Raw genomic sequence first — 220,692 nt, forward strand, 5'->3', positions numbered from 1 at the left:
TGTAACATATTCTCTGTCATAACATCCCGCCTGGAGAGATCTGCTGTGATTCGACTCCGCTCTCCTCGGGAAATGATGCTTTTGACATTTATAGCTGTGGCACATCCGTCCCTGACGCACTTGTTGTTTGCTCTTTGTTTTATTGAGCGTGATGAGTCAGTCTTTCCCATGTGCTGTCCGGCATGGCAGACTCTGTTACCACGGCGATTTATCCTCCAGACAGCACCCGCAGCACGATTGATCAAGCAGTCGATGTGACCTGACGGGGGCACAGACAACGGCACAGATTTTACAATTATTTTTTTATTTCACAGATCTGGATGAGGCGCTGCAGCAGAGTGAACGAGATGTGCAGAGACAAACGTTAGCGCTGCTTTTGACAGCGGCGCATCACCTGTGTCACGTTTTGTAAAGTGATGTCTCGACAAAGATCAGCATGGCTAAAAAGCGCATGACCTTTTCATACTTTAGACCGCAACAAATACAGGAAGTTAAAAGGCTTCCTCTTGACCTGACCTTTTAAATTCAGTAGAAACATTTACACTTAACCTCGATTGACCTCCACTTCTTTCCTTTCTGCGCCCAGTCAAACTTCTTGCTGTAATTTTCTTGAACAAACACGTCTGCATCACTAAGGAAATTTTCAGCCACTTGATTTCTGATTAGAAATCCAGCAAGTGCCTTCGTTGACGTGAAATCGTGACTAAGCCAAGCATGTAGGAGCTGCGACACTGATGTTACGACCGTAAGGTCATTTGTGATCCGCGCTCTGCTTCTTTCGAAGGTGCAAATCACTTCATAAATCTATCAGTTTGGTTTTTACATCAAAGCTGTTGTGAAATGTTATTTAACGCAGTTGCAAAGAAACTCAGTTCAGAGGGACAACCACGCTGTGTGGTGTCTTTCACACTACATGCCTGACTCTCCTCACATCACAGAGATTTGTACTCTCTGCTAATGCTGCCTCTGCCAGCCCTTGAGCAGCTTCCACCTGCACGCTGCAGTCCGATACCCCTTCATCACTCAGTTTCTTCATGTTTGTTTCTTCATGGAACATATTTGTGGGGCGTGACGAGCTCAGAGCCTAGCTGCCAAAGTCTAACTGTAGTCTGCTAATGAAGGAAATCATTTCAAATCTCAGGTGTCCTGCCGAGCTCACACGGTGATCGGAGTCCTGCTAAAAGTCACAAGGGGGAATCTCAGGAGTCCGGAGATGATTGATAAGAACAGAAAAGGGAAAACCGGTGCTTGTGCACATGTGTGTCTTATGACATTGCAGATATTTTAATGCATCAAGCCTCTAAAACTTAAGTAGTGAAACAATGAATCATGGCTACTAAGAACATCCGTTATGCTCAGCATGTGTTTGTTTTCCAGAATATGATTCATTAGCTGAACTGAGGTTTACTACGCAAACCTTAACCTTTACATGTCAGTTTGTAACTGTTTTGAAAGGCATTGCTTTTGCAAAATATTACAAAAAACCTCCAAAAAAGACAAACTTGCTGTTGTGCTGCCAGTAGAGGTGCATGAAGAAGTGGTAAATTTTCATTTTGCAGCGCAGTGCCAGAGTTTGGCAGGCATGTTTGTGGCAGCAGACAGCACTTCATTTTAAACCTGAGTTTTTGGCCACTTTGGAGGCGAATCTGCTGCGAACGTTACACTTGACTTTGCCGTTACTTTATAAAGTTGACGTCTGGTAGATATGGAGCAGCCCTGGTTTCCATTTGGATTCGTTTATCCTTTTATCCCTGCCCTCGGTTTGGACCACATGCAGAGGGAAATATCTGGCTTTTTGGCTGCTAAATGCACCATTTGGTTCACCATTTACTGTGTCTGTCTGGTAATTGCTGCTGAGCCTGCAGTGTACAGCTGTTTTTTAGAGCTTTTCGGCTGGAAACAGCTGTCTGGTGCAGGCATTACTTTGAAAGAAACAGTAAAGTAACAGGATGTGAAATCAAAACAACCACAGTGTGTATAAGATCGACATGGCCACCATGATTCATCTCTTACTCAGTTACGGACTACGGTTTTGAAGCCTGAAATTGGAATTTTGGTTTTTGAACTAAAACTGGGATATTTGCACAAGAGGGTCGAGCTGGGAGATCCATCATTCACTGTAATAATGAATGGCTCCCAAACTATCGGTCACAAAAAAAGGTTTAAAATAAAATGTCATGAACACTATAGTCAAAAGAAGATTGTTATTTCCATCTGTGGTTATTTTTATATGGTGGTGTGGCTCTATTCTGGGACCTCCCTACCCTTTCATACACATAACTGTAAAGCATGAGGCAGGGAAAGCATCAGCAAGGCCTGCTGAGGGTATCAGTCACAACCTGTGTTGGGTAAGTTACTTTAAATTAGTACTTAGTTACATTACTAGTTACTAGTAACTCAGTTACTTCAAGTTACTCGTTACTTTCAAAGTAACTAGTTACTAGGGAAATTTACTTTGGTTTTACTCAGAATTAACTGGACACCCAGCAAGATTGCCAGTCTTCTAGCTTGCTTACTTGCCACAAGTGCACTGTGCCACCTACCAGTAGAAAGGAAAAAATAATCTGCATATTTCCACGAGAGAAATCCAACGCCTAGACCGTCATTGACCGCCGCCATGATTCTAGCCTACGTCACAGCGTCGTGTGCGCTTTTTACATCCAACACAAAAACTGCGGTCATGGTGCTTTTGATTGTACTCAGAACTCGGAAATTCTGCCTTCTGAATAGGAAGATGTAGGTAACAGACGACTGCAGATGAGCTGCATACAGGGCTGGACTGGGACAAAAAATCGGCCCAGGCATTTTGACTGACCGGCCCACCATTATAGGAAAAATCATAAAGCCTTTGAATGAAAACATGTGATGTACACAGTCTTGATGGTATATATGTATCAATCTATCAATTATTTGTTGTAAGATTCAGATAATTATTTTTTAAAAGCTAGATATTTTAAATGAGAATAAGAAAGAAAAGTAAAAGTAAGTTACTTTGTGCCCCCCTCTCCCTGTTAATGCCCTACCTGGCCCCCTGGCAACACTTTGCTAGATCCGCCCCTGCACAGTTACCAGCTGTCAGCTACCTAAAAAAGGATCCTGGTGTTATTTGTCTCTCAGAAACAGTTCATAACTTCCCTTCAACTCATTCATGTCACCTAAAAGGTAAACCTGTTTCTCCATCACCTGTTCAGCTCTGATGATTCAGTAAGGACATCTCCTGGTTTCATCTTCATGTTTCCCTCTCACCAGATAACCAAATCATATCATGACCAGCAGCTTTTACAGCTGTGGCTCCAGCAAACATCAGCTGATATTAGAAATTAATATTAAATAAATTCTAACAACAGTTTATCATTCTTAAACGTGCTGCTGTTGTTTAACGCGACATCCGGCGGTTTCTTCTTTCTGGCGCAAAGTGGGCGATAAACAAACATGAGGGAAAAGCCGATCAGCTGATCATTGATCAGTTTTATGATTGAAATAGCAACAGGAGAGGGAGGGGAGAGAATGAGAGGAGAAGAGGCAGCTGTGCAGCTCCAGCTTGGTGTCTTTTTCATTGTACCTGAAATACGGGACAACCTGAGAAAATATTACGAAACCATAATATTTTCTCTGAATACGAGACGATTCTGTTTTTTATGGGATGGTTGGCAACTCTAATAATTAACCTTATGAACAAAATAAAGTTCAACATCAGTAACATCATAGCACCCACCCAGCTGTATAGAAACTCTGTAATGCTAGCTAGTACGCAGTACGGAAAAAGTCAGCATAACGAAAATAAACTCCACCTAAACTTGGTTTATATCTGACCCAGAGAGACTGCAGGTTATAACTTCTTACCTGAAGTTCAATTCACACTTGGACCGGCGGCCGCCTCAGCTCTCTCTTCCTCTTGCGTCCCTTTTCCCTCATCCACCTGCTGTGGAAGCTCCGCGATAGCCACCACACGAAGTAACGAATAACGAGCCTATCTAAACCCCAGTAACGACTAACGCGTTCCTGATTTTGGCATAATAACTAGTTACTGTGCTCGTGCTTATCACAATAATAATGTAGTTACTGTAACGCGTTACTTAATAGCGCGTTAGTCCCAACACTGGTCACAACAGACATGACACTGAGTAAGTCCCTGCATGAGAAAAGGAGCTGCGGTGGAGCTGGGTTGCAAAGCAGCTTGCAAATGTAAAAGAAATGCTGCTTAGTTATATCAGATTTGCCAACTGGTCGTGTAGAAGGGTACCAACACAGGCATCAGCTGATGTGGGCTGGCACTAAGATCAGGCGATCTGCCAGGATTGTGGCATTGTCCATTTGCACCTGCTGTTGTCGCCCTCATAAAAATGTCATGCATGCTGGCGCGAGCCAACGGATCATGCACCTTTCAATTTTTGTGCACATGAGGTAGCCGACACAGCCAGGTAGAAGACACCGGAGTTTAGAGAGCACTGATGTGAAGGTTTTATCTGAGTGGTGACACCTCAGGAGAGTTCAGTAAAGTCTGTAAAGTCTGGCCTTTTAAAATCAGACTGTGGGCATAGATTTGCTTTTGGATCCAGCTCAATGCACCGGTCACCACTCACATTAACCGTGATGTCAACATTGCCCAGTAAGCATTTATACTGGCACTTGAGACGTGTGCGACTTACTTGTCTCCTCCTAAATGATTGATAGTTTCTTTTTGTTGAGTTTTTGCTTTTTTTAAGTTTTTTGCAGAACATTTTATCGTTTTTAGCTGTTACTTCACGACCCTCCATATAATTTGGGGATTTCTTTGCTCCAGCATTGATGTATCATTGAATGTATCCACCTACACAGGCTGAGCTGCTTATGGCTGTCCACAAAAAAATCGCAAGGAGCTCAAACACCAAAGCGTATTCACAGGAGCGGCAATAATGGGGATAAACTGCCTGTCAAGCGTCCAGCTGAGGAGCTGTTTTTGGTATTTCTGTGATGATCTCATGTGTAACCTGTTGAGGATGCTGCTTGACTCTGATGCTGCCTGTTTGCCTAGCTATCAAATACACACTGAAAAGCATTGATTTTTGATCCTGATTTAAGTAATTAAGTAATTAAAGCTTATTATTATTTCAAAAAACAAAAGTCACAAAGTGCTGTACAATAGAACATGAGACACAGGCTCCTACTGTACGCTATCCTCCAATAAACCAGCTGTGGCTTTTGCTTGGCAATGATTCTGTGTGTAGGTCAAATGCTGATTGGTTGAAGAGAAAGAAGTGAGAACAAAGAAGGGAGCAAAAAATAAAACAGTATGCCACGATGGAGGACCAACAACAGCACAAACACAATCAACAGTAGCAGATGATAGATGAGAATGCAGCAGGTGTTTTTTCCTGAATTTTCTGGATTCATCAGTAGTCTGTATGTAAAAACAATAACTAGTGGAACTTCAAAGTATTTATTTTGATGATCCAGCTGTAATTTCCCAAGCTCTAATTATAGTTTCTTTTTATACCACCCAAAACAAGAGGGTCCTTTTCTTCCTGTCGTTCTTTGCTGTCTGTCTCCCTTTTTCTTTTTCTTTTTTGGCTGAAACATAGCGGTCTGAACTGACAAAAAGGAATCTGGCCTTTGTTTGGTTATCATCTGTAGCTTTAATGAGGATACCACACACGGGCAGCATTTTAACAGGCTGTTTTAAGGCCTAATGAAGGGAATGGTGGGTCAGACTGAACTTTAATGAGGCAGGCTGCTTAGGGACACTGCCTTCGATCGCCCATTAATCAGCACATTCCTCTCAGCTTTCTATTTTGTCCCTATCTCGAGCTGTCTCTCTCATTTTCTCTCCTCTGTAATTACACAGCAAATTCTCCCCACAGGCAGCTGAGCCGTGGATGTTCGCCGGTTGCACACTCCCACACACATGCACGCTAACCGCACGTTTATGCACTTTCCCTCATCCTGTCAAGGTACATCAGGAAGAGGCCATTTCCTCATCAGTCTTTAAGTAGCGGTGCTGAGTGAGACGAGAAGGCAGCAGAGGCGGAGACGTTCAGAGAGACAGAAAAGGGAGCAGAGGTTGCCATTAGTGAAACATCTCAGGAGTAAGAGTGTCTCCACAAAGCAGAGGGGTGGTGGTGGTGTTTGAGTTTCCGTTTCACTCTAATCTCGCTTGTGGTTTGAGCGAGTGCCGGATGATAAGTGGCATCCATCCCTCCTGCACGGATGAAATTGTTATTTGTGCTTTGGTCATTTCACAGTTTATCCTGCACAAACAGAGCAACCGCTGAAACGACTGAAACAAAAGCGGGTGCATTTTGTGGTTGCAGAGCGATGAAAACTTGTGGCTCTGTTGTTAATAAGAAGTGAGGACATAACGTATAAGGAAAGAAGGAGAGATGTTTGCAGCTTGTAATGGAGTTATCTTATTATAGTGAAATTATTGCATATTTTAATCTGTTACAATTACAATTAGACATCAGTCTAACTACGTCTGTCTTTATGAAGGTCAAAGAAGATTCATAATGCATTCATTATTTTACATTTAAAAAAATCTCCTTCGCCCACATGAAGGGGTGGTTTCTGTGTGTTCCTCAAGTTCAGGTCCTCTATCTGTCTATCTATCCTTCCATCCATCCATCCTTCATGTGCCTGGGTGGGGTCTCTCTTGGTGCTCTGGCCCCTCCCACAGGTAAAGGCACACCTATTTGTGGCAGATGCATGTGCGTTATATTCAGCTAGTTTCCCTAGACAAAAAAAGTTAAACAGCTTCTCTAAGATGGCAATATTTGCCGTCTTCCTCTGGGAGACACTGATGTCCCAGATGAAGCTGAAACCATAAGACCAGGAGCCATCGCAGTTCTGTCAGATGATGAGAAATAAGTGATTAATTCCCTCTTTTATTAACCACTTTGCTCATAAGGAGTCTTAAAACTCTTCCCTTTCAACAACTTCACAAACTGAGGCAATAGACAGATTTCTCTGAAGGGTTTTAAATATTTTTATGTAATGTTTTTATTCAATGCGCTAAATTAGTTGGGTGCTTTGTAATGTTTTAGTGTTGTTCTACGTTTGCTTGTACCAGCCGACAGCAGTTCTTCAGTCTGATGGAAACAAACACAGATGTCTGATGCTAAACGAACATGTTCTCTTCCATAATAAAGATCTTCTAATTCAAAGAAAGAAAACTGCGTGAATCTTCTGCGTGCTACATGTGATGCAGAAACATGCTGGGCGAGTCTATAACAAGACACAGCACCCCAGCGAGATTCATCCAAACCACAGCAATTTGATATTCACGGCTAGAAAATTTAGCAGGTAACACAGCAACATTACATGCATATGTGACAACCAGCCAGCCAATCAGAAGCGTGCATTTTTCAGTTAAGACTTCATAGGGTGCAATTTTTAAACCAAAGCCATCTGTAACAATAGTAAATAACACATCAATAAAGGCTGACAGCACACATGCCGCAGAGAGACGCCTGCAGCACAAATCAATCGAACACACCGAGCTGTTAACAGCAAGCAGGTAGCACTCTTCTTACACCCCGATCTGACAGATGCACTACATAAAATTCAAACTTTAGACCCCCCTCCACCATCCTCGGCCCTTAAACCTGTCACAGCGGCCAGTTACGCAGCCATTCAGCTCCAGCACATAATTAGCCTGGACATCAAATCAATACCCCTCTGCTCAATTACCCCGTAACTAATGCTCAGACATGTATGGAGAAAATAATAAAGTCATGTTGGTAGCGACATCTGACCCCGCAGTTGATACTGTCTCGTTTTCTTCTTTCTTTGAGCCCGGCTGCTGCTTCTTCCGCGCGTGATAAAATGAAGATGAGCGGTGACAGCTTCCGAAGATCCGACTCTAATTTGACATTGTTCTCCCCATGGTGAGCCTTAGCAGTTTAATTGATTCTTGTGTGTCTTTTGCAGATAATAGGCGACTTTCTTGCCTGTTTAACCCACCGAGACTAAAGGGTTTTCTTTCAATGCCTTTATTACACTGAAAAAAAAGAGGACGGAAGATAATTTCACTTCATTTCATAGTTTAGGCTTTGAATTTTTCTATTTTGTGCTCCATTTATCTTTCTTTATGTCAAAGAAAAGTAATCTGCCAAGGTTATGCTACATGTTATCGCAACACTTTTTTTCCCCCACATTGTTTTAGCTACGTGGTGTCGACAAAGCACACTTGAAGAATTTCACACATTATTCAACATAAAGCTGAAAAAGGAAACTGAAATGCAAAACGTGCTGGAAGCAATATGTTATTTTCACCATGACATCATGTTATTAAAGCCTTAATTTAAAAGGATAAATTACAATAAACAGGGGGACCACAACACATGGCCACTGAGGCCACTACACTTTACTCTTTAAGTTTAAAATTGTGCTGTATGAAGTCCACAGACACACATGGTGACCATTTACACCAGTAAAACAAGACGACTTTTTATGTTTTCTGAATTTCTTTAATTCAGAAATAAAAACCAAACCAGCTGAAAAGGGTTGAAAATATTAAGTTGTATAGGAGTATTATATAGAATTTATATCAATTTCATACACTCCCCTGCTGCTTCTACATCTGTAAATGCCTTCCTGCCCTGCGTGTTTGTTCTTGTTCCTGTGCCCCACCCTCCATCACTCTTTCTTGGTTCTCGCCTCCCCTTGGATGTTTCAGTGGATCTTCCAGGCCTGGGAGTCTTCGCTCTTCCTCAGTTTTCCTCACTGACTGCAGTTTGAGTTCTTCCACAGGCCGCAGTCTCCGCCTAGATCTGTGCTCTCTCCATACAGTAAACATCATCTAATCATATTTGAGGTGTGGTCTCTGTGTTCACATATCTCCTGCCTCCATAAAACCTCCATTAGTTAATGCGGCTGCCATGTAACAATATGGGGCAACACTGATGGTCGTTAAACTGGGAGGTAAAAGAGCTAATAAAATGCATCGTGATCACAACCACAGACAGTATAAAAGATAAACGTAGTTTCCAGATCCTAAAAGTAAAGCTAGCAAACATGTACATTAAACATGCAATCTTTTTGTGCAGTATCCCTGAATTTAGAAATCCCGTCTCAGAATGATGCTGAAAAACTAGTTTATGTATTTCTTACTTCTAGGCCGAACTATTGTAATTCATTATTATCAGGACATCCAAAAAACTCGCTGTAAAGTTGTTAATCCAAAATGCTGCAGCAAAAGTACTGAAAGGGACTAGAAAGAGAGACTATATTTTCCCATACTGCTTTCTCTTCATTGGTTTCCTGTTAAACCCAGGATCAAATTTAAAACCCTTCTCCTCATATACAAAGTTGTGAATAATCAGATCCCATCTTAAAGATCTTAAAGGCCTCACAATACCGTATCACTTATAATAGAGCAGCTCTCAGGCTGCCAGCTTATTTGTGGTTCCTAAAGTATTTAAAGGTAAAATGGGAGGTAGAGCCTTTCAGCCTTCAGGCCCCTCTTCTGTGGAACCAGCTCCCAGTTTGGATTTGGGAGACAGACACCATCTCTATTTTTAAGATTAGGCTCAAAACTTTCCTTTCTGACAAAGCGTATAGTTAGGGCTGGATCAGGTGAGCCTGAAACCCCAATAGGTTTAGGCTGCTGGGGGCTTCCCATGGTGCAATGCGTGTTTCTTTTTCACTCACCTCTTTTTACTGTTTATACACCACTCTGAATTTATTTATTTATTATTATTATGGAGACAGGGCTGCATCAGAAAGGGCATCCAGCATAGATGATCTGCCAAATCAAACATGTGAAGCTATCTGCTACAGTGACCCCTTGTGAATAAGGGAGCAACTGAAAACAGTTTCTGTCTTCTGCTATTGGATGAAGTCAAGAACAATTTCTCACTGATCCATTTTTATAAGCTTAGATGGTGAGACAATGATGTGTGATGTGTGGAGTTATAGCAAAAAGATTTAATAGAAAATAAGCTTTAATAAATAGCTGGCAACTCCAAAAACTCACTTAAGTCCAAAAATCAGAAGGAGAACTGAAGATCACTGAGAAACAATGAAGGAATATAAGGGACGAGGTTATATAGGCAAAAGACTGGACTAGTTATACACTTAGGGCTAAAAGGGGATTTGGAATAGGAGGGGTGGAGGATATGACAGGAAACATGGTGCAAAACAAAATAAGAAATAAATAAAAGTACTAATGTAACTGTAACTAATGTAGATATAAATACTAACTCATAACTAAACATCAAATCTGGGAACATGGGAAAACCACCAGCTGTTAATATTGAAATAAGAGAGAGGGAGGAACAGACAGGGACAAACACAGGACTAAAACCAGTAGATTAACACTTAAGGAAACAAACTCAAGTTAAAAAAAAACACAAAACAAACAAAAAACAAACAAAAAAAACCCCAAATCAGAAGGTGAACTAAAGCTCACAGTAGGTTACACACAAGGAACAGCAAAGAAACATTGGATACAAAGCTATCAAGACAGGTGCAGGACTATCTATACACAATAAATGTAGATAAATGGGGATAGGAGAGATGGGGGATGAAAAGAAAGTTGTTACAAAACCAAAACAGGAAGAAACTACAACTGGAAACTAATACAGACATAAATATTAACATATAACAAGATGCACAGGAAATGTAACCGTTAATATGAATTGGATATAAGGAATGGAAGGTAGTAAGGAACAGGCGAGGAAAAACGTGACAAAAAACAGGAATCAAAGATTCAGTGATAACATCGGCAAAAATAAAAGTCACAATAGAAACTGAAAGCAAAACAAGAATTGAAAAGTTCAACAAACACAAAAAACAAACACCCTCCAAAAAAACAGTAAGTCCAGATATATTCAAATATATTCACTATCACAATATTTCAAAATAAAAGGGACAGTTGAATTTGAGAGGTTAGCTAGTTTGCCAGCACAGAAAAAAGTTCTGAATCACTCCCAAAACATCCAAATCTGTGTTCGGATTTTTGTTCCCTGCATGCTGAACGTACTATTTTTGACCCAGGTGCCTTTTCAGATAAAACATGAAATGCAAACTTATTTTCCTCATGCTTAAAGCTGTCTGACTCCTCATCAGTTATTCCCAATGAGAAGTTTGTCGCCAGCCATCATTCTACCGGTGACTGATGCTCAGTAACTGAGCTGAAGACAGTGGAGCAATTATTGGAGAATCCCTTGTTAGTGCCTCTCAATTATTAAGCCAATTTCCTCCAGTTATGAATTTTTCCTGCTTCAAATTAACCACGATAAAAGCTCTTAGTGAGGCTGTAAATCATTCCTAACAAGCCTGCTGTCCTTCCTCCATGCAATACAACTTAATCGAGCTTTAGAGGGATATCATGCCAATGTAAAAGGGTAACCAATCATGAGACAATTGGCCGTGCTAAAGAAACATAATTATGTCTTCATTAGTCATTTTTACTAATAGTTTATTGCTGTGTCTGTGGTCAGAGTTTAGCAGGAGCTGCGACAGGTGTGACCGTTGGTATTGATTCATCCATAGAGCTGAATGAATAGCCAATAGCTGATGCTGGAGCTCAGAAACACCCTCCGGACTGACTGCTGGGAAGCAGGTGGGCGTCAGCTGCCCTCATACATCACAGCACTAACAGCCTCTTCTGCAGACAGCGGGGGGAGAAAGAGCTCGAGGCGAGAGCTGGAAAAAAATGTCAATAGAAATGAGACAAAAAGAAAGAAAGAGAAAAAACAGAAAGAGAGGGAAGAGCGAGGCCTGAAAAACAGATCAAACTTAGAGGAGGGGGGAGAAAGAAAGGTGATGTAAGAAGAAAAAGCCGGCTGTAAGTAAAACAAAGGAGTCAGCTGCTGGAGTCGTGCATGAACAGCTGGTGCCAAAAACAGAGCTGAGGACAAAGTGGGTTCTGTTTAGACTGGAGTCGTGCCAGAGCTGAGCCAGGCTAGCAGGCAGGGAGCGCCGCCAACACCAGAAGAGGCCTACGGGAAGATCATTATATAACAGAGAGGGGAAACCTCACAGGCGCAACAGAGATGCTCTTGACTCCCTAATGATATGGCTTGGTTTAAACCCATGTCAGAGGGGAAGGCAGGGAGACGTGAAAAAGAAAGAAAGGCGTCTATAAAAAGACAAGGAAGAAGGAAAAGAGAGGGGAGAATGCAGCCTATTGTTTATCCATCAACTGCTGGTGGCTGCACTACTTCACTCTTCCCTGACATGTAGGGTTTCACACGAGCTACATGGAAAATCTGGCTCCAACAACATAGGTAGCTGGGATAAAGCTTTGAATCCCATCTTCAGCAGCATGTGTGCAAAGAATCACTTCACAGAAATGTGGCTTTGATTTCCTCCTCTCAAACAACAATTTTGTTTTGAACAAAGAGTGATAATACCCATTTTTTCCACCCAAGTGTCAGTAGGGGCTCAACATGTGCTGTTAACTGATGAAATGTGACTTTCAGATAAAATGAAAACAGCACCCCCCCCCCCCCCCCCCCCCCCCCCATCTCACCACCACCACTACGGGTTGTTTTTATGATTTAAGGACGGCCCTGAACTGCCCCTCCCTTCCTTCCCTCCCCATCTCCAGCTGCCTCCCTCTTCCCGCTCCTCCACAACCACCCACACATGTAGGGCCTTGGAGTGGGGGTATGTCACCAGGGTGCAGAGGAGGCTACCCCCCCCCCCCCCCCCCCCCCCCTGTCCCCTTCTGGCTGCCTCTGCCTCAATTTTATCCCACAACTTAGACATTCACATTATTCACACTCTCATTACACATACATATAGGATCTTGGGGGTGGGCACAATCACGGAGTCCAAATTACCATCAGGGTGTATACCTCACCCCTGACGTCGTTGCCCACCTCTCAATTTTAAATACACTTAGTCATTGAGGGCTAGCAGGAGGGACTATGCGCTTACCTGCTGCTCCTTGGCAGGTAGCTCCATGCCCTCCTGGGTTTTAATTGCACCTTAGAACACATATGCATCAACACTACAATGAGCGGGTGGAGGGAGGTTTGGAGTCTTCTCCCACCCCCATTCTCTGCGGCCTGCTGGAGCGGGAGGGCTATTAGGAGGAGTTGGCCGTCCGACTGCGGTCTGGGGTGTGGGGCCTCCCTGCTGCTGCGGAGTCGGGGTGGTCTACCTCTCCCCACCGCAGGGAAAAGGGTAACACCACCTGGGTCTGGGTGCAATTCCCCCCTCCAGGGGCAAGGGTACCTAGACCCGGTTTGTAGAGTACGCTTGGGGAGTGTGATTGTGTGTACAGTGTCTCTTTATGTCTGTCTCCACGTTGGTTGAGTGTGGAGTGAGTGCATATGAGAGCATGAGGGTGGGAATGGATGTTTGTATCTGTGTGTGCCTGTATGTCTGTGTCTATATGTCAGGTTGGGTATCAGACGCCACCTCTCTGGGGACACCTCAGGCCCTCCAAGGTTTGGAGGCCTATCTCCACCCACCACCACTTCCCCTGCCGGTGGCGGACTCCCTCAGGTGTCGGTGTGTTGGTGGTTCTTTGTGTCTGGAGGTGGGCGTCCGGGTACACACCGGCTCACTCCTTGGCGGCCGCTTGTCGGGGCCTGGGGCCTGGGGCTCGCTCGGGCCCCCTTTGGAGGTGGGGTGCCCCCGGCCTCTCGGCCTGGGGCTCGGTCACTCAGGCGCAGCTGGGGGCCGGCGGAGCTCACGGGCGCGTCACTGCAACTCCCCCTGACTTCTGCTCCGCGGCTGCTGGGCGAGCCCTCATCTGGGACTCTCCTCAGCTCTTACTGGAACAGTGGCGCGGCTGCCCCTCTGTTGGTCTTCCATGGTCTCTTGTGTTCTGGGGGCCTCTGGATGTCTGGAGTTTTGATCTCCTCCATACCCGCTTCACACCCTGGAGGACGGGGCTGTGGCCCCCCCACACTCCCTAGCAGATCATTACATGGAGAAACCTTTGGAATGCAAGCATGCTGATCCACACAGGTATGCACACATGGGTATTCACAGACGCGGACTAAAGCTTTCTTGGCTGCTGCCTCAAAGCACACTGTGCGCTGTCTATCTTGCGTGCTGCACAATATCGTTTATTATTTAGTAAATATTGATATCTATGACTAGCTAGTTTATTGTGATGGTGCTTTGTTTTCTCTATTATTATGTTGCTCTTTGTTGTTTGCTGTCTCCTCTGTTTTTTTTTTTTTCTCCATACAGGTGACCCAGGAGTTCTTTTTTTTTTTTTTCTCTCTCTTCCCCCCCCTTCTCACCGTCTCTTCTCCCCTTTGGTTTTCTTTCTTTCTCTCCCCCTCTTTCTCTCATTCATTCCCCCTGTCCTATTTATTAAAAAAAAAAAAAAAAAAAAAAAAAAAAAAAAAAAAAGGACGGCCCTGAACTCCCGGTAAACTCTAGGAGAAGCTGTGTGCAGCTACGGCGTTTCCTTTTTTAGCAGATATTTGACCGAGTGCAAGTCTTCTTCATATCTTATCTCTCTTTATCGTCTTATCCATCACTGATATTCTCTCTTTGCATTTAAAATCAAAGCCATTGTTCCTGCTCCTCTGAGCTCCTCTGAAAGTTCAGAGGCCCTAATGTGCAGAACTGGCATATTTTTACATCAGGACCAAACTTGGCTGTAAGCTCTTTCGTTAGGTTTCAGGGTACCCGGATAATTTACAAGCTACAGAATTACGCAGGAGAGGCTTTTTTAAGAGACACTGGCTCCGTCTGCCAGAGTGTTTCCATGCCGTAAAAGTTTGATTTTACAGTTGTGTTTGATACATGAGCAGTGCTGTGCAGCGGAGTGTTGAAGCTTATGACATGAATGTCTTCATTGTCCACCCTGTCACGGGTGAATTACGAGATAATAGACACAGACCCCTGTGTCATGTTTGCGCCCCAGGGAAACTCCGACACAGGAGACGGACAGCCAAGAGATTCGAGGAGATGCAAAATGTCGTCTTGGGGTCTTTCTTAATGTCACACAACAAACTGAGATCTGATATGGGAAGAAGAAGAAGATCTTTTACTTAGGAAGGTTCCTAACTGACTCACATGATCCACATGATCTGCACAGCAGTGAGAGCAAACTCTATAAGTGCAAGGAAAGGTGCTTCCATCTCTGCTATCTATTACAGACCTGACCATCCTTTATGGAAGGAAAGATGATACTACATAATGACAGACTGTCAGATCCTTCAACAAAACAAACATGATTGACAAGTGGTGCAGATCTTGTTATTTAATTAGTGTGTTTTTCCTTTCATGCCATAATCTGCTTGAACCTCAAAAGACAGGCTGTCTAAACCTCCGAACTCTGAATGTTCTGCTTCTGTATTTAAATCTTATGGAGTTGTTTCCTTGCTTGAAGAACACAAGTGTATAGATTAAAAAGCTCTTAAAATCAAGATTATGAGCTATTGAAATGATCAAAGTGAGATTAGTCTTTAGGATTATCATTAATTAATTTCACTACAGGTCAACCAGGACCGGGTCCAAGAAAAGGCGACTAGGAAAAGGGAGGTGTTTGATTTGTACACACACACACACACACACACACACACACACACACACACACACACACACACACACACACACATGCATACGTAACGCACCCAGACATTAGAAGTCCACATGGTAACTTTTCAAAATAACACAGGAAATAACTGAACTGTCAGAACAGTCATCTGTCTGGGTTCTACTTCTGTCTGTGGAGCGTGCATGCTCTCCCAGTGTCTGCGTGGGTTCTCCCATACTCCAAAGACATGTGTGGGGTTAGGGGGCCGTAGGCATGAATGTTAGTCCTGTGACTGACTGACGATCTTCCAAAGCAGGAATGGGTTTCTCGAATGAGCAGCAGCAATAAATACAGATTCTTAGACACAACTTTACATGTTTATTTATATTTTGGATGCAAACAATTTTACAACAGGTTTGTTGTTCTGTACACATTGATGTAAAATCTGGGACACTCATTTGTACTCACATGTAGGTTAAACTTTAAATTCTATTTTTGTATTTATTCTGTACTTGCTCTCAGACCATGAAACACCATCTGGGCTGCAGCTAAAATAATAATAATAAGCTAAACTGTCTAACGCAAATATTGAACAGCAATTTAGTGGAATACTCCGTTATAGCCTATCAGATCATCCCATGTCTAAATAAAGCTGTGATATTGATGAGCGAGGCAGTTAGCATCTTTGCCAGCCTTCCTTCCTGCCTTCAAATCAGACTTCTAGTCTGACTAAGCAGAATGTTTAAAGCGCACACACAGTCATACAGTGCTTTAACACTAAAATATTGATCAGCGCATCTCACACGGCTGATTTATCTGCAGCAGCTGTGTTACTTTCACTCAGCGTTATGTGTAACCTCATCATATTTTTCTAACATTATAGTTTTATCTAAATTAGCTTCGTTACTGCTGATACACTCACATGTGCTGCCAAGCCACCCCTTTCAGCAGAAACCCCAGAATAACACTGCTTAAGTGGATTGAAATAGCAGATCAATATCAAGGCTGGTATTGGTATCGGATTGATACTAACGCGATATGATCAACACCTCAAACATTTTGACTGTCATTTCTATTTTATTTATAGCCTCCAGCACATTTACACAACAGAAGCTGAGTCAGACAAATTTACATTCCAGATCTCATATATCAGTATCGGTGTTGATATCGCCAACACTGGCCCTATATTTTGCTTGTATCGATTTGATACCAAGATTTGCAGTATCCCTTGCTCAGCTCCAGGATAGGCTCCAGCCCCCAGCGACCCTGAACTGGATAAGTGAAAGAAAATGGATGGATGAACAAAGAACACAAGGAAAGCACAGAAGATACAGGAAGGAAGCACTAAAAACAAACGGCTACCAAAGGGACTGCGCCAGCGTGACTGTTTCTCGAACTCATTTTTTTAAAAAGAGTTACCATTATGTCATTAAAAGGCATGTCTGTGGCATGTAGCGCAGTATGTTTCCAGCCACTAGGTTTTTAATGAATAAAGAATAAGCGCCACAGGTCTCTTTTTTTTCACCTGTTCTGATTTCGTGGTGAGTTTTGACCAGTTCTGCTGCATCTTTCACAAGCTGCATCCCTGGACAGCTGTGCAGGGCAGCTGCTGCTCTGCAGAAAGACTGCAATCTCCCAACAATCTGCGGATTCATGTCGCACTTGATGCTCAGCCACTGATGTGATGGCAGAGGGGCGCTCACCAGGACATGCCTCGGCTTGTCCCTGATTGTTCATTTGGAAGCTGAAATCCTGCATAATGTATTATTCTTCCTCTGTGTGTGTGTGTGTGTGTGTGTGTGTGTGTGTGTGATTATCTTTGATAAGCTGACACAAGGTCACGTTGCCATGTTGACACCAAGATATTGGGAGTAATAAAAAGTCCAGAATTTAAATACAGACTTAAATTGCACCCTAATCACTGGTTTAGTTGTTTGGTTATGCTCCCCTTTATCTGTTCAGTGAAGTGTTAACTTGATGAGCTCTGCAAAAAAGGGGGAGGCTTGTTAGCGAGGACTGATATTCCTGAGTCAGACTGGATTGGGAATAGTGCAGCAAGTCAAACTGAACTGAAAAAAGTGCAATCACCAATGGCACCCTGGGTCGTGATGGATGCTTTATGTTGCAGGGTTTTAAAATGAATACCAATCAAATTCAGTGTAATTTTGTCATAAAATAGGCTCTAATCATTCTTATGTGTGTTTGTTTTCATAAAATAAAGGGGAGAGAACAGCAACACTCAAAATGATGTCTCTGCTGCTCATACGCTATCATTTTTTTGTCAGGGTGCAATAAAAGTCAGTAAATTGAAACAACAACAACAACAGGCATAAAACACTCTAATGGACACCGACTCTTGTGAAACAGACTGACGTTAAATTTAAATCACTTGATGCCAGATTGAGGAATGTGATTGGGCATTTTCTTAAAAGTCATAAAAGCACGTGCATATGCAAAAAGGATATGAAACCAGAAGGGTGTGGACAGCTTACTGCTGCATTATAACATGTTAAAGCGTTGGCATTAATTAACTCAGCATATAAAACAGGTTTCGTTGCTTGAGGATGCAGCTGCAGTGGTTGAACTCATCACAAAGGTGACGAAGCAGTGCGTGAAGTATCTGTCTGTCGCATTATGTTCACATTTGACCTGAAAATATGCTGAACGCTGAAATAGACTCAATCACAGAGACTCTTCGATTTCCACTTGTTCCCTTTTTTAAAACGTGGACAGAAATGTGATGTACGAACCAGCTTATTTTAATGCTATGTCTCTTCAGCTGTTTTGTTAATGCAAACATCTAATCAGCCAGTCATGATTGGCATCAATTATGCATCTTTGCATGTAGAAATGGTGAAGACGACCTGCTAAAAACTGAACATCAGAGAGAGGAAGAAAGGTGATACAAGTGACTTTGTTAAGGTTGCTGGTGTTAGACAGGCTGATCTGAGTATTTCAGAAACTGCTGATCTGCTGGGACTTTCCCCAAACAGCCATCTCTAGAGTTTACAGAAAATTGTCAGAAAAAGAGAAATTTTCCAGTGAACAACAGAAAATGCCTTCTTGATGCCAGAGATCAGAGGAGAATGACCAGAGCGCTTAAAGGTGATAAGAAGGCAAGAGTGAGTCAAATAACAATTTGCTACAACCAAGGTATGGCGAAGAGAGCATCTCTAAACACTCGACACAGTGAACCTGAAGCAGATGAGCTGTCAGATACAGACAGGAAACTGGGGTTAGAGATCAACATGGGCAAACCAAAAATTGGACATTAGAAGATTGAAGAAATATTGTCTGTATTGTTCTGATAATTTCTGCTTTGAGCTTTAGATGGTAGGGTCAAAAATGTGGAGTAAAAAACATGAAAGCATGGATCCATCATGTTTTGTATTTACAATTCAGGCTGCTGGTTGTGTAATGGTGTGGGGGATATTTTCTTGGCACACTTTGGACTCCGTTGTACCAACTGAGCATCATTTAAACACCACAGCCTAAAAGAGTGGTGTTGCTGACCATTTCCATCCCTTTATCACAGTGTACACATCTTCTGATGCTGCTTCCAGCAGGACAACCCATCATATCACAAAACTCAAATCATCTTAAACTGGTTTCTTGAACATGATGGTGAGTTCACTGTACTCAAATGCCTCCACCGTCAGATTGGCAGTGGTGGAATGGGAGAACAGGGGATTCACATCATGGATGTGCAGCCAACAATTTGCAGCAACTGTGTGATGCTATCATGTCACAAAGGGCCAAAATCTCTGACGAATGTTTCCAGCATCTGTTTGAACTTGTGCCATGAAGAATGAAGACATTTCTGAAGGCAAAAAGGTTTCCAACAAAGTAGCAAAGTGTACCTAATAGAGTGTCCAGTCGGCGTGTATTTCATAATGTGCAGACCTGCAGATACTGTGATCATGGCTTGATACTTATAACTGAAGCTGAGGCTCACAGAAGCGTTGATTTAGCAGCTGTTTAACGAGGCTCTGATATGTGTATCCTTAACCTCTGTATCAGAGAGAGGAACACAGGAGCTCCACCCACCAGCTGTTCAAACCTTCTGTTTACGAGGGCCAGCCAATAAGCAGAAAGTTAGCTGAAATGGAGAGGAGCAAAAACTGCTTCTTTCAGAGTGTGAATGAACAGAGCTGCATGTATGAGACAAATAAGGATTATTTTGAACAGTAAATTATTCAAAGCTGCTCTACTAGAGCTCAAGAATAAGAATATAGAGGTGGAAATCAACACAACAGGATCTGAGGAACTTTCAGTAACTTTGTCCGTTTCCCATAGAATTCAGAACACTTTTATCTGAGGATTTCCGGTTCATGCAGGTTCCGATGCAGGTGGATGCTTCTCTGGTGTCCTGGATTGTTGATTACCTGACAGGAAGACCACAATATGTACGTCTCCCACAGTGTGTGTCTGACAAGGTGATTAGCAACACAGGGGCACCACAGGGGACTGTCCTCTCCCCCTTCCTCTTCACCCTCTACACCACAGACTTCAGCCACTGCACAGAGACATGCCATCTTCAGAAGTTTTCTGATGACTCTGCGGTGGTTGGATGCATCAGCAGGGATGATGAGACAGAGTACCGGGCTGTGGTCGACTCCTTTGTCACGTGGTGTGAGCAGAATCATCTGCAGCTCAACGTGGCAAAGACCAAGGAACTGATCGTGGACTTCAGGAAGACCAGGAAACACTTGACCCCTGTTTCAATCCAGGGGGTCAGTGTTGACATTGTGGAGGACTATAAATACCTTGGAGTACACATTGACAATAAACTGGACTGGGCTAAAAACACCACAGCACTTTACAGGAAGGGCCAGAGTCGTCTCTATTTTTTGAGGCGACTGAGGTCCTTCAACATCTGCCAGAAAATGCTGAGGATTTTCTATGAGTCTGTGGTGGCCAGTGCGATCCTCTATGCTGTTGCATGCTGGGGGAGCAGGCTGAGGGCCGCAGATGCCAACAGACTTAATAAACTGATCCGTAAGGCCAGCAATGTTGTGGGGATGGAGCTGGACTCCCTCAAGGTGGTGTCGGAGAGGCGGATGCTGTCCAAGATAAAGACAATGTTGGATAACACCTCCCACCCACTCCATGACATGTTGGTCAGTCACAGGAGCTCGTTCAGTGAGAGACTGAGATTACCGAAAAGCACCACTGAACGACACAGGAAATCATTCCTGCCTGTGGCCATCTCCCTGTACAACGCATCCACTTAACACACTGTTTGCTGCTACAACTACACATGTTTCTTTTCCAACTATTTATTTATAAGTGACTTATGTATGTATGTATATATATGTATATATTGTACTATTCTTAGTTAGCGTATTGTCTGTCTTGTCTTAATGTTGGTTTAAAATGGAGCACTGTAACAAAAAATAATTTCCCCCAGGGATCAATAAAGTATTCTGATTCTGATTCTGATTCTGATGTCGGCTCGGATTTAGCTTTTGTTTATGACCATGAAACAGCAAGTAAGAAATGGTTGATATGGAAACCTTTCTGCAGCTTTTTCCATCCATCGCCTTGATCCTTCAAATAAACACAACAAATGTACAGATAACCGCGCTGGAGATGTGTAGAAGATTCAGAAAATGGTTAATTAACACCCCATGAGCTCCTCAGGCAGTAATTATGTGAAAAAAATGGAAGATCTCTTTTTCTGCTTTTAAACTACTAAAATGTGTTTTTAACAGCTTTGCATTGTTTTCTTTGTTCTTCTGTGTGCAGAAGGCAAATGCTATTAAATATACCACCAAATTGGCGCAAATTAAAACCCCAGAAAATCAAATAAACATGCCTGAGAGACTCTAGTAAATTAGAAATAAATCAACAGAGAGTAATAAATTGGTCTGAAATTCATTCCTCTCTGTATCAGATCTCACTTACTGAGTCTCAGCAGGGGGCATGCACACAGCCATGTATAATTTTCTCAGAAAGCCGGGGCTTCTTTTTGATCATTCGCTCCGAGCCACAAGCTCTTCACTTGCACTCAGCACCTCCAGTGTGCTGGCAGATCAGCTAGGAAAAGGTTTCTCCTCCTCTCAGTCAGTGGACTCACTCAGTCGCACTACAATCCCTCCTTTGTTTTGCTTCACTCTAATGGCTTCTTTATAATTTCTTCCTCTGTTCAAAGGGCATCCAGTACTTGACTGGCTGTAAATCTGTTCAGAGACTAATCTGCCACTACCTACCAGCTGCTCTCTTGGCACCCGCCAGGGCCAACATTCCCGTTGCCATGGAGATAACCAGCCATGCCAGTTACCCATAAGGCCTGGCGTTGCGCCGATCAGGCCGAGTGTAGTGAGCACGTGTGTGTGTGTTCGTGTGCGTGCACGAAGAGCGTGCCTGGATAATGCACATTTGTATTATTAGAAGTCAAACCGTGCCGTGTGTCGACCGCCAAGGAAAGAAAAAGGTTCTTGATTAACTGCCATCGCCAGCTGTTTGTCAGTCTGAGCCAGTTAAGTGGTTTAGCACAGTACTGTATTTCATTTTGTACACAATGTGGACGAGAGACTTGGCCAAAGGCAGCTGAACGTTGGCTTTTGTCTGACTGCAGAGGGTCCGTGCAGCACTGATTTGAGACAGGACATGGCTAAATACTCTGCAATGAGAAAGTCACCTGTAGCATTATGTCCTGGGAAACTTGGAAACAATAAGAAGAGTTTGACATTTGGAAAACCGGCAGATTCAAAGTCTAAAAAGTATATGAGAAGACTGATATCCTCAAATGTGCTGTTTGAAACCTGGTAAGATGCTGGTTGTGTAACATACAGCATGACTGCATGGCGGTTCATTTTACCTTTTTTTTATTTCACAAAACTGTGCACGCCTGCATGACTTTTTCTCACCATAAGCTATTGTTCAGAGGCACAAGCCAATAAAACAATCAGTGAGGCTGTTCTCCCAGGTGTCTCCAGGCATCCATGATAAACAGGATTTAAACGGTTTAGTGGAATTAGAAGTTAGCAGAGAGTAAGCAAGCAAGTGAACATCCAAAGATGACATGTTCTGAGCGATGTGTTACTAAAATATTTTAAAGTTTACAGCGTAATTAAAACTATAAAGACAGTTGAAAAACTAAAAATCTGAGACTTTAGAAAGGTTAGGGAAGTTGGGCAAGTATTGAGGTTTCTCACGTGATGTGCACGTTGCTCATGAGTTGCCCACCATACTGGATGCGATACCACCACCAGTCGCTTAGGAAATGTCTATTCCCTGACTGGTTGGCAGGGCTTTGGAGCGTGATGTCACGGGAGGGGGCGTGACCAGGATTTTTGGTTGAGGCGCCATATTTCTGGGCCAAACAAAGCGCTAGCAAAAGAGGAGCGAAAGCACACAGATAACACCAGCTAAGGTTCGTACTTCCTGTGTGGTTTGTTATAATGTTAGATCGCACAACCGGCAAGGGAATAAGCTTGAAAATGGTTTATCTTTTCATTCTTTCCTGCTGGCTTTCACTCTGAAGAAGGTGGTGCACCAAAGGCTTCCAAATGATTGCTTTGGTTCCAAGCAGATTACTGTGGTTTTCTTTAGTTTTGCAAACACTAGCTACTAGCCAAAGAGTAGTGCAACTCTATCAAATGTGAAACAAACCAGAAATGGAGAAGATTCGCTTGTGTGCAACCTTTTCTTTATTGGGAAATAGCATTCATCTGATTTGTATATTTTTGTATATTTTTTCAGTTCAGTTCAGAGAGTAGCTGGACAGTGTTTGTAGTCCAAGCTATCACTTCTATTAAAACTATGACTGCTATTCACCAGATCAATTACAAAGGGGTTTTTGTAAGTTTTTCAGAAATACACATTATTCCCTAGTGACAGTCGGTTGCTAGGGGGGCTCACTGACCAGCCTGTCGGCCTGTGTAACTGCCATCAACCTTCAGAAACCGCTCCGAGTCTGGGGTATAGAAATTTTTCTTTCACGACCAGTGATTGCCAGATGGTTATGAACCGGTGTCTAAGCCTGTGTGACCGAGGCCTTATTCACACAATCCTACAATGTTATACGTCCAAAATGGTGTAGACGTTAACGGTCACAGTTCTGCAAAACCTCAATAATGATGTGCTACCTAGTGACCAGCTAAAGAGCTATTGTTAGGCTGATATGAGTACATTATTAGCACAGGGAAGATGTAGGATGAGGGTTAAACTGTAGGTTAAATTAATATGAAACTGACAAGAAGAAGAAGACAATGAAAACTACAGCCAGGAGAATTTTTGACATGATCCCTTCCAGTTAGTCATCAATATCCTGATACGGGGTCTGACATTACCTGTTGAGACTAATGTAGACTTTTCCCTTCAAACAGCTCCTAAAATGAACTTGTTATAGTCAATCCATTGTTCCATTTTCTTCTACTTATCCAGTTTCAGGGTTGTGGAGTGACTTGAGCCTATACCAGCTGCCATAAGAGGAGATTCAGGGTACACTGTGGACAGGTCAGCAGTCTGTTGCAGGGTTTAAAAAGGTATCTTGTGTCTGCCACACATTAGGGACTTGTTGGATAAGCCTTTAGTGATTTGCAACACTTTTTTATGAAAAAGTCCTGATTCAAACTTTGTTTCCACTGAAAAAATTCTGTATCTGTTTGCATGTGTGTTAGCCCACACAAAGGAGTTTGCGACCCATGCAAACATGCTGTCATCTGTTCCACTTGGATGACGCTGCATGTAGGTCAGAAGTGCAGCGATACAGATTTTCAGGAGTTGAGATATAAACATAAATTTTTATTGTACAAAATCAAAAGAGCACAACTGTAAAACGCAAACTGCACCCAGGACAGAAGCAACCACATTATACTGCAAACAGAACTTCGACTCCTTGCAAACATCTGCACAGACAGCATGCTAACTCAAAGCAAGCCAAGAACCAAGAGTGATTTCAAAGCTGAGTGTATGCAGACCCAAGCACAGCAGCCAGAGCTTGAACTTCAACAGGTAACAAAGGGAGTGATGAGCAATCAGGCTGTAGCCTCCATTTCTACTTGTTCGTGTTTCTACAGCGATTGGTATGAGGTCGCATTATGTTAAAAGTAAAAGAAAGATCACGTGTGTGTTGGGATTTGTGGTGGTGTGTGGGACCCTAACCTATAGCTTGATATTGTTGTGGCTGGTCGTTATGTGACTTTATTTACATTATGGTGCCTTTATGTGAATGTATTTCATGTTATTTTACAAAGTAACAAGTAGTGTAACAAATGACTTTCTTCAGTGAGTAATTAAATAATTTACTGCATAGTGTACTACATTACTTATAAACATCTGGTAATGACAGCTGCTCTGACCAAATGGGGAATAAAGAAATAAACTTACCTCTCACGCAACAAAGCTCAAATATATTCAGAGTTTTGTTCACTGCCTGAATGCGTTTTTAGGTTTGTCTAAATATAAATCAGTGGTCACTGTCATTAACCTGAGTGGCACAATTTTGGATATATTTTGATCACGCTGGAAACTTCAGCTGTTTCTTTGCTGCTGGTATGCTCTGAGGGGGTTGAAAGTGAAAGATAAAGCTCATCAGGATGTAAAATTGACTGCCAAGTCCTGGTTTTTGAGTTTGCAGCCGCAGCCAAAAAAGTGTGACACAAACTGAGCCTTTGATGTGCTGAGAAGCTGTTGGTGAAAGGTGCTGAATCTTAAGCCTCAGAACATTTAACTTTAGCTGCTGTGAGTCACACAGGCAGAAACAGGACTCGTTGGTTTGAGACAAAAAAAAGATAAAACCGAAGAAGAAGCTATTGTTGTCCATCGCAGCCCGGATGACACATGCAAACCTCCGCAGCGCTTTTTGATTCTCCTGTGTTTTCTAGGTATGCTGGGGGCCTTTCAGTGAACACATCTTGCGACATGAGTGGGAGGAAACTGCTGTGGTTTGGTTGCTGTGGAAACCAGGTGAGAGCATGTGCTGTGTGTGCGCTCAGGGGATGACATCATACATTCCATGACGTTGACAGCAGCGAATAGCAGCGAGATGAGGGAGGAGGAAATGAGACGCCTCAGGGCTCAGAAGCCCCTGTTAGGGAAAGAAAGCTTTTGTTTTCAGATGGTTCTCCACCGTCTGAAAGGATCACGTGATATCTATCAGAGGTTTTTAATCACCAATGCATAATTTTCACAGCTGCTCCTTTATATGAATGCAGGTTCTCCTTATTTTATAGCATTACAAATATAGTCACACTGTTGGTAGTATCTTGCAAGTAGACCTAATGCAATCATTCCAACTTAAAACTGCACTTGAAAAACCTTTTAATAAGAAAGATGTTATAGGAAACTGTACTTTAAATGAAAGTGTGCTATAATTAAATAGATAAATAACATTTATAAATATGTTGCTGCTTGCTGTATGATGTACATATTTAATGGAGTATATATAAACGGATCCATAAAGTTTTTTGGGTGAGTGTTTTGTTGGGTTAGCAACATTGCTATGGCCATGAAACACCAAGCGTACTGCAAAAAAGCGACCCGAAATTCAGAATTTTTCTGATCCAAACTTGTTGTATAACATATATACACACCAAACATGTTTTTTCTTTTTGTGGATAATTTATCCTCCACATATTCTGAACAAGAAAAGGAAGAAATGGAGAGTCTGCGATCATCCAATTCTGATGAGAAGACAGAAGCAGGAAGAATTTCATGGTTTGATCCGGGAGTTGAAGCTGGATCACGGCCGCTTTCGTACATATTTCAGGATGTCCGTGGGGCAGTTTGAGCTCTTGTTGTGCAGAGTTCGAACCACATCTAAGGAGGCAGAGAAATAATTTCAGAGAGCCGATTGACCCCGTGCAGCATCAAACTGTGTGTCTGAGGTAAAAAAGTATTATTTTATGATTTCCATATCGTTCTATATTCAGTAGCAATGCGTGTTTTGAGCAACAAGCGTACATGTTGACAAAAAGCAGTGGTCAGATCTGTTTATTCGGATCAAAAAAATTGGAAACAATTGAGCTTGATTCACATGGATTTTACACGTCTGGTGTGTAAAAACGTTTAATATGTCAGTTCAGGAGTTTTCAGTCCCATTGCCACATGTATATGATATCAAGCATCTAACCATGCATTTGAGTATGGTACTATAACAGGATACCATCGCTGCAACAAGTCAGTTTTGAAGTTTCCTTCTCAACACTCCACAATCAACTGTCAGCAGTATTATTGCAAACTGGAAACATTTAGGAACCACCGTGTCTCAACCATGTAAAGCCACAGAGCAGAATCGCCAAGTGCTGAGGTGCATGGGGCGTAGAAGTCACCAGCATTCTGTAGGTGTAACATTCAGGTGGCCCAGTACTTATGTCCATATAATGTATGCACAAGATATCCGTTGGTGCTTGATTAAGCAGGCGTGCCAATCAATACAATACAAGACACTCAGAACAAAAGGCTCTCTTTGAAATAGCAGAGATGAGAAGGTGCCATGAATCCTCAGTCATAATGTCTCCGTCAGCAGACCTTATTTTTGTGTCTTGTTTGAGAGCTCTGTGCATTTAGTTTTTCAGGTTAAAAGACCCACTAGAACAACAGAAAACACTTAATAATAAGCATGAATGCAAAAGCCCTCAAAACCCTGATACCAAAACCAACGACCACGAGCTTCGCTTTACTTTGCTTATTAGTTTCATTTTCACTCTGTTTGGTAAGGTTTCAGCACCAAATCTCCAAGGATAAGTGCAGTAAAAATCATACTTTGGATGCCCACTGGATCCAATTCTTCGGACTTGTCCAGAGTTGATTTGTGAAAATGGCTCTAAAGCACGAGCGTGCCTTATTTCAACTTGTATGTGTTCCCATTACTGTTGCTGCTGTGTGACTGTGGCTCATGCTAACTTTGCAGATGTGGAAAAACGAGATTCTGCACAAAAGAAAAATAACATCACGTCAAAGAGAAAAATAATAATTTGTACAGTTATTCATGTCTAACAGACATTTTTCTATCTGCATTAGGCATTTTTATCCAGGGATACCTCTTGGCTTACCCAATCAGCAGCACATTTATCCACACATGCTGCTTTGGCTCTGGATTGTGTGCATTTGTGCTGCAGAGGTAGCAACAAACAAGCATTCCAGCACATTAAATCACCGAGCGTTCGCTCCAGGCTGGCTCAGTCTTTTCTTCCTGTTGATTCTGGGAAGTGTAACACCATCTCCAGGACAGCAGCTGAGCAGCGAGAGCAGAAACACCAGCACAGGACATCCTGTTGTTTCCCTGCCTTCCATTGAATTAAGCTCTCCTCTTCGGTGCACTAGATATAGCCAACTATTCAACAGAAGTGCCCAGAGAGTAATCCAATGCTGGGTTTCCAAGAAGTTGGACTCATACGTGAAAGCAGACCAACATGCATGGATAAATATATCTTTGATTAGCTGAGCTGCCAAGCATCTCAAAGAAAAGAGTAGCCACCTAATGTCTGTGTTTAATTTTTGTCAGACTCAAATCTAAAAGTTAAAAATAATTCCTGTTAAATTTGGGTTTTAAAGTTGATGGAAGCTCTCTGGAGTTGTGTTGCAACAGTATTGGATTATTTTCCAAAAACCATAACATGTTGGAACATTATGGCCATTTTTACACCTGCACTGCAGCACTGAGCTGTCACAAACATGAAAACATTGAGCTGCATGCGAGAACACAAAGTTCAGATGCAGTTCAGAATGTGCGATTTTATGTAGGCAGCTAATCCACACCAATATTTCCAATAGTTTGAATATATCCAAGGCAATTTAAGTCTGCTTATGTATAAAACTACCTCAGACTTAACAAATGATGCATGCTGATTGATATAGATTTATTCGTAATTTTGAAGTTGCAGTGCCAGTTGCACAGATGCACATCAAGCTGCCTGAAAAAGAGCCAATCATCACTTACCTGGCGCTCAGATGTGGACTGTCAGCTTCCTGGTCTGTGGATGTGATTAGTCTTAGATTGGAAAGACTGAAAAGACTATTAGAGACCGTCCCATTCAGGTTCACACTCCCAGCAGGTTTTTGCTGAGGATGAACCCCTTAAGATGCTTTTCACAGGCCTAACAAAACAGCAATATGTCCTGTGATGAGGTGTTGAATGGGTGGTCAGTGGATCTACGGGAGGCTTTGGTGCTCTAATCTCACTACATTATCACTGGAGAAAAGATGAGAAAATGAGTTATAAGAAGCTGTGTCAGACAGGCGAATACGCTCCTGCGATGGGCTGTGAAAAGAGCCGACTGAGTCAAATTAGTGTGCACATATTCGGAACATGCAGCATATTTTAAAGTGTGCAAAGCCTACCAAATGAATCTGTAATTTAATGAGCAAATGTGAGTTCAGTCACAGTCCTCTAAATGAATCCTTTCACCCTGATTTGCATGCATTCGAATGCACACTTTCATCAGAAAGGTGATTATATAAAATGTATGGAAATCATAGACTGTCTGTGACTTAAGTCCCCTCTTTAGTCTGCATTAATCCCCATTTCCTGGCCTCGGGCCATGGCGGGAATATGTATTGGAGGACGGCCACGTGCCCTCTCTCAGCTGCCCCCTAATCACACCCCCAGCCCCAGGCTTGCTCCGACCCCACGGCCCTGCCTGTGCGGTCCAGCCAGTCTTTTCTTCTGGTTCTCTCCTGCCCCCTAAAGCACAGAAAGCAGAATAAGCACAGTGTGGCAGGTCCTGGTGGATCAAAAACTAATTTCCTGAGGCATTTGTTTGAGCGAAGCAGGTGAGAACATTGCAGGGTATAGCTTCATATGGACATCTTCCTAATGCATTAAGGTCCTCTGCATATAAAAGTTTACATTACAATAAACTGTGTGAGTGTAATCTTCCTCATTGTTGCATAAAAGCCATCAGATGATAAAAGAGGCAGGAACAGCGCTTGGCAATCAAATATTCCCATGTCTTTGGTTCGCTGGCGTGCTTCTTTGAACCTTCTTGATTCACAGGCATTCCTCACGCAATAGGAGCTGTCACTTTGTGTGGACATTGTCCTGTCAGTGTGTGTGGCTATAGGGAGCGTCTGATGTACACTCCGGGCCACTTGATGTGAATGGGAAGACAATGAGACCCCCAGTGGCTCCCTCTCTCCGTGACCCGTTTGGGGTCTGATTTGCCTTGGCAAGGGGGACAGAGGCCCAAAACAAAGCTGAAGGAGTCTCCAGTGGAGGGGTTCAGAGGTCAGCCCCAACGCCCAGCTAACAGGCTCGTCTTCAAGTTTGCGCTTCTAAATGGGGAAGGGACACAGAGGTGCAGAGACAATGGGATAAAAGGAACCTCCAAAACCATTAAATTCTGAGGAAGTGATGGCCGTGAATGATGACAGAGACTGAATAGGGACTCTTGAGTTGGGAGGTACGCTCCATTAATGACCATGGATGCTCCATTATGGCAGCCCGAGGAGGTGGTGATGGGGTGGTACATTTTTTCCCATTAGGCCTCTCTTCTCCGAAAGAAGAGACAATTCCAGATTGATGCAGAAATCCTGGTCGGGGTTGTATAGATCCCCACTGGGAATCTAAACCCAGGGGGGGACAGCGTGACACACCCGTTAGAGGCAGGACGAGTCAAATTACTGTTTGCGTAACGTCAACCACCCCAAAGGACACTTTGATTGATGGACTTTCCCTTTTATACCAAGCGTACGAGAGGATGTGGTTGTGCAGTTCATGACTTCAAAGCATGAACGGTAACGGATCGGCTTCTGATCGGTAGCGGCTCAATACTGTCGAACTTTTCTGGAAACTAAAAAGGGATCTGTGATGTAAATGACGATTGATTAGTTGCGCTCTGTCATCACTAATTCAAAAGGACCTAAAAGTGCATGTAAATGACAAGACAGCTGAACATGCTGCTGACAATATTTTAAAAACAACTCCATAAACCAATCCCTGATGAATCAGATTTATTTAGGTGTCTACATTAAGAATATATCACCACCATATGTCGGTCGTTTATCCTGCGCATTAAGTGTACTTACTCTTCCCTCAGGGGTCTGCGTTCAATCCTTCTTATAGGGACAGATTTATCATTACCCCATTCATGCACCATTAAATGTACCCTTATGTCTTTGATAGATGCAATATATGCGCCATAAGCCTTAAATTGACATGTAAGCTCTTATGAAGTGTTTTACATGACTCTGAAATAACAGGATCTTTTATTTGTCTAGGAAATGTGTGTGAACGCGGTTCTGTTTTCGTAAGTATGTGGAAGAAATCTCGTAACACTTCTTTCCTTATCTGTGAAATACAATAATCTTCTCCCTGAAACACTTCCCCGTACACCTCCTACATCCATCACTTGGACCTGATCTTGGATCTGTGAGGCCAAAAATGCAACTTTTTTTTACCCTGATGTTTTTCTCCTACATCAAGACTGTTTTAAAGATTTTGTAACACTTAATCTTAGTTTTATATGTATATAAATGTATAGTTATTTGGTGGATTGAATAGTTATGACTGGCAAGGTATTTTTAACTAATTACTGTGTACAGTAAAAATGACAACACTGTTGTTTGGTGTTCATTAAATGTGTTATATCTATATAGCACATATAGAATTTAGCAGCTCACAGACCCTGACACACTGCCCTCCACTACATAAGCTCCCTTTATAGGTTAAAAGTATCTGTATTGGTATCAGCAATACTTCCCCTAATTTGCTTGGTATTGGATCGATACACAGCCATAGTTTTTCAGTTTTCAAGGTTTTATTATTATTTTAAAGTTGCTGACTTTTTTCCCTGCTCCGTCCTGATTAGTATCCCGTTCATACAATTATCTAATGAGTCCATTCAGTGTCTATACACTCACCGGCCACTTCATTAGTTATAAATGGCTGCTTTTCGGTTGCATTCCCTTTTGACTTCAGGAGTGTGTTCAAGAAAAGCCAAAATCTAAATACCACAGCAGATATCAGACTGGGTAATGTTTTTCCAGTCTTCTATGGTCTGATTTTGGTGAGGCCAGGTGAACCACGGCCTCGGTTACCCTGTTTTTAGCTGACAGGAGTCAGCGTAGCTCATCTGCTACAAAAGTTGACATAAAGATGTTCTTCTGCAAACCTTGGTTGAAATAAGCTTGATTTTTCTGGGATCCGAAAAAACAGATCTGACCAATCAGACCACTGCATCTGGCAACAAGTGCACCTGTAGCACAAAAAGGTGCACTGATACTGAATATACATAAAGTTAAATAGTACCGTTTTACCTCTGACAAACAGCTAGACGCTGCTCCGGATCGATCGGCTCTCTGAAATTATTTCTCTCCCTCATCAGATGTGTTACCAACTGCCCCACTGACATCCTGAAATATGCAGGAAAGTGACTACTATACAGCTTCAAACCATTAAATTATTGGATGAACACAGAATCTCCCTTTTTCTCTTTTCTTGTCAGAAACTACAATAAAAGTGAAGAGCTCAAATAAATGTTACAATAAAAGGGTTAAATGTAGAAATGAACATGCAGTTTATATGTTCTCCTCCAAGATTTCAATGAAAACTTAAAAAAACAAGAAACCTTCAAAAGTGAATTACTTCAGTGAGCTTTCTGCTCTGTTACACGACCTGAGTCAGTCATAACAAACAGCTGCTGATGTCGTACTGAGCACTTTACATTTGTTTCGTTTTCCCCTAATCTGACTGACAAGGCAGCAGACTCCATGTTTTTATTCCACCACGTCTGTGTATGAAATCTGTAGATTCGCATGTAAAGTAACTCCAGGTTCATGTTAAGGAAAAGACAGCGTGTCTAGACTGTAATTATATAGCTGCAAATAGCTTGATTTAAGGAAGCCAGACAGATGTTTTACACTAAGAGTCTTTAAAAGCAACACTTCACAGCTGGCTGTGACTGCTCAGCAGTGCTGTCAAGAGTGTTTGACTCTTTTTTTTTTCTCTCATGCACAAAAATGCACCAGTCTGGCCAAAAATAGGCATTCCACAATGTGAGGAACTGCTTTCAGGATGATATTCTATAGCAGGTCTCCAGACCCACACGTGGCTCAAATCTTGGGAGGCAAACTCAGAGCAGAGATAAGGAATGTGGCCTAGTGGTCGCTAACGCAACACATTTAGCGCTAACTTGGGCATATCCAAAGATCGGGGTAAAAAGGAGCAACCAGGCACAAACTCCATGCATGTCAAAGCCACTTCTGCACACTCCTCCTTCTGATGGCACTTTCAACAGAAAGTGCACTCCAGTCTGTAGTGCACTTACGACATCTTTGAGGTTAAGTGCTTTGCATGTTGTTGCCTCTTCTGCACAGAAATTAGATGCTCTGATGCCGGAGCATTTCTAGATTTAAAGCCCAGGTTACCAAGAGTACATACGAATGGCTTTGTCTTCCAGCATTTGTTCAATAAGGAGCAGAAACAAAAGAAGGTGCAGCGCATCCATTGGCATGAGGATTTATCTGATCAAAGCAGGAGCGCTAAACCTTTCACCAAGGGAGCATTTGCTGTCTGCAGATGGAGATCCCGGCTGCTGACAAAGCTGAACAGGCTGCAGTGGGACTGACAGGAGGAATCAGCTAGACTGCTAACTAGCTGTAAGCATGCTAATACGGTGGTGTTGATATGCTAATCACAATCCACACTGGCGCAGGGATTCAAGTAATGAGCAATTGAACAAGGGTCAGGTTCCACCTTTGGGAAAGGCTTGAATGATAAATGTAACATTCATAGATTTAAAAACTACCAGGCATATTCACATGAAAACGTTACAATATATTTTGTAGAGTTACATTTACAGTACAGCAATTGTACCGCAAAACTCACAGGAATAAAAAGAGGCAAAAAAAAAATCTGGGGATAACTAAGAAGGATACCAGATGGACATCAACCATTTGTTTTTGGACTTTTTGAAGCCACGAGATCAGCGTTTTGGGCACCATCACCAGAAGTTATGGACGAATACATGCTTGGTTAGCAAGCTGCATTCATAAACTGTACAGGTGCAATGAACATGTATTGGTTAGTTAGTGCTAATAACGGACTAAAGAAAAATTTGAATTTCACTTCCCAAAGCTTACACATAAACATCCTGGACGACACATAATCTTTGTCAGATAATCCAATAAAAATGCTCAAAGATGCACAAACAGCAGCAGATGAAGCCTAGCAGACGCCAGTCAGCCTGTTGGGACACGAGCCACGCCCATAACTCAAATATCCAGGTGAATTCAAAACAAAAGAAATACTATATGTATTACTATATTATTTGTATCATAATTTATTCATGTTTGTACATCCTAGAGTTAAATGAAAAAGCTGCATAGCATAAGATTTGAAATACAGTGAAACAGGAAGGTCAAAGTCCATCTACCAGAAGGCAGACTCATTCACATGCTTTAGTTCCCGTTTGCATCCCTCGGGTATATTGATTTTTCTCTCTCTGTCTTGGGGAAAAGAGCAAACCTATTTCTCATAATTTAAAATTATACGCTTCCTGTAAATACACTTTGGAGTTAGAGTGATCCATTTTTATTGTTCATTGGTAAGATTTTTCTACTTTATTTTATTTTTTTTAAGAAAAATCTGTTTCAAAACATTGCAGCCCACTATAGCGGATGCTTCATGTTTGAGGGCCTTTGTTTGTTAATTAAATTGGGAATTTGCTTTTGTGTCCAGCATGCATAATCTAATTTTCCTTCCATACTAACCCCCATCCATGACTGGTGTCACAGGCCTGGAACGGGTTAACTAGACTCTCCTTTGATTCGGCTGTAATTAAAATGGACTTATGGACAATTACTTTGGTGTAATTTCCACGACAGAGCTGGTCTTACATTCACCTTTGAACCTCAAGGCTTGACACCAGTCTGACCTGCTCGGCTCAATCCATAGACGGACGTGTCGGGGTCAGCAGGGTGGAGAGGTCGTCCATACTTTCATAGGTCTTTGATTCCTGGAAGATTTGTTTGCAATGATTTGACAGACGGGCATTCACTGATTTTTTGCTGTCACATTAAATGTGTAACGTCGCATCAGTGACACATCACAACCTTTAACCCTCCAGTGAATCATAAAGCTGACCTTCTGTAAGTTAACATTGAATTGTGTGTCACTGTCTTTAATCGCCCCTGCCTGCTAAAAAAAAAAAAAAATACATAAATTAAAGGAACGTTTAAGCAGAAATTATCCTTAAATTGCTCAATATTCATTTTCTTTTTAATTATGCAAAGACCCCGATTAGATCCTTTGCCTGTCTGCGGTATTAACCTCCAGCCTACAGATGTTAAACTCCTGAGTAGAGACTCCAGAGCGGGAAGCTTTTCTCAGTGTGAGCAGTGAATTATTTAAGACACTTCCTTTATTTTAAAAGCACCAAGTTTACATGTGAGACCAGCGTTTATTTCAACTCTGCAGTCAGTAATCCTCAGCTACAATCCTTGAGACTGCTTTGAAAGGCATACTACTGTATATAAGTGAAATGTAAACAGGTTAAGCCAAATATCCACTGATGCACTGAAACTGCTCTGGCTCATAAAGGCGGTGCTTTGTCTTCTTTAACCTGACCTATTTGTGTTACCATTGTTTAAGATCGTCATGTCGGTAAGAGTCAGGCTTAAAGCTTTTCCTTTTTTAAATAATTTAATCTGGGATGGAGTAGGTACATACGGCATGTTTGCAACATAAAGCTATACATTACTGAAATATGTAGACTAATGTGCTCGTTAGAGGGGCTTTCCTTTCGTTTCCTTCTTCGTGCATAAAGGAGATCACCTCATGTTATGCAAAAGGTTCTCAAGTCTGTACGATAATGTATGCACTTGTCATCAGATGCTCAGCATTTAAGGTCAGAGCACACAAACACAAAGCGAGTCGCCTGGATACAAATGAGCATTGAACAGCAATTGAGCCAATCAGCCTCCACCTTCACGCTGATTGCTAGAGGCGCTCGTTTAAAACTCTTTTGAGGTAGAAAATTTCAATTAAAAACAGCCCTGGGGAGGTTCGGGAACATGAGGCTTCTGCGCTTTATCTTGTATGTTTAAAAACAGGGGAGGAAAGAAAATGCTAATATCTTTTTGACAAGAATATCTGATAACAGTGTATTTTGAATCCTTTTACACCACTGTGCTCTTTTTCAGTTTTCGGCCAGACTTCAAGGCTTTCACACGGTGCTGTTTCTGTATTTCATCTGCTCTTGAATGTTGCACCACCCTCTTGCTCCGTGACTCTGTGAAGTCGAAGCTGGCAAACTTGAAATGTCACTCGATGGAGACAACATGAGCTTTAACGTGACGACCCGTCCTCGCAGCAGTTAGCTGAGAAAATGACTTCGCCAGAGCAAAGCTAAAAGCAACTGCACAAACGCAAAACCTGACATAAGCTGTGAGTTACTGACATGTGCTGTTATATATAGAACGCAAAACTATTTACATTGATGTGCCTTTGTTGTTTTTTTGAGTTATGTCGTGTTCTGAGAAAATGCTGAGATACTATAGTACCACATCTGGACAACAGCAGCAAGAACAGATAGTCATCTGTTTCTGCAGATTAGCACAAGGTTTAAGTGTACGAGTACAGGGAAGAAATGTCTTTGAAATTAAAGACAATGAAGGATCCCACTTCATGGCCTTGATTTACGTGTACTCAGCAGCTCTCTAGGGTGCGGTGATGTAACAGGATGGATATTCACCTAAAGCAGCCCATGAGAACATAAAGCCAGTACAAACATGGCAGATACTTCAAACCACAACTGAAGAACATCAGAGAGGACAATAGACAAGTTTCTTTTTCTTTCTTTAATTTATTATGTAATAAATGCTGATTTCACGACGTAGCCGTGATAAAATCCTGACACTGTGTTTGGACCGATTGCCTGTTAGTCCTGGAGTTTTTGTTATCACAGGTAGAACATCTGAGAAAACCTGCTTCTTTAATGATAACATGCCCAACTTTACAACAGAAATAAACCGGATAAATCAGCTGCTTTTTATAGCTAATAAACCACTGATGTCATGCTTTGGGATATGAAAGGTTAGGATCGGGATAATGAGGCAGAGTTCAAAGCAGAAGGTGAGACAACAGCAGTCACTTTAAGGTGCTTTATACTGTAAGGTAATCAGCCTTTAGGGGCAATCAGATGACCCCGAAGGGCAAGCACTTGGCAACAGTGGGAAGAAAAAACGTTGTTTTAACAGGAAGAAACATCTGGCAGGAAGAGGTTTAGGGAGGGGCAGCCATCTGCTGCAACTGGTTGGGGGTGAGAAGGGATGGCAGGTTAAAAAACACATTGTGGAAGAGAGCAAGAGATTAATAATAACTAATGATTAAATGCAGAGTGGTGAAAAAAAACACATGGTGAGTGAAAAGAGGTAAGGAGGGGTGAGAAATGCTTGGTGCATCATGGGAATCCCCCAGCAGCCTGGACATTTTGCAGCTTGACTGATGGAGGATTCAGGGTCACCTGATCCAACCCTAATTAAATGCTTTATCAAAAATGAAAGTTTTAAGTCTAATTTTAAAAGTAGAGAGGGTGACTGTCTCCCAAATCAAACTGGGAGCTGGTTCCACAGAAGAGTGGACTGAAAGCTGAAGGCTCCCATTCTATTTTTAAATACCATAAGAACCACAGGTAAGCCTGTGATATGGTAGTATGAAGTCTTAAGAAAAGATGGGGCCTGGTCATTTAAGACCTTGTATGTGAGGAGCAGGATTTTAAATTTGATTCTGGGAGAGAGAGATGAGAAGCCAATATGGAAAAACATGCTGCTGCAATATGTTTCTAATTTTAGAGATATTGCACAAATGCAAGAAAGTATTCCTATATATTTGTTTAACATGCAGTTTGAGGACATATCCTGGTCATAAACAACTCCAAGATTCCTCCTTTTACTGGACGCCAAGCTAATTCATCCAGATCCAATCCATCCACAGTAAACATTTGGTTAGATTTTGAGGCCTTGGTAGAATAACCTTAGGCTTATCTGAATTTAGAAGCAGGAAATTAGAGGTCATCCAGATCTTTAAATGTTATTCTTGTAGTTTATGGATAGATGGAACTGGGTATCATCTCCATATCAACTGAAATGTATGTTTTGCCTTTGAATGATTCACCCTGATGCAGGATACACAGAGACAGACAAAAGGTGAGCTGTTGTTGGGCTGGTTAGCCCAAAACCCAGTGCCAGAAATCCAGGAAGCCCAGAGAAACATTTAGGTGTGACGTTCACAGCATTTACACACACTGAGGGGGAGTGAACACAGCTGGATGATGAGGGACTAGTGAACACAATCAGACAGTCAAGAGAGGAGGAAGTAAGACTAAAGCTCACTGTCAGAGTCAAAAGTAAACAACCGAGGTAAAACTCTGAGAGTTTAAATACTAAACTAATACTAGAAAGAAAAAAAATAACTAAATAGTTACTTTAGACACAAAAGGAAACAATTCCAGCAACTTCCAGGAATCACTGCTAACTGGTCGGGAATACACACGTTTCCCTAGCAACCAGCGGTTGTATCACATCCAGTATGACGGATGACTCTCGAGCAATGTGCACATGAGCTCCACGTTTAACTCTTTGACTTTTATAAGCACACCATCTGGATACTCGTCATGCATTTCATGTAGCTGTACTTGTCAGTGTAAACTTAACTTAAGCACTCAAAATAGCAGGAGTAAGTATGGAAGTACTCCACTGGAGACGCAGATTAAAACCAAGCTAACCTGTTGTTATATCCGACTAGATTAGCAGACTATAAATTCATGTTTGACTTCATGTTAATATGTTTTCTTTAATTAAATAGATTTAGTTGATTGGATTTGAAATGGATATTTAGACAGCTGCAAAAGACTCGGTTCTCAAAATAGTTTAATGATAGTTTGAATGGAAATGTGAGAAAAAAACATGTCTGTAGGCTCTCGGTCTAAAGTGGCAGAGCATGAATGCCAGTCTGAAAGCATTTTTTCCCCAGTTACACTTCTTCTGTGAACTCTCTGGCTTTGTATAGCTGCATATCCTTCCACTCGTCCCACTTTAGATGTGGTTTTTGCATGTAGAGTTTGAACAGCAGGGCTTAGATGCTGTGTGAGTTCTGAGAAGCAGCTAGTGTGTGCGGACTGACAGCTGATTGCGCTATGGTTTAATCTTGTTAGGGATTTTCAAAAGTGCTGCGTCCACTCAGATGAGCAGATAGGAGCGCCACGCAGCCTTTGTGTGCAAAATTTCAACGCTCCCAAAAGGGGGGACAAAGGGCCCCCCTGGTGATGTCATTCCGCTGTCAGCAAGCAGGCCCTCGCCGGAGGAGAGGGGCCAGGACAGGATACGCTGTGACCACCATGGCCCTGACCCCCTCTGAACTAACGTAGCAACCCCTGCTGTGAAGTTCAAAACTGAAATGTGAGTTGGCTTTACGTAAATGCAAAACATCTTTGACCTTAAAAGGCCTGGATCTGCCCACAGATTGCCCACAATCCCCACAAATGATGCATATATGTCATGTTTCTTATGAAGTGTGTCACTCCACCAAACTTCCAGTCATATTCGATTACCATCAGTGTCACGAAAGCACAGCTGCCCGTTTGGATGCAATCCCGGAACTCCTATATTTATCAGAGCAGTGTCGTATCTGCACATGACTGACTGCCTATACACGTGTGACACATGCTGCAGGACGCTTGTTTAGCAGCGCCTACATCAGCATGTCAGTTGCACATCATACACAGCTTGTTGATGCATGAGTCATCGGTGCAGTATAGCTTTTAATTTCCATTCATATCAAACTTGTTATAGGCGCAATACTGAACTAAATGTTTATAGAAGCACTCACATGACCAGTAATTCATGTGACTGGTACCACTTACCCTTTTTATGACCTTTGACTCGACTTCTGACACAATCTGAGTTTGGGCGCTTTTTAGTCTTTTTTAACTTAACGTAATATGGGTTCTTTGAGGAATTGTTGAAGCAGCTTTACCTTCCACAAAAACAGCTTCATAAATCTCTTTATGTGCACATGTGAAAACAGACAGATGTGCCCTTACTTAGAAAGCAACGCTGCATGGCAGCTCTGTGTTTCCAAGAAACCGGGGCGCAGATCTCCCCATTTTTAGCGACGATCTGGAGATACACTGATAGCTTATGTTACAACCTACATGCAGACATCTTACACCGGGTTTCAGATTTACAGCAACATCCACATACACGTGATTTGGGTTATTTATGTGCATGAGTCATGTATGTGTGTATAAGAAGAGCCATTGATTCCCCACCGATCTGGCGTGCATACAAATGTCCCCTGAAACGTATCGTGCCCCGTGGCGTCCCGTTTAAGTGCAACTCTTCTCTTGCTGCTGTAAATCATATTCTGCTACAACATCAGCTGCTCCCACTGAGCAAAGACACTTACAGAGCAAAGGAAAAGCAGACAGTACTGTGAAAATACACCGTTTGACGGATGAAAGACAAACATCCTCTGGGGCCGAAGGGCTCGAGTTGTGAATGGAACTGGTGTGCTCAACAGGCAGCTTCTTCTGATGCAGGGGAAGTTTTCACTCACATGTTGACCTCCAGGCTGCCAGATATATTGGTTTTTAATAATTTAGCATATTCGTTTTCTTAAGTAGCTGATCTCTCATATTATATTGACCCATTAGTTTTATTTGGCCTAGTTTTCATTACTAGAACATTCAGTTCTTTATATTTTGCTTCCAAGGAGCCAGAATCTGTTTTTAAAGTGTTGTTGAGCAATAGTTGCCAGCTTTCTGAAGATACCTACAAATTATTCAAGCATGAAAACACCAAACTCAAGATGTGAAAAGTACTACAAAATTATATTGCAGCATCAACAAACATTTTTCGGAAAAGTAAGCAGTGTGTCCTTAAAAGTAATTGTGGAAATTGGAGGGTAAAAGCAGAAGAGTCAGGCCTAAAAACGATCTACAGCAGATGAACAGCATCTTAAAGTCACGTCTTTAAGAAACAGGGCCTGAGAAATGTATCTGACCCTTTAGTCAATCCATCTACTGTTCACTGAAGCCTCATCAGAAATGGTCTCAGTGGAACGGTGGCTATTAAGAAGTCATTTTTAAGGAAGGGAAACAGGGAGAAAAGGCTGAGGTCTGCCAAATTACACAAGAACCGGAGTGGAAATCAGTGGCTACAGGTCTGATGGAGTGATAAATCCAAATGCCTGTCAGTATGTACAGAAGAGGTCTGGACAGAGATGCAACAGGGATCATCTACGGTCATTGTGAAACAATATTTCAACCAGTGGTGTTGAAAGTTTATGGAAAAATGTATGAAATTATGAACATACAATCAGATTTTGCTTTTTAATTTTGAGTCTTCGATTCTAAAAGCATCTGATTGCATTTACTTTTAACCATGACAGTGATCCCAGTCACACTGCCAATGCAGTAAAAGCATACCTGAATTGAAAAACACACAATGGAGCACACTGAGGACTCTCCTCCCCAGAGCCCAGACCTCAACATTACTGAAGCAGTGTGAGATCATCTTGACAGAAAAGGAACAAAAGCAAGGAGGAGCTCTAAATGTCCTTCAAGAAGTCCGGAGAACTATTCCTGAAGACTATTTGACTAAATGACAAGAACACTCAGGCTGTGCTGAAGAATAAAGGTTCTCGTACCAAATATCGACTTTCAAGCTTGTTAGAATTGTGCAAATTCTGTTTTGGCCTTATACACTGTATTCCTTGCAAAATACAAAGAAATGAAGAGCGGCTCCAAACCTTTGCACAGTGCTGTAGATCTCTGCAGATCTTCCACCTGTCATGAAAGTGTGACACTCATCTTCACACCTCTTAACAACATTAACCAATATTTGCAGTGACATTAAAGCGCCCTTAACCCAAACTACGTCAAAAAAATGAAACAAAGGCAGCCTGGTTATCTGTTAATCTGCTGCTACGTGAAGCTAATACATCAGCCCACATTACATAATGTTTCTGCGCTCAGCTTAAATACGGTTAACCAGTAAGGATGAGACTTCACAGCTGAGACATCCTCCACGTGGAAACTTCCCCCTGCTTGAGCTAAAAAGCTGTATGAAGACGGGGGCGGACAAACAGACACTTTGACCACCTGAAGCCACGTGTTGGCGGATGACTTCATGGCAGCTCTTCAAGTAAAGTCCATCGAGGGCTGGAAAACACTCCTTCAAACTTAGGCATAACATAGGAGTGTGGGAGAGAGCGTGGTGTTGAAACGCGTCATTCTGATCATTGGCGAAGAAGCAGGGAGGAAGCATCGTCTCAGGTTCAGCATAACAGGGAAGTGGTGGGTCTGTGGTGGGTGTTTGCATGCACTACCAGTCTGCAAGGTATGCTTTACTCCTTTCAAAATGAGAGTGATTTTTCATTAAGAAGCAGCTCTCTTGGACGTCTGGGCTAAATGGCTAAAGGACGCTGTAGTTGTGACTGATGTATTGAGACGAACATAACGCAGAAGCTTCTGTTTGCAATAAATGCCCTTCATTTATTTGAGAAATGAGCGGCTTTTGAAGTGGAGAAAAACATTTCCAGCCTTCATTAAAAAAAAAAAGTTATTAAACTTGTTCCCTGAAGTTCATCATCGGGGCACTGAGTCACTTCAGTTTTAAGCCAGACCCCTGCGCTGCCCGCTTACCCTCTACAAAGAGCTCCGATATTTTTCCATAAATACCTGAATTTGGCCATTTAATGATCCCTGCACAAATGGTCTCCAAACCAAACTATACGGCCTCGATTGCTGGTTAATTTACTGGAGACGAGTACCATACCGAGATCAAACGAGTCGGTCTCACTTGTAGCACCTTCACTGCAATGAATTTGCTGACCCCTCAACCTCGTGCGTTTTCCTATAAGGGGCATGAGAGGCTGAAAAAAGCTCACATGAGGTTTGGGTTTGCGCAACGCTCTTGTAGCCCACTAAATCAGCTTGTTAGGAAGTTTTCTCTACGCACACACAGTAGCTGAGAAAACATCAGCGTGAAAGCCAGATATCCTGAATGCAAAGTAGCTGCAGGGAGCAGAAACACACGTGAGCGACAGATGTGTGTGGACGACTGCTGCTGCATTAGAACGACGCCATCCTGAAATATTTCTACCTGAGGTGAAAATGCTGCACGCGTGCACGAGCGTCCGTTCTGACACTTCCTTAGCGTGTCCGGCTTGGCTTTGTTTTTTCAAGGTGAAGTTTGAGTTTCATTAAGAGGCAGCTTTAATGACCACACTAAGGGCTTGAAATTCCCACAACCTGAACATATGAGGAGGATTTAGTTTGGCTTTTTTGTTCCTGACATGAAACAGCACATTGTTAACCATGGCCTGGAGGCACAGTGGGCCAGAGTGCACTACAGAAAGTTAGGCTCAGCAGCAGCAGCAGCAGAGGCAGCTCCTATTTGTGTAGTATTTCTTTTATTAGTATCCCTATTTTAACAATTTATTCTTTTTCTAGTTGGACATAACACAAAATGTTGAGGACACGTGCTGTGGTGTGAGGATCACAGAGAAGAGGATACAAATGCAAGATACGCAAGAGGGATACGAAGAAGAAAATCCCAAATCAAAATCTAACTGGAAACAGGCAGCAGTCATACACGTGAAGGCCGGCAGCGAACCAGAAGGCAGAAGACAAAATCCCCAAAAAACACTCCAAAAGGTCACACAGGAGGAAAAGTACAAAGAAAACACAAGGAAGCTACTTTTTTATATGCCATACATTTACATCTCCTCCTCATTTTTATGGATTCTTGTTTTAAACATGCCCATATATGTTGCTGAGTTTATAAGAATCATAAGGAGCATGACAAAGAAGCCGGGGATGTTTTCTTTGTATTTGATCTTGTATTTAAGTGTGTATGGCTTCGCCACGAGATCTGATCTCAGTGGGACTTCCTGGTTAAATAAAGGTAACAACAACAATCTGGGAAGTGTTAGGCAAACAGCTTGAGGTACATATACTTAGGACAATGACAGGAAAACTGAATCCATGTGTGAAGGACAACATAGGTGAGAAAAATCAGGGCGGGGCTTAAAAACTCAAGAAATGAAGCTTCACCTGTTTCAACACCACAGTGAAAAATTACCTCTATGGTAAGTTTTAAATCTCATTAAATACCACACAACGTGTATTTTAAATTATGATTCAATTTAGAGTAAAACAGACGTTAAAACACTTTGGCAAACTTAAATTCATCCATTTATTTGATTGGTTATAGATTTTAAGATTACGTCTTTTCTAGATTGCTATAAAATGTTAAAGTTTTTTTTCTCTAAGGGACAAGAGTCCGAACATCAGACAAAATGCCGTGACAGAATATTTGTCACCTGATTTATGGCCCCTCATAATTTACCAGTGTGGTATTTTGAGCTAACAGATCTGTGTCAGGCGTTGCCAAGTAAACACCGCAGAACGAAGCAGCATCCTTTGTTTGACCTCTGCCTGGTTTTAAAAAGAAGAAGACTCCATGGCCTGCGGTCTTTTCTCAGTGTCAATAAAGACAAACACTCTAAAACACACACACACACACACACACACACACGCACAAAAAGCGTCACGCGCATAACAACGGCAGTGTGTTTGTCTGCAGTTTGATTTGATGTGGGTGAATGTGTCAGGGTCACAGTCAGGAGGTCTCCACCCCGCTGGCGATGGAGCCCATTTTCTTGGAGGACCCCCTTCTGTGTTATTGAGACATGCTAGTCATCTCCATTATGAAGTGTAATTAGGTTGTTGTGCTTATTAACTCCCATTATCAGAGGAGCCCTGAGATGTCTACATGTGGCTGGTGCTAGCGACGGGTTTGCAGATGGCTGTAAATTCGTGTTAGCATCTTCTTCCAGGATTCCTAGAGAGATGCAGATCAATGCGCAATCATCTCTTCTTGTGAAGCACCAGATCAGTGATTTTACTTGTTCTTTACTTATTGTGTTAAGAAACCAAACCACATTTTTTTAAAAACACTGGGTTAACTTTATCTGTGCATAGAATTTATTTTTCCCCGAGGCAATTTGAATTATTTCTTCAAGGATTTTAATGGGCTGAGTGGGTTTGTATTAGAAGATGCAAACCAGAAAACAGCAGATAAACTAAAGTCTGTGAGACATCCATTGCCAGATTGAGGAATTTAAGAGGGTGCTTAACTAATTCAGTGGTCCACCTCACAAAAAACAATAGATAAAAATCTATTTATAAGAATAAGAGGCGAAGTTTGGGTTAAGGATCAGGATTAGATTTAAATCAGAGTTTAAATGTTTGCAGTGTTGGGTGAAAATTTATCCACTGATGCCTCTGAGCCATTAAATGCTCATGTAGCAGTTAGATGGAAACACTTGATTTAATTAAAAGAAGCAAACATTAACAACTTGACTTTGGATGATTTACTAAATGAGACTTTTTAATTAGCTAACTAACAGCTAATGAATCCAACTGCTCAATTAATGTACCGATTCAAGCGCGCGTTTTCTGAGGTACGCTCACACGCTGCCTCACTTGCATTATCACTGCACTGTCACTGGGCCGCCAAGATTGACATCAGATACGGTATAAAATCGAAACACATGTTCAATGGAAATTTTCTTCTTGCTTGGTCAAAGGTCACGGTCAGCTATAGCAGTGTAGGTGGGGAACAGGTGGAAATTTGAATGGCTGCCTCCCTCCTTGATGTGGGTACGCAGTGACACTGGGCAAAGGTCATGAGCCACATTCAGACCTGAAAGATACGATGTGCTCCAGATTACTCTCAGATGCAGGTTGTTCTTTTTGACTTTGTGTGGGGAGACCTCCACCGGATCCGCACACTGACCTCAGTGGAAGCTGAGGAATGAGGAGCTGGTTGGCAGGCGATGCGGGGAACATACTACATGGTGGCTCAGCCCGTCCTCTCTGGCTCCGAGCCCAAACCTCCGAGGAGGGTAGTAACCTGAACCGTCCGCCTTATAGAAAACCATTGATTTATTTTTCCTGGAAACACTTTTTCAGATCTGATTCAGGACATTATATTTATTTTGTTTTGTTTCTTTATTTAACCTGAAAATGTGTTACAGGATTATATTGCACACAATATTTCACAACCTGGCTGCTGATGGACAAAATGTGAAACAAATATGAAAAATAATGATTTAGATATTAATGACAACTGCAAGCGCTCTAGTTTCTCACATCGAAGGTTGTCTGAGTGAAACGACTGTCTAGGACCTTTGTGGGATTGTATAATGGATTGCATTTATACAGCGCTTTTCAGGACGCCCAAAGCGCTTTACAATACCACTATTCATTCACTCTCACATTCATACACTGGTGTATGTACTAGGGGTGCAACGATATTCGTATCGATATTGAACCGTTCGATACAGTGCTTTCGGTTCAGTACGCGTATCGAACAATACAACATTTGTAATTTATTTTATCAACTTTCCTTCTGACGATGCTGTCTGTGTTGAGCGCTCAGTGAATCTGCGTTCGACTACTCCGCCTAGGCTGCACTGTCGAGCGCAGATCCACTGAGCGCTCAACACAGACAGCATAGTCAGAAGGAAGAGCGCAGGGCAAGCTAGCGAGACAGAAGTTGCAACATGGACCTCCCCCACCCTCATTCAGATCTGGCGTTTGGAATTATTTTGGTTTTCATGTGACGTATGACCCTGAAGGTAAGCGAGTCATGGACTAAAGTAAAACAGTATTTTGGATGTGCCATGCAATGCTCAATTACATGGGTGGGAACTAGTGTGTTAGCGCAGTTAGCTCGTTAACGTGTTGGCCGTCTAGCCCCATGCACGGGGCGATCGGCGGTAGCTCGTTAACGGAGATTTGCCGTGTTGTGGCGTTAAGGTCATTTCAACGAGATTAACCTGAAAGCACTAGTGGGAACACAACGAATATGACTGCACATTTACGCCGACATCATCCTAGTGCAAAGACAAAAACAACAAGCATGCTACTAACTTTAGCCGAGTCATTTAGACAGCTGTTAGCACATGATTCTCCTTATGCTGCTGAGAATATAGCCCAGAAGAAGCGGATAGTATAGCTTTTATTTTGGAAAGAGACATTTCTCTGTAATAAACTCTCTTTTCCAAAGATGAGTGATTCCTCAATCAGATACAGGGCTCGCAATATCGCTAGCCCGACGTCCTGGGGCTAGCGATTTTTTTCAGACGGGCTACTCTGCCCGTCGGGCTATCGTAGGAAGGAAAAATATATGTCAATGCTTTTGCATTCTTTCAGAAATGTAGCTGGGTAATTATGTCATTGGCATCGGTGAGCCACTGTCAATATGTGACATATTGAAGTCGCGTTTGAATTTGCGCTTGTTTTTTTGCGCTTGTTTTTTTGCTTTCACTTTGCAATCGTGTGAACTGTGTATAGAGAGCGACAGTACTGATTGGTGAGTGATGATAATTTGTGCACCAATTCCTCTGACATCGTCTTATTAATTGTTAGCTTACTATGCAAACATGACAAGTGAAATCTCCTGCAGCTTAAACATGTGAGAGGTTGATCGCGCAGAGAATCGCTGAGCTTATGTGAGTCCGTGTGTAAAAGCAGCAGAATATATATTTCAGTTCTGCTGAGCCAAATAAGACAGGTCAGGGTGAAGAAGTGACAGCCAAAGAAAAGCTTACCACAAAACGGAAAAGTTATGACAAATGAGACTATAAGGCAAAAAGAAAGTGCAGCTTTATGGTTTCATGGACAAAATAATTTCTGTGGCTGCAATATGACGAGCTAAATAACCAGGGCTGCACATAAGTGGTCCGCAGGTGCGCATTTGCTGTCAAAATAAAAAACGCGCACAAGGGTTAGGGTTAAATTTAAAAACTGTACTTTTGAGTTAAAATATATATTTATAATTTTAATAAATGACAAATTAAAAAGGCATGAACATTTTTTTTGTATCGAAAAAATATCGAACCGTGACACCAAAGTATCGAACCGAACCGAACCGTGAATTTTGTGTATCGTTGCACCCCTAGTATGTACATGTATGTTTTCTTACACTGAGGATTTGTATAATAACAACAAGCTGACTTAAACATAGAGAAGCCAGCAATATCAGATACTAGTAGTATAGTTAGAAGTTACAAATAATAAGCTAATGGTTCAAGGCTGGTCAGGGTGTTTTCTCTCTGTAGCCTCTCCTCCTTGTCCTCAGTTAGTTTGTGCTATGTGGAGCGATTAAATCAAAGTGGTATAAACAAAACAACCTGTATTTATGCGATTGACAGCGTGGGAAAGTAGCAGCCGAACACCCAGGAAAGCAGGCAGATGAGCGATTATAGATCTTCCTTTTTCAACTTATGCATAAGCTTTATTTTACGCCGCTTATCTGGCTAAGGTGAGACCTCCCGTCAGTTGAAACAGACTTTTAGGTCACTACAGATTTGCAAACCACCGTCAGCTAATTTCCAACTTGTTTTTATCTAAGAGGAATTTAAATCAGACAATATGAGCCGATTATAAACACCAGATTAAGACTGTCTGGGAACGGATCCAAGCTAGATCAGGAGAAGATGGTAGCCAAAAGAAAAATGAAGGTAGACCTTCACATCCACACAGAAGACCATCTCTAGAAATGACATACATACTCAGTGATTACAGGGTTTGGTATTCACATAAAATTCCAACATTAAAGCAAACACCAAGTAGCCGTATGTGTGCTGTAACTAGGAGCATGAAGGTTGGTGGGTCTGATTTTCATTTCCAATTAACCTTTTCCTTTTTTTCTGCATAATCGCAGTCATTGCTGCCGTTCTGAAGTTATAAACATATACATAGCCAGCTTTGGACATCATATAATTAATCCATAATTAAGGTAAGGTCATGAGGTCAAATAAGAAAAGCTGATTGCTTAATGAGGTGTGAATTTGAAATGTTTAAGCAGGTGTAAAATGGGCAATAAAGGATGTCTGTGTCAAGGCTTCTTTTTTTGTAGTTTTTCTTCTCCTTTTTTTCTCCCTCAAACCTCAAGTTCACCATTTGTAAAGCACTGAGAAAAACGTATTGTGCATCTCTGATTTAAGTTGAACCAACGTTCTTCGGGAGGGATTTATTAGGTTTTTCTGCAGGAAAACAAAACAAACATCCAGGATTGGTGAATACCAAGTGGGATGTTCAAACTGATTCAGGCTCTCAACACTTTGGGATCTTAGGTAGCTTTCTGATCTCCATGTGCCAACCGGCGAAAGCTCCCACTTGACTGGCAGAAGGCGATTGATTGCAACATCAATGCAAACCACTGAGGTATTTTGATGGAAATACTGTTTAGTGTGGAAGGAGTGGAGGTTAAAAGAGCCGCGCCACAGTGGGAGCAGAGGATGTGGGAGCGGTGCTTGTCGACGAGCCGTCTCCGTGTCTCTCAGACAGCAGATGACATCGCTTATCAGCGATTACCCCAGAGGTTCAAACCATGAATAGAAATATTAGGTACAAAGTTGGTGTGGACATGTTGGTGCTTTTGCTGGAGCTTTTATTCTCCTGATATTACTTCACAGCAAACACAACAGAATTTTAATGTGCCTGCAGGTTGACAGCGCCGTGATCCCGGTTGTATTCTTTCGTTTTCCCTGCTGTTATTTTCTTCCCAGTCCACCAGGAAGATCACCCTAATCCACCCCAATCCCTGTCATCACATTTAGACTAAAGGCCTTTACACAGCGGACAGGTAAAATCCGTACAAATATTTTGTGTTTTAAAAATATTGACTGTCACTGACTGTCTAATGTTTGCTGGACGAATCTGCTACATTTATTTTTTTCCAAACCAAGCTCAATTTTTTCCAAGTAAAAAGATCTGACCAATCAGATCAGTGCATTTGGCAGCAAGTGCACTCGTAGCTCAAAACAGGCACCAGCTCTGAATATACAAAAAGTCGAATCATACTATTCTGTCTGAGACGCTGCTCAACCGGTCAACCGGTTCTCAGTTTCCTCAGATGTGGTCACAACTCTGCTAACAAGAGCTCAAACTGCCCGACTGACATCCTGAAATATCGAGATCCAGCATCAACTCCTGGATCAATCCATGAAATTCTCTCTGCTGCTGCCTTCTCGTGATAATTGCATGAACCCAAAATCGCAGTTTACTCCATTTTTTTCAGGACCAGCTCATCACTTGATGCTGCATTTTGTGACAATGAATTTCCTGCAAAAACACATTCGGTGTGTAAATCGGTGTGTGTACGTTACACAACAAGTTCAGAGCCAGAAAATTCAGAATTTTCATGTCACTTTTTTGCAACACGCTTGGTGTGTAATGGCCTTTAGTCTTCCTGTTTCACTAATGTCTTTTGATTACTTCCTGTTTTACTTCAATTTCTTGCTTCCCACCTTTGTCTTCTCCTCCATTGCGACTGTCTTAAGTGATGAAAGCCCAGCAACGCAGGTAGACGAGCAAATACAGATGTTTCTCTTTGCACTTACGGATGATCTTTGTTGTTATTTAAAGAAGAAATATTATGCTCATATCCAGCTCTAGGTTTTTGTCCTATACCTGAAACATGCCCTGCTTCTCTTCTGATTGGCTGAAGGTTTAAGCAGCAGGTGGGTGGGGCTAGAGGTGACCATTCACACTGACATCATACAGAGCCAAGAGTAGAAAAACTGTCTGAAGCGTATCGTTTAGAGCAGCTTTTGGGTCACAGGGATTATTTGTATAACTTCAGTGTGAACATCCAATAATGTGTCAGTATATATATGAAAGATATACACTGAAAAAAGTCTAATAGGGCCTGTTTAAGGTTCCTTAAAGTTATGGCCAGATAATAGGACCCATTTCTGACTAAAAACAATGATCTTCAGTGGTTTCGCAGCATGTTCTGCCAAGTATTTTTGAGAAGTGAACTCGTAAATTCTGCTTTTGATCATAGATTCAGGATCTTTTTCAACCTCTTGCTTCCGTCGCCCTTTGCACTATGGCAGAATGATTTTAGCAAAAACATCCTAGACTCTGAGCCAAAGATTTTCCTTTGTTAGAACACTGTGAAGAAGAACCAACTCCAGCAGGTAAAGTTGAACTATCACACTGTATTGGAAACTCAGTGCATCAGAAACAAAATGCATGTAGAAGATGTGAGAAATCGGTTTTACGGAAGCATCAGACCTGCATGGAGCTATGAGGAGGGTGTAATGTTCTTGAAATACTTCAATCAAACAGGAATACCATAAATCTGTCTGCTTTTCTGTATTGTTTCTATTCACTAAAGCTTGGCTGGCGCTCGCTGAAACCTCTCCTTCTCTTGTGGTTTAAAGGCACCAGACTGGAGAGTTAGCAGTACCAGCTGGTTATCTTTTGAAGATCCAACTCTGAATGTTGGCACATAAATAGTGGGGGGGTTTGGAAAATTTGGTTAAAATTGGCAGTCCCCGGAATGAGAACCTGGCTTCAGTCATTCTGCAAGTGTATATTTTTTCTCTTTCTGCTCTTTCTGATTAAAAATTGTACATACATTTTTGAAAAGATGATTAAAAACAAAGTTATAAGCACAATGCATTTTACCACCTTGCACAATCACCACCAGCAGAGCATTAGAGAAGCCCTAGATTGTGGTTGATAGAGTAAAATAGATCTAAAGCTTCAGGCTTTTCTCCATCTTTTACTTTAATACTCGTCCACTCCTGTAGCCCCACTGAGCAAATAGGCATTAACCAAAAACACACAAAAACAACAGAGCACCTAAAAACAGGAAAAATAAACCACCAGCGGGCTCTACCACCCATCAACCACACCATATCATCTACGTCGGCCCAGTCAGCCACATCAAATGAGTGGAGTGGATGATTCCTGCCCTCTCCAGAGTCGTAGTCTTTCCCGGTCTGCCTCACTGAGCATCGTAAATGGAGCTGCCCATTGACCTGAGTAAGCCTGTAAATAACTGTGATGGCTTCCAGAGGTGGGTCCTCCAAAAGATAAAAGGGTCATAAAGCTCACCTCTTCCTCTATTTGGGGGAAAAAAGTTTTGGGACATTTAAAAACACAAATGAAAAGGTCTGGTGTTGCTGAGGCCTCGGTCACACAGGCCTAGAAAACAGTTGGTGTCGTCCTGTCAGGCTTTGGCTGCTAAGAAAAAACATGCATTTCCCGACTGGATGGCGACCGGTTGCTGGAGGTTGCTGCAAAGAGGTTGTTGCAACAAAAACCTCCTTATGATTGCTTTGGTCATTAGCAGATTGCCGTGGTCGCCTGTGGTTTTCGTGAAAGCTGCCGACTTGCCTGCAAACACCCCTGACTTCCTCTCTTTGTGACGCAGACCAGAGTCTGAGAATATTTGCTTTCAAAGTAAAAATTTGTGCCTTTCTGCTGCAACCAACACATTTCAAAAGGCGCAACTTTTACTTTGAAAGCGAGTGGTCTGCGGTTCCAGTTTGTGCTGCACTTTTCACAGTTTCACTATTACTTGGTGAAACTGGTGGTTGGCAAGTGTTGTAGACGAGTTGGCGTCTTCCCTGCAAGTTAAGGCTTGATTTAGATTACTGCCGGGAATTTTTGCAGAGCCTACGACGCAACCTACGTAAGTGGACCAAGCCGTCACCGGCATTTATGCTTGCGCTGGTGCGTTATGTGTTGATTGTATTGTGTGCAGTGCTAGCCGACAGAAAAAAAATGTAATGTAGTTACATTTCTCAGGAGATTGTACATCAGATTACGACGTTGTCACGGCGGGGTGCGCCGGTGTGTGTGGAAACAGGACCCAAAAGCAGATGACGATGAGGAGTAGTAAGGTTTAACAGAAAGGTGAGGCTTTATTTAAATGACGGCAGGGTTAAACCAGGAAACCAAAACAAACTGGCAAAACACTAAGAAACAAAACACTAAACTGGCAAAACACTAAGAAACAAAACACTAAAGGTACTAAGACCAAAAACTATAACTATAACTGAGGTGGAAAATAACAGGCAAAGACTAAGACTATAACTGTAACTCTGGTGAGATAAACAGACTAAGACTAACGTGGAATTAACAGACGAAAACTAGAACTATGGCTGAGGTAAACAGACGAACCGACAATGGCATGAAGAAAACAAAAGGCTTAAATACAGACATGAGGTGATCAGGGGAAGTGGGGACACATGGGGGAACAGCTGACAGACATAAACCTAATGACAGGACCAGGAGAGGAAAGCTAAATACAATGAACAAAGAACACATGACATTGTCAAAATAAAACAGGAAATACTAAAACTAAACATGACAACACAACTTAACAGACCTAATACGTGATGAATTCAATTCAATTCAATTCAATTTTATTTATATAGCGCCAAATCACAACAAAAGTCGCCTCAAGGCGCTTCATAGATACAGAGAAAAACCCAACAATCATATGACCCCCTATGAGCAAGCACTTTGGCGACAGTGGGAAGGAAAAACTCCCTTTTAACAGGAAGAAACCTCCGGCAGAACCAGGCTCAGGGAGGGGCGGCCATCTGCTGCGACCGGTTGGGGTGAGAGAAGGAAGACAAGATAAAGACATGCTGTGGAAGAGAGACAGAGGTTAATAACAGATATGATTCAATGCAGAGAGGTCTATTAATACATAGTGAGTGAGAAAGGTGACTGGAAAGGAAAAACTCAATGCATCATGGGAATCCCCCGGCAGCCTACATCTATTGCAGCATAACAAAGGGAGGATTCAGGGTCACCTGGTCCAGCCCTAACTATATGCTTTAGAAAAAAGGAAAGTTTTAAGCCTAATCTTAAAAGTAGAGATAGTGTCTGTCTCCCGAATCCAAACTGGAAGCTGGTTCCACAGAAGAGGGGCCTGAAAACTGAAGGCTCTCCCTCCCATTCTACTTTTAAATACTCTAGGAACAACAAGTAGGCCTGCAGAGCGAGAGCGGAGCGCTCTAATAGGGTGATATGGTACTACAAGGTCATTAAGATAAGATGGGGCCTGATTATTTAAGACCTTGTATGTGAGGAGCAGGATTTTGAATTCAATTCTGGATTTAACAGGAAGCCAATGAAGGGAAGCCAAAACAGGAGAAATATGCTCTCTCTTTCTAGTCCCTGTCAGGACTCTTGCTGCAGCATTTTGGATTAGCTGAAGGCTTTTCAGTGAGTTTTTTGGACATCCTGATAATAATGAATTACAGTAGTCCAGCCTGGAAGTAATAAATGCATGAACTAGTTTTTCAGCGTCACTCTGAGACAGGATATTTCTAATTTTAGAGATGTTGCGCAAATGGAAGAAAGCAGTCTTACATATTTGTTTAATATGTGCGTTGAAGGACATGTCCTGGTCAAAAATGACTCCAAGGTTCCTCACCGCGTTACTGGAGGCCAAGGTAATGCCATCCAGAGTAAGAATCTGATTAGATACCATATTTCTAAGATTTTCAGGGCCGAGTACAATAACCTCAGTTTTATCTGAATTAAGAAGCAGAAAGTTAGCGGCCATCCAGGTCTTTATGTCTTTAAGACATTCCTGCAGTTTAACTAATTGGTGTGTGTTATCTGGCTTCATGGACAGATAGAGCTGGGTGTCATCTGCATAGCAGTGAAAATGTATGCTATGTCTTCTAATGATACTGCCTAAGGGAAGCATGTATAATGTAAACAGAATTGGTCCTAGCACTGAACCCTGTGGAACTCCATAATTAACCTCAGTGTGTGAAGAGGACTCTCCATTTACATGCACGAATTGGAGTCTATTAGATAGATATGATACAAACCACTGCAGCGCAGTACTTGTAATACCTACAGCATGTTCTAATCGCTCTAATAGGATATTATGATCAACAGTATCGAACGCTGCACTGAGGTCTAGCAGGACAAGCACAGAGATGAGTCCACTGTCAGAGGCCATAAGAAGATCATTTGTAACCTTCACTAAAGCTGTTTCTGTGCTGTGCTGAGCTCTGAAACCTGACTGAAACTCTTCAAATAAACCATTCCTCTGCAGATGATCTGTTAGCTGTTTGACAACTACTCTTTCAAGGATTTTTGATATGAAAGGAAGGTTGGAGATTGGCCTATAATTAGCTAAGACTGCTGGGTCTAGAGATGGCTTTTTGAGTAAAGGTTTAACTACAGCCAGCTTGAAGGCCTGTGGTACATAGCCGATTATTAGAGATAGGTTGATCATATTTAAGATCGAAGAATTAATTAATGGCAGGACTTCTTTGATCAGTTTTGTAGGAATGGGGTCAAAAAGACACGTTGATGGTTTGGAGGAAGTAATTATTGAAGTTAACTCAGAAAGATCAATTGGAGAAAAAGAGTCTAACTTAATATCAATGGTACTAAGAGTAGCTGTAGATAATATTACATCTGTGGGATGATTATTGGTAATTTTTTCTCTAATGATAAAAATTTTATTTGTGAAGAAGTTCATGAAGTCATTACTAGTTAACGTTAAAGGGATGGTTGGCTCAAAAGAGCTCTGACTTTTTGTCAGCCTGGCTACAGTGCTGAAGAGAAACCTAGGGTTGTTCTTATTTTCTTCAATCAGTGATGAATAGTAAGATGTTCTGGCTTTGCGGAGGGCTTTCTTATAAAGCAGCAAACTATTTCTCCAGGCTAAATGATGATCCTCTAGATTTGTGACACGCCATTTCCTCTCCAGATTACGAGTCATCTGCTTTAGGGTACGTGTTTCAGAATTATACCACGGAGTCAGGTACTTCTGATTTGAGGCCTTAGTTTTCACAGGAGCTACAGTATCCAGAGTCGTACGTAGTGAGGAGGTGAAATTATTAACAAGATAATCGACCTCTGTTGGGGTAGCGTTCAGATAGCTGCTTTGCTCTGTGTTGGTACAGGGCATTGGAGATGATAACAGTGGGTGGATTATATTCTTAAACTTAGTTACAGTGCTTTCAGAAAGACATCTACTTTGATAAAGTCTACTCTTCACCGCTGTGTAATCAATTATTGTAAAAGTAAATGTTATCAGGAAATGATCAGACAGGAGAGGGTTTTCAGGAAACACTGTTAAATGTTCAGGTTCGATGCCATATGTTAAAACAAGATCTAGGGTGTGATTAAAGTGGTGGGTGGGTTCTTTTACATTTTGAGAGAAACCAATTGAGTCTAATAACAGATTAAATGCCATGTTGAGGCTGTCATTTTTAGCATCTACATGGATGTTAAAATCACCCACAATAATTATTTTATCTGAGCTCAGAACTAAATTAGATATAAAGTCTGAGAAATCAGACAGAAACTCTGTGTAAGGCCCAGGTGGACGATAGATGATAACAAGTAAGACTGGTTTCTGAGTTTCACAGCTGGGGTGGACAATGTTAAGCATCAGGCTTTCAAATGAATTAAAAGTCTGTCTTGGTCTTTCATTAATTAATAGGCTGGTGTGAAAAATTGCTGCCACACCGCCCCCTCGGCCTGTGCTTCGAGATTTCTGGTAGTTAGAATGGCTCGGGGGTGTTGATTCATTTAAACTAACATAATCATCCTGCTGCAACCAGGTTTCTGTAAGGCAGAGTAAATCAATTTGTTGATCAATTATTAAGTCATGTACTAACAGAGACTTGGAGGAGAGAGACCTAATATTTAATAATCCACATTTCACTGTTTTACTCTTTGGTTCAGATGTGGATACTGTATTGTTCTTTCTTTGTGATTGTTTATGTTTAAGTTGTTTGTTGCTGGTTTTTAGTTTGTTTTTTGTCTTTTTGGAAGCTGACACAGTCTCTATGGAGATGGGTTTTTGGGGGGGTAGCAGGAGGAGAGAAGCTGCAGAGAAGCGTGTAAGACTGCAACTCTGCTTCCTGGTCCCAACTCTGGATAGTCATATTTTGGGGGGTTTAATAAATTTGTCCATATTTCTAGAAATGAGAGCTGCTCCATCCAAAGTGGGATGGATGCCGTCTCTCCTAACAAGACCAGGTTTCCTCCAGAAGGTTTGCCAATTATCTATGAAGCCCACATCGTTTCTGGGACACCACTCAGACAGCCAGCAATTTAAGGAGAACATGCGGCTAAACATGTCACTCCTGGTCTGATTGGGGAGGGGACCAGAGAAAACTACAGAGTCCGACATTGTTTTGGCAAAGTTGCACACCGATTCAATATTGATTTTAGTGACCTCCGATTGGCGTAACCGGGTGTCATTACTGCCGACGTGAATTATGATTTTACTGAATTTACGTTTACCCTTAGCCAGCAGTTTTAAATTTCCTTCAATGTCGCCTGCTCTGGCCCCTGGAAGACAATTGACTATGGTTGCCGGTGTCTCTAACTTCACATGTCTGAGAACAGAATCGCCAATTACCAGAGTTTGACCCCCGGCGGGTGTGTCGCCGAGTGGGGAAAAACGGTTAGACACATGAACGGGTTGGTGGTGTACCTGGGGCTTCTGTTTAGGACTATGCTTCCTCCTCACCGTGACCCAGCCGCCCTGATTCCCCAGCTGCTTGGGACCTGCCGGGGAACAGCTAGCGGGGCCTACGCTATTTTCGGCTGAATAAATACAAAAACCCAAAACATAGAAAACCCAGGAACAATAACTGCCTAAACTAAAGGCAGATAGGAAATAACACAAACTAAATCACATAACAAAATGAGACAAATACAAACATGAACTCAGAGCGCTGGGTCAGAGACCCAGCCTGTGACAGACGTAGATTATAACGTCAGGTTTAGAGGGGTTTGCAGTCAAGTCGTAGGTTGCGACATAGATTTCCCGTTGGGCATGCGAGTGACCGCAGCAATCTAGCAGCTAAAAGAATCACAAGGAAGTCATTTATGTAGCATGTTATAGCTCTTTGAGACCTTTTTTTTTTTTGTTAGCAACTGCCAGCAACCTCCAGCAACCACTCCCCAACTGGCTGTTAAAATACTCTGGTTTCCATAGCAACTGCTGGTTGCCAAGGGATCACTGACCGGTCTTTAGCCATGACTGAGACCCTAACAGTTATCATTAAAGCTAAATTACTAAAATCTATATGGTAAATGGTAAATGGCCTGTATTTATATAGTGCTTTACTAGTCCCTAAGGACCCCAAAGCGCTTTACATATCCAGTCATCCACCCATTCACGCACACATTCACACACTGGTGATGGCAAGCTACATTGTAGCCACAGCCACCCTGGGGCGCACTGACTTTGATCATTTTGATGTTGTCGTAGATGGTGAGGTGCATGTGTCGCACTCTCCACTCAAAACAAAGACAAAACCCAAAAAACAAATAACTTATGAGCAAAAACAAAATGATTTTGCACCAGCTCATTAGAGAGTGAGAGCAGTGAATAGCATCTGTCTCCTCGATTATGTCTAACAAAGGTCACGGAGGAGCAAAGCGATGAGATTGCATCTCAGCGTCTGTCACCCTCCAAGCCGCATGCAGACACTACATCGAGAAACATCGAGTTAAGAATACAGATGAACTGCAGATTCTGGTTTACAGATGGGCGAGTTGATGTGCTTGTCAGAAAGGTGCTGAAATGTTCCTGCAAATGTGTTTTGCTGCTCTTCGGGTGAATTATAGTCGGCAAAAGTACGCCTGCCAACTGCAGATGGAACAAACTGTTCACATGACTGAGCTTCTCTTCTGTTTGTCAGTCGCTTAGCTTCATTACCGAGTGCCTAAGGTGAACTGCGACAGGTGCTTCTAAATCGCTCTCGTCTGGATTGGTTCATTATAATTTGGGTAAGAGGAAGGAATCGTTTTCATTTTATTCTGATAAAAGCTGAGATTCAAACCCACTTCAGTTGTGTTACTTTTAATTGATTGCTTTAAAGTGTTTTTCTACCTGAATTTAGCTGTCGTGTTTGAAAAGTACTCTCCAGTATTCTTGTTTTTTGGGGTTTTTTTGGACTACATTAAACTAGTGATCCGAGAACAACTACAGCAGATTAAGGCTAACAGGGCTCACGTCCTGAGAAATAATAACTATTCCCATTGTTATAGTGATTTTTATGCTTTGAAGAGAGCCTCTCTTCCAGCTTCATCTGAGCGTAGCCTCAAGCCTCAATTGTCCTTTTGTCATATTTGCAAGATTCAAGGGACTTAAACACTAAATCCAGGTGATCAATGCTAATTTTAACTCAAGCAAAAATGAACTTAGGACTCAGGTGTGTTTCACTTGGGCGAGCAGGGATGAACTGCCAGTGAGAGAGGGAGAGAGAGGGTTAATGCTGTGGAATCAAGGCTATTCTTTCAGATTTGATTTGATTCGTTACTTACAAGTGAGCGAGGCAGGCCAGGTTTCCAGGTAACAGTGACAGAGGAGGGTGGACAGTGGACGGACTGGGAATTGACATGTACTTCATATAGCACTTTTCACTCACATACATTCATCCAAGACCTTTATAATATACATTTAAATGCTTTCTATCTAAAATTCATACTCAGATGAACAGATCAGGAGCAATTCAGGATTTAGTATCTTGCCCAAGGATACTTTAGCATGCATTTTTTAATTGATGAGTGATTTTTCTATGTGATACAGCCGTCCATGAGATTAGTGCTTCGGTTATGGTGAGTAAACTTTTAGTATTTTAATAATCTGTTGGTTTTTTTTGGCTCAAATTAGACTGCTTGCCTGTCTGTGCATTTCACTCATAGTCTTTAGGCAGGCAGCTTACTAACCAAGCTACCACCTCATTCAAATTTTGTGTATTCTGGCTCCTTCACCATTTATCACCAAGTATCATACAGGCTGCTTGGGCTTATTATGTAATATTAGCTGTAAAATTCTAAATAAAATTATTCTCATAAATCAGGAACTATTTGAATTTTCTCTGTAGCCTGAAATTGTTGAGTTATGGTAATGTGAAGGACCCATGGTAAAATGTTTTTTTGTGTCCATGTTCATACAACAGTACCTCGTCAATGCTTTTTGCTGCCACGATGCACCGAATGTCCTTGTAAAGCTCATCTTCTCTTCTTTCCGAAACTGTTTGAATGTTATCTCTCGCATAAATGATAATGGAGTTACGGTCATTTAAAGAGTGCTTGAAAAAAATAGGTCTGCTGCTGGCCAGTGGTTACAAAAACAAGGTTATTACTAACGGGGCGGTGGCCAGAAAGGTAAAGCTGAAGCTTCAAGGTGAGTCTCAAACCTGTAGGTAACTTTATAATGTCTATGTCTATGTTTTATGCAGTCTTTGGCTACAATAAACAAAGTTCAACATCTGTCTGCCTTACCAAATTTATGGATAAGTTTTATTTTAATTGTGCTTTTTTTCCAGCTCCATATTCTTACATCCTTTGGATTGTGCTAGGGTAGTTTTTCACAGTTCAGAGTTTAAGATCAACCTTATTTATACAAACCCATCCTCTGTCTTTCTGATTGGCTGCAAACAGAAGGCTTAAAAAGCAGGTGGGTGGGACCAACAAGCCAAAAATAGAGGAAACACCTGAAACTGAGTAATCAGAGCAGACCTGAAGCTGGAGGCTCTGGGTTGTAGGGATTCCTTAGAACCATGTTTTTGGAAATATTGTTTGATATGAGTATCACAGAAAATAATAAAAAACGAGCAGGACAAAAATAAAATCATACAGAGCAATTTAGACGTCCAACACTATTATAACAATTACTCTAGAAACTATCGCAGCAATATAGTCGGCATGCACTCAGTCTTTCATCAGACAGACACCCCCACCCAACACACAGACATCCCCGTGTTGGTCTCCTGTCTCCATTTATTTTACTAAGAAGGGTTGCAGAGCAGGTGTGCCTCAAGGAGCTGTGGATAGGAAGTCTCACAAAAACCAATTTTCAAAATAAAAGCTTTCAAACAACAAAGTTTACTAATAAAAGTACAAAAAGTACTAAAATTACTACACGACATTTGCAAATTTTGTCACTTCATGAGGTTTTTGTTCTTCTTTTTTCCAAAATAAAGGCTCATCTTTTTTAGGAATATATAATGTGTTTATATACGTGTTTATATTTATATCTGGTCTTACTGACCACTTAAACCACTTTAGACTAGTGGTTTGATCACATTTCTAACCATATGTTAATGCAGCACTTTGTTCTATGCACTTCAAGCACTTTAACTTCCTCATATCCATGGCTGATTTAGGACCTAAACAGCTAATCTAACATCGATGGACTATCTGAAGAAGTCTAAGTACCTGAAGAAAAACCACAGAGAGCTGAGGAAAACATTCAGACTTCCCCCAGAAAAGCCCCAGCTAGGCTTACACCCAGGAACTTTCTTGGTGTGAGGCATAGGTGCTAACGACCTCGCTACTCTTATTGTATACCAGTTATTATCATTATTATTTTACAGATCACTAGTTGGATCACTAACAATAGCAAACAGATGCTGATGTTCTTGCAGCCTCTAGAAACAGAGAGAAAATCAAACTTATTACAGAAGTTTATGGAGCATATGTCTGATAACACGGCCACTAGGTCAGTTACCCTCATCATTATTAATGACGAAAGTGATAATTTTAGCTTGGGCTCACACCAGGCAGTTTGATGCTGGCGCCCACATACTGTACTACCCAGAGAGCCCAGCAGAAGGTCAAAGCCTGCTAAGAGGCCAGGTCTGAAATATGCCTGTGTTCAGCCTAATGACCCGCAGCACAATTAACACTCTGCAGCTCAGCAGGTCAGCGTGAGGATACGGAGGTGTTTATTGGCTGCTGGCCTTGGTTTCCTGGCAAACCCCGCCGCGCCCAGCTGATCATCTTCCAGACTGGGAGCTGGAGGCGCTCCAGTCTGACACATGCACAGTACAGTGGAGTCCAGCAGCCACATGGAAGGAAGGAGGCTGACACACATAGCAGCACAGGGGGACCAATGAGACTCCAGGAAAGGGATGTCGCCGAGCTATTTTCATCCTCAAGGTGAATAGATTTTTCTTCTTCGCTTCTCCTGGCTTTGTGTTTGTAAAGAAAGTGAATGAAACCTGAATAAATTAAAGGGTGTGAGGACGTTAGAGTCACAGCTCTCCCATGTGATGGTGTGTACAGTAGATCCTCATCGTCACCAAATCTGAACCTCTAGTTTTATACTTTTATGACCCACACAAGAAGTCAGTCCCTTCTAATATGACTGACCTATTTTCATACTAAAAAGTTCTGTCTTTTGCCTCCTTATACACCAAACAGATGAGCTGGTAACCGGGTGTGACAGCTTTAGCAGCGGATGCTCCACTCTGCTTCAAAGTCACAGAAGCTGTGTGATTTTTAAATCCTTTTGTCCTTTATTGACTGAAGCTCATGGCGTGTTTACTGAGTCGCAAAAGGCATAGGAAGGACATTCTGCAGTTTTGGAAAAGCTGTTTAGGAACTATGTACAGTAGAGAGAGGGCACATGATGAGAAAACACCTGCGCCGCACGCACATCTGTCCCTGAAGATTTTACCCAGCTCATCTCGGTTATCTAATCACGAGATGCCGGACAGAGGGGGAAGCTCTCCTCAGATTAGCATGGCTCAGTTCAGTTTTTTTTCTCCCATGTGTTGATTGTGCAGACTCTGAATGTGGCAGACCCCGAGAAGCAGGTGCACCTCATCGAAGCCAGATTTCAGACCCACCGTCTCCTAGCAACAACACCAGAAGACGAGAGCACCACCAGCTCCACCAGGGCTACTGCTATTTACCAAAATGTCGTCTGGCTTTGTTTGGCTGTTTTGTCATTTTTTTTAAAAAATGACAAAGAAAGGGGGGGGAAAGTAGGCCACCAGTTCTTGTTAAACTGTTAAAAGCTAAACTGAACTGGTTTAAACACAGAAGACAAACTGGATTAAGCATATATATAAAATATGTTTTGCAGTGTCTGTGAAGTGCGATTGAGGGATGTTCCTCAGGTCACCCCTCAGAACTGTTAATGCAACAGGCCGCTGTAGGATTCATCACTACAGCACAGTATATTTATATTAATACCAAGGCTTCCACCTATGTCAGAGTCTTTTATTTGATTAAAGACGACCAACAGTGCAACAGCATGTCATTAATTATGAAGACAGATCTCCACAGATCTTTTATAGTTGATATTTGGCCTCAGGGAGGTATTTCTTTTCAAACAAACTGCTCTATGATTGGTTAATTGAACACTGTATTTCTATGTAGTAAAATGCAAAAACATTTCGTGGTGTTGATCTGTTTCTTCCTGATTAATTTTCTCAAAGTCAACAATACAACTTGGAAATACTTAAAGGGAATAAACAGGCCGTGTCTAATTAGTACAGCTTAAATCTATTAATCACAATAGCAGGATTTGCCGGCATAACCAGCAGCTGAATGTGCAAAATGCAAATGAAATTTGTTCACAGGAAGTAAATGAAGAATGGGTGTATACTTTAGTGTAAAGGAAGCAGTTCCTTCAGTGTAAACCCAATTTTTCTTGTAATTAATACCAAAATACACTATACCTCAAAACTTGGTGGGAAGTTGTGAAATTACTGACCTTTATGGCTTGTGAAAACTCACGTATTCTTCAACCAACAGAACTCTTATGAAATCCCTCTTAATGCGAGAATGCACATTTTCTCAAGGCTTAAAACAGAAGTTTTTCTTACCTCATGAGGCCTTGGAGAATCAGTGGTCACAGGTTGGTCAACTTATGCTGTCCCTTTAAATGTTAAGTAGTCAGATGCCAAAAGTCCTGGAGACACTGCACGCGAAAGGGAGAATTTCACAGAGGTGTTTGTTAAAGAAGCGGTGCAGTGTGGTTGAAAAATGAAGCAAAAGTGATGTGCTGTGAATTGCATCTCCTCAAAGAGCCTCTTGCTGAATCAGTCCTTCTAGATCCCCCCATGTTAACAGCAGAAATAAACATGTTGACACACTGTTACAAAACAGTAACTTTATGCTCTCTCGCATAGTTTTCTGTTTCATCCCATTTGTTCTCGGTGGTCTCGTTATGTTCCTCTTTTGTATCTTCTCTTTCCCCACACCCACAACCTGGTTCTGCCAAAAATCTCTTCCTGTTAAAAGGGAGTTCTTCATCCCCACTGTCAATTAATTTTTTATATAGTCAAAAAATAACACCAGTCGGCTCAAGTTGTTTTATATGGTGAGGTAAAGAGTGTAAAATAATAGAGGCAAAACAATGAGAGACAAAACCCCAACAAATCAGATGACCTCCTATGAGCAAACACATGGCGATAGTGGGAAGAAAAATGTCCTTCTAACAGGAAGCAGCATCACTCCTCTCAGGAAGGGGCAAGAGGTGCTTGCCCATAGAGGATCACAAGATCACTGGGGCATGTTGTGCAATCAGAGATACTATTCTGTACACCTTGTTTATGTAAGCAGATTTTTATGACTTTCTGTTCCTTTTCTATTGCCCGAAGCAGTCTGGCCATTCTACTTTGACCTCTGACGTGACATCTGGATGTTTTGCCTTCTTTGGACCAACCTCTGTAAACCCTCAGATGGCTATGTGGGGAATCCCAGTAGATCAGAAGTTTCTGAAATACTCAGACCAGCTTACCTGGCACCAACAATCATGCCACATCCAAAATGACTTAAATCTCCTTTCTTCCTCATTTGTGTAGTTTCACACCAACCTGTCTGTGAACACTCACCAACTGCTAGTTTCACATAACTGGAGATTAAGTATCTGAATTTCAGGAGCGGGACCACGCCTCCAAACCCGCTCCTTCCGGTTCTCATCTATATAGGTTCCCCCAGTTCTACAAGTTGTTCATTCTCGTTTACGTTTATGTAACTACATCCATTGTTTCTGCATGGTGTGTTATGGATACACTGTTTGTTGTAGCTTTGCAGTAATCCATCCATCCATCCATTTTCTGCTGCTTGTCTGGGTCTGGGTCACTGGGGCATCAGTCTAAGCGAGATACAAGACACCAAGGTGTTCCCAATCCAGCCAGCGTGTCGTCGGTCTGCCTCATGGCCTCCTCCTCCTCGAAACATCTCCCCTTGGAATCATCCTAACCAGATTTTTGAACTGCCTAAATTGGCTCCTTTTGATGTGGAGGAATAGCAGTCCCAAATACCCATAGACAGGGAGACAGCTCAACTGTGCCACTTCTATCAGGATTTCATTCTGTCGCTCTCCACTCAGAGCTCATGACCATATGTGGTCTTGGCTTTAAATATTGACCTAGCTGCGTTAATGAAGATCATATTGAGCGTAAAGGTGAAAAACAATATGCTAGCTGACTCATTGTTGATGTTTTGGAGGTGACGATCATGTGTGTTTTGTCCATGACCACACACACTTGAGCAGTAATATTATGGAAATAGCATCATATACGGGCAAAGCAAGCCCTTCTGTATATTGTGTTTATTAAGCGGTAACACAGATGGTTATCATAAACTAGACTGCCAAAAATGACACACAAGGTCATTAACATGATGTGGTTTGAAAACATCCTGGCTATTTGAAGCGTGTTAAGTTTCCAACAGCACACCCAGACGAAGCAGTCCACGTTAGGGCATGAAGTGTTATCCATTGTCATCATCGCAGATTCCAGTGCTTGATGTGAGTGCCAGCCTTTCTTTCTCATTGTGGGCCGTCCTAGCAGAGATTAGGGGCCCGGGCAGCTGAATGGAGGGGAGAGGCAGCTCTTCTGGGGGGGAGTTTTCCCCCTATGGATGACTCATTATGAATGAGTGTAATTCTGGGAAATGTGCCCCGTGAACAGATGAGGAAACCCCTAAACCCAGCAGAGCTCCTGAGGGGATCTGTCTTTGACAAACGACTTCCCCCATGGAGCGCGAGTCTGCGAGTGCTTCTAATAAAACGGGTGAAGGCGCGATCTTGTCTGCAGACATCATGAAGTTCTGTTTTTGGTTTCCAGTGTTCACTGGGAAGTAGTTTATCTGCTCCTGCGCTCTCATATGTGATATATAGTTCCTCATTAAGTCTTCTATTGTACACAAAAGGCTACTTAAAGCCACGTTAAGCTGTTAAAGCACCTGAACAGCGGAGAATAATGACGATAAAACGCCGTGTTTATAGTTCTAGCACGTTCCCAACCTAAAAGGTCAAACATCAAAAAGCTGCTGAATGAATGACACTGACAGATGCTGTCAATCCTGAAGGGGTTACACAGCCTGTGGTGAGCAGAGCAGTGGGAGGGGGTTAGGACGGGAACAGGCAGCTGAGTGGGCTCGATGCTCTCCAGAGCCCGAACAGCTGAGACCACGAGGGCCGAGGCAGGCAGCACACGGCCGCTTCTGGGACTCAGCTTTTTGATGAGCAAAGCCTGTTGAGGAAAGGAGATGAAGTCTGTCTGCACACTGAGAGCTGTTCCTTATGCCATTACCCAAAACCTCCAAAGAATCGACAAAATGCAGAGAGCAAAAAAAAAAACTGGCTTGCAGGCACTCAGCTAAGAGACAGCTGTGCTCAAAATAGAAAAGACATGATGGCAGACTCACTACTGCATCTGGAGAAAACAATGCACAACTGTTATCACAAGCGAGCGGCTCCTGCGTCCATTTTACCAGTTATGTTCAAGAACGGTTGCCCGACAGGCATCCAGCAGTTAGCCTATCTGCAGCAACAAGCATGCAGAGATTAAGCAGACTTCACATTTCAGTTCAACAGTCGAACGACATGCTTTCAATTCAGGGAAACCGTTCACCGTGAGGACCTCCTGCTCCCCGAGCCTTAAAAAAAAGGGGGAAAAAAGAAAAAACACATCTCTCCGAGTCAGGAATGCTAAAAGCCCTAAGACATACTTCATGGTTGGGCATCAAAGGATCTTGGGAGTACTCGAATGATCAGGCTTTCATCTCCACTCTGCTGGTTAAGTAAGCCTTGAGTGAATGATGGGAACACTTTGAACAGGGAGAAAGCGAAGAGCTCGGTGTACGGCGGTGCCGGTTTTCATGAATTCGGCAGGAGGAAAGCTATCTGACCTCGGCTCGGCAGAGGCGAAAAGCTTTCTCTGCCTCCATAACGTTATTAACACTTAAAGATGTTTCACCTACAAACAATAACGACCCTCTCAGGACAGTTTCTAGCACCACAGCGTGGGATGAAAGTGATCCAAGTGGGGCCTCCCTGCAGAGCAGACCACCTCTACACAATAACTCACCGAGGGTCAAGCTGAGCACTCAATGATGTGCTCAGTTACTCTCCCACCTCTGAACATGACCTCTGTCGGGCAGAATCGCTCCACTGGGCCTACTGTCCTTCCTCCTCTTAGCAGCGACATCTGTTTTCAGGCTGTATTTACTAAACTTGGACAGCAGCAGATTCAGACAATCCCAGGAGGCTCCTTGTTGAGTCTAAAGGGCATTTCAGCATCCACAAGCCATAAAATGAGGCATGTGAGCCATAAATGAGGGATTTAAATAGCCTCCTTTAAACCCCTGTCCCATTACTTCATATACAATGAGGAAGTATGCAATCTGTTTAAAAAGTCATATTTGTGTGACGCATTTAATAAAGATGCTCAAATGTCTGTGTGCCATAACGATGAGGATTTTTCTGCTTGTTTTGACATTTTTCTCTCTCGTCCATAGTTCTCGTCTGGTATTTAGTTTTAGTTTTCATTGTCTTTGATTTTTGGTTTTGGTTTGGTTTTTTGGTTTTCTTCTCGACTTTGAGCATTACTTTACTCGTGTATCTTGTTTTGGGGTTTTTGTTGACTGTCCGACCCGCCCTCATTGTTTTTCACCTCTGGCTGGCTGCCCCCTCCTTTGGCTCACTCTCACCTTTGTCATGTTTCATGAAAAACTCCTTCATGTATATCAACCTGGTCTCATGTAAAAACATTAAGTACTTACAACAGGTCTGTTTGCTTCTGCTTTTTCAGGTTTCTCTGGGTTAGTCAGCACAATTTTGAAACTGAAGTGGTTCAAAAACCTGTCTGGGCTCCAAACAAAAAAGTTGTAAGACTTGGCACCAAATTGATTTATTTCCTAACATAACCCAGCAGTTTTCAATGATACGAATGTATTAAAATGATTTTTTTTTAAAATTAAAATTGCACAAATGACGTCTAAAAATAGTCTAATTGCGGTTTCTAATGTGGTGCACAGATTCCTTGTGGGAAGCAACTTGTCTCCAAACAGTCATTGTCCATTTCAGATTGGCTGCCAAAGTTTTGCAAATAATTGTCTAATTTATGAACACGTTGCAATCGATCTGAGTCCTTCTGCAGTGATGAACGTAACTAGTCTGAATGCTTCTCTTTGCAATAGATGACTCGACTGAACTGGTTTCTATTTATATTCCTGTACAGAAGCAAGGTTGGCAGGCGCCTTTGTCATTTTCAGTTAAATTGCAACACTTTATGTGCTGGGATTTCTGAATTCTTTTTTCAGATCTATGAAGTTCTGAACTCTGAATGCAAGAAGTTCATGTAGATTTTTGTGTATGTAGAAAACAGACCTCCTGTTTATCTGGTATTATCATAAACAGGATGGCGTGTAATTGCCAACCTGACTGGTCGCAGACTGATAGCAGACTGACTCCGTCTTGTTGCCGTTTTATCGCCGTCTGGATGCACCAGAGTTGCTTTGAACACAGCAGCTGATAGCAAGAGGCTGCAGATGTGGTCCTCGTTTCTAAAGCAACCATTAGAAAGGCGCGCACATCCTCAATAACTTTAATTGTGTCGTCTCCGATCACTCTTTTCACTAGTGTGACTGTAGCTGCTTCAAGTCTCTAAATCTGAACTTTTTCACCTTGTAACAAAAGAAAAACACATCTGAGAACGGAGAGACGAAAAATGAAGATAAGTGGGGGAAATTTGTGTTGATGGTGGATTAGAGGTTGTGACTATTTCTATTTCTACTACTGTGAATTGTCTGTTTTCCCTCCTGTGACCTGTCTTGTTTCCTGGTTTGTGTGTTTCACATTTTCTTCTTTAGTTTTGGACTCAGTAAATCTGCCTTTTTGTGGTTTTTGTTGCATTTGTTCCACCTGGTACAAAACCTTAGTAACGACAGCATGCGTCTGCTCAGGGTGTTTCATCCTCCAACAGCAGAGTTATTTTTTTAAACCAAGCTTAACACACTGACAGCATATTTACACCCATGATTTTGGGCAGTGTTTTTAAAAAAAAAAAGGATAAAAGGTACCAAAATAAAATGTTTAACTTTAAATATTGACATTGTTGACCTGTTGGAGAAGCTAATAATGCAGATAACCCAAATAAATAACTAATCAAAAGACCTAAATAGATTTCACACACCAGTTTAATAGTGAGTATAACTGTGACATTAGTACTTGTTATAAATGTCCAATTGTGTGGCAGTCTTAAAAGCCAGGAGCAAAAATAACAAATGTGTCACAGCACTACTTTAGGAAATCATGACCAGAGGTACTGCTTGCCACCAGGCAAGCCAGGATACGGCTTCCCCGAGGACTGAATCCTTAAACTGCAAAGTGCAACGCTTGCTATGACATAAAAGTGAGCAGAGCCTCTACTGTATCCAATCACTCCTGCTGCAAGCAGAGAGTATGATTCTGTTTAAACAAAACTAAAAGCCACTCAGTGAAAATTAAGAGGAGTGAAAGAGGAGGGGAAAAAACAAGACAGTGGTGAGTGGAGCAGATAGGAGCGATTAATCTGAAAACTTTAAACCTCGCCTTAACGTCCACCATCAATCACATTGTATCTTTTTACTCTGACATTTAAGGTTAGTTAACTTGAGCAGCTTTAAGTGTCCATTCAGACTTCTTAGAGCTTATTTCTCAGGCTTTGTAAACTAACATCGTTTCACATAACCATTGTTGGTTTCAGTTATACGAAATGGTGCAGCTACAGAATCATGGCAGTATTCTCAGTAACAAAAGAGAGCTGAGTGGCATCAATCCTGAATAAGATGGAAGCCAGAGTTCAGAGTCCAAATTTAAATCTGGAATGCCCCCTCAAATCGGATTTACTCGGCAAGCCGAAGCTGCCCCACCAACCCGGGTATAACAACCCAAGATGGTGGCAGTAAATGAAACAGTAATCCAATCTTGCATAATTGTGACTCAGTAAATAAGCGATTCACAGCAACATGTTGACAACAGACCAAAGAAAGTCGGTCACATCCAGCATTTTAGATCAACTCTAAACTTTTCTCACCTTCAACGCGAGCGACTGAAGAAACTACCAATGAGATCAAAGAAGGTTACAAGGTGGTGAATACATTAGAGCAGGGGTAGGGAACGTTAGTCCTCGAGAGCTGGTGTCCTGCAGGTTTTAGATCTCGCCCTGGGTCACCACACCTGACTCAAATGATTAGGTCATTACCAGGAGAACTTCAAGACACATTGAGGAGCTAATTTAGCCATTTGAATCAGCTGTGTTGGATCAAGGACACATCTAAAACCTGCAGGACACCAGCTCTCGAGGCCTGGAGTTCCCTACCCCTGCATTAGAGGCTTACCATCAGTAACAAAGCGACGCATGAATCACTTTCTGTGTCGATGCCCCTTTAGGGTTGTGAGGAAGCATCACCACAGTATAGAACTTGGCAGTGTCATTTTCTTTTATTCACGAAGGGGGCAAAAGACATAAATTACTAAATTAAAACGCAGACTTTTGAAAACAATGATGCATAACTTCCTGCTGTGACAAAACAAATTTCCCACGTGTGGGACTAATAAAGGTTATCTTATCTTATCTTATCTTATCTTATTTTAGTCATGTGATGCAGTCATGTGACCAATTAAAAAAGATAGCGGAGGGCATTATACAGCAGTTGTTTTGTTTGCTCTCAATTTTGACAGCCCTATTAAAGATTAATATCAGTTTGCACATGCTCCAGATAGCTTTTCTTCAAATTGTTTAATTCTCACTCACTTTGGCAACTTTGTACTTTTGTGTTACTCGCAGCAACAACTCCACCTCATTGTTAGTCCATTTAAAAAACTTGGTGCTTTTCTTCGCCATTTTGCCAGAAAGTAAATAAAGGGCAGACAGAATGAGGCAGGCCGAATCATCTTGCGCTTCATGCATGCACAGTACTGGAATGTAAGCATTTTCGGGCGTTTCAATGTGGACGCACAACTCTGTGAAAACGACTGAAAACGCTAGTGTGGACGCGGAGCGTTCTCAGACGAAAACGCCATTTTCAAATCTATCCGGGCTAGTGTGGACGTAGTCTTAGAGTGGGACATTTCCAGTAACAGAGGCTTCCTCCTCTGTTACATGAAGGTGTTGTTTAGCCTTTGACCTGTTTCTGAGTTTGGAGTCATCCTGTTATCAGGTGCGACTCATATCGTACTTGCACAGTGGACCTTTGTTGCACAACAAAACAAAGTGTAATCTGCATGCGGGTCGGGTAGTTGTCTTCATAACATGGGTTCAAATGAGGAGACTTTAGGGAAAAGGAAGCTATTCCGTAAACACATCAGAAATAATGCCAAGGTTTCCTTTTTTGTGAAAAAGCATGTGTGCTATTTGCAGTATGTTATTTGTTAACGACACCTCCGAGGATGAAGAGGCTGTCGTGGCGGGCCATCTGGACTCTGGACGCTTCACCACTCGGAGGTGAGGGATCATATTTCAGGGGAAGCATAGTAAGGAGACAAGATGATGCAAGAGATTGTTTTTGGTGAAAACAAAAACAGGCCGAGAGCTGGGTTTCGGCTTTAACACCCCCCAGCTGCTTGTCGTTTACCTTCACCTGTGGAGGGGCTAAAATAGCTGTATATGCTGAAACCACCTCCAAGTCCATGAAGATTAATGTTTGCAGACAGCAGGAGGAACCTGCGCTCAAGGCCTTGAACCTGGTACCTTCTTCCTAATGTGCTCAGCCCTCACGAGAGCACAAATGAATAATCAATCAAGCATTTCAGACGGGGCAAAGGAATGAGTCTCGAAGGGTAACAAATGACTCGTCAGAGCGCTGTCATCCCCACCGGCGTGGCCATGGAGAGTCAGTGAGGCGTGGTGATCGGGCCATCAGATAAGGGTGAAAAACTCTGATTTCGCAACAGCTTCTGTTAAAGCAAGGCAGGCGTGTTGTTTTCAAAACACGAGCGGAGGTGGTTACTCTCGGCTGCGTGAGTGTTCAAGTGATACACAGGACAGGTGCAACGTCTCACCTTCAGGACAACGGTCCAGGTAAACATTTCCTACAGATGGACCCCAAACACTGTCTGGAGCTCCTCAGCTCCAAAGACAAAACAACACAGCACTCAGACTGACACCAGCTATGACGTCACATCTTTTGGTCGTCATAAGAAGATTTTAGCTTTAAATTTGACAGTTATATATAACACCTAACCTGTTCTACTAGTTTAGGTGTTTTAAGTGCCAGCAAGATTAAACAAAAAAAATAAAATAAAATAAAAAGGCAGATTTTAAGTTTAATTTAGAGGTGGAGCAAGGACAAAGGATTATATTTATCTTTAAAATAAATAAAAAAGATAAGATAAAATCTTTTATTTGCCATTTGCACACATACATATGGGTGTGGTCACACAGGAAGCTTTGTGCTTAGCTCAGAGCCAAAGCCAAATAAATACAAATATATATACAAATATAAAACAGCGTGCACACCGAGGTAAAGTATGACAAGTTATTAAATGTAAAACATGGGGTACTGTCTTTTAGGTGTTCATTGGTCAATTATAAGCCAATTATATGAGGTTATGTGTTTTTTCTAATGCCGTTAATCCGTTAATTAACATGTGAAAATTTAATTTCAGTTTTGAGGTCAGAGGTCATGTAGTTCAATTAGTCAAAGGAATCCGGCTGCTCGTCACCCACTCATGTGACGTGCAAAAATGGAGACGTTTATAATGGAAAAATCGCAACTCCTCGTTTGAAGGATACCTTCTTGTGTTTGGGTTGTGTCTAGAAGGCAATCAAACCACAAGCATCGCTCTGACGTAACCAGGTGGGTGTAAAGATTGTAAAAGAGACCCATAAACCATAAGCGAGTGATTTAAGGTTATAGTTAAGAAACAGGGCACTGGTGTATCAGAGCATCCCAAGTGATAGCAGCAGACTCGCTGATAAAAGAGGATCATCTCTGAAAAAGCCACCTTCATCAACAAAAGGAAAAGAAAAGAAAGGGAGTTATAATGGGATAGAAAAGGACTGGACCGAATCAGGAGCATTTATGTTCAGCAGGGTGTGACAGGGCTTCAGGAATTAAATGCAAATATTTACTTCCAAGAAAAACCGGGGTCGCTCTCCTGCAGGGACGCAGGGGTCAAGGAGACCTTGCGAGCAGACACAGCGAGCTGTCGCTGATGTCTTTGAGGCCGGTGGCTGCTCACAGATCTGGTCAGCGATGAGGGGGTGGTGGCGGTGATAGTGGGGTGGGGGATCTGCCTGAGTTTAGCGTGAATAAAACATGCCGTGGCATGTTGGTAGCAACGATCGAGGAGGGCCCCTGCATTATTCATGTGGAGTAGCAGGCGAGGGGGCTGAGGAGGGGTGTAGTAAAAGAGGAAGGAGAGGAAAAGGAGGAGGTTAAGGGGGGGTAGATATGGTCTGCAGGGGTATGTGAAGCTGTAAGGGTGTTGCCAGGCTCTAACCAGAGAAGGTCGTCCACCCAGCCGCTGGGCTCCGTCTGTTATCGTCACCCTGAGGCCGCTCTCTCTCACACACACTCGCAGCACTTTATGTTTTTTGACACATTAGTTGAGCAAGAGCATGAAGACAGTTAGAAGGAAGTTAAAAGAAAAGGAGCACAAAATATATCTCATCCCAGCTCATCACCAGAAGCCAACTCTCGTTTGAACAGTAAATCAATAGCTGCAGATTAAAAACCTTCACAGGCGCTCCCGGCGTGTCAGAGAGTGATGAGGACGGGATGTCTTTAGCGTCGGTGGTGTTATCCCAACCTCAATAACCCCAGAGACGGGGGCTCTCCCATAAGAGCTGAATCAGTGTTTTCCCTGTGCGGCGGGCAAATGTGTTCCAGTCAGCAGCTCTTCTCTCCCAGTCGGGGAGAGGCCGGCGCACAGAGCTGCGAGCCAAAGCTGATGCTACTGCACCACCTGCAGGCTCACCATCAGATCAAGCGTGCACAGTTACGCAGTGGGTGTGAGCAGGTCAAAAGCTGCCTTGATATTAGGAAGTTCTCTGCCAAGTTCATCTCACCATTCAAGAGGATTTTGGGACGATCTGCATTTAAAATTTAAAAGAAGATGTCTTCTAGCTTATGATAAACATAAAGCAGCCAATTATTTGAGTCTTTGAATGTTTTCAAAATGCTGGATTCATGTGCGGCGTTATTTCTCAAAAGCAGCTCTCAAAGCTCCCCCTGACAAGAGTCTTTTTTAAGCTTACAGTGTTTCACCGTTCCCTTTCTAGTAACGTAAGATAACGCTGTAGCACAGAGGAGGCGGCGAAGAACAGCTAACCAGTGCCAGCAGGGCTTGATTACAGTAATGTGAATGCTCAGTAGCAGCTGGAACATCTCGGCTAAAGTCAGCAGCGCAGCGCACCGGCTGACACTCCCTTCCCTTTATGCCCTTCGCAGAGTACAGCATGCACACACGCTGCCTGGTTTCTAATTCAATATAAAAACACTCTATCAGCCTTTAAAGACACTGTGTATGTGCTATTTTTTTCTTTTTTACACTAGTCTAAATGGATTAAAGAGATTATGAGTGGCATAATCGGACATAATCAGAGATATTCTCCAATCAATACTTCTTTTTTTTCTTTACTCTGCAGCTCCACAGGCCTGTCATAGTGATATGCATCGATTTTCTTTTTTCCAAAGCACAGCAAAGCAATTTAATATCATAAATTTCATCAGAATTGATGCAAATATATAATTTATATTGATTTGGTAGGCTTTCTGCACCACAACCTCTTCCGCCGAAGCCGTGGCGAGGACACAGCGATGATGGCTCGATTTCATCTGATAAAACTATGACAATGAGATCAAAATGTAACAGAACATGTGAGAGGAGTAAAACCTGTGACAAATAAACTCGTTTGTTTAAATGCAGACTATCACACACACTGCGAGGGTTTGTAAGGGAATAGTTTACAGTTTAGGGAAAATGTTGATCCGTTTGCTTGGTTAGAGTGCGATAAGAGGACTGATAGGATGTCCCAGCAAAAGTGGTTGGAGCAACACCGTTATCAGCCAAAACTGACGGTCAAAGCTTCACCGCAGATACCAGTGGTCCAACCGAAGGTCCAGATGTATCACTCTCAGGTCCTGTGTCATTTCTTTAATGAATTTTTTCTTTCGTATTGCTTAAGAAGATGAGTTTCAATGTACGAGGGTCTCCATCATTTCCACACCGTCATGTGAAATACTTGCGAGAATTAAAAAAAAACAGAACTATTTCACCATACACCATCACAATAACTTAGTGAGACCACACGGCCGGGCTTCTCACATGAACGTGTGCTGTTCTGTCGGATATTACTCAGTGACAGGATGGCTGGAAGCACAACCTGATGGTGGAAACCGTGACCACAGTTGCATCGTCATCAGGACTCAGGGTCATGATTTATGGACCGATGGAAAGACAGAAAACGGTCGACTCCCTTCAGGACCTCCATCGGAGGAAATTGCATTAGGCAGAGTGAATGAAAACTGCAAGTGGAAGTGAATGTGACAGTTTTGTATATACAGACAAAAAAATAAAGAAGTCCAAGGCAGGCAGCTTTGAGGTCAATCTTGGTTTTAAGTTGGAATTTATGTGTTGTGACTGGCATGTCACAAACACCTGAAAAACTTCTCTCAAAAGTGTCAAACTTAAACATACTTAAGGGAAGTTGATCAGTTGGAAATAATGCGCTTTAGCCTGGATGAAACAAGAGAAAAAAACCTACTGACCATTATTATTCATGTTAGTCTTTGGGTTGCCAGATTGGAAAACTCTATTTAGTTAGTTGTTTTCTAACATAACATGCCATTTCTTTCTGACTCTGAAAAATGTGAATAATAAATACTTTACAGTTAAAGTACGTTGAATCAGATGTTTTAGTCCTTTATACTGAAGATTAAGCTGTGTTTTAGTGATTAAACAAAACAGGTAAAGCTGGGGGAGAAAAAAAGAAAAAAAGCATGGCCTTTTGTGCTCCAGTAACGACACTGTTAGTAAGTAACTCTGAGTCTCATAACACACATACAAATTCATGCAAGCCCTTTTTCTCTAAGCCTATGCACCTTTACCCCAACACACTCCAATAGATGAATCAGGGTAAACTCAGGGTTCATTATCTTCAACATGTAGGAACCAGGGATTGAACCACCAACTTCCAATTAGTAGATGATTCTCTCCAGCAGTGGTTCATCACAGATTGCAGTTAAAATAAGATTTTATTGATTACTTTAATCTCACAAACAAGCCCCTGTTAGCTTAGCTTGGCAGTATTATATACACTGCTCAAACAAAAATGAAAGGAACACTTTGAAAAGACATCACATCTAAACATTCACACCAGTGGCCTGCTGGAGGTCACTTTGTAGTGCTCTGGCTGTGCTCATCCTGGTTGTCCTTGCACAAAGGAGCAGATACTGGTCGTGCTGATGGGTTAAGGGCGTTTTGCAGCCCCGTCCAGCTCTCCCAGAGTAAATGCCTGTTTCCTCAATCTTCTCCATGCTCTTAAAACTGTGATTTCTTTCCTTGGGTAACAATGGCACCACCCTGGAGGAGCTGGACTACCTGTGCAACCTCTGTAGGGTCCAGATATTGCCTCATGCTACCAGCAGGGACACTGACACTACAAAACTAGTGAAATAAAAGCATATTTGTGAGCGGCCTCCAGCTGTAAAATCAGACCTGTTTGGGGTAGTCTCATTGTTGTTAATTTCATCAGTAATATCGAAGCAGATAAAATGTATTAACTATCCCCTTTAAATGTGCTATATGTTGTCATATTACTTAAATATGTCAAAAATTCAATGAAATTAACATTTAAGTGCTTCTTCCCCCACGTCACTACTTCAATAACTTTTTTTAGACTTGTACATAAAAGTGAAGATAAGTAGAAGTCTTTGCACATAACAGCTTATAAAGTAAAATTCTGTGGAAAGTGAAACTTAAGTGAAATTTCGGTGGCACGCTGCAGCAACCTGACATGCTGCTGTTTGCAGCTTGCGTGAATGGTTGGAGCCTGCTGCTGGAGGTCAGCGAGGTTTGGCGTGCTCTGCATAATTTCTATACATTTCTGTTTCTTAGTAAGGAAGTGACAGCCGCTGAGGGAGACTCTCACACTCCTCTGGTGTCTTTTCACACCAATGTGTGAAGTAAAAAAAGTGTGAGCACGTGTAAAAAAATTTAACTGGACGACAGGATTACCACACAGGAGGGAGGGTATAAAAACAAAGTTCCCTCACTGAAATCCTTAGCTAGATCTAATTATTAATGCAGTTAGCCATACATGTGTGAGCTCTTTGAAGCCAGACAGTAATTGTTGAGAGGTCTCAGTTCAGTGGATAGCCTAACAGACCGTCACTGCCCCCTCTGAAGTCTCATCAGTGGCACGCATGAAAAAAAGAGAATCAGGTTATCAGCTGCTACGTGGACATTTAGGTTTCATCACGTTATGTTTCCGAGCTCTTTAAGCCAACACGGACGAGGTCTATGAAGAAAACTGCTGTAACCATCAATTAAGTGGCATCTGTGCTGACAGGATAATAGATGATTCACATGTAAAAGGTCTGACACCAAACGGCACAAGAGCGTTAGAAAGACTACCAAAAAAAAAGCGTCAGTATTCTGGAGACCTCTTTAAGTTTGTTTGTTTTTTTAATTAGGCAAATTAAAGATTGATTTTGGATGTTCAACAACTCCACAATCCAAATCATGACAGTTTCTCTACACTCCTGATAAGAAGAGACCGTTAGGTTAATTAGGTGTGTTTCCTCTTTACAACCCCAATAATTCCTCACACCGTCCGGATACCGAAGCTTTTCTTGCTAAAATAGACGAGTGCTCTGCTCTTACGTCACAGCTTTTTAGATTCTCAGTAGGGAGTTTTGGTAAGGAGACAAACAAACACATATCACATACATAATATCCTTATGGATCTTAAAGTATTCTGATTCTGATATCCTATGTGCTATTGTAGGGAACTCTCCAGCTTAAAATATAACAAGTAAATGTGTTTCTGCACGTTAGACTGAAGGCTTGTTTGGATTAGTTTGTGTCATGTCCCAAGAACATGGAAATTTTATTTTCTGTTGATTAAATGTTGAAAAAAGTTCAACTAAAGTTAATGTTTTTTGCCACATTTTTGGACATGTAATTGTCACTAATATAAATTTTACATTCACGATTCTGCTTTGAAATATTGTTAATATTAATCGAAGATTTACGCCTTCTTCAGTTATTGAACTAAGAAGCTAAATGAAAGTTTTTATCTTCTTAAAGTTGGACTTAGGGCATTTTCTTTTATTATTATTACTCCAGATGTGGACTATGCTTCCCTCTCTAAAAAACAGGCTTCTTGGTATAAAACGTCCACTTTCTTTGAGAGTGTTTAAGAGGAACTTGGCCTGTGCCTTCTTACTGAAGTGTAGCAATACTTTCACTGACTCTTAGTTCCTGATAAAGCGTTGAAGCTTTGCCCAAGCAAATAGTCCTATCTGCTCAACGGACCGAGATTACGGCACCCTTGGTTCAGTCTGGCTGGCATGAAACGTGATCCTCAATGAGCCGTTAATGTTTTGACACGACTGATTAACTAAGACTCCCCCGATTAAAGCAACGTACAGGAGGAAGTGGGATTTTTGAGCAGGGGCGGGGGGGTCTCTGCATCTGTGAGTGTGTTTGTGTGTGAAAGGGGTGGTTGTGAGGGTGGCAGGGTGGTCTCAGAGGATAGCCGTTGTCTTTCTGAGAAAAGTGAACTTGTCTCACCCAAGAGACAGATGAGCAATGTGTTAGGGCCTTGTGGTTTATGGACAGAGCACGGCTCTCAGGCTGCTGGGGTTTTCACTGGAATAAAAGAAGAAACTCTTTACTCGGAAACAAACTGACAGTTGTGCCCGTTCTCTGTGACACACGGGAGTGGAAATGTCAAACTGTAGAGCATCACTTACACGTGTCTTCAGAAAAAAATAATTATAACTTGAGCAGAAAGGAGGAAAGGAGGCGGCTTTGCCCTCCACGAAGCCAAAAAGTCGAGTGTTTTGTAATAAAGCGAATCTCCTTTTCACTTTTCTCTAAAACACTAAACCGCATGGTGAGATGTTCTCTGTGAGGTGTGACCAACAACATAATTCACTTCCTCTGGACGCCGCTGTATAGCTCCATGTTCCCCTGCGAGGGGCCAAATGTTAGCTCATCTTCCAAGGCCTACTGTGTAAATAACACAAAGTTCCCTGACACAGGAAGATTTCACCCTCGGGCGTTTATGGGAAGCCTCACAGGATCACTGAGGATGAAAGGCCGCCCGTGTTTGGCTGGTTTTTCTGGTGTGTTTTAGACAGAAGACATAACGGATAAAATCCAGCAAGTATCATCCCAAACAAACACAAATGAGGGGATACAGTGGGGGAAATGATGATTTGATCCCCTGCTGAATTTGTGAGTTTGTTTATTTTGTAGTTTTGGATCAAATCATTACTTCTTCTACTGTATCTGTTTTACTTTTAATTCATTCTTCAGCTGCTCGCGTTAAAGGAAAACTAACTGCCCCGTATCAGTAAACTAACATCTTCTAACAAAAGCTAAACAAATCTGCATGGAAACAGCGCGTGAGGCTTTTCAAATTCCAGGGAAAATTCTTTCTGTTTTTAACCTAGCATGCGTGCACGATTTTTGCAGAAATGCAGGTGCAAAGAGGGGAAAGGTGCATAACACAACAGATCAGAAATGCACCTACAGTGATCAGAAGTGCAACATATTTCATTTCTGGCAGTCTGCCTCTTGTTGTCTGCAACTGAACACACAAAAAAAATTCACTTCTTGGCACTGAATTTTTCCTTTCTTGTTTTCCAGGGAAAAAAACACAGAAAATATAATAAATTTTATTTTAAGAAGAATAAGCTGTCAGGCTACATCTTAATTACTGCCACAGAAACAATCCCAACGTGGTCGTGAACGAGCGTGGAGATTTTTATCATGAGGAATTCCTGTTGAACGAGCAGGACTCAAACGAATTCAGTCGGTCACATCAAGAAAACATTTTGAAGGCTATAAACTTCAAGGACAAAGGAGCAGCAATCCAAACATTCGAGGCCAAGATCCCCGTCAGGAAATATGTGTGATGTGATATAATATTTGCTTGACAAATACTTTAAAATTTAATGTGGCAACACTTGACCTTCAAACAGCTTCGGGATTATCTCTTTTTTTTCCCTTTGTGTGCCTTCTCTCCCTCAAATCATCCACAGCATCAGTGCACACAGACATAACTCATCAAGTATGAATAGTGTGCAAATTGAATAAATTTAGCACTGTTCAAAACAAAAGTTCAAAGTGCTTTACAAAGTTTAATCCTATAATAAAACATTTGTAGACTGCAGCCAAGCGAATAAAAATCACCCATGAACATAATAATGAAATACAGGCTACAACAATGACATAAAACAACAACTATAAACCAGTAATAAATAGATGGATGAGATTTGCTGGTGAGTGCTAACATAAAATAAACAGCTACAAAGCTACTGTGCAAAAGTCTTGAACAAGCCGCCTTTTTTTCTTGTCCTTTTTTTAAGGTGAATCCAAGAATATTTCTGTGCAGGTTCTCAGTCGTCCAGGTCATGGTAATCTGTGTTTGGAGAGAAAAGCAACTAGGCTTCTTTAAGTTTCTTGAAGATGTTTCACCGCTCATCTGAGAAGCTTCTTCAGTTCAAAGAGGAAAGCAAACAGGGAGAAAAGGCACTGAAATTCTGTGAAAACAGGTCTTATGGAGTGATTAACCCAAATTTGACATTCTTGTCTTACATCATTGACAGTACATTCAAATGAGGTCAGGAGAGAGGTACAACAGTGAGAATCTACAGCCATCTGTAAAACAGGGTGGAGGTGCCGTCATGGTTTAAGCTGCATTTTAGCCAGCGTTGTTAAAGTACAGTAAAACCTGCAATAACATGTGAAAAGCATCGGATTTGCAGTGGTTTCATTTTTAGCATGATCCCAAACACACTGACAATGCAGCAAAAGCACACCTGGATAGAAAAACACACAATGTAAAACTATCAGTTATGCACTGGCCTCCCCAGAGTCCAGACTTCAACGTAATGAAGCAGTGTGTCATCATCTCGACAGAGAACAGAACAAAATGCAGCAAACATCCAAAGAAGAGTTTTGAATGTTTCTTTCAAGAAACATGGAGAACTCTTCCTGTAGCCCCGACAGTCTCGGTCGTTGTGTCCTCGGGCGAGACACTTCACCCGTTGCCTACTGGTGGTGGTCAGAGGGCCCGGTGGCGCCAGTGTCCGGCAGCCTCGCCTCTGTCAGTGCGTGTGTGTGAACGGGTGGATGACTGAATGTAGTGTAAAGTGCTTTGGGGTCCATAGAGACTAAGTAAAGCGCTATACAAATACAGACCATTTTACATTTTATGCCTTTTAATATATTTTAAACTTAACCTGAATTATCAAGCTTCTCCAGGTCAACTGATGGGGAATTTTTGTGACTAAAAATCGTACGTTTCATTTTGCATTATTATGAAATACAGTTATAAATGATTTAGAAGTTGTCTCCAGCTGCTCTTTGCCATGTTACAGTTTTTTCAGGCTGTTAATTAAAACACTGAGAAAATAACTTCAGCAGAAAGAAAAAAGAAATATGGAGTTAATAAGTGGAAATTTTGAGATAATGACAAAATTATTTAAAAGATCTGGCAGTGGTGTAGCTCAATAGGTAGAACAGGTCATCTACTAATTGGTGGGTCAGTGGTTTGATCCTTGGCTGTTCTAGCTTTCATCCCAAGATACCAAACTCCAAGTTGCTCTACGATGCATCCATCGGAGTGTGAATATTAGAAAGGCTTGGGTGAACGAGCCAAGTTGTATAAAGTGCTATAGAAGAACCATTTAGGACTTTATGGATGTCCTATAACACACCAGCACATTCACTGCATATACATATCATGGAGGAGCGTGTTGAATCAAACCCCTCACCGAGTAAGACTGCCACACCTGATGCGTGGCCTTTTGTTACCTAAGCACCTCCCACTATTCTCAGCACTGCTGATTCTCCTTGGGACCCCGGGGTTTCCAATCAGCTGCATGTAGAAGAGAAGCTCAGATTTCAAAGCAATCATTTTAATGGTCAAACAAAAACATTTTCAGGCAGATCAAAGGTAGGTGAGAAGAAAGTTCTCATAATTTGATGATATAGATTGAATCTGGGAACTCCAGTTATAGCGGGTGAGATTCTGTGTGTTGCACTAATTAGCTGATATCTGTGTTTGCAGGATTTAATCTGCGTGAAGGTCATTTTCCCAAGCTTGCTGCTCTTATCTGATACCATAGACATGGTCCTTCCCTTTTTTCCTTCTTTTATTAAGTCTGTGGCTCTAGTGACAGAGCAGGGATGCTGTGGGTGTAATCAGCATTTGCCGATATTCACACATGATCTGATCCTGTAGCTTCAAGCATCAATCTGTAATAACATTTGGAGGTTTAATACACTTTAAAAACTTCATTAATTCAGTCTTTTTCTTCTTTTTTTGGCTTCCACGCCTCCACGCTGCTCCGTTATGATCATTCTCAGGTGAGAGGAAAGGTTGACTTTGATATTAGATTGAATACAGCTCAGAAAGGCTTCATTCGTCTGGACAGCAGGGCCGCCGTCTCCGCCTGCAGCCCCGATGATGCAGTGAAAGCTTCTGCATGGAGGGTCACGGTGGGTGGGAAACAAGGTCAACGCTCCCCAATGAGAAGGAGTCACGGTGACAAAAAGGCAGCTATTCTGTGCGCGTCGCATGCCCTGCAACCACGTTTGAGCTGCATTTTAAAAAATGCAACAGAAGCTATACACCCCCACCCCCACCGTGCTTTTCTATAACTCTCCCTCAAGGATTTTAAACCCACCCAAGATTAAACCGCTCCGCTTGCCTCCCATCTCCTCCTTCACTCCCTCTCGTTTCCTTCCCTTTTTTCCCCCCAGTCTGTTAGTGCAGCGATGCTGCAGAGGACACACCCATGCACGCTCTGCTGTCTGTCTGCCTTTGACCCTGAGAAGTTTTGCTGCAGTGGCCACACGAGAGTGGCCCCCTTCTTTTTGCTCCCTCTCTCTGTGTGTCACGACTGAAAAGAGGAGGAAAAATAAAAAGGTTAGGAGAGTGAGAATGATTAGAAAGGATCTTTCTTTTTTACCGGAGCATGGATGGAACAGGAGAAAACCTTTAATGTGGAGGAAAGGAATAATGGATCCTGAAAAGCTTTTTTTTGGTTTTAGATAAAGAGAGATGACCACTTGTCACTGACATCGTGTAATTATGTTTCTTAGTGAGCCATTAAGTATAGCAGACTTTGAGTGGTCGTAAAAGGCGAAAAGAGGACAAATGAAAAGCTCATTTAACAAAGGTGTCACTGGGGGAAATGGATGCTTTTCATTAGCAGACAAACAAAACAGTACTTTTTGTCTTGTTACTATTATTTTCATATTGCATAGGAGAGAGGAGAGGATTATTCTACTGCTTGTTTATGTGTACACTAAATATGACTCTACAGACTACAGCCGTTTAGTTTAGCTCGGCATGAAGGTGGAAACTGTGCACAACAGCAGGCCTGTTTGTATCTCTAGTGCTCGGTAATTAACCCTCTGTGCAGATGTGAAGTTTACGTGCACTCATATTGGGCACGAATGTCATGGTAATTTGGGGATTTTAATGATTTATTTATCGGTTGTACAGCATACATGTTTAATAACTTTAAAAACAAGAATTGGGTCTGTAGGTTTTCATTTCACAGGCTCAAATATATATACATACGTCTTCACTGATATTTCGTTAAATGTCCTTTAGGAAGTTGTACCTTTTTGGTAGCGATCAACAGGCTGGTGGCATAATTCTGGCTGGATTTGTGACTGCTCTTCTGGACAGAATTGGTCAAATTTTTACAAATAGTCCACAAATTTTCCAAAGTGTTGAGTTTGGGGCTTTGTGAAGGTTTTTCCAGGAGCTTAATGTCATAATAATGCCTGCTTTATCCATCCCAAACCACTTTTTATATGTCTGGGATCATTGTCCTGCAGGAACATCCAACTGTGTCCAAGTTTCAAGTTAATGAATTTGGAGGTAGTCCTCCTTTTTATATTATTCCATCCACTATGTGTAATGTAGCATTACCATTCGCACCAAAACAGCCCCGGAGCATGATGCTACCACCACCATGCCTGATAGTTGGTACAGTCTTGGATTTGAAAGCTGAATAATTTGTACTTATGTTCAGTTGTTTGAAGTAATGAGTATTGGTCAGTTCAATGAGAGCTGTCAAACAAATCCTCTTTATGCTGCCAAAGAGAAACTACCAGCTGTAGTAAGTCATGAGCACTAACCAGAGGTTAATGGGCCTTGGCCTTCTCAAATTAAAAGACCTTGTAGAACCTTCAGCACAGCTTACTAAAAGTTTTACTTGATTGTATGTATATATTTGAGCCTGTGTGTACACTTTGGACACTGTGTGGATTATAATATCTAAAATAGATTAAAACTTGTGCACCCAGTCCTTGTTTTTAAAGTCATTAAAGATCATTCCACCCTGGAAAAGGAACAGTTGAAAGAAAACATTAAAAGACAAAAATCACCACAAACATTAATGCCCATGATGAGTGATGAGACCACAACTGTAAAGTGTAAATGTAGACAAATCAGGAAAAGAAAGCAGGGCAAAGGACACACACAGGAAGTGGATAGAAAGTACTGCCTGCTCAACCTCGTACTAGCTCTTAATGCTTTTGTACCTCTATCAGACTTCCGGCGGTCTGAAGAGGACAGACAATAATCACGGGCAGAAAGAGGAAACTGAATGAATGTCAAGGAACTGAACTGTGGACATGTGGTTACATTGGGGTACTATTATTAAACCCCCAAATGTATAGCTCACAGAGCCCATTTGAAATGGGATGCTCCAACCTGCTGCAGTTTAATAATGCAAAAACAATTACCTGCAAAACCCAACACAAGATTCTAGGCCAAACTGAATCAGCTGAAACAAACAAACAGGCACCTAAAAGAAAACAGGTGTAGGTTTGGTGCTGTTGGAGGAGAGTGCCACACCTCCCTCTATATGTGCAGGTTAGCCTAACACATTAAATGAACCTTAAAGAGGGGGCCCTTCTCAGTTTGTGCCTGTACTGTAAATCAGAGACTGACTAGTGAACACAGTGCAACATTTAGCAGCTAAAGAGAAAAATACATCCCTCAACAGGTGGTGGAGACCAACAACATAACTATAAGAGACTCACGTTCATCGGGTGGCCCAAAAATGGTTGCTCTGTTGCACCTGCTGACAGATTAAACTGCCAACAGGTTCCTTTAATCAGCTGTTACATCCACAGTTCACTCATTATTTTTTCTGTCATCCTTATTAACCTGCTCTGTCGTCATTCATCCTTAGTGTTGACTGGCTGTGGAAGCCCGGGTTGTGATTCATCTACTTAGCCTCCAACAACATCAGCGTTGATCATCAGGTGCTTTTGCAGTTTGTTTTGAGCCATCACTTTAGGGACTGTTAAAAGCCGATTTCCATGGGAACTCACAGTGTCACAAATATAAAGTATCACAATGAAGGATGCTCATATTAAATGGTGCTTAGGCACCAGACTCTTTTTTTCTACTGTTGACCAGATTACAGTAACGCGTTACAAGTAACGCGTTACTGTAATCTGATTACTTTTTTCAAGTAACGAGTAAAGTAAGGGATTACTATTGCAAAAACGGTAATTAGATTACCGTTACTTTCCCGTAGGAACGCTGCGTTACTGCGTTACTAAAACCGTGATTTTTTGCTAGAATGTCTCATGACAGTGACGTAGGCGAGTGCGCCGTTAGTGACACCAGCTGTGTGCAGATCAACAATGGATCACATATCGATTGTGGGAGAGAGTATGAGCGTGCAGCGTTTAAAGCGTGGAAGTACTGACCTTACTTTGAGTTTGATTCCATAAAAAGTGACAAAAACATTAGTGTCCATCGTGCGTGGGAAGAAAACTTTTTACAGCGAAAAAACCCCCTAAACTTCCGAGCAAGCACCGAGTGCGCAACAACATAATGGGAAACTCACAGAGAAACTCGCGGATTCTTCCACTGACCGCGGCACACCTGCACCAGGGTAAACCTCCGCCTACTCCACTCCTGCTTTACAGGTGAAAATAGAGCAACAGGACCGCTGAGTCTTTGACTTTATTTATTTTCTGCTGCGTTTTACTTGCATCTATTTGAAAGACTGAGTGTAAACACAAAAAATATTTTATTTTATGTTCTGGAATGTGCAGAAAATAGGTTTAAATGTTAAACTAATTTATTCAAGTCAGAGAATGTTGCATATAATTTAATTTTTGCTTGATGCATAAAGTTAAAAGATTAAAACTGATAAAACAAGTTAAAAAAGAGACTTTTCCATTTGATTACATTTTGTATGATGGATTATGCAGAAAAAGTAGAATTGGGCTGAAAGATCTATCGCTTTATCACCTCTTCAGGTTGTAAATCGTGTTTCTAAAAAGTAACTAAGTAATTAATTACTTTTGAAAATAAGTAATCAGTAAAGTAACGGGATTACTTTTTTGGGGAAGTAATCAGTAATTAGTTACCGATTACTTTTTTCAAGTAACTTGACCAACACTGCTGTTGACTCTGAGTGATGTCAGCAAGAGTGGATATACCTAATATGGTCATCTAGGGCTGCGAGCACAGAAGCTCCACCCTCCTTCCTAAAAGCAGGCATAGGGGTGCAAAAATGTCCTGTTTCAGTCAGACTGAACTGAGGGGCTTTGTCAAGACCCACCATCAGTAAATAAATCAAATCATGCTTAAATTACATTCAAAATACAGGAAAAAAGGGTTTTCTGCGCTGTAATTATCAATGCATTAATGTTAAGTCAGTCCTGCAGGTAGTGAAGGTGGATTTCACTTAATCCATTTTATTAATATTCTGCTGCGCTCGGCTGGTTTCAGTTATTTGTAACTACCATTACTTAACATCAACCCTGAGAGCGTTATTGACCTTCACATGAAGGTGAACAGACATAATTTGGCAATTAGATTAAGAGGACTGCTTTGAAGTGTTAAAGTTGCTTATTTTGGTTTTAAGTTTAAAAAACTGTGTGTCACTGAGTTCTCAATCTTCCCCTCCGGCCGCCCGGAGACGGCGAGAAGAGATCAAACCTGACGAGTCGGGGTCGTAGAAAACAAGAGTTCTCCTTTTAATTTCTCCAGCCACAACATACTGTGCATGTACAGTACACACTCCCAGTTTTAATTTGATTTTGAACGTATCACAGTTTAAAGTTTTCAACTAAAAAATACAACACAACTAAAAAAAAACAAAAAAAAGACATATGCACAAATTAAAACCTATAAAAAATATAAAAACAGTACTCTTAATCTCAATTCAACAAGTACCATTTCAATAACAAAACATTTAATTATGAAAGCACAAAAGAGCAGACAAATTAAGAGGAACCATTGCTTTTGTTTTGTTTTACTTTAAATACAAGGAAAAGACTATTTTGTTTCGTAATCATGCAGAAGATGGAATTAAATAACAAATCAACCAAAAATAATATATACGTCTCTATATATCTCTCTGTATTAAATTTTCAAGTCAGAACTCCCGTCCCCTTACACAGGGAAAAAAAAGAAGACATGTTTAAAATAAAAACCGGAGCATCCACAATGCTTTCATTAGCTGCCATAGCGGCATGGGCTTTTATCGAAAACATTACATATCAGCGACATCTTTTTGGCACCAAAAAAGACGTTTACAATGGCAGTAGCATTTTGCAGTATAAAAGAGGGCGGAGCAGTAGCTCTTTTCCATTTAAAAAAGCAAACAAAGGAAGAAAAAAAAAAAAAAAAGACAACATTCTGTGCAGCGACATTCGAGAGAGCGGCGTCTCCCTTCAGCAGTCCTAGCAGCTCAGTCCTACTGCAGCATGCTCTTGATAGTCTTGTTGGTTGATTCATCGTTTAAATGCTTGGTTGTGTACCTGCAGGCGAGAGAGAGAGAAAAAGCAAATGTGCACTTCAGTAGAAGAACAAAGAGTGAAAATACTGAAGTATTATGAACAAAATATGCTCGAGCTCTCAAAGTGAAAGTCCTCGTTTAGCTGAAAACTTCCTCTTCAACGGGGTAAATGTTAATACTGAAGCATTTCCTTTCGTCCACACTGGTTCCTGATCTGGTGTCAATCTCCTCCAAACAGTAGAAGGCAGCTTTCTTCTCCTTTAACCTTTTGATCCGACTTAAGCCTCTTTGGATTATATGTAAAGATTTAAACTGTTACTAAAAACAAAACGTCCGATGGGAAATCACACTTGTGAATGCTCTGGTTTCTGCTTCTCGAGTTGTAACATGTTCAAGGTTTGTTCTGCTAAAAATGAAGTTTGAAGCAGTTTTTTAATATAGACTTTATAGACTACACAGAAACAAGAACTATTGCTCTGCCAGGAACTCTTATTACAAAGTAAGGAGTTATTGTTTCTGCAGTATTTGTACCTTTAAAAGATTCACACTCTTTAAATCTGAAGGCTGTGTGTTTTCACGTGAAGCTTAATTTGAGTGAGAATGAGTCGACACTGTTAACAAAAGGAAGCATTTCCACGTCTTATCGATCAAAAGAAGCGCTCCGAGGCTGCGTACCAACGCCAAAGCCACCACATGATGCATTCATTGAATTCTTGCCTCAGTTTGTGATATTTTCTTTAACTCCAGTTCCTACTAATTTTTCTCATCATGATCAGCAGCAGCAGCAGCAGCAGCAGCTTCCTTTAAAGACTCCAAAAGTGTTGTGTCTGCAGCTCACGTGGGAGAGCAGGCGCCCCATATACTGAAACCTGCTCTGAGCCATATTTTTAAAAACGCTACAATTAAATAAAAAAGAAGAATCATCCAGATCTGGATCAATTCCAAGTTGGGCCATGCTGGTGGTAAAATTTTCATGTAAATCTGCCCGCAAGATTTTGAGAACTCCTGCAACAACCTGACACACCGGCCCGATCTGCAGTTTAAATATTGATGAAAATAACAGGAAGCTGCAGTCCTGCTTTGATGCGGCTGCTAATGAAGCTGAAACATGGCAAAGAGCCCCAGTGTTTGTATTACTGTATTTATTTATTATACATTGATAGCAAAAAATGAAAGTACACCCTCTGTCAATTCTAAGGTTTGCACTATCGGGGCATAAAAGTTATCTGGTCATTAGCAGGTTTTAAAACGAGGTCAATACAGCCTGAGATCTGAGTTCTGGTTTTTTTTGCAGTTTCTCTGAGCGCTGCTTGATCTGATCCTGGAGTGAATTAGCTGGGATGTCCACTCCTGTTAAGACTGACATTGCACTTATCTGAATGCTTCAGACCAGCAAACTGTCAAAACCTCTGTTCTTATAGAGCTGCTCACACTTGCTGATGATCGTTAGTCTATTGCATTTGATTAGCAGCAGCTGGCTGCTACTTGCCCTCTTAATTCCTGAGGAAGCAGTAAGGATGTACTGACTGCAAATAACGACACAGTGTAATGTGCCATGATGTTGTTCGTCTAAGCCCATCTTAGAAATGAAAGAGTTTGTACTTTCCTTTTACCTTGGCTGTGTTGTTTGTTTTGATACAAACAAAACGGTAAATTAGAAAATCTTCCAGTAAATGTCAGATAAATAGTGCAGTAAAGTGAGCTTGAACTTTGACTTCATTACTGTCCAGCACTGCATGTGTCTAACATACACTATCATCCTCCGTCACATCAGTGTGGCAATCACTGAGAGAAAATCTGCCAGCTTTCGCATGAAAATAACCTCGTGTGGCCCGGTAGAGCCGGCCCGCCTCGGGCTCCCCATACACACAAACACACAGATGTAAGGTCGACTCAAAGCTGTCAGCAGCTGCGAGAGCGAGGTGAGGTGGGTGAAATTTGTGAGGGCGCGAGGGGACCTGGTGTCACATGTAATCGGCCTTTGTGGAGAGGCTTTGACACCCAACCCGGATCAGGCTCACAGCTGACCGAATCCCCCGCTGGACGGCGTGGAGGATGAGTCACTGCGCTGAAGGGGATGAGGTCTGTCTGCTGCTTGTGAACAGGAACCAACTCATCCAACTCACAGCGTGAGCAGCCTGCTCCTGTTCAGTTTAAAAGCCTGCTCACGGGCTGCAATCACATTTCACGCTGGGCAGCAGGGATTTTTATTTTTTTTAATAATCGGAACAAGAACTGACCTGAGAGCGTTGAGAAGGCCTTCTACGCTGTTTGGCGGCTGATCTTTGAGGACTTTGATGCAGCCTTTCATCTGTGGCACAGAAAGAGACCGTTAGCTGTAGAAGAAGCTGCGAGTGAGAAGTTTGGCGTGAACGTGTCTACACTCACGTCGATTTTGGACGACTTGGCGAACGCTCCTACGGGATGGACGTAGTCGTACAAGATGATCACCCCGACCATCACCCTGAGGCAGAAGGACACCGTGTCCTCGCTTGTGAAACGGCTGCGATACTCCCTGACAGCAGGAGGAGGAAGAGGAGGGATAAGACGCAAAGCCGTGAATGGCGTATTTAACACGCGGAGGAGGTCACTTACGGTGTTTCCAGCATGACTTTGCACACGCTCGCCATCGTGCTTAAGCAGTCCGTCGTGTTCTCGATGGGCAGGTTCTTGTTCTGTAAGGAGGGAGGAATGACTTGAGTGGATACACACACACACACACACACACACTAAAAGAAAATAAAGTATCCAATATTTTTGTTTCTGAGTCTCACCTCAGAAACAAACTTCGTTGTGCCGTCACTTAACGTCTTCAGCATGGGCGTGGCATCGGCGTAGAAGAGAGATATCCGATTGGCCAATTCATTGTTGACTTCATTCTCACCTTCTGCCTGCAAACAAAAAAAACAAAGCTTGAATCCACTGACTGCATGTTTAGTGTTCTGGACCTCTGATCTTAAAATAATCAAACTCAAACGTGGTTATCTCTGTTATTAGAAGAGCTGCCAGTTAAAGCTACTTTACAAGGAGACTGAGAAAAGAAAGCGACCACGAAGGTGGCCGTGTAGCTGACACGCTTGGAGGGACATTAAAGCCACTTTGCGCTCTACACTGTGGCGATGCTGTGAAATTTTATTTAAAAAACTCTGAATGAAAAGGTGCGAGAGAACATCAGGATGTATTATTAGTTTATTTGATGCGAAGCAGCTTTAACAGACTGTTTGTGCAGATGAAAAGCTGCTTCGTTAAATAAAACACCGACAGGAAAACACTGATATAAACCCTGTGACACAGCCCTCCTGCTCCTCCCTCCCCCGGTTTCCCAGCTGACTGCCGCTTTGCCGTTTCAGATGAGACGCTGAAAACACCTGGCGGACAACAAAAGAATAAGGCGTCTCTTGAACAGCCTGTTCTAAATTTGTCTGCGTATTTAAATAACAACACTTCCTGCCTTCATGAGAGCACTGACGGAATATGAATAATCGCCCCAAACTTTCAAACCACTTTGGGTTTTTTAACAAACGATGATGACACATGAGCTCAAAGAATGTTTGAGCCGGGACAGTTGCGTTTCATCTCGGATGTCTGAATGATTCAGTCGTCTGAGCGCTGACTAAACCGAGTGCGACGGAGCTGCGAGGAGGGACGGCGGCCCGAGCGTCTTTCAGCGTTGACAGGTCCTAACGACAACTTGTCTGGGCCCATTTGTCTAATGACATGTTCTGCTTTAAGAAATAAAAGCTCCTGTCAGGCGGGTCTGAACTGAGTGCAGTTTTGGTTTATTTTTCCTCATATGCAGCTAAAAATGACCAATTTTACTACCCCACGTTTCCCTCAACCTCTGGCAGACCCAGGCTCAGGGAGGCGCAGCCATCTGCCATGACCGGTTGGGGCTGAAGGGAGGACGACAAGACAAAAAACACATCTATGGTATCAATTTGAAAACCGTACATCACCTCATTCTCGAGTTATGTTCACAAAGTTGGGTGTCCACACAGCAAGGTGCATATGTGCAAAAGTGCACAGAGTAAACTAAAGCCTAAAGGTGCATCCACATAGGACATCTCTTTGTAGCTGATGGTCACTCTATTGGAGATTTCAGGCTCCAGTTGCCTGGGTAACTCTGTAATGCATTTACCACCCCTTTATGTGTCGGTCAAGGTTATCTTAATTCACTTCAAAGTGCTGAATGACATTGACTTTCTCTGGTCTCCTTACACATGGACAGCATGGGAAGTCCTTGCATGTAAGTAAGAGGCACACATAGACCTACATGAAGAGATCTCATTTCTTCATAAACTGAATTTGCACCTGGACCTCACTCATCACAGTGATGAACAGGTAGAAAGAAAACATGACATTTTGACCGTTTTACCGGGAAACGCACAAGCGAAACAAAGTCCATTAAAGCGGCTCTGCTGCTTTAATGGACAGTCAGTCATTACAGCGAGGTAGCAAGCACAATGCGCAGCACTGACACTGGCATTGGCCTTCATTATCAAAGTGAAGAAAAGGTAAATTACAGGAGAAATGATTATACACGTGTTTAATACCAGGTATAAATACTACTCCACTTTCCAAGAAGAAAGTATTTAACCAATAAATGCTGAGCTAAAATTCATGCCACAGTCGTTTCCAATGCTTCGATATTTCCTGTGTTCTATTGTAAATAAAATCTGGTTCATAAAAATCTGTAAATCATTGCATTCTGTTTTTTAAATTTACATTTTAAACAACATCAGCTTTTTTTGGTACGCCGTTTGTATTATGCCAGTTTAAAAATAAATAAATTACTGTCAGTTTAACTTTAATCTGTATTTAAAGTAATTTGGGGGCTTATCCGGGATTTATGCTTCTGCGTTAACAACAAACCCTCCACCACAACTTATGCCAGAAGCTGCCGTGCACTTCCCTAGAAAAATAACTGTGCTGAAGGTATCACTGTGACTGGTCCATTCAATACTGTTGTTTCCTTCAACTTTTTACTCTGCCACCATTTATGAAAGATACTGGAAGATAATGGCTTAACTTGAAGAGGGAAACCACAATAACAACAACCAGTATTTCAGCAGCAAAACTGCAGAGCTACACATGCAAACCATAAAGGCGACTTATGTCATACATTGATTCAATGCAAGAATAGCAAATAAGCTATAAGCTGCCACAGATGTCTCCCTCTGATGAGGAACGGAAGTCATCAAAGCCACCAGTTTGTGCTGACAAAAACAGAAATCTTACAGTTGGTTAACCACTGCATCAGCCGGTTAGTCTGTTTGGGTGCTTTTGGTATTTCAAAATATAATTCTGAATCATAATAAAAGTGTTAACACCAAAATCAGGAACATTAAGACCCAAACCACTCCTTTCGAAACCACCACTGACACAAACAGTGAGTTTTACCTGACAGAACATGGGAGTTGTTAGTTTAATTAGCATGACTTTTTTCAATTCACACCCAAACTAACTGCTTTAATAACCATAAATGCACAACAGCACAGACAAACCATCTGGTCAAGCCAGCAATAGATGAACCATTCCCATGTTTTGCAAAGAAAAAATACTCGTTTTGCCAATGGAGTCTGGTGGAGTGAAACAGCTTCCCTTCTTCATCAGAGAGAGCCATCTGTCGGCAGCAAAAGCAGTGATAATGTTCTAAATATAACACACATTCAAACCGACACCGATTCTCAAGTAAGGCCAACGCTGATGGTCAGTTGATGCTGACCATGTCCACAGCACCACGTGTGTTGAGTTTCTGCAGCAGTTAAAAGCTGAAGTGAAAACCGTTTAGTCAGTAAAGTCAGTGTGGTCCGTGTAAAATAAAAGAAAATATAATTTGTGGGTCATATTTTGATTTAAATAAAAAGTTCTTGCAACATCACACACCAGTCATTTTAGTCATAGTTTTCATCGTTCTTTTTTTCTCATGGAAAAGAAGACGATGAAATGCACTGACACTTTAGTCAGTGAATAAAAATATTAAAAAAAACCTAAATATTCTGGAGAAGCGAGACACAATCAGAACCAACCGAGTGGTGCAGAGAGGTGGGACAAGTTTAAAAGTGATCCAATCGGAAGTAATGTCCTTGCACAGTAAGGTTAAATATGAACAATTTTATGTGCCCACGGGAAAGGGTACAATCTGCCATGCTCCCCGTTTCTCATAAAAGTGCGACAAAATGTCAACGCCTAAGAGGAAGAGAAGAGGAGACATATGGATGCATTTCACAAAGAAAATAAGGCACTCACCAGTAAAACCATGAGAAACTTTCACACTTTATATTTAAGTCAACTGAATCAAGTTTAGTCTGCTATAATCTTTCGATTTTTAGTCGACTAAAACTAAAAGAATTATAAGATTATTACAGACTAAATTATGACAAAAATTAAATAAAATTTTACTCAAAAATAACACCATCTGCTACGCTCTAATAGCAGATAAATGGGCTGTTAAACCAAAACAAAGAGCTAACAGATGCTAAAAAAGATAAAGGAGAAGTTGTATGTCAGAGATGGGCGCAACATGCTCACCGGTACATTGTTGATCCGCATTCGACTCAGTGTTCTCCTATAGTAACTGAAGTCATTCTGAATGGCTGGATTTGTCATCTGCAAAACAGAAATATAAATATTATATATACAGATATATGTAAGCTTGGAGGCAATCTAATACAGAGAGAGGGGAGAGAGACAGCCTGCAGCCGGACATTCAGCTCTGGATCAAACACACCATCGTCATGACAGAAAGCTTTAGCCAACAAGGCAGAAATGTAGCTTTGGGGGGGAAATGACATAAAAAGAGCACTGATACAATTACTATTTTATGTGCTGAACTGGATTTGAATGTCTGACACTCATTCTGCCCCCTTTTACGTCCACATCCCTGCTCGCCCTGTCAGCAAATATTTGGTTTTTTTCCTGCTGCCGTGAGCTTTGGCTGTGGGTCTCATTAAGGAGAGGCGAGGTTAGAGTGAGCACAGGATATACGCAGGCTTATTCTCTGACGTTATGCACCCTCAAAGCCTCAGATAAAAGCCACAAGGCTCCATTAGCTCCTTTGACATGACTCCCTACAATATATGAATCATCTGGTTTTCAGTGTGGAGCCAAACTGACCACTTTTTTTTTTTTAAAGGTAAGCTGGCCAACCAGAGAGCTTCTTTTCAAAAGTCACCACAAGCGAGTGCTCGTCATGTGGCTAATTATCCTCATTCCTGCACGAGCTTGTCACAGTCAAAGCTGTGCTGACAGCATGCTAATCCTGCTACAATAGACTGGTACTCAGTCTGCGTCCACCGCGTCCACCAGGAGAGACAGGCTTCTTTGCCAGGGAGGGGCTGCACAGCACTCAGACACTTTAACTAGGTCAGAAGCCCGTGCATGGGTGTGAAAGATTGATGAATGGGCCTGGCATGCCACCTTGCACCCCCTACCTTCATGTTTTTCATCCTGCCAGCCTGGGTAGTGGGCACTAATTGGGACGTCGCTGCAAACCGCCTCAGGGAGTCGGGGAGCCTTTTTTTTTTTTTTTACGTTTTTGTGTCAAAGGAGCAGGGATGTGGGCCCAGTGTCTTACAAGATGAGTGCTCACACAATTATGTTTCTGACAATGGGCATTTGAGCGACAAACATGCTTCAATCGCGGCTTCGTTTCAGCAGTTTGTGTCCGAATTCAAACCAGATCAGACTTTTAAAGTTCCCTCTGCCTGTCGTTTATATAAAACCTGCCACGCTGTGAAAAACTTGGCTCGGGCAACAACAATTTGCAGACCTTTTTCCCCTTGCAATAACCCTTATTGGCCATTTCACTGACATCCACAGTATCATAAACAGCAGAGCAGTATCAGGGCTCTAATTAAATGCTAATCATGCGCTCACTGGCGGCAGCTTAAACTGCACAGAGCTAAGAAAAAAGAAAAGAAAAAAATCAATCCAGGGGCATCAGTAGCTTGTTGGACGATTGAGAGCAAAGCCTACAGAAGCAGCTAAAATTTGACACTTAAAGAAATAAAGAGCCATACTTTAAGCTCGTCGAAGCGCAGCGTGAAGTGGAGGATCTCTGCGAACTGCTTGGCCAGCGCCTGCTCCCGCTCCAGGTGTTGAGTCGGGTCGCTGTAAGTCTCGCTGGTCAGAGCACCCAGGAGGCTGTGCAACGCTGCCTCTGTTAAAAAAAAGACAGACATCTGTGGTGAACCTGCATCGCTGTCAGAGGACCTCGATTGGGCTTTTACTCGTTTAATGAAGAGCCTGACAAAAGCCTTGAACAGAGACAGTTTAGCTGATGTGTGTAGTCTTCCAGGTCACCACTGAGTAGTTTTACATTCAGGTTTTTGCCATTCAAGCGCCAGGTTAACAGCTCAGGCAGCACTATATGCAAAAATGCAAAGGTCAGGGGAAAGAAGAAGTGCTGCATGTAGCATGGCAGAGTGATCAATATTCAGGTTTGAAAAGGAGAGCAGGGCAAGAACAATGGAGGAAAACATGCAGCTGCAGCTAATAGTTATATTCACTGTATAGTAATGGTTAATAGCTCAGTTACACTAAAGTAAAAAGAGGATGCCACAGTAATTTTATTGGCAAGATACATTTAATTGCATGTAAACTCAATGTGCTTAACATTTAAAAAAAATAATAATAACTGTGGTTGCCCAGAGATTTTTCACATCTGTCAACCTCTGGGGAACCACATACAGTCACACAGGTTGATAACAATTGGTGAAGATTTGCAAATATCTGCAGACAGGGTCAACATAGAGAGACAGACAACCATTCACACCTATGGGCAATTTACCAGTTAACCTGACACCACTAATTACATGTCTTTGGACTGTGAGAGAAAGTCGGAGTACCCAAGTATAGAATGGTTTATAAAGCAAACCATTCTATATTGTGAGAGGTTTCTGCTCTGCTGATTCCGTTATATGTGTTATATCACTGTAAACTGAATAGCCTCACATTTTTAGAGAACTTGAAAAAAAACAAACATTGAATTTCCTGCAGTTCTGGGAAAATGACAAGCTTCTGTGACTCTTTAATTTTAAAAAAAGCTAATACGTGGAAAAACATTTTTCCAATTAAATGATAGAAAAAATACTTAAAGAGTCCTAAAGTAATACAATTACATAATTACATGAGTTAAGTCATGTATAAGTGGAAAAAAGAAAGAAAACTCGAGTCTTTCTTCGTCTCTTTATTGTTGGGCCTTGTAGGAGGTCAAGGAGCAGCCTGATACGTGACCAGTGCAGGGTGTCGGCAGGCTGTAGCATCCTGATTAAGACATAGACAAATAATGAGGCAGCGGTGGTGCCCAAACTGCCCAGGGCCCAGTGCCAGTCTCAAAGGGGGGGGAAGGGTGGGGAGGCCTTTGAGAAAGGAGAAAGGGGGGGGGGGGGGGGCTTTCCTGCTCACATGCAAATGAGACATGGGACTAATTATCTCATTGGCATGAAATGGGTGGGGGCAAGATTTCATTCAAGCAGGATTACACTCATTGTTTTGACACTAAGTAAATACAAAGCCTGTGCCATGCCGTGACATAGCATACCCACGGACCAATGATTAAGCATGCAAGAAGAGCATCGGCAGGGAACCAGGGAGAGGGAAATGTGGCGAACAACTTCCAAGCAAGTCAAGTTATCAGACAAACAACAATTCAGACACATAGTTCTGAAGAAGAAAAACTAAAAGAGCTTTGAAGCCCAGAGGGAATTTTATTTATAGATGCAGACAGTGCTTAGAATTCAGTCTAGAAGCCGAAGGGAGCCTTTAGTAATGATATAACCCAAACAAGCTGAACATCTGATGCAATAAGCTACCAAATGGGCACTTTAAATAGACTTGTGTATTTTACAGTTACTGTTGATTACAAATGACGATGCGCATGTCAGCGTAACCCAGGATCAGTGTGATTCAGACAGCGGTCTACTTAAAATAATCTGAAGATGACTTTTCGAAGGACACAGAGCTGGCAGTGCAGTGCGGTAAATTGAGCACGTCTGCCATTCAGTAATGACTCCCATCTGCTTGGGCTAGCGTTCGCAGCGAAGCAGCTGATTAAAAATGGCCTCAGCACTGCAGCCCCCCCCCACACACACACCCCCAATCCTAGTCAAAACAGAAGTTAAGATGGAGCTGCTTAAAGGCCCCCAGAAATGAGCCACTCTAGTATGTTGGGAAGTCGTGCGAGGGCGGGGCGCTGGGAGATGTCTGATCTCGTCAGGTCACGGCGGAGCAGGCGAGCAGAATGCAGGCATGTAGACTGTACTCGCTGAGAGGGGCGGGGCCAGATGACAGCGGGACTCAAGGACTTTTCTAGATCCTACTTTTTCCTAGGGGACAGACTCGAGAAGTTTTCACCGTTGTTAAAAGGAGCAGATCTAAATTTAGGTATCGACAAAAGTTCTATGAAGATCAGTATCTCAAAGCTGTGGCTGTTATGAAAGAACAAGCTGGAAGGGGATAAATGTTCATCTATGCCATATGCAGAGCCTGCTACCCGAACAAGGTCTTCAGCTCTACAAAAGAAAACATCAGCTATTGACATAACTGAACAATTAAGCGATTAATCAAATTAAAGTGTATTAAACAGCCGGGTGCAGCTTCTGGGGACTACCTGAGGGTCTGGGGAAGTCCCCAGGTTCCTCCCAGTCCTGTTCTTGTGTTTGCATTTGCAAACAGGAACTCCTGAGTGAAGTAACAGCCAGCAGTTGGTAAAGCAACAACACCTCTTTTTGTGGTCTTTCATTTTCTTGTAATCCTCCTGTAATTCTCTCTATACTGCTTTTTCTGTGGTGGATGCTATCAGCAGGTTTTCTCCTTCAGTCCTTCAAGATCAACTTTTTTTTTTGTTTCTGTTTTCTTCCATTTTTAAAGGCTAAAATTTACGTGTTTTGTCTGATGTTTTATCCATGTTTACACGTTCCCCCTTTTTTTTTTTTTTTTTTTTTAAAAAAAAAAAATCGCATTTGCAGGTGCCATATTCATGTCTTCAAACTATCCAGGCCCCCTAAGTGTGGACCAAACATTCCATCATCGTTACTCTCATGCTGGAAAAGGCTTAAAAACACACTCAAAATAAATGGAGTGCTACTTTTCACAATTACTGGATCCATAAAAAAAGCATGTCCATAAACATAGGAAGTTTTTTTCAGTCTTTAATAATGCATAATCTGTGGTCTATGACATGGTTTTCTTTCTATGGTAATATTAAGATGTCACCTTGGAGCTTAGGTAAGCTAATTACCTGTTAAGTTTCAGCATTATAATAAAAATTAATCCAACTATGCACAGTCCAACTTTTGCCACTCCTAAATTTTTGACTTCTGGTCAAAATCTGTATAAAGATATGAGCTTTGAGTCTAAAGGTTTGTTCTAAGAAATGTACATTTTTATACTGAAGCCAACTTTAGTGTTGGTGTAGCAGGATATTACTGTCCCCGATATACAAAATTTGTGATTTTTTTTTAATGTTATTATCTATTCTTGTGACAAATTTTAGGATTTCCCATGTATACGTCTGGATTTCAGTGCAGTAAAACGTGTCCGCTCATTCCAAATGCATAGGTTCTCCTCTTTCAGGGAGTCCTGTTTGGATATCACCATCCTGGCGCCTGAAGCCTAAAATCCAGGCAGGGAAATAGAGCAGCGCTCGAGACTGAGATTTGACCTACTTTGTTACATAACAGCCATCACCAGGCTGCCGCCGCCACTGTCGCCCACTGACTGCCTTCTCCACCGCCACTGGGATTATGGGGTCAAAGGGGTTGAGGGCACTGACGCATGCCGGGTCCCCTCCCCTCAAGCCTCAGGGTCATAAGAAGATCAGGGAGCAGTGAGCTTACACCCCCACCTTGAATCCATGCTAATAAGACCCTACAGAGGTCGATGCACAGTGCAACGCAAGCAGCATGTTGAGACGGTAGCATGTAGGCGGGGTTCAAAGCACGCGTGTATAAGTATGTGTCGCACGTCTTGTGCAGCTCAGCAGCAAATCCTGCCGATGCAGAAGCGGACAATTAATGTCGCGCTTACATCGGTATGAGGTTGCTATAAAATGCCTTGCACATGAAGGACACCGGCTCTCCCCGTTAGTCATTAAGACAAAACTGCACAAACGTTTCAGCAGCTCACACTAATCTACAATTCCAAGCGCGGTGTCGCACACAAGATCGTTTTAGCTCTGAAAGAAATCTCAGAGGACACCTGAGTTCGCTCCACTTGAAACGGTGCGTGTCTGAGGCTCAGTGATGAAGATCTCAGAAGCAGTGATGTAATTTTTCCTGGCCTACATAACACGGTTACTGTAGAGACGGCGCAGACAGACGCATACCTAATCTCTGCGAGAACTCGTAGAACTTCTTCAGCTTTCCCACCAAGGGGACCACGGCCGCCCACGCCTTCTCCTGCAACGCCTCATCGTTTGGATTCTGGATCGCCTGGAAAGAAATACATCACGGGTGTCAAACTCATTTATGCTCATGGGGCACATACAGCCCAGTTTTATCTCTGGGCTGGAGCAGAAAAACCACTGGATTATAATGTAAAAAAGAAAAGAAGGGGGGGGGGGACCCTCTTTCTTTTACCGTAACGAAATGTTAAAAGAAAATGAGTCACATATTTACAAATTACTTGATGCCTCTTAAGAAAAATAAGAGCAATCTCAACGAGTCTGTGTTTTTCATATTTTCCATTTTCTGTCATTACATAGAAACAAAGCAGGTCCTTGACAGACCACTTTGGTGTGGTACAGCAGGCCAGAGGTAAAGTCTTCATCAGTAAGGAGACAATTAAACTGATCAGGGCTCTGGCTTGGATGAAATCAGCAGTTACAGATGCTGAACACCAAAATGAGATACGAGAAGCTGAAATTAAATAAATTTTAACGGTTCATTTGTAGGTCGAGTCTTTAAAAACAGACTGAGGCTAAAAGACAGAACTGATTTAATGGCCCATGAAGGTCATTCCTTTGATCTTTGAATCCAAAATTGATCATCTGCTTTATTCTGCTCATTTGTGTTAGAAAAAATGATACAAATTCCTAAAGCAACACCTGATAAAGGACAAGCGACACCTCCACCACCTCATAAATGCACGTCTCCTTGTAATTCTGCATGAGTGTGTCCTGCGATGAAGGGGTGGATGAACGTACCTCTCGGATGTCCGGCCCCGCTCCCTTGTAGGCCTGCAACTCGTCCAGGATCGCCTTCGCGTCCTTCAGCACCACATCCACCTCTTCCCAAATCTCTCGCTCTGCTTCTGTGGGCTGGGCATCTGCAGAGGACACGCACCAAAAAAAAAAAAAAAAAGAAAAAAAAAAAAGGACCAACAACAAAGTCAGCTGGGCAAATCTGATTGGGATCTCATCCATATTCACACTGACTCAACATAAAGTAAAATACAGCTCTAGGACATCTACCACACCCTCAATATCACAGAAAGTTTAATGAGCAACTTTCAATTATGCAAATGAAAGTTCAGTCAGATAATCGTCTCTTCCCACTGCTTCCCATTAAGTTTTAACACCACCCACTTTTCCCGGCCGAGAGCAGGGAAACAGAGGAAGATAAGAGAAGACGAACAGAATGAGTTATCTCAAAATTTGTAAAAGCTCCAGCCATACAGTTTCAGGGTTTTTATTTTGGCTAACATTATTACCAAATGTAACAGCATGGCATGGAGTGTGTGTCTGTATTAGTGTGGGAAAATGCAGTCCTGGAGACACAGCCTGCAGTGGGAACTACCACAAAAAGCAGTTTTAAGCAGGTGCTGGCAGGTGTTTGTCTGCCGGCAGACAGTTTTGTTTTATTTTTCCCCCACCAACACAAAAGTGCTGCAACCACACAAGATCCAGCCACAAGACTTCACAGGTGTGTAGCTGACATCAAAGTCATGGTAGAGTTCGTAGGTGGGTGCAGTCCGACTGAGTTAAAGGTGTAAGAAGTAGGCAGACTTACAGGCCAGTGCCATGTTCTTTTATCATTTAGAGAAGGAGCTACACCCGTTTTATCTTCAAACCTGCTTTAATTCTTCACGGCACCGATTCAACAAGATGCTGGAAACATTCCTACGAGCATTTGCTCCATATTGATGTGACAACATCACGTCAATGGTTCCGGCAGATTTGTAAGCTGCACATTTGAGGACATAACTCTGTCATGTTCAAGAAACCAGTTTGAGATGATTTGATCTTTGGGAGATGGTTCGTTTTCCTGATAGAAGCAGACATTGCACAAAAGATAATGAGAGACAATGGGGTCATAATGGACATGGTCAGCAACAACACTCAGGGAGGCTGTCGTGTTTAAATGATGGTACTAAGGGGTCCAAAGTGTGCCGACAACATATCCCCTCACCATTACACCACCGGCCCAGACTGAACTGTTGATACAAGGCAGGCTGGATCCATGATTTCATGTTGTTCATGTCAAATTCTGACCCTACCATCAACATCTAATGACAATTTTTTTTTTAAAACTTATCAGTCCAGGAAACATTTTTCCAGCCTGTGTGATCTCTAACTTCATTTTAAACCCAGATGTTGTAGCTTGCTGCTTCAGGGTGCGTTCAGAGATGCTGTTCTGATCCTCGGTTTGAACTTTAGGTTGTCTTGACTACTTGTCCAAGAGCCCTGAGCTGCTGTCATGTGATTGGCTCATTAGACATTTGTGTTAATATGCAGCTAAAGAGGTGTAAATAGTGAAGAGGCCAGTGAATATGAACCAAGCCATGGATCTGGAGAACTGTTCATAAGGATACATTTTATTTTTAAACATGAAACTAGTTAAAAAATAGTTTTTATTCATTTTATTTTAAAGTAGTTATTTCTATTTGCTCTTCAGAAATAAAATTTCAGCCTCTAACAGCATTATTAAAGAAAAACTTCATACAGCATTGCTCAGTATTGTAAAGCATTAGTTGTATATAAAACGGTGGTATTCTTTCAGTATAAAAACCACCTCCAAACACTCTGAGCTCTATGAGAAGCCGTTTCCTCTGAAGGTATGACTGACTCTCTGGGTTTGCCAAGTGTGAGAATAGCACTGCACAGGTTCAAGCCACGCTGAGGGCCCTTAGGCTACACCACAGCCCGACTTCAGTGCTTTATATTTGGGGAGGGGGCACTGCTGCACCTCTGCCCTGATTGATATTCTGCACACATTCCAGCATGGAAAAGGCAGGTTGATGGAAAAGAGCAGCAGCCCTAGTGGTAGATTTGATTCCTTTTGCCGCTGGGAGGAACAGTGTAAAAGATAAGTGGTGGTGAAAAGATTTAAGTTTTGGAGTTTTGGAGCTGGTAATGTTATGGTAAAATATCCATGTGATCCATATTGGGAGAGATGTGGAGAAATTACTTAAAAAGAAAACTCACTTTCAAAATCGAGGAAAAAATTGGGCTCCTGTTCCAGATCTGTGCATGTCAAAACTTTCAGTAGGTTCCCCATGTTATGATACCTGTTGAGAGAGAAAAAAAGAAGAAGAGAGAAATCAATAAAAAGAGAAGAAGAAGAAGAGTGCAGCAGTGAAGTGAGCAGGTGGTGATGCATTGTTGTATCCATGCACCTCACTCCCGCTCTGCTTCACTGCTCTGGTGCCTGTATGAACTCAGTGATACCCCAGATGTGCCCACCGTTCACATACACCAGCACTCCCCTCGGACACTCCCCAGTGTGTGTTTCCTGCACCCAGGCTCTCACCAACCAGATGTCAAACCAAAAAAAGGCCCCAAAAATAAAAAACAGTTTGACTTCTGCTTTGCTAAACTTCTTCCCAGCATTGGCAAACCTTTACGGGCAGCCGCATGCAAACTAATCCATTTTACCATCGTCCGCAGGGATATCGCTCATAATTTATGTTATGCATGAAGTATGTAACTGTTTGCTGCACAGTGCATCCAATCAAACATTCATAAAGGCCTTCTCTGTTTACTGTAAGTGAATCAGACTTAGAGCAGTACTAAGAAATTCACTTAATAGTCTCTGCACAATCAGATAATGCAGCTGCCCAAACATCACATTAATATTAAATATGCCTTGGCAATGCAAACATGTACGATGAATGTGGTACAGTAAACAAAACACTTGCACTGTGCTACAGCAGTAAATATAAGGCCAGAATTACAGTTTTGCAATCCATAAATTTGCAAGTTGAGTGAATTTCCTCATCAGACGATGACTGCGAGGCTCCGTGTCTACCAGGTTTGGACCACCTGGATTTGTCCACAAGATGCTATGCTACAAGGCACCAACCACAGCCTCGAGAAAACTACAATAGGATCGAGTACTTGTCTGTGGTGTCTGTAGAGAGTGTAGCTATAATCCCAGCCTAAGACAGCAGCATGATACAGAAACCTAAAGCATATATTTTTTTAATATTTATTAACCAGTGACCATTGCACCTTTTTAGAGCATAAGGCAGGGGTGTCCAGCTCCAGGCCTCAAGGGCCAGTGTACTGCAGGTCAGGTTAGATGTGTCCTTGATCCGACACAGCTGATTTAAATGGCTAAATTACCTCCTCAACATGTCTTGAAGTTCTCCAGAGGCCTGGTAATGAACTACTTATTTGATTCAGGTATGTTGACCCAGGGTGAGATCTAAAACCTGCAGGACACCCCTGGCATAGGGTATCAAAGTGGACCTCTTAAGCTCATTTCTAGCTTCACGTTTGGACTCCACTGGAGTAGCTTTGCATGATTCGTGGTTCAAAATAATCCTTGGGTCAGTCTGAAACGAGCTGGTTTAGCTTTCCTCCCTTTAAGTTTCTTCTGATTCGCTGCTCCCCATTAAGGTTTGAACAGCAGCTGTTTAATATGATCCATATAATCCATCCTTCCATCAAACAAAGCACAACAGGTCATTTGTACATCTTCTTCATGGTTTCTAAGACTAATAAACTGTACAGGACAGGCACCAGTTTAGCTCACAAGGTGAGCAGGCGACCATACGCCCCAAGGCTGAAATGCAGCAGACCAACCAGAAGCTCGTGCATTTTCACCTCAGTTGCTCTCTCTGCTTTCCTGACCCACTCTCTACTAAACTGTCTACTAAAGCAAAAAGCTTCAAAAACCTCTACAGAACAGAAAGTGAACCAGACAGGATCACAATCGTGGTCCAGCTAAGAACGGGAACCAAATCCAAACAGCATCCCTCCAAGTTTGTCTCTTCCTGTGATCAATGCTGCTTAGCAGTGTTTCTGACAGTCACATTACACAACAATGAGCTCAAATTCATTTCAGTGGAGCTTCTGCACACCTGAGCCACGTGCAAGCTTCTTTTTTTTTTTTTTAAATGTACTCTGATAATAAAACAAACGAGTTCCTGCTTAACTCATTCACTGCCAGCCATTGGCAGTGAATGAGTTAAACCCATTGACTCATTCACTGCAATTGACGGCTATAGACGTCAATGGCAGTGAATGAGTTAAAACCTAGGTGTGCCAATTTCTTGCTGTACAGAAAGCTGATCAGTGAGAGTCAAAGAATTTGGCCTGTAAGCAGAAATAATAACATCATTGATATCATTAAAACTGATCAATGGTCAGCGTGGTCAGTGTTGAGCTTTTTGTTTTAAGTGCCTTAAACTATTAAGATTAACTGGGTAAACAGATGTTAAATGGAGTACAGATAGAGCAGCACCAAAACCAAAGCAAAGCCTGAGCACAGAATCTGTATTTGCAGGGACATAAAGACACCGCAGTCCAATTATCCAGAATTGAGATCAGCTGGAGATTTCTGCACCAGCAAGGATGGTGGTTAACTTCCAGGAGATAAATCTCATTTAGAGACAAACTTTTTAAGCTAGCTAACCAGATTTTACTGGTTATTCTATTAACTTAAAGTTTCAAAGGAAAATGTTAATTCTGCTCAAAAAATGAATATGCCCAAAATAGGTGACCAGACGCATTTGAAGACAGGAGCTGAGATTTGTTTAGAGACTTGCTACCAGAAGTGAGTCATACTTTTATACAACTACAGCACCAGGGTTTCTGATCCTTGGAGGAAGATGTTTTTGCCACACCCGTAGGAAAACCAGAGCACTGCAATACAATTATATGTTTAAGTTTTGTTTGCCTACAATGGGCAAAAAAAAAAAAAAAAAAAAAAGGAGAGCAGGACAATGAAAAGATTTCTGTCAAGTGTGTTTCTGGAAACAAACTCCTAACTTTACTGCAGGTAGGCCAATCAAAGTCACACAAATTTACCAGTGTGCCCTCACTCACTGTTAACTGGAATTTGTTACCACCCAGTATGATTTATGGTTATTTATGTAGGGCCTGTGAAAACGACCCAGTTTTTGTGGCTATGATGATCTTCAAGTGCTTTGCAGGTATGAGGAGGCGACGAAGACCCACACATACAGTATATATACTGTATATGTACACACACACACATTCTCACAAGTCAGCTGCGAGTTGTGCAATGAAAAGCGACACCCTTGCGCCGCTCTCTGCTGTCAATCCTCCGACTCCTCGAAAGCGCAGAGCTACAGAGGCTGACAGACATTTGATAAGTCAGAGATCTGCTACAGTTTGTAGAGAGAGAAACGGTGGCAGCCTTAGCCCTCGGTGACGGGGTGGAGATGGACGGGCTTTGCGAGAGAGGGGTCGGGGCAGAACAGTGACGCAATTCAATTTTGGCAGGCAGATGTCACCTGAGATGAGTGGCAGGTGAAGAGCCAAAACGTTCGAGCGAGGGTCTGCAGAGACGGGGGCAAATCACGCCAGCGCAGGTGATTCTGGAAGACAGGGAGGTGCTGCGACAGAGCAAAGTACGCACTCAGCAGTCAGGAGCAGAGGTTGAGACGGGGCGCTTTTAAAATGCATGAGATGCATCGTGTAGGGAGGATTCTTGAATGTTGAAAACCGAGCACTGGGTCATGTCCCTTTTTTTTTTTTTTTTTTTTGTTTTCGAAGTGCGATGAGCAGACAGTTTTTAAATGACTGAATGACGAGTTGAAGCTGAATTTGTCCAAGTCGTCATTTGCCCTGTTTTGTTTTTATTTAGTTGTTTTGTTACAAGTAATAGATTATATCAAAAAATAAATATTTGGTAGTAGGAATCCTAAATTTAACTTGAATATATTCTAATAAATATTTGGTGTGCATTTAAAATGAGCTTCTCTCTGATTTCCTGTGCATCAGCATGAAATCAGTGGATGAACAGTGATATTTTTTTAACTTTTATTTACTTCAAAAGCGCCTCTACAAACTGTGTCACCAGCCAAATCCACAGACCACCTGCAAAGCCCCACCTGCCTTGTCCGGTCTCATCAAACTACCCTCCTCTAATGTGACCTGAATGTCTGACCGTGCCAACGCCAGCACCTCACTGGCTGTCGGAAAGCGGCACCTGATGCAGCCTCGGAAAGCGATGAGAGCTGTCACCGACTTCACCCTGCTGGATGATGTGGGCACTACCCCAACACCATCTCCATCATCATTATCTTCTACTGCCACCTTTCAGCTGCTCGCTGACTGGGCAGAGCAGCCTGGGCTCGCAGCGCTTCAACGAGGGCACTGGCAGCCTTGCAGGCCCGGCGCTGCTCCCCTGTGCCGTTTAAAATGAGGTCATTTAAAGGACGGGGATTTGCGTGGCTGCGTTTCAAAGTCCACTAGAGAATCTTAAAGTCCAGAGAAAAGAAAAAAAGAGCAAATTAAATCTGTCCATTATGCAAATTTCTTCCACCAAAATTCATCAAAAGAACCACTTACAGATAACTGACTTTGCTGTTTATTTGGACTTTTTCTTTAAAGATGTATTTCCAACAATTTGTGTAACTAAGTGTAACTGGTTGCTTAGTGATAGCGTAGTGAAGAAAGTGCAGACACTATATTAAAGAGAGTTTGAGCAGTACCCAGCAGTCCTGGCATGTCCTGGGCACCACAGAGAAGCCGACGACAATCTTGGTGTTGTTTTGAACCCCCCTGCTGAGACATCGCGTGCTCTCAATGAGGGTGGGAAGGGAGGGGAGGGCTGCCTCCAAGGCCAGGGGGCAGAATCTGACAAGCTGGAGCCCGCGCAGCTCTCCCATTGGCTGAGCCGGCCTAACCAACAGCTCGCTGTATCCATGGAGTCGAAAAAAATTTGGTGCCATTGAAAAGAATGCAGCAGCCAATCAGGTTCGAGCTCCCGGTGAAGAGCAAGTACAGTAGTAGTAAGACTTGAAAGCGCACGAATATATTAATACAGATGAGGTAATGCGCCAAAAACAGCGGATTAGCAGGATAGTAAAATCAACTACAGATGATGGAGAAGTGTCTGAACCCATCTGTTAGTGACTGGATTGGATGTGATTTCATTTTTCTGTGTAGCTCAGCAAATTCTCTAATTTTTATTAAAGATGAAAATCTAGTTTTACTGCTGAACACGTGCAGATCGTTGCAATAAAAACACGATAAAGGCGGACTTTCACACTGACACCCTGCCATTATTCCAGGAAAATGTCATCCGACTGAAGCTACAATCCAAAACAAATATGTGCAGATTACAGACGGTGGAGGGAGGTTCAAGCCCATTCGGTGAAGAGACCAAAACAGTGCCACGCCCATGCAGCAGCCTGACCTCAGAATGGCACTGCCTTTTTTTAAAAACATCTCCCAGCTCTGTGCCTCTCCATTTAATAAAAAGCGGGACAGGGCTGAAACCGAGCACTGCCGCGGCCATCCTTGCAGAAACGGCTCGGGGCAACTGGAAAGCTGGCTGATGCGAGGGAGGGATAGTGCTGACATTCCACTACTCGGCTGCAGCATGAGAATCCACGTGTCCCGCTGCTTTACTATGGAGGGAAAAACAACGCCCTCCCTTCCCCAGCCTCCGTGCGGAGCGTCACGTGGGCTCTGCCGTGGACGGGCTGAGAGCTTGCCTGGGGTGTCTGTCTGTGTTTGTGTGTGTGGATAGGGGTAGGAGTGGGGGTGGGATGGGGCAAGGCATGTGTGTGAGAGATGAGTGTGTTTATGTTTGCAATAAACACAGCCTGTAACAGGAAATGCAGAGCTCATTTTGATCAGGGTGAAATGATTAAAATATAAAACAAATGCAAAATAAAAGTGCAGGTATGGACGCGTGCTGAATATTATTGCGTGCGTGGAAGGGGAGGGATTTGAAGCGTCACACTGCGGCAGAGGCGGGCAGAACTAGGCAGCTTTAAACTTGACCTAGATTCCCCGGGTGACACGCCACATCGCATTAGCCCACTCGGCCAGACCTGGACCCGCCGGAGCTCGCTGACACTGGCCTGACTCGACAGGCAGAAAATGGGGGAGCACTTCCCAAATGGGACTGGCATGCGTCCCCATTTCCCCCTAACCCCCCCCCCTCATCTCCTCCTCACCCCCCACCCACCCCAACTATCTCCTACCGATCTCACCCAGCTGACTAAAAATTGCTTGGGGGGGTGCAAGGTGACGAGAAAAAGGGAGGAGCAGCGGGGGCAGGCTACGATTTGTTTGTTTATGTGGGTGAACTCTCTGAACTCGTAGCCACGCCTCTGTATTGTTGCACCCGCGTAAACATCGGCTAATACCCCACTCACCCAGATTCGGGGCAAATCAAAACAAACCTACAGGAAGACAGACGGCGTCACTTGAGGTGACATCCGGTATCGGCCGTCTCGTCTTTCTCCAGCTAAAAACATCCCCTGTCGCCAACAGCTGTAACGAACTCAGTTATGAAAACTGCCGTTCTGTCCAGAGAAGCAGATCAGAGAGGAAGGATGAAAGCGGGAGCGCCTCATCCTCTGCTAAGCGCTGCTTTCTGGACGGCACCTGATGAAAGATGGAAACCATGGCAACAGGCAGATGCACCAGAGTCAGCTAAAACGCGGGCTTCATTGAGCTCTGTGGAGAGGCTCTTAGTGCCGCTCTTCAGTCACACCAACAGACAGGGAAGAGAGAGAGAGAGCAGGGCTCACAGGCTGGATGATGTTAATTTCAGATCAATCCTCCTTATTTTAAAAATATTCAAATCAGGAGGCTCAGTGACATTTGCATCATCTTTCATATAAATTTACTTTTTCATTTTCTGCTCCATCCACCTCAGAGCCAGGCCCTTCACACCCTCCCACTCTGCCCTTGAGAGTCCTCTGACTTCTTCCTGGTATGTGTGAGGAGATCATTAACAGGGAGTGGGGTTAGCATTGACTCGCTGTCCTGTTCTAAGTGCCACCTCCCTCGGGGCATCTGCCTCCTAAATCCATTCACATACATTCTCCCTCGTTCCTCTGCAGAAACAACGCCCCCACCCCACCCTAAACCATCATTACTTGCCTGACCTTTGACTGACTCACCAACATCAGCAGCATCTTTTAATCTTACTTACAAAAGCATTCGGGAAGAGATGAATTTCCAATTTAAGCCTAATTTCAATTTTAGAATCAAACATAATCCTTGCATGTTTTTTCCTCCTGCAGAATATTACCCCAACAGGATTTTGGGTGGGGCACAGAGGAGGTTTGGGAGTGATGATGAGTGTCAGATTGTAGAGAACTGACATTTATATTGAGTAGGAGGCGAGTGCCATCTGGAGGAGGAAAGCAGCTGTGCAGAGAAGGCAGGAAGGATGAGAGCCACTCCCAAAGCTTGTACCGGCACATTTATGCATCTTTTTGTTTACTTTTACAAATGCAAACAGGAAGTGGGAATATTTACAATAAACTGATTTTACTGTAAACTGTCTCTTGATGGAAACCCTGCAGAATACTTCTGCAAGGCTTGCAAATTTCATTTTACTAAGTTGGAGAGAAGGTCTGATGCCAGATCCAACAGCGCCATCCGGTGTTAACAACTATTTAAGGCTAAACGCTCCCATATCTCTTGGGGAAAAATGACACTATTTCCATTGACAAGAAATAGAAATAATATATGTCAGTTCCAAGTTTAAAACTAGCTTTCCACATGTTCGGTTTTTCTGGCGCATATGGCCGCAGTCTGCGAGCTTCCTGACGGAAAACCTGGGCAGGAAGTTACACGGCGTCAAGCCTCCAGCGGCATAAATAATAGATAACCTAGGAGAAGCTGGGGGCTTTTAACTGACATAACGAGCCACTCTACATATTACACCCTTTCAGACGCATCATCTCAAATGACCTAGTCAGAGGGTGGGGTTGGCTGAGAGCAGGAGGCCAGAACAGCTTCCATATGCTGAGTCAGGAGTGGAGAAACTGATATTCATTCAGTATGTAATAAATAAATAAATAAATAAATAAATAAATAAATAAATAAATAAATAAAAATAATAATAATAATAACAGCTTATTATGTGATCTACCAGCTGAATCACTTAAACTAGTCTAAAAACAGCTTCTATCTGTAATTTAGTGCAAGTTTAGAGCTATATATAGAAGACAATTACACATATTTTGCATTCATGTCCATAACAATAACACTTCAAGGCTTCACCAGCTGGGGGCAGTATTGATCCAATTATAAGAGCCAAGAACAGCTTCATCTATGGCTGCCACCTTCCCCCTGGTTTAAGCAGGGTTAATCCGCCCTTCCACACAGACCTCAGGCTGCTGCATTAACTCATTCCCTTTCTTCACGTATAGTCCATCACATGTTTGTTCCCCTGCACCGCTGCAGGGTCGTATACTGCACAGCAACCAAAACAGCAACTGTTCAGGCCGATTTAAGTGAATAGATTTGAGTCTCAATAAGGCACTGCAGAAGCATTAGCCTATACACACACGCATACACACTACAAGCCTCACATGGGGACACACACTGACTTAGCAATCCTATATATGAACCACCTGAGGCTTAGCTGTCAAAGCAGCCTAGCATTCCAGCTCCACAGCTGAGCCAATCAAATGATAGCTGTGTGGCATGGTAACAATCTCCAAGGAGACACAGAGGAAAATACAACAGGGATGGGCACGCATACGAGCAGGGAGAGATGAACGACACAGCACTAAAATATTCGTCTAAAATCACCAGGAGTGAGTTTGAGTCCACAATTGACCAACTACTAAACACCGTCCACCACCAGAGCTGCCAGCTCATCACGAGAGCCGTGACCCCGTGCCCTGTGGTTATATAAACACTCTGGCCTTGATGGGGGGGACAGGAAGCCGGGAGCACCTACATTACTCAACTCCTTTTTATGGCCCACAATGCATTTCATTTCCTGTGCCAGCATTACACATACACCCACAGCACTGCACATTAGGACTATAACAGGCATAGGTGCACCACAGGCGGTCTTACATAATGACATGTCTGTATTTGTGCACAGAGAGCTACTAATGCTTAAACGTCAATGAGATGAGGTGATGGTTGTCAGAAAAGTAGGCTGAAATTTTATGAACGCGGGCCATTACAGCAGTAGCTCTTCCACCAGCAACAAGAAGATAAATGGTGAAGATTTTCTAATTATTTTTACGAGTGAATGCACTTTTATGCTCAGAGATTTGTTAAATTGGGATAGTCTGAGGTGAAAAGACACAGAAACTCAAGCACCTAGTGACCTGGCCTCAATTTTCCCTTAAAAATGTGCTTTATAACCAATTTTCCCTGAGATCTGGCCTGAGAATGCAAAGTATGCCACTTCTGTTTGTGATTGAAGCCAAACTTTGTAATAGAAACAGCAGCTAACTGAATTTTCTCCCACCTATACTGATCCCACATTAGCATGGAAAAAAAAACAAAACACTAGCAGTGGAAAGAAAGCAAAATGAACTGACTCAGCCTCTATTTAGGGAAATGCTTCCATTCAATTCAACGCGCTTCAGTATGTGCCAATGACCTAAACAACTGGAAAAATATAGTTACACAAATGAATGACGGCAGTATTTATGATGATCTCAAAAGCCTTTAAGCACCTGCAGTGAATGCAAATAAGGAAACATATCAGTTGTGAATATGTGCAGGTATAAATAGACATGCAAACAAAATAACAGCAGATAAGCAGATGGTAATCAGGGGTGGGAAAAGAAAGATGCTGAGGATAAAAATAGCTTCAATTTTTGCATTGATGAAAATGATGCACGTGTGCAACTTGCGGACTTTGAGTGGGAATTTTATACTGTTCCAATGGAAATAACCACAGACTAGCGTGCAGTATGAGGTTCAAAGCTAATATAATCATTGAGCAGTCTGACTTAGTGAGCACTGTCCGGACATGCATTTGCTTTGCAGAGTGAATTTCCTGCTTTGTGTTTACATGTTGCCACAACACGGCACAAAGATTTGTCATTGAAAGTTTAAATTATTATGAACCGTTCCAGTTTTTTCCCTATTTGATTAGCACATCAACAGAAAAGCATCTTTTAGGACTTACCAGCAGTGGAGCTGTGTGTCTGGCAGGAGCAGGGAGGCCCGGCCTGGCAGGTGGCCCCGGGGTCACAGTCCTCCAGCAGAGGTCAGCCTCTGAAACAAAGATCAACAGCAACAAAACATAAAACTTTACAATCTAGAGCTTGAAAAAAATCCTAAAAAACATCCGCAACTAGAGATAAGACGTGGCATCACTGCTCCTCCTGCAGACAAAGTTCAACTAAATTATTTGAAATGCACCAAAAAAACAAAACAAAAACAACAAAAAAAAACTCCACAGCTAAGCAACTATTTTGTGCATTTTGACTTTACCAAAATTGGACAACACTACTGTTGCACACTTCACACATACTGGTTACACCCTTTAGAAATGACTGCCTGTCTTTGGGTTCCCTTTTAAAATGAGCTGTAGCACACAAAAAAGGAAACACAGCACTATGAGAGAAAATGCAAACACAAACAATAGGCAATAACTGGCCTGTTCTATCCTAATGCGACTACCTTGAGAAATATGGGCCAGAGTAAGTGAATTTTTAGAAAGGAGAAAAAAAGAAGCATGGAACAAACAGAATTGCATGAAAAAAGCACACCACTTCCTATTGTGTAACACTTCCTCTGATTCACTTCAGGTTTTCTACAAGACTCCACGCTTCCTCCTGTAAGAGGACTACAGCACAACTCACTCACCCCACTCACGTTTGAGTCCTTTTATTGAGATGTGGAAACGCCTAAACCCGCCACATTAATAAGAAATCGAAGCGACTGAAACGTTTAGCACACGTTTTGTGCATCTGGTTGGTTCTTAGGTCTAAATAAGAAGAGAATAACCTCACGACTCTCAGTTTCAAGATTCAACAGTCTCTGCAAGCCACAAGCTCGTTTCACAAGTCATGCAGCCCTGATTGAGAGTGCACGCTCAGTAGACTGTGAGACCATTAGGACCGAGGCAGCTCTCTTCTCGCCAGCCTGCATACAAATGCACAGCGGTGGCATCAGTGCTGGTCATGCATGAATGTGATCAGACTTCAAACCCCAGAACCACAAGAACAGTGAAGCCTGAGAGAGACTTGTTGAGCAGAGGGCAAACGTGATGAAATAAGACACTGTCAAAGGGCTAAGCTACACACGAGAAACCAGAGAAGAAGAAAATAAGACTAAACAAGGAAGATACATTCTTGTGAACCTGAAAAAAGGGGGTGTAACAGCCTCTCCTATTTTACTTTTCTCCCCGTTAATGTAATGTGACTTGCTCTTAATCCAACAGAGCTGACATGCCATAGGAAACATTTGTAGCAGGGCATCATGGGAGTCCGCTATGCATCTCAAACACAGCTGGGGTCACAACATACAGCCAAATCATCGCTTGAATATCGCTTGAGGTTACATTTAAGCCTACATCATGCAGAGCAGTATGTCAGCTGTGGTGCTACAGTTAAGGTTTGGTTCTGTAATATCAAACAGTGCAAGTCAGCTGCTGAAGACACAGCATGGCAGGATATTTACATTACAGCAGAGAGGCGTGGCAGTAAAAAAAAAGACAGCATTTTGATATACTGTTAATAATAATCAAAGTGTTTTTATTGAGTTTTCAGAAAGCATACCATTCATACTTGATATACTGTTAGACTTGTGATTCTGCACAAGTCCCACAGACTATTCAAATTAAAGTTCCATTAGTCTTGCCATTGTAGATAGACTTTCATGCAAAATGTAATTAAAAATATTAAAACAATACTTGAGGAATAAGAAAATCCAACTACTCAGAAGTCTACTGTGCATAAACTGCTTCCTTTAAAGTCTGTGTATGCCAACTGTTCTGACTTAATACTAAATCAAGCCACGTCCTCCAGGCTTGAAACTGCAGTTCCTCTAACAGCCACATGTGGCCGGCCCCATAAGTGAGTTTAGTGATCCCCATAGACCAGGGGTGGGCAACTCCAGGCCTTGAAGGCTGGTGTCCTGCAGGTTTTAGATCTCACCCTGGGTCAACACACCTGAATCACATGATTAGTAAGGGTGCAACAATACACAAAATTCAGGGTTGGTTCATACTTTGGTGTCAGGGTTCAATATTTTTTCGATACAAAAAAAATGTTCATGCCATTTTAATTTATTGAAATTATAAATATATATTTTAACTCAAAAGTACAGTTTTTAAATTGAATGTTGCTGAAATAAAGTAATAAAAAAAACAAATTTGATCGAGAAATCACTCATCTTTGGAAAAGAGTTTATTACAGAGAAATGGCTCGTTCCAATGATGATGTCAGTGTAAATGTGCAGTCATATTCCCACTAGTGCTGTCAGCGTTAATCTCGTTAAAATGACATTAACGTGGCCATAACGCAGCAAATCTCCGTTAACGAGTTACCGCGGATCGCCCTGTGCGTGGGGCTGGACGGCGTCAGCACGTTAACGAGCTAACTGCGCTAACGCACTAGTTGCCACCCATGTAATTGAGCATTGCGTGGCACATCAGACATACTGTTTTAAATTTGTCCATGACGCGTTTACCATCAGGGTCATACTTCACATGAAAACCAAAATAGTTCCAAAGGCCAGATCTGAATGAGGGTGGGGGAGGTTGTTGAGGCAGTTGCCATGTTGCAACTGCGCTGCGCTCAGTGGATCTGCGCTCGACAGTGCAGCCTAGGCGGAGTAGTCGAACGCAGATCCACTTAGCTCTCAACACAGACAGCATCGTCAGAAGAAAAGTTGATAAAATAAATTAAAAAAAAATTTTATTGTTCGATACCAGTATTGTTGCACCCCATAATGATTAGTTCATTAGCAGGCCTCTGGAGAACTTCAGGACATTTTGAGGAGGTCATTTAGCCATTTAAATCAGCTGTGTTGGCTCAAGGATGCCCTCGAGGCCTGGAGTTTCCCTCCCCTGCCATAGACTCATGTTATAATCGCCACTCTCTTCATAACAATTCTAGTGAAGTGATTTTTTTTTTTTTAATCACTTCACAACCTTGATACTGGAGTTGCCACATGTTGATGATAAATCAGTGGGTCACGTAGTTGTTAAGTCCATGTACTAAACACAAAGTGCAGAGGGGCTTAACCCAACACAGATTGTATTGTCTGATCGTGCTAGTGGATGGAAATTCATTTCCATTTTAAGGTAGACATTGTACAATAATACAGAGAAAATCCCAGCAATCACATGATGCTCTTTGAGCAAGCGCTTGGTGACAATGAGAAGGAAAAACTCCCTTTTAATAGGAAGAAACCTCCAGTAGAACCAGGCATCATCCAACATATCACTGTGGTTGTGTTAGAGCCAGAGTTGTGACTGTACAAAACTTCATCAGAATCCATTCAACTGATGAGACATTTACATGTGAAGAAAGCACTGGAGTGCAGGCGAGCTGCTAGCTTGGCTAAAAAGTCAAGCACATAGGTTAGATGCTACTTCATAGTGCTTTGTTACAGCTAATACAATAAATACGAGGCTGCCCAAGCTCTCTCTCTCTCTCTCTCTCTCTCGCCTGTAAATTAAATCAGATTATCCTGGGGCAAATGACTAAGATCAGTTCTTCTAACCACCACCATGCTTTTGAGGTGCATGGCTCAACCTGTGAGTGCAGAAGTACACAGTCATTCACTTGAGTGCTGCTGCAGGAAAAGACCCACACGATGAGCTCATTCAGCGCACTCAGGCTGTGTGTGAGCATGTGTGCGAGCGGTGATTCAACTTTGCTCACTCCTCCAAGCAGCGTTTAAAAAAAAAAAAAAAAAAAAATAAAATCAAAGCAATCAGAGACAAAACAGTTAACCGATGTGGGCGTTTCACAGTTTGGGGTTTTAGTCACCTCAGAGGCAGCTACGCTTTTCCCAACAGGTACTTCGTCCGAACATGGTCAATCTAAATAAAACCAAGACAGAAGGAGCGGCTAAATGCAATTTTCATTACACTCCAGTTACAAACATAAACAAAAACTCCAGCGAACTACATGCTGGAGTGGCATGGCAACGAGCTTTCTCCTAACCATGTGCTCACTTCCTGCTCCTTCATTTATTTCCTTGTTTTGATTATGAAAAAACAAAAAAGGGGGGCAGGGTCGCTGCATACCAGAGCTGGATTGGTCTGTTCTGCACAGTGTATAAAATATTACAGTTTTGCTGTTGGATCACAAAAGCTCCAACAATAAGTGCTTGTGTAGCAAACTCATATTGGACTGTGCTCTCTCGGATTGCAGGAGCAATAAGCTAACACACCGTGTACACTTGTTTGGCTTTAATTCTACTCAGCCACATGAAGGACTCAATAAATGTGGGACAGCGTGTGTGGCCCTGATGCTGTGTGCACTACAAACACTAAAACATGTGCTGCATAAGGTAATCAGTGAGATTTGGAGCACATCGGGTTGTCATCCACATGGATAAAACCAATTTTGAGCTTCAGATGTTTCAGTTGTAAAAGAATATTTGAACTGCCTAAGCCATCGGAGGCCTTTGTGTGGAGCTTGCATGTATGGCTCTGCCATATCATACCATTCACGGTAATACCGGTATAATGTTGGGCAACGATAAGAAAATGAAATATCGCGATAGAATATGGGTAAAACGCACATGCGCAGTATCTTTGTTTTCATACGCACATGGCAGAAAAAGCATGGCGGAGAATGAGAAGGGCGAAAGCGGATCGTTGAATGAAACGGATGAACCAGAATTGGTTTGTAAAAATGCTCCAACTTCAGTGATGTGGAACTGGTTTGGCTTTCGTCCATCAGATACACAACAAAGCACTATTTTTGGTAGAGCATGCTAGCGGGCCGTCGTTATTACCATGTTTTTTGGAAAATACGGCACACTTAAAATCAATCCTTTGATTTTTCTGAAAATCGACAGTGCCCCTTATAACCCCGTGTGCCTTATGTATGAATTCTGGTTGTGTTTACTGACCTCGAAACGATTTTATGTACACGGCGCTCGAAAATCTGTCAAATGTTTTAGTACGACTTTGCTAAGCTACGAAGCCGCACCGCTTGATGGATTGTCGGAGCATTACGGCTGTCGTAGGCAGGAGCTTCGGAGTGATACGTACTGTGCTTCAATATAGTATTACAGTATTGTGTGTGTATAACCTCTTTTTAAGTTTTGTGGATATTATACATGGTTATGCTGAGGATATGTCGGCCAATTTCCACTGAAAATGCCTTTTGGTTGAACTGTCAGCGAGGAATTTGCATTTTCACTCTTAAATTTTTATATAACTTTAATGCACATAAAAAAAACAGCTGCTTGTTGAAGTGAAAATACATTGATGGGGGTTTTTTGGGGGGGGGGGGGGGGGGTGCACTAATAAAGTTGTGGAGTTGCAAAGTATTTTTTCTAGTGTCAATTATATCGTCAGTTATATCGTTATCACAAATTTTCAAATGTCTATCGTGATAAATATTTTTGGTCATATCGCCCTGCTCTACTTGCATGTTCTCCTCATGCCTTCATGGGCTCCATGAGGGTACTCCAGCTTCCTCCCACAGACCAAAGAAATGCATGTTAGGTTAAATGGTTAAGTCGGTTGTAGGTGCAAATGTGAGTGTGTTGGCCCTGTGATTGCCTGTTGACCTGTACTGGGTAACCCCACCTCACACCCAACAACATACGGGGATAAGCCCCAGTACTCCTGCAACCCTTAACTGAATAAGTGCTTAAGAAGTTGGATGGAAAGTTAACAAGGTGTAGATGGATTTTTAAATACTTACAGCTGTTTGAAGGACTTAAATGGGGATTTTTTTTTTTTAATACAGAGTGATTAAAAAAAAAACACAAAAAAAAAAACAAAACACACAACTTGTGATGTGCTTAGAAACCTAGAGATTTTAAACATTTACACTCAACATGACATTTGGGTCACCGACATTATGTGATCATAAGCTCCAACTTTCTTTCCAAAACTGACAACACCTCCAATCTCACCTGTGTAGTGTGTTTTACAATACTGCAGCTGTATGAATGAAACTTCAAAGGCGGATGTTTTCTTGTGATGATGGAGCCTAGATGGAAAATGCTGGCTGTGCAGTCGAGGAGAGAGAGAGAGAGCGGCAAAAGACTTGTGAGCATCTCCAGAACCAAAATGAAGAAAGTGACACTGGGACTTAAAACTGTCCCTCACGCTGTTAGCTTCGACACCTCTGAATAAATCTTCCATAAAAACTTGGGTTGTCATGACAACTTGTATTCCCCTTTCCCCTCTGGCGAGCGAGAGCTGAGGACTGACGAGGGATATCGGCTGTGTGACTGAAATTACTGAAGCCCGCAGAGCACAGCGGAGCCTCTGTGGAAAATCATTTCATTAAGCAATCTCCCACAGATCGCTTACACGGGCCGGAGATGCTTGAACTGAAATGACACAACAAATGCTTGTTTAGGGCTCGTTCCTCTCTGCTGGACAGGAATATTTACACCGTGCCAGGGATCTACAGTCAATCACGCAACCAGACGCTGGCACACAGATCCATTATAAATGTCTTTGATACTAAGAAGATACTTAGATTGTGATTTTTTTTTTTAAATAACATAGATTTGATTTGAAAGAGTTAACAAGGGAACTGTTAAACATAATACTTGAAAGCCAGAATTTTAATTTTAAAAAAGCTGGTGGTACAAGATGGTATAAAAATAAAAAAATAAAAATTCTTTAAAAAAAGTTGCTGTCATCATCTGCACATCCTGGAGGAGAATCTTCTGTCTCATCACATCACAGAGATGTTCTATTGGACTGCGTACATCCCAACCAGCACCAGCCTGAACTTTTGATCAAAGGCAGCATGCTTTCATGTCCTTTGCACCATTTCTGGTGAGCCTGTGAAAACTGTAGCCACAGTTTCCTGTTAGTTGACATGAGGGTCACCCAGTGTGGTCTTCTGCTGCTATAAGTTCGATGTGCTGTGTGTTCAGAGGTGCTCATCTGCATACCTTGGTTTAAACATTATGTTACAACTGAGTTCAAACCAGTCTGGCCTTTCTCCTCTGCCCTCTGGCATCAGCAAGCCACTTTCACCCAGAGAACTGCTGCTCACTGGATATTTCTCAGTAAATCCGAGAGATTGTCGAGTGGGAAAATCCCAGGCGATTACCAGTTTCTGAAAAGACTCAGACCAGCCCATCTGTCACCAACAACCATGCCAATTGATGCTCAGTTTAAATCTGCTGCCATGTGACCGGCCGATTAGATATCTGCATTAATAAGCAGTTAAACAGGTATACCTAACAAAATGTACTTCTAAGCGTACTTCTAAGTACCAGGGTTTAATGCCAAATCCCATTAAACCCTGGTTATTATCAATAAAGTGTCATAAAATTTCTAAAATGTCCATTACAGTTTACCCAGAATCCAAGGGGACATCTTCCAATTACTCCTTTTAAGCCCCACACCACAAATATTCAATTTAAAATGCCATAAAACTGAGAAAATCATTTTTGTTGACTAATGGACTAAATAGAGTATTTTGGCTGAACAAAATATTAAGCACCATTACATTATTTCACATAAGGATGTATATTCAGATGTACTACATCAGGTTGAAGCAAGCAGGAAATTCTAGACCTGACTACACAATGTACAGGCAATTGGGGTGAAAGTGGGAGCGACTCGTTTTTATATAACAGCTTTAATACTATGTGAAATGGGAGGTTTGGTGCGGGGGCAGCACAGCAACACTTTCATGCAAAAACTGGATTTGTACCATGCTGATTTGCCATCTGTGGTAGCACGTCTGCTCTGAGCGTCTGCTGAAAATGTAGGCAGCCGCATGAGAATCTCATGCCTGTTGAATCTGACATGTTATCACAAAAAAATAAAATAAAATAAAAATCCCCACTGTGGCTTTTGTCATGAGTGAATATTTCTCTCAATGCAGCAGGATGAAGTGAAAGTAGATTTTCTCTAGTGTGAGCCTGAAGGGGTTTTCAGTGCATGAGTGTGGGGGTAGGAGCACAGTGTTTTTTCCTTCTCATTGAGTGAGCAGTGATATTTATTGTCTTAATGTGGTATACTACAGCCCAGTCTCATGGCAAGATGTCAATTAGGAAACTAATGTATTGTAAGGGGAAGTCTATCGCTTCTGCACCATGTAAGACACCAGACTCCTCAGAGAGGTCCTGTCACCATGGCAACCGATGAAACTAGCTTTGAAAAAGTGAGAACCACGGTAGTCTCACCCAAACCACGAGCTCTTTACAAACTTAATCAGCTAGTTTCATTTTTATTGCTAAAACCTAACAGTAGTTTTTCATACCTAATCCTAACCGAATAATTTAATACCTGAACCTAACTGACTTTTAGTTTTTGCTAAACCCAACAGAGTGCCTATACTTAAAGTCGTTTTCAATACCTTAACTTAAACAAGTCTATTTTAATGCCTAAACCAACATGAATAATTTAATGCCTTAATCTAACTTAATAGTTTTCCTTTCCTAAATGCCTTACCCTAGCTGAGTAGTATAAAACCTAAACCTAACTGAGCAATTTAAGTCTAAGTCTAGAACAACCATTTAATGCCTAAGCCTAGCCGAGCTGTTTTGTGCCTAAACCTAACGAGTAGTTTTTCCTTCCTAAACCTGAGTCGATTTTAGTCCCTAAACTTAACCGACTCCTTTCCGGTGACAATAACACTTAAAATAACACAAATCTAAGAGTAAAAATCGTTTCCTTGTATGACTCAAACTGTGGTTTCTGGTTTGAGCACTGAAAGCTATCACACACCACCGTCCCCCTCAGGCCTCAAATGTGACCTTTTTGCCCTTTAACAGTGGAAAATTTTACTTGGAAACAAATCATACATCTGAAAGTCTGTGTCCAAAAACACAACTAAGAATACTGAGAAGACTTGACCACTTAAACAGCAGTTTCTCATGGCAAAGTCCACCTCGCTTCATATTTCCATTGGAGATGCTGCTGCTGGTGCATACACCAAGCAGGAAATAGTGAGCATCCCATTAAAGGCCGTCAGATGCCTGCTTACAAGAGCAAAAAGAAAAAAAAGAAACAAGATTGCTTTCTTTTCTCATTATGTGCACGCTTTGGGCTTCAGATGAAGCAGGATCACAGACGGAAGTGAGAAAGTTGAGAGGAATGCTCAAGTCTACCAGCACAGCCAGCCCTGCAGATTAGAAACTGGCACACACACACTGACTCATAAACATCAGAGCCACATATCAAAAGCATATTACTCGTCCCCGCCAAAAGCTACAAACACAAACCAGAGTGAGGACCACCGCAGCCTCAGACCACCTTTCTGTGCTCATTTAATGCGAAATACAGTCAGTGTGTGTTAATCAGTAAACTATTAAATATATCCGTTTGCAGACTGAACAGCAGGGAGCATGCAGTGCCCTTTAACATCATTTGTAATAGTTTATTTAGGCAGGAGAAGTCCCTCGCCGAGGTCGTCTTGGCCAACACAGCAGCAGGAAGTGCATAAGAAACAAAGAGGTTTCAAAAGAACAAACCACAAAACAGTAGAGATAAAGTTCCAAACAACTGCAAGAAAAATAGATTTAGATCTTGCTCTGAATGAGGGGGCATTACAGTTAGGATTTACTACTAAATGACTCAAAATAAGTCGACAGTTCAAATCTAAGGACATGAGCCGGCATGCAAAGGGAGGAATACAATCACGTGTGATCAGAGGGTATATTAGACAACCGCTATCACAAAAGTCCTTTCTTTGTTAATTCCCAAATTGAAAAAAAATCCTTTAAACCTATGTTATTGTAAAAAAACAAACAAACAAAATACATATATACACACATATATATATATATATATATATATATATATATCTAAAAAGAATAATCAGAACGGTGTGAGATTTGGAAAAACCTTTACACTTTTTAGAGAATGAATACCAGTCAGCTAAGTCAGAATTCTCTACCAAATTTGATGCAGAAGCATGAAGGACCACAAGGTTTCACCCATTTTAGTCATAACAGTCTGGGTTTTTCCTGGCTCCATGTGGCCTGCGTGAGGAGGTGCCTGTGCACACAACCACAATTGGCCCCACATGTAATTAATGCAAAAGGTGCTAGTTACTGCAGTTAAAAGACGTTGATGTCTTTTTCTGATATTCCTTTGAACATTTGATAAACAAAGATGTATTGTAAGCTTGAGTAAATGTAAGTAAATGCATATTCAAAAATATATTGTTAATGGCAGTCCTGACTATTTTCCCTCAGTGAAAGAGCAAAAACTCTTTAGAGGGTGTCAGGTTTTTCTAGCTGCATGGAGGAAAACACTGAGTGTAATGGGGCCAATACAGTGCGTGGCGATATTGTATTGATAAAGGGACACAAAATATTGATATTTTATTAAATAAATGAAAATACCCTGGGAATAAGATGAAGAAAAAGGGCCCATCTCATGCACCGCCATCCTGAGATCATGTTAGCCAAGCAAACGTACATTAAGTCAGCGCAACCGGAAAACCATCCAACACTGGACACACTCAACTCAACAAAGCTACCTCCTAATTCAGAGCAAGCTAACAGCTCAGTCACACAAATAAAAATAGGACAGCAACCTTGCCTCTGATTGGTGTTTCTACTGAATCTTTTCACATTCTGAAAGACTGTGGTAACTAAATGCTCGCCCAGAGCTTGAGGGTGCTGCGCACTGACAACCACTTTTATCGCAAGGTGGCTGCACAGGTCACCTGGGCGGCAACCTTTCTGCAAACAGTCACAGTCTGACTTGGACCGACTGCAGTCACTCTGAGCGATTATAGAAGGTTTGCGAATACATGCGTTCTAATTTATAAATGCAGACGGATTGCCAACATGTTATGAGTCTTTGCGAACAAGCACAACTCGACTAAACCAGTTGCCAGCTGGTTGCGTTCTGGTTAGGTTCCTGAAGAACAGGAAGTTTACTGAGTGCAAATTTAATATTTACATGTGAACTTCTGTCCATGAAGACAGCAACAGATACGTGATATTTGATGATTTATGATTTATTATTAGAAACACATTGCATGTAATTGCTAACTAAGCCTATCCAATTGCAAACTGACTCGTATTAAGGCAACAGTAACACTGTGTTGGTGTGCTTGACAGTCTTATTTTGTAGCAAAAAATAACTCAAGCAAATAACTTTAGCTTATTGGACTAAAAATACTGACAAAGTTTAAATTTGAGGAGAATTTGCATTTGCAAAAATTTGATAAATTACAACATATTACTGCAATACTCAGCTTTTTTTAAGATGTCAAAAACTGCGATAATATTGTATGTTAGGCAGGTTACCAACCTACGCAGTGATCCGAGCAACTTTTAAACAAAGTGCATGGTGTAAGAATGTTGGATTTATAATTTAAGTGTCTTTAAACACATAAAACACATATGTGGGGGGGGGAAACAATCTTAAAATTGAAATGCTGAAGTCTGTGGCTCCTCTGGATTAAGGCCATGTCATGATAATGGTGTTAGAGCTGAATGCTGAACATGCCAGATGAGTTCGAGGAAGTTAATCCCAAAAACTGCACAAACAGCTTAATGCCAGAGAAATGGATCAATACAACGCTTTTCTGCCAACCGTGCTCGCTGCGCTATTTTAAAAACGAGTGCTGGACACAATAAGACGAACAGCACGGCAAACAGGCAAATACTCGTGAATCTTTTCTGTGGGGACTGTTTTTGGCGGTTATTTGAGGGGACTGCGTTGGGTTGTGTGGTGTTGCACAAGTGCTTGGGTTATTGCCTCCTTTAAGCTTAAATTACGTTACCAAACCAGAAAATAATCTTGCGCCGCTTGGCTACGTGGCCACAGCAAACATGAAAAATGCTCGGACCAAGTTGTCACTGTGTAGTAAATAAACATGTGTTGGGCTGCCTGTAATGTCACAACACTGCTGCAAAAACCACACAATGGTACATGAGCTGGACGTGTTACAACAATGACTCAAAGATGAGGAGATGTTCAGTGTGTTCAGCGTGAGACGATCCACTCACCATCAGAGACACTCTATATAATACAGACCGAGTGTCAGCATACTGAGAATAACTGCAGTAACCCAAGCTGAAGCCAACAGGTGTGTTTGAGGGAGTGGGTCCTGTGAGCTCTACAATGTGGGGAAATGTAAAGCTATCAGAACAGTAAATATAAAATATATAATATTGCCCTGGCTTTGAGTGCAGGTCGGTCTGTGTGATGACTGAAAAGCTCGGGAAGACTCCTGGAAACATTATAAATAATTAAAACTGACCACCATTACATTCTCTCTACCAGCTGTACCGTGTACAACTATCCGAACAACATTTGCCGGAGAAAACGTGGAAAATCTCTCCTCACGGGAGAAACGTGCACTTCTTTTATGCAGGCTTTGTTTATCTTTGTCTTATTATATTCTAAGGCTATCTGCTGCTGTTGACTACAAAACTACATTATTTTCCAAATGCCTATTGTTCCATTAACACAAGATTAAACCCGCGAAAGTCACCCCCAGGGCTCCTAACATTTGTTCGATTTGCTGCTGACACGTCACAGTATCCAGCCCACATTTGATTTCTAAGAAAAGGTCATGCCTAAGCACACCTGCACGCCCGTACCTGCAGGATTTATGAGGGAAAACACGCGGCCAAGTCAACCATATTTTCTCATTCAAGACTGTGAGCATTTAAAAAAAAATTTAAAAGCTCACATAAACAACTTCCTCCACACAACATTTCACTTTGTTATCACAAGCAGTCTTTTCTCCCCGCTTTTACACTTTTTGTGACAGCAGAAAGATCAAGACAATAAATAAAAAAATAAAAATAAGGAGGAACTGGCGATGATCCCAGCTGTTCACACAAGAGCAGCAAGGGAAGGAGACAGGGCGCAACAAGTTTCACCTCGTCTAACATCTCACAACTGACTGTGGCAACACTTGGGTACTGTTGCGTCCTCCAGTCAATCTTTAGAGGTCTAAAACATAAAAAGAGGCGATACTTGATTCAGTTTCCATCCCTTCTCGACCTCATATACTTGTTTTTAAGCCACATCTGAGGTGCTTTTGACACAAGGGGAAAAGTCACAGTAAACATCTGTGAATTGAAGTACGAGTCTGCAATATCCGGTTGGTATGCATGACTGGTGCCATCTGAAAAGATAGTGGAGCAACGTTTTACATGTCTAACTAAACTTGGAGGTTTCTAATGTGCAGCAGGAGTGAGACCTTTGAGATAAATTTAAAATGCACTAATCAACAAATCCATCCGTCTGCACACGTTTCACTTCCACTTTCGGTAGACTTTGAGCGGAAAGGAAATTGTACATTTATCAGTGCCTTTTCTATATGCGGCGGCATTGAAAAATGGATGCAAATATTTTACTTCTCAGCTAAATGGGCTGAAGGGCTTTTTCTGTCTCAAAATGTGCCTGTAGGAAAACGTTACTATACAGAAGTCTGTGCAGGTTACTCCTTCCTTTGTCATTTAAAATAAATAAATAAATAAATCACATTGAAGGCCTAAATTTTTAATACACACTGGAAAAAGCCTTATTGAGAAAGCCCTAACACTCCCATCTCCACTCCCTTTTAGAGCCACACATGGAGGGGAAAGTGATACTAAGCAATTGTGAAATAAAGTATGAGTCTGCAATATCCGGGTGACGCACTGAAGTGACTTGAGCCATCTTTAAAGATGGTGGAGTAACTTTGTGCATGTCTGACTACACTCAGGGGTTCCTAAATTGCAGCAGGAGCGAGCCTGAGACCTTTGAGACGAATCTGAAGTAGGACATTGCACTTTCCAAACACTGTCAACAAATCGTCTGGATGTTTCATTTCCACTTCTGGGCAGACAGGAAATTATATACTGTGGTTATACTGAAACACTGATGCAAAGATTAAGCATGCAGTCTACAGAAATCCCAGTGCTGGACTGCAAAAAAAGGGTCCTCATTTTCAGGTACTTGATATTACTTGGCAACTGTAGTAACTATTCATGTAAGAAACCTCTATAAAGAGCATATAAAGCATGCGGTGACTTCAATTAACCAACAGCAGGTCTAATTTCGGACTTTTGCAGGTATGTGTATACTCTGCGGCTGCTACTGCTGACACTTTATATGAACTCCCAGCGCTTTGAAATCAAGCCACAGCTTTTAAAATAAAAATATGACCGAAGACAAACCCAGCCCTGAACCTGCTGCCCCATCTGTCACTGTGTGTGCATTTCCTTTAATGAAGCTTCATTTGCTGCCTGCAAGCGCGCAGTCCTAATCCACAGCCATACGGTCCGTTTAAAACTGTGCACACACGCCAAACACAGCTGATAGCCTGGTCATCGGTGAAGTGCTGTGGGTCAGGCATGTATCGCTCAGCGTCTGTGGATGAATTAAGGGAAATCCTGCTAAGCATCGGAGCCTAATGCCTCCTGTCTGAGAACCAGTCCGTTGTTCTGAAAGGGGAAGTTAACGGTACACCGAGGATGTAACACCGTCATGCTCGCATTTACCCCTCCTTTTACTTTAACGCCAACTTAACCCTACCTAGGTTTGAGTTTACCTGATTTTTTTTTTTAATTCAACAGTTTTGCCTTCGAGGAGCAAAGTCTAACACTCAGAGCAAGCTTCAATGAATGGCATACGGCGGACAGCGAAGGTGACTAACAGAAAGGAAAGAAAGAGTGCGAATAAAGTAGTATTTTCTTTGTGTTTTACCTTGATGCTCGCGGAGAAACACGGCAACCGTCGGCTGGACACCACGCTACAAGCAGCGGTACGGGCTCAAAGAAAGGGAACAGCGATTTGCTGCCGCTGTTTCCGGGTTAGCTATCCAGCGTCAAACGATAGGGGAGTTCGGTTTGTCCCACCTCTGAGCGCGGATGGGGGTGAGTTGCACACCTTCCTCCCCCTCCAGAACTGAAAATAGATGCGCCCGGTCAGCGGACACGCGCGATGCTGTGTCAACGGTCACCTCCACTTATCACTACTAAAATAGATTTAATGGAACCCACCGCCGCGTAAGTTAGGCCTTATTAGACAGTAGACAGTGTTTGCACTTAGTTCTTCAATCGGACATCAAAGCTGAAGCCTTTCTACCGACGTGCCCTTGGGCAATAAACTAGCATAGCGCCTCTAGGTGACGCTGTTCTGTTATTTCGCCCCAGAATCTATCAGCGAGTTTTAATCCTCGATTTCCATGCATGTCATTGAAATTATTCGTGCTAATAATGACGCTGACTACTTTAATTCACAAAATATGGTGAATATTGTCTGTGGTCTTTTCCTTCTGTCTGGCAGTTTCGTCTTCAACATCCTTTTCCCGGTATATCCACCGTCCCTCCTCTGCACGTCTCTCTAACTTTGTCTCCAAGCTCAGCCTGAGCTGTCCCTCTGACAGGGGCGCGTCCAGATTTTGTTTTATAGGGGTGGCCATATGCTGGCCACTAAGAATATTGGGGTGGCACACCAAAAACAGATTTTCCAGTTGTATTATGCTGTTGCCAAATATAGGTTACTTAAAAAAAGTTTATATCACTGAAAATGGGTACATATGAAAACCAAATAAGATTTTCAAATCTATAATAATCTGTTTTAAGTAGGAATAAACAAGTTAATGTTTTAACTCATTGTAGGGTGTCTTCTTCTCTCTTATGGTCCCGTTTATTAGTATTATTACCAACACAGGACAGTCCTGAAGATGCTAAGTGAAAATCATCTTCAGTTCTTCCTTCTGCCACCCTCTCCAAACCATACAGCACAGGAGGTCTGCTATCCTTCTCTCCTAAACCACTCTGATAACTCATCTCCACCCACTGAAGATGCAAATCTTTTAAAAGGCTATACATACACAGATCAGGCGTAACAGTACGACCACAAAAAAACAGCCCTGACCCATCAAGGCGTGAACTCCACTAGACCCTTTAAGGTGTGCTGTGGTATCTGGTGCCAAGATCTTAGCAACAGATCCTTCACGTCTTGTAAATTGTCTTGTAAGCATCCCACAAATGCTTGATTGGATTGAGATATGGGGAAAGTCAAAATCTCAAACCATTCCTGAACCATTTCTTTGCTTTGTGCGTTATCCTGGTGAAAGACCCGACTGGTCTGCAGTAGGTCATCTGTTGGATTGAACCACTTCACTCCCCACATGGATCAGAGAAGGCTCTCTGATCCATGTGGGGAGTGAAGTGGTTGCCCATAAACCTGTTGTTGGTTCACCACTGTTCCTTCCTTGGACCGCTTTTGATCGATACTAACCACTGCAGACCAGTAACACCCCACAAGAGCTGCAGTACAGCTGCAGTAATTTGGTATATACTATTGGTATAGTTTTTTCCATAATCACAGTAATATATATTATTTTGATTTTTATTCTCTGTCATCATTCACCTGCTGAATTCTCACTGGGTTGTGTTGACATTTAAATGGTCCGTTGACCCACTTTCAGGCATTTTTTTTTCTCATTGTGGAAGGAAAATGGCCTGAAAGTGGGTTGACACGCCTTTATGCAAAAATAGATATCTGAAAGGTATTTAGTATGTGAAGTTAAAATGAACTGAAATCGTTCAATTCTGTACCCTCAAACTTTGGACCATAAAATGTTTTTTATGGAAACTGAATCTGGTTGATTGATGATGAACTCGGGTCTTGAAAATTAAAACAAAATGCACATATTAACAAAAATATTTTCTGATTTATAATTAGAGTACCATCTGTAAATTGACTTTCTGCTGATATTTTTGTTTCTGTGGTACAAATTGTCATATTTGCTCAACCCAGAATGAAAGTTGAATTTTTCTGACTAAGAAATTCTTATTAAAAAGGCTTCCACGTGCTTTATTTTGTAGTGTTGTGAAATTCATCTATATATCATTTAGAAATTGTCACTAATTATCTTTTGTAATTTGAAGGTTTTATTAGTGTGTGTTCAATAATGGGACTTTGCTGGAGTGCTGGAACTTCTTTTTCATATTTTAACTAACCAATACTCAGATAAATCTTAATGTATTTGTCCCAAATTACAGATGCTGATTCATTTGGATGATAATAAAGTCCAGTGAAAAGTTCATGTTTTTATTTCTAGTAGTTTTTAAGATATTCACGTTCAAACACTGGAGCAGATTTCACTGAGCAACAAAACATTAGTTTGATTTGAAATTAAGTGAGCTAAAATGTTTAATGATTTATAGTTATTAAAACAGCTACAAACATGGCCTATGAATGGTTGGATCAGCATTATCCCTCATTGTGATTAAGCTCAATACATTCAAAACATCAGCTGTGCTTTTCCCACTACACTTCAAACCAGCAGACTCTCAGTATGATGGATTTGATCTGTTTTGTCATTATATTTTTGACACAGATACTAAACGTGCCCGTTATCTGTTCAGTTCACTCTTCAGCAATCAGTAAGTGAGACAAGTGTTGAGCACGCTCCAGCTCCAGAGAAAGACTCACCTGGCTGTAATTTGAGCTCATCAGAGGAGCCATGATGAGGCCCTAAGAGAGAAGCGAGTGTAACGGTCTGTTTCTGCACACTGATCAAAAGATTGCGCTGAAACATTGGGACTTTAAACAAAAATACAGATTACAGTCACAAAGCAGATCAATATATTCTTTAAACTTCAAGCTTTAAAGCCACTTTGCCTTTAAGCAGCATTTATTTGTCATCAAAGTGTGACTGATCCCAATTAAGCTTGATTAAGCAGCACACCTGTCTTCAGTTATGCATCCTCTGGGGGCTATAAAGGCTCTCCAAAGAGGATGGCCAGATCCATTTGCTAGAAAACAACAGTTTCTGAAGCTCTGCAGCGCTCTTGATTACGTTTTGCAACGCCATCTCCAACCATGGGAAAAGAGAAGACTCATGTTAACGTGGTGATTATCGGCCACGTTGACAGTGGGAAATCCACCACCACCGGACACCTGGTCTACAAGTGTGGAGGAATTGATCAAAGGAGGCTGGAGAAATTTGAGAAGGCTGCGAATGAAGTGAGTAAAAACAAAAACAATTTCTGCAAAACTTCCAACTTTTCAAGTGTTAAACTCATTCTGCTTGACTTCCAGATGGGGAAGAGCTCCTTTAAATTTGCCTGGGTGCTGGACAAGCTGAAAGCTGAGCGGGAGCGAGGAATCACCATCGACATCACGCTGCTGAAGTTCAACACCCAGAAATACATCATGACTGTAATTGATGCTCCGGGCCACCGTGACTTCATCAAAAACATGATAACTGGGACGTCACAGGTAGGAAGTACACGCGTGCTTGAATATCTGTTGCTATGAATGCTGCCTTTTCCTAAAGCTCATATCATTTCAGGCTGACGTTGCCCTCCTGGTGGTCTCTGCAGCCAAAGGAGAGTATGAGGCCGGCGTGTCTCGGAGTGGTCAGACCAGAGAACATGCCTTGCTGGCTTATACTCTAGGTGTGAAGCAAATCATAGTCTGTGTGAACAAGATGGACCTGACCGAGCCACCTTACAGCCAGAGCCGCTTCGAGGAAGTGATGCGAGGGGTGAGCGGCTTCCTCAGGAAGATTGGCTACGACACCACGGCTGTGCCCTTCGTTCCAGTTTCAGGCTGGACTGGGGAGAACATGATCACCGCATCTCAAAGGGTAATGATGTTTTCAGGCTTTTTTTCCCCCTTTAAACCCCAGAAGTTGGCTTGCAATGCTGTAAAAGTGACGTCTGCACAGATGCCGTGGTTTCAAGGCTGGAAGGTGAGACGAAGGGAAGGGAATAAAAGTGGGAAGACGCTGCTTGAAGTCCTGGACTCTATTCAGCCACCTGTGCGCACAGTCAACAAGCCACTACGATTACCTCTGCAGGATGTCTACAAAATTGGAGGTGATGTCAATCGCTGCTTTTGATCCCATTTTCTCGATTTCTTGGTCTGAGCTCAATTACAGCTTCATTTATGAAAAATGCAGTAGAGGAAGTACAGTATTGTTTTTGGAGTAGAAAATGTCTGTAAACATGCTGAAATTGAAGTGTTTCTTACTCCTCCAGGAGTTGGGACGGTGCCAGTGGGTAAAATTGAAACTGGTGTCCTGAAGCCTGGCATGATGCTGACGTTCTCCCCTGCCAAGCTCACTGCAGAGGTCAAGTCTATTGAGATGCACCACCAGGGGCTGGAGACGGCTCTGCCCGGCCACAATGTTGGCTTTAACATCAAGAACGTGTCCGTGAAGAACCTGCGGCGTGGGGACGTGGCTGGGAACGCTCAGCAGGATCCTCCTTCAGATGTTAAAAGCTTTGACGCTCAGGTTGGTTCACTGCAGGAAGAAATTGCCTCACTTTTTTGGTTTGTTTCCACTAAACCTTGCTTTTGTCTTAGGTGATAATCCTGAACCATCCAGGGAAGATCAAAGCAGGCTACTCCCCAGTTCTGGACTGCCACACAGCCCACGTCACCTGCCGTTTCGCTGAGCTGAAGGAGAAGCTCGACCGCCGCACTGGCAAGAAGCTGGAGGACCACCCGCAGATCCTCATGTCTGGAGATGCAGCCACAGTCAAACTGGTCCCCATCAAGCCCATGTGTGTGGAGAGCTTCTTCACATACCCTCCTTTAGGTAAGCACAGATCTCTTCATGCACACAACTCTGCGTGTATGAATCCTCCTGGTTGTGCCCTCGTTTGACTGGCTCTTCTTCACAGGTCGCTTCGCGGCGAGAGACCTGAAGCAGACGGTCGCTGTAGGAGTCATCAAGTCAGTGGAAAAGAACCACGGCTCAAAACTTCACAAAGCTCAAGTTTGTAAATAAGTTTTTGGTTTACCAGAGGTCTGGTAATGCTGCTTCATGGGAAGAGTTTTATTTGATGAAATGTATTTGTGTTGTGACACAAAAAGCTTATGTTGTCTTTAAAGTGTATAGTATTCCTGTGTTGATAAACCCAGAAGTAGAGTTTGGTTGGTTTTTTGGTTTAAAATTGAATGTCTCAAAATAAAATGGTGTGGAGAAGAACTGGTTTAAGTGTCTTTACTGTTGAACCGTCAACTGCATCTTAATGTACATCTGAAAGAACTTAAACTAAACTCTCCTCAGGGATAGTCTTAAATATTAAAGCTGAATAAGACTCCTCAGCATCTCATGGTGCACAACATCTCCAGTTTGTAATAAAGTCATGCTTTAAATTGTAAAGCACCAAATGCAGAGTTTATTGGTTCTAATGAGTATGGTCTGGATTTTCAAGTTAGTTTACAACAGCCGGCATCTGAAATCTAAACTTTTAATGTTTTGAGTGGCACATGGAGTCACTTTAGCGTCCTGTACTGGTAGTTTGTGCCTTGCTTTGGCAAAAGAATGCTAGTGTGAAACGTCAATGTGCTAAATGGGGGTGTAAAGTTTTCAGTTTCTCTCCCTACAACTTGAGCCTCTACTCTAGATTTAAGGCTACTTGTAATGTTTTTGGTTTGGTGTGCATTTTGAACAGAAAACCTCGTAAGTAGTTTAAGCCTGAATCGAATATACACCACTGTATTGCAATTGTGCTTTATACTGCATGCTGAAATACACTTTGAGAACTCAAATCAGTTCAATGCTAAGCTAGTAAAACACCAGCTTCTAAGCAACAGCATATTTATGTACATTTAACATTAGCAGTGAAAGTTTAATATAGAAACAATAGATGGCGTTTACACAAGTTGCCAATTTTTATCTGAGTAACCCCAAAACTAAAATTCCAGAGAAATCCCAAATTTCTCCAGCTTAACATCAACAGCAACTTTAAAAATAAATGCTTGGCTTAAAGCCGTAAAGACCTCAAAACTACATGGCGACCAAATAAAAGACCAGGCTTAAGGTTTAAATACAGCACTTTTAATGATACAATGGGTTGATGGGTTTGTTCCTTAACATGGGAAGAACTGCAGGTTGGTGTGGACCAGGTGAAAATACATCGGCTCTCTAAAGTCCACCTCGTCTAAAAAGACATCTCTGGTTCACAGGTAAACCTGGAAATGTACTAAATCCAAGGGGCAACTGCTGGAGCTGAAACTAAGCCAGCAGGGAAACTGCAGTTCCTCTGGTGGCCACTTGAGGCTGGCTCCAGAAGGGAGTAGACTCCCATGTTAAAATAACTTGACAGCATTAAGAAGCATGTTTACAGCCTGGTAGAAAAACAAAAACATTTTTGGTCTCGGGGGTAGTTTCTTTCAAAAACTCATCCATCTAGGTATATAAGTAAGGGGTGTGACCACATAGATTGAAAGGCATCCCAATTGTTGTCTGCTAGGCCTCGTCCACTTTGTGCCGTTGGTGCCTTTCAGAGCATTTTTAATAGATCTCAATATCAGTTTGCTGTGTGGTAGAGACCATCCAAGAAGCTTCTCCTTCCATTTTGCCGAGTTAAATTCTAGTATTATTATCGTTAGTGTGTTACTCAGCACACCCATACTGTTTATGAACGCAGTGTGCCATATAAGGTAACTTCTGGCTTTGAGAAGCCAACATGGCACTGACTAAAACAGCGCCGAAGCTTGAAAAATACAGTCCAAAACCGGCGGCCATCTTCGTCCGTCTTTTATACTGCCTACGACTGAATCCAGTAACAGAATGATATCACATGACTCAAACTAAAAAGAAAAAAATTCAAGCTCATGAGGTTTTACAAGACACTGAACTGTGAACACAGGTTGTTGTGAGACTTCTAGCCTGTCAGAAAAATCAAGTTATTGCTAAGATGTCCTCTGGAGTTTCCCGTACTTGTCATTAATAGTGGCTTTTAACAACAGGATACATTTTGCGCAGTCCTGCTTTATATTAATAGTGGCTCTTCAAACCCTGAGGTGAGCGTCGTCGAACGCAGCACTCCACTCATTTCCAGTCATTGTTACACCATGCACAGAAAAAAGGTCAAAGGACTGTGGAGATGGCGTTGAGTTCACACACAGAGCATACATACAGTGAACAGTGTAACAAGGAGTAAATTAGTGACCTACAGTGAACCACAGGCGTTGATATTCCACCACACAGTAGCAGCAGGTAAACTGTAAAACAACCATAATACGAGTACACACAAAGCAAGCAAGGACAAAGAGTACATTAAATGACTTTTTTTTTTCTCTTTCTTCCATCTCGGGAAGAGTCAGTGGGAGACTTCCTGCCTCTTCAGTCAATTGTGGTGGTAAACAGGGATGCAAGACAAACAATGACATGACCTATTTCACATTCCATTTCATATTTGTCCTTTTCCCAGAAATATGAGCAGATAGTTATTTGAGGGCCGGTAAAATCAATACAGATAAAATTCAAACTCTACCACCCTGATGCTTAATCTGACAGGCAGAGAGCAATGGTACATGTTTTGTACAATAAAACATGTATGTACACTCACACACAAATATATATATTTACATACATATATACACAGTAACAGCATAAACATAGACTTTAAGGTAAGTGCTAGGGTTTTGAGAGTGGCTTCGTCACAGCCGTGCTATAGGGTTAAGATAATACTGGTAGAGGAAGAATACACACATTCTTTGTACAGCATGGATGAGGCATCCATGGCTAGATGAGCCTTCGTGGGGTTTCTTCTTGGTGTGTTGTTGTTTTTTTTCTTCTTTAGGACACTTGTCTTGTGACAAGAGGTGTTATGAGAGCTATTTACAGGACCTCCCAATTTAGGGACAGAGGTGTAGTGCAAGTCTTTCTGGCTGTCAGTCACTCAGGATGTGCACAAAAGACATGGGGAATACTCCTTTTCTTTCCGGATCTCCTTCAATGTGCCCGATCTGGAGGCAAAGCAAAGGAATATTGTGTGATTTTGTTTTTTTCTATTAGTTTAAACTGCGAGATGTTCAAAAGGTACAAGATACGCTTAGGCCACACTCACCCACCACTCCTGGTCCTCTTCCCCTGTTACTATAATCACCTCTCCTTCAACAAATGTCAGTTCGTCATCATTGTCAGCCTGGCAGTCGTAGATCGTCTTCACCCGCCGGGCTTTGTTCTTCCCCTGGACAGAAACAAACAGCAAAACCAGTTCAGTCCGACCACTCTGGCTTTGTGCGATTCATAACAGCACCATTACGCATTTAGAGTTTGCCATCTAGGCTTCGACATCATCACTCCCCACAAATACGTTACACCGAAAAAATGGGGAGTGATGATGAAATAAAAAGTCTGTCTGCGAAGTTCGTATCTGGGATGCTATATTTAAATTTACTTTAACTTTAATGGTGTCGGGGACAGCGCTGACCCAAGGTGACCGCTCTCCACATATTGGGATGGCGTCTCTGGAATATGACGAGTAGTAGTGAGGCGTGTTAATTAACTAGCCTGCAGGGTTTACTCCATTTATTAATAATAACGGAGATGTATTTAAATTTAGTATAACACAATGTGTCCAGACACATTTAACACAATAAAACAGATATTTTTTAAGAGTAACCATGTTTTTGTTGTAAGACTGAAATGTCCCCCGAGCATCTGGTGAGATCTGAACAAACCTTTGAAGACAGGAACAGTTTACAAAGACATGTTGCATAGGTGTCAAGTGGTGCTTCTTTTATATCCGATAGTCATGTACTGGCATAGAGCAATCCAGCTGATTTAGTGGAAAACACACCACAGCTGTACATTTTATCTCATGTTCATGCAAACTCTAATAGTTATCTTTGCATATGTAAATGCAGGCGTTGTAAATTAAGTCCATGCCATATCTGGCACATTGTATCAAACGCCTACACGCCTAACCTCAAATATGCTGTTTATCAACAAGTTTCGCACCAAACAAGAGGAAGTGACAGAGCAAATGTATATTCTGGGGTTTTACCAACAGATAAAAAGATCTGTAGGAGTGTTTTCACTGAGTTTATTAAATAAAAGCAGCTTCACTCAGAGGCAGAGTCAATGAGAGTCTCCACTGGGAACGAATTCAACCCATTTATACTCTAAAACTACAAATTATCTCAGACACAGAGGACAAAACATCCAGGATCTTAAGGTAGGTTTGTAACTTTTGTACTTTTCAATCTGAAAAAAAGACACAAGGTCCAGTCTGGATTATACGGTGACAAAAACAATGGCAAGTTTACCTGATATACTGTGAAGTGGCAGGCATTTAGGAATGCAGGAGTTTGTAGTGTGTTGATGTTAACAAATTTTGCATTGCGTTAACATTATTTGCATTAAGAAAGTCTATGCTGGAGGGACTTTTGCAATGATTAACATCTATATACGTGATAGCTGAAATATTATATATGAGTAAATATACAAAGACGTAAAAATGTGTATGTTTACACTGTTATTTCTTTTTTAAAAAGGAACCCTTAGAAATAATATGCGAGTCCATACCGTTGTGATCTTCCTTGGGAGGGGCACAGGTGTCTCTTGGGTGCCTGCAGGGGTCCCGTTGGTGTCTTCAGCAGACTGTTGAAATGGGGTCCCTATATTTGCCTGCTGATTAGGTGACGGCGAGTCTTGAGGCTGTGGGTGCGGTTGAGGTTGTGGTTGAGGATGAGTTTGAGGCGGAGGTGGAGGCTGTATTTGGGGCCTTGGCGTTGGCTCTCCGTGGAGCGGCCTGGGAGCAGACTCGACTGACCCAGGTTTTGGGGGGATGTCTGCAAGATGAGGCTTGGGAGGGAGGTCTTTGAGCTGGGGTTTAGGTGGTAGGTCACCCAGCTGAGGTTTGGGAGGGAGGTCGGAGAGCTGCGGCTTCGGAGGAAGGTCTCCAGGTTTAGGGGGGAGTTCCGACACCTGCGGTTTTGGGGGAAGGTCTCCCGGCTGAGGCCTCTCCACCAGAGGAACCTTCTGCGGGGTTTCAGCTGGCGGCGGAGACTTCTGGAAGACCTCTGGAGGAAGGCTAGGCTTATCCACAGACGGATGGTGTATGGTGTCAATCTTACGCAATGCCACTGGAGAGGTAACCGCATAGTGGCTCATTAATACCTTTTTAATTCAACTCCTTGCACTAAAAACACAAAATATCCAAACGTCTGTACCTTTCTGAGGTAGTTTGGGAAGAACCCTTGGACCAAGTGTAGACTTTGTGTTGCTTGAAGTAGAGCTAGAAAAAAAAAAGTGAAATAACTATATTTGAAAAAAACAAAAACAAAACTATTTCACAAAGAAGAGGCTTCAACATCCACACAGTTTCTGTCTGATACCTTTGCTGTTGAGGAATGCCTTCAAACTTGTTGGAAACAGGAGACATCTTAGTCACCGGAGGAGGGGTGGAGTCGCTTCCTAAAAATTAACATCGATGATGGCAATACGAGATTATTTAACACCATATTGGAGCGCTGGCCAAGAGATTAATTTAATATAAATATGGAAATAAATCAACATGCTGTGATGGTTAAAAACAACAAAAAAAACAATGAGGGAGGCGTCATCTGGCTGAGCTTTCCATGAGCCCCTCGTTATTTGGAAACAGGGGTTGTTGTGCAACTAAATACCATCTTTTTATTAGTGGTTGGGTTTAGAGTGTGCGTGTGTGAGAGACATGGGAACGTAGCCCCAATAACAGTAAAAATTTCCCTAAAGATATGACCACATGTAAAATATGATTGTTTTTTAAATCAAATCCACAGTTGTATAAGCATATTTGTCTCAATATGCACTTTAAAGCTATTCTGAATGGTGATTTGAGGATGTTCACAAAGTTGTGAATTAGATGGTTTATAATGCAACCATATGGAAGTTCTCTGTATATATTTAAACATACAGACTGTAGATAAAGGAACAGATTTTTGGTACCATTTGTAGTCAATTTGTAGTCCAAATGCTGTTGGCCAATCAGGATCTAGCGATCTTTGGTTGAACATATTTGCTGGAATACAATTTCAGAATCATCGATTAAACTCCACCAAAATCTGTCTTTTGTTAGCTTTTTAAAATTTAGCTGCTACTGTAAACAACAGCTCGGCCCGGGTAACATCTGGCTAAACCAGAAAACTGAAAAACTTCCCGCCAGAGGCTAACGACACGATTATTCTTTGATGTGGACTCGAACAGCTGGAGACATCGAGTCTAAATAGTCTAAGTGGTTGAAGCATCGTTGCTACACTGTAATGCTAAGTTTTTGTGGATTAATGCTTTCAGCGACAAAACATTTGGTTCTCCCATCTCCCCCAGTCTGTTGGGGCAGATGGCCTCTCTGAGGCTGTTTCTGCTGGAGGTTTCTTCCTGTTAAAAGGGAGTTTTTCCTCCCCACTATCGCCAAGTGTTTGCTTAAAGGGGGTCATCGGATTATGGAGTTGTTGGGGTCTTTGCTATAATATTTATACTATAAAGAGCCTTGACGTCACTGCTGTTGTGATTTAGAGCTATAAAATAAAACTTACTTGAATTATTTTATTTCTGTTATTTTCATGTTTTACTGGTTTTTACTTTCCTTTAAAAAACAAAAACAACAAACAAACAAGTGTTTTATATTCTATTGGTGTCTTTTAAATTGAAAGCACTATGTTGTTTTTTTAAAAGTGCTTACTAAATAAAGTTGGATTGGACTGGACATCCAGTAGATATTAACTACAAATTACTCGACAAATGCAGCTCTACAGAAATGTATAGGATGTGTAGAGGGACTGTTTATGGCTCTTCAGACTGCATAAGAGACAAAAATGGAAGAAACAGTTTGTGGAACTTAATAAACAAAAGTCAAAATACTAAAAAAAATCAGCTAAAATAAAAAAAATCTAAACTATGTCCACTTATTAGCTTTAAAAACACATTTTAAGGTGGTAATTATTCAATGGAGTCTACCTCCGGTGGGATACATGACCTATGAATCTCTGGGTAAGAGCGTATGAACTCAAAACGCTCTGGAAAAACCTAGAAGTGGACGCAGAGTTAACATTCGGTTTTTCCTCTCCTAAGTGAAATTAACTTAAAAAATGAACAAAACTTCTCTGGAGAATCGTGATCTTCTATCTTCAGACTGGAACCACACGCCTGAGTGAAACCAGCCCTACTGTTACAGAACGTGTGCTTGCATCTCACCCCCGGTTACGCCCCCTTTACTGTGTGGACTGTGAGAGAGTGGGCTGGGTGGGTCGGACAGGGTGCGTTTGTGTCCAGGAGGGGGGGGCGGCGGTCTCTTCTTGGACAGGGTGGAGCTGCCTCCTGGTGTGAGTGAAGAGGGAGGGCCGGATGGGGGAGGAGCTGGAGGAGCGATACATAAGACACATGAGGTGATGAAGCCCACCAAAAAGATAAACAAATAAAAAAAATGACAGGTAAAGGAGATAAAGGAGAGGATAATGAGGAGGAGACAAGTTAATGCAAGTAAAACAATATTGTTTGAACATATAAATACACACAGGAGTGTCTGGACGGGGACTTTTATTTTTTAAATACGCCTGCCTTTATCTACTGGGACTCCAAAGCAGTCACTGGTCACCAGTACAGAGAAGAGTAGGGTGAAAGCAGCTAATAGAGAGCTCAGCCAGAGAGGAATCAGCTGTGGTTAGGAGTTTACAGCCCATGGATGGTGGGAAAATAGAATTTAAAAAAATCACATAGGCAATAAATAATTAAAAGCTTGCCTATGTGGTGCCGTTATTCACTTAAATAAATGCCACCACCCCGTAAAAGTGAGCTGTAAAAGGAAGAAACAACTGAGGGACAACTGTATGTGGGGCACACAGCCGAGTAAGGAGGGAGAACATAAAACCAGGATATTCACTGATGTATGGTCGAGTGCCAGCCAGTGTGGCGTAGTGCGAATGAGAGCCAAGGAATGCCAAGTGTGGAGCTGAAAGAATAGAGAAACAAAAAAGAGAAAGAAAACAGAGCGAGATGAGGAGTGTGGGAGAGAATCTACAGTATGTCAGTCTTATAAAAGAGCTGCTCCCACACGCTGTAAAATAACAAGATGAAATCTTATCAGTGGCAAGCAAAGCAAAAAAAAGAAGAAAAAAAAGAAGAGGAGAAACGGTGTGAAGCCGCCCCCCGGGGAGCCAGCTCTTCAGCACCCACTGAGAGAGAGGGAGAAAGAGAGAGCGCCGCCAATGAAGGGTTAGCGTGATATTCTCAATGCATCTATGATGTTTTCCCTCTTAATCTTATTTTTGCATAAAATGACTTGTTTCCAGTGCCGTTCTGGTTATTTACGGGTAGCTGAACCTGTGAGAAATATTAATGCTCATTCTTCAGGGACATTTAGGAGGACAGGAACTAAAAAGATCAAAGCACAGTTCACATGAGAAGACGTCTCTGACACAGCCGCAGGCGTTGTCCCTTAAGCATCATAAACACTGGACCGACTGACCAATCATATTGTGACGATCAAGGATAAAAACACTACAACGTGGCTGAAGCGATAAAGGCTAATTATAGATAAGGTTATGGTGGACTTTCACCCGTGACACTGGGATTTGTGACCAACAGGAAACCAAAAGTAAATGTGGAATTATTAATCTTCTGTTTGTTAGACATAATGGGCAAAGTTCAGCCGGGTTTAAGCAAAGATTATGGTTTCAAAAACAACATTTCCCCGTGCGCAGGAATTTTTTCTCAGGCGTAAAGCTCTGACATTACAAAAGCACGACCGGTCAGTTCTGATTATGATGTTTTGGGGACAACACTGACAGAAATATCAGATCGCAGAGGGGAAGAGGAAGAGAGGAAGATACTTGGTACCTACGAGCATTTGTCATCGCTTTTCCAAAGATAAAAATGTGAGAAAAAAAATGCTAAAATTAATATGAATGGAAAAATTGTGTTTGTATAGCTTAGTACGCTCATCTGTACTCTTAAGCAAAGGGAGCAAACATACCTAATATAAAGCTGCATTAGCTATTAGCTACTATCCCCAGCTACTAAACCAATAACAAGCACTGCTTGAACTTCTGTGATATGCTCATAGTTATGTATAACAGCCAAAGACTGTGGCTGCTGTACGGGAGAGAGGCGTTACATCACATCCTCTAACTGAGCTGTGTGGGTGAATGACTTTTGAGGACTTCAAAAAGTCATATTGTGAAAATGAGAGAGAACTCTAGTTTCCATCTCTGCTGTCAGAGATCAGACGTCCAAACATTTTAGGGAATTCATCCATCACTCTGTGTTAACGTGAGCTTTTTTTTTTGAGCCACCGTAGAGATATCTAAAAAAAAAAAATAAAAAAAATAAAATTAAGGTCTTAGTTCAAGTAGTTTTCCAGATGACGGGGTTTTTAAATTGCCCTTTAAAACTGATGCTAGAAGATAAAACTCCCTTTTCCTTTAATTCATTTCATTTTTAAGGAAACTAATGAGTTCAGGGGCCTGAAAATTTGCATAATTCCTGTTAAGATGTGTTGGCTGGAGAAGCAAACACATCTTTGCTGGAGAAGCAAACACAGAAGTAGATTAATACTGTAATCTACTTCTGTGTGAAATTTAGTATCCATAGTATTAAAAAAAATTCATATTTTGATTCAACGTCTCACATTTTTATGTAATAATTTCTCTCCTTTTTACACACTGGGTGCTTGTTGTGCTACTGTGGAAAGCAGGCTTAGCCAAGGGTCACCAGAAAGAGGTTAATTTGAACTGGAAACAAGTGAAATTTCACACCCCTTTGCTTTAGGAAAAATAAGATTTGAATGCTATGCGATGGATTAAATGACTGTTAAGATGGATGCTGGCAGAGTTAAGCTTATGCAGTGTTTTCAGAGAAAGCTAGTACAGGTCCACAGGGGGAGGAGTGTTATTTTTAATTCCAATATTGCAGAGACAGCACGCCCACAGTACACTCTGTGGATACTTTGCCCAGGCTAACGATTAAGTAAGTGTGTATCCTCCTTTGCCACCTTGCCCTCTGCTACAGCCGTGTTTTCCTGAACGTTTACAGTGTAAGCAATCTTAATGACACCCGCTTCCCGCCCTCTGATCTGTGTGCTGACAAATTGCATACCACTGCAGGGTGTGGAAACTGACTGACAGCACAAAGAAGGAACTTTCCATTAAAGTCATTTACAAAGCATTCCCACAAACCTTATCCTGACTGCAAATAATCAAACATTAACAGACATAATAAAGTCATTTCCACAGGCCATCTTTCCTCCACAGTTATCAGCCACAGCAGAGCATGCATACAACCTTTAGACCATTTGCATCACAGGCTGACATTTGCAAAAGGAGATATTAGCAGAATGTGACCTCCTGAATTTATTCGAGCTAGAGCCTGATAAAACTGAATGCGGTCGGAAAACCGATGCAGGCTCAAAGCCGCTCGGAGCAGCTAGGTCTGACCTTTGCCCTGGTTCCTGGGTGGCAGCGGCGGCCCGTCGGCCACCGGGGAGGAGCTGAGGTCGGTGGAGGCGCTGTACATCTGGTTAGTAAAGGCGCTGTAGGAGAGACGCTGCTGCTTGTCCCTCTGGCTGATGAAGCCCGGCAGGGAGAGCTTGTCGTGGGGTGAGAGGCTGGAGGAGTGGCAGAAGCTCTGAGGCCTCGGGGAGCGGTCCTTCTTGATGGGACTGGGCTGCAGAAGGACACATGACAGATGAGACCAAGCTGACATCAGTCACTGTAACCTGAGCATAGACGCGATAAAAGATCGATGCAGCTTTCACCCAATGCAGAAATGCCCCAAACCTGCATTCTTTACAGTGGCCAGCAGGTGGAGACTCCTCTGTTTACAAGCAGACGTCTAGATTTTTGGTAAAAAGCCCCTCAGCTCGTTTCCAAACATTTCCATGATGATTTTATGAGCTCACCTGCTAGTTTCAGGTCATAATTATTAAAATATGTTTTTTGTCAACTGTAAATAATTCTAAGAGTCATAAAGGAGGATTATACAGAATATACTCACTGGCTAACCACTTACCAATCACAAAATTCCTCTGTAATACTACAGAACTGATGCTGCGACAAAAAAATTACACATTTGTGCTTTAAGATGACTAAAATATACATGCCATCAGTAATGCTGAACCTCTAGTATTATTTTTGGTGATGTTCAAGGGAGCTTTTACACTTTATTTTGAAATGCTTTTAAGACAGAGATGACAAATAACTGTTGGCCCGGGGACCAGAACCGGGTCATTAAAGAGTCTGATCTGAACCGGTGAATGCTTTTTTAAACTACACAAAGATAAATACTAGAAACCATCAAAAACACACAAATTTAGGTGGGTTTTCAACATAAATTACAATTTCATATTTTATTCAACAGGAAAAATGGAACATTTTCTTCGAATTAACAGAAAATTGCAGTTTTTTTATATTAGGAAAGTTTACAGATTAATTTCTTAGGCTGAACGGTACCCAGCCATGCTGATTTACTAGAATGACATATCTGTGTAATGACCTTAGGTTGGCCAAATACTGAAATCCAGAAATGTGGACATTTTCAGAACGTACTTAGACTTCTTAACCCCAAAAAAATGTTTTCTTTATAGATTATCATCAGTCTGGCTCATTTAAGGTCAAATTTATCTGCATGTGACCCACGTATGTACTAAAATGAGCTTCACAGCCGTGCTCTACATATATGAATCTATGGGGAAGTTCTTTTTTTGGTGATGTGGAGGCGACAACAACAACAATAAAGCACAAAGCCAGACAGCCAGTGGGCTGCAGAGGAAATCTGAACAGTCATATCTGACCTTCAGCCTCACTCATAACCAGATTCCTTGTTAAATTCGGCATCGTGCTCAGACCTTATCGTCGAGGTCGTCGTCGCTCTCGTCCATCTCCTCCAGTCGGAGGCTCCACTCGTACTCCACGTGGATGTGCGGGTTGAACTTCCCCTCTGCGGCCTGCACGAGCTGACACACACACAAACAAATCCGTTAACTCAAACTGCAGCTCTACACAAACAGATCATTACGGCTACGAGACAGAGAAGGTGGATCAAAACTGGCTGCTAATTAAAGCCCCCAAAAAACTATGAATGGGAAGAAGAAGCAGCGCAATAAGAAATAATGAGGCAGCGTAAAGAGACTAATGTCACAGGTTAGACTGAGTCAGAGCCACAGTGAGTGCTGAGCATCAGTCATCATTCTTTTCTAGACGGCAGTAATTATCCAGTTTGTGAACACAAAAAACAACAGCAGTTTTTAAAAAATGTATTATTATTATTTATTTTTCTTCTCAAACAGTAAGATTTTAAAGATGTTATTTACTTTTCCCCACACGTGTACCTTCAATAATAATAATCCACAGCTTTGCCCACCCAGTCAATAACACCCATTATCCTAACAGTCACTGATTTGGCTTTATTATTTACTTCTTTTCTCTTGTCTGGCACATCGTTAAACTAAAAAAACCCTGAGACTTGGAGATTTAACTGCTCTCTGCAGCCACTGATGATGCACAGGACACAAACATGAACATCTGGAGGTTGTATAGAGATGGAGATTTTACAGATATATGGTATTAACTCAGGGGGAGAAGGTATGTTAAAAAAAGGAGGGGGCAGGAAAAATATTGAATTAAATTTATTTGTAAAAGGGGCAAATGTGAGGAATAGATATGAGGGATTTTGAAAATTGTTTAAATATAAAATAAGGCACAGAAATATGAAACTGCAACACAACTGCTAAACAAATTTATCAGAGGAAAAAAACGTAGCTAAAGTAACAGTTCAACATGATTTTTTTTAGATAATAGTTTCTATTTATTTAATTTTTATTTATGTTTCAGTCTTTCATTTATTTTTACAAATAACTGGAATTAAAATTATCTTCTTTATTGAGGCACCAGACCTGAAATTCTACCATAACACAGAAAATTTGTTTGCTTGTAAATTCCTGCTACATGATTGCAACTAAAACTGGCACACAGATATATTTTAGGCCCCTGCAGGTTCTCATGATGTCATCATTTTGCCTAGCAACCACCTAGCAACAGGCAAAAATGACCCATTTGTAATGTTTAAGCACCTGCAACACCTCATAAAAGCATCGCATCAGATTAATTTCACAACAAAACATTTTATTTAGAGAAAAATATTATTTTTCATTACTGCAAACTGTGACATTTACACTATCAATACTCAGCCTATGAAGTGAAGTTCACTGTATTTACAAGTTTAATGTCAAATCAACAGCTGACTATAAATGCGCTGTGAAGGTGTGGAGATGAGATTTCAAATCAGCTTTTTTCCAGGATGTTACAGACTTTTAAAAATGTGCAAGCACATTTGTAAAGAAAGCTAACGTACGAAATCCCTTTCTACTGCATGGGTGCATATTCAGACAAAGTGTTGCATGCCAGTTTGTCATTATATACTTCATATGGCGGTGGGCAGTGTCTGGATGATAAGTGGTCGTGGTCCCTTAATCATACGAAGAGGTAAATACACTTTGTTGTGTATGATCACACAGCGAGTCCAATATTTATCTTTATTCATATAAACAAGATAACTCCATACTTTTTTTTTACTTTTCTCAGTGTGATTAAAAATATCAGCTTACCAAATCCACAAATAGACCAAATAACACTGCAGCATGGGCACGCACTAGTAAAATACACACATGCTGCACACTATCTGGCTCTAAATTAATGATTTGATGTCAGTACAGAGGATGATTTCACCTTTTATACTGTCTACCTGTCGGGAAAGGTGCGGGTGAAATAGACTGAAGTCCCCTCGGCTTACCACTAATTACATCTGAGGACATAAGGACTTATGTGTGACACAAAGATCAATAACTTAGATCGTCTATATGTGCTCGAGCTAATAGCCAATAATCTTAATCACAGATATAATTCAAGTACAAATCTAGTTAATATGTAAATAAAATGTTGTTATAGGCACATTTTCCTGTAACAATAAAAGATTTGTCCAACTGTGTTTATTTTTCAGAGATTCCAAACAGCATTTAAAGTGTTTTTCTGTCTTCTTTGCTCATATGACTGTTAATAACAAACATATATCAACCATTACTTCCACTCTGCTGCTGCTACCGCCCGCAGCTGGAGAGACCTCTGACTGCCATCTAGTGTTCTCACTAAACTGCCCGGTAACTGATGAACACCCTTTATGTGGCTGTGTGTATGTTTGGGGGAGGACGGGGGGTTTGTGTAATGTTTCTGGGCCTTTAATGATCTACTAAGATGTCCAGCTGGTCGGTCCTATACTTACTGCCTCCTCACACTGAGTGTTCCTCAGTCGCCTGGCAACGTCCAGCGCCGTCTCTCCATTCTGATTGGCTGAAAGGGCGAGGACGGACAATCAACAGTTAGGAGTCTGATAGGTGATGGCATTAACTGGAGGACGAAGCTCGGCGTGTGACTCACTGATGTCGGTGGCAGGCTTGCCCCTCAGGAGTAACTTGAGGCACTCTGGCTTTTCGTACATGCAGCAGTAATGCAGGGCGGTGTTCCCCCACTCCGTCTGCTTATCCAGGTTACCGCTGAGTTAGGAAAAAAACAAAAACAAGACTCGCGCAGTGAGGTCACATGCCTGAGGGTGTTTTCCACAGTCGTGCAGCTTTAGGTTAATATGTTATTGCTCAGGATTTTGAGGTTTAGCATGAAAGAAGAGGATTGGAAACAGCACATTAGACGTCTTGAGTAGAGGTGAGACATTAAATCATTCAAGAAAAACTACAAACTACAGCTAATGGCACAGTAGCAATCTTTAGATCTTCTGCAATTCCCATGAAGGCAACAAAAAAAAATATTAAAAGACAAGTCCTAGACATGGGTTTAATTAATGAGGGGGTCTCAGTTCAGCAGTGGAGACTGTGTGCAGTTGGAGCAGTGGTGGGTAAACAATTGAAAGGAGAGGAATAAATTAAGGCAGAGAACAAGTGCTTGACCCATTTCTGTTTGCCTTGTGGGAATCTGAGCTGAGCTGAGCCGCGTGAAGCTTTTCCTCTGCACTGCTTTATTAGACTAGAGCACAGAAAGTGACTCGCAGCAGACAGACGGATCAAATTTAATACAGGGTGTTTACACCAAGCTGTGCTGTTTTATACACAATTTTACTCCAAAGTACTCGCGCGTGTTTTTATGAAAGTTGAACAGCTCTTTGCACTCCTCCTGAGCCAAGCTGAATGCACGCAGCTGCATTTTCTAAAAGGTTTAGCAGCTCTTTAAAAAACAAAATGTACCTGTTCTGCACGAGGAAGTCCACCAAGTGCAGGGAGGTCTGGTCAGCAGTCCGTACAGAGTAATGCAGTGCAGTCTCTCCAGCTTCCTGCAGGGGGCCATCAAACACAGCAAAGACTCAGTGGGGCGATCTTGGGGAGCATCCATTCTGTATTCTCTCTCTGTCTGCGACTCTTTCAGCATTTAAACAAGCTGCAGTAAACAAAATGGCTCCTAAAAATAATACTTCTGCAGGCCTGATGCCGGCTTTTGTCCATTCCTGGGAGTCTCTTGCTTTTATTTCATCTGCCTTGCAGCACCAAAGCTGGATCTAGGTGGTGGTGTTTTAGATTCAGCATTAAAGATGGAGGTAAAGGCGAAACATATGGAGCTAACGCTTAAATTTAGTGGATCTGTTGGCATCTGAGAGGGGGTCGGATTTAATCACGCACTGCTGTCACGCTGTCTGTGTTTTGAGTTGGGGGTGGGAAGTCACGGTGCAGCCCTTTGGATGCACTGACAGCAGCAGATCAGATATCGGTGAGTCAGACTTCACAGCGCGTTCAGCAGCACCACCCCCCCACTCTCCGTCACCAGACGATATCCTCTTTTATTCCTCTGCAGCATTGTGCACTTAATTTTTCATTAGGGAACGACCGTGTTCGGGTTATAAAACCTTGACCCATTTACGTCAGATTAAGTCTTATCACGCATGTTGTTCACGGTACTGTATCCTCACCAGACACTGCTTGTTATTCAACTTTCATTTTTGCCTAAAAACAGCAAAAAGGCAAGAGAACAAAAGCGAGAGGGGGAAAAAAACCCAAAACAAGCTGAACCACAAAATAAAAAACAGACGCATGAACTGAGCCGCTACAGATGTCGCCATCTAAATATATGTGGACCCAAAACACATGATGCCCTGCAATGTGGTGGAGGTTTGCTGGCTATCACCACCTGCTGGAGAAGTTAACCCGGATGACTCAGAATTTTCCAACTGTTACACCCATTTCTAACTGCCAAATAATTCACCAGCTGGCAAGAACGTGTCAGCAGCGGTGGTGTTGCTGGGAAGAAACCACACATGAGGATGAAACCACTGCAGGAACACGCACAGAGCACTGACCAGGCGGCTTCTGAGCGTCGCAGTCTGCACGTGTTATGATTCCAGGCATGTTTTTGCATAGTCCTGTCAGGAGAAGCGGACAGCTCTGGCTTCAAGTGTTCATGTTTGAATTCATTTGAGCTCCTCAAGCCATTTAATGGTTTAATTACTGCCCATTTCCATACAGGGTTCATTCATGTGCTTTTTTTCTTGATTATTTGTGATTTCTGCTCGCTGTATGACCCTCTACTGGCCTTTTAAACTTTTAACCCTGTGGCTGATTTTGGCTTAGAGTTACCTGACAGTGTGATCTGTAGCTGGCTACAGAGAAGCGAGGTGTCGTCAGAGTTGGATATAATGTTTTGCTTTACTGGCATAAATGGTCCCCATCTGTAAAGATGCACTTTTTAAGGCACAATTTTATGATCTTCAGCAAATTGTTTTAGGCGTGCAATTTTATGTGTAGTGCTATTACAAAGCAGATGTGGTGTTTTACTCTCTTATAATCACAAGATTACGCTTCTCCATTTTCTTTCCGCATTGCATCACTTTGGGGAGATGTTCTAGGCAGCAAGTTGAAGGGAAATATGACTGAAAATTATTCTATTTCTTTTTTTTTCTTCCATAACATATAGTTAATAAAGCCTGGACTTCATTGTTGATCCATTTTCTGGGCTATGTTCCACTTTTAGAGCCTTTTCTTTAACAGTACGTTGTGTACACCAGAGCTTTTGTTGCCAATAAAAAGTTTCTCTTCTGCCCTGTAGGACCTATAAAAAGTCCTATAATTTAGGTTTCTGCAAACTTTGATAGTCTACAGTTCCTAAACTGTGGACACACAATAAAAGAGAGATTTCCTTCAAGTTAAACAAATAACTAAAAAGTTTCAAAAAACATGACTTATTATAGAATTTCCCAGAGGTACCTACCCAAGGGATTAATAAAGTTCTATCTATCTATAAGACTAAGAAAACTGTTGGACAAATCTAACACCGTCAGTCTTTAAAAGCACTAATGTTTATTTTTCGATTCACCTCTACTGACATTGATTTCGACACCATAAAAAATAAATGTTTGAAACAAAATTATCTTATCGTGTTTTTAACTTTGGATAAATCAGACCTTTAGATGTCTCTTTGACTCACCGGTCCTGCCTCTGGAAGCGGCTCCATAAGCTCCACCCCCTCCGCATAGACCTGAATAAGTGCCAGCAGGTCCCTGGACTGAACCGCCTCAAACAACTCGATCATTTTAGCTGCCGCAGACGTGCACGTCTTCCTCGCGTACTTGTGGTCCACATACTTGGCGTTGATGAACTCCTTCCTCACTGTCCTGTGGACAAAATGTCAAAAAAAAAAAAAGTTAGAGAGTTGAGTTGAGAGATAAAGATTTGTTTATATATAAAACTTACATGTCACTGGAGGGAGTGGGCTTTGGTGATGGGGAGGGGAGGTTTCCCTCCATGATCTCATTGAAGCTACTGTTCCCTACATTCTTGGCCAGCTGTGGGAGAAAGAAGGGAAACATCAGCAACCAAAGAAAGACATATGATGTATCCCTGCAGCTTTACAGATTAAAATTGGCTCCATCCTGTCTTCACAATACTCTTTCATGATTCCTCATATTTCAGGTGAAAACAGTGAAGGGTGTGCCTCGAAAATAAGATCAGTTCCCTCGACAGGCCGTTTGTCTGACTCACCAAGAGTTCTGAGGTTCCTAACTTGTCGAGCTCCATGGACTGGATGCGGGAAATGTGGACTCCCATCTCTCGGTGGATGCCAGAGCACTCGATGCAGGTGAGGATCCCCAGGTTGGTGGACAGCCACTTTGGGTCTATAGACAACAGTGTAATACAAGTTATTACGGCTACAGGAGGCTGATATATAAACAGGTGGTGATTTGACCTCCTACAGTGGGGATGTCAAACTCATTTTACATTGTGGGCCACATATACAGCCCGCTTTGATCTTAAGTTGACCAAATCAAAGAAACTCTCCTTTCTTCCAGTCTAAATTTTAAGTATGTATTTATTTCCTGAGACATTTTAATACAAAAAGTGCAATTTTAACAATAAATATCAGTTTTTCTAAATGATAAAGAAATGCTGCTTTAAAAACAATGTTTTCACTGTGCACATACTGTGTAAAAAAAAAAACAACAACAACCCCCAAACAAACAGAAACCTTTAGATGACTTTTATTTATTACTTAATTACTTCTGTATAGTATGAATAGCAATGAGGTAGGTCTTCAGCCATCAGTAAAAATTTTGTAAAATGTATGAAAATACAGTTTGAAGTCCAAACTTTATGCGCTCATTCACATTTTCCAGTACCATCTAGTGGTTTGGATTAGAGTCTTTGCCGGGACAATTCTGGGCGCCGGGCCTTATGTTTGACAACCCTATCCGACAGCATCGAGGGCTCAGCTGATAAACCTCCCCACATGTAGCAAATCTTACATGCAGCATGCAGTTTTATTTCCTTTTTAAATTGCTGCTGCCCTGCAATCTGCTTTGCAACCCACCTCCGCTACAGATGCCTCTTTTCAAGCTCTTCCTGACTTCTTATATAACTGATGCCTGTTCTGTATTGCGTTATGCTTGCCGCACTAGTCACTGGCCGCAAGCACTGTGACTTTAAAACCGCCACAAAAGCATTTATAGTGATGCTTGAGGCGTGCTTGACTCTGATGACACAAAAGAAGAAGTTGAAACAGGAAACAAAGCGATTGCTTAGGTTTTTTTCTTCCTCCACAGAATGTCTCATCTTTTCTAACTGATGCAACACTCTCTCCCTCAGTTTTCTGGAAATATCTGTGGTCCTGCATTAACACTGAAATGCATGTAAAGCCAGACCATTCGTAAGGGTAACAGCACTAAGCATAAACTGCCAGTTAGGCTTTGCATGTCCACATGTACCATATCCTCAAATCACTGCAACAGAAAACAACCATCTTGTGAATAAACTAGCCCTGATTGAGCTGCTAAACCACAGCTTATTTTTCCACTATATTCATTGACTTTATTTATTAATGCATCACCACTGCAAAGCACAAAGGCGCACGCGCACGCGCACAGAGATCCTCGAAACCTCCAGAGACTGAGCGACTTTGCTGACTGATGTTCTGATGCAATCCGGGGGAATTAAGGAAGCTTTAAACTGTGACCTCAGTGATGCTGATGCTGTGAGGCGAGGGGTGCTGCTCTGTCTGAAGCTGACAAGTTAACACCAGAGGAGGCTGGTGGAAATGATAGAGACAGCCCAATAACCCGGTGAGTCATGCACACAAACACAGACTGCAGGAAGGCACGTGCACACATTTACACAACACAATTAACAGATGCATTGTGAATTTATGGGTCCTCTATAGCTGATTAATGCTATCTTACAGATGAATTTCCAGTCAGAGCATCGAATGAGCAGCAGAGGGAACAACGAGGTGACCTTTGAAAGTCATAAAAAGGTCCTTCAACCACCAAATTAATTTTATGTGTTGAGGAAAGGGAAGCATGGGCGTCACCTTCTCGGTCAGATAAAGGAAAACAACAGGAATCAGATGCTTAAATCCACATCTGGAACATGTGTTATGCCAAAGCCATGTATATGAACGGATGCAGCAACAAGAGAGCAGACATGACAAATTACCTCCGCTCTCTGAGGACCGCAGGGGTCGACGAAGCGTGTGTGACTTATGTAACATCGTGATGTAATGATGTTGTTTCTCAAAGCCCAGAAATGTTTTTTTTTTCTCCCCCAAGAGATAAAGTCCACCGCCCCAGTACTCTGCAAGCTGCTGTGTGTGTTTATATAGACAGAGTGGAGTGTGTGGATGCAAGCCTGTGTGTGCTGAGAGTCAGAGGGTCTGAGTGTCCACGGCACTCCTGAGTGCTGACTCTTTGCTTTCTAATGTGAGGGGGAGTATCGGGATAGAGCTGCGCCCTGAATGCTAACAACACCAGCATGCGCGCACACACACTGCAGTGTAGCTCGCTCAGCAACCATCTAACTGAAGGACACGGAGTTCAAGGCAGCGGTGACATTGTAAAGCTACCGAGACAGGAGAGCGGCTTTAAATAAAACATGGTCCACATTTAAATGGACTCACGCAGCTCCACAAACACACCTGCAGCTCCACAGTCGCAGCAGACTTCATTGCCCGGCATGCGCAGCACGTCTTCTATGATGGCTTTGGTGAGGTCCTCTAATCCGTCCTCCCCTCCGCTGCTCTGCTCGCCACGAAACGCCATGTTTAATGCCTCCTCCTTGCTGTTGGTCAGCACCGAGATCCAACTGCAAGAGGGAACATTGTTAGAGACATTACAAACAATAAAATAAAGTTTTACTTTATTGAGATAAAAACAGCTAGGGGTAAAGTTAAGGAGAGCAATTCAGCATAGCATCATTTTGTGATAAAATGTCAGGAAAGCGCCCATCACAGGTTCTTAAAGCCTTCGGTGACCTTTTATCTTGTCTAAATGCATCAAAATCACAAAAATACACAGAAAAGCAGCAACAGGGACGCTAAAAGGAGGGATTATGTTGCATTTTTGCTTTACAAAGATGCTAAAACACACAAATATTTGCCCATTCTTTGGTTTCTTCGAAAAGGTTAAAGAGGAACCAGTGCACCCACGCAGGCCTGTGGCCGTTACAACGAGGCGGGCGTACAAACACGACCTCCTGCATTTCACTACACAAAGCACAATCTGCACACACGCAGCCGATCACAGCCCTTCCTCTGTCACTGCCACTCAATCCCCTCTCAGAGCAGACAGACAGTGGGCACACAAACCGATGCATTCGATTGTCTGTTTATTTCCATGTGTGGAAAAACAAGATATTTTAATCCACTAATGCGTAGGTGTGCAGATGCCAGGCCAAAAGTGTTTGCGTGTTTGCTTACAATATGCATTATAATATGCTGCCGGCCTAATTGCGGAAGAGCGTGATTACGTGAAGCGAGCGCCCTATGAAACACTAAATATTTGAAGGGAACTACAAAGAAGACGACGCCATCGCCGACACCACTGCAGTTGGAATTGCGTGACGGAAGGAGCAGAGCAGAGCCGCGAGTGGCATCCCAAAGGACTACAAGCAACATGAAGTGTTCAAGCAGGACTGAGCGAAGAGGCAAAGCCACAGCGAGGCTGGAAGAAAGTTTCCACCATCAGAGGAAGAACAGCCACAGCATCACAGAGTGGCAGATCGACAGTATTCAGACTCGGGTTTGTTTTCAGTCCTCTGTGTTTATGAGTGATTCGGCTCCGGGGGAATCACATCTTATGTCCAACAACGCCATCACAACACTGCATTCAACTGTTTTTGTTTATCTGTACGCAACTGCTGATCTCATCCCAGCTCCTGTTTGTTGGGCAAGCTATTAAAAAGCCTGTAAAGCATGAAAACAAAAATCACCAAAATATAATTTTTTTTAAATGGAGTTTTAATTGAACCTTGTGACAATTTTTTTTTAAAAAATAATTAAATATTAAACAAATATCTGGCTTTTAAAAGAATACTTTATTGCTTAAACGTGTATTATATTAACAGGGTTAATAGTTTCATTAAAAATCACATACGTACGTTGACAATCGATTAATCCCAGTTTCTCAGTTCTATTCTTTCATTGTTATTTGTGTTTTATTTTATTATTTTAGTGTTGTGGCCTTTGTTTTAAGTTAAAGTAGGGTTGCTTTGAGCTTCGAGAAGTGAAGGCCTTTAAACACTGGTCGTGTAAAATCTGGGTGAATTTTTCATGCTTTAAAAATATTTTTCTGACTCATTTTTAAGTCCGCCGCTCACACTGACCGCGTACTTTCACTGGATGAATCTGTGATATTTATTCTTTCAGTAGACGCTCGGTCTTTCAGATTTTCACATGAGTATAAACAGATCTGACCAATCAGACCAGCGCATTTGGCAACAAGTGCGCTTGTAGTTCAAAACACATACCAGTACTTTTCTAAACATATTTATTTACTTAAATCAAAATCTGATCCATAATCCGTCAAGCAAACAGGAAAACTCGTGCATTCATCATCCTGTGACTTATTCTCACAAACTGACAAAGCTAGTTTCACTTGAAATTTCTGGAAAATTGAGGCGGCCGGTTTCCACAACACGATGACAAATTAGCGACGTTACATGGTTACCGCAGACACCAAAAAACGACTGTTGCACAGTTTAACGTGCCTGCAGCTGCTTTACTCTGACCAACCAGCCTTAATTTACAAATTTAACTTTCTGTTCGTCCTCCCACATGGTAAAAGCAAAGCCGTGTCTTTGTGACATATTAATTATTCAAATTTCACATGAATGCAGACGGCATACTCTGCACTGCAGAACTGCTCCTGTAACTCAAAAAACACAACGTACAGGCTTTTATATAGTTCCCAAAAATTATCTAACGCTTGTTTTTTTAGCCACAATGACGACTAAATTTGTCCTCATGGAGTCTGACTACACAGACAACTCGCCAATTAACAATATGACTTCTTGTGTCATAAATACGATTCGACTTCAACAGAAACGGCAAAAGTGAACAACGCTAAGGCACTTTTTTATATCACACCTCCTTATTTTTCATGTGCAGTCACTATAACACTGCTGTAAAACGAATTTAAACCCGTTAAGTGTGTGAAAGGATCTCTTAAATAGGTAGCACAACCGTGGTTATTCCTGTGTATGTGTGTCTGCTCGTGCGTGAGGGTATGGGGAAGCAACAGTATGAAGTTACAGCGACCTGAATTACTCCAGACCACCAATCCCACTGCCATCCTCGCTGCCACAGAGTCGCAGCCTCACTGCTCTCTACAAAGTGAAAAACACTTCCTGTGCTCAAGAGTGACAATGAAGCGACACACCAGCGACTAACCGGCGTCCAATTAATGAAAAACCTTTAGCTGACAGCTAAAGACACCTTTAGCGAGATCACACATAGAAGAATAAATGGGTGTGTAGACTGAGGCGAAGTGGTGTCAGACTGATTCAAACAGCGATAACAAGCAGAACGAGGATCATGTGTCTGTCGTTACCCTGAAGTACTCACATGACAAACTCCTGCTCATCCTCGGCCTGGAAATGATACGTCCGGTTATCTGCAAACAATAAACGGTGGAGTTAAAAAATGCAAATGTCTACTTTTGCATTTATGATAGCCAGCATGCAGCAAACGATTCTAACGCTTATCTGTGTTCTTAATACACTATTATACAAAGAAAACTGCATGTGGAGTTTCCACAGGTCCTTTTACAAGAGGCAACTCTCATCATATTACAAGTGTTTGTCACAGAGCCATTCAGGCATGCGTTAAAGTGCGTGACCGTGTGTGTGTGTGTGTGTGTGTGTGTGTGTGTGTGTATAACTTACGAGAAATGAGATCAAAGCATTTCCGGTCCTCAGTACTTGGTTTCACCTGGCAGGTGAGCAGGTTGAGTTTGACTGGCTGCCTGTTGGACTGTAAGAACAAACACAAAGATCACACACTGGACCACAGTGGAAATATTACACACAAGCACAACACCGTCCTCACATCAGGGACATAAATATTTCGTTGCTTTGGGGATTTAAGTTCAGTCAAACATCTCAAAATGAGAAGCAGTCGACATGTGTATGCATGTAAGCTGGTGTTCCTTGGATGAACTGCAGTGACTGTGTGGATCACTTTTCATCGTTCAGTGACATCATCGTCGTATTACCCACAGAAACAGTAATATCTGTGGGTAATATCATCACCTGGATGAGCTGGCGACCCGTCAGCCTCTCCTACCTCATTGAATAATTCACTGCCATTAATAACTGGATGTCTTCAAATTCCCTTCATCTTAATCCCGGCAAAACTGAGGCTCTAATTTTCAGTTCTTACGATCCCCACCAGGAATTTTGCTATCAATATTATTCCCCTGCATTTGAATTTTGAATCTAAGAATCCTTGCAAAACTCAAACCTCTACTGCCACCCAATAATTTAGAACTTTTAGCAGTCGCCTTAATTTTCTCCCGTCTGATTCCCTCTTTCTCTTCAGCCAGTCTTTAACTGGTCCAGAACGCAGCAGCTAGGCTAAGCCTCCTGGCAGTAGCGTCTTAAGGTGGCACAAATTGCCTGGAAGTGCAAGTTCAAGAACACCCACCTGGCCAGGTCACCACTGAAACGCCTACATCACCAAATTCAGCCTTAATGTATGCATGCTCCCTTAATCACAACGTATTAGTACCGGCATTGTCATGACACGAGCGATTATACATCATAGCCTGTTATTTTTGTCAAAGGTCTATTTGAACACTTGGGTTCACAAGAACTCGTGCAGGATGTTTCATAGATGCATCTATGGTTTCATTCAAACAGTTGGGTGTCCACGCCACCCACCCGCTCGGCCCTTAAGCCTTCAGTCTGAGTGGTAACTAGCCACAGCTCACATATCACCCCTGTTCTTGCTTCCCTTCACTGGCATCCAGTGAAACTCAGAATCCATTTAAAAAGAAAATTATTGAGAACACATGAAGCCCTACATGGCCAAGCTTCAGCACATGCAGCAGCCCTTAAACTGTTCCACACTTTTTAGGGCTGTAACTCCTAATGTTTGGAACAAACTTCCTCAGCCTATCAGGTCGGCTGAATCTCTGGTTTGTTTTAAACGAAGCTGCTGAAGAGTCATTGCTATAAGTTAGCGTCTCTGGAAGTGTGTATGCAGGAATGAATGCAAGGCCGTATGTTTGTGCGTCTGTGTCCTGGAACATGTAGTCTTATCTTTAATATGATGCTGTCGTCAAACTGTGAACCAAATAAATGGATTATTCTCTGCATCATACGGTCAAATAAAGGTTAAACTTCATCACCCTTAGCTGTAGTGCCGATTAATTACAACAATCGTGAACACAGTTAAGCATCAGCATTTAACACTGTCATTGTGAGCATGTTAGCATTCAGCTAATACAGCAAGCACAGCCTCACAGAGGCCTCAACAAGTGATCAAGGCTCCTCCTCAAGCTGAATTCAAAGTGTGCAAACATTTTCACACACAATCCACCCGATTGTTGACGCTGTACATGCAGAAATATGGCGGGTGAAAGTAAAAGTTTGGTTGAAGGGAAGAAACACTTTTAAAGAAAAATTGATTTCAAGTCTGTTTCCTGTCCACGTAGAGTGACCCAGATGTGTTTTTACAGGTGTAACAGTGATAACAGAAATGCACAGAAACCTCCTTTGATGTTTGGCAGTAGAGCCCATCTTGTTTCCAGATCCGGTGTTCTGACAAACCATCCTACTTTGGCAAAACGTCCTACCTTAAGTAATTTATGCACAAATTTAAGTAGGTATGATGGTTTGCCACTTAACTTTGCCCATCAGAGTAAGCTTGTAGCTCATATTCATAAAGCCAGGATGGTTTGCCACTTCATTTTACCCATTAAAGTATGCTTGTCGGTCACATTCACAAAGGTAGGATTGGTTTGGCACTTAATTTCATGTTGTGCGCATGCGCAGAAACAACGGGTAGGATGGTTTGTCAGGTAGGATGGATTCCCAGAACAATTTGCGCTTAAACACGACAAAGTAGGAAATAAAACATGAGTAACATATGCACAATTCGTTTTGCTGACTTGGTGAATGAAAAACATTTCTGGGTTTCCCACAAACTGAGGGGTCTTCATATTGTTCATTTTGTCAGAAACAACAAAAAGAAATTATATAGAAAAGGAGAGAAAAATGCTCATGTTTGAGTAGCTGGAGCCACCAGATGGTGGGTATATTTTCATTTTAAAAGGATTTGCATAATTCTCGTAGATAATTGTATCAAGTCATGTTTTTATTATTCAACAAAGCTTCTGCGGTCCGAACTACAAGCTGAACTCAAGGTGCCCCCATTAAGACAGTGGACTGAGCTGGCTGTACTGTGTACTGTAATAATTGGGTCCAGTTGGCACGTACATACTGAGCATTGTCTCCTGCCAGTGCCCGGGCAGAGGGGGGACGAGGGCACGTGCTAATGAAATGCTAACAGGCTGTTATGAGCCTTGGAGTTGGTGTTAGCCTGCTGGCAAGATGCCACATCCAACTAAAGCCACCTAAAGTTCATCTGCACTGAGGCCTGAAAAAAAGGGAAAAACCTGAAGCGGCGGTAAACTGCTCTCGGACAGAGAAAAACGATTACAAGCTCAGTATGATAACCGCTCAGTGGGCTAAATTAGAAACTGAGGTCAAAGATTCAGTTCCTCCATCACAAAACGCAACAAGAGAAAACATTTTCCTCTCATATCACAGGCGACCACTTCCTCAGAGCGTCTTTGCAGCAGCAGCGTGAAAGTTCAAAACAACAAAGCTCACGTTCACGTCAGTCGCGACCATCCTGATCCTCCCCGCTGTGTTACAGCTGGAGCAACTGCTGTGTCTGCTGGGAAATAAGCCGCCAGAGTGCCAACTCCACCAAGCTCATCCCACACGCCCGACTCGCTGCCAATCCTCACCGGTTAGAAGTAAATAAGGCTGAATTCAAACATTTGCATGTATGCTTAAAGCCGTCAGGGATGATTTATCTGATTTAATCCACAGGCTGTTACTACACAGACATGCTTGCGGATTTGTAAGGCTGTGCTAACACCGGCACGCTCACAGAGACAATATGCTAGTGTTTAGCAGATATGGTGTTGACCATTAGCCATCATCTGCTACTTAGCTCTAAACACAAAGTACAGCTGAGGCTGAAGGGAGCGCCATTAGTTTATTTGTTGAGGTATTTCAGTCTGACCGCAGCGATGACTGACCCAGAGTCCCCGGAGTCAAATTGTTAGCATAACGACAAATAAAACACATCTAAAGTTTCCTGGTGATGTAAACACTTTATGAGAGGATAACATCTGCTCTGTTCGGTATTTCAGCTACAAACAACAGAATATATGTATAAACTCTGCTTCTCACCCCCGTGTGTGGTTTGTGGTAAGTGTGTCTTCCTCAAGCTCAATTCTGGAAGTTTGGGGGTTTCTGCAGCATATAAGCAGTCCTACTTTTAATCTGCACGCACAAACCACACAGTTAACTTGCAAATTGGAACCAGTCCCAATCAGTGGGTTGATATAATCTGCCAATACAAAGATGCATTTGTGTTATTGGCTATTTTCTTTCTGCTATGCACAGTTAGGGAAGGTACTGTCTGTCCAGCAAAGAAGCTCTGATTTCCTACCAGCAGACGAGCGTCACAACTAACAGCTTGTCACCAACTAGTTTGTGAAAACTGGACAATAAAAACAAAAACGTAGGAACCTTATCATGTATACGTTTGACGTTTTATCTCTGCACTACAGCTGTTATAGTATTTGTATTTTTTTTCCATTTTTACTAAAAACCAGTATAGTTTACATGTGAGTGTTAGTGCAATATTGCTTCCTTGTGTGCTATACTGAGGGGGGTCTGAGTCTAAGAATTTCACTGTCAGCAGTGATGTGCCATTGTTACCTCTCTTACAAAAAAAAAATCCCACAAAATCAAAATCTACAGTTCTCAGGGGCTCGCCAAAGCTGGGCAGCAGAAGTCTGGACTGCTGGGAGATGATGGTTCACTGTACTGTACAGTGGAACAAGAGATTCATATCATGGATGCGCAGCCAACAAATCTGCAGCAAGATTGTGAAGCTGCGACGTCAATATGAACCAAACTCTGAGGAATGATTCCAGCGCCTTGTTGAATCTATGCCATGAAAAATTAAGGCAGCTCTGAAGGAAAAAACTGAACTAAACTGAACTGAATACAGGTATGGGAATATTGGTAAAGACATATATCCAGTACCTGCTGTGCTCTATAACAAAAGGCAAGGCTGAAAGAATTTAATTAAAAATAATAAGTGCATATATTAAAATAAGCCACAGCTGGTAGCTCTGCAGATTTGATTTGGCAGATTTCTGTGCAGGATGCCCTTCTCGATACCCCAACCTTCCCCCAAAGGATTAATAAAACAACATTTCAATAGTTGTCTCGCGCCGACTTGTCAAAGCTGTCTGAATTAATAAATCACATAGAAATGATACTAATTGCGAAATCGATTCTCCTGGATACATTTAAATAATATTAAAAGTTAAGTTAATGTTGAAGCTCAGTTTATTTGTTGGTTATGTTATCAGGTTGTTTGTTTGTTTGTTTGTTTGTTTTGGAGGGGGGGGGGGTCACTTTAATCTGAATTGTATTTATAAGCTGTAAGAGGAATTTCAATCAGAAAGTCTTGCTTTTAATATTGACAAGGTTCAAATGTTTTTGATGACCACACTGACGTAAGTAAGATTCAAGAGAAGAAAAAAACCTTTAGGAGCTTTCAGCAAACACTAAAAGCACCAAAAACATAATAAATTCCTGAACAATGCATCGTTTCCTGTTAACAGACGGACTGTCCGAGCGTGATGAGACACCTGCCACTGCTCTGCCACAATTAGCTAAGAGCTACTGATTGCGCTAAGCCCCCCCCGACAGTCCAGCTGGTCCCGTGGGAGTTTCGAGGCTCTGTAGGTTACACCTCAGTGGCCGGCGGTTGACAGAATTAACCCAGATATACGAGCCCCGCGTTAGATTCCCGAGGTCCGGAGCGGGAAAGAAAACATCACACTGAAACTTGCCTGCTGCACAAGAGCGGCAGCGGTGGCGGTACCCTCACACTCGCTCTGAGATGAGTCACCGAGGCGCAGCAGGCAGCAAGGGGGGGGGGGGGGGTAAGAGGGTGAGGCAAGGTTGCCATGACAACCCATTTATGTCAATTCCACTCTGCCAGCCTCCAGATTGTGACGAGAGAGAGAGAAAAAAAAACAACAACAACCTCCCCACATGATGTTCTCCTTTTGATCCGCACAGTCAGTGCTGAGGGTCACGGGGTTCATATGAGCAGCTGTGCCTGTGTGTGTGTGTGTGTGTGTGTGTGCCTGTGTGTGTGTGTGTGTGTGTGTGTGTGTGTGTACTCACTGTGGCATGAGAGATGGTGAGGATGCCCCCCTTCACTGAGCACTGCCTCCTCTGCCACACCTTCCTCAGCCTGTGAGAGGCGAAGGGGCGGGGTCAATCATTAGAGATATTTCCTGCCTGCTTTACATTTTAATGCGTCGTGAACGCACACTACAGCGTTTTTTTATTTATTCGCTGTGTTAGCAGCTTACCCATCACTCTTCTTCAGCAGGTAGCCTTTCTTCTCACTCCCAAACTCCTTGTTTCCCTGCAGCTGGTGCATGCTGTAGCCACCCTGCTTGCTCTGCGAGTCCTGCGCAAACCCACACCATAACACAAAATAAACACTTTGTGTGCACAGAACAGAGAGGCTTAATAAAGACATGCAACACATAGACAACACACACACAAAAAGGATTCTCTGACATCAAAGTGCTTCTGAAAAACAAACCAAGAGTGAAGACTTAAAAATAAAAGGAGGTAAAAGGCATGCTCTGCAACATCTCTACAGGGATAAAGCACTCTACTGTCAAGCTGAAGAACACAGACGCCAGCATGCTCAACATGCACCAACACTTACTCTTCTAGACTTGATTCCAGACAAGCAGAAGGCAGAGAGGAGGGGGAGATAGAGGGGAGAGGCGTGAAAGATCCGGCTCAGGTGCGAGAAAGTGTGCTACCTGCCCGTGTGTTAACCAAACCTACAATCCTCTGTGCTTATTGTCTAAAAGTGGTGCTACAGACAGAATAACTGAAATGTGAAAAACTGTATATATTGTTTCATGCAGACAGGCACACCGAGAGTGTGAACGTGTGAACCGAGAGGGTGTGAGCTAACGCACAGCCGAAGCAGCCTGTGCTGATAAGTAAAACGAGCCGGCAGTGCTGGCATACATGCCAACCCTCCCGATTTTTCCGGGAGAATCCCGAATTTCAGTGCCCCTCCAGAAAATCTCCCGGAGCCACCATTCTCCTGAATTTCTCCCAATTTTCCACCCGGACAACAAAATTGAAAAACCATATCGCAGAATTCATAGCGCGGCCAGCCAATTCCAGTTTCCAACAATGGCAGCAGCTATTTAGTTTTAATATTGCTCTTATTTCCCTTTCTGGGTTGCAAAAAAACTTTTAAAATATTTTCTGGTGAGATTGTAGCTGTGTAAACTTCAAATATCTGAGCCGGCGAGAACACCAAACTCCTGACACATCGTCTTCAAACCCCCGCGGTCTTTCGCTACTCGGGTTAAACGTGATATATAAGTCACTTTGATAACTTAAAAACGTTATTGTTTGGCTTTTTCAGTGTTTTATTTGTTCGTGAGTAAATTGGTTTGGCTGAGATTAAAGTTATTCGATTAGATTAGATTAATTTAACTTTATTAATCCCTCGGGAGGGTTCCTCCGGGGTTTTCACACAGCCTCTGAATTTGGACACCCCAGCCAATAATAACGGTGACATTTAACGTATTTTATCCGATAAATAAACACTGTAAAATGTATTTATCACCCCCCCCAACAGCCCTTTTCAATGTCTCCCTAATTCTGAGGTCTCAAGGTTGGCAAGTATGAGTGCTGGAAAGTGTGTGAGAGTCGGGCAGCGAGTGGCTCTCCACTGAGCAGCCAGTGAGGCACAACGCTGGTCACCAGCAAAGCCTACCACACACTGGCTACCAGCATGGTACAGCACTGGGCACTCGCTCGGTGCTGCTGGAGACAAGCTCCAAAAGTTGGTGGTGGCCAGAGTGAGAGGACGTGAAAAAAAAGGAGGTTTCAGAATGACTGGGATGACTGAGTCAGGCCTGTTTTCAGCCCAGTACAGCTTAGTTTGTGCTGGGCTGGCAAGTTGTGAGTTTAAATTTGGCTTTGTGTGGTAGGGTGTGACCTGCTTACCTCCTTCTGGTCCAACTGGAGGGAGGACTTGATCAGATCTCGCAGGGCAGTCAGCTGCTTCTTCTCCTCATCCTGAGTTTGTTTGATCTGCAGATAGTGAAGTAAAGATATAAGAGGAAAGCTAAGAGGGCTAATAATGCACTTTTACAGAACTTTAGTTTCCCTTCTTTATTAATTATGCAATGTTCATTTAACCAGGAAAGTGTGACTTTTGAGATTAAAAATCTCTTTTACAAGAGTGTCCTGGCCAAGAAAGACAGCAGTATAATTAGCTGATAAAAATAAAAAACAAAAAGTATGTATAAACTTTAAAGGCAATAAATGAAACATCAATAAAAGACAGTGTTTTATACCAGAAACAAGGGCAGTAATATTCAGGCAAAAACATCTACAGCCCAAATGATCCAATCACTTAAATCGCAGAGTTTACTTTTGATTTGTGAAGATACACTTAGGCGCAGTGAATGTACCAAACTATTAACTGCACTGCTCTCACGTCAGCACAACCAAACATCGTAATAAGGAGCTGAAAGACTGAATAATGTCTGATCCAAACGTGGCCCAAGTCAGGAAAATTTCAGGGCTTGAAAACAACAGTTTACAGGTGCTGAGAAAAAAGTTATAGTGAATGGACTGGTTCTGTCATAGCTCCACTTTCTTCTTTACTTAGGCACTCAAAGCACTTTATACTACATCTTACATTTACACCATCTTACATTTACACTCCGCTGAACGCATTAGGAGGATCTCGGGGTTCACTGTCTTGCCCGAGGATACTTTGCTTTACAGACTGATGTGGTCAGGGATTGGCAGATTGGTAGACTAGCAGATGACCAGCCTATACCTCCCTCGCCCAACAAGTTATGTGAGGTCTAGTATTTTCCTGAATCATGACAGTGGGTGCAGGATTGCCCAACTTTTCTTGCTTTAAAAAGTGCAAGAGCATGATATTCTGAGAAAACTGCTGCTTCAGGAGAAAGCACAGCAGTGCTGTAAATAAGAAGTGGTGGTCAGCATTTGGTGAAGGATTATCCTCGCCTGTGTCAGAATGCTACATTTGCTTTTTTATATATATATATATATATAATGTGTAATTAAAGTGAAGTGAAAATAATTCGGTTTGCTCATTCTAACGATGCTTCTTAGTTTTGTCCAGGAAAGCAGGTGACCGACTCTTGGGATAGCTCAGAAGTTGTTTTCTATGAAAAATGAAACCCTATAATGAGCAGGAGATGAAACCAGAGCGAAGAGGAGTTTTACATTGTAGAGATCAGCTGCCAGCTTCTCGATGTACTGCTTCAGCTTATCTGCTGTCTTCAAGCCATCTTGGAAGAAACTGGGGGGGGGAACAGAGATAACACGTGAACTTCACTGGCATTAAAAGTCATCCAGATGCGTGACATGTGATCAAATCTCATGTGTTACAGTGAGCTTGGTTTGGCCTTTACGAAGGTCACAGAAAGAGAGAGAGAGGGATAGGGCGATGGAGGCAGTTTAATGTATAGCCGGGCTCGTTCTGGCACAGGAGTGCTGGGCAGATTTGCAGAGGTGCTTAGCACATCCTGAAATCCATTACAGATGTGTCAGCGGTACACACCTCGATGCAGCTCCACGGCCGCAAATCACCACTAATGATCTCCATCTCCATCGCCATCCCTCTCTCTCTCCGTCGATGCTTTTTTCTTCTCGAAACATACATCTCCCTTCCTCTTTTCATTATTTTCGCTGCCACCGCTTTCCCTCTGCTTGTTTTCTTTCAGCCTCTGCACCGACAATCCCACATCTCTCCTCCCACTCCAGCGTGCTCTCCGTGTCAAGTACTGTTGACTTTGCAGAGTGTCAGAATACACAGTTTAAGTGTTTATACTGCAGTTTTAGAAAAGGATTCACCTCCCTTGACTTGACCTCCCTTGGCACATTTTGCTGTGCTGCATAGTTAGCGATGGATTCATTCTACTTGGCGTTTTTTGGGTAATTTAATAACGGACACCCATTACGACTACAGTTTCTAACAACCTTTTATTTGCCACTTTTAGTGCAGAATTGAGGGAAACATTAATCTAACACTGCGGTAGTGTTAAGATTGTAACTTTCTTAATTTTAGAAGTCGAATTAAAGCTGAAGTGAACACAAAATTGCCTCCTGCACTTTCCTCAGCTCGCCATCCGGCGTCCTTATGCCTCTAATCCATCACCACTGCAGTTTTTCTCTCCATCAAGGCCCAGGTTGGACAGATTAAAGGGGAAGTGTATTGTTTTCTCCCGGTATTATGACAGGAACTAGAACGCTGAGAGATGATCTGTCATTCTGTCATGGGCCACAGTTCTGGCGTGGAGAGCACCAACTTTATTTACCCGCCAAACCCTGGAGCTGTCAGAACGCATCTTTGTGAGGACCTGTGCATATTTATGAGAGCTATATATGTGTTCCTGTGCACCCTGCAGAGCTGTGATTCATGCAGGAGCAAGAAAATTGACATCAAGAGCTGCACGGCAAGACGGAGAGTGAGGCAGCAACCTACTTCTTTTGAAAGAGTTTCGTTGGTGGGTGTGATGGACATGCCAGGAGAGCGTTACATATGGGTTAGGGGGATTAAGGTGGTACTTACTTGCACTGTGCGTGGTAATACTTAATTAGATTCTGAAGGAGGTCCACTCCTTTCTTGGTCTTGATCTCGTTTACTTTGATCAGGTACTGCAAGAAGGGGAGAAGCAGAGTTCAGCCATGAGTTGAAATGTAGGGTACGTTTAAAGGATTTCTGGGTTTAATGAGGTATAACATGCCAGCACTGTTACACAGACAGTAAAAGCTTCTGCTTTTGCCTTAGATACTTATAACATGAGCACTTTGCATTATGATAATCTCATCTGAGTGCACATATGTTCATGAGACCTTTGATGTGCGAGCCAAGCCTGCCTCAACACTGTGGGAGCGGAGACCAGACAAACACTGTGAAATTCCCTTGTAGAGCAGGAGAATACCATCCGTCTGCCTTGATCTAAATAAAGTTTCAAAGGGTTGATGGGAAATATTTAACATTAGCATTATTTTAAAAAAAAGAAAAAAAAAAAAAAGGAACAGCCTCTAGAGAAAGTGCTTTGTAGGCTGTGTGCTCAGTCTGGGTGCCTTCAGACGACGCTCCGACCAAACAAACAAATAAAAGAGGATCTTAATCTGAAACTAATCCTTCAGTGTGCCAATCCAGAGATTTACAAAGAGTCACAGCTAAAGACCACTTTTAGCACTACGGGAAATTTTACTCTATTACACAATACCGCTCTGAAGCCTGTGACGCCAACATACAGTTTCAATTTGCTCCTAGTATTGTGTTCAGATGCTTGGGTGCATTAGCACACGCCTGAGCGCGTGTGGATGCGTGCATATGCGTGTGTGCATGCACGCAACCCCCGCTTTGTCTGCCTCAGACAGCCTGTTGGACGGGAGATTATCCACATTTTGTGCCAGGCTTGTGCAGGTTCAGTGTTTCGCAGCGAGCTGCCGAATGTGCGAGTTTGGACTCTTTTGTGTTAATGAGCAGCGACGTTCGCACTGCTGCCGCGTCTGGGCAGAGCAGAGCACAGCCTGCTGAGCCCGGCCTTTCCGCGCTCGTTCACCGGCAACGTGGGATGAAAAGGGTGAGAGAGTGACAGCGTCCTGTAATCTGGTGATTGAGTAACGGCGAGAGAGCGAGCGCACGAGCGAGTGTGAGAGAAATGAGGTTAAGTGGGATGAACAGATTGTACCACTGACTGCAGCAAACGCCCTGCACACAACAGCAGCACCACTGATATCTCCAGCCTCTGTGGCTGTTGATTAAGAGATTTTTGATCCGAATGATTACTGTAGCTCCTCTTTCTTTTTTTTGGTACAACACCTTGTACACTTACAAAATGCTTCAAAACATAGACAACATTTTTTAAAATTACAGAACAGCATCATCTAATTCCCATCAGTAGAATTTAACTCTAATCTATATATTATTTTAGCTGCAAATCCGAACTTTTATAACACCGATGCATGTTATAACTCAGAGACACCAACCATTGTATACATTAGGTAATAGAGCTGGGCGATATATCGAGTTTTTAAAACATATCGATATATTTTTATACGAGATATAAGATGTGACAATATCCTTTATATCGATATAGTCTATGTTACGTTATAATTATAGTTGTGGAGCCGCAAGTTTGCCTCTCTTTCGTCCACTTTTGTCTCTACGCAACGTTACTCCGCCTCGCCTTCACTGAAGACAACTCCCCCTCCTACCCCATCGCTTCACGTGCAGGCAGCGACAAGACGGACACGGCAAATCTCCGTTAACGAGTTACTGCGCATCGCCCCATGCGTGGGGCTGGACGGCGTCAACGTGCTAACGAGCTAACCGCGCTAACGAGCTAACAGCGCTAACCCTAAAATCCTTTCATTCTCTCAAAAGTTGATAGCGCGCCTTATGTATGAATTCTGGTTGTGCTTGGTGGCCGCGAACCGATTTTATGTGGTACACGGCGTTCAGCAATCTGTCAAAAATGTTTGAGTACGACTTTGGTAAGCTACGGAGCTGCACCGCTTGATAGATTGTCGGCGCATTACGGCTACCGAGGAGCTTCGCGGAGTGATACGTACTGTGCATCAACGTAATATTACCGTATTGTGTGTGTATAAGGACCAGGGGCGGAGCGGGGGGGTGGCTTACGGGGCTTAAGCCCGGGTTGTTTTGTCAGAAGCCCGGGGTCTTTTGGAGTGTAATTTTTTCATAGATGCCTGGCTGACAACTGTATAAAACAAAAAGTACACACAATATTCGAAGCACATAGTGCACACTGTGGGAATTTACGACTGTGCGTGAATCCCCCCCTGATATTGGTATGATCCGAGCTCAGGCACTAAGCGACTGAGCGAGGGGGCGGGGGGAGCTGCTCCCCGTGAGTGCGCTGTTGGAGAGACGGAGCCAGCCATACTAAGGAGAGCTTAAGTTTGACCAGGTACCAAAGCAAATCATTCGTACCGTACAAATAATGTAAATATGACGGTGCATCACGAAAGATTGATATGAAACTGATCACTTGACCCATATTACGTTACTTGCTCTTCAAGTGAATCAACAAATGGCAAAATGAAAAGCCGAACAAATGCTATTTTTTAGAGAGTCTTAGCTTACGTGTGTTTATTTCATATTTTCAGTTCTTACCCTCCCCGACTAAATCGGTTTCAGTTATGTACTGAAATATAAGAATGGACATTAGAGGGTTCTTTCAAAGAAAAAACTCAGGTAAATGTTATTTTATATATTATGCTTTGTATGTTGTTCAGTATATTTCTATGCAAAACAAGAGGGATTTCAGTACACAGCAGGATATTCACATTTGTAACCAGATATTTACACTTTAGGGAGAAAACATAAAACATTTTTACTGTACAAGATCAATTTAGAGTAAATTTTTGTTTTAGATAAATATTGAAATATATTTTGAATTAGTTAAATGTCAGAATAAAGAGAGACAGAGCTGTCTATTTTTTATCACTTTCATTAAATTTAGGAGTACATGTACACTAAATTTATTGTTAATTAATAAGAAAACTCCAGACGATTCCATTCTGAGCTGAAGAAGCTTCTGATAGGTTAGTAGAGTCCATGTGAGTAAATTGGTGGCACAGCTGTGGATGCATATAAGGCAAAACACAGAGCCTGTTTCTTTGACATGGGAAAATCAAGAGATGTCAACCAAAACACCAGGAAAAGAATCGTGGAGCTCCATAAGTGTGGCTCAATTTTGAATACAATTTGGTGCCATTTGCAATTAAAAAACACAGACAGTTTCTCTCTTTACTCTTAAAGTTAACAAATATGTTTTTATATTTATCAATCTAAAAAAATAAACATTTAGTCTGATTTGATGTTACAATTAAAAAAGTGTTTGTGTTTTGATCTGAAGAGTTTGTAAATATCTGGTTTCAACTGTATATTTGATGATTGTCAGCACAAAGAGGGAGAGAGAGGAGCAGAGAGGGAGATGGAGAACGAGGACAGAACAGAGATGAACAAGAGCAGGTGAGACACACATGTTAGTCAAATGGTTGCTTACTAAAAGTATCACTGTATCATAGGTACTCATGTATCTCGTACCTAGTGTTTCTTTTTAGGTTTGCTATTTTTCAAATTCTATATTTATTAAGTTCTGCAGGCTTGTTTGCACAACAAGGCTAAATAATTATATAAACTTTTCTCAATCTAAATATTGTACTTTGGTAGAATTAAATAAATAAGTGTAGTGCAGGTCTATGATGATTTTTAGTGCTACTATCATCTAGTTCTGATTGTGGTTATGTCTTGGTTAAGTCCTCAGTAATCCTGCTTTTGAACTGTTGTAGTCCTGTTTTAATTCTGGATCAGTTCTGGGTCTGGTTGAATTGGGGTTTAGTCCCTGTGTCTTGATACAGCCCCGACTTCGTTCTGTCTTGCTGCTCAATTAAAAAACTAGTTTAAGGTGTCCTGCATGTGTGATATATATATTTCCCTATATGAAGTCATTCTTTTTTGAACAAAACTCAAAACACAGCCTATTAATCTTTCAGTCATTTCTACACCCCCCCCCCCCCCCTCAAAAAAAAAAAAAAAATCCCACATGCATACTACCCTTTAGGGCTAAGCCCCGGGTGTTTCGAATGTCTGGCTCCTCCTCTGATAAGGACCATAAATGGCACCTGTAAGAGACGTGGTTATGAAGCGGATTTCAAACTCCAGGCTATCAGTCACACAGTAAAACTTGGGAACAGAGCAGCTGTAAAATCTGTCTGTCTTTGTTATTACGCTCAGCGTCTTTTAGTTTACATTTTGACTGCACAATTGTGAGCTCTTTGTTTAGCACAAAAACAACCTTGTTTTCTTTTATTTATGGAGCATTATTATTTAATGAATGCAGCTCCATAGCTTACCAAAGTCGTACTCAAACATTTTTGACAGATTGCTGAACGCCGTGTTATATCGCCATCCAGCTAAAAAATATCGAGATATGAATTTTGGGTCATATCGCCCAGCCCTATTAGGTAACGTCCCTGAACGCAGCTCATCTCATCTTACAGCAAATCTGCACGACCATGTGAAACAATGATAAAAACATAAACATCCATGGCCCTGCCAGCTCATGCTCATACATTATCTGAAGTGGTTTGACATCTCTGAATATAAATATTAATGAGTCCACAGGCACACCAGCGCCTGGTGGGTCATGGAGTTTTTAAAACTCCGTGTTCAGCCTCTACACTGAGCTATATTTGTCCCGAATACACAGAACCAAGCAGTTATGTTCTCATTATAGTGCGTTAACATGTTCTTTTTTAAGATAAATATATTCTTGAAACCACAAAGTCATCAAACTGGCGTTTTCAGTGAGGCCGTTTTAAAAAAAACAACAAAAAAAACAAAACACAAGTGGTCAAAACCACAAAGATGTTTTTATCCTGCTCAGAGGACTCCTGTCGGTCTGGGAGGACAAAGCAAATCAGCACGGATGTGCAACGCTCTCAAGAATTTTAAAATCAAATCTGGGACTGAGGAAGCCAGCGAAAGAGGAAGTCGGAGCTAATGTAATGTAGGAGCTACAACTCGTCTTTGGCATTCAGCATCAGCTGGAGGCGGACTGCTAAATTGGATAATGTGATGGTCTTCTGGAATCATGCGAAGATAAATCTCCCTCAAGTGCCGGTTCAAACATTTCTGCAGCAGCGTATGAAACACAACGTGAAAGGAGGCGCCGTGTTGAGCCTGCAGATGATCATCATAAACAATATGAAGCTTCTCTGTAGGCTTAAATGAATGAAAGGCTTCTCCTCTTTCTTACGGTGCTTTAGAGTGATTGGCTGTAAAACCACTTTCCTGTTTGTTTTTTTAAATACTTGACATTTTAAAAGGATAAAAAGGGAAAAAGGGGGGAAAAACATCATTTATATATAAAAACAAACATGCCATCTGAATGGGGGGGCAGGGATAGGATAGGAGTACATTATATGTATCCAAATACATCCACATGTTTTTACATGCCGCCTTACAAGAAAGAAAAAGGATGTTTATAATTTCCAGCCATATCTCAATAGCTCAAACGCTTCCTCCTTAATTTTGGGGACATTCTTCCTGTAAACTTAACTTTCTGTATCATATTTTTCTATTTAATTAATTCAGGAGGTTTTAATGTTTTTCCAACCTTCTGCTTCGGTGCCATCCCTCTAATAAATAGATCTCATCTTGATTTTGGGAGATTTGACAGTGCGCAACAAATTTAAATGATCAAAACGGGAAAACACAAATATTTTATAAATATGCCAAAAGTTTATTTATAACTAAAAATTATGTTGTTAAATATTCACATTTTTAAACCCAAATTTGAGCCGGACTTCTCTACAATTAATTAATTAATCAAGCAACAACGTTCAACCACTAAAACCACTTTTACCTTCAGGAGTAACTCGAATCAATAACCAAAGAATTAAAGGCCACATTTCATGTGTTTGGCTGACAATCTGAACTGTAGCTGTAATTATTTATCTTACAAGCTGTTTTATTTCTGCAAAATATTCTTGAACACAATTCGAGCACTAATTATTTTCCATTCATTTCCATTTTGGATTTACTTTTTTCACTCGTCCACATCATTAAAATTTTCTGTTACTAAAATCTGTAAATCTGATGTTTTAATAATTTGACTTTTTCACATTTTTTACTCATGTTTTTCTTCTTTTACTGTTTCACTTCATTTTTCAGCCCTTTTGTAGCAGCATTTGCAGATCAAGTTGTCTGCAGCTCTTAACAGTGGCTGCTCAGCAGGAAACGGTTGTGACTAGCTGATAAACATAGTGTGAAGTCAGAAGAGACTAAAAGCAGAACAAAAAGAAATAAGTACATAAAGTGACCTTTGTATTTAAGTGGCCATAAACAACTTCAAATTCACGATAATGAAGCTCTTTAAATGCTAAACGTGTGAATACTACGCTTGATAAAAACTTAAAGAGTGAGGGAATCTCACATAGACACTTATAGCTAAAGATTAGGAGCTCCATAGTTTCCTCAAAGTCCCAGAATGTATTTATTTTAAAACTTGTGTGCCCAATATAATTTATTATGAATTCAAATGAGTCTCAAACAACTTCAGATGCACAAAGCCGCTGCATAATAATGACAGCTCAGCTAATCAAGGTTTATTTTTACCTTGGCTTGTCTTACAGAGGTTCTGTTGCATGCAAACATCATTTGCTTTGCAAAGGCGTAAATGATTCCCGCTGATAACAATCCCATGTCTATCTGTAAGAGCAGCACGATTTTAATTGTAAGACATTCAGAGGCGAAAATAAACTTGATTAGCTGAGCTCACGCCATTAGGCGCCAAGTATGTGCATCAGGGACACAAGATTAAAAAAAATACCATCTTAATAAACCTTAAGGGGACCTATAAAAGCTGAGATTCAAATAAAGTTTCCATGATACCAGAAAAAAAATGCAAGTAAGGGTCATGTGGAAGTGAGCTAAAATGCACACTAGCATCTCCAAACACTGAACAGAGCAGCCAAGCGGATTAGCAGCTGGTATTACCACATTAAAAGCCGTTACTAGGAGAGCTAAAACTATTATGAGATAAGGGCTTTGGTTTTAGAGCCACAATCCTATAACACCGCTAACACACCATATGCTGGCATCGTGACAGAGTTGGTGAGAATACCTGTCAGAAGGTTAGCATATTAGCATCTACAGTAGTGCAAAAAAAGTACACCTTCTTCACTTTTACATAACAGGACATAATGAAATATAATTTGGTACCTTACCAGATTACCGAAATAAAATAAAAAAAACCTCAGGTGATCAACAACATGACAGATTACACTATTTTATTATTTATTCAACAAAAACTCAAAGTCCAGAAGCAGTGAAAAACTAAGTACACCCTGTGGCTAAACATTTTGTAGAACCACGTTTAGCAGCAATAACGGGAAGTAATCATTTTCTGTATGGCTTTATCGGTCTCTCACATCGTTTTGAAGGAGTTAATGGCCGACAGCAAGGTGCTCAGGTCTTGTGGATGCAAAATCCCAACCGACACTTCTCCATCACCTTGCTTAACAGTTGGTATGAGGCATTTGTGCAGATATTCTGTGCATTAGAGATTTGAGAGGTAGGTAATACTTTCAAACAAGCTATACTTGTTGTGTCTTTTTCTAAATGTACTCTCATGAACTTTAACTTTTAACATGCTAACTGAGGCCTGTAGAGTCCGAGATGTGGCTAATTCTTCTAAGCATGGCAACACTACAAGAGCTTAAATGGTTTCCACTTGTAAATACTCTTTCTCACTGTACAGTGACAGACTTCATATTGTTTGGTAATGATTTTAAAACCCTTCTCAGATTGATGGGCAGCAGCAGTCTTTGCAGATATCGGTCCTCCTCTGCAGGGTGTGAACACATCTTACTGCTTCAGACCATCAAACTGCCAAAATCTCACTTTTATGGAGGTGCTCTACTTGCTGATAATCAGCTAATCAAGTGCATTTGAATTGGAAGCTCCTGGCTGCTACTCATCCTTTTAATTCCTGTAGATGTAATCAGTGTTTTTTTTTTTTACACACTACTTCTAGATTTTTTCCTAATTTTTCTAAATTAAAACAGTGAAATATATCAAGTGTTGCTATTCATCTGAAGTTTTATTTATCTAATTTTAAAACCTGCCAAGGACCAGATTGTTTTTATTATGTCCTGATACATAAAACCTTAGAACTGACAGAGGGTGTACTTTCCTTTTCTAATGTGAAGCTGAGCTGTTAGCGATTAGCTCAGAGATTCTTAATATTCTCATGTTGGCTCATGTTTAGCTTTAGAAGTCGTTGGAAAACATCAGTGGTAATCAAGTATGACTTGATCAGCCATTCAGTACGTGCTCTGTAACAGAGTAAGGAGAAGTTGGAAGACAGGTGGAAAATGTGGGCAAGGAAATACTTGAGAACCACAGTGAGAAGGGGGCAGATCAGCATGGCAGGGCACAAAAGAAGTGCAGCGAGTTTTGTAGTGAATAATTCACACAGCCAACAGCAGTGCAGCAGCCATTGGTCCATTATGTAAAAAATCCTACCAGGATAAAACAGTGAACGAGGCGTAGGCGTCACCACCCACCACTAGAGACGTTTTTGGCAGAGCAGAGTGAGCTCTAACAGTTTGTTCTGATTCTCATGGGCGTATAAGGAGCTCGCAACTGTTTTACACTTAATTCTCGCTGTCAGATTTCTTTAAGTTTGCTCTTTGTGCGCTAATATCAAACAGAGTTACAACATGTTTAACAGCAAACACGTTCACGGCACCAGATGAACATCTGAAAGCACTTAAAGACAAACGTTTGATTGTTTAGTAAGAGCTCAAATATCTAACTTATGTCATCGACTCTTTTTCTTCTTATTCTTATCCTCTGACATGCAATCACTGCAACAACCAGTTCAGCTCCAGTGCTGACAAACAAAGACTGAAAATACACGCCTTGCATTACTGTAGCAGAGGTGTATGTTGAAACCCTACACATGGTGCTGCACATTACAGTTTTGACAAATCACAAATTTAACCAAAAGAAATTACTAATTCATATTTTGCTAAACTACAACATTAATTAGAAGAAACTCGTGGATTCTCACTGTCATGTATTCTTGAGCCACCCCTCATTTCTTTATATATTTACAGGAAAATGGGAAATAGGTGGACAAATTTTGCGAATATATACATAGACATATAGTATAAAAGGCAAAAAGAGAGTTTGTCATTATTTGGACGACCACCTTTGTTTTTCAACACAGTCTGAACTCTCTTAGGCCGATCCATGACATAGGCTACGTTCACACTGCAGGCGAAAGCGCATCAAATCCGACTTTTTTGACCCTATGTGACCCATATCCGATCATGGTTTGACAGTGTGAACAGCACAAATCCGACATTTTCAAATCCGACCTCACTTTCGTATGTGGTACTGAATCCGATACATATCTGAAGTTTTAGAAAGCGGTTGCTGTTTGAACGGTCATGTCGCATTAAATCCGTCTTTTACGTCACTGACACAAGACAGACGGCAATTATCAGCGCCGGAGAAAACATCGCGAACGCTTCCTGGCCATCCGGTGTAGATGTCAGTGAAACTGTTGGGAAGACAACGTTGGAGAAACGTGAACACTTTATTTGTACTGTATAATCTGCAGATTCTGACAGAAATCTGCAACTATCCTTTGAAGCACCGCTCCTCTCTAAAACAGCAATACGGATAATTATTAGGCCATATGTAAATAACAAAATAACTTTATAACTTAAAGCAAAATTGGGAAACGTAAAGTCCGAAGCAGTCAAACAGTACTGTTTGCTCTGGGTCTAAACAGAGCGCGTTGTGTGTGACGTCTTCTTTTGCGCATGCGGGCCGCTTTGAGCGTTCACACTAGAGCGCGTTTGCTGTCGCATTTTATTTGTAGTGTGAACGAGCAGACAAAAAAAATCGGATTTGATCCAAAAAATTGGAATTGAGCATTAAGACCTGCAGTGTGAACGTAGTCTTAGTGTTACATTGCGTTTGGGAGCATTGTCATGCTAAAAGGTGAAACCATTACCGATCAGACACGTTTCAGCTGGTGTTGGATGGAGGATCAAAATCTGATTGCACTTTTCTGTGTTGATACTTTCATCAAATTTGACAACACCAACACCTCTGACTGAAAAACAGCCCAAACCATGACAATTGTACCTCTCTCCTGACCTCCTCTGCACAAGTTGATGATGATAATTTATCCGTAAATTTCAATTAACCAATTCCTCTCACCTGTTGCTACTGGTTTTCAGTTTGGCAGAGCTTAACCTTTGGCCTGCTTTTCATAAATGTTTACTTTTATACAGTCTATTAATAAACTTTGCTCTTCATTTGTGTGTGTGTGTGTGTGTGTGTGTGTGTGTGTGTGTGTGTGTGTGTGTGTGTGTGTGTGTGTGTGTGTGTGTAGTGGTGGTTTTGTCTTAATATTTCAAGCTAACAGGAAGCAGGAGCCATTAGGTGACAGTATCAGTATCAAAAACATATTTCTATATTTATACCTTCTTGAATTTCCTGCATTTCGTTTCAGTCTTTGCCTGAATCACCTTTTCTTTTTTTGTATGACAAACTTTTGAGCCTCGATATCCTGAAATATATCGGAGTTTTAATAGAAAAGAGTCAAAGGGAAAGGCCATGCAGTGATTAAAATACTTGAAAAATCCTGAAATAAAGATATTTGAGGAAAAAAATGCTACGTCATGAAAGCCAATCAGCTGGGATTCTCCCCACAGGCTGTGGATTCGCCTGACGCCACTGATGTTCAGAAATAGAAAACAAGCTTACCAACTGTGGTTACATTTTGCTTTTACAGAGTCGGAGGAAAAAAATGAAAGGCATCATGGTCAAGTTTTGAAAATCTGTTTCTATAACTTGATTTCAGCTCTCTTGGTCGTGCTCCTCTTGCCCCGTTGGCTGTTGGAGCGACTTTTTGTGGGTTTGATGAAAACACACCAACTGTGGACAGCTACCCTGACAGGATCTTGAGGACCAGGGGAAAAATATGAACTGAATGAAATTAAGCGAGTGATCCTTTACTGACCCTTATTTCAATCAGCTTAGATCCTTTTCTTTTTTAAAGTAAAAGACAGAAGTGACAGGAGCAGGCTAGTGGGTATGCTGCTGTATGTTTTAACACTTATCCCACTAAGATAAAGTCTTACCTCTGTGATTTATTTATTTATTTTTTACAATTTTGGAGAAAATTGTTGCTTTTGTATCTGTTTTTCTCTAAACTGAATCTTAATCATTGACTCTCAAGCGAGCCTCCTGCAAATATAGAGCTGTTAGACGTAAACAAAGGCCTACCTCGCACATCTGGAGCTGAAAGAGACGCCGTTCCTTCTCCATCTCCTCTGCGATTTCGGCCCCGGTGATCTCGGTGCGGATCATCCCATGCTGCTTGGCGTGCTCTCGCTTCTCCTTCTCTATCTTTGTACTGACAAAAAAAACCACAGGACTAATCATTACAAGGGCTACATTTCTAAATGTGACCTTTATTTGTTTTTCGCATTAGGTTTGCGTGCTGTAAATTCTGTGATACTCTTTAAGGGCCCCTGCAGAACTGCTGTAATATCAATAAAGCTTGACTCATAATGACAAACAGCGCAGATACAACAGCACACTTAAGTTATCCACTTACAACTTGGCTTCGTAGTCCTTCCACGCTTTGTCAAAGGGCTTCTTTATGTCCTGCAGAAACACAGAAGAACAAGAATCAGCAAACTACAAAGGAGGTCACAGGAGGGACGGAGTTATTTGAAGAGTTGGATCGCTGCTTGAGGCCCAGCAAATGCTTCACTACACTCTCGATTTATGGCCTCAATGCCCAACGAGCACCCACGCCCCTCCTTGTACCTCAAACATCAAGAGTTCATGGCCCAGTTATTCGCCTTAAACAACACAAAAGCAGTGTTTACTTCAGCCAGATTTACAGTGTGATCTTTAGTTTCTTCTCTAAACTCCCCCGTCTATCCTCCAAGTCTCTTAATCACAGGCACACAACTTGAAATTGATAGAGAGATGGGCTGACCGGCCATCTATCCCCCTGCCCCACTGAGATGTACTATTAGGGGCCCCGGAAGAGTCGAGAGAGAGAAAAAAGGAGGAAGAAGAGAAATTGTTTTTAAAGTAAATCTTACCCCTTTCACGCCTTTCAGATCACCCTTCAGCAGCGAGTCCAGGGTGAAGATCACATTGTGGCTGAGGCTTTGGAGCTGAAAGAGACAAGAGGAGGAGGAGGGAGAGGATTTATAATGAGGAGAGAAAACTTAGTTCGTATATCAAACCATAGCATCAGAGGCAGACGTTAAAGGGACTGCCAAGTAAAACCACAAAAAGAACCAACAATGAAATTCTATTACAAACAAGTATTGTCTGTGCAGCCAGAGCTCGATATAACTCACTCTGCTGTGCCACAGATCTGTCCAAAAGTATTAAAACACCGGGTTAAATGTTCCTTACTCATGAGCATAGCAAGTCTAACCATAAATACACTGTAGGTTACAATCCTGCTACTAAACCTTCAGCCACCAGAGGACCAAATGTTTATTTACTGCAATCCACAGCTGAAAATAGACCTTGCTAAATTCTTGGGTAACATTAAAAACTGCAGCCCCCAGGTACATTTAGGACGACTCATACTATTACACCACAACTCATGCATTGTTTATAGTAGTGCAAATGGGGCTGCACGATTAATCGTTAGAAAATCGTGATCTCAATTCATACTTATGTGCGATCTCATTTCCAAATGACAACGATTTTAAAAAAAAAGAAAAAAAGAAAAAAAAAGAAAAAGACGACGACGATTGTACCGCATTTTGATCCGGGATGTAATCTGCATGAAAACAAGCGCTCACTCTTCCTGCTCAACAAATGACAAGGGCGGAGCCTTATACCACGTGATACAGAAGCTGTGCCGTGTGATGCTAAAATTAGCAGGGAAAAAACAACGGAGAGCACGTCAGGGATGACGAGCAAGTGACAGGAGAAAATCCGTCCAGGTCAACCACCCAAACATCAATAACGGGAACCTTATACAGCGCTTCCCTATACACGTCGAACTCCCGCAGGCACAAAGAAATTACGGAGGCTATCACTTATCACCTGACCAAAGATATGGCTCCCATCAACACTGTGCAAAACGAGGGATTTAGGAAAATGATCAACACCCTAGACAAACGCTACACAGTGCCGTCCCGCAACTATTTTTCTATTGTTGCACTACCTGCTCTATACACGCAGCGTCGAGCAAAGGTGGAGACGGAATTTCAAGCAGTACAACATTTTGCGCCAAAGACAAAATGTGAGACATTTAACCAGTGTATTTATGTTTATTTATTGTTTTTATGTTCAGTCTCAACTGTTACGAAGTTGATGTGCAGTTAATAAGTGCAATAAATATTTATACTGGAAAAGAAAATCGTGAGAGAATCGTGATCTCAATTCTAAGCCAAAAAATCGTGATTCTCATTTTATGCAAAATCGTGCAGCCCTAAGTGCAAGGGTAATTTTATCCCATTGCCAGGTTATTGCTAGGCAACGTGATGACGTCATAATATAGTTAAGGACCTTCAGGGTCCTAAGATGTACCTGTGTGCCAAGTTGGGCTGTTGAACACGTGATTGAGTAGGGCGGGTTGCAAACAAAGACAAAGTCACACACATATGATAGAAAAATATTGCAACAGACATGTCGGTTTTAGCTAATATGATGTCCAACAAGTGCCGACAGCATACTCAACGTTACACACAGGAAGAAACTTGGGGTAAACACTGCTGAATGGTGTCAGCACATTGTTGACAAGCAGAGCAGTTTCATTGTTTCAAATGCTCTCAGCAGAATAGAATCACAGCTGTGCAGATACATTAAAAAAATGGGATCACCATCAGTCGCACTTAAAAAAACAACAACGCAGTAATAGTCTGGCTGTACACATCACACAACACCAACAGTAAGGCTTAGACACATTTCAGGCTGCCTGGTGAGTGTTACTGTGTCCACAGGATCTCTCGCTTCTGTGTTTCTCGTTCATTGTCTACTGCCTGTGCAACGCATCCAGAGATGGGACATCTGCATAAACTCTAGATTATTTTATGCAAATGCAATGCATCTGACATGATCCAATGCATCTAGAACAGGAATGTGAAACTCATTTTAAGTCGTGCATAGACGGTCCTGGAACTCCAAATTTAGCATATAAAGTTCTCATTTATTAGAACTAGTTTTCATAAATTGACAGTAAATGTTTAGCATTTGAAAAACTGTCAGTGGGCCGGATCAGAGTCAATTCTGGGCCTTATGTTTGGCACTCCTGTTCTAGGACCTCATGACAAACTCTGAATGTAGTCGTACTCAGGCTCTAAAAAATAACCAACATCTGCGTGACTTCTTCATCACCTCAAACAAACTCAGAAACAAGTTTCACTGAAAGTTTGCAAGCAGTCTCTGATGTTGGTTTCAGTATGGAATCCAGAAGTAGAGATCCTGCAAGAGGTGATCGTCTAATCAGTTTCAGCTCAGTGTTTGCATGAAGCTGCAGACGTGAGAGCACCTGTCCAACATCTATCATGACTGTCTAGTGTAATATTTACTCTTAGCAGTAGGAGTTCATAAAGATGACATGAAATTATTGCAGCCCACCACAACACTGCCAGTTTCTCCTGTTGGGAAAGGAGCTCTCCCATCGAATGTCCAGTGCCGGGAAGTCGAGTCATCTCTTGTGTGCCCCACTTTTTGTTTCCACTATTCCAGTTAGCACTGCGTGGTTTAATTGCTAAAGGCTGTGGCAGCAAATCACCAGCTTTGTCTGCTACTGGGTCATGGAGTGTTGAATACAACTTTTACTGGGGGCTAGACTATAATGGGAATTGGCAACCAGCTCCGATTTGTTCAATAAATCAGGATTAGTAACATCAAACATGTCGGTGGAGTTTTTGCACAGCTGATTCACATACAAGCTTTCAACATTATGTTAAAAAAAAAAAGCTAAACACATAAGTAGGACCATTTTTTAACAAACAAATAAAATCAGGGATCAATAAGAAAACTGATAAACAATGAATCCTGAGTCAGATTAAAGTAATGAGCATGAATCAAAACCAAAGCGGGGGATGTGAAACTAAAACAATGAGTTGAAAAATGCTAAAACGGTCCGCAGTTAAGTAATAAGTACAAACCATTCCTTCCACTTTACACACAGGCCTTTGATCCCATTAAAATGAAATGAAAAAGCACAGTTTTAAAGCAGTGCATCTTCAGTGCATCTTTGGATTTGAGAGAAAAACAAAACAGCACCAGCCTTGTTTTTTTAACCTTCACTGCACTTTATCAACACATTCCTGCTGCAGCTGGCTGAAGCAACGAGCAAACGCCACAGGAAAATGGCGCACATGCAAGTGAGTCCGTCAAAGAACGATGTCTGCAGCAGCTCGGGTTGCCGCAGCTAGGCTCAGCAGCTCTAACCATTAGGATCAGCAAGGTCACTCACAACACCACTAAGCATTTAAGTCCCGTTGTTGCTGTTAGCCAAGTCCACAGCGCCTCACTGCAGCGTTCGAGGAAGTAAACAATGCTTAATGGGCGCTAATGTGCTTCTTAAGTGCCTGTCTTGCATATGCTATTGTCAGAATCAATCTTTCATTGGCCGGCTGCCGATGTGCTCTAACAGCCATCCTGGAAACTGTCACTGTCTTCTCAGAAGGAAAACAGAGAAGAAGACACAGAAAAGCTGCTTCTATCTGTTTGCGAAATCCTTAAATTTCAGCTGATGACACATGTAGGACATCTAGGGCAAGCGCCGCTCATCGATACTCATTTGTAGTACACGCACACACCAGCTGCCCTCAGGGCGCCGTTATTGAAGTCTGAAAAATGCACTCGATGAAATACTCAAAATGAAAAAGTCAAGAGATGTTTGCTTCAATATGCAGGCAGCTCAGACAGGTGAGTGATTTAAGGTGGTTTCCACACAAACACGCATGCAGTTGTTCCTGGTGCTGCCAAGTTTATTTATGGAGTCTAATCTCCCCGTGAGCCACACAGGATGAGAGAGAGAGCAAAAGAAAGAGAAAGAGAGAGCGCGTGGTCTGGCTCTTCCAACAACAATCATTCAGAGGATTCAAACAGGACACATTATTCAACAGAAACGTCAGGGGAAATCCACACCAGGCAGATAAGAGCCCGTCTGGTAAGGAAAAAGGTGGATAAAGTCAGCTATACTGTCCAGTCGCCATGATGGTTTTGACTGCGTAGGCGAGAGCAGAGATTGATGAACATGTATTATTCAGCTGGAACCTGTACAAACGCATAACTCAGGTGTTAGCTGCTTCATCCAACCTTTCAATCTTCACCTTTAAACTAAAGTAATCCTAATCTATCCCACTGATCCAAGTGAAGACAGCGAACGTAAGCTGTGTATGGAAAGGATTCCTCTTTCTACCCTTGCATAGACCAGGCCAGCAGTAAAGGCTCTCCAAGCCATTTATTTTAATGACACTTTGAGTGCTGACAGGCTGGACTCACCAGGTTCTTCAGGAGTGCCGACAGTTCCTTGGTGAGGGAAGAGAACTTGACGAAGGCTGTTCCCAGGTCGTGGTTGTCCCGGCTGATGAAGTTGCTGCCAAACTTATCCAGAGCCTGGGCGTAATTGTCTTCATTCTGGACGTGGTCTGTTTAAAGAAGGGGATGGGGCAGTGGTCAGTTTAAATGCTATAACTTTTAATGACATCCTGAGGGGAAAAAACATCAGTGTCCTTCTTCAGGTGCACACACAGCGACCAGGTAGTGAATTATATGTTTTTTTGAATCAGTTTTAGGCTTTAAGTTCCTTAAAAGCTCTTTCTGCTTAGACATTTAATATTTAAGAAGTATAAGCTTATTTAAAAAAAAAAAAAAAAAAAGGAAGTGAAACCTCTTATGTCCTGTTTTGAAACTGTTAAAAAACATCGAGAACAGAAACAAAGCCAGAAACTTTGCTTCTTGGGGCATTTTTCTCCACATCATATCAGAAAATCTTGAGATCCTTTTACATGTTTCTAAGAAAGAAGAATGAGCTTTAATGACCTCTAAAACCCACTCAGAGGAGAGCGCTCGGCTTGCATTATGAGTTCAGAAAAAGAAAAGAAAAGAAAAGACAACACCTCTGATATACCGTAGTTATTGCTACAGTCGCTGACCCACTCTGTATCTAGCTGCAATCAAAAAGAGGTGTCGCACACACCATGTACCACACATTGGCTGTCAGGTATAGGAAGATGAGCCTAAGTGGATGGCAAACGACTCCGAGTGAAATCATCAACCCAGATTCCCAGTCTCCGTCCCAGAGATTTGGGCCAACTCACGCACTTGATCTCAAGTCGCAGCTCTTCACTCGACGAACAGTTCAGAATTCAATTGACAAGACATAAAAAATTAATAACACTTTATTGATAATAATAATAATAATATTATTATTATTATCTTCCAAATAGCAAGAGCGGAAACTTGCCCTGTCATTTCATTGAGGACATTTAACACCTGGAGGCCCTTCACTCAAACCCTTCACATCCCAGTGGCCAAATCCTTGAGTGGGCAGCACTGCGACATTTTTTTTTTTTTTTTTTTAAAGCGGACCCGTTATGCCTTTACTTATTTTCTGTCCGTTTCTGATACATGCTCCGGCCCACTCATCATCACAGTGGACTGTATGTGGCCCATGATGTAAAATGAGTTTGACATCTCTGCTTTAGACTAAACAAAACGCTTGATCAGTGATTACATCGAGTCTTTTCTTATTTAACGACCAATTGCAAATTGCAACCAAATAGTTCCCAGAAGTTGAGACTGCATCACCCACAATCTTTGATTTGACTTGGACTGACTACAGTCACTCTCAGACAACTGCAAACCTTCACCAGTCTAAGCATCATCTAATTTAAAAGCACAGACAGATTCTCAACACGTTGCAGTAAATATGACTCTGTCTGCACCGATGATCATCTGCAACTCATCTCATACTCTGCAACTGGTTCCCAGCTAGGGCTGCCACAAACGATTATTCTGATAGTCGACTAGTCACCGATTATTTTTGCGATTAGTCGACTAATCAGATCATCACCCATTGGACGTAAAACCTACAAGCTGTAGGTTGCACCAGCAGCATCTGCTCTTATATAACTATCATTAGCTTACAGCTTTAAGTGTTTAAGGTCTGTGCTAACTAAAAATAAAGACAAGATGGTAGTTTATTAAATTTTAATTAAACTTGCAGATTGTTTCGGTGAAGTTTAATAAACTCCTTGCTATCTAAAATATAACAGGACACCGGAGTCAATTCTGGAGCATCTCACACTTCTGATGATCAGCTGTCTGTTTGATGTTTATTCAGCTGTGTAAAAACTATAACTTTAATCTCAGCCAAACCGATTTACTCAGGAACAAATAAATACTAAAAAAAAAGCCAAACAATAACATTTTAAAGTTATCTAAGTGAAGGCCGGGAGTCCGGTGTTCTCACGGCTCTAGTTAGCCTTGCCCCCGGTTAGCTATCGAGCTAGCGGGTAACAGACGTCTCCGAAAACGTCGGAGCGCTTTTGAAAATATTTGGTGTCTTGATAAACTGAGCCGATATTTGAGGTTTACACAGCTACATTCTCGCCTGAAAATATGTTAAACGTTTATTTTGTGACTCAGAAAGAATAATAAGAGTAACATTAAAACCAACTAGCTGCCGCCATTGTTGGAAACTGAGCTGGGCGCTATGAATTCTGGGACACAGTTTCTTCTTCTTCTTCGGGGTTTAAGGGCAGCTGGCATCCTTGTACATGCAGTGCTGCCATCTTCTGTTTCAGTCCGTTATTACACTCTTAAATCCTGCTACTTATTCCTGCGTCTTTTGTGATCTTACAAAGCTTCAAACGACGTGTCGACTATTAAATCAGTCGTCGACGATTTTGATAGTCGACGTAATCGTGACTAGTCGACTAATCGTGGTAGCCCTATTCCCAGCTGATTGTATTATGGTTATAAGTCTATTCAAAAGAAAGGTTGCAATAAATGCCTATGGGGTTTTGCTGTTAAATAGCCACCTGATGCAACTATGTGACTAATTATGGCACAATCTCTGAATTAATGCTTCAGATCTGTGAGGTTCTGGCTGGACTCCAAATGTAATTAGTAAATGTGAATTTACCAAAATGTCACAGATTGCATGAAACTGCCAACTTGATCACATTAAACAGCAAACTGATAGCAGACTGACTCGGTCTTATTGCTGTCTTGGCACACCAAATTCACTATGTTGACGGCAGCTGACTACGAGGTGCCGCAGACCCGATCCCCGTCTTTGAAGGAACTGTTTCAAAGGCAGTGACATCACAGGTTCAGTGAACATAATGCAATAATTTGTGGTCATGCAATCAGTCTCAAATGTTTGAGATCATGTGACTGGAGCATGGAGGGAGAGGAGCTGAATAAACTGAAGGGCTGCACCAGAATAAGATAAATAAGCATTATTTTGATCTGAAAAGTATGCAAAGCTACTCTAATAGAGACCAAAAGAAGAATATGCAGCCTCTTGCAAACCCGGTCTCTAACATGGACTAACAAAGTTAATCAAAGCGAAGGAGGTTTGTCAGAGGACCATAAAGTTCACTTTATAGAATCAAGTTCAGCTGCTTTCAGCTTTGCACATATTTATTTCTGATGATCTGGATGTGAGTTGGAGAGCTTTGTAAATTTATAACCAAGAATGTTCTAAAGCCAAGATTTTACAGCTCAAGTTAAAGAAAGTGAGAAACAAAAAGGCTGTGGATAGAGAAAGTATTTCAGTCCAGCTTTTTTTTTTTTGTTCTCAAAGGCAACACAGACACACACCTGAAACAAACAGAAGTGTAAATCTTTCCTAGGGATGTTTCCAATAAGACAAATGTGGCAGAAATACTCAGCAGATTCTGCAGTGGAAAGTTCCTTCAGCAGAGCAGCAACACAAGCAATAAAATAAGACACATGACCTTCACTCCTGAGAAACTTTGTTTTATACATTTTGACAACAGCAAGTCCTCTTTATATACAGTTACTGTCAATGGAACAAGACACGTTGTTCTCAGGGTCTGCGAGACTCCCCGAGAGCCGTCAGTCAAAGAGCAGCATCCATCTGTCACTGTCGTTAAGCTGGAGAGGAGGTGGAGGGGGACGTGTTTAGACTGTTGCCAAATCTAGAGAGGAGACCTGGCAGGGAGGTCAGGTGAGACTAGAAACCCGCAGAGCTTAGTCCCCACAGCAGCCAATTTGGACGCGCGTCACAGTGGAAACTCAAAGTTCAAACAGTCCTGAAGTTACTATTGAGGACGTTTTGTATTTTCTGTATTTTCTACAGATTTTCTGGGTATTTAAGGGGTTTAGGAGCCCAGCAGGAAAGAAGTGGGTTACAGTGGAGGGGTAGCATGAGAGGTCTTTAGATTCACCAAGCTTAGAAGTTCAAGTTCTTAATATCCTTCCACTTTCATTGTTACATTACATCGTCTGTTGAGTTTCAGGCCAAAGAGGAGTCACACAAAAGGGTCAAATTGGGAGGAGTGCAAGCTGTTTTCCATACAAATGTGATTTCTACATGAATGAAATTGAAAATTTAAGTACACAGAAACAAGCCACCTGGAAGACTGCCATTATGCAGACTACACTTGGCGTCTCCGTCTGAGGCGACGTGACCTCGTCGTGCCTCGTATAAAACCTGAGCACCTGCTGCTGCTAGCTGTTGGAGTTGTAGAGGAAAAATTACAAAACAGCTCACAGAAAAATTGAAACGACCTCGAGGATTTAAATAAAATCCTAGCAAAACCAAAGATAAGACAGAACACAAAATATTATATGTATCTTCATTAATTTTGGTAATTTTATACTAAGCACTGTTGCTTCTGATTGGTAAAGAGCGTCTTTGGAGGTGTTTTGATGCACGCTCAAAAATCCAGGTTCGTTTGGTCGTTGCATTTTCAGAGGGAGAAATATTTCATCACTCATCTATCTGCCTGCAGGTTCCTCTAACCTCATACTGTTGCTTAATGACCAGAAGTAGCTGTCTAACAATGGGCTACAAACTCAGACTTTTATGACCAAGATTGAAGAAGTTACTTGGATGACGTGACAAAAAGTTTCTACCACGGAAAACACTGAATCCAGATGAGCTACATCAACTTTCTGGGATGTGTCTTTAAAGCCAGCATCATTTAAAAAAAATCTTTTAATACATTAATATATTGTTGCTGTAGCTTCATAGTGTGCACCCATCTTCATGCCTGAACCTCCATTTGCGTGTATGCACCCATTTCACATTCTTATGGCAAAATATTAAGAAATGAGGCGTGGCTCAAGACTTTTGCACAGTCCTGTATAAACAATTTTCATATCAATTTAATCCAGGCCAAGCAAGACTGAAACACAAAGTCAAAATAAGATAAATAGCAAAAAAATAAAACAACCTTAACATTTTTAAATGGGTTAGATTAAAGATATAAACAACAGGAAAACATTTATAAGGACGAAGGCATATCGCATTTATTTAAAATAAGATCGGGACAAAGTGAGATGGAGGTTCTCGCTCAGGCTTAGGGGCCCTGACAGTCGACGTTTGGTCATCTTTTGGTTTTGTTTTGATATTTTTTTTTAAATCCTCATATCACAGTAGCAGGACTGTTAGATCTGTAAGATCTATGACACATATTCTAAAATAATACAAGTTTTCGATCATCGTTTTCAATCATTTTTATGCAAAAAAAGAAAGAAAAAAAGGGGAAGGTTAGGATTAGTCTCAAGGCTTCTGCTGTAAATCTTGCTACTCCAACTTTGTTGCCAGGGTTCAATGTCAAACATGACAACACAGTGATAAGATGTAGGAAATCCCAGATGATGTTTAAAACATACATTTCTATATACAACTTTGCATTATTCTCACTACACCAGTGATTCAGCTACTGCAAAAATGATGAAAAGCTTTTGGAGAAGTTGACTTCGGTTAAAGAAAAATCTCAGTTTGTGTGGCCTCGGGGTAAACTGATCAAACAGTTGCCACCACAGCACTGCTGGCACACTGCTGGGACTGATATCACAATTTTTAAATATATTTTAACTGAGCAAACCATCAGAGCGACGTCCAAGTCTCTGTTTTGCAATCACTTTAACCCTTTAAAGCCTCAATTATGAAATTATTGGCATTTCTGTGCATTATCTGATAGTATACACCAGCTTTCTCATGGGAAAATAGATAAATAAATCACACCAATGATGCAGAGGTCTCAAAAACTCGTGTATCACATATGAAACACTAACAGGATTAAGGCCTTTATCTTACTTTAACTCGGAGGAAACTAAAAACTTGCGTAACAGCTGGCTTCAAGTTAACCCAGCTGTTTCTCCAAAAGAGCCACAATGAGACAAAGGTAAACAGACTCTTTTCTGAGGAGAAAAAATAAACTTTTTTTGTGGGTCAAGCATCACAAACTGTCATTTTACAGGGAGGAGGCTCTCGCAAGCGTTCAGTGGAAAATTACTGAGGATCCATGTCACAGCAACACACTAAACAAACTCAGGTGTTGGTTTCTGGGACGGCCCGATACATGCAACAAACACCATCTGTCCAACACAAGGCTGCATTCCAGACACGCACACACACAAAAAAGCAGCAACCCTCATTCTTATTAAAGATATTTAACAAATCCTGGGCTCTGGGGATTTGACTTTCAGGAAAGGGCTACAAGGCTGTATCCAAACATTAATCAAAGCACAGCAAAGCCTGACAGATTTAGAAACAGACTCTCACCTTGACCTGAATTGTAGATGGCCTTCACTGACTTCTTCACCTTCTGCAGGGAGGTTCGGTCCTGGTCCAGCGCCTGAGGAAGAGATGATGCTTTTTAACACCTTTGAAGTGGTTTCATGCCTTTAAAGGTGACTGTGAACATTCATATCAGAAAACAGCAAAGACACTTTGCAACCTTTAAATATTTGTTTTAATGGTAGACCAAACCTGAAGAGGTTACGGCATAAGAACAACAAATATTTGCTCAATAATAGAGCTGAAGTGCTCATTCATAATGAACGAGGCATCAATCATCATTTCAAGCAGAACTTTTGTGCAATTACTGGTTGTTTATTATTACAAATTATTCACACGAAAATGAGGCTGACCTGCAGTTACTGCACGCTATACATCTCACTTTCTTGCAGTTTCACAGATTAATGTTTAGCGCTTTGCAAACAAAGCACCAGGGATTTAAAATAATGACCAGTATTAATAATAAAAACACATGCATCTTCCACCGGTGGTTACATGTACAGAAGTACTACAAAAGCCATTCAATGCAAAATCCACAAGTGTGACCCCTGAGCTGATTTACCGTCACCCCCCCCAAAAAAATATGGCTTCACACAAGGAAAATTCATCATCATAAACATCATCCACATGCAAGAAAATCTCACCATGAGGCCGTATCGCTCAGCTCATTCCCTGCCAGAGAAAACAACAACTACATCTGAAGTCACATCACATTCGAACACACCCCATAACTCACATTTCCCCGTTAGAAATCCCAGCACTGACTGACATAATCCTGTGCACCGCTTAAAGATAAAGACTAAAGTCAATTACATCAGTGAATAAGTGAAATGTTAGATTTTGACGCCCTCTTAGCTCAGAATTTAATTATAAACGTTCACATTTTTATTGCTTTTTTCCCCATCCTATCTTGTTAAATCTTTTCTCAGTTGGTTAAAAAAACAAAACAAAAAAACAAAACACCCACGAACATCTGGGTTTTGCCTTCAGTGGGAAAGGGTAAAATCAGCATTTATCCACTCACAGGTCAACTGACTCTGCAAAGCTTGGCAACCCAGCCTTCATAATGTGTGGTCACTGTTGTTTGAAGCAGGCGGGGATACAGAAATCCCAGCTTTTCCAAATTCTTATACCAGTACCGTTAGAGATGGCACAATACGACTTTATGTCCGATACCGACACCAATATCATAAATTTGGATATCGGCCGATACCGATATGTAGAGCTGGGCGATATGAGATTTTTTCATATCACGATATGTTTTTTTCATTTCAGGCGATAACGATATCTATCACGATATAAGCCAAATAACTATATTTGTAAGATTTAAATGTGCCGTTGCTCACAAGTAAAATGTGAAATAATCAGCAGCTTGTTTTTAAATATTTATTTCCCATAATAAGTTCAACAGGGTAGATGTACTTAAGGAACATGAGACTTTTTCAGATAAATAAAGGCAAATATTGCAAACTACACAAAAGGCAGCCACTAAAGCGTTTAAGTTTCAAAATAGAACAAACGAAACAGACTAAATTGTCAATTCCACTTAGAAACAAAATATTAATTCTAAAAATAAATCTTAGTTTGTTTTACAGAAGAACAGACAAAACTGACTAACTTTTGTCAATATCAAATAAACTGAGAACTAAAAGGAAATTCTCAATCTCTCCTTGTTGTATAGCTGAGCTTTTCAAACAGTTTTAACAGTTACTTTAGTCTGACAAAAGCCGAATGACGAATTAGCGCTTCCAGTCAGAGACTGAGGCTACGTCCACACGTACACGGGTATTTTTGAAAACGGAGATTTTCCGTTTTCGTTTTAAAAAATAATCCCGTCCACACATAAAGGCAGAAATGAAGGAAAACGCTGCTATGAACATGCCAAAGCAGCAGGTGGCGCTAGATTCCTAACCGTGCAGAAATGTTGGCCAATCAGAAGTCTAGAAGCCTCGGTGGGAAAAAGTAAACAAAGCTGGGGCATAGAAGCAGAACCGAGTCGTATGTGTGGACGGACAGTAACTGTGTGTATATGTAAGCATTTAAACACTGCAGAGAGTAGAATTAACAGTATTGTAGAAATTCATTTCACCGAAACAATAACGTGGCGCACAGTGTGACGCATGCACCAGTTTATTGTATTTCCAGACTTGCTTTCGGCACAATTTACAGTGCACGCTACTCTGTTTTTGTCAGACTTGAAATAGCCGAAATACCTTCACACTACGGAACTTCTATGGCTCTTCCGTTCGACAATCTCTCCGGCGTTGGAACCATCATCTGTTTTCTCTTCGGTCACGCTCGGTTGATTTTTCTAGTCGGCACACTCATTTCCTCCATTATGCGCTGGCTCCATTACCCGCTGGCTGCTTCCCAAACAAACACACGTGCGGCTTGGCACTTGTGCTGTACGTAACAAGTCACGCGACGTGACGCTGCGGCTGTGATTGGTTCGGCTCTGCGCTACTTAATTTGGATTGGCTGACCTTTTTTTTTTTTTTTTTTTTTTTTTAAGAGGACAAGAGCGGCGAGGTCTATCGCGATAGCTTAATTTCTCTATCGAGTAAAAGTTATATCGCGATACATATCGTTATCGTTCTATCGCCCAGCTCTACCGATATGAATCCGATATAGTGTGTTTTTAATAAATAAAACTGTTTTTTTAATATCTTGCTGCATTTTGTATAAGTTCAAACTCAAGTTTAAAAAACAAACAAACACTAAAGCTATTCTGTTATACCTGTATGCAAAAAATACACTGCACCCAAAATATTTCATAGTTCAGCAACACTGATCAGTCGGGCGACCGTGGCTCAGGGGGTTGGGAATCGCATCTGTAACCGGAAGGTCGCCGGTTCGATCCCCGGGCTCTCTGTCTTGGTCGTTGTGTCCCTGGGCAAGACACTTTACCCTACTTGCCTACTGGTGTTGGCCAGAGGGGCCGATGGCGCGATATGGCAGCCTCGCTTCTGTCAGTCTGCCCCAGGGCAGCTGTGGCTACAACTGTAGCTGCCTCCACCAGTGTATGAATGTGAGAGTGAATGAATAGTGGCATTGTAAAGTGCTTTGGGTGCCTTGAAAAGCGCTATATAAATCCAATCCATTATTATTATTATTAATAAACTTAGACCTACTCCATCCTCCCTATTCTGGTATTTTAAAGAGTAAGCAACCTAACTAATAGGGTTGCAAACTTCCAGCAAAAATAAATAAATAAATAAGGAACCCCCCCACCACCTCATGATGCTTAATCGACGTAATCAACTTTAATTTGATGCAGTGTGAAAAAAAATGCACAGAAATAAATTATTTTTCAAGAATAATTAAATAGATTCAACATCTTTCTTCAACAGAACTGCAGACTGCACAGATGGTATCTTCCCAAAGGAAAAAGTAGTATAGCTTACTAGGGTATATCAGACTTAATAGTTACTATATACAGTAATGGACTTCTATGCATTTTACATCAGATTAAAACTTTGGGTGTAAGATTCGGATAATTATTTATTAAAAGCTCGACATTTTAAATTAGAATAAGAAAGAAAAGTATGTCTTTGTGCCCCCTTTTCCATGTTCATGCCCTATCGGCCCCCCTGGCTAAACTTTGCTAGACCCGGCCCTGCACAGTTACCAGCCGATATTACGTATCGATACCGATATGTAATATCTGATCGGTCCATCTCTAGTACCGATCAGATTGTTGCTACTTCGGCTGCTCTGTTATTCACACTGGGTCGCCACAGCAGGTAGCAGGTGTTTGATTTGGCTGATTTTTTTAATGCTAGATCGCCTTCCTGACGTAACCCTGAAGAGGTTTGTCTCTTCTCCCAGGATCGAACCAGGAATCTCTCTTTCCTTTCAGTGTGTTAACCACTACAATGTCCAATACCCACGGGAAGTCATTTCTTTACATTCAGAACAACTTGAACACAACTTAAAGATTGATTTTTCAAGTCTTGTCCAGATGCGCAGTGATCGCCTCACAGTTTTATGTTTTATTTTAGGAGACCGTACTGTTTAAATCAGGCCTCATGTTACACAAGCCTAGAGACTGGCCGGCTACCGCCTGGTAACCATTTGTCGCTAGGAAAAAACATCCCCCCAACCAGTTAGGTTTTGTTTACTGGAGGGTACAGGCTGAGGCTAAGTTTAAAAAAATAAATAAAATAAATAATAATAATAATAATAATAATAATAATAACAACAAATCACCTAGTGCAGCTTTTATTTTGAAGGTGAACAGTTTTTCTCCAGTTTCTTTTGCACTTGGCACTTCATCATGTTTGCAGACAAGTCTGCATTGTTCATGCGAACTGGGGGAGACCACTTGCAATCTGCTAGGAACCAAAGCAATCACAAGTTTTTTTACTGCCTTTGCTAACAATGCGCCAACTGGTCAGGGAATACAGGTTTTACCCTAGCAACCAGTGGTTTCTAAGGGGTTGCCAGCCAATCTCTAGGCCTGAGGTCTTACATGTAAAACAATGCACTCATAGTCTCTCTTTCAGAGTGACCATTACAGCGTATTAATTTAACACTGGTATCAGATTGGTAGTCCGTATCCAAAAAAGTTGGTGCTGTTTACCAACTTTCTTCCCCTGCATGACATTATGACACACCAGAAAAACAATCATAAATCTGCTGTTTGCCTTTATTACATAACTTCAGAATGGCAATGCTGCAGCATGAAGTAGATCAATATAATAACTAAATGCATGAGGAAAACAGCTACGCAAGACCATTTCCAACCTGCCACACCTACTCAAAATGATCTAACCAAGAATAAAAAGGGAGTGAATGAACAATGATGACCTCACACCCAATAAAAACAGTGAATTCTCATTAAAGTGTTTTTTGTTTTGTTTTTTATTTGACAGTAGGGCTGCCACGATTTGTCGACTAGTCACGATTACGTCGACTATCAAAATCGTCGACGACTGATTTAATAGTCGACGTGTCGTTTGAAGCTTTGTAAGATCGCAAAAGACGCAGGAATAATAGCAGGATTTAAGAGTGTAATAACGGACTGAAACAGAAGATGGCAGCACTGCATGTACAAGGATGCCAGCTGCCCTTAAACCCCGAAGAAGAAGAAGCAGCTGTGTCCCAGAATTCATAGCGCGGCCCAGCTTAGTTTCCAACAATGGCGGTAGCTAGTTAGTTTTAATATTACTCTTATTATTCTTTCTGGGTCACAAAATAAACGTTTAACATATTTTCAGGCGAGAATGTAGCTGTGTAAACCTCAAATATCGGCTCAGTTTATCAGGACACCACATATTTTCAAAAGCGCTCCGACGTTTTCGGAGACGTCTGTTACCCACTAGCTCGATAGCTAGCCGGGGGCTAGGTCACTAGCGCCGTGAGAACACCGGACTCCCGGCAAATTGTTTTCAAACCCACCGCCGTCTTTCGCGACTCAGGTTAAATATATATGAGTCACTTAGATAAATTAAAAATGTTGTTGTTTGGCTTTTTTTTTTTTTTTTTTTAGTATTTTATTTGTTCCTGAGTAAATCGGTTTGGCTGAGATTAAAGTTATAGTTTTTACACAGCTGAATAAACGTCAAGCAGACAGCTGATTATCAGAAGTGTGAGATGCTGGAGAATATACTCCGGTGTCCTGTTATATTTTAGATAGCAAGGAGTTTATTAAACTTTACCAAAACAATCTGCAAATTTCATTAAAATTGAATAAACTATCATCTTGTCTTTATTTTTAGTTAGCACCTTAAAAGCTTAAAGCTGTAAGCTAATGATAGTTATATAAGAGCAGATGCTGCTGGTGCAATAAGCTGTAGTTTTACGTCCAGTGGATGATGATCTGATTAGTCGACTAATCGCATAAATAATCGGTGACTAGTCGACTATCAAAATAATCGTTTGTGGCAGCCCTATTTGACAGCATATCTCATTCTGGACAACGTGTTTAATCGAGTGATAATTCCCTGGAATATTCTAACATAGCACCTTCTCTGTAATTGTTGTTTACCTGTCGTATTTCCCGGGTGACTAATTAGAAGATAGCTTAATAAAAAGGAAAGGTAGATGTTTACTTTTAATACAAGAGATTAGTGCTGCACACGTGGAAAGAGCAGGCACAACAACGCTGAGGTCAAGCATTTATCCCTCTAGTGAGCTAAACAAACTGGATGTGTTGCAAAAACAGCAGCATGAAAATCACCTGTGACACCCTGAAAACCATCTGCCTGTGTGACATCTATTATCGGCTCATTTGCTGCAGGAGAAGCAGAGATAACTGGAAAAACATGCGACGTTCAGGAAAAGTGGACACGCGAGGAACACAAATGCACGTCTGTGCTACCTGCCTCTGCTGAATGATTTAAATTGTAAGCCTGCATTGATCGCTTTTAGAATAATGCATTCTGACGGCACAAGCATTTCCCATCCACCCATTTTAACCGCGGGGAATAAAACCATAAATCTGCCACGTTTTCTCAAAATAGACAATAAAACCCAAGCAAAAAGCTCTATTGCATCAAGGTCACTCAGTTAAAAGCAGAAGCACGTGCACATACACGTATAAACACACACACACCAGTTGGCTAATTAAATTTCACAACATAATTAAGCTGTCCTTGGCCTCCCTTGGACAGTTTTACATGGCTTTTCCCCAATTATGGCAGCAGTAGCTTGTTGCCGCAGGGCCCTTTTTGCCAGGGCTGAGCCCTTTGAACCCTCTGCACATGGGAACAGTCTCTGCAGCCACATACCTCCCCACACAGCCTCATTACTTAGCCCCATGTCTGTTTGGCTAAACAGCGGTCCAAACAGGCCAGTACAAAATTTAATAAACCTCTAATCTCTCCAACAATGCCTTCGTATATGATATTATCCTGATAATTACTATGATAAAAGTCTTCAAAGAGTATGAAGACATACTTCAATGATGACACAAACATTAGGTTACATATCTTGTAACCCCTGTTCTCTGATAACAACATGTGTGCTGAGTGACTGCCTAGCCTCAAAAAGCACAGTGGGGCTGTCTTATTCAAGTTACAGCTGAGTGATTGCAGAACTGCAGATTGTATCATATTATCATGCAAATCTGTGTGCATGCATGTGTGCAGCTTCATGGTTAAATCTCCCAGAGACCGTAGCAGGAACTACCACAAAAGTGGTTTTGAGGACTTTGTCAAGTGTTTATACATCTACCTATAGAGCGTATTATCAGAGAAAAGGTTGCATTATACAATGTTTGCTGTCAGGGTACTCGCTGCATAAGCTACTTTCACTTGTGCTCATTTCCTTTCTTTCTTCACACCATCAAACACCACCTGTCACCTATTTGTTCTGGTTAAACAACTGAGAGCTTCATCTAAGAAGGTGTTTATTAGTATATAGGCACAGATTTCTGACATTTCATTTTGCAGGAACATACAAGTATAACGGTTTTCGGGACAGTTTTATTAACAGAAAGAAGTAAGCTGTTGATAAACCTGATCGCTGGTCATGGATAAGCGGATAATTTATTACAGAAGTCATTATAAGTGTCTCACAGTCATAACCTCCTCCCCTACTTAGCATTTTTAAATTGTGTCAATAAGTACTCATGGATCCAGCCTTTGATGTTTTAGTTTATCGTGTTCTGTTCACCAAAGTAAACAGAAGAAATACAGCAATCATGCCATACAGTAAAACTCCAGGAATGGGCTCCTGCATGTATCCGAGAGTCATGCAGGCAAACTGCTTGATGCTACAAAGAGTTCTCCATGAAACCACCCTAAGAGGTACTTTCAGCTGCTGGCTTTTGACTCAAACATGTCTCTGCAGTGACCGACACACAACCAGTTAACACCTTTGCACACCATCCTTTACATGTTACTCTGCTGTTAGTCCTTGGCAACCATCCGAGTTGATCAAAGTTATAACACAGAGCTGCAGTGAAACAGTTTCTCATGCTAGTTCTTTATCTTTGATGCTGTTTTACACTGTTACGCCCATCCCTGTTCCGGCGCACTTTTCCGGCGTTTGCATTGGTCACATAGGCTCTGTGCAAGCAAATAGACATAAACGCTGTAACCAAAGAATGAGTATTAGCTTAAGAATCCGTAAGAGTCAGGCTCATCTCCTCTCCTGCTCTCCAACAGCTGATCTTTCACATGTTGGGTGAATGTGCTAACCACTACACCGTGGAGCCCCTTGTCCATGCAGCCACCAACATAGAGTAGTGTGATAGGTTAGCAAAACACTTGTTTTTTGTCTTGACTGGGTTTAAAAATCAAACATCATTACTCCATTTTCTGTTCACTGAGTCTACAGATAGCAGCAAAGCAGTTTAGCATAGCAGAAAAACTCAAAAGACCAGGATATAACCATTTACCTCTCTTCAGATAAGAGAGGTATCAAATATTTTAATCAAACCACAGATAAGAACAAGTGAAGTTTCATTAACCGGAAATGCTATAAGTTTGCAACATCAACCTTTCTTAGAGAATCACTTTGTGTCTTTTTCTCCTCTTTAACAGCCAAAACTTTACATTCACCACATTCAGCTTTCATTATTGTGCATTTACCATTTTTCTGCTGACATCTCCTCCTTTGATTTGTATAAAAGTTTACCTCTATTTCAATAAAATGTAAACAGAATCTAGTCTATTCCACTATGAAAACATATGAATCTGAATTCGAGTTATCAAACAGATCTTTCAAAATTAGAGCAGAACTATTGCTTTGTGTCTTATGCATGCTGTAAAGGGGAATTATTCATTTTTTTTCTAACTGTGCCGACTCCATGTAAGCGATTAGACAACAGATTAGGTCCCCGTAACAGCTGACACGTTCGCTAACAAGCCGCGTTTCCTCTCAAATCGCCTCTCTGCAACATGCCAAACCCCACCCTCGTCGCTCGGATTCGGTCAGTAGATCTGTGATTACTCAGAGGCTATGGTGCAGTGTGCGCTGATTAGGATGAAGACACTAAACAGAGGCTGATAAGGCGGATGACCTATGTGGTGCTCATGTTGAGAGCAGCTGGCACCGCCACCTAAAGGGTCACCCATAATCTATTCAGTGTGTTTTCTTAATTAAATGTTCAGTTTAAACATGAGGAAGAAAAAAAAAACACAACGGTTCTTCAAGTATGACGATGCCAAAACATCTGCAGCTGCTCATCTCTCCACCCATACACAAAGTGATGCATGTTGATGAAGTGTTTAATGAGAAAATGAAGCACAGAAAAGAGATGATCCATCCTGGAGATTCCAGCAGGAGTGTCGGGACGTTTTTATGGGAGGTTTGTGAGATATGGAGTCCAATAAGTCAAGAGTTTACTTAAGAGAGATGAAGAAGGGAGATAACACTTGAAAGGAGATTTTTTTTAACCAGCAGCAACACAGAGTTTAAAAGTTCATAAAATGCCCAATTAAAGAAATTCAGACACTTCAGTGACAATTTCAGTCTTTTACGTTTCAACCCTTTGTTGGCCAGTAAACTCAAACTCCTGCAGCATCTCTATGAAAGAGTCACGTACTTGCTTTATGTATAAAAAGAAAGAATGAGCCAATCTCACTTGCAAAAATTGTGCAATTGTTTTCTTTCTAAGGACAGAAAAAAAAACAAAGATATTTAATTTGATATCAATCATCAAGATCATGACTCAGTAAGCAATCGATTTACTGTTTAGTTGATACTCTGTAAAAATGTTCATACTTGAGAGCTGAAGGTTTGTAACCTTTAGGCATTTTTCCTTAAGCAAAAAAACGACCCAACCATTAGTTAGTGGATATAAAGTTAGTTAGTTAGTTACAGATAAATTCCCCAACTGTAAATATAAAAGATAAATGGGGTAAGTGATGTCATGAATCGTTTAGCCACTTTTAATAGTTATAACTCAAGACAGTTATAACTCTAGACAGTTATAGACTCTATCAATCATATGTGAGTAAAAGACTACCTAGACTACCTTCAGTAACCTGCTTGAAGACATTACTTCTTCAACCAAAAATTTTGAAGCCTCACACTAAAAAACAAGAAGGTACAAGCACAAATCCTCCTATACTGATATATACAAGATGTGATGACGATGTCCTGTAGTTTGGTCATTCTTTGAAACCCACACATATAGATGCTTGAAATGGACTCCTTGGTCACACAATTATTTATAGACACACTTTTCAATTATTTTACCGACACAAAAGGAATCATTTTAGTACATAAAATTAATTAACAAGTGAAAGTGAAACCAAAACTACTCAAAAACAAAAGCAAAACTAAGTCGGAAACACAGTGCCTCCCAAAGGGGCAAGAAACCTATCGGTCACTCGACAATATCCACCACACCTTACAGTGGTGTAGGTTCATATTAAACATGGCCAGAGACCTTGTATATGCAATTCAGCTCCGTTTAGCCTGCTTTACACCTACTTTCGGGCAGTTTCTTCCCCCATTCTTGGCTCTTTTATATCATACAGCTCAGACACACAGCTGCGGTCGTGAATGCAGACGACCCACCCACCTGCTGCCCAAACCTTTTGTTTGCAAGGGGGCAGCCAGTGAGAAGAACACCGAGTTGAAAGGAGCAGGAAGTCCAAAAAAAGGGCTGCCTTCCATTTTGAACTGTGAATCACGCAAAGTTACTCAAGCAGAGTTCAAGAATAAAAGTAGACAGCTGGAACTAATAGGTCCCCTTTAAAGTGGACCATTATCCTGCAGCATCCATTATTGTGCAAGTGCATCAAGGCTCCAACAACAAAGAAAACTGTGTGCACATCTCTGCAAGGAGAGCGGCATCTGACAAAATGGCAGTGTCTGACATACCAACATATAATTTAAGCAAACAGAAATTTTATAACCCAGTGAAAGGCAAAACACAAACTGTGAGGGCATTTTCAACAACTTTTTCCTTTACTGAAAGTATGATATCTAAAATTTTCAAAAATCACATGAAACTTCTTGGTAATTGCAGCCTTTAAATATTACATTAGCAACGTAAGGGTGGGGGGTGGAGAGTGACCACCCAAGTGACCAAAAAGGTTAATGGGACCGACTTCCTGGCTCCCAAACACCACATAAAAAACACACAGTCATGCCCAGGAGGTCAAAGCTTTGAGGGGGAACTGGTGGCTCAAGTGACTGGGCATGACTGACTGGAGGCTGTCTCAGCTTCACGCTTCCTGCCCGAGGCCTTATCCTCCCTCAGCAGCCCTGCCGCTTCCCCTGCAGCCGTCCTTTGACAGGAAGCAGGAAGCGTCCAGGCTTGTCAGTGTCCTGTCCTGTGTCCGTCTAATGACACCAACTGCTCTCTGCTGACAGCCGAGGAACAGAAAAAATACCCAACAACACAAAAAAGGCGCTTTCTGGCTGTTCTTCTTCATCCCCTTTTTGAACCGTGCTCCTCTCCTCTGCCATGTTTGGTATCACATTGGCAGCAGGATAGCTATGCGGTTACCATAGAGATGTGATGTGGCCGTCTCGAGCAGCAGCTCTATATTCTCCGCCGTGGAGATTGAGGGACGCTGCTCTGACTAACCTGTTTGTCAGCAGCTGTCTGGGCCTCAGTGTTGCCACTGTGACACGTTTCACTCTCCTCCCAGCAAAGAGCGAACACTAAACCTCTCAGAGCTGCTAAAATGTAAATTATTTCCTAGAAGAAGAAAACAGGAAAAGGGCACAATTATCAAAGGACTTCCTCAGAGTTCAGACATCTGCAGTGGCATTTCTTTTTTTATAACATTATCCACACCAGCTCTGAGTTTTATTTCTGCTTCCTTCCACAGAAATGCTCTTTCATTTCCCTTCTGGACCCAACTGCACACAAATCACTACAAAAACACACACACAAAAAATGAGCACCTGTTCATCATAATGTATATCAGAGCAACGAATCTCACCTTGCTTGTTTAGTCATAAAGATAAAGTCATATAAAAGATAAGTCTGTTTGTCTGTCAAGTAATTTTGTCTGCCTGCTGGTTGAGTCTATGTGGCATGACTCAAAAAGCAGGAAGGGCGGGGAGCCGTTTTCATTGGCAGGAAACAAATGCACATCCCTTTCTCTGGCCTGCAGCCGGAGAGCCCATCAGCGCTCCAAGAAGAATGGGAAAAATGAGAGGATGCAACATTTCCAAAAGCAGCTGAGGTCAGATGGCCTATTTCTCACACAAAGGAAGAAAGAGAATGATCAACTGCCAGTGGTTTTGGTTTTGGTTACGAGGTGCATCGGGACGACCGCATGACTGATTGGGTGTATCTGACACAGCAACTGGATGAAGTTAGATCTCTTCTACAGCTAACAGAGAACATTTTCTCAATGGATTCCATCAAATCAATATGCTAATAGAAACCTATGGAACCACATCTGATCAGTGGAACAAAATCATTTTATTCAAATCAGCCAAATTAGAGAGAAAATCTATATATCCCTAAATAAGAAGCAGCTGCAGTGCAGTCAGTGCCAAAGCTTGGCCTGCACACACACACGGACCCACAGCTTTTAAAACACACAAGCTGATGCATTGCAAGCTACGTTCTGTTTTAACAATATTTCATATATCAGCTTCACTTCAAAACTAAAAGGATCGCAATGTTTTTTCCCTGTTGGAAAGTGAAGCCAATGCATAAAAGGTGCCGTAAACCTGCATTCCTGCTAATGGCCTGCAGGGTCGACTCCTCGAGCTGCAAAAAGAAGTAAAGTAGTGCAGAGGTCTATGAGAAAAATCAACCTTCATATTCCTTCATCGAAGGCCTCAGCTTGCTTTCGCAGATTAGGTTTATGATCTCAGTTGGTAGTTTTAAATTTTAGTCACTGCAATGTGGTTGTCTGTCTCTCTGTTAGCACTGGAATAGACTGGGAACTTATCCCGGATGAACCCCACCTCTTGATGGATGGATACGATGCTGATCTCATAGGGTGGGCCTCCTGTGTGACTCACAAATAGCTACCCTATGAACGTGTCCATGTGTTTCTCAGTCAGAGCTTCCCCTGGCTTCTCATAGCCTATCAATTGAGCCGGCAATACTTGAATTACATTCTGAGTCAAGAAATATTTATTCAAGAATCACAAACAGCGACCAGAGCGCTCGCCACGGCCGCTTCGCTCCTCCTCAATTTTTAAAGTTGTTTTGCATAACAAGCACATTGACCAAAGAATGATTCCAAAGACAGGATCAGCTGTTCTTGAAATATAATTTTAAAGACAGGGTGTTTAAAAATTAAAGTATTAAAAGCTTCAAAACACTAACATGGAGACGCTCAAAGTCCTCATCTTGGGACTTTGTGTCACGCTACTACAGCTACGTTCATCCATATGGACGGATGGGTGGAGCCATCTGTTGCTTGAAGGGAAGTTGTGAAGCATCAAGCTGACATGACTGAAAAACTTTGGGACACTGCACACACATGTGGTAATGACCTGTCAATCACAAAGTAGGCCCACCCTTATCTGTACCCTAGTTTACCTCCTTTTTTTGAGACCTTAAACTCATCACCATGAGCTGTATAGGCTCTCACTCTCTCTCCCTGGCATTATTAAGATCTCCCCAGTACCCTTAATGATGAGTTTTGACACCTCAGCATCTGTCAATAAAGGTGCGGTTTGAGGACAATTTGACAACAGCTTCTGGGGTTTTCCAAGGGTAGCTGCGTATTCAGAGACCACCCTCACTAACGTCTGATGCACACCCAGTCACTGTGTTTTGTGAGCAGGCGTGAAATATGAGACACACTGCTCAGTTCACAAAAGATCTCCAAAATAGGCTTTGAAGAAGTAAACAGTTAATGCACTTCCACACTGCCTTTCTGGTGGCTACACCCATCTTTTAAACACGGTGAAAGCCTGTAACACTGAGCCTTCTCCGTCTTCCTTTCGATTAGATGTTCCAGCAACAAAGCTCATCGATGCGATGCCTTTCAGCCGCCAACTCTCAAATTCCCATTTGAGAAGCAGCAACGTCCCATTAGCAGTCGAACGACCCGCAAGGAAGCCAAAACCACAGTGAAATCTCAACAGTCGCTGCTGTCGGCTGCAACACTACATGAGAATAATGTTCCCTTTAAAAAATAAAACAGACTGTGTTGAATTAGAAATATTAGGGAAAGGAAAGAATAATTGCTTTAGGGAAGTCTGTGGTTATATAAACATGAGCTGTATGCTGTTTATGGGCAACAGCATTCAAAACTATCAGTGTCAGTTTTTTTAATGGCTTACAAGCTTGTATCTCTTACACAAATCTCCACCTGCTAATGATTCTGGTCACTAACATAAATAATAAGGCCCTGATATTACTCCATGACGTATTGCTGTTCGCTCTCTCTCAACACTCAGAGAAAGGAGCTGTTCAGCCGTGTGCTTTTCTGCAGATTTGCGAAGGCCACGCGGAGGATTAAGCCAACTTCCTGAGTTGCAAGGACTCTTTGCTGCAGATCTCCAGAGGCTCACGCACACATGCTTGCGGCCGGTGAAAACTCAAGCGGTGCACGCTGCAGTATCACATTCACACATCATTTGGCGGCTTCCCTCCACTCTGCTTGCTCTCACGCAGCCCACTGCTTGTTTCTCGAGCGATGTTTTCACAATCACACCTACGCGCTGCTGCAATCGACTGCACTTACCTAACATCAGACGAGCAGCATACTTTTATTTGTTTATTGTGCTTCTCAGTCAGGAAGTCATTATTCATGTGAAGCAGCTGTTAGATTACTATAGCGGGAGAAACTCACAGCTGATGATTAAAAAATGGCAGCTAGCATCCTTTTTGTGTAGGATTTGATAAAAGAAAGAAAACAAACAGCAGTGGAGCAGAAAGGTTGTTTGCTTCAGGGCAAAACTGAACCTCAACCGTGGCAAAAGCAAGGCTGCAGCAAACTCTTCCAGCTGATGAAATGCCAAATAAAAACAAACAACACTGAAATCAACAACTATTTTCACCACATACCCATCTGTAGTTCATTTCCTTGGCTAAATTACCGTTCATTTAATCTATACGTGTCCGGGGTGATACCTTCTGTTCGACCAATAGCTCAAAGACAAATGAGCTGCATCAAGGAAATAGTTGACATTTTTTGCTTAAAAATAACAACAACTAATCAAACAATTGTTTTTAGCGCTAACAGCAAACAGTCACAACAAGGCGTTGTGTCTGCAAAGAAGGGTTTGCAGAATCCAGCAAAGAGCTTCAAGTCTGCTGCACTGCAGTATTCAATTCAATTTTATTTATGTAGCTCCAAATCACAAAAACCGTCTGTCTCAAGGCGCTTTACACTAAGGTAAAGACCCAACAATAATACAGAGAAAACAGAAACCCCAACAATCAGATGACCCCCTATGAGTAAGCGCTTCGGTGACAGTGGGAAGGAAAATCTTCCTTTTAACAGGAAGAAACCTCCAGCAGAACCAGGCTCAGGGAGGGGCGGCTATCTGAGACCGGTTGGGGGTGAGGGGAGGAAGACGGGACAAATGCATGCTGTGGAAGAGAGCCAGCAATTAATAATAATTAATAATTGAACCAATGAAGTAAAATTACTTTTTTTAAAAACATCTTTGGTAACAGGGGGCTTTGTTAACCATTTTCCCAACTGCTTATAAAAATTGGAGGTCGTCAGTCCTTTCACAAACACACAGAGATTGGCCGTTTGTTTGGATGCGAGTTTGTCTGTTGGCCTATTTAGAATCACTAATTACAGACAACTTTGAGAAAACTGAGACAATGATCATCTTCATCAATCAACATGTAACGTCTGACTGAAGAGTAAGATCGACTGAAGATCACTGCATGAAATCAAGATTTGTATTTGTCACGAAAGACTTCTTTGACCTTGCAAATATTTTAGTCAAGCGACAAAATGCCCTTAAAGATAAGAAAGAGTCCTAGATGGCATAACACCTATCCTCAGGTACGGAAACAAAGCATGGACGATAAACAAGAAAACTGCGGACAGCATCAATGCAGCAGAGATGTGGGTTCATCAGGAGGGTGATTCATCAATGAAAAGACAGGCTAATTAAGAAGTTTTAAAAGAGCAAACACCAAAAGATCTCTATGCAAGAATGAGAGAGAGAGATGAGGAAGATTCATTAGACATGATGAGGAGGGGATGATGGGAATATGATGTCACATCTGGAAAAATCGAAGGGGAGAGAAGCAAAGGCAGAAGGAGAGAAACCATCATTGATGGAATGAGAGAGTGGAGAAAGAAAACACCCATTGAGCTGCTGCACTGTGTGAGAGACAGCCTATCTTGGACGATCATGGCTGCCAACACCATTTGGCACTTAAGGAGGTGAATTAACCCAACAAGCATGACATCGGACTTTGGGAAGAAACCAGAGCTGTTGGAGGCAACTCCACTGTGAACCAAAGTCCAAACCCTGAAACATCTTCCTCCGAGAAAAACAGGGTTTCATCATTTTGTTTGTCATTAAATAATAAAGGAAAAAAGGCTGATTGATCACATTATCTTGTTAAGACCATCTCCTTTAGGCCCTGGATGCCGTCACTCTCACATTAATACGAGCCTTTGTAAGAGGATGATTTTAGGCCCACAAACCTCAGAGTGAGTTGACTCCACCTGAACTAACCGACGTGAGATGATGATGATAACGATAACAAACCACCGAGGGACAACGCAGAGGCTGTTTTTAGCACTCTGACTCCAGCAACTAACAATCTCTTTCATGTAGAGCATGTAGTTCCTCTGCAGATTATAATCCCTGTCTCTTTAATAACATTTGTCTGAACTGTTGCTTTGGTATTAAAGTCAAGATCTGGCTTCCTCGACTGTGGCAGATAAGCAATCGAAAGCTTGTTTTTTTAAAGCTAAAATGTTGGTTCTTGTAAATATTTGATGTTTTTCTTGGTTTTCTTTGACACTAAACTAAAATAATTTTTGTTTGAGGACTGTTTCATAGACAAAACAGGATACTCTAGTTAATAAATATTTACTATAAAGAATGGGGATGACTGCTCGCAAGCTTAAACTACTGACGGCTGAGATTCTTAAGGTTTTAGCAACAGTAACAAACACATTTTAAATGCATTATCAAGGAGATAAAATCCAGCGTTTTATCTTAAAATTAAATACTCAGGATGTTGATCACTTATAACATTTATCACTCTCAGAGTAGGCAAGAGTCCAAGGCCCATCTCTTTCATAACAGATCAACAGTGCGTGGGTCAACCAAAGAAACATCTAAAATAAACTACTCTAATCTTTGACTTATCATTGATCAGCCGATGAACCTGCCAGCTCTGCTTCCTACCAACCAGCCACCCCTGTTGTAAATCTTCAGGGCATGCAGCCAAAGAGGGTGATGAAAAACACACTGTATTAGAAGTAACATTATTTTTCCTGCCTCTGAATTCTTGCACAGGTTCTGCAGAGCGCTTCATGGCATTCCTTAATGTTTTTCATACAGTTGAGTCTCGAATTTCACACTTTGCGGGACTCCAATGGGTGAGATGTGAGCTACTCCAAAACCCACAGGTGTATCCACTCCCACGGGCCATTTGGATGCAAAGACATTTGAGCAACTTGATGCACAGATGGACAAAAATAAGCCCCACTACCATGATGTCCAACAAAAAGCCCCAACTCCCATCAATGCTCATTTCCACCTCGATTTCCCCTCACAGACCCGAGCTCTGACAGCTGCTGTCATGGTTTTGAAAAGGAAGTGATGTAAGACTTTCCTATAACATTAAAAGACATCAGGGAAAGAGGTAGGCTTGAATGACCTCAGCGGGGACTCGGCTGTTCTGGGAAAGGTAGCATTCAAATTTGACATTGAAAGTGTGTATCAATTGCTTAGCTGCAATACACACACACACACACTCACACACACACACAAAGGAGAGAGAGTCCAGGGCCAAACACCATGAAAGCTCGCAGACAGAGATGCACTGTTTATCCCCGAGGCCACAACAAGACAGCCAGCCGTCACAGGACAACACCGTCTCCTGGTTCTGCAGGCCAGTCTTAGAGGACAACAGTGTTACCACTGAGCTGATGTAATCACTGAAGGAGAAGAAAACCGAAGAGCGAGGAGGAGGAGGAAGAGGGGGAGGATGTTAAGAGGATCTGTGTGAGCTTTGTTACTGTTAAAACACAAGTACAAACCAAAATCAGAGAAAAGAAGGCGAAGGGTCACTACGGAGTACCAGTGTAGCTTATAACTACATGATGGTGTCAGACTGTATTTTTCCCCCTGTGGCTTCAATAAATCAATAAAAGACTAGTTGTATTAATCTAAACCAAAGAGGGTGACCGCACACCACTGAGGCACAGCAGGGCTTTGTGACAAATGCTCAGACTGTCTATTAGGAATGCTCCAGTTAAGAAAGCCGTTAATGTTAAGTTGCTTTTGCTTTTATTCATCTCTCTTTTCACTGAGACATTCTTTAAACATTTAGCAAAAACAGGTTGATGTAACACAACAGATTAAGATTGGCTACTGCCAGACACTGTGATATAAGCCGATACCAATGTGCATCCAATGTACTGATGCCTTTCATATGACAGTGCAATTTAATGTGCTTATGGAAGCTGTCAGACTCAAATACAAGAGATAGACACAACTGCTGCAAACCAGTGTCACCAATAACCAAAGAACAACAAAGTGCAAGTTAAATGCACCTAAAACAAACCAGGTTTGTTTAACAGATCTATGGCACCAACTGCCTCCGTCCTGATTATGATAACTTTGTTCCACCATGAATACGTCATTTATTATATATCACTGAGGGCTGTGGCAAGTAATATATCCAGTATGATTTGCTAAGTTAGCATTGAATACAAAGATTAGCTGAGAGTCCACTCTGGGGTCTATGTGATGTCACTAAGAGCAGCTATCCCCTAATATGGTCATCCCAAGCACACAGCTTTGGCACAGAAGCCCCACCCACCTCCTCTTTAAACCTTCATTTTGTGAGGGTCAGCCAATCAGAAGAAAGTTGACGTAAAGGAATGGAAGTTTCACTCTCTTGCTTCGCATGTTGGTTGAATCAATTGGCTCCACCAAGGTCTGAGAGTAGCAATGTGTTACAGTAAATAAGCAAAATACGTTACCTTAATATACTTAATTATGAATAAGAATTAACATAGTTAACGTTATTGGAAACAACCACTGCTGAAGCCTAAATTGGGATAATTCCCGAGATAATTCCTGTGTATTTGTCCTGTCTCACAACAGATGGCTGCCCCTCACTTAGCCTAGTTTTTTCCTGCTAAAAGGGAGTTTTTCCTTCCCGCTGTTGCCAAATACTCAAAGTTGATCATCTGATTGTTGGGGTTTTTCTGTTTCACTCTAGGATCTTTACCTTACAATATAAAGAGACTTGAGGCAACTTTTGTTGTGATTTGTTGTGATAGAAATAACGTAGAAGTTAATAATCATGTAAATCATCATTTCATGCACTTGTATTGCAGCTAGCTAGCTCCCTTCATCGCATGCCATTCCTCATCTGAGATTAAAATGGCTGTCGATGGAGGGGAACTTTAACACCATCCATCCGTGTGAGGAAGGCTGCAGACAGATGTGAACACTGACCCACTCTTCTTTGTCTAAATCAGGGAGGAAAGCTGGGGGGGGGGGATCAGAGTGCCAGAGGAGAGTCTGGTCCACAGCTTATCCGCTGCCAGCTAATAGCCCTTGATGATATACGCGGTGCAGCTGCGGCAGGAAGGTAGGCCAACAGCTGTGGCCCACAGACCGATTATCAGATTTCAGCTACAGACGCAAACAAGCCAACAAACAGGCAACACAACACAGTCTCACCTCCCGCTGTGACAGAGGCAGAACAAATTAAAAAATGGCTTCAAGGTTTACAGAGGGAGATTTAAAGGCACATCCCCCGTCTTTAAATGCTCTTTTTTTCTTTTCTTTTTTTATTCACCATCACCATTCTGTGAATTCCTGGAGCCTAAAACACTACACATCTTCAAAAAATACAAACAGCAGTTCTACAAATGCTAACACTGTAACTCTAGGGTTTGCATGTTCTCCCCATGTCTGTGTGGGTTCTCTCCATGTACTGCAGCTTCCTCTCACATGCAAAAGACATGGATGAGTGCAAACTGCTCATAAGTGTACATGTGAGGGAGATGGGCCATCTTAGCCCTGCCACAGACTAGTGGTCTGTCCATAGTGCTCTAAGACAGCTGGGACTCTTGATTGGATAGGTGGTTAAGAAAATGGATGGTTATAATAGGTCATAAGATTAGAGCCACTGCTTAGGTCTGCACATAGTGTAGTGCAAGCTCTTTGGGGTTACATCAGGAAGGGCATCCAGTTTAAAACTCGAATTAAATGGTAGATGGACGCCCTTCCCTGAGTCTGGTTCTGTCAGAGGGGGGGAGGGTCATCTGATTGTTACGATTTTCTCTGTTTTCGCTGTATTATTGTTTGATCTCTACATTACAATGTAAAGCACCTTGACACAACTGTTATTGTGATTTTGCGGTTTATAAATAACATTGAATAGAACTGAAATATAAGAGAATCCATGTGAGTTCAAATATTGCAACTTTGGAAAAAAATGAACTTTATCACTGAAGCCCATCAGCTGGGACTCTCTGCTTGAGGCCAGCTGGAGCTGAATGATCCAACCTCACTTTTAGATGGAGAGGGGAAAAAGTGAGCGAAATCGTAGGACTTCTTGCTAAGCTCTGGTAACACATCACTGTAACTTGATTCCAGCTCTTAATTAAGACTGGCAGAGCCAGATAATCATGGGTTCCCAATGCAACTGCATGCATTCACTCGACGTGAGTGCACCATTACGGTTACCGTTAAGTACCAAGCTGTACTTTTTAGGGTACAAACAGAATTACTTTTGTGCTACCGAGTACTAATTCACACCTACAGTCTATGGTGAATTTTAGGACCACCTCACATCACTACTGCGACATGTTGAAGAATGACAAACATGTAGGGCAATGGTGGTGGCGAGCCAAAAGCAAGCTCAGATGTGGTTACACTTTTCAAAACTCGACGCAGACAAAACTCTCTGCAACGTTTGAAGTGCAGACTACAAAACTGGCCAAGGCAACACATCTAATCTGAGAGAAACAAAGGTCTGTAAGCAAAACTCACAGAAGGGAGCAAACGTTAGAACATCCACCATTAACTGACAAGAAGATGAACACAAGGATGATGATGATGAAGAAACTTTTAGTGAGGCATTTTCTTCAGGTATTAAATCTGATGAGTATTCATTTGACGGACAAACTGTTGTCAGAGAAATGGGTGTTTAAACTTTGGATTTTTACCCTGACTGCACTTGAGTTTTTTTAAATCAGCTTGTTATTTACAGTAAACAGACATGTAATGTGAGCTAGTACCTCTAAAACCTTGGTATGCAACCATAACCACTAATAGACTAACACTACAGCTCACTATTCGTTGTCATTAAAGTTTCAACTCAGAAGTAAAGACTTTGCAAGAAAAAAAATAGAATTTATTATTTCAAAATGAGTAAAGTATTAAATAAAGGTACTGTTGGGTGCTGATTTTCAGGTATTGGTACAAATGTTAAAAGGTACCCCTAATTTGAAAACCTCTTGGTGAAAATAGTAATAAAGCTCTCATCAAGTTCAGTTTTACCCAAATAAAATCTACATTTAGCTCATAATCTGACACTGCTGCATTTGGTCCTGGTCTCATCTGTTAGCAAACAAAAATAGCAAAAATAAGCTTAAACAGGGTCCCATTTATTCTGTCGTATATAATCCACCTTTAGATGCTTCACACTCATCAGGAGGGCTGGAGGGTGTTATAGCTGTCATAGAGCGAGAGCCAGCGTACACCCTGGACTGGTCGTCCAATCTGTCACAGGGCTAACACCGATAGAGACAACCATTCATGCTCACATTCACACCTACAGTCAATTGAGGTTCCCAAATTAATCAATTACTCATGCATGTCTTTGACGATTCATGTAATTTTTCTACTTTCACAGAAAAAGCTTCTATTAGCTTGTCAGTTATTACAAAACACCTGGTACAAACACGGCAGCCTTATAAGATACAGGCAGCTCGCAAGCATCTAGTGCTACCCCTCTAAAGGCACCCAGAAATTGACCAATCAGAAGAAAGTAGACTTTAGGGAGGAGTCCTTAATATTTTTTATTTTTTTTAAAAATCATACAAGTGCTCGTTAAATGAACGTAACTCTGCGACCTCTTGCGCTACAAACAAAATTAAAGCAGTTTCGGAAAGAAGAGAAGACGAGCTTCATAGGAATATTGGGTAGCACAAAGCATTAGACAAAGCATAGAATAGAATAGAAAGCTAGAATAGAAAGCTCTAGAATAAATCCAGAGCTTACAGTTTTAAGAGCTGTAATATGACTGTATTTATAACTGTAACTCTGCAATATTTCTACACAAAAACCTGCAAGGTTTGCTTCTTACAGTTTACAGATCTTTCTAAACACTTTTATATTACACTCATCTCTGGGAAATGCAGCTGAGGAATACCAGGGCTTTTACTGCGAACTGAGAATCCTGGAAGCATCCACTTTTAAATAGCGCGGTTTAACTGGAACGAGATGTCATGTGAGAAACGGTGCCAAGAGATGAAAAATGCTGCCATTCTCTCAGACCGTGTGATTCATTGGGTTTGGTGACACAGGGGACAAATGATGAATAAAAAGCCATAACTTCAGTAATAACTGAATGTGACACTGCTGTGCTCACTGGCTGTAAATGTTGCAGAAAGCAGCCTTAAACAGCCGGCACTCCGTTTTGTTATGTAAAGCCAAGTAGTAAAAACTTGTCTCCTCCTTTTGAAATATTGAACGCTGAGTAAAAAAGTAAAAGAAGCTGAAGCACACTGAGACAAATAAGAGGAGCTTTCAGATAAACTGCTGATCAAAGTCTACTGGGTTGTTTCTGAATGTGGGTGGAAGCTGCCAACTCGCTTTCTAAAGCTAAACGACCAAATATATGAGAATAAATCTTTTATTTGTGGTGTTGCTGAGGCAGCTGATCCCGTGCTGCTGGACTGGATGTCACATGTGACGGGCTCAAGCCTCACATGACGGCGTCTCACCCGGGCTGTATCCTCGGGTGATGTTAACGTTTCAGACAGACAGCTTGAGGATTTTAATCGTTAAACGCTGCATGTTTTACTTCCTGCTCTGCTCTGAACTCAATGACAACGTGATGATTATGTGATTCATTAAAAAACAAACAAACAAACAAACACAGTTGAGTTCTTTAAAACATGTTCTTTAAACATCCACAGATGTTTTATTGGGACCAAGTACACTTTTGTTGTTTACTTAGTGACTTTTACTATGTCAATGTGTGAATCGAGGAGGGGTTGAGATGCTAAATCCATTTCCTACCTCATGTAATGTAGCTGTGACTCAAGGGGACTCCGCCTACTGATTCCTCTTTTTATGTTATTCTTATGTCTTATATGTTATTTTGCTAAATTAAATAATTAACTAATTAAAACACTAACATTTGTCAAGTTGTTAAGTTTACATTTATTTATAATTACCAAACAATAAATAAATTAAATTAATACAAATTGATATCTTTTATCTCAAGAGAAAGCCAAACCAAATTTAATTGTACTTTCATGTATAATAACAATAAAGATGATTCATTCATTCGGTATTGTTGCGTTTTCCATTGTCTACTGGACAATCTGAAGGCATTTTTTTAAAACATGAGATTGTTTAATAAGGTCTTTTTTATTACTCCGATTTTTATAATTCATTAAATCCTGACATTTACTTTAGATTTGCCAAAAATTAGACACTTTTGGAGAGCTGTGTCAGGAAGGAAATTCAACATAAAATATGTGCCAAATCAAATACGTGGATCATCAGCAGAGGCTCGGGTTAACAGTGCGACCGCTGGTACTGTTGACCAGCGGGGTGCCGGTGGAAACTGTGGGACTGTGACTAGTAAGGTTCCTGCAGCTTAAGTCAGATTTTATACTTAAGGTTTTAATAATGCCGCATCAAATTTATTACCAACACAAAAATCAAACAGCATTAATTAGTTACACTTGGAGACACCAGCTGTTTGTTTCTTGTGGTTGTGAGAATCTCAACAAACATTTTTTATTTAGGAATTTACTAGAGTATCTCTATAATTTTGAAAACAATCCTTATTTTTCCGCATACAAGGCCTTTTTTAAGCAGCCTTCTAGTTTATCCACCATCAAAACCAGCTGTTTTAGCTCATCTACCGTTAAGTCCGCCAACGCCTTAAAACGGCTTTCTTCTGCTGCTACAATTATGGATATCCACTTTCTATGACATCATACAGAGCCAAGAATAGAAAAACTGTGCGAAACAGTGTTAAGATAGTCACTCATATTACCTGTACCTATGTTGACTTTGCCATTTGAAACTTTAGCCATATTTAATATAAGAATTTAGCACTGTAGATAGTGTGTGTGTATAGTATATATTACCATGGTAAATATATGACTTACAAATTAACAAAGAAAGGCATATCAAGTCTAGTTAGATTAGAATCTGCATTAATCCAATAAACTGGTGAAAGTAGGCTGTCTTATAGGAACATGCAGGCAGTTTCAGCGTGTAACATCGAGGCTCTAATTTGCCTCCATTCCCATCATGGCATCGTGCATAGTTTAAAACACTTCCTGCACAAAACACACCGAGTCTCATGCACTTTTGCATGGTCCCAGTTTCAGGTCAGTTTGCAAGATTCTCACTTTTTCAGATATCGCACCTGCCCTGAGCATTCCGTTTCTCTCTTTTTTTAACTGTATATTGAAAATATAAACGTCAGTGTCAGAAAAACTAAGGTTTTATTTTTAGGCCAATGAATTCGCTGCCTTTTGAGACCATTCAAGGACCTGCACGAACTCTGTCATTATTAGCGTTGATTTATGTCTGAGTAAGTGAATGCAGGAGCTACTGAACAGAAATAGTGACAACTAGGCCTCCTACACTGCACCAAAAAAATGAAAATAAAAAATGAATACACTCAGTCTGACTGCGCCTGCTTGTAACGCATAAATAATTTAAAAACAGTTTTCAGCTTCAGTTGTCCTTCTCTTCCCTTTTCCCTGGTGTTTTGCAACCTTTTATGACCTCTCACCATCACCCATCGTGGATATTCATAACACACATGTAGCTGAGCATAAAATATATTATTCTGTTGCATCAATAGGTAAAAGAAAAATATATATATACTCCACAGGGAATCGCTGAGAGATCCGAAAACTGAGTCAAGTGTCATATAAAATGTCTTTCTGTAAATAGAGAGAGGAGCTGTAAAGGAATGGCAGGAATGTTAAGTCTGTTTCTAGCAAAAAGAAAACAATATGCGACTCGCACACTGATGAGTGACGACTCCAGGCAATGATTTTCATTCCAATATACATACGCAGTGGTTTGGAATAAAACTCCCCATTCATTTATTTCTTTCTTCTTTCAAACGTTGGATAGCATCAGAACCTGTGTCTTCGAGGTTAAAATGCTGCGCCTGAAAAGGCTGTTATATAAAAGTAAAAGTATAAAAGGCCCCTGCCCATTAGGTCAAGCCCAGCCATGCTTGAATAGAGGGACTGTGAAAAGTCAACATTTTTTCTGGTCAAGCCCATGTGATGTGGTGTGAGAGGCATGCTCAAAGGAATGCCTATGCAGTGAGGGTTTCCCTTGTATCGCTGCTGCGGCTCTCTGTGGTTTTAGGAGAGCAAACCCAGTGACGCAAAGTGCCATCTGTGGGGTAGAGACAATACAAGGCCCCTCAAGGGAATAGCAAGTGCCCGCTGCTAATATTAACTTACATCAGAGAGGGTATGACAAAGCAGGAGCAATAAGCTGCCGCATTTTTATATAAGCAAATGTCAGGTTTGCTGCTCTCTGCTGCTGAACAATCTGTGCCGTGGTATTTTTAGGGAGTCGAGTTATTTGGTTTGTTCTTTCATTTTTTTGCTGTGTATGGAGAAAATTTTTAGACACACCCATCCGCACATTATCACAAGGTTTACACTGATTGTTGAGCCGCACTGATGAACACTTTCATTGCTAGTTATTTTCCCTGTTAAGGAGTGTGATTTTTAGTAATCTTACAATTCACAGTGTGAGACTCGAGTCTTACTAAACTAAACTGCACCAAAAAAAAAGACTGCATCGTGATACCTACTGACTGAGGGGATGGATTTTGGAGCTCTATTCTTTGTCTCCATGCTACATTCCCATTGGCTGAGTCACGATAAAAGCCGGGGGAAACCTGTTACAACAAACATTTTATTTTCTGTGCTTCACTTTTATGTATTCTGCTTGGGTTTGTTTTAGTTTTACCCCATCTGGTGCCAGTAGATAGCTGCCCTTCACTGAAACTGGTTCTGCCAAAGGTTTCTTCCTTTTAAAAGTGAGTTCTTCCTCCTCACAGTTACCACAGCTACTCTCGCTAGTAGAGGATTCTGATTGCTGGGGTTTTCTCTTTTATATTGTAGGGTCTATGCCTTGAAATATAAAGCATCTTGAGGCAACGCCTGTTGTGAATTGGTGCTATATAAATAACTGGACTGGCAATCTAAGGTTGCACGAGTGTTACAAAGGCCCAACTCTGAACCCGATTTACACAGAATGAGCGTTGACATTGGTCTTCTTCTTTTTTTTTTTTTTTAATTATGGACATCCTAAAAAAATAAAATAAAATAATAATCACAATCATAAGAAAATTAATAAATACAAATAAGCTTTGCTTTGGAAAAGAAACAACAACAAAAAACCACTCAAGAACTTTTTGCTGAGCTGTACTGAAAGTGTGATGCACATCACAAACGGAAACCTTTTTGAAAAGGTCCAAATTTTAATTTGAAGGTGAACAATCTCCACTTTCAGACCATGGGTGACCAAAGATATCACAAGGAGGTTTTTGTTGCAGCACCATATACCATGTACTGCAAGCAATATCACCTGACAACTGCCAGCAACCAATCAAAATCAGCCAGGGAACATTTTTCCCTTGTGACTGGTTGTGGTTCTCGGCTTGTGTCTGGGCCTGCGCAACTGAGGCTTAACATAGGTTACCTGATCCACAAATTTATGAGCCAACTGTACAAATTCACCTAGAAACCACTCGGCAACCAGTTGGGGAAACTTTTTTCCATACCAACCAGTGGTTGCTAACCTGTCTCTACGTAAATCACGTAAACATTTGAGGACATCCTTCAAAAAAAAAAAAAAAAAAAAAAAAAAAAAAAAAAAAGGAATCTCAATATTTTGGGGGTTTCTCACTGCTGGTCAGACAAAACAGGATACTGGAAAACATCACAGTGGCCATTTTTCACAATTTCCTGATGTTTTTCCAGCCAAATGATTTGCACCGACAATATTTCAAGTTAATAGGCAGTTGCAGCTGATAAGAAATTGAAATGAGTGATCAAACTTAAACAGCCAAAAAGAAGAAAGAAAAAAAAACTCATCCCCACACTGTTCGACTGCCAAATGCTTTCTGGGAAACACTGCTCAAACAACAAAAACAACACAGCAATAACTGCTTTGCACCAACAATGAGCGCAAAATAAAAGCCAGACACATCAGCCTGTTTCCGGTCTGCCACCCACACACCAAATGCACACAATGCCCCCCCATCCTCTGTGTCTCAAGCAGCTGAGACAGCGAGCCAGGAAGGTTATTTTTAAAACTTTATCTCAACATCTGACTTCCCATTGTTTTCCACATTTCTGCACTGATCCAAATGTAAACAGTAAACATCTACGAGTGATCTGCTGCGGCCACAGGGAGAGAAAATTTCTGGGGTGGAGGTCCATGAGTCACGAATACTTGTGTGTCACTACGCACTGATCAATTATTGACATGTGGTGTTGAATTAAGACGATATGATGCTGCGGCAACCCCCCCTTCTTCTTTGCACCTCCAGATGACTCAACGGAAGCACACAGAGAGTGACAACTCTCCTGCGGGGTCAACTCACCCCCTCAGGTTACAATATTAAATATTCACGCCGTACCTTTGCATAATTCACCATGTCAACATACCAAGGAAATGACTTGGAGAAAAAGAGGGCTGAATGCTTTGAATTGAGGACAAAAGCTCCAGAGCATTTTAAACAAACTCCTCTTCAGGCACAGTGAAGCTGAAGGCGGTTTTCTGTGCATGATGCAAGTGAGTCCCTGCAAGACTCTGCAGGGATCAAACAGGGTTGCTAATTCAATAAAACAGACATGAATCTAGAAGTATTCAGGGCTTTAAGCTGGCTGTCTGCTCCCTGTGTCTGCCACAGCCTGATGGGTGTATCCCAATCTGAGTGACCCGCCAGGCTCGTTTTCTCTGCCAGGAATGTTTCAGGCGCATCTCGCCATTGTTTAAAACACTGAAAAGCATGTCGCTCGCTCTTTGGTGCCAGTTTAACGGTTCTTCCTCTGTCACGTGATCTCGATGCAAAAGAAAAGAAAAAAAATTCCAGAGCGGCTACTGAAGCCCAGCGCACATGGCGGCCCTCTCTAACAGATGTTTTTCGTTTGTGCTGCTGCAGTCTCTCAGTTCAGAGGCACAGAGCCAGAGAGGTGATTCATGATGCGAGCCTTCTTGTTACAGTCAGCAGACTGAGAGACGGCTCCAGGTTGAGAATAAACACGAGCCCGGCTCTGTTTTGGTAGATTTCCTATTGTTACGATATGATAAAGCTGTAGAAGAAGACATGACAGATGGCACAGATTGTGTGCTTTTATATGTGATTTTGTATATTGGAGCAAGGGGACTGGGCCTGTGCTTTCTCCTCCACACTCACCAGCCGGCTCATTTTCATCCTAAATGGAAAGCTGGTATCACACCGAACGCTCCTGCAAGCCTGGAGTCATTCACGTCTGCAGCTAAATGTGCTTCAAAGCGGGAAATGAGGTCACATTTTAGCATTAATGGACGGCGGTGAAGGTGTTCGCTCCCCTGGTTTGATGCTCCATTTAATCATGGCAGGAAGAAGGGAGGCAAACACTTCACAGCTCACCTGCCTGACCTGATTACACCTCTTCCTGCATGATCAGAGGTGACACAGCATCACAGCGTGTGACTTTGGGTGTGTTTCCCCTGCAAACGTTTTCTGCTTTTTTTTTTTTTTTTTTTGGAGATACAAATCAGTGTGCTGGGCCTGTGTGACAGCAAGGAATGAGGAATAACACAGAATCCAGATCTGAATACTAGGAAAAGGGTTTTCTCTGCTACAGCCTGGCAGCATGCTCTAAAGCCTTGAGTTATGTAATAGTGAACACAGTGAGCTGCAGGCCTGAATGCACATCTTTATATTCCAGCAAAGCCATCCACCCCGTCTATTCTTACTCTTCATATCAAGCGAGATAACACACTATTTTGCATCAGGTCTTAGGCTGAAATAGGTGCACTTTAGGGGCAACAGGTGCAATTATTTTCCCCTTTCCTCTGCGCATATTAATGCATCTGGAGGTCTGAAGGGATTTTAAAAGCTTTCAAACATTACCAGCGGAATTTAAGGTGGATTGCATGCAGCCTTGGCTCTATAAAAAATGCATCCCCGTTCAGAGATGGTGCATTTCGCCTCATTAGTATCATTCTTTATTAAATAACAACAACAATAATATTACAGTCTGTGTGGCTGTAATTATCCATCCATCCTCAACAGGCTCACACCGTGGCCTTACCTCCTCCAGCACATTCACTGTATTCCTGCAGCTCTGCATTCGGGTGGTGAAGCTGGATGTTGTCGGGGAATTGTAATCCTCTGTTGTCTCCGAGAGAAACTCGGACACCGATATTTGATCCGGCATCCTTTAACTGTGAGGGGGTAAATGCCCACAGGAGGGTTGGCGATGAATGCTCAGAAAGACAAAACCATGTAAGATTTAAAAATAGATAGAAAGCACGATGGGGGGACTGTACGGCCGATGGAAAGGCTAAGCCGATTTTTCCCCCTGCAAAACTGCGTTAAACTATCGAGATGATTAAGACGTGTCTTCTTCTCCTGTGACTTCTCAAATGACTTCACTGTTCCCCAAGGGCCCACGGCAGGAGGGAATTTACCAAATATTTGCAGGCTGGGTCCCCCTCTCGATGTGTATTTAAAGCGAGAAGATGTCTAAAAGCGACACATTTATAAATAGTGTCACTCTGCGTCTAACTAAACCACGGAGGGAAAAGCGGCGTAAAGAATAGCGGATGCCCTCATTATGCTCTACAGATGTGCAAAAAGCCGCTTGTCGTCAAAACCGCGCGACGTTACCAGGCTCGGTTTAAATTTTATCATAGTCCACGGTCTGCCGAGTTCGTCTGGTACTTTGGTCCCGTTTTCTTCTGTCGTAGTTTAAGGGTTTTTTAAAAGCTAAACGCTGCCGCAGACACATTCACTGCCACTCTCTCCTGCGCTCGGAGCTGCTCAGAAGCGCTGTCAAGCTTGCGCTGAGACAAAGCGCGACTTCCTGGCAGTAATTTCAATATAAAACACCAGCTAACGCTTTTACATTACGTAAATGCATTTTTAATGAATGGAAAAGACTATATATATATATATATATATATATATATATATATATATATATATATATATATATATAAAAGGCGGTAAGCTTAAAACGTCTAAATATGTGTTTAAGAGACAGATAAGCACAAAAATAACATTTATCATCCATTTTTGTTCAGATTGTTGTCAGTAGAGCTGACGATAGCTTGATTTTTCTATCGTGAATTTTCAGTGTACTAATATAAAACGTATCATAGCGGCTAGTAAGCATTTATAAGGGGAAATGTGTTCGTGTCACATGATTTTTATACTTTTATTTTGAAATTATATTCTACAATATCCGTTTTTTCTGTCCATAAACTGAATGTTTTACAAATATCTCTCCCGCCCACCTCGCCTGGTTGACTAGGACGGGGGGCTGCTGTACGCATGCGTGATCTGGACTTAGTAACTGCAGAATGGTCAATCGGTGTAGCTGTAGGCCTGAAAGGGAAAAGAAATATGTCCACAAACACACGAGTAATTTTTATTTTATGGGATGTTTTTATTCTTGGGTAATATTTTGTAGACTAGAAACCCATCTAAGCACTGTAGGTTCACTTAGCTGCCATCAAAGGTGGAAAAATCGCCAGTTGACTTAATGTCCTTTGGGTTTCCAGTACAGTATTTTCCAGTTTAATTTCAGGATTTGCTCAGTAGCAGCTTTTTAAGTTCACTTACGATTTAGTACCAGCAAATATGTCATTGCATTATTTCCCTAATGCTAGTATTGCTCTGTGGTCCTTGTTCTCGGTTTTTCTTGTAGTTTAGCTTGTTAACTGTCACCTGGGGAAAATGACTAGTGTTACAATGGTTTTTTCAGGGAAATGTGTGTCAGTTTGAAGGTCATCTGTTTGAATATAAAGGTAGGATTAATGTAATAGAGCCTGGTAGACATTTTGCTATTATTTTTATCTGCATAATGTTTGAGGCAATGACACTGATTCCCAGCCATCCCAGGATGACTAAATAGGCCCACTAGGTACAGGTCCACGGGGCCATGATCGGGGGGTTCTGGTCCAGAGGACTGCACTGGTTACAAAACACATCTGCAAATTATTCCTCTATCACTTTTCAGGTCATAATGACAAGGGCAAAGTATAGTCTATTAACTCCATCTAGTTTTTAGTTAGTAATATTGACTTTCACTTCCTTTTTAAAACTGCATAAATCTACTCCATGAAAGTACCTCTGTATGCAGCACAGGGCATATTAAAGCATAAGCAGAAGTACAGATTACATTGATATTGTTTTTTCCCCAAAGTTTCAATCGGGAAAGCCCTCCTTAGTCTCTGGTATACAAACCCAAACACGAAGCGCCACCTTGTGGGCATGATTTTGAGTTTTTATATATATATATATATATAACTTCCATTTGCAGCCACAAAGGTGGGTGTACTTAGCTTTTGCCCCACTGTTTCTTCATTTTGGCTTTTTGTGTAACTGTGACACGATGTATTGTGTGTAGTATGTCACGTCTTGCTGTTCATCTGAGGTTATACTAAAAAGTGTTA

The 220,692-nt window shown here is 41.8% G+C and overlaps 3 protein-coding genes and 1 long non-coding RNA gene across 7 annotated transcripts; 1 reads left to right on the plus strand and 3 right to left on the minus strand.

Annotated features, from left to right (window-relative positions):
- Nucleotides 1-61,108: 61,108 nt before the first annotated feature.
- Nucleotides 61,109-69,384, minus strand: LOC143420518 (uncharacterized). The gene is made up of 3 exons (XR_013100351.1): nucleotides 69,309-69,384; nucleotides 62,826-62,920; nucleotides 61,109-61,211 (listed from the first exon to the last, which is right to left on the minus strand). It is a non-coding gene; the product is annotated as an uncharacterized LOC143420518 (long non-coding RNA).
- A 17,074-nt stretch (nucleotides 69,385-86,458) lies between these two features.
- fam49bb (family with sequence similarity 49 member Bb) lies at nucleotides 86,459-127,364 on the minus strand. Its single transcript, XM_004551987.6, has 12 exons — nucleotides 127,167-127,364; nucleotides 112,515-112,603; nucleotides 102,614-102,696; nucleotides 100,394-100,515; nucleotides 99,575-99,680; nucleotides 95,268-95,407; nucleotides 93,778-93,855; nucleotides 90,021-90,137; nucleotides 89,842-89,921; nucleotides 89,635-89,761; nucleotides 89,487-89,557; nucleotides 86,459-87,268 (listed from the first exon to the last, which is right to left on the minus strand). The coding sequence occupies exons 3-12, from the start codon at nucleotides 102,684-102,686 to the stop codon at nucleotides 87,205-87,207; spliced, it is 978 nt and encodes a 325-aa protein (XP_004552044.1). The 5' UTR covers nucleotides 102,687-102,696; nucleotides 112,515-112,603; nucleotides 127,167-127,364; the 3' UTR covers nucleotides 86,459-87,204.
- Nucleotides 127,365-130,213: 2,849 nt separating this feature from the next.
- eef1a1l3 (eukaryotic translation elongation factor 1 alpha 1, like 3) lies at nucleotides 130,214-132,417 on the plus strand. The gene is made up of 7 exons (XM_004551986.3): nucleotides 130,214-130,442; nucleotides 130,518-130,697; nucleotides 130,771-131,067; nucleotides 131,149-131,299; nucleotides 131,462-131,718; nucleotides 131,790-132,024; nucleotides 132,110-132,417. Exons 1-7 carry the CDS (start codon nucleotides 130,299-130,301, stop codon nucleotides 132,214-132,216), a joined length of 1,371 nt encoding a protein of 456 aa, XP_004552043.1. The 5' UTR covers nucleotides 130,214-130,298; the 3' UTR covers nucleotides 132,217-132,417.
- Nucleotides 132,418-133,250: 833 nt separating this feature from the next.
- asap1b (ArfGAP with SH3 domain, ankyrin repeat and PH domain 1b) lies at nucleotides 133,251-219,071 on the minus strand. 4 transcript variants are annotated; one of them, XM_024803749.2, is made up of 29 exons: nucleotides 218,325-219,071; nucleotides 188,716-188,788; nucleotides 182,448-182,593; nucleotides 178,064-178,138; nucleotides 177,565-177,614; nucleotides 177,231-177,360; nucleotides 165,942-166,027; nucleotides 164,594-164,669; nucleotides 163,334-163,420; nucleotides 161,656-161,756; nucleotides 161,465-161,534; nucleotides 155,900-155,987; nucleotides 155,580-155,628; nucleotides 152,655-152,821; nucleotides 150,230-150,363; nucleotides 149,942-150,033; nucleotides 149,676-149,862; nucleotides 147,449-147,534; nucleotides 146,631-146,746; nucleotides 146,476-146,543; nucleotides 144,047-144,154; nucleotides 142,638-142,866; nucleotides 140,087-140,155; nucleotides 139,402-139,563; nucleotides 137,565-137,643; nucleotides 137,400-137,464; nucleotides 136,753-137,312; nucleotides 135,290-135,412; nucleotides 133,251-135,188 (listed from the first exon to the last, which is right to left on the minus strand). In XM_024803749.2, the coding sequence occupies exons 1-29, from the start codon at nucleotides 218,448-218,450 to the stop codon at nucleotides 135,114-135,116; spliced, it is 3,477 nt and encodes a 1,158-aa protein (XP_024659517.1). In that variant the 5' UTR covers nucleotides 218,451-219,071; the 3' UTR covers nucleotides 133,251-135,113. The 4 variants fall into 4 exon arrangements, with proteins under 4 accessions (XP_024659517.1, XP_076744330.1, XP_076744331.1 ...); XM_076888215.1 differs by lacking the exon at nucleotides 140,087-140,155; XM_076888216.1 differs by lacking the exon at nucleotides 139,402-139,563.
- Between the last annotated feature and the right edge of the window lie 1,621 nt (nucleotides 219,072-220,692).

Source organism: Maylandia zebra, linkage group LG9 (assembly GCF_041146795.1).
Source record: "Maylandia zebra isolate NMK-2024a linkage group LG9, Mzebra_GT3a, whole genome shotgun sequence".
Lineage (NCBI taxonomy): Eukaryota > Metazoa > Chordata > Actinopteri > Cichliformes > Cichlidae > Maylandia > Maylandia zebra.

Coding starts and splice junctions, on each gene's coding strand:
- eef1a1l3 (XM_004551986.3), top strand. CDS start 130,299: ATGGGAAAAGAGAAGACTCATGTTAACGTGGTGATTATCGGCCACGTT. Junction 130,698..130,770: donor TGATAACTGGGACGTCACAG/GTAGGAAGTACA, acceptor ATATCATTTCAG/GCTGACGTTGCCCTCCTGGT. Junction 132,025..132,109: donor CTTCACATACCCTCCTTTAG/GTAAGCACAGAT, acceptor TCTTCTTCACAG/GTCGCTTCGCGGCGAGAGAC.
- fam49bb (XM_004551987.6), bottom strand. CDS start 102,686: ATGGGGAACCTACTGAAAGTTTTGACATGCACAGATCTGGAACAGGAG. Junction 90,138..93,777: donor TGCGGATCAACAATGTACCG/GTGAGCATGTTG, acceptor TTTTGTTTGCAG/GCAGAAGGTGAGAATGAAGT. Junction 89,762..89,841: donor AAAGTCATGCTGGAAACACC/GTAAGTGACCTC, acceptor TCCTGCTGTCAG/GGAGTATCGCAGCCGTTTCA.
- asap1b (XM_024803749.2), bottom strand. CDS start 218,450: ATGCCGGATCAAATATCGGTGTCCGAGTTTCTCTCGGAGACAACAGAG. Junction 147,535..149,675: donor CGCTTCCAGAGGCAGGACCG/GTGAGTCAAAGA, acceptor GGCCCCCTGCAG/GAAGCTGGAGAGACTGCACT. Junction 135,189..135,289: donor AAGAGGACCAGGAGTGGTGG/GTGAGTGTGGCC, acceptor CTTTGCCTCCAG/ATCGGGCACATTGAAGGAGA.